At 38.2% G+C, this 235,560-nt stretch overlaps 6 protein-coding genes across 36 annotated transcripts in view; 4 read left to right on the top strand and 2 right to left on the bottom strand.

Moving 5' to 3' along the window:
- Nucleotides 1–6,660: 6,660 nt before the first annotated feature.
- Nucleotides 6,661–14,607, top strand: max (myc associated factor X). Of its 6 annotated transcripts, none has more exons than XM_081378405.1 (5): nt 6,885–6,970; nt 7,050–7,107; nt 10,519–10,626; nt 12,900–13,038; nt 13,181–14,607. In XM_081378405.1, the coding sequence occupies exons 2-5, from the start codon at nt 7,072–7,074 to the stop codon at nt 13,366–13,368; spliced, it is 471 nt and encodes a 156-aa protein (XP_081234531.1). In that variant the 5' UTR covers nt 6,885–6,970; nt 7,050–7,071; the 3' UTR covers nt 13,369–14,607. The 6 variants fall into 6 exon arrangements, with proteins under 6 accessions (XP_081234530.1, XP_081234531.1, XP_081234529.1 ...); XM_081378403.1 differs by adding an exon at nt 7,427–7,453 and having other exon boundaries at nt 6,885–7,107; nt 12,915–13,038; XM_081378401.1 differs by adding an exon at nt 7,427–7,453 and having other exon boundaries at nt 6,921–7,107.
- Nucleotides 14,608–15,911: 1,304 nt separating this feature from the next.
- fntb (farnesyltransferase, CAAX box, subunit beta) lies at nt 15,912–31,092 on the bottom strand. The gene is made up of 12 exons (XM_081379542.1): nt 30,803–31,092; nt 29,865–29,929; nt 24,125–24,197; nt 22,560–22,651; nt 21,462–21,608; nt 21,280–21,363; nt 20,916–21,002; nt 18,841–18,970; nt 18,320–18,452; nt 17,074–17,185; nt 16,468–16,582; nt 15,912–16,377 (listed from the first exon to the last, which is right to left on the bottom strand). Exons 1-12 carry the CDS (start codon nt 30,899–30,901, stop codon nt 16,255–16,257), a joined length of 1,260 nt encoding a protein of 419 aa, XP_081235668.1. The 5' UTR covers nt 30,902–31,092; the 3' UTR covers nt 15,912–16,254.
- A 604-nt stretch (nt 31,093–31,696) lies between these two features.
- On the top strand, nt 31,697–42,448 carry rab15 (RAB15, member RAS oncogene family). Of its 2 annotated transcripts, none has more exons than XM_081379538.1 (8): nt 31,697–31,798; nt 32,122–32,352; nt 37,712–37,772; nt 37,859–37,919; nt 38,040–38,117; nt 40,314–40,403; nt 40,543–40,608; nt 40,758–41,968. In XM_081379538.1, exons 2-8 carry the CDS (start codon nt 32,229–32,231, stop codon nt 40,914–40,916), a joined length of 639 nt encoding a protein of 212 aa, XP_081235664.1. In that variant the 5' UTR covers nt 31,697–31,798; nt 32,122–32,228; the 3' UTR covers nt 40,917–41,968. The 2 variants fall into 2 exon arrangements, with proteins under 2 accessions (XP_081235664.1, XP_081235663.1); XM_081379537.1 differs by having other exon boundaries at nt 31,730–31,820; nt 40,758–42,448.
- Nucleotides 42,449–46,393: 3,945 nt separating this feature from the next.
- On the top strand, nt 46,394–143,160 carry sipa1l1 (signal-induced proliferation-associated 1 like 1). Of its 4 annotated transcripts, none has more exons than XM_081379566.1 (21): nt 46,394–46,681; nt 113,007–114,743; nt 115,227–115,357; nt 116,121–116,309; nt 117,126–117,300; nt 118,156–118,259; nt 118,849–119,006; nt 123,512–124,091; nt 124,722–124,996; nt 126,744–127,034; nt 127,166–127,315; nt 127,539–127,648; nt 132,578–132,675; nt 133,487–133,929; nt 135,075–135,302; nt 135,758–135,920; nt 136,024–136,249; nt 136,640–136,813; nt 137,741–137,852; nt 138,002–138,080; nt 140,260–143,160. In XM_081379566.1, the coding sequence occupies exons 2-21, from the start codon at nt 113,225–113,227 to the stop codon at nt 140,401–140,403; spliced, it is 5,349 nt and encodes a 1,782-aa protein (XP_081235692.1). In that variant the 5' UTR covers nt 46,394–46,681; nt 113,007–113,224; the 3' UTR covers nt 140,404–143,160. The 4 variants fall into 4 exon arrangements, with proteins under 4 accessions (XP_081235692.1, XP_081235691.1, XP_081235693.1 ...); XM_081379565.1 differs by having other exon boundaries at nt 127,524–127,648; nt 135,761–135,920; XM_081379567.1 differs by having other exon boundaries at nt 127,524–127,648; nt 136,640–136,792.
- A 5,522-nt stretch (nt 143,161–148,682) lies between these two features.
- On the top strand, nt 148,683–214,714 carry rgs6 (regulator of G protein signaling 6). Of its 17 annotated transcripts, none has more exons than XR_014031112.1 (19): nt 148,819–149,124; nt 152,706–152,818; nt 196,901–196,997; nt 197,474–197,538; nt 199,057–199,107; nt 199,215–199,321; nt 201,578–201,629; nt 202,141–202,205; nt 203,257–203,333; nt 204,046–204,127; nt 205,329–205,403; nt 205,486–205,584; nt 205,693–205,754; nt 207,123–207,233; nt 208,271–208,396; nt 209,662–209,848; nt 210,816–210,905; nt 211,409–211,952; nt 212,543–214,513. XR_014031112.1 is itself a non-coding variant. In XM_081379104.1 (19 exons), exons 4-19 carry the CDS (start codon nt 197,505–197,507, stop codon nt 212,591–212,593), a joined length of 1,323 nt encoding a protein of 440 aa, XP_081235230.1. In that variant the 5' UTR covers nt 148,823–149,124; nt 152,706–152,818; nt 196,901–196,997; nt 197,474–197,504; the 3' UTR covers nt 212,594–214,714. The 17 variants fall into 17 exon arrangements, 10 of the variants coding, with proteins under 10 accessions (XP_081235227.1, XP_081235235.1, XP_081235228.1 ...); XM_081379104.1 differs by having other exon boundaries at nt 148,823–149,124; nt 211,899–211,952; nt 212,543–214,714; XR_014031109.1 differs by having other exon boundaries at nt 148,842–149,124; nt 211,412–211,952; nt 212,543–214,714.
- Nucleotides 214,715–215,677: 963 nt separating this feature from the next.
- dpf3 (double PHD fingers 3) overlaps nt 215,678–235,560 on the bottom strand; it is a 37,182-nt gene continuing 17,299 nt past the window's right edge. For 2 of the 6 annotated variants that reach the window (XM_081379111.1, XM_081379114.1), the window contains exons 4-12: nt 234,015–234,148; nt 230,165–230,260; nt 229,860–229,932; nt 228,220–228,261; nt 226,298–226,435; nt 225,033–225,161; nt 218,281–218,393; nt 217,954–218,035; nt 215,678–217,158 (exon numbers count right to left, since the gene is read on the bottom strand). In XM_081379111.1, coding sequence (XP_081235237.1) covers nt 217,091–217,158; nt 217,954–218,035; nt 218,281–218,393; nt 225,033–225,161; nt 226,298–226,435; nt 228,220–228,261; nt 229,860–229,932; nt 230,165–230,260; nt 234,015–234,148 — 875 coding nt within the window. In that variant the 3' untranslated portion in view covers nt 215,678–217,090. Of the gene's footprint in view, nt 217,159–217,953; nt 218,036–218,280; nt 218,394–219,361; nt 221,712–225,032; nt 225,162–226,297; nt 226,436–228,219; nt 228,262–229,859; nt 229,933–230,164; nt 230,261–234,014; nt 234,149–235,560 lie in introns of those variants that run through there. The other 4 variants (XM_081379113.1, XM_081379116.1, XM_081379112.1 and 1 more) reach the window with 3 other exon arrangements.

The following is a 235,560-nucleotide window of genomic DNA, read 5'->3' as shown; positions in this document are numbered from 1 at the left end:
TAGTTTACCTATATCTGGGTCTCGTCTACAATCGACATCCCTGAAACGTTAACAATCGACGTTAGTTTACCTATATCTGGGTCTCATCTACTAATCGACGTCCCTGAACGTCTATCAACGTTAGTTTACCTATATCTGTGTCTCGTCTACAATCGACGTCCCCGAAACGTCAACAATCGACGTTAGTTTACCTATATCTGGGTCTCGTCTACAATCGACGTCCCCGAAACGTCAACAATCGACGTTAGTTTACCTATATCTGGGTCTCGTCTACAATCGACGTCACCGAAACATCAACAATCGACATTAGTTTACCTATATCTGGGTCTCGTCTACAATCGACGTCCCCGAAACGTCAACAATCGACGTTAGTTTACCTATATCTGGGTCTCATCTACAATCGACGTCCCCGAAACGTCAACAATCGACGTTAATTTACCTATATCTGGGTCTCATCTACAATCGACATCCCCAAAACGGCAACAATTGACGTTAGTTTACCTATATCTGGGTCTCATCTACAATCGACATCCCCAAAACGGCAACAATTGACGTTAGTTTACCTATATCTGGGTCTCGTCTACAATCGACGTCTCCGAAACGTCAACAATCGACGTTAGTTTACCTATATTTGGGTCTCGTCTACAATCGACGTCCCCGAAACGTCAACAATCGACGTTAGTTTACCTATATCTGGGTCTCGTCTACAATTGACGTCCCTGAAACGTCAACAATCGACGTTAGTTTACCTATATCTGGGTCTCGTCTTCAATCAACGTCCCCGAAACGTCAACAATCGACGTTAGTTTACCTATATCTGGGTCTCGTCTACAAACGACGTCCCCGTAACGTCAAGAATCGACGTTAGTTTACCTATATCTGGGTCTCGTCTACAATCAACGTCCCCGTAACGTCAACAATCGACGTTAGTTTACCTATATCTGGGTCTCGTCTACAATCGACGTCCCCGAAACGTCAACAACCGGAGTTAGTTTACCTATATCTGGGTCTCGTCTACAATCGACATCCCCGAAACGTCAACAATCGACGTTAGTTTACCTATATCTGGGTCTCGTCTACAATCGACGCCCCCGTAACGTCAAGAATCAACGTTAGTTTACCTATATCTGGGTCTCGTCTACAATCGACGTCCCCGAAACGTCAACAATCGACGTTAGTTTACCTATATCTGGGTCTCGTCTACAATCGACGTCCCCGAAACATCAACAATCGACGTTAGTTTACCTATCTGTGTCTCGTCTACAATCGACGTCCCCGAAACGTCAACGATCGACGTTAGTTTACTTGTATCTGGGTCTCGTCTACAATCAACGTTAGTTTCCTGTATATGGGTCTAGTCTACAATCGACGTGCCCGTTCAATAATATTTATACTCTAGCATGTCTCCTCATCGACGTCGGCTGAGTCCCCTAACTTGCTGCTCAGCAATAACTTAACAGACTCCAGACAATGCCTTCGAATATGCTTTAATCACGGCCTGAGGATCTCAGACAATTTTCAGAGAGAATCCCACCAGCAAAAGGAATACAACAGTTTTTATAGAATTGGAGCATGGCGAAAATGACATGATACATTACATAATTTCCCTACAATTTGATTGGTTCTTCATATGTGAACCCTTCTGTTACTAGAAGTAAACTCTGTTTTCTTGATTGCTTTGTTCTTTAATCACGAGTTTATAAATTTAGATATCTGTCTAAATTAATTTCCCCTTTTTGTTACATCCAGACATGATTCACTAACACACACTCAGTCACAAGTTTATGCCAAAGGGTTTGGAAACATTTAAGATTCAAAAGCATATGAATGTTATTCCTGCAAGAAAAATAAATGTTAGTTATGATTAATTAAAAAATCCATCACAAGTCTGACTAGGGGTGTGAGCCAGCGACATCAGTGGCAGAGGGAATTCTGGTGGAATTGGACAACAAGGACCGGCTGATGGATGTGGACATGGAGGTACCACCTCCTACCCTGTCCCACCCTGTATTATCTGTCTGTTCTGAATCATCACTGTTTTAAGACAGCACTTAGACTGTTTCGTTAACCTGTTGGGAATTTGGAATTACTCTGTCACCTTCACTCAAGCCCCACTCTGGTTCCCTGCAGCCCTTCGTCATCCCCGGGAACTCCTTGCTGCGACGTAAAGCCTCAGGTCGTGCAATCACCAGCCTTGCCCGAGCGAGAGGATCCTGTGACTCCGCCTCCCGCCTCTAATCCCTTAGCTCCACCTGGCTTTGGCTCCTCCCACCTTCAGCTTTGCCAGACACCCTCAACCTTGTGGCTCCACCGTGTTCCCTCGTCCCTCCAGCTTCCCCTTGGTCAGTTGTCACTTTACTTCTGCTGCAGACTTGCGAGCCTTGCGCTGCGCTCAGTCCCTCCACTACTATGGCTACAGCGGGTTCCTCCTTCCCTCCGCCTCCTCCTCTGTCCTCTGTCACACCGGCTCCGGCCTCAGTCCTCAGGCACTCTGAATCCGCCTCGGACGCTCGTCGCTGCGGATTCTCCTAGGTCTCCAGTGCCAGTAATGTCGCTCAGTACCATTGTCTCTCCGTCTGCACCCTGGGATCAGACGGTCGTCCCTCGGATGTCGTTGGCCATAGCAACATGGCTCCTCCCTCCTTCGACTCCTCCGTCGTCATGCACTGCCTTGCTCTGGGTCTGCTGCATCGGGGCACTCTCAGTCTCCTTCATCGCCGCTGGGGTTTTGTTGTCGTCCTCCTGTCACCATCCCTCCGCTGCCTTCCATCACCATCCCTTCGCCTGCTCCTCTTGCCATCCCTTCGCCGCCTCCCTTGTCTGTTGTTGCTGTGCAAGGTTGCACTTCTTCAGAGGGGGCGTAATGTCACACTTATGTTCAGTTATTTTCTTTTAATATTCTTTTAGTTTGTATTTATGAGTCCCATGTTCCTTTCTTTGAGTTTCCCGCCATTCATCAGTTCCCATGGACACTAATCTTCATCACAGCTGTTTGTCATTAGTTAATCACCATGTGTATTTAAGTTCATCACCTTCTCTCAGTGTTTGTCCTGTCTCGTTTGAGTTAGCGTTTGTGAATGTGTTGCTACTACCTTCTGTTATTTTGCCTGTTGGATTATTATTAAACCCTACATTTGAACTTTATTATGATCTTCATCTGTCTGTCTGAAGTACATAATTTTATATTATCTTTGTGGCGAGCACGACGAGGTCGAGGGCCGTGGGAGGACGGCGCGAGGCCGGTGGCGCGATTGATAATGAGCGACACGTGCGCGACGCACCGGTCTCGCATCTCTCACGGAGGAGCGGAAGCATAAAGGAGGAGCGACGACAGTGAAGAGGGAGAGAGGACAGGCCTGTGTTTTAGTTCATGTTTTGTTTTTGGTTTGTGTTGCCAGCAGTCGTCCGTGAGGGGCTGCTGGCTTTTACTTTCATTTTTGTATTTGTGTGTTTATTTATTAAAATCTTTAAATGTTCGCCGGTTCCCGCCTCCTTCTTCCCGTAACATCTGAATCTCGTTACACTGGTGCCGAAACCCGGGAAGAGGGAGGGACACGCTGTCGGAGAGCCCTCGCTGCTGGGAGGAATCGCGGTGCTGAGGAGGTCGGGCAGCACGAGGGAGCGTCGGCCGCCGATTGCTGCCCGAGGCGATGGTGCTGGAGCGATGGAAGATCTGGTGGGACAGAGAGCTCGACACCGTGCTCCTGGATCGAGGAGGGGTGGCTGCCGTCAAGAGGGAGCGGAGGAGTCGCTCCCGTTCGCCGTGGGCCGGAGCCTGTTGCCGTCGGCCATGATGGGGGCGGAGCAGGGAACGGGAAACTCGCTGCCGGCTGCCCTCGAGAGGAGTCACCGCCGGCCGCCAGGAGGCGGAAGGGCGTCGAGCCGTCCCCCAACGAATGTCCAGTACCATCGCATGGCACCGCGAGTGACTCTCAGCTGGTTGAGGACCGAGCGGCAGTGTGTCCGGGAACCGGATCAAATTTTTTTTTTTTCCTCTCTCCCCTCTCTCGTCTCTGTCGCTCCTCGTGCTTCCGTCTCCTTTTCCCTCACCTCGTCTATCCATACCTCCAGCCCAGGTACCGCAGCCGCCGTGATCGGTCCCCCCGGGGAGGGGGGGGGGGGAGTAAGCGCAGTCTCGTGGGTGCCCCCCGGCCTGCGAGGGGCGATGGGGGTATGTGGCGAGCACGACGAGGTCGAGGGCCGTGGGAGGACGGCGCGAGGCCGGTGGCGCGATTGATAATGAGCGACACGTGCGCGACGCACCGGTCTCGCATCTCTCACGGAGGAGCGGAAGCATAAAGGAGGAGCGACGACAGTGAAGAGGGAGAGAGGACAGGCCTGTGTTTTAGTTCATGTTTTGTTTTTGGTTTGTGTTGCCAGCAGTCGTCCGTGAGGGGCTGCTGGCTTTTACTTTCATTTTTGTATTTGTGTGTTTATTTATTAAAATCTTTAAATGTTCGCCGGTTCCCGCCTCCTTCTTCCCGTAACATCTGAATCTCGTTACAATCTTATATAATCTTATATTTTCTTATAATATAATATAATATATTATACGTACTTATACTATATTATCAAGAACAGTACTATGAATAAAGACCAGTTATGTTTTTATATTATATTATATTATATTATATTAATTATATTATATTATATTATATTATATTATATTATATTATATCCAATGAATCAAGATCACTTAAAAATCCAGTCATAAACATTTGAACATTATTTTAATCTGAAAAGTTTATTCTTACAAGGTATATTCTTAATTGATAGTGCCATCTAGTGTTGAATATTAAATACTTGCTACATAACAAAATTATCTGAAAAGTGACTATACTTTATGGTACATCAAAATTTAATTACTAATCTACTGTATGTTATTCATGTCATATTTTAAGTATTTGTAAGCCTTTATTTAATATAACGGTACTTACATTATGAAGTGTTATGACAGTATATGCATATTTTTGTATTTGACTGATTTAATGTGTGTATTTACATATACACTGGCATTGCGTTTCTCTGAAAGGGAACTGGGTGGGACAGATTAATCCTGCAGTGAAGCAGAGCCCCCTGAGGAGGCATGGGGGAAGGGTGCTGGTGGGTCACATAGATTGTCTGAGATCATTTCTGTGAGCTGCCACAGAGACAAAGCTGCTTTTTAGGGCAATCACCCTTCATCCTGCTTCAGACTTCTGTAGTCCATTTCATTCTCCACAGCCAGTAGCATTTAGAAAACAGACAGTTGGAAGTGCACAAATGGATCATTACAAATGAAGAGGGAACATTATGAAAATGACTGGAAGAGGGGATTTGGCCTTAGGACTGCATGGCATCCCTAGTATTGACACCCCATGCTGTGCATTTGTGTACATTCTTTAACCATATAGGCACAATGTGGATTCAGAAAAGTGCATGAATAAATTTGAATTTAAAAAGGAAATAAATCGAATGCATGAGTAAATGAGAAGTTACTTGGCTAATTAATATTTAATTGTAATAAGAGCAACAACAAAAAAAAGCCATGACTTATTAGTTCATATACAATATATGAGGTCTGGGGCAAGGATGCTGGTGTGTCAGGTATGCTGTATTATTTGTTCTGGCATAAGGTGGTCAGAGTAAAGATCGGATAATGAGAAAGGGTTAGTGACATGTTTGCAAGAGTCCTGTTTGGTACTCTGACCTTGTGGGGGAGTGAACACAACGATGTGCTTGTTTTTACCCTTTTACTGATCCAGCAGCTCTTATAATCCACTGTTTAAGCTCCTTATCTGTAGCACTATTTTGAGGAGAGAGGGAAAAAATACACTATCTGCCTTGCTTTTTAGGGAGTCTGACATTGATCTCTATTGTTGACTGTTTATTTACAACAGAACAATTTCATTTTAAATAAAGTTCAGTGGTCTTATATAATACCAGCACGTGCATTTGATAATGGTCTGCTGTATTTTATCTAGATGTGTGTGATGATAAGATTATAATATATATATATATATATATATATATATATATATATATATATATATAGAGCTCTTTTGGCTATTAAGAAAAATGTATTTTGTATTGATAACTATTTTTAATAGTATGGATGTCAGAATATTGAAACCATTATTTAGGCATTTATAATTTCAAATACAGATTTAATTTTTGATAATCAGTCAACAGCAAAAAAATATGTTGTTAATCTCGAATTATGAGTATTTTTCATTGACCTATGGACATTCTTTTGTTATTAACTGCAGAAGTTGTATCTAATTTATTTTAAACCTTAATAATTTTATTTAGTTAATTTCATAAAAGTTTTAATTTATATTTTTTTTTACAACTTGCTTTGTTGTAAAGCAAGTTGTAAAACTTGCTTAGTTGTTGTTTAGTTATAGTTGTTGTTAAACTTGTTGTTTAACAAGTTGTTGTTTAGTTATAGGCCTATCTAAAATATATTAATAAGAAACCAAAATGTAGTATTTCATAAGAGTAACAATCTGTATGGATTAAGTTTATTTAGATAACCCTATTGATATTGTAAACTATTTATATGTGGTTTGTATTACTCTAATAATAATAGTGAAAAAAGAATATTAAAAATACACGAAATATTTATAATGTAGTAGGATATTACGTATACATATTTGTAGTATTAGTAATCAGCGCATTAGCCACAAACAGCACTGAGCACTTTCCACGTGTCTTGCTGGAAACGCGACATAAAGTGAACTACAATTACCATAACGCATTCCCACTAAAAGGGCTTTCCTTCAACGCGAAGCAGAGGCGCCACGCCGAAACGCTGACTGGGAGTTGTAGTTCTACATAATAGATTCGTTGTTACATCGACCGACAGCCACGGTTCTAAAAAACAACAAGTCCTACAATGCTTTGCGCCGCGGTCACATACGTGACAAGCCACGGTTAATGTCCGTGTGTAGGCGAGTCACGTGTATGGAGTCCGTTGATCTCGTTTCGTGTAAGCAGTGAATCTCTCCTGTTTGTTCATTTGATTTGGGCCCCATTTCATGTTGTTTTCAAAACAACATTTCGTGTAGATTTATCTATCTTCGCCGAAGAATGAGCGACAACGATGATATCGAGGTCGATAGTGATGTGAGTACAGTTATTTTTTGTTTTTACTCTGCATGTTTGAGAATTAAACCTCTTGTATTTTCAATTCTTGAGCCTCAATACGAGGCTAGCCTGTTAGCTAGTTAGCCAACCTAGCGTTGGAAATAATTTTCTAGCCAGCCTAATGAGAATATCCAGCCAGATGAGCAATTACACACGGGGTCGAGTCTATACTCGTCTCCATATTTGTACATTTGCGATGCTATGTACTAAAACAGTGCATTGCATCCATCAATAGCCAGTTAAGTATCCCTCTTACAGCTGTAGCTACAATTGTACTTTCTGTTCTGTTTTCTTACAGGAAGAATCACCGACATTTCACTCTGTGGTGCGTAATAAGTGGAGCAATTAATCCAGTTTAACCTTTAATGCCGAAAATATCTTCTCTTTTTGAGATTAGCTACAATTTATTTCCGGGTAGGTACTGAACGGCCGTAACTAATTTGCATCGTTGGACGACACAACAAGATAGGATCAAGCCTAAAAGGGGGTAGATGTGGTGGATTCGATGAACACGGGCAGAGACACACGCAGTCGGCTTGTTTTGAGTCGGTTCAGGGAGTACAGTGCTCGACAGCAGGGCACTTGCTGCAGGAGGGAGGGACGTGAGTGAGTGAGCGCAGGGCTTATAGCGAGTGCGCGGCGCGATACGCTAGAACGCTCGCGTCAAAATTGACGAACGAATTCTCTATAAACGAGCGGTCTAGCGTGTCGTGTCGCGACGCTAGCAGGTGTAACTTACATGGGATATTATTGGACGACGTCCATACGACGGCAGGGTTGTAATTCATGCTTTTAACCCCTATGAGATCTTGTTTTTCTTAGATTAGACTGTGTATGAATAAATAAGCAACATTAAATATTAATCCTGAACCTATGGAACATCCCCCTTTTCAATTTTCAAAGTCATTTTTTATATACATTTGTATCAAATTATTAATACACACACACACACACACAAAACAGTGATAGGAAAGAAAAAAACAAAAATGAAACAAAAGTTATAACACACACACACACACACACACAAACACACACACACACACGGTATGGTTTATTCAGTGTAGATGTGTGGGAACCAACTTGGATAGTTCCGTCATTTATGTATCATTATGCTGTTTGTGAAACGCAAAAGATCTTTGGTAGAATGAGAAAAGGTGCATGTGAATGGTGACTAAGTTTGTCAGTCCCTTATAATTTTCTATATTCTGCATTAAAGTCATACAGGTTTGGATCTATGTGAAGGTGTTGATGATTATGTGATTTTAATTTATTTGTGAAATTATATCACAATAACAAATTTCCAGTCCGGCCAGTGAATTAAGGGGCTTGGTGTCTGTCAAGCTTCCACGCCTTGCGTTACTCATGCATTTGCAATTAAAGCATAATGCTTTTGTTTTTGCCATTGACATCACAATAATCTAGAGCTTTGAGCAATTGCGTGCACCTGCTGCCTGGCTTCATGCCTTAAACGTGCATCTTTAAAGAGAAAAGTGTAGTGTAGGAATGCGGTTATGGCATAGAGTAGCTAATTTCCAAAACCAAATCGAAACTACATTGCTAATTGCTTAGTTTAAAAGAAGTCAAAACTGTTAAATGTCTGAAAAAATGGATTGAAATGTAAATTTGGACATTTTCATAAACTTAAAAAGGCCTGACCTTGGGATTTTATGGGATGGGACCAGTCTTACCAGAATGATCTTACTATGTATTTTAAAGACTTTTAAGTGTCGATTAATAGTTTATTTTCTGCACATGGATTTTTTCCCCCCACATGTAACCCTAACCTGTTTGCTCAGCATGCCATGCACTCGGGCTGCTCTGTTTCTCTAGAGAATGGGCTTGTTGTCCCTTTCGCACCCTAGACTGAGACTAATTTTACCTTCATCACGAAGTTTAACACTATAGTAGAGTTATTTTCATTGCCATTTTTTGGCTTCCCAACCAGTAAATATTTTTTGCCGTTAAAGTGCATTTACTCGCATTAAAATCAGTCCAAACCTGTATTTATAGTTCCGTGGAACAAAAAGAAGATTTTTCAAAGAATGTTTCAACTGTCCAAAATGACTTTCATTGAATGGACAATAAACATGTTATGTGTTCCACAGTCGAATGTCATACAGGCTTGGAACGACGTGTGGTGAGTAAACGACGACAGACGTTTTGTTTTTGGGTGAACTTTCGCTTTTAGTAGCGGCTGGTCAGTCTTTGCAAAGTGTGTCGTGGGGTTCATAGTGGGACGTTTAAAATAGCACTCATCACAAAGCAGGCTTGTTTTCACTAGCCTTGAGTTTTCATTGGGTAGACTGGAGACACAAGGTCTGCAATGTCTCTGAAGTCCTGTTTATCTCCCCCTTCTTTTTGTGCTGGGAGGAAATATTTTTTTTTTATCAGGATGTTGAGATCATAAGACAACAGAAGTGCGTGTTGAGGAGTATATTCAAAGCTTTCCTCAGCAATACTGCTTGTCATTTTGGTTTCTTTTATGTCATTTATAGCCTTTTATACCTATAATTTCACTAGAGACATTGCTGATGTTTTTTGTTATGATAAAATTGTGGAGAAGCCATATGCAGAGTGTAATTTTCACTATACTTGAGTGCAGAATAGCCCTCGACATGTTGAGCAGTCTGTCACCTCGCGTGGATGTAATACAATCCTGACAGTGGCAGTGTACAGTGTCACCTTTTAGACATCAGACAGACAGCCTGGATCTGCCAGTAACATTATGGCCACACCTCGCTCTTCCAGGTGGTGCGTAGACATTGGAATGTCTTTGTGCTGCCCGGTGGCACTTTAACATTTGGATAACTGCTTTCGTTTTGCCCCTTTTTCCACGGAATGCAAAAGAGGCTCTTGTTAATGAGTCACTGGATTCGAAACAGGTTTTACAGCTGTGCCTTTATGTAATAACAGTGTCTTGGCCAAGCCCAGTGACATTGGACTCCAGTGACCATGTTGTTTTTTCAGGCCACAGTCTCAGGGTACTAAAACCAGGCTTGACGAACATAGAGACTTTTTGTGGGATAGTGCAATTGCAATCTTTTTTTTTGCGTCCTAATAGCAGATATTTTAATTCACATATTAGTATGTCTTAAAATAACTAATGGAAGTTATAATAAATTGTGGATGTTCTGACAAACATGGTCCAAAAGAATAAGCTGCAAAAAACTGACATCATACAACTTAAAAGTCTCTCAATTTTTTTTATAATTGTCAGTATCACTTGATTAAAACAATAGAATATAATAGTTTTTGTTGACATTTAAAGGTCTACAATACAATTTAAAAAAGTTTAGTTGAACTGTAAATGTTTCCTTATGACTAACACTGTAACCCAATGGCACCGTGACAAGCGAAGAGGCTGAAGCCATTGTGATTCTCTCATTGCAGGCAGACAAACGGGCACATCACAATGCGCTGGAGCGCAAACGTAGGGACCACATCAAAGACAGCTTTCACAGCCTTCGGGATTCCGTTCCCGCCTTGCAAGGGGAAAAGGTTGGTAAATGTCATTGGTAAAACCATGAGGAACACAAGAAGTCATGTTGTTTTGTGTGTTTTTTGTCAATGAAATGTCTACTGTATTACATTGAAACTGTTAATTGAATGTAATGGGTTTAAATGTTCTTATGAGTTGATTAGCTTTTGTTGATTTCCCTGATGTTTTAAGTTGCAGTTTAAAGGGTTAGTTCACCCAAAAATGAAAATTCTGTCAGTAATTACTCACCCTCATGTTGTTCCAACCCCATAAGACTTTCGTTCATCTTCAGAACACAAATTAAGATATTTTTGATGAAATCTGAGAGCTGATCACTCCTCCACAGGCTTATGGACACTATAACTTGCTGGCCCAGAAAATTTATTAAATACATTTTTAATATAGTCCAAGTGACTCCAGTGGCTCAATCTTAAGTTTATAAAGCGACGAGAATACTTTTTGTGCGCAAAAACAAACAAAAATAACGACTTTATTCCACTTTTCATTTCCTTCTCTCTGGACCTCAAGTCTTTTTACGTAGTGTTTAAGCGTGGCGCGTCTGTGTTGCACGTCACCACGTAGGCTCACTATTGGGCGACTCTGGTCATGTGTGATACGTGGTGACGTGAAACACAGACGCGCTACGCTATTACACTACGTAAAAAAAACTCGGTCCAGAGAGAAGGAAATGAAAAGTGGAATAAAGTCGTTATTTTTGTTTGTTTTTGCGCACAAAAAGTATTCCCGTCACTTTATAAACTTAAGATTGAGCCACTGGAGTCACTATTAACAATGTCTTTAATACATTTTCTGGGCCAGCCAGTTAAGGTGTCCATAAGCCTGCAGGAGGACTGATCCAGCTCTCAGATTTCATCAAAAATATCTTAATTTGTGTTCCGAAGATGAACGAAAGTCTTACGGGGTTGGAACAACATGAGGGTGAGTAATTACTGACAGAATTTTCATTTTTGGGTGAACTAACCCAAGTTGGATGGTGTGAATTACTAGTGTAATGAGAATTGAGAGCAGAGTAGATCCAGACTGATTGATGTGATCCATGTACAGTTTGGTGCCAGGAAGCCATTACAGGGGGAAATGCGGTTTCTCTTTCCTCTTGTGTGTCTTGTATCTAAAATAGAGAGCTCAAGAGTGTAGCAGAAATAATAGTTTGACCCTTATGTTAGAGCTACTTTTCCTCTAGGTATATATGCAAAAGTTCATGGTTTCTGTTATATTTCAGTCTATTAAAATGAGTCGCATGACTAGGGATGCATAATATATTGGTACGATATTTGTTATTGGATGATATTAGGGATTTTACTGGTATCACTTGATATTAGATGTTTAATTGTGCTCTATTTTACATTTAGATTAAGCTAGCGTTAGATGATGGCAAATATAAAGATAATCGCAAATCTCAAAAAATTACTTTTTGGTTGGAAGTACCATTATAAGAACTGCACTTTTTTTCGGGCAAGTGTGTTCTTGTGGAGTTTTTCATGGGCCAATGTGAATAAAATCTTGGATTTAAATTCAAAGGGACAAGATAGTCTGTGCATGACCTGACGTTTTATTCTTGTCTGAAATGAGGCGATGTAAGCATTATGAATCGCTGATGAAATGAAATGAAATGTTTCATTCATACTCAAAGCCAGAGTTCTCTCACTTCCAGAAAGTATAAAACTCCCTATAAAAGAAGTAAAAACTTATGAAATCCCTTATGGACAATGTACTCCAGCTATAGCTGGAGCCAAATAAAAAGCTGAAACATGAAGACAATAATCACACGATTACAACAGTATGGTTTATGTGTGGTTTTTTTAGGCATCTATGAAGTGTTTTCATAACATTAATAAAGGCTGTGTCAATTAGAACTGCATTATTGATATACTTTACAGTGTAGAAACTATTATTCTGATAAAAAGCCTCATTAAATATTAGTGACTTTAAAAAACACTATTTTACATTGTATAATATCCAAGATGAAGTAATGCACAAGTGTTTGTAGTACATAAACCAATTATAAATGTGTCATTAGGAAAAACATAGAACATGAAGTGTATTTAATTTCTTAGTCAGTCAAAAGCAAGAGATAAGAAAAGGTCAGATTAAACACTTGACTTTTCTGTTTCCCTTTACTTCAGAAATGTGTAGCTACCAAAAGAGAAGGTTTTTAAGCTGTTTGTATGTGTTCATTAGGGTTGTTTGGATGAAATGGGTTTTGGGGTTTATGTATGTGCAATGATACTTCATTCCTTGCGTCAAATTCTAGTTTTTCATTTGTTGCTGACAGCAATCTATCAAACAGGCATCCCGAGCCCAAATCCTAGACAAAGCCACAGAGTACATCCAGTACATGCGACGAAAAAACCACACACACCAACAAGACATCGACGATCTGAAGAGGCAGAACGCCCTGCTGGAGCAACAAGGTGGGTGTCGCTGTGTTATTCCATGCTTTTGCTCTCTGGTCATGGTGATTTGTGTGCTGAAGGAAAAGCCTAATTTGAATCCCAACAACATGATTTTGAGTAGAAACTGAAGAGTGTGTCGTCTTGTCTCTTTAATTTCCAGTGCGGGCACTGGAGAAAGTCAAGGGGACCACACAGCTCCAGGCCAACTACTCCTCTTCAGACAGCAGCCTGTACACCAACCCCAAGGGCAGCGCTGTATCAGCCTTTGACGGTGGTTCCGACTCGAGCTCAGAGTCTGAGCCGGAGGAACAGCGTTCCCGGAAGAAGCACCGCGGGGAGGATAGCTAAATAGCGGATCCTCGGCCCGCTCCACAAAGTTCTCCTCTGAGGGGAGGGAGAGTCACAGCATTGGCCTGTTTCTTGTTGTATTTTGTGTACCTCAATCTCCCCAAACCACCTTGATCAATCTCTTTCAGTGAATGTCAACCCTCGATTCAGAAACCTCGCCTGAAGAAACCTCTTCGCCAGGTTTGGAAGAGCGGGGGACGCTAGTTACGGGAAGAACACTCACGGAAAACACGGCTTGTTTTTACTCTCCCTCCCTCTCCGACTCTGTTCGTCCATCTTGCGTCCTGGCACACGCAACAACAAACGATGATTTAAACCCAAAATGTGGCAGCTTTGCAACTTAAGGACTTGATGCTTTTTGTTTTTTTGTTTTTTTTGTACCCTTGTCTGCAATCCCTCCAGGTGGAAATTCAAAGGGTTGAATGAGGTGTACAACTCCTAGCACTGCTAAAATATACATTTTTGTTGAATATCTTAAAGCCTGCTTAGAACTTACCCATAGCTGAATTGTCCCGAGTGGTTTGCCTTTCTAAATATGTTACTTTTCCATAAAGGATTGTTTTTAAAGCATCTATCAATGTAGCCCTTGTTAAACCTAGGGGACGAGTGATACGTCTTGAAATGTTATTGATAAAATCCCTTATTTAAAAACGAAAAGAAAACCAACATTCTTTATGGGAAGGCTGCTGAGCTTGTGTTGTATTTGTTGTTTTAGCCTGATGTAGTAAAGTTTACAGGTTGGGGGAAAAAAAGATACCTTTTTTTTTTTTTTTTATGGGGGTTAAAAAGTGAAAAAAAAAAAAAACATATATTTTGAATCTGTCATCTGAGCCTCCCAAACATGTATTTTATGTATTTCACTCCATTCTGGGAATATAAACGTTCCAAATGATGTATCCCCCCACGAAGATAGTCGATATTGAAAGAGTAGATTCATGTCGTGACTTTTAAAGGTAAATGTTCTAAATGTTCATCGGAAATTCGACCGCTGCACACCGCAAAAAAAGTTGCATTTTGAGTGTCTAGGAGACGCGAGTGAGTGCGCGAGTGTGTGTGTGTGTGTGTGTATCTTTTACCATATTTTCCACTTAGGACATTAGTAAAACTGAGTAGGTCTTTCTTTGTCTGATTCCATTCCATGGAAATTACAGGTATGTTGTACATACTGCCAACAGTTGTCTTGCAAGTTGAGGCCTACCTTTACATTAAGAATTATAAATAAAACTATTTTATCCTTTACATACATTGTGTGGTTCTTTTATACCAGTGGTTCTCAACCTTTTTGACTCCAGGGTTCCCCATTCCCCACAACAATATATTTTTTTGCAATTTCTATCTGATCCAGGCCTGGTTTCACAGATAGGGTTTAGATTAATGTCGGGGACACACTTAACGACTAGCTGAAACGTATTAAGACTGAACTGAACACACTTACAGACTGTTTCCAACAACTGGAGCAGATTTTAAACACTGACTGAACGCAATTGTCTCTGACCTGGCGCGTTTGGACCATGGTTTGGACATGATCAGTCGCAAGTATCAAATTACATTCGTAATCGGCCTTACAGTTGTTAAGTGTGTCCCTGGCTAAAGCCAGGATTAGGCCTTGGTTAAATTAGGACATTTAAGTAGTTCTTTTAAATGTGCATTAGATAAAAACATTACTGGTGTGCATCAATCTTATAATGGCCATAAATGTTTGCAAACGCATGGCATAGTTATGAAAATGTATATTCATAAATATAGTTCCACACCCCCGATCATTTACTCTCCCTCATAGTTCTAACCTGTATGACTTTAAGATCATTTTTAATATAATGATGTTAAGATCAAAAACAGTGGTCCATATTATTTGTGCACTGTAATCAAAGTTTTCTGTAGGCATTAAACAGCTTTGAGTAAGGAATAATTGAAAATTTACATTATTCGTTGAAAATGTTCTCCATCATAGCTCTTAAATCTCATTCATATTTCTGCATGGTCAAAGATACAAATCAAAAGATGTGAATGGCCTTTACACTGTTTGAATAAACTAATTTCGATTAGAAATGTTATGGAATGCACATACACAAAACCATCCTCAGTCGTCATTCACTTTAATTGATGGAAAGCAATGTCATCATTCTGCTGAATCTCTCTTTTTGTGTTCCACAAAAGAAAAAGTCATACGGGTTTGAAAAGACATGAGAGCGAGTAAATAATGACAACTTTCATTTTTGGACAAACTGTTCCTTTAATGTAATAAGATGAAATGCCATTCTGTTTTGATACTTCATGCCAGCATATTCAGTTTAAAAGCATGATGATTGAATTATTGAATACAGTTGTAATGCTCATTAAACAACAAAGGTGACAGAATTACAAAATGTAAACACTGTACTCATGGCTGAGTGTTGTACCAAGACTATTTCCATATATTTGTTTCAGTCATATCTGTCAAATAGCACTCAATTAGAGATGACAGAAATAAAAGTCAAATGATGGACTGCCCATAGTGAATATAGATAATACATAATGCACTAACCGAAAAATAAAAACACACCTTCATCCAAGTCTTTATTTCTGTCCAGAACCTACTGTCACATGCACTCTGGTTAATGTTTCACAAAGCCCAAAATAAGCTGGTATGTGCAATAAAGTATCAATCAATGACTGGTGCATGAAAAACACCTTGCCTTGTCAGTCTCTACCGTTTTCCCTGGCTAAAACCCACAACCCCATGCTGAAGCTGTAGTATATCAGGCCCTCGGAGTGTTTCCCCACCTGTAGATGCTTACAGACCAGCAAAGGACATTTGGCTACAGCATTTACAGAAGATGCCTCTGCGTTAGGTCAAGCTAGCTCAAATCCCCAAACATTTTTACAATAAAAAAAAGAGGGAAAAGTCTATGACTGGTCCATCGCATTTGCCGTAGCTCCCGTCTGAAGTGGAACAGGTAACAGGTGGAAATGTTCAATCGCTTGGGCGACCTTCTCTGGACAGATGTTGTAAACTGGATGAGTTGGTGCCTGAAAAGAAGAAATATGACAACATTTAGTTATATGAATGCATTATTCTCAATGTGGCTGGGCTCAACTGAATTTTTAAGTATCTCTTACCAGTCTGTTCTCGTCTCGACCGAGGATCAGCTCATTGTGGAGGTCTTTGTTTCCGAAATGCTGTGCAATTGAGAGTCCACTCAGACAGTAGCATGTGTGGTAGAAATCTCTAGACCTGTGGGGAATCATTGATCAACTACTATGAAAGTCTGGGATGGTCTGTTTAGTTAGTAAAAGGACAAAATATCCAAGACAGTTGTATTTTTCACATTTTAATTTAACTTTGATTCTTACAGTTAAACAAGATAGATGTAATGTAATTTTTATGACCTTTCCAGCAAAGGCAAGCATCAGATTCGCTAACTAAAAAATTCAGACTCGTTTGTGAACCGCTTCATTGAAAAGAATCCATTTAAAAGAACGATTCACTCACAAACTGCAAAGTTTTGCTCCACACTAACTCTAGACAAGAACAAGGAACAAAAATCCTTATCCAGTAAATCACAACCAACTGTAAAGGTTATGAGGCATTCAAATATTTTTGGGGACGATGGGGGGCCTTGGAACCAAAAAGTAGGAGAATGACTGCTTTATTTGACACATTACTGGTTATATTAATACAAGCTGATAAACTCTTTTATATATGTGTGTAAGAGCTGTACTCACTTGCCCGGTTTGTCCAGAAGGCCTCCACCAGGATTCTGGCAGCAGAGGAGGATGTATTCCTGCAGGGCCTTTCTCTCAAACATCCAGCTACTCAAACTCAGCGTTGAGTCTCCTATATACACAGTAATATTTTCTTCATAGGTTAAATTACTATACATGACATTAGACCCCAAAATATCCATGTTGTAGGGGTGGAACGGCATGTATTCGTATTGAACCGAAACGGTACGGGCGGCACGGTTCGGTGCATTAATACACACGGAGAATACAAAAACTCGCGTGCAAATTAATTAATGTAATGCGGAACTACTGTTAGATACGCGGGTGCTTTAGGGACACCTTATCTGTAGCCCCGCCTTAGCTTTGAAGCTTTGTGGCTATTATCATAGACAGGCTAGCTATAATGGACAGGCTGCGATGTCAAGTTTGCAATGCTGGAATATGTTGTGTGTGTGCCTGCGTGTGTGTGTGTGTTGAGAGAGGCGCGGGCGCGATCGAACAGTGGAAACATAAAAACATACTCCGTTATTTTGTTCATAGGACAACATTCAAACTGCAAAGTGTTTACTTAAATTTGTGTACACTCGCAATAAAACACAACATTGTGCTTTTGTCAAACTGTAAACTCTTGTCAAACTGTAACCTACAACTGTCACCCAACACAGTAAGTTACACATTCTACATTGATTAAAAGAAAATCAAATTTGTTTTTAACAGTAGTATTATTTTATACAGAAATAAATTATATATAATTCAGATGAGAATAAAGTGGAAAACAAATATATTGATCTGAAATATAGCAAATTAATTTTAAATTCATTCAGGTACAATTACCAAACATATTTCAAGGTCTTTTTATTAATTTAATTCATAAACTAATTATATAAAACTATTGTCCATGCACTACAAATAAACTGGTTCTATGCCTTTACTTTATTAATAAAACTTATTTAAAAAATACAAGGCATTGTAAAACTTAAGACATTTATTTTCCTTTGGTGGTACAGCCTACAGACAAGCACAATAAAAAAAAAAAATTGCCTTCTACATTTTTGTTTTGCTTTTCCCTCCATTGAACTGAACTCGTACCGAACCGTGATGTCTGAACCGAGGTATGAACCGAACCGTGACTTCTGTGTACCGTTCCACCCCTACCATGTTGGGTTTATATTTTGACACAAAATACATTGGGAAAAAAAAAAAGAACCTTATTTTCAATCGCTTGATTATCTTTATATGTTGTCACCTTCTTTAAAAAGAGCCCTGTGGAGAAGCGGTAATAGTCCTGCTTGCCAGAAGGAGTAACACCCATCCACCAGCTTGTTACAGCGGCCTTGAAATCCACCTTCAAAACGCATTTGTCTGCTGGTTACCCAGCGCTAATGAAGGAAAAAGAGAGAAAAGCCTCCAATTTACAGGTTTACAAGAATCAGCACAGGAATATCATTAGTGCTGCTGCTTTATCGTTAAGAGAAATCTGCCTGTGCCCTGGGACTGTAAAACACCCTAATTTCAATGTCTGCCAAAGACCATGAATATCTGCTGATCTAAGCATCTACAACATTACCGCACACTGATGTTAATATTTCCAAGCATGTTTAGTGTCCCTGAGGAACCAGTAATGAGATGCTTCTCCTCCAACGTTCAGGATACACACAAATGACCTTTAAGGCATCTCATAAACCTCAGTTTATTCACCCTAACGGACAGGAAGAGCCAGGTTAAATGAAAGGTGGAAGTGTAGCCAAAGCAAAACAAAGGACTTACTAACAAGGCTTTGAGATCCAGCATGTGTTCTTTGCCCAGTATGACTAGGGCGGCAGTACCACAGAAGGTGTAGCCACCATGTGCCTCAAGTCCTGGCACTCCACCTAAACCGCCCTCCCAGTTCTGACAGCTGCAGTTCGAAGGAAAAGCACAACATCTTAGTATTTATGGGATTCATTCTCAGAAATATATTAGGGACAGAAAGGTAAATGCTTTAAATGTTTATTTTTGCCTAAAATGTGAGACACATGGGGAAAAGTTGAACTTCTTTATACTTGCGAATGACATGCTGTTAGCATGCAATAGACGAAAAAGTCACAAGCACAATGGTCCATCTAGACTCTAGAGAATGCTTACATAGAAAAGCAATGGAAAAGCAGATCAGTAGAATGTAAAAACGTGTTCTGTGTAAAGGAGCTTTTTAGAGTGCAATAAATAAATGTAATTTGTTCATGTTTCTTGCTCTTGTTTCTTGTTCATGCTCTGATTCATAACTATTACATTTTAACTGCTATATAAACATCAATGTAAATTCTGCATTTATGGATATTATAGTTTTTTTTTATGCAGAATTTGTTTTCCTGTTCAACCCTGTTCTGTGGGTTGACATCAAATTTAAGGGACAAACTGTATATTAGTTTAAAGGTCCCGTTCTATGCCCCTTTTCACAAGATGTAAAATAAGTCTCTGATGTCCCCAGAGTGTGTATGTGAAGTTTGAGCTCAAAATACCCAACAGATCATTTTTTACAGCATGTTTAACTTGACATTTTTTGGGGCTCAGAAAAACGAGCCGTTTCAGTGTGTCCCCTTTAAATGCAAATGAGGTGCTGCTGGACGACACAGGGGGCGGAGCTTCATGAGCTCGTGCTCAGTCTGTCAGGAAAAATTCATCTCACGGAATGATGATAATATCAGAAACTCTCAGTAACGGCGTTCATTTCGAGTCGGACAATAATGCCTACAGAGACAGAGTGCTGTATAGAGATGAAACAGGTATGGTTTAGTAGTTTAATTACGGTTATTATAACGTATTTGTCATCTGCTTGTAGGCTATGTATCCATTATTTATTAATAGCCTACAAGTCTGCTGTCTGAATGATGATCAAACATGTACTGATGAGTTTAATAAAGTTTATTGTACATCACACAAAAGATGAAGCGTCAGATTTACTTCAGAAAATCACCGTAAGAGCTGAGTAAACACAGTAGGCTAAGTTATAAGAAGTGCGCAAGTAGCCAGTAGAGTTGAGGGAGCATTCCTGTGGGCGGAGGTTAGTCAAGAAACGGTTCTGGTGATGTCACAAATGCAGGATGTAGAGGGGTGTAGTCCAATCGAGCCGTTTTTTGTAGTCAACTTCTGTTAAATAAAATATCTCGCTTGGCATTGAACTTTGAGCTTTATAATTTTACAGATATTATTTATACTCTAACAGCAACATTACACACTAACTAAAGTTTGAAACATGGAATCGCATGCAACGGGACCTTTAAATCACATTGCGAAAAACCAGAGGTTTGATGTTTGTTTTTTATTCTTTATCGGTATTTGATTGTTTATACTTATATTGGCCTTTTCAAGCTCCATAGTTCAACTCTGTTATAGGGAAAAAATAATAAACAGATTTCTATAGTACTGACATTGCATAAATCTTCAACCTTGCAACATTCAACTCCAACCATTGTTGTTATAGATAATTAAAACAAAAAGTATGAGATACTGTTATATAATTTTTATTAAATGAAATAAAACTTATATAAATATTAGATGAAAAATGTATTAAATGAAATAAAACTTATATAAATATTAGATGAAAAATTTAAACAACTTGACAAATAACTGAAAACAATAAGTCTAAGTACTAAAATGGTATAAAAACTCAATTAAATCTAAATACAATAACAGTAACAAAACAAAATGACAACCTAAAAAAAAAAAAATCAATAAAAGCTAATTCAAAGCATTAATAAATCCTATAATAGTATATAAATAATACTAAAATAACCCTGACCCCAACATAATCTGAATGAAACTGAATTGGCACATGTTTTGAAAGAGAATGTGGAAGGAATTACCTGAGTATCCAAGTGTGTGTCTCATTAAACAGGGTGGGAGTGATGATATTAGTGAGTGAAGCCACAGAAGCTGCACAATATGCACTCCTATCAGATCAGACACACAACAGGCAGACACTGATCAGAACTATGCATGTCAATAACCACAAGTTACATTATTAGAAGAAGATTGAAAGTCTGTAGGATCAGCGCTGACCTATGTTGAACATAAAGAATTTTTCTAGCACTAGTCTGTTGGCAACAGTAAAAGGTCACTCCTGAAGAATGCCTCAGTATAGTCACATCGCAACAGGGAGAATAAAAAGATGTATGGCCGTTGTGAAGATGCTTCAGGGTATGTTGAAAGCATGGTGACAGAACTCACCTGACGTCCACCTCCCCGCCCACATGCATCACAAAGGAGCCATCTGGCTGCTTCACAGAGTACAGGAAGTCCAGCAGCTTCTCTCTGATGGGGGAGGGGGCAGACAGAATGAGCTACTATGGCAATATGATCCACACAACATCTGAAGGTAAACAGGCGATAATACAAAGCAAACGTGAAACCTGTTGATGACTTTGTAAGCCTCCTCTGTACCCAGAATGCAAAGGGCGTTGACAGCTGCATAGGTGGGTGCCAGGTGAGAGTGCTGACCCGGACCTCCACCGAAGCCCCCTGTCGGGCTCTGACATCTGGCCAGAAACTGGCACACACTAACAGACAACATTCATGGTTGTGATATATATTTACTTCAACAGGCATGTAAATGAATGAGAAGAACTAAAAATGTACACAAAAAGCCAGAAATTCACTTTCATTTATTTTCATGTTATGAACAATAGCCGATAAATGACAGATATTAAAAATCTATTAAGTCTAAATTGAAAATAAACCTCTTAAACCTAAAATCAATCAATTTAAATGCTACAAGTAAATTTAGACACCACAACACTATAATGTACAGTAGGAGAAATGAATATTCATTTTGAAATTTGCTAAATATTACATTTAACAGTATCATTCATCAAAAAAAAGATGATGGTAAAGGTGGTAATCTAATTGTAAAAACAGGGGAAATGAGCATGCAGAATTTGCAATATCGACTGATGCCAATAAGTGAAAATAAAAATCTGGTATAATGGCGATATATTATGAATCCCTATTATTGTGACTGAAAATACAATTATACTAAATATACTCCAATCTCTAATTTGACTTTGCTATTAAAGTCAAAAGAGATAATTCTGTTTGGCTGAACTATCGCGTTAAGAAAAAGATTCTTTAACAATGTATTTATACTGCATTAAGGAGTATGTATGTATACAGTATGTATACTGTATTCCTTAACAAACATTAAGGAATACAGTAACAATCACAACAAAATACAGTACACTACGTATGAATTCACCTCTTTAACACAGTCACTTGAATAAGAGATTTTTATTCCAGTCTATTTCAAAGTAATAAGAAGATATAAAGGTTTTAACCCCGGCAGCTACAAAACGATCGAAGCGTAGTTTGCATTGAGAAAGAAAGCATCTGTGTCACAGCTTGATGTAACTTTGACATTATCTAGGATAGTAACTGGGTAAGGGGGCCTTTAACACCTGCCTCCATGCCACGTGTACACTGATAATGATGTGCAGAGAAGGGCTGGTACTCACTCTGAGGCAACAGCTGCCGGCACAGGCTCCTCTAGCAGCTCCAGACTATGCAGGATCCAATAGCAGAGCCAAGGCCGGCTGGCATCCAAACACTGAAGCCAGACAACATGCAGATTCAACAGCCATTACCAGCACTCTTACACACAGAGCTGCTCAGGAACATGGTGTTCTCGTACAAATACACAAAAACTAGAAGCATGGTGTTCTCTCCCTCCCACCCACTCACATACACAAGTAATGCATCACATGGTCTTAAATGTGCAAGGCTGTAGATCCTTAATGGCCTTGTGTAAAACCCGTTTTGTGCGTTTGTGTTAATAACAAAACTAAACAACTTTTTTTTTTTTTTTTTTTTTACTAAGCCATTTAAAGGGTAGTTTAACCAAAAATAAAAGTTCTGTCATCAATTACATGCCCTTGTGTCATTTCAAACCTGTATGACTTACTTTTTAACGTAAAACCCAAAATGAGATATTTAGCAGAATATCTAAGCTGCTCAATGAAAACATTGTCTTGTCATGAAAATATTATTTGGATTGTTTTCTTTTAAAGGGATACTCCACTTTTTTTGGAAATAGGCTCATTTTACAACTCCCCCAGAGTTAAACAGTTGAGTTTTACCGTTTTCGAATCCATTCAGCCGATCTCCGGGTCTGGCAGTACCACTTTTAGTTATGACGCAGCGCCTGAAAATAGTCCCCAGCTCGGTAACCAATGAGTCCAGCTGGGGACTATTTTCAGGCGCTGCGTCATATCATTACGCCTGCTGCACTCATGGTACGGCAGCAAAGTTTCTTGATTATTATGCAGGAATGAGAGTATAGTTCCTAGCCATATCAGCCTAGAAAATCGCAACTTTACATTTTCCGTCGGTCTTAGTACACAACGTAACTACAAGAGAGTCAAGTTTTAAATAGGAAAAATATCAAAACTCTTTGGTCATTTTTTTTGAGAGAGATGCTAATGGTCCTGTCCGATTCAATGATCTATGCTAAGCTATGCTAAAAGTGGTACTGCCAGACACCGGAGATCGGCTGAATGGATTCGAAATCGGTAAAACTCAACTGTTTAACTCTGGGGGAATTGTAAAATGAGCCTATTTCCAAAAAAAGTGGAGTATCCCTTTAAGCTTAAGTTTCTGGTACCATAACTGTCAATAAAATAAAAAAATAAGTTGTGGTTATTCTCATGATTATCAAACAGTGTTCATAAAGCAGAATGAAACTATAATAATGTCAATATCTGTAAATGTTAAATGATGTATTATATTTTATAAAATACAATAGCAAGAGCGGATCTTTTGTTTTTTTATTTGAAAGCATTGATATTTTTATGGATCTACGCATAAGTGCAGTGATTCTATTTTTTTTTTTTTTTATAATCAGAATTTTTCCACAGACATAGACTCTTGCTCCCCCTTGGTTTGAAAACATTATGCTAGATAATTTTTGTTGTTGTTTTCATACAGGCCAGAAACAACATGAGGGTGAGTAAATGACAGAATTTTCTATTTTGGGTTAACTATCCCTTTAAGTTTTTTCTTTTCTTTAAAAGACATTGTTTACCTCATATGTATCAGATAGATGGCGTAAACCTTTCTTCAGATAATGATAGTGTTGTTCCCTCAGTAAAGCGGGCCTGAAAAAAGAAAAAAACAACAACAGTGTAGAGTCATCCATTTAACCATCTTATTAGAATCTAGCTATTGCAAATTCTGTTATAAATCATTTTTACATTAAATGATCTCCTTATTCACAACGTGGCAAAAGATCAATTTCAACTTTTTTTAAAGATTTATAGTAGCTCACTAAAAGGCAACAACTTATTTGTACAGAGCAAGTTCATCCACTAAGCTGACATCCTCCAATTATCCCCATCAAAGGAAGTGTCAGTGTTCAAATGATAGAGTCAGTGAGTCAGAACACAGCCTACACACAATACGCTTGACTTCAGTGCTGGCCGCAGAGGTGCCGGGTGCATGTCTAATTTGAGGGTACCTCAGCTGAGAGAACAGATCTTTAACCCTTGTTCTGAGCCAAAGAAATTTAATTCATTAAATTGTGATAAGCTGACTAGAGCAACTTCTGGCCTTCTACAGGCAAGTTTCATGAGAAGTAATGCTGAAGTTGAAAAATTTGTTGCGTTTCCCTCGCGGGATAATTAATTTGTCCTTTCATTCATGAAATTAACTATAATTTAATTGCCAGTCTGTGGATGTAAACTATTTAAAACAACTCTTTTGTCACATGATTTTTCAGAAATCATTCTAATAAGCTGATTTGGTGCTCAATAAATTTATCTCAAGCTATTATATTATATATTATTAGCTTATATTAGCTTATATTATTATCAGTGCTGCGTAATTAGGTTTTTTAGGATTGCTTGATAGAAAGTTCAAAAGAACAGCATTTACTTTGTTTACATTGTGAATGTCTTAACAGTGAATTATGATCAATTTAATGCATCCTCATAGAAGTATTTATTTATTTAATCCTACTGACCTTGAAGTTTTAAACAGTAGTGCATATAATTATTAATTATTTATGTAAAAGCAATTTAACATTTACTGCACCACAAGAACCTGAAATATTGATGATATTACAGACAATAAATGGTAAGCATGGGATCATCTGAATATGTATCTGTTCCCTGGATGAATGTTTGTAGCACCTACAAGTGTGTTTTCCCACAGTTTTCTTATTAGAGTGTAAAATTAAAAAAGTTGTAAATATGACAACACAGCAAAAAGTACCATCTGGATATGTGCTAGAACAGCTGATGTGCTACTGCAGCATCTCTTCTAAATGTTTAGTTTACACAACCTTTGTCTCGCAGTCTGATTACATCAGTTTTAATCACATCTGGGTGTCTTATTTCATCTGCAAGTGCTCTCAGTATAGAGGAAATACGCTCTGAAATACACAGACATCATGCAGTGGTGGAAGAAGGTGAAAATTAGCTGTACGCGAGGCAAATCTCACTAGTATATAGACTTTAGGTTCCCTTTCGAGAGTGGTAACTCTACATTTCGTAGCAACGCTGCAGGAACTCCTCCCTTCACTTTTGTTGAAATCTTATGGGCTAACGCCAGCTTGGAACAGCTGGCCAATTGTCGAGAAGTATGCAAATACTGACAAGCTCGCGGGCAGTATAAAAGCGACAATTGCGTCAGAATCGCTTTCTTCACGCTGCCACCGTGGAAGCTGCACCGGGAGAACTAGAATCTTTTTCTCTACACATCCGATGGCGTCTACTTGCAAGATTTGTGCAGGCCCCATTGACCCGCCCGACGAGCACGAGTTCTGTGTCGCCTGCCTGGGCCTTGCACACGTCGAGGCGGCGTTCACGGACTCCACCTGCGGCCACTGCACATCCTAAGAGCCAGGAGAGATATGGTTCGCGCCATAACGGGGACGAGGCCCACTGCCGCCAGCGAGCCGCTGATGGGCCCTCCCCCGCCTGGAGGCGAAAGAAGATGGCAAGGCCTGGAGCCGCTGTCATCCTTCGTCACCGCGCTCACCTGTCCTCTTCGCGGACACAAGCTTTTTTTTCACAAGCTGCTCTTCACTCCATGGCCATACTGCAGGTGTTCCAGGCCAAACTGCTGCAGTCCCTGTATGGCGGTGTCATGGACGCTGACGTCGTCAAGGATCTGCGCGTGGCGACGGACCTCGCGCTTATGGCGACCACTCGCTCTGCCCAAGCCATTGGCCGCTCCATGGGGTTTATGGTCGTCCTTAACAGGCACCTGTGGTTAACCTTAGCTGACCTGAAGGACGCGGACCGCAAGACGCTCCTCAATGCTTCAGTCACTCCCTCCGGTCTCTTTGGTGATGCCGTGGAGTCAGTCACGGAGCGTTTCTCAGAGACGCAGAAGCACAAAAGCAATGAGCCACGTGATGCCCCGTCGCTCGCTCCAGCCCGCGTCGAGATCTCGCTCTTCCTCGGCGCCTCGCCCCGCTCATGGACCGGCTAGACAGCCCGCCGCGGCACCCCACCCTGAGCCGGATGTTTGCCGCAAGCAGTGGACGGGGCCTGGGAGGAAACGTCAGGTTCAGAGGAGAAGCCTGCGCCGCGAGAGAGCCAGCGCGCCATCCTCGGTGACCAAGCCTTCATCCTAACGGACCAGTCAAGAGGAGAAAAGAGTCCGCTGGAGGCCCCGTCCTCCAGCACTGTGTTCTACATCGTATGTTCCGGCAGACGACAAATGCAATGTTTGTGTAAATGCTGTGTCTGTTTGTGTGAGTTCCACAATAAAAACATGTATCCCTTCACAAAAAGAGCTTTTTCCTCCTCTTACACCCAACACTGTGTCACCCGCCCTGCCCCAGAGCAGCGCGGAGTCGCAGCCAATAACTATAAGGGCTCGAGGACGCGAGAATGCCAATATTACCCCACTCCCCGCTGACGGGAGATGCTCTGACGGCTCTGATAATGGCGGCTCCCCCATGGCAAATCCCCCTCAAGAAGGACCTGCTGTCTCAGGCGAACGGCACGATATCGCACCCCAGCCCCGAGCTGTGGAATCTTTATGTGTGGCTGCTGCAGGGACCTTAAATGAGCAAGACACTCTGCCTTCACGAGAGCTGGGCACACTCGCGGAGGAGCGCCCACCCTCTACTAGGTGCCTCTACGCTCTGAAATGGGGAGTTTTTGCAAAATGGTGCCAGGACATCGATATCGACCCGCTGATCTGTTCTGTGTCGGATGTTTTGCGCTTCCTACAGCACAGAATGGATAGTGGGAGTTTGCCATCCACACTGAAGGTGTATGTACACAGGAGATTGTGTCCTTCGCGGCCACCATCGGTGCCGCCGTGGGATCTAGCTCTAGTTTTGAGGGCTCTCTCTCTCTGCCACCGCTTGAGCCCCTAGCTTCGATTGAGCTCTCCCTGAAAACGGCTTTACTCCTTGCTCTCGCCTCTGTGAAGCGCATTGGAGACTTACACGCGTTCTCGGTGAACAATGATTGTATCTGTTTCGGACCCGGCGACTGCAGCGTCACTCTCCGGCCGAGACGGGGCTACGTGCCGAAGTCACTCTCTACACCGTTCAAAGCACAGGTTGTTCCCCTGTCCGCTTTATCTGCTGAGCCGTCATCCTTGCGTGACGCTGGCGCTCAGAGCGCCATTTGCCCTGTCAGGGGTTTGCGGACGTATGTGAATTGCTCGGCCTTTCGTCAGTCGGACCAGCTTTTTGTGTTCTTTGGTGGATGTACTAAGGGACGTGCTGTCTCAAAACAGAGACTTTCTCACTGGATAGTCGACGCTATCGCATTGGCAGGGGAAAGATTGTCCCCTTAACATCGGAGCTCAAGGGCACAAGGGCGGTTGCCTCTTTGTGGGCCTGGTCTAGAGGGATGTCTATCCAGGATTTATGTCTTGCTCAGAACACCTTTGCCAGATTTTACAAGCTGGATGTACCGTCTGTGGCGTCGCAAGTCCTTTCGGTGAGTTCGCCAAGTTTCTTACTCATGTATTGTGAACTACTGTATCCAACTATGCAGTGGTTACCACTATGCTGTTAACTGTGTATTGGCTACTAGTTTTAAGCTGTCGCCGCTACTGCCGTTGGGGCACTGTGTTTAACCCTCATGCTTAAGTGCTTACTGTGTTGTGTCTGCCCTGAATCAGTGCAGCCTTTGCTTTCATTGCATTTGGATATGCAAATTTGGATGGGGTCGGAGCTGATGTCTCACTGGTCGAGTACCGCCTTTCAGATGCGAGCATTCCTAGCGGCACGGCTATTGGCTGACTGTCTATCTCTTCCGTGGCTGGTGTAGCTTGACCCCGTTTCTCCAGACTTATCTTCACTACTCTCACGGTGGGAGATACAGTTCCCGCAGCGTTGCTACGCAATGTAGAGTTACGGCTCTCGAAAGAGAACGTCTCCGGTTACTATCGTAACCTCGGTTCCCTGATTGGCGTGAACGAGACATTGCGTTAGCCGCTGTGTTCGCTGTTTGATCAGCTGTGCAAGCGTTAAAGGGGGGGTGAAATGCTATTTCATGCATGCTGAGTTTTTTACACTGTTAAAGAGTTGGATTCCCAGGCTAAACATGGACAAAGTTTCAAAAATAAAGTTGTACGTTTGATGGAGTATTTATGTGGCAAAAATATTCCTTCCGGTTTGTCGGAATTTTTTTTTCGAGTATGGGCCTGTGTGACACCAGATGGGGCGGAATTTCCTTATACGGGTCCTAAGGGCACTTCTCCCGGAAGGGCGCGCGCGCGCACCCGTAGACCAGAGCGAGAGAGCAGAGCAGTACGCCCATCAAAGCACTGTGCTCGGCTTTAGGGAAGTCAATGTCACCAAAGAAGTGGGTTTTTGGTTGCTAGGGCAAGACAACCCTGCACAGATTCACAAAGAACCCGGCGTTAAGGGACCAGTGGATGGAGTTTGTTTTTCCAGAGCATCAACAGAGTTGTGCAAGTGTTTTTATTTGTTCCCTGCATTTCTACGATGATCGTATTATAAACAAGGCCCAGTTCGACGCCGGATTTGCAGATCGTCTAATGCTTAAGGATGGAGCAGTCCCAACGATAAAGGTTCACGGTCGTGCGTTGGAACCGCAGGCGGTGAGTAAAACTGCTTCAAATGTCTCTGTGTGTTGTTAGCTATCTGCGCATAAGCACAGCTTTAGCTCCGCCCACACGGCACGCCTCCAGCCGCTCGTTTTTTCCGGAAAGACTCGGTACAGTCTATCTTTCTTTTATAAATATAATAAAACTAAAGACTTTTTGGAGATATGAAGGATGCAATACTACTCTATAGGTACTCAAGATTAACATGAGATTGCCTGAAACTGAGTGTTTCACCCCCCCTTTAAGGTCGTGATTCTGACGTAATTGTCGCATCCGTGCATTTTATACTGCCCGCGAGCCTGTCAGTATTTGCATACTTCGTGACAATTGGCCAGCTGTTCCAAGATGGTGTTAGCCCATAAGATTTCAACAAAAGTGGAGAAGGGAGGAGTTCCCACAGCGTTGCTACGCAATGTCTTATTCCCGCCTCTCAGGGAACCGAGGTTACGATAGTTACCGGAGACGTTTTCCTGCATATGATGTGATGCTGCTGCAAAATAATACAAATGGGTGGAAAAAATAATGCTACAACACATACACAGCAGACACAAGCAGAGGACAATCTGATGTTGGTTTTGCTGCTGAAGACATCGTCACATACAAAATATGTACTTGTACAGAATAACAGAAAATAATTGCTGTCCAAAAGCAGCACATTGAAACTGAATATTGTGGAGATCCTGCTTTGTATTAATGTCCAGAAAGGGCTGAACTTTACTTACTGCGGTGAGGTGTGAATTTGTTGGTAAACACTGTATACCTCTTGAATACTGCATTCAACTTTTCTCTGGATTCAATAATAAAACAGGAAACAAAAATGTGGAGGTGAAATAACCAAACAGAAAATGTGACAACAACAGCAAGCCAAATGACATGCTAACAGAAGGAGCATTGTGGTTGATGCTGACTGTGTGCATATGAGTGGCTGACATCACATCCTGTTCAGCGTGTCATACAAAGACACAAAAATGGTCAACTGGCTTATAAATTAATTTTGAAAATCATAGTATGACTTAGTAGTGAGTACTGGAATTTCTACCAGTGCTTGAAAATTCTGAGGGAAAATAATAATTAAAACATAAAAATAATTAATCCTTATGTAATCATATAATTTTATTATGTATGTCTTAAAAAAATAGCAGGCTATCATTTTAATTCATGCATAATTTCAAAAGTCTTTGAAGCAAATTTTCCATGTTGGTGCTAAGATTTCATGTAAACATCATCTTTCACTTTATAATTTTCATAGTTAACGGTCAACCACCCATATAATAATAAGGCAGGTCATACATTACAGTACCACATAACATAAACCCGTGAAGTATAAGTACATTCTCATTGGAGAAAAATATTTCACATTGTTCCTGACAGGGTAATGTTCAAAAACGTTTATAAAGGGATAGTTCACTCAGACATGAAGAGTATGTCTTTATTTACACACTCTCATGTTATATTTCCTACAATGATGACAAAATATCAGTTTATGGTGAGCTAATCTTTTATATGAATATATATTATTTACAGCATTGTGTGCAGAACACACAGTTATGGATTTTCGGTATGCATTACTGTATCCTTTAGCACAGTAGCAGCAGAGTAAATAGACAGTTAGCTCTATGCTAGTACCAATTAGCTAACTAATACTAAGAGTTAAGCTCACCTGTTCTTTCGAGGTCACCGTTTGCACGCCGTCATCGTTGAAAAGCTCAGAGATGTGTGATTCATGAAAGCATCGCAGAAGTGGACATGCCTCTTCCATGATGAGGTTTGAAAACACATGCACTGGAATAGACAGGGAACAGTTTTCCAGCAGAGTGTCAAGAAGACAGCGTGGGCGGGGTTTCCTCAATGGAGGCAAGTGAGTCACTTAGGAACTCAAGTACGGGAAGCATGAAGGCACATTTGAGAAGTGGTATTGATGCGAGACGGTTCTCTCAAACAGTTCATTTCAAAGAAACGGTTCATAAAGGATCCAGTGAGTCTTTTACGTCATGACGTAATACGCATCACGCCATACCTAACATCTTTGCGTGACATTAATTTATTCTTATTTGTATTTATCATTAATAGGCTGTAATTGTTTAAAGCATGTTGTATTTATTTTATTTTTTTATTTTTATTCATTTGTTTTTTGCTAATGAATGAGTGTTTTTTTTTCATGTGTTTATATTTACCATGTAAAGTTTTGTAGATTGTCCTGAATGAGTGTACAATATATTTTTTTTCCTTCATATTTTTTTAAATAATTGTTTGGCATATTATATGCCCACACCGTTTAAAGTAATACATATGCACATATTGCTGATTATTATTATTTGCTGATAATAATGTTTAATTATTACATGTATTTTAATCCCTTAATTGTGTCCCAGTTTAGTGACCATGATTCAGCTCATATGAAAGCGACTTTAAAGCGACTCAAGAAGTACTCTGGTTGTTGATTTAATCCGAATCGTGAACGAATTGTTCAGTCCGGTTTTGTGAACCGATTCAGTTGATTCATCTAAACGGAATCGACTCTAAAGAACTATGAGGTCACAAATCGGGCATCGCCAATTATAACAAGCCATCATCCCCATGTAGACTTACTCCTTTGACGTGGTCAATATATTTTTGGTTGTCAACAGAAAAATGGATTCACTATGAATTTATGACGGTCTGAAATGCTTATAATCCAGGTTGAATGTTATGCCTCAATTTTATATTATTTATATTAGGTTGTAAACTATTATAAGCTAAATGTATTTTATGAGCGCAGTCTTGGTAGACTATATAAAATGTAATCTAGGCAAATGTACTTATCAGTATCAAAAGCATAAAGATGTGTGTGTGCCCGTTATCTCCACCCATTTCCTGAGGTGTGAAGGATGTCGGTGAAACGTACAGAGAGCATAGCTACTGTAGCCCACCGCACCCACCACAGACAGCAGCGTTACTGACTGATTTCTGCTTACATCAACTACTGCTTTATCTACACAGTCATTCGGCACGGACCGGTCGATGGAAAAAGCGAGAAGATGATACTTTGAAGAGGGTGGACATGGAAACCCGACGCTGAGTTCCTTTAATTGTGACCATAAGACACCATGGCCAAACAGTATGATGTGCTGTTTAGACTCCTGCTTCTCGGAGACTCCGGTGTCGGCAAAACCTGCTTATTATGCAGATTCACGGACAATGAATTTCATCCCTCTCACATTTCCACCATCGGTAAGAGTGTTACTTTCATGCATTCGTTGAAAGAGTTGCAGAACAAACAGCACATACCGAAAAGAAAACCCATAGCAGCGCAGGGCCATTATAGTCTATGAGCCGTGAAAAGAATGGCTTGAAAATTACACCACATAGTGAGATGCATTTACACAACCTTTTCTAGTTCTTTCTGAAATGCTTGACTGTGTGTGTGTGTGTGTGTGTGTGTGTGTGTGGTCTTAAAATTTTGCATATGCTGCTGTCACAATAGCCTAGTGTTTGCTTTAGATTGTCCTGAGATAGCCTAATAGAAATTTACTAAATCTAAATTAATAAATTCATAAGTAGGTTGCATGAATGGCAGTGAAAACACAGAAAGTGCAGGTGTATGTAATTGCATATAATAGATTGATGCATAAATGTGTCCTGTCAGCCATTCCAACTCAAGCAAGTACTTTGTATTGATATGAAATGGAAATCAGGTTTAACTCAATTGTAAGTTTTCGTCTCATTTGTGAGAAATATGTAAAGGTTTTTATTGGAATCTCTAACGCCATTTTCTCTGAAAGGACTATTTTATCACAGCAAGCTTTTAAGCACCCTCAGTTTTAGGGATCATTTTTATTTTAGTTGATTGGATTTTATGAAAAACAAAATTTGGTTTTAAAAAGGTATTTCATAAACAGTGAGTGCTTGGTTTAGTAGAACATTTTCCCCAGCGTGTTGAAATTACATCCTGACAACAGCTTATTTGAAGAGGATGAAGAGAGAGATTATTTTACTATAGTTTCTAGAAGTACATAATTTTATATTTTTCTCATATACATTTCTAATATGCATAAAGTCATGGATTGTCATTAGAATGCCCATTAATTTTGACCTCAAACCCATTCTGAATACATTTTAATTCAACATATTTTTCTCATTCATGCAAACTAATAAGTGATCTTATAGTGTGTAGTAGGCTATGTCTTTCCAAACCTTTATGACTTTCTTTTTGCTACCATGGAAACCGTGGAAGTAGTCATCTTGCAAAAAAATTGCTCTCTTCCATACATTGAATGTGAATGATGACCACAATTATTCCATACTATTCATTGTATGGAAAAGAGTAGCTTGGACAGTTTGCTAAATATCTAATTTTGTATTCCACAGAGGGAAGAAAGTCATATGGGTTTGGAATGACATGAGGGTGAGTAGATGATGACTGAACTGTTATTTTTGTGTGAACTGCCCCTTTAAGAGCCGTCTTCTTTTTTAACGACAGATGTTTGCTTCCGTATTGTGACGGACATTTGAGTGTAACAGATTTTTAAAAAAGAAAAGGTGTAGCGCTATACTTAATTCTATGCATATATATTTTTATTTATATTTCATTCCAACTTTAAAGGAGAACTCCGGTCAATTTTAACATTGAGCTAATTTTTTTGTAAATTTGGAGTGCTGTCAGTACAGAGAACAACGACAAAAATCGGTGTTGCCTACACCGTGTTATCCTCTTTTTAAAATTTGCACCCTGTTGACTTCAATGGGGCAAGTTTTAAACCTGCTTTTAGCCTCTTAACATCCTTGATGTGTCATTACAAGTGCCCAGCTAATGTGAGTGATTCCTTCAGAGTGAACACGGTGAATCTGACTGCAGTAGATGTGAAAGATAGTGATAAAAAATGATGTTTATTCAGCCAGCGCACATACCTGTATTTACATCCTGTTTTCGGTCGAAGTCCATAGTAATCGATTGTCGAGTTCACGCGCATTGGTTTAGTACCTATGATCACGCGCGTGAACTCGACAATCGATTACTATGGACTTCGACCGAAAACAAGATGTAAATACAGGTATGTGCGCTGGCTGAATAAACATCATTTTTATTAATATCTTTCACATCTACTGCAGTCAGATTAACCCGCGTTCACCCCGAAGGAATCACTCACATGACCTGTGCACTTGTAATGACACATCAAGGATGTTAAGAGGCTAAAAGCAGGTTTAAATATTGCCCCATTGAAGTCAATAGGGTGCAAATTTTAAAAAGAGGATAACACGGTGTAGGCAACACCGATTTTTGTCGTTGTTCTCTGTATTGACAGCACTCCAAATGTACAAAAAAAATGTTAAAATTGACTGGAGTTCTTCTTTAAGAGCATTGGATCATCATTGCCACATTTAAAGGGAAAGTTCGCCCAAAAATGAAAATATACAAAAGATGTGAGGATGAGTAAAGTATGACAGAATTCACATTTTTATGTGAACTATTCATTTTAATGAGGCATTTGAGGTGCTGAACCCATACCAACTTTTTTATCCCTCAATTAAATCCCATGCTTCATTAGATGCGGAGTGAATGTCAGGCTGTTATTTTGCAAAAGTTCAGGGTATGCTCTGTTGTGTAGCTCTCTCAGTGTTTCCCAGGGAGCAGAAAATATCAAGTGGCTTAATCTTGAAATTAGACATAATATTCATAACACCCTCTTATTCCTGATGATGATATCGCCCCATCAATAAGGAATCAGAAGCCCTGACTCATTCCTGCAGCCTGCTGTCTGTCCCGCCACAGTATATTTAATATTGTGGGATTGATCTCTTTTTGTTAAGTAGTGATGTGATACAGAACAATCTTTAACTGCTGGATAAAAGCTTTAGTCTGACTGGTCCTGAGAGATGGCTGGCTCCCGCCCTAAAATATGGTTCAATAAGCTCTAGTCCGCAGGGCTACGACCCATATATATTATGATACTCGGCTGTCAAGGATCTTAAGCGCTGTACTGGAATATTATTCACGGTGGAAGAGATGTCTGTGTGGTCTGAAAGTTAATTTGAACCATTAGCTTATGGTTCTTAGCAGTTATATATTTGCCTTGTGGGCAACATGCTGCTATGTTGAATTGTTCTTGCTATAGAAAGCAGCTGTTGATTGATTAGCTTGATAATAAATGTATTTATTCTTCATATAAATGCTGTCAGCACTAGAGAAATTGGACTTGTGTTTAAATTTGTACGTGCTAATCACCATAGCATTTCTGTCTGTTGTCTTGTTCAAATCATTTCCATTTCCAATTAGCCTCTGTCTCAGAAGGAATGTGTCAAAGAGATGATTTAATTGTTACAGCTCTGGCACATTATGACAAGTTTAATACTCATTACCGTCTGTCGCATTGCCATTAGATTGAACTGAAGGTCTGCTTTAGAAACCTTATAATACAAAGTATTTGAGAGTACTTCACTACAATACTTAATGGGGAATCTGTACTTTACTTGAGTCCTGTTAAAACTGCTGAATACTTGTATTTTTACTCAGTTACATTTAAAAGGTAAAAACTATCACTGTAGATGGATGAATTTGAGTTGTGTTAACACGGTTCATGACTAGTCTTGACTATTACACTTAATTCAAATGTCAAATCACTGTAAAATCATCTGCTGAAAATTTTAGCTGACAACATTAAGGTAACAGGTTTCAGGATATTGGTTTACTTAAATAAATTGTGATTTTTGACAGGTTTCTTTACAAAGTTTTTGCAACAAAAACACAAAAATGATTGTACTAAAAAAGTACAATAAAACGTGGATACTTTTGCTTTTGCACCTGAAATTGTTATGTATATATATACCGACATGTTAACAAAGAGACCTCTCTGGCTAATCATGTGATTCAACATGGCCGCTCCCATGAGAGGACCCGCTCTCTGTAAAACAAAACATCTTGTAATAGGCTACTGATAAAACTGCCGTCTTCATCTCATGTGAGTTAATCATTTACATTTTCCAGATAAAATAATTAAATTTCTTTGTTTTCTGTTAATATTTAAGAAGAATTACAGTTATCTTGAGGTGAGGCAAAATTGTTGGTTTGGTTTCTCTTTTATTTTTGTTGTGTTTCACAGCATTGTAGTTGTCCTTTCACTGCCCGTAATTCTGAAAGAGAGAAAGGTAGAGGCCGCTGTTTCATTATTTTCCTTTGCCCCAGGCCCACCAATTCAGTGGCTGTAGTGCTGACCTTTCTATGTCCCTGTTTGACAGCTCAGGGCACTAACGCGACTTTATTTACTGCAGTTTGATAAAGCAGAGGCTATTAAACTCCGCAGATGGCATTAAACTGCATTCAAAATGGCTTTATACTCATGTCTTATTTTAGTATTCCTTGTACTTGCTTTTTCCTGTGCATGGCATGCCATCTGGTTCCAGGCATTGCATTGAATCCTTTTAAATTGAAACAAACTAGTAGCTAAAAATCATGTTAGATATGAAGACCTCTATACAAGCTATTATATTTTATTCACACTGCAGTCAGGGCATGTTAAAAATAGAAGAGACACACTGCTGTTGTTTTGGAGTCATACATGTTCTTGAGAGTGGAAACAACTATTCCAGAAGCTGGAAGGTCTTGCAGTGAACCTTATTGACAGATACTCTATTACTGCGTTTTTGCAGTTATTGCTGTTTTCTTAGAATTCTCAGCTTTACAAGAGGGGTGTTTTCTTTCAGGGCTCAACATCTTGTTATGATTTCACACCTTACAAGAATGCATCATTCTCATGTTCACTTCATTTGTGTCTAAATAGATTGGATAAAATATCAAACTCATCATTTTAATGATGGAAATCATATTAATTAGTTTTTATCACAATATCATTGAACAGAGGGATACATTATAAATCATTTCACTACTATCATTTGAGCAGAAGTTGCCATTTTTGCTTCTAACAAGAATACATTTAACCTTGTAAATAGAAATATTCAAGGTGTCTCTTCATTATGTTTTAAATGTTTCAAACAAAACCATTTTTTTTAAGTTTTAAAAGTTAATCAATTTATATATATTTTTAAATCATTGTATCTCTAATATCACTTTACATTATTTTTGCCTTTTTAAAATCGCTTATAATATTACACTGACGAAAGCCATTTCTTGAATGACACCTTCCTCCAGGAAGTGAGATCATTTTGGTGAGCACAGCCATGAAGTATAAGCAATAGATTTTTTTTTTCTTTTTTTTTTGTTGCTGTTTTGTAGTATTTGTCTTGTCAACTGTTTGATAAAATTACAGAAATCTGTATATATATTTAAAAAAAAAATCTAAATGTCAAATATCAATAAGGTAACACCCCATGTAAGCTGAATACTTATTTCCACTCTAAGTCCTGTCCTGTACATTTACTTGCCATTGATGTAATAGGCGTAAACAAACATCTTAAATGCTTAAACCTGACCTAAGTATATTTCCAACAGAAGGAACAGTCTCTCTCACCACTTCTGCTTATTCTTCAGTCACTCAGCTCTGATTTGAATTGTTCAGTAAAATGAATGGTTCCATGATTGAGTGCTCATTTTATTTAAAAATATTTGAAATCATTATGAAATGTTTTCCTTTTCCAGGTGTTGATTTCAAAATGAAGACCTTAGAAATAGATGGCATTAAAGTACGAATACAAATATGGTAGGTTTTATTTTTCTCTGATGTAATATAACCATGTTTGATCAATTGATTCAGCTAATCAGATGTGTTTGTGTTTGTGTCTGCAGGGACACAGCAGGTCAGGAGAGATATCAGACCATCACTAAGCAGTACTACAGAAGAGCACAGGTGACCTTCACACATGCTCATATTGGGACCTACTGAATGATTCAGATCTAATAGAGATGCCTATTGGTCTCCATTGTGTGATAATTCACTGATAAACGCGGATTGATTCTGTATCAACAGGGCATTTTTCTGGTGTATGACATCACAAGCGAGCGCTCGTTCCAGCACATCATGAAGTGGGCCAGTGATGTAGATGAGGTGAGGCTGTGGAGTTTAAAACATATCTTATTTATGTACTTATAGATTTTAAAAATAATAATATTTTTCATACCTGTTTTGCCTCTTTTCATGTTACAATATATGTGACCCTGGATCACAAAACCAGTCTTAAGTCGCACGGGTATATTTGTGGCAATATAGCCAACAATACATTGTATGGGTCAAAATTATTGATTTTACTTTTATGCCAAAAATCATTAGGATATTAAGTAAAGATCATGTTACATGAAGATATTTTGTAAATTTCTAACTGTAAATATATAAAACATTTATTTTTGTGAGTGAATGCAGCACAATCGTGAACATAAACAACTTTAAAGGGGATTTTCTCAATGTTTCGATTTTTTTGCATCCTCAGATTCCAGATTTTCAAATAGTTGTATCTCGGCCAAATATTGTCCTATCCTAACAAACCATAAATCAATGGAAAGTTTATTTATTTAGCTTTCAGATTATGTATAAATCTCAATTTAAAAAAATTGACCCATGTGACTGGTTTTGTCATCCAGGGTCACATATTATCATCTGAACAAGTTTTGGACCCCACTATATGATTCATATTTTCTGTTTACAGTTTTTCTCGATTGCTTAAACACATTTCTTGAAACTATGCCTCGTATTCTCAAAACTATAAACACAAATCCATAACTTCTCACCCAATTCCCCAAACATCCTATTTTCAGGTCAAAATGAAGCTCTACACTCAAAACCATTCACTCTTGCTGAAAAACCAAACTTTGCCCTCAGACAGGACACACAAGCCCTCAAAATCACACACACTACAACATAGTCTAACACACTGGTGCAATAAATTCAAAACAACATTTCCAAAGCTGGTAAGTTATGTTGCTTGTGGTTCCCCCATCACAAACCTTTTCACATGATGAACACAAAAGACACAACCAGTGGATACATTGGCACATTTTTATTCATACACACACACACACACACACACACACACACACACAATTTTTTTTTTCCTGTTTTACTCTTTTGTTTTTTTACTCTGTCCTCTATTTTTTTTTTTTTACTTACAGTAAGATGTGTGTGACCATCATATGACAGTAAAAGAGCACACACAAATCATATTCTAATATGGAATTGTATTGGAATGGTAAAGAGTGTTGGGACGTAACAGGCGGGCCACCACTCAAGGATACAATATGATGGATACGTCTAAGAATGTTCCACATATGGTTGAAATACCACAATTTGCCTAGAAAGATAACATTCTGGGAGTCAAGACTATAAAGGAGAAAGGATGCCCTCCCTTCACTGTCACACTCTGCAGCCACACTGTCTGACTGTATGACTGCTGGCCTTTTCTTGCAAGAAAATAAACCTCATCAAACACTATTGGAAATGTTTGTCTCTTATTCAGTGATAGAATTTTGTTTGCCACCACTCCTCCCTGAAGGTTCTCGAGGCGACGGTAAAGCGACTCAAATTTGGCCTTACTCGTAGCCCAGCCTCCCTCATAATCACACCATTGATAAAGACATGGGCAACTAGAGTGGCTTGAATTTCATCTGAGACTGCTTGTCTTCTTGTCCTTGCCCTTCCTCCTCCTCATTCTTATCCCTCTTCCTTCATGTCTTTCTGGATCCATTGTTCCAAAACGCAATAAACTGATCTGGGCCCTTTTATATATCTATTGAAGGTTCTGATTGATGTGTGTTAAATTTTGACTCTCAGTGTTTCCACCTGGGTAATTGTGTGCTAAGTGAGCTGAAGCTGTGCTGACTTGAGTGAACAATTTTGAATGCTAGTGCTTTCTAAATGACAACATGGTCTAGGCAATGAGAAATGAAGGGATTTGTGTGTAGAGTTTTGCAGTGACAGTTCAACAAATCTGACTCGTGTCAAAACAGGGAATAGTGTTTATAGTTTAGTGAAATGGGTGTGCTTTTTGATAAATGGCGTTATGGTTTTGAAATTTTAGTTCAAAAGCCTGGTTATAGTGTTTAAGCAATCGAGAAAAACTGTAAAAACATTGCCACCATGTTTTCCCACAAGAGTGCAAAAGATACACAATACACAAACTGTACTAAACCAATACTGGTTATTGATCCTGTGCACTCCTGTTAAATGAGTTTTATGTCTCATATCATATTTATCTGTTTCTGCTCTGTTCCGTTCATCTGCTTCTGTTGAATCTCTTCTGGTTTTGTCCAGTACGCCCCTGAGAAGGTGCAGAAGATACTTGTTGGGAACAAGTCTGATGAAGAACAGAAGAGACAAGTAGCTACAGAACAGGGAGATAAGGTAAATAAATAATACTTCCCTCCTGTACACTGCATCTTTCATTCATACTGCCGTTTATTCCACATTTACTCTTTTGTGTGATAACCTAATAATTCATATCTAAGTTTTAAGACATCTTAATCATCTTTTTTTGCTCCAGCTTGCCAAGGCTTATGGAATGGACTTTTTTGAGACAAGTGCCTTTACCAACCACAACATTACAGAGGTACAATGTTGCCCGCATGCATTTTTCTTTTCTTTTTAGACATTTGAAGAAGGGATAAACAAGTTGTTCATGCAACCATCTGATCATTTTGTTTGCATATTTTTATTGTCTACAGCTATTTAGGGTTAATATTTTTCCTTCCATTACAGTCTTTCACCCGATTGGCTGAATTAGTCTTACAAGCCAATAAGAAGGATCTTGATTTGTTGGGAGGATCCATTAATGAGGAGTTCAACCTGGCTGTTTTGGAGGAGCAGGAAGGATTGTATAATGGTAGCGACGACACCAGTAAGTCCTGCTGGTGCTGAGGACAGGAAGTGACATTTTTCAGTTGATTTCCATATTTATGTTGCATTTACATTTTCAATATTTTTTCGGTTTAAAAAAAAAAAGACACATTCAGAGTCACTCTTAAGTTATCTTATATATAAAGAACAGGTTGATTTAAGTGTGAGGAAGGAGTATTTAACATGGTTTTGTGGCTGGAACGTCCATGTTAACATGTAATATTCATTCTTTTGTTATGCTATGGGACTTCATGTGAATATTTCCAGATCTGATTTGGCTTTCTATAAAAGTCTTGAATGCACCTACTTGACCTTCATTGAATGCTCTTTCAAGGTAATACATTTATTCTTGAGTGCTGAATTGATGAAGCTAGAGTTTCTCATGTCAGTGTATCAATATAAGCTTCTTTTCTGTAAAAAACATTGTCACTAAACTTGCTGCTTACCAGTTCTGGTCCACTGTGATTGTAAATGAATGCAAGGGTTTTTATCTCATTAATCTGAGGTTATTGTACTAAAATATTATCATTTAATGTGGTATTTATGCCAATATTACATCAAGCTCTTTTTGTTATTAATAATAACTACTTAGCTGATTAGAATAGTTGGAATGTTTCAACTTTTACTCTATAAATGATTCTTGAAATGCTAAAGTTTAACTTTTATCACAGCACACCGAACTAATTTTTTTTATCAACGTCTCACCCATCCCAACTTGTATGAAATGTATGCAGAATGAACCGTTGTGATTCCCAGCATTAATGCTGGTGTGCGTCGCTGCAATGACATGGGTTGTATTGCTAATGATTCAATGTATATATTACACTATTGAAGCATTTATATGTGCAAGTGGTATTGTACTAATGTTGATTTAAACGAACTCTTGAATAATGCTGATATGTTTACCTGTGCTATCTGAGAACTTGTTTCATGAAATATGTCCACAAAACAAATTTAGAGAATTTAAATACGTATGTGGTTATTTATTAAACTGTAATATTGTGATTCTGTTTAGGGGGGTCAAATATTTACGAATAAACATTTAATTATGAAAAGTTTTTTTTTTTTTTTTTTTACAAATCTCTGTAAGTGCAACACCACAAGTCAACACTAGGAGGCAGTTGTGCAAAGCTTAAATCCATGCAAGGAAATGTAGTTGCGCATGGTGAAACACACTGGGGGGGGAACAACTGGGGAAGAAGAATGTGTTTGTGTTTTTAATGCTCAGAACTGATAGATCATCCTTCAGCAGTTGTTAAGTATTTTGATAATGAAGTCAGTTCTTTTGCGCAATTTTATCAAGGTCATGATGTTTTCTTTTAGAGCAGATGTGTATGCTGTGTTAAGTGTCCTTCAAAAATACTTTGAAACAAAATATTCTGCTTGTACATCTTTATAGCAAATCAGATCTCTCCATACACGTCTGGACAGAGAGAGCACTGATTTAATTAGCAAATGTCATGCCATGTGCTCATGTTTGCAAGCAAGTCCTACACATGTACATGCAATGATACAATTGCAAATATATTACAAAATAAAATGATCTCAAATGTAAACATAACTACATTCCCTATAAAACACTTTCTTCTGTGTGAAGACAAAAGATGATGTATTGGTAAGACTTTTAAATAAGTTTAACATTAGTTAACCACAATGAAAAATCCTTTTAAAGCATTTTAGAAGTTTTACTACTAGATTGTTAAAATCAAAGGTGTATTTTTTTTATATTATTGAATATTATGGACCTGAGCTAACATATACTAACAATGAAAATTAGTATTTTTATTGATTATCAAAAAAGATTAATAAATAAAATGAATTGTTCATTGTTAATAAATGCATCAACTAAAGTCAAAACCAATTTATGTTGTCTGTATATTATGTTATAAGAAAGAAAGTCATACAGGTTTGGAACAACATGAGGGTAAATAATGACATGCAGAATTTTCAATACATCACATACACATCTATTTACAAAATGAGAGGATTTCTCCGTTAATAATGTTGGAGTGCTGACTGCTGAGTCTGTTTGGCACACATATACACATACGTGAATGTTCTCATATTCTTGATTTGCCTAACTCTGGTACTTGCCATTTATACAGTGTGCATTGTGTGCAGAGGACGCATTTGTAAGGCTATTTAGTAAATCTATTTAGGTGTCACAGTGTGTTCTCACAGCTGACTCCATGTGTCATCTCTAAGAGAGTGCCAAGTGGAAGATCTCTAGCTGCATGAGGGACAAACAAGATCTCTAGCTGCATGAGGGACAAACACATGATGAAGTATAAGAAAAAGAAGGCTATAACATATGATGGTTATCATGTACAACTGCCAAAGTCGGGAGATTACATGAGGACACATTTGGCTCACGTTTTTTGCTTTAATCCTGCTATTGTCATTAGTCTCACTTTTGAGTTAAACAAGATTTAATCTTTTTTTTCCTCATCTCCATTGTCAGCATTCAGAGTTTTGGAATCCGGGATCAAGCTGATTACGAAAGAGGAGAAAAACAGCCCTCAGCTCCGCTCAGTTTTCCTTTCCTAGATAATCCTGTCATGCCATAACCAAACACTTCCATGCAATTGGCTCATTTAATCATTGATTTGCTCATAACAAAAACTTGCATTGAGTGAAATCAACCAATGTGTCCTTAGGATAGACGAGAGGAGAGAGAGAGAAACGAGATGTGCTTTAGTATTATTTTTGGGGTGCGTACGCATGCAGCGGGGGCGTTTGGTGAGGAAAGGGGGGGTCCAGCTTCAGGACACTTCTGCTAAGCACTGTGTTGTCATCCTCCCACCTCGCCACACTGTGCTTTCACACCAGAGTGAGTCACGCTGGCTCTCTGAGCTCTGGAGGTGCGCAATGTGGAATGCTAAGCACCCTGAGAGAACTTCACAGAATTCAGACTCTTTCTACTCTGGCTTCTCATCTCTCCTTTGTACCTGCTTGGAGATGTTGAAAAAGGCTGAGAGAAAGCTGCTTGATCTTTGTTTCCATATGCAGAACTGAATATACATTTGGTTTTGTCTTGGTTTACCTTACTGTTTTAGGGCTGATTACTATCAATTAATCTATCTATCAGTCCATCTGTCTAACACACAAACACACACACACACACACACACACACACACACACACACACACACACACACACACACACACACACACACACACACACACACACACACACACACACACACACACACACACACACACACACACACACACACACACACACACACACACACACACACACACACACATTTAATTGATATATACTGTATACATATATATATATGAAGACTTCAGATGCAAAAGCCTCTAAGTGCCCTCTGAAATTTCCTTCTAGAATGATCATTTTTATTAAGCTTGTATTATTATGTTCACTTATTTCACTTTAATGGCAATGAAAATTACCTATTAATTGTCATTAAAGTGAAATTACTGAACTTAAATATACGAGCTTGATAAAAATGCTAATTTTAGAAGAAAATTTCAGATGGCACTTAGAGGCTTTTGCATCTGATGTTTTTTATATATATATATGTGTGTGTGTGTGTAATTTTCACATTATTTATTATGAAAATTGATTTATTTCGACATAATCTAAACATATTATAGGAGTCATTTGTGAAGCAGTCAGGGAAGGGCCTTAGGGTATTGATTCAGGCAGCAAGAAAAACATTCAGCATGCGTATCTCCACTTTCACACCACGCACTGTATTATATGCACTGTGCACCTATGAAAAGATAATTATGATTTCTTAATGAGATTGCATTCATCAACTTGCATTAGGACTTATTAATGCTTCTCTGAGGGAAATACTAATAAAGTCTTGGAACGCATTGTGAATATAACTGACTGCCATTAATCTCTCTCTGCGGGCATTTGGTAATTACTTTGCTTGATTCCATCAATATAACAACAAAAATATGAACAATAACAACATGCTAAATTATGTTAATCGCTTAGACTAACTAGTGCATCAGCCATTTTGAAGGCCTCACACGCTCTCTGCTCTGTTCTTCTCATTGGGCCACACAAAGACCCTGTGTGCTCAGCAACAACTTGTCACCTTTCTGCATGTCATTCTGTATTAGTGTATCTGCATCGCTTGAGTGGAACTAAATGAATGGGACCATTCTTCCTGTTTCCCTGGCATCTCTGACAAGACATTCCTATGTGAGGTCACACATGCAATTGTGTGGTCAACATGTAGGGGGCGTCAAGTATTGATCACTCAAACAGGACAAAGGCATTCCTAAATAATTTAGAAGGAATGGTCGGATGTTAACAACCTTGTTGACATGATGAATTCACAGATGATAATCTTTTTAATTATTAAAAAGATCATGTTGTTTATAAATAGTTTTTTCTTTTTCTTAAAAAAAGTATTCATGGAATCTGTCACTCACTTTAAATAGATTAACCTCCACATGCGCTCAATGAGGACATTACTTTTTGGATTATATGTGCCCTTTATTTTCCTTGGATTAAAATATCTTCTGTCAAATATGGACAGTGAGTTCTGCAGTGTAGCTTGACTAAATTCTGCATTACAGTGTTTATATTAAACAATTTTTTTTAACCAAAATTAATTAATTTTCATGAGGAACTGCAAACAAGTTGTCGGGGCAACAAACTACATATTTTAATGAAGAAATCTGTTTACTTACAATCCTCTGCAGTTCAATTTGATGTGATAATTCAATTTTCTTTAGGAATAGTTATGAGACACACAAGTTAAAATGCAGCGTAAGTTGGAACTATATTCACATGAAATCCCACGCAAAACTGTCACTTTTACAGTACCAGTAATTATTTTCTTATTTATTTAGTTACATTTAAGCATGCACCTTGTTTTATTTACACGACATATGCTATGTGTCCAGATATCAAATGTAAAAATAATCGTCAGCATTTGACACCAATTTTTCAAGGCTTCACTGTCATCTTAAAATGTATAAACTAAAACTGCCAGAGCATTTTAGTTTGTGAAAAACATAATGTGAAATGGGTTTATATTCAGACAATAAAAATGTGATTGTGAAAATAACTTGGGATGGTATTGATTTTAGTTGTTTTTCACAAACTACTTCCTGCAAGAGTTTAGTTTATCAAGCACGACTGGTTACAAGTATGAAATAAACATGAGACGGTTTTTGCAAATGAGGTAAAACACTAAGGCTACTGTTCGTACTATTAATCAAGGTGTTAATCATTATGCTTAGAATTAAGCATGCCACAAATGCTACCCAACCAACACGACACAGATTAAGTAGTGCACACATTGGAGAGGTCAACCCTACTCTTGTCAAAGACAACAGAATACCAGTCGCGTGATAACCGTGCCGCACATAAATTGTGCTGTTGCTAGGGCAACGCCGTCCGTAGGGGGCCCATTCCCACAGACACAAATCACGCTCCTCTCTCTTCTCAGCTATCGCGAGATTCCTGCAAGCGAAGCGTAGCAGCAGATCGCAGTGACCTCATCAGCAGCTGCAGCGTGAGGCGGAGCAGCAACTTTTGTATGAACTTCGAAGTTGAATAATTGTGAACGAGACGTCTAGCTGGGGCCAACGGTGCTGCTGCTGGAGTAGATACAACAATACGCTGCAAAATCTCCCGCGTCAAACGGGAAAACAGCAGGAATAACGGCTGCACACAGACTGCACTTCGCTGGCGATTATTACGAGGCGGAGAGCAGAAGCTTGTGTCGGACTTTTATCGGAAGGTTTCGTGGGAGAAGAGACCGCACGAGAGGTGGAGAGGGAAGAAGGTGAGTTCATAACACGTCTGTGATTTAACTGTCCATGCCAACTCCCAACAGTGCTTATATGTTTGTAAAGGGGGCCACGGATGTGTTTTTTCGGAGGAATGCTCCCCTGTAATCTCTAAAATGCCCGCGTTTTATCCCTCGAGCGAGTTGCGACGGTTAACGGATGATCTCTGCTCCTCACCTGATTATCAGAGGAAAACCAGAATCGATCTGAAAGTTGCAGTTAAGGCGATCATATTTTGATAGATGAAGATGAAAGCAGGCAGAATGGAGATATATACATCATGTCGTCCGCTGTGTCGTGATTATTTGGTCTCAATTTGATAAACAAGACGATGTAAGGTAAAGGTATTAACTCTTAACTCTTAATAATTGGTCTTAACTCCAGATGTGAGAAGAACAGGACCAGTGACAGACGAACATCTTCTTAAACATGGATTGTGTGTGTCACATGCACATATAAGTTAATCATTACTGCATCAGTCAGGGCGAGAATTTAATCAAATGGATCGCAACTTATGAAAAGACTTGATTCTGACTCCTTAAATCAGAGTTTGTTTGAAGGTTGAAGGATATACTTTGTAAAACTACAAATGAGCACGTGTGTTTCAGTTAATATCATCCTGTAAATGTCAGGGTATTTTAAAGTGTGATTTCCTGGCATGTATAAAGTCATATAAAATTAATACAAGTTTCAGTAATATAATTTTTTCCCTAGCCATGCCAATTTCCATTTTTTTCAGGTAGGCTAGAAAACTGTATGGAATTTAAAAAATCCTTATACATTAATCACTGGAAATGTTATGCACATTAATTGGTCAAAAAGAGTAGGAGCCCTCCCTAATATATAAATCATTTTGAGCACATAGGCTGTCTCTCAAAAACTAGTAAGCTGCCTATCTAGAGCAGCATTTTGTACATTTCCAGACACTAATATCTATATTATCTGCTGCATTAACTGCGAATCATATCAGGTGTCCAACCGGAAGAGTCATTGGGCTGTAGATCACATCGCATTTATTATGCATAACATTTTTGTCACGTCAAAATTGTGAGGTCTGTTGTTGTAGGTTGACTAATGGCCCTTCCTTCAGTTTTCTCCCTGTAAGGGCTTCACTGATTTGTCATTTGCATGTCTTTTCTTCATTGTGTGGGTGGTGTGTGCTCACTGTGTATTGGCCAGGCTCTAAATGCAGTTCATGTGGGGGTGGATTTGAAGAGCTGGTCTCTGATTGAAGTGCTTTCTGACATTCCCTTTTTAACTTTAAATATATAGAAAATGCAGACCATCACAAGATCTTAAAAAATGATCAAGGAAGAATTTTGCATGGTATCATAACGTCCCGAGATGTTGATGTTACCATGTCCTTTGACAGAAGTGCCACTGCATTTGTTTAGTCTTGAGTCAATCTGACTTAACTTTTCCAGTTGACCACCTTCAGATTTGCACTTTGTTTTTGCTAGATCACCCATGGAACAGCTCGGATCCCATAATTCCTTTTTGCTATATAGAAATAACATATCTTTAGATGTAAAACTGCTGCATTTATGAGTTGATTTTGATAAAGTCAGTAGCAAGCAGATATTGCCCTGCTGTGTGAAACTTAGTTAGATTTAATGTTTTCTTCCCCCAGCCTCTATCTAAGAATGCCAAGGATGCAGTTATCTGCAGGCAGTGTCGCATTTCCAATATTAAGTAGCCTATTGAAAGGGAGTGTGTAGGTGGACACGCACATGTTGTGAAACATGTAGAAAAGGAAATGTGCAAGGGGGGAAAAGACGCCTGGGTGGATGATTGGCAGCAGAGGGATTATCAAGAGTTTTTCACATGCCGAGTGCTCCAGATTATATATAGATCCCGATTAGATTAAGGTTTTTATCATTGCCTCAGGCTTAACAAATGATGTGCAAGTTTGTGCATTTAACAGCTTCACCTGTTGCGCTCTATATGCCGTTGCTATGGAAGTTTGGTTAATCATGTCTGTTGTTAGGTTATGTAAGTATATTTTTCAAGATTTTGCAGGAGACAACCTCCGAATCTAATTCTGTAACAGGTCTGTACTCTGCATCAGATGTAATTCATCAGATAGTATCTACTTTTTAATGCTTATCATGTCCATTGGTATATACATATGTAACTTTTATAAGGTACAGTGGCTCATCCCTGGATTTGTCCAGTCTTATGGGCCGTTCACACAAAGGACGCTAACTATACCAATAATGATAAAGATATAGTTCTAAAAATCTTTCTAAATATAAAAGAATTGAAGAGTTCACAATACAACTAGCCTATAACAATTACGGCACAGAGAAACTATACCGTTGGAATCAATTTCAGAACAATTTTTTTTTTTCAGATGATGATTGATAAACACATTGACAGCCAATCAGAATCCATTCTGCTTTAACAAGCTCAAGCAATTAAAGCGGCAGAGGACAAATCTGCAGCGCGCGCTTACAATAAACAGAACGATATTGTCCGCTGTTGTGGACGCTGATATAGTTATCGTTATAGTTATCTTTATAGTTATCATTCTGGGTGTGAACGGGCCTTTACATTATCTGTAGCTATTATTGAACGCAATCCAAATGCACATTGCTTTGGACATGTTATTTAATATTTAGTTTACACAATTTAAATTCTGTAGAAGACTTTTGTTCATATTTGTAATTCAAATGAATATGCGTTTAATTCTTTTAATGTAATTCTTCATCCATTTAAAGTCCGCACAATCAAAATTTGCACATCCACTTTATGAACTGATTTATTTTATTTTTTTATTCACATATAAACATATAAACTGCTCAATTCATACAGTGCCTGTTTTGGTTGTGTGGACTTTCAATGGATGGACAAAAATGAGTCAATATCAACATTTCTTAATTTGTCTTGTCTTCTATGGGTTTAGAACAGAATAAAGATGAGTAAATGATTACAGATTTTTCATTGGAGAGCAGATTGAAATGAAATCCAAATAAGTGACCACAGGTGACGATGACAGAAGAGTTGTGACTCGCAAACAAGGAAAGAAAATGACCTTTTCCCATCCATATTTCTATATTTAATCCAGAAAGTTACACTGTTGCTGCATTAACCCCAAAATTATGACTAACTCTTAAAAATGTAGATTTTTCCCCCCCTTGTGTAAATCAGCCACTGGTGGTTTCAACCAGTACTAATTTCCAGCATATTGTTCTGCCACCTCATTTAATCTCCCATCATCCTGGAAGCAGCAGCTGTTGATGCTGATCTGATGAATGGCAAAGAAACAGTTGAAGGTTCAGAATGTATCTGCATTATCGCTGATATTCCCACCAACTGTCTCGCCATCTGCCTAACAACGCTTGTGTTTCGTGCTGGAGAGGAGAGATTTTCAGCCTCTTGCGATAGAGAGGATGGGTGTTAACATGGCACCCAAATGCTGAAATTAGTATTGAAGGCACCCATCTTACTTTTGGACTCAATAATTACAGTCCTGTCTCCTCTACCACTTTGGGCTCCATCTTAATGCAGGCTGTAGCCTCAGATTTATGCAGCCATTAGTCATGAAGACAGTCTGTTGAAAATTGGAGGTGAGAAATGAGAGCTGAGGAATTTTCGATGCAGGATTCTTATTATGTTTTTGATTCATGCAGTTTATTCGTGACTCTCAGTATTGAGGCTTTTTGAAGTGATGTTTTTCTTTTCTTTTAAAAATAAACCAAAAACCTAATGCCTTATTGTCTTCAGTGTAATTGGCAGACCGAAACCTTTAGTCAGGATTGCGTGGATGCGTTATCAGTATACAGTGGTGATTCACCTTTCTATGAAAGCGTTTATGATGGTAGATTTTTAGAGACAGACACAATGTCTTGAACAAACATCTTTAGGAGCATCTCTTCTCCACTTTCATGATGAAATCACTGCATTTAATAAATGGAAGCTTGTCAGTGTCATATTTTCCCAGCCTTCCATGATTCTTTTTGATCTATTTAAAACCTAATCGCATTTTGAACACACTGTCTTCTGGAGCACGTTATTTGTACAGCATCCACTTCCCTTAGTCATAATGCGGTATCCTAGTAACAGCTTTGCGGTTTGGCTTATTGGTCAGCTAGTTTAACTATTCTTTGGAATCTGTTGTAATGAAGTGGAATGTGCTCAGGCAAGTCATCCTATGTATTACATTCGTCTCTGTGTGGCTTACATCCACACTGTAATAGTTTTGAAAACCATTAAGTCAGTATATTCACGAATGACATAATCAGTCACTGGCTGCAGACTAACTAAGAGAGTGGATGCATAAGCCATAACAGAACATTCATTGATAAGGATTTGATGGCAGTGTAGCATTCCAAATGTTTAAAATCGTGTGTAGTTGAAATTAGTAAAACCATTATTTTATATTGTTACATTAAGTCAAGTCAAGTCAAGTATATTTGTATAGCGCTTTTCACAATACAGATTGTATCAAAGCAGCTTCACAGTATTAAATTAAAATAATACAACAAGGTTTGTTTCTAGTGGAATTTATTGATTGATAAAAAAATAAAATATCCCCAAAATATCCCCAACTGAGCAAGCCAAAGGCAACAGTGGCAAGGAACCGAAAAACTCCATCAAGTGACCTAATGGTGTCCTAAAACTCCATCAGGTGACCTAATGGAGAAAAAAAAAACCTTGGGAGAACCCAGGCTCAGTCGGGGGCCAGTTCTCCTCTGGCATTTATGAACTAGAGGCCGGATTGTAGTTTGAACTGTAAGATTAAAAATATTATATGAATGCCTGGCTGAAGAGATGCGTCTTTAATCTAGTTTTAAACTGGGAGAGCGAGTCTGAGCAACGAACAATATCAGGAATGCTATTCCAGAGTTTTGGAGCTAAATGTGAAAATGCTCTCCCTCCTTTGGTGGATCTGGATATCCTAGGTATGACCAAAAGCCTCGAATTTATTGATCTTAAAGAGCGCGATGGATTATTGGGCGATAGAAGATCCGTTAAATAGACTGGAGCTAAGCCGTTTAGGGCTTTATAAGTCAGTAGCAATACCTTGTAAATAATACGGAACTTTATAGGTAACCAATGCAGTGATGATAAAATCGGTGTTATATGATCATATTTTCTTGATCTAGTAAGAACTCTAGCGGCGGCATTTTGGACACATTATGCAACATGAATACAATTAGTGATATTTTATGCAGTTTAAAATAAACAGGGTGAGGCAGTTTAATTAAGAGCCTTATTATATACTGAATGGTACCCACTTCTTGTTATTTAGTACCTGTTTTGCTGCTTTTCCTAAAGCCAGTTGGGCTCTGGAGTTGGTGTGAGTGACTGCAGCATATCCGGGTTCAATTGTAAGCAGGGAGAACTGGATCTTTGGAGCTTGGCCTGTTTTTTTTTTTGCCACTTCAGGGGAAATTGGTTTAAATTAGATTTTTAATCCCAGATTCGGATGTTTGGACCCTAGAAAAATGTACCACCAGGACAGGAGTACAACAGCTTGTCAGTGGGGTGCAACTGCATGTTTTTTTCTTTTTCTGGCTGTGTGTGTATTTATGAGTCCTGATCAGGGGAAGCAATGGCAGACTCTGTTGACCTCACCTTGCAGCAGTTTTTTTCTTCTTCACAAAATAGATGCATGTCCGCTTGTGTTTTAATTTGATTTAGGTTACTAAGATTTACGTAAGAACTCATTCACACACCATTATGCAAGCTTATTTTATTTAGTGGTAATCTGCTTATAATGATCTCCAGCCTATTGTGATATTGTTACTGCCCACTTTCAGCTGTAGTGTTTATGTTAATGATAAATCTGTACTGGATTTGCACCCGGGCTAAGTGATTTTGTGGTTAAAGATGTAGCTGTGCTAATAGACTTATAAACTTTTTGTTGCCAGCAGTCTATTTTCAGTGCTTTTTCTTGTTCGTTGTGTGTGTGGATATTGCTCTTTATCTTTGATATGCTGATATCAGCAGAACTTCTGGCTGACCCGGTGAGCTCTTCCTGGCTCTGTTGAAGTGAATGTATTGCCAGGAAACGGAATATCTCCATGTGAAATCAATTCAATGTCATATGTAACACTGCTTTCGTGGCAGTCTGGTAGCAACATGGCTTTCTTTAGCAAAAACTGTCACAGGTTAGAGAGCCATTGTTTGAATTAAACTATGCCAAGTCTTCCATATACATTTTTAAAGGATAAAAATGTCATCGAATTACAGACTCTCTATACATTACAAGGTTTTTAGAAGCACTATATGTAAAAAAATAATTAGGTTTTGTGAAGGGTTAATAATAATATATATTTAATATATTATTCATTTAATATATTCTTCTTCTAATAATAATTATATATATTTAAATATACTTTAACCTACACTGTTAATAATTTGACTGTAAATTTACAGTAAAAAGTACTGGCTACCAGTTGCATGAATAATTGTGAAATGACAGCTGTATACTGTGACTTCACAGTAATTGTGCCGTCGTATTACTGTGATTTAGCAGTAAGCTGCTGTAGAATTACTGTATTTAACTGAATGTCTATATATTAGTGTGATTTAGTATAACTGATGGACCAAAGAAAACTGATAAAAACAGTGGTTTAACTAATTTTTTAGAAGAAAAATACAATTTAATAACAGGAATAAACACTGGGTAACAGGAATAAACACTGGGTAACAGATATGAACACTGGGTAACATGAATGTGTGTCATTATGTGTGTGCATGTGTTTACTATGTGATAATGATACTTAAAAAATACAATTTAATAACAGGAATAAACACTGCGCACAAAAAGTATTCTCGTCGCATCATAGCAATAAGGTTGAACCACTGTAGTCACATGGACTATTTTAACAATGTTTTTACTACCTTTATGGGGCTTGAAAGCGGTTATAACATTGCAGTAGGCGGGATCTGAAAGTTCTCAGATTTCTTAAAATTATCTTAATTTGTGTTGAACAAAATTCTTATGTGTTTGGAACATCATGAGGGAGTGTAATTAATGACAGAATTTTCATTTTTGGGTGAACTAACCTTTTAATAGCTTCAGTAAACATCTTACTGCATAACTAGCCTACATCTAGCTTAACACAGAGACAGTGTTTCGTTAGTCCGTTCTGAAGTTGGAACACAGCTTACATTAGATTGACATCCATTCAAAGTCAATGAGCTTCCTGATTAGTGTACAGACTTGCTGGTTTATGTGTCCTCTCTGCCTCTTTGATTTTGTACCTGTCTTTGGGTTGATGCCCAAGTAGCACCCATAAACAAAAAGACAAAGAAGAAAGCTGTTAGTTTAATTCAAGTGGGATGAAAAAGGTGGCAGTACCCAGTCACCACCTTCAGTGGGTCACTGCTGTTACAGTAAAGAGCAAAACTAAAGTTAGCTCAGTTTTAACAAGGGTACATAACTGTTATTCAGTTAAAAAACAAACATTTAAATAACGGCAACTGAAAAACATTTCCATCACAAACACATTCAAGAATAGTCCTGCAACAAAGTAGAGGTGTGTGATTTACCCAGGCAAAGCATTTGCACACAACAATTTACATCACTTACATCGTTTGCAGAGGATGGAGTACGAGCCTGTTGCATGGCTGTTTCTGCTTGTACTCTTCCTCCTAGAATTATTACCCGTTCACAGACAAAATGGCTCCTAATATCTCCAGATGTCGACCTGTTTTTACAGTAGAATAGCACAGCTAACGAAGCTCCACTAATTCAGTGATAAACACATTTAATTTCCTATATCTTTTTCACAATAAAAGCATCCAGTTGTTTTGTAACGCACTTAATTTTTCTGTTGACGAGACAGACAACGCCTGTTCCGTTTCACACACACAGCAGGGGAGAAAATTATGAAGAAGCCCAGCTAACGTTACTAATTTGAGATTCATTTATTCCACCTTTGCCCAAATCCACAGCACTATAATTTATCTAGTTGATAATAACTGTCATAATACCCACATTAAGGCCACAGCTTACCATATAACTTTATTTCCCGGTGGTCACCTTAGAAAAATGATGTGGGAAAAGAGAGAACGCTGTTAGAGTAACTAAGAAAAGCATTAAGCAAAGCTAGTTAAATTCTCGACGGTGTAGCCAATGTGACGTCTCACATTTACTAACTTTATAGGGTACAATTAAAGGAGAACTCCGGTCAATTTTAACATTGAGCTAATTTTTTTGTAAATTTGGAGTGCTCACAGTACAGAGAACAACGACAAAAATCGGTGTTGCCTACACCGTGTTATCCTCTTTTTAAAATTTGCACCCTGTTAACTTCAATGGGACAAGTACTAAACCTGCTTTTAGCCTCTTAACATCCTTGATGTGTCATTACAAGTGCCCAGGTCATGTGAGTGATTCCTTCAGAGTGAACACGGGTAAATCTGACTGCAGTAGATGTGAACGATATTAATTAAAATTATGTTATTTCAGCCAGCGCACATACCTGTATTTACGTCCTGTTTTCGGTCGAAGTCCATAGTAATCGATTGTCGAGTTCACACGCATAGGTTTAGTTACCTATGATCACGCGCGCGAACTCGACAATCGATTACTATGGATTACAATGTTAAAATTGACCGGAGTTCTCCTGTAACACTACAAACAAACATCTGTTCACTCAAATTTGCGCGTTCAAACCTAGACGCGAGTCTGCTCCAGCTAAGTTACAAAAACATGACATACAGAACCTACAACTAATGCTAATTTGGTTAATACTTTTAAATAACATGCACTATCATATAAAAAAAGTTTGACATTTAAACACTTACCGCTGAATCCATTGAATGAGACCACGGAGGAGATCAGAGAGCTCAGAGGACGCAGTTGCAGCGCCTCAAAGGTGGAATTCACAGTAGTTTCTTTTAGGGCTCGATTTGAATCGATTCTAGATAGGCTAGTCATCCTGTTTTCAGTTGATGAATGAATGGAACATTGTAGCGCGCATCCCATCAAATAAATCGCAATAAACTTTGTGTTTTGTGTTACTATTGATATGAAACAAAGCCTCAGATTTCAAATTACGTCCATTTTCTTACAAAATTCAAAAACATAAATACTGTTTTGTTGCTGTGGCGTGAGATTGCTCTGGCGCAGCTCAGCTCAAGAGAAGCAGCAGCGCGGAGTGCACATGATCTTCTCTTCCGCCTTAATAATACCAGTTACAGCGCAAAATGAACATGAATGAGCATCTGAAAGTGTGTTAAAAGATAGAGTACAACTTATCGAAATCCGTAGCATGTCACATGGAATCGCTCAGTGTTTCAACCGTGGTAAGGCGTCAGTAAAACAGCTTGTAAACAATGTCATGTAACGTCACATTTACCTCAGAAAAACCATATACTCGTTAGTCAGCTAGAAAAATTAACTCTAGAGAGGAGTATTTTGCTAAATATATGCACCATATTACATATTTATAATAATTTTGAATGTTCTTCAATATTTAATGCATGTTTGAATAAATCTGGCAAGTTTTTATGACAGCCACCATTTAAATGTTTATATTTCATATAATTTTATTATGATGAAAATAAATAAAATTGTCATTTAAGTGTTTGTATACAAATCAGTTTTTTTTTACCTTCAATATTATAGTAGTCTAATGAAGCCTAGTAGGCTACAACTGTCTCCCATAGTTTACAGCATTAGTTAAGAGATTTGTTTTCCTTGAGAACATTTGCCATGTATTATACCTGATATCCAAAATAATCAATATTGAATCGAATCAAATTGTAAAATTTGTATCAATACCCAGCCCTAGTTTCTTGTAATAGCCCCGCCTACATTATTTTCACAGTAAAAGTCTAAATACGGTATTATATAGTGAAATATCACAGTTAAAGCCTGTGAAGTGATAATAATGTAATTTACTGTGAAATATTACAGTTATATCTTGTGAAATCTTGGAGATATTTTACAGTGTAGGGCTAGCCCTTGCTAAAGATTTTTCTAGTCACACATTTATATATTTTTTAATTACTTAAATAGCCTATATACTCAAGAGAATACTAATCCATAATGAGCATGCGCTCAAGCGCTGCATAAAGCTTCCCGCAAAGCACAGGCAAAATTAAGGATTATGCCTGTAAAAATAACACAGTAATATAATAAAATAAGAAATTTTAATTATTTAATTTATTAATAAGAGTGTTTTCTGAGTCGACAGAAAGCACATCCTGTAGGCTGTTTTCTTTATTTTACAAAGGCATAACGTTTTCTTGTTTATACAAATAAAAGTTTCAAATAATGTATTACTCTTATCTGTATGACTAAAAATTGAGTATTTTATATTGTTTCCGCTGTTGTCAGTAAAAAATGCAACCTTCCATGTCATAAAGCTCAAATACTTTAGCTTAATAATAGTGCACATTTATCTTAACGTTAGAGTGAGCGGTAGGCTTGCTGCGATAGTCTGTTACTGGTGTTACACGGTGTTAAGCCGCACACCGGTTACATCACTTGTCCACCGCAGCACAGCTCCCCCACCTTCATTTAAGATTTTTTTATATAAATAAAAATAATTTAGTTCAGTTAGAGAACAGACACTTCTCTACAATTAAAAACCAAACCAATCTTTTCAATTCAGCGTGACCTGAACGAGAGTCGCAGGCAGCACAGGTCAGCAGCAAGAGTCAGATTTCATTTATCAGTATGGTGAATGCTGTGCTTATTCGTTTTGTTAATATAGCCATCTTCGTTTTGTTAGTTCTATGTTATAGCCTAAGCGAGTTTGTCATTGTACTGTTTTGTTTTTGTGTTTTTCAATAAGCATAATAATGAACCGACCATTCAAGCAATTGGCACCCCCAAATTGTTGCTAATTTGATTGAAAAAAGCGCGGCCATTCACAAGATAGTTTTAAAGCGAGGTGGAAAAGAGACCCCAATGTTCATCCAATGTCCAACACCCCCCTAAGTTTCTCATCTGTTGCCGATGGCAATCTGATTTTCTGAAGTTTTTATTTTTGTTGCATTTGGAACCATTTTAAACCAGCAGGAAATATGCTGTGCTGTTTTTAAAAGGTGTGAGTAGAGGGCCATGGGTGAGGCTGACGATGTGGAATGAGTGAGAGGGATCTGGACTCAATAGAGGTGAGGTCATCCATTTGAGTTTTATAGCAAAGGCCAGCAAACACCGGATTCAGGAACAATCAAATGTGTATGCCCCAGTACCCTCTGCATCCCCTACCACACTTTCGTGTGCGTGTGAATTCAAGTTCTCTGACTCAAAGCAAACATTGTCACCAGGAAGTGAAGGTTAATGATTATTTGGGTAAAGAAGAGAAATGAAACGCTATGCATCTTTTTTTGTCAAACACATGTTAGTTCTAACTTGGACATGCTGTTTACAGATGTTCCCATATTGCTGAGAGCGAGATTGTAGGTTTTATACAGTGTTTTACCTGGGTTAGTCCAAATTTGAGCAGTTTACTGTATACTTTGGTTATTTTACTAAGGGGTGGTGGTGGTTGTGGTTCAAAATAATTCCTTTGTTAATAATTCGTTACACAGAACTTTATTATATTAAATATTAATCAAAAATGTTTCACATCTTCACAAAATCCACACACCCAACCCAAAATCCACACATTTAACACCCTAAAAATGACATAACATTATTTATAAGTTTATTTGATTCACAGCTTATATAGTGTTTTGACTTCGACAACCCAACTGCATTTTACTGCAAACTTGCGACTAATGTTAGTTAACTTACTAAAGAAGGCGCAATCGCTTGTTTGCTAAGGGTCGGTTTAGGACTCCAAACATTAACACACTGACAATATTGTATTCAGAATATAAAATATTTTATCTTGGATGATCTCGTTTTTGTGCACGGAGGGGAGGTGAGGGGAGGTGAGTGAGTGAGTGAGTGAGTGAGTGAGTGAGTGAGTGAGTGAGTGAGTGAGTGAGTGAGTGAGTGAGTGAGTGAGTGAGTGAGTGAGTGAGTGAGTGAGTGAGTGACAGAGACGCGGAGGGGAGGTGAGTGAGTGACAGAGACGCGGAGGGGAGGTGAGTGAGTGACAGAGACGCGGAGGGGAGGTGAGTGAGTGAGTGACAGAGACGCGGAGGGAGAGCAGGGAAAGGAAATGCAGCTGAACGAATACGCTGCGTGTTTTAAATAGCAGTAAAAAAAATTAATGAATAACAAAGCGCAATATGTGGTGGCCGGTGTTGATTATGTGGCGCACCGCCATGAATTAGTCTATGTGTGGGAAACACTACACTACAAGTAAAATTTGAACGGTGTCTGCTTAATAAATCCTGAGCTGAACGAGAGTCGCAGAACAGATCAGCAGCAGGAGTCAGATTTAATTTATCATGAGAGTGAGGAGCTGACGATGATGGTGGTGTATTTAGTGTCAACACGAAATGTAAAAGCGCCTATAAGCAAATTAGTCATTGTACTGCTTTGTTGTTGTGTTTTTCATTAGGAAAAATAGGCTAATGAACTCCCCATTCAAGCGATCCGCCCCCAAATTGGTGCTGATTTGAAAGTGAAACTAAAATGCGCACGGTTGTACGTGTCAACGGGCACGGAGCGAACAGAACAGAGTGAACGTTTTCAGTTCATTCCTATGGAGAAACAGAGCGAGTGTTTTCAGTTCATTCCTATGGAAAAACGCACGCACCATTATGAATGCACGTGCTGATGTGTGCATTTTACTTTCGTCTTTAAATTGGCGATTTAAAAGCCCCTGCCGGCGATACCGGTATTACCGGTGTTGTCACACAACGATTAACCGGTGGGAAAATTTCCTCACTGTCACATCCCTATTTGTAAGTATGTCTTATTATTTGTAGTTGAGTTTTCTATAAACAGTTCTAATTATAAGTTGTATGTTGTTGAACTTGCTACGCTCGCCTGCTAGCCAACATTAGTGTTGATATAGTGTTGTTAACTCTTGCTTTTGTAAGGCTGTTCACCACCCCTTAGGAAAATTAACCATGTTTTTGTGATTGATTACTGTTTGTATTTATAGTTTTCTGTCAAATATCATTTTTAAATGGTGGATAACATCTTACCAATAATGTACAACTACAAGAAAAACATACCTCTCTGAAACGTCCTGTGAAATCCATGCTTGCAAAGTCAGTGCATGAAATCCGTTCTGGATGCTTCTCTTGTTTGTTAACATTGTCAGGGTCTGAATCGGGTTTGAAATTGCCACCATCCATTATATTTACACTCTGGAGAGACTGGGATAAAAAGGAGCTGTAATAATGTAAAACAAAAATGTTTTTTTTGAACAATCAAGCATTTTCTAGAACACCCCAAAAACAAAATCAAGACTTTGTAAAATGGCATAATTGGACCCCTTTAAGCATTTCCTCTGGTATTTTATTTTAGGAGCGTCTGTTTTTCCATTGTCATTCAGATATTTTGCAAACTGTGATTCACTTGATGACAGACTGCTTTTTGTGCACACTCATTCAAAACAAGTGGGCTGTTTTCAATCGGTCCAGTGAATGATTTGAACCTGCTTTGATCAGAGCATTGGAAAGGTGTCTAGAAAGCTGCCATTTAGGAAAAGCACTCTCTTACATCTAACATCTTTTCTGATCAGCTCTTATGGTTGTGATCCCTACTGCTAGTGTTACTTCAAAGAAGATCTGTCATGCAAACAGTTTTGCCCAGTACCTGAACCATGAAACAATGCCCTACAAGAGCCACTTTTGGAGTAATTGCTAGGAAAACGGCTGTGAGGCATGTTAAAGTCATTGAGCACTTAAACTCATTGTTTGCATCTGTCATTGCCAAAGGCAACAAAGATTTGAGAACAATACTATAGTTATGCAGTGGAACAGTAGATTACAATAGATTGTTCTATCCAAACGGCAACCTCCCCGTCTCTCTCTAGAAACCAACACAGAAGTGACTTAAACTGCAATTCATCAACTTGCCGCTTGAGGCTGGATGCAAAAGTGAGTCAAATCTGTATCTCCCCCATGTTCAAATGCCCAACTTTACATCAGAAAAAAACATGTTTACAGCCTGGTGCAAAAAGCGGTTTTGGTCTATATTGCTAAAAACTGTGAGGGGGTTGAATCTTTTTATAACTCATCCGTTTAAATTTTATTAAGCCATAAGTTCTGCATAAGTGACAGGTGGATTTCCGCTGCTGTCACTACTAGCCGTTTGTTTGCTGTCTGTTATCTGTCTCGTTACTTCCCCAGATAATTCCAGCCTCTGAACTTTTTCCGGGATTATTTCATACAATTTAATACACGCAGTATACCTTCGCCCACGCCTTTGTATTCCATCGTTGTCGAGTATCGAGAGAACAACCAGTGCTGGTTTCCTCGGTGTACAATTTTGTTGCTTTTTGGAGTTTTCAGATTTAAAAACGTCTATAGATATAGAGCTGGTAAGTCCCGCCCCTTCCGCAAAACCCCGCTGGACCTCAAAGTTGAAAAACCGTCAATGCAAATGAATGGGAGAAAATAATTGTTTTCTGGTCCCGTTTGAATTGTGCCATGAATGTGAACATATGTTGTCTGTGAAATTTTTATATAACTTTTCGTGTAAAGAATGATACAATTTAGCGGGTAGAAGTTTGATACGGTTAGACTTTGTGTGAGAGCACTTTGTGGACTACAACTCTCGACGCGTTTGAAACGTCAACACCACTAGCACACGGACACTAGCTCACGGATCCCGCTAAACATGGCTGTGTCTTTGGTGCACTTCACCGCCTTCTTTCAGGGAGAGGACAAAATCGTTGAGGTTGGTGAAAACCACGGGTAAGTCAACTTTATGGGGTGACGTCACATAGGCGACATGTAGTCTTTCTCGTTATGTCTTTTCCACAACTGCTAGCCGAAGAATCATACCATATACTGTCAAACTCGTAACATTAAAAAAGTTATATAAAAAATTCACAGACAACATATGTTCACATTCATGGCACAATTCAAACGGGACCAGAAAATAATTATTTTCTCCCATTCACTTGCATTGACAGTTTTTCAACTTTGAGGTCCAGCGGGGTTTTACGGAAGGGGCGGGACTTACCAGCTCTATAGAGGCTACACTCATTCTGCGGTACCGTGTGCTCTCACGGAACAAAAAGACTTGATATACTTATTTACCGACAGATGAAATCCTGGAGGTGTCAGTACTTTCTCTCCGTCCATGCAATAAATGCACATCCTTGAATGAGCGTGGATTTCTAGCGCATTTACTTGAACTTCTTAGGTAAGATCTATGGTTTGACCCATTTGAGAGGCGGCCAAAATCAGAATTTAAAATGGACTGAATAAAGCTCTCTACGAACTTAAAGTGCGATGCCGCGCTGGCTGACGTGTATGTGCATGAATCACAAGCTAACAGCAATATTGTAAGTTACTGCATAATGCATTTTTAACTAGTAGAATAATACAGCATCACAATACACAGTCTCACTTTTAGCTATGTCTTTTAACTTTTATAGTATTTCGAAGGGCAAAAACATGAACATTAACTATTGGTTTTACTTCAAGTCAGCTGTCACTTTTAGCGTGAGGCCCTGTGAGGTTGCACACTTGGCACAGCGCATATAGCATTAGCTCCTAAGCCTGAGAAAACTCGACCACGTCGAGCTAGGCGGGCGGGATTTCAGCAACAGGCACTTCAGCTCCACCCATGTCCCGCCTCTTTGCCCATTTTCTGTTATCCGGGAGTGACGCGCTGTGATGTGAGTCCAAGATGGCGACGGCCGACTCCGCCCACTTTAGGCTTCAGAAATGCTCTTCATAAACTTACAGGTGACGTCACGGACACTACGTCTATGGTCCTATCTAATAAAAAAGCCAAACAATTTTTTTGGTAACACTTTATTTTAAGGTGTCGTTACTTACTACATCTACTTGCTATAGTAATAACAGTAAAATGATGCATAATTACAAGTAACTAACCCTAAACCAAGCCCTAACTGTAACTCTATAGTAAGTACATGTTGGCAAGACAAGGCAAGTTTATTTATATAGCACATTTCATACACTATGGTAATTCAAAGTCCTTTACACAGAAAGGAATTAAAATAATCACAAAATAAATGCAAGGAAAATTAAAACAGTTTTAAAAGGAATTAAAAGAGATATAAAGATGATGTAGTTATAAAATGAATTAAAAGAGTAAAAAGATGATACAAAGATAAACTTCTCATCTGGCAAAACACCAGTGTATCATTTTTTTTCACAGCTGTTCGCAAGCCTCACATACACTTGTTCCCATACAATTTTCTCATCTGGCAAAACACCGGTGTATCATATTTTTCACAGCTCCCAATTTTACTCTGAGATTTGGTGTTCTCTGAGGTGTTAAGAAATCTATTGGACGTCTATTTTCCCCTAAAATCGGACAGGAGGAGCTCTAGTACTGACTCACAGGGTGTGTGATGTTTACATGTAGCCTAGTTTATTAATTGTATTAATTGTATTGTATTGTATTGTATTGTATTGTATTGTATTGTATATTGTAATTGTATTTGTATTTCATACATATTATAATAAAAAAAAAGTATATTATATTTATTTTTAATTTTAATATTACAGTGAATAAATTGTTACTTGAATTTTTTTAATATCCGGCCAGCTAAAGTCTTTCCAGGAACTGAAAATAGGTCCAGTTGAGATTTACAAATGAACATCTGATGCAAAAGTAAGCTGCAGACAGGAGCAAACTGCTATAATAGCCAGTCAATTAAAACTCAGAGCAGTGATTGATCAAATTTAATTTGTTTACCTCCCTTGGGTGATTGTAAGTGTGTTTACTCTCTGTTGAATACATTTACTCTGTGGCTTTGTTGCTTTTTTGCCCTAGAGTTGTGAACAGATGTGTTTGTGTATCTGACTATGTGGTGGTTAGGGTGATTCAAAAACCACAAACAGCAATAAACGGGATCTCACAGGCAAGTCATTGTCTGCTGCAAGGGTAAAGCCTTCAGGAAAGTTTTGTTAGGTCAAATGAGAGAACCTTAAAAACCTAATAGTGATTGGAATCCTAAAACTGCTTGGTCAAATGGCACCTGTTGGGACCTGAGTTTGTTTTCTTTTTGTACGTCTTAAACATTAATAGAATCAAACCAGGAATAAAGTAAGTGCTATTGATTTAGGAAGTGCTTTGACAGTACCCACAGGGCTCAATGCTAAGGATTTTTTTCTACTGGCCACAGCAAAAAAGAAAAAGAAAAAAGTTTTGTTTTTGACCTATGTAACATTATATTCTAATAAATAAGCCACCAATTTTTTTGATAATTCTCGATTGATTCAAATTTTCGATACCACAGCAAAATCTACTAGCCTAACTAATATAAAATTCAAACATTATTGTAGACAAGTGAGTCTTCAGTAATAAAATAAGAACAAATAAACCAATTACAGGCAACAGCTCAAATAAATACGACAGAACAAAGATACAAGAAATAAACAGTGCTCTAAGTTGCTCAGATAACTCTAACAGTATTTAGGTACAGAAATGGAATAATCAAACGTAAAATAACATTGCATAGTCTTAACTTATAAATTAAAAATAGATTAATCCTTGTTAGTGGTCGACCGATATATCGCCAATATTTGGCATTTTTTAAATATCGGCATCGGCCGATAAGTTTTTCTGATTGGCCGATGTGTTGGAAGTGGGACTTTTATTTTGATGGCTGAGAAGGGAACGGCCAGTCATATCTAATACTTTATAAGACAGAACTGGTAAACAAAGAAAGTAAATGGTATTCGAAAAAGTAAAGCGTTGCTTTTATATTATTTGTAACAGAAAAGGCAAACAATCAGGCTAAAATACTTTATCATTTACCGTCAACATTCAACAAATGTGCATCTACATCATTTAAACAAATCTCTGAATATCTAATAAACATTTAATTTCACAAACCTTGCAGATTTAATCGAATCCAGCTGTGATATCTTGTGAAGTGTGCATTTGTAGCCTGCATAAACGTGTTACTGCGAGTGACGGTCAGTCCGTGTGAAGTGAGTGAATGCGAACAGACGATTCACAGGAGACACGATCGAAAAACTTTAAATCCTTAATTTTAAAATATGCTGTGCTATATCCAGTTGCCTTCTGTCATATTCATATCGTTTTCACTGTGTGCTGTATGTAAAATTAGCGTTAGCTTGTCTTTATTTGAAAAAATATGATTACCAGTGCGCACGACATTGCCAGATTACTGAGTGCCCTGTTACAGTGTTTACTTCCTTTTTCACATTCATATATTTTTAAACAATTACTTTATTTGTGAAAAATACTGTAATAGGATTGCAGATTCAAGTAGTTGCCATCTAAAGTATAAGCATGTTTATTTTAAGGATTTGTTTTCTAATTTATTTCTAATTGATTAAAATAAATATAAAGTGTATGTATACATGTATAAATATATAAATATCGGCTTTATGTCGGCCATCGGCCACCCTGCTCTCTAAGATATCGGCATCGGCCATCAAAAACCAATATCGGTCAACCTCTAATCCTTGTTAAAGCTACAAAATTTGTTAAGTCAAGAGCAGTAAGTGGTTTTATTTCTTTGTTTGATTAATGATTCTGACAGCAGCAGGAATATTAGGCTGCTGTGACTGTCACTTTAAGACCAAATGCCTGGACTGAATATAGTATATTACACGTGTTGTAATTCTCAACTGTTTACATTCATAAGATATAGGCTAATTGACTGTGACTGTGTTAATGAGGATACTCTTCGGGATGGGGATTTTGACATCATTTTGTGTGAATTTGTCAGTTCAAGCATGAAGACGTGAAACAGAACTCTGTACTCTGTTATTCTCTATAGTATTTGCATGCTGTCTGAGAAGCAGCTTTTTGGGCATGCACTTCGGATATGTGCGCACACAATACATCTCACACGGCATGCGAGTACCAAACTGAGTTTTTTCACATCTTCTTGCGCTTAAATATTTAGACTGACAAGGCTTAAAAATCAGAGCAAATGATCCATTTTCCTTACGATGCAGCACTGGCATGATCGGCAAGTGACTGTTCCGTCAACTGTCCCGAGCATTGTTCACGCTGGCCCCGGGCCATCGGGCAGTCCGTATTGTTGAGCCTTGACCCAGTATCTTACTTAGCAGTACAACATATGGAGATTAAACTGATGAACCTAATTTGAAAATATGTGGGGAATTTTAGTAAAAACAAGGATAATTTGAATGATCAAACTAAAAATAGAGGATTGACTATCACTGCAATGGCTCACTTTTGAGAGAAACAGATTACCATGGAAACTTGTGTTGTACATGTCCAGTGCTCCTGGGCAGGTTAGGTACAGATTTAGCTCAGCTGAGCATAAAGTTCCTTGCATTTAGATTTATTTTGCACAACTCAGTATAGAAATGAACCTTATATATATAAGCTAGTTCTTGCAATACTGCAACACTATCTGTGTTTTCCTTCATATTTGATCTCAGATGCTGAGAAAATAACATGAGACATTCCTCTCTGGATTAAAATTCTCACTCCCTTTGAACTCCTGGCATCATTCCGATCTCATCATTCCCTCACAATGGCGGTCTCTTCACACAAAGTTGAAATCACCATGTCAGCTGGTAGGGCTGTGAATAAACAAGTTCATTCAGTTCTTATAATCTGGAAAAATGTAAGTATTACAGGCAGGGCTCCAGACTAACTTTCAACTTTCTCAGTTGGTTGCACTATCACATGATTTGGTTGCACCTTTTTTAAACATAGGATTAATCAATGCATGCTGATGAATAGTTGTCTCAATCTTTTCATTTTTATGTGACTTAATTCCTAAATTTCCTGAATTCCTAATGGACTATATGCACAGTTACTTACTGGTTTTCGATAAGCCAGCTCGGGCATTTCCGGTGAACATTCTGTACTCACTGTACATCCACACAAAACCATCAATGGTTGACTTTTTAATGTCGTATTTATATTTTAATGGCGTTATCAATTTGCCAAAAAGCAGTTTTATTGATTGCAATAAAGACTTGAAGCTAATGTGAACCCTGTAATTGGACACGCACACGCAAAAATTTTTCAGCACTTCAAATGTTATTTTTAATGTGATGACCAAAAACTATAAATATAACTATTCAAGTGACTATATTCTGATTATAAACTAAGTATTACAATATTTATGTGGTTAAAGCTACCTCAGGACATTGAAGATACCTTACCAACACACCAGCAAGTGACATTTCACCAGAGGTTTTCCAGCTGGCTTATATGGAAGTTTTAAAGAACGCTTTGTTAACAAAATAAACAAAACGCTTTGTTAGAAGTCGCACTAGTGCCACCACATTGCCCAACTGATAAGAGCTGCCATTTCTGTTGCATATTAGAAACATCAAACGGCAAGCGTAACGAATGCGGAATGAAACTGCGCTACTCATTTGAGCTGCTCAGTTCTGACCTTTGTGCGTCAACTTGGGTGTGACGTCGTCATTCCCAGCTATGACATTCCTCCTCTGAGGTAAAGGGAAACACAGCATAATTCATAGTTTTTACTTGCTAAAACTTTTTTACAGTACAATTACATATAATGTGATTGTAAAACCATTTAAAGTTTAATTTTTTTTGGTAATTTACAGTCAGTGGTGGGCCGTCAGAGCCAGCAAGGCCCTCTCTGCTGGCCTAAACACTATCAGAATCTCTGACTTACACTTCAATATATTTTTTCCATGAATGAGTATTAAATTATTCCCAATAGTTCATTCTCTTAATTTCATATCTTTTCTCTTGGTTGCGCTGCTTCCAGTAATGTATGTTTATGTTAGAGCTTTTATCCAATTATATTTCAGCCATCATGTGTTGCCATGGCCAAAGAAATCTGCCTTGAGGCCTTCAGAATCAATAGTGTGAGCGCCTGTAGAAATGAATGGCAATGAAACTGTTGCTTTAACCAATCAGATAATCAGTCAGATTTAAACAGCCAATCAGATTTCATTTTGACTGAATTCGGGCCGTCTAGCAGTCGTACAGTAACGTCAGCATTTTCACGTCCTTTGATTGGATGGTCAGAGCGCGTACTATTACTGGAAGTCAGAGGCTGAGCTAGCTAATCGCATCTGTAGCGAACTGCATAAACTAAAATGTATTCCTGTAGATTTAATAGTTTTTCAACCCACAAATTAATGTTTCTCTCCTTCCTCGACCCCAGGTTCAGTTGTACTGGAAAAAATCCCTTATTCAGCCATCCAGCTTAACGCAGAGTCACAGAACTCTATTCGATCTGTCCGGGTAATAACAGAACTGACTGACTGTAATGTATGCCATGACTGATTTTGAAGGCAAAAGTCCCGCTGAGCTCATTGATCTGTGTGAGAGCATGGGGCAGCTGTACACTTCGTCATGTTTTGTGGTGACTGTCCCTTTGTCCCTGCTTCTGTCGAGCAGACACTCTCAGCCCTAAAGCGAATTAAAACTTATGCCAGAAATACGACGGGACAGACTCGACTTTCAGCATTAGCCTCGATGGCGATAGAAAAGGTTGTTGGGACTGAAACGCACAGATAACCTGTACAACAGAGTATTTAAGTATTTTTGAGGAAAGAAATTAGAATGGATTTTGTGTAAAAAATAATCAATAGTTTTGGTGAGTATAATGCTTTTTTTGCCCCCGTTTTCCCGCGGTAAATATTCATTTTTATTCAAGTTTTTATTCAAATTTTATTCTTTTTTTTTTTATTATTTTTTTTTTTATGAAATATTCAAGTCTTAATTTTTCTTGGAAATTTATGATTGAAACTTATCCATCCCCCCCCCCCCCCCCCCAACATTCATACTATTGTAACATCTGACAAGGTACTATTGTAACCCTTGAAGGACAAGACAAGGGAGGCTCCGTTTCTGAACTTATAATCGGAACGCAAGAACCACTGTACACTAACACACAAGCCGAACTCACTCGTTTCTTCTCTACCCAGCCATTTTCTGAACTCGCCGCATTAACCCTATAACTGCCGGTGCAAAATAAAAACAGCATAGAGTATGTGCGCTGCTACACTATTAAAAGTTATTAATTCAGGTTGGACACCACTGAAGGCCTTGGTGTGAAATGCACGGCCTGCCACTGTTTACAGTTAACCAATTATAATTTTTACCTGAAGCATTTAAAAAAAAAAATTCTCCTGTAAAAAACACTTTTTAGGCTTAAGGATTTGAACAAACCAACAACCATAAATATTAATCTTAGCAAGTCATGAATGATAGAAATTTTGCAGCTTGAGATGTGGACCGGATAGGGGCCGTATTCTTTTTTTTTTTTTTTTTTTTATGTGATCAAACTTAGTCTTTGCCTGGTTCAATCTCTTGGTGAGTGAGTTTATAGTATGACCTATTAAATGGCTTTTTAAAGTGCCTGATGTAAAATCACTAGGGGTGTAATGATATTTAAACCTAACCGAAAAACCGTGGCATACGGAACGTGCCCAGCCCTAGCCTATTGTTGAGGTCGACCTCACTTTACCGTATGTCACAACAAATTTTTCTTCCTTGACATTTGATTAATTAGTAATTAGGTGTGTAACTGTGGACGTATTCGTCCAACGTCGTGCACGTATTCGTCGTATTTTACTTTCGATAAAAAACAGTGTCATGCTTAAAATTATGTTAATTATCACGAAATTCAAACAATAAATGCCGTCTTGAAGCTCTTTAATGTGGCGTGACATCACCATAGGCGCCTCATTTTAAGCAGCAGCGAGCGCGAGTGAACGATCATCTCTTCCTGATAAACATGAATGAACATCCGAAGGTTTGTTGAAAGATACAGTACAACTTACTGAAACGTGTTATGCAATCGCTAAATCAGTTTCAAAGGTGGAAAGACATCAATAAAACAGCTTGTAAACAATATGCCACGTTATGAACTCTTTCGCTAAATATATGCACTATATTAGCCTTTATTCATTATATTTTACTTGACCTGTTAGTGATGTCTTGATTATTTAATGTATGTTTAAAATATCTGTCATGAAAATGAAAATTTCATCTGCCATGAAAATGACAGCCAGTGTGTAAATGATTATTTTTCAACAATGAATTTGAGTAAAAACATATAATTAAATTTAGAAGTTAATGCAAAAACTGCCCAATGTGCAGTTTACATGTTTGCATGCAATTGGTCCTTTGAGTGTTGATTTATTATATCTAAAAATATATAGCAACTGAATATAGGCTAGTAGTGGGCTCTGTTGTTAACCTTTAATATTATAGTAATGTGCTGCTACATAGTTTACAGCATTAGCAGAGATAATATTTTTATTCTTAAAGGTGGTATCAGCGATTTCAGGCCCAAACATAAATGATCACATTCATCTAATATTTCGCTAGCTGCCCGCCCCATAAGCATGCTGTCAAAAAAACGCGTCACTCTAGGTAGCCTAGGCTCTGAGATCTGCACACAAAAACAGTTGGTATCAACATCACTCAAAACCAAAATAAATAGTGTTCCAACCAATCATCGACAGGGGCGGGTGTTGTGAGGTTTTGCGCTCGTGCACGGCCGCCTATGACGGCTGCACGCGAAAACCTCACAACACCCGCCCCTGTCGTTGATTGGTTGGAACACTATTTGTTTGGGTTTTGATTATTTGGCCAAACAGACTGAAAACAGCTGTTTTTGTGTGCAGATCTCAGAGCCTAGGCTACCTAGAGAGACACGGTTTTTTGACAGCATGCTTATGGGGCGTGCAGCTAGCGAAATATTAGATGAATGTGATCATTTATGTTTGGGCCTGAAATCGCTGATACCACCTTTAAGGAACTTTTAATTATAACAGAATTAATTTAAAGACAGAGACACAATTAGTTCAGTAAACCACTGTAAAAAAAAAAAAGATAAAAAAAGAAGCTATTTAGGTTAGTTTTCTCCCCCCTGCTGTACCGAACCGAACCGTGACGTCAAAGCCGAGGTACGTACCGAACCGTCAGTTTTGTGTACCATTACACTGAACAGGTCTGCAGTATAACATCTGTGACAAATGTTTAAAACTGTTTCTTGTTCGCTGGCTTGATCCCCAATTTCACAACACCTGCCTGACTGTTGCTCAGGTGGGGTGAAAACTGTGAGCCAGCATCCTCTGTTTGTCTTGTTGCCTTAGAAACAAGGATGAAGCGGCAGTAACGGCCTTGCTGCGTAATGATGGTAATTAGCAGTAATTTTCTCCTGTGTGCTTGCAACATTCCTCTGATCTCAATAGACAGCGCTAGAGGAGGAAATGTCTGTTGCTGAGCCTTCTGTAGAATCTGTGGAAACGATCAGAGAACTTGGAGGAACGTGAGCTCTGTTCCTCGTATGACGCGTGATGTAATGATGCCGATGAGTATTTCTCCAAGCAAGGCAATTATTGAAGACTTTGCTTCATGCAACAAAATTGCATATAGAAATTTCAGGTAGAGAAAATGCATGCTCGTCCGTCACTTGGTTATTTTTAATTCTGTGCGGTGATTCAATCTCATTTTCGCTTATTGAAAGAGTGAAGGAAATGCATTAGTGGAAAAAGAAGCAGCGCCCAAGACTTCTCACCTAGACACACACACACATTCTGAGATGTTTAAGTGCAGCTACCCTGCTGCTCTCTGAACTTCACTCAAATCGACCGGGGCTTGAAAACACAATATTAAAAGACCATATGTGCTGCTATAGCCCTAATGATAGATTGACATCTGAGAGCTGGAGTTATGTAACAGTCTTTATAAAACAGATGGACGGTGGTTGATCAATACGGTCTTGCTAAAATACATGATATATATCACTATTTTATCACTATAATGAACATGCTCAATATTGTTATCGTGGGCACTTCAAAATACCGTGAATAATGAATTATTACGAATCACTCAGATTTTTCGAATGCATTTTAAGAATACTTTTCCCATCAACCGGTTAAAATGCACCGCTGTATGCAGCGTCAAAGAGGCGTGCGCGGCTGCGCGCACTGATGTTAACAAGCCCGAAAAGCATGGCGGAACCAGCGAAGGAGACTCACTGCTTGAAAATGCACATTCACTCTCTGACAGCAGATGGCGCTGCAGAAATGCAGCAGTTACCCTGGTAACCCTGTAAACAAAGCAGCTGCACTACTGCACAGTATTTAAATTTTAATAAATGTTTTAACTCGTATGGTGGCCGTATTATTTCAAATCTGCCGGCAGTCGCGAGCAATCTCCCCCTCGCATTCGTCACGGTGCCACTGAGTGTAAAAACGCGAAAGGCAAAGCTTGAATTTCCAGGTATGTCCCTCTTTGGCTAATGTATTTTCAAGATGGAGGCGCAACATGGCTGCCGACTCTCGTATGTATTCTAAATGGCAGATTCTACGCTTACGAGAATACTTGATTAGTTGGTAGAAGTAATTACACATTAATGAGCACATATTATTTTGAAAGAACAAAGTGTTTTTTGATAAGAACCAACTTAAAAAATTACACAGTGTAGCTTTAATACTTAAAGACTTGAGGCTATATATTTTCAAAAGTAATTTTTTTTTAAATATTTTAATCTGGACTACAACATGCCCGAGATATTATTTGAATATGTTCTGATTCTTTATTGTTCAGTCACACTTTAGAATTAATTAGTTAACATAAACTGACAATGAAGAAAAAATACTTCTAAAGCATTTATTAATCCTAGTTCATGTTAATTTCAACATTTAATAACTCATTTTAAAAGCAAAAGTTGTAACTGTATTATTTAATGGACCTGAGCTAATGAATTATCTGTTGTATTTTTTTTAAACTAATGTTAACATAGATTAATAACTTCTGTAACAAATGTAGCTATTGTTCATGCCTTAATGCATTAATTAACGTTAACTAATGAGAGGTTATTGTAAAGTGTTACCAATTGTTCTTTATAACTCTTTTGCACTTTAATCTGTTTGAAACATTTGTTTACTTTATACATTTGTGTATTGCTTTTTTGTATTTAAATGTTCAGTTCTTTTTGTTATAAGAAAAAAGTTATTAAACCTGTTATAGCAGTGGTTCTCAAACTTTTAAATATTTCAGTGATGCTTTGGATGAACTAAACAACATATAAAAGCGCAAATATATGACTGCTTTTGACAGCACCTCACATCACGAGCTCAGATTCTTGTTCGTCTTCTCACCGTAACATGCACAGAAGTTGCTTGCGCGTTCGCAATAGCAGCTTGTGATTCGGTCGATTCTATGTTGGGCTTCTTCCAATGGTGACAAGTCGGTCTGTTTGCAACTTATTTCAATATCGTGATTCGTGATAATACCATAAACCGTGATAAAAGCTTCAGCAATTATTGCAACATGAACATTTTATACTGTCACATGCTTATTTACTCAGTGGTGTCCAAAACCACATTGGACCTTTTTATTGTATGGACAAGCAAACACTAAGACATTTTTCAAAATATCTTTTTTTGTGATGCACTGAAAGAAAATACAGGTTTGGAATAACATGAGAGTGACAGAGTTGGTTAAATTCCCAATGATACAATCAAGTCCTGCCCTAATTTTTGTCATGACATCCTCCTTTCCGAAATTAAAAACAATGTTGGCAAATGGCAATTCACCTTGTTGGATAAAATGTTTCTCTCATTCTAGTTCAAAACATTGCTGTTAGTTTGAGTGGTCTGACATGTTGATATCCAGCTTAACCAATGGCATGACTTTTGGGCAGGACCCCTTGATGGGGCGGATAAAACCTTGATTTGGAAAACCTGATGATCCCATGATTGTTCTGCAGCAAATTTGAATGATTTCATTGGCAATCACAATGCGGATTGCCTACATAATGCTGAAACAAATACTAACCCCTAGCATAACTGTTTGCCTTGATCGTATTAATCCATGATTTTTCTGAACTCTGAACTGAATTCATGAAGTCTTTTTTGACAGGTGACTGTGTGATTTGAGTGGGCGGTGTTTGCGCTCAACTGGTTTTGGGGTGAGGGTGGGGGGATCATGCTATGACCAGTCATTATTGTTGCAGTTTCGGGCTGTTAGTGCAATACAATTGGCATACTTTACCTTTAAGTCCCGCTTTCTCTAAAATGGATGTCCTCAGCAGCACAGTCATTTCGTCAACATCTCTCCTGCCAAGTCAGCTCACGAAACAGCCATTTATTCAGATGAATTTCTTGTTCCTTGAGGCAGGCTTCATGCTTCTGAGCTGCCTCGTGTTCCTTTACTGTAGAGATGTATTGAGAAGTCCCTGCCCCCGCAGTTAATTGTTTTGTTTTGGATGGAGCCGCCCAGATGTCTGTAGTCAAGGAATGTCTTGACCCTTTCTTAGGATGTTAGCTGCATGGATTAAGGCATTTGAGAAAGGGCTTAGCAGCAGGTCTTTCTTTCAAAGTTTTTTTTTTGTGACACAAAGCCGTACATCTGTCAAAGAATCACATGGCTTGTGCCCCGTGGACCGGCACTGCACTCCAAAGAGGGATTACCCAAAAGACCAACTAAAACTTTTCTCACAGTCATTAAACATGGAGTTGTCAGTCTCATTTTAATTGCCTTTAGAAACGGGAGGATACATATGTCAAATGAAGGTTTTCATATTCATCTTGCCTACATCAATAAATATAAAAGTATTAGCTTATGAATATTGCTGGCATTATGTGGTCTCAATTTTGCATTTTATTAGCCTTGTATTGTTTTTTTTGCTTTTTCCTCTCAGAATAATGCAGCATACGCATGCAGAGAAGTTAATGCAAGCAATATAGGCTTAAAATGAGGATATCAGCTGAAGATGTCAATGATACCTTGAGAACACATATTGGTGAACCATTTTTGAGTTTGACATAATTGTCACTCAAATGGTGGCTATTAAAAAAAAGTAATAAAGTTGCTTAATATATTAATATAATGCTAAAATGTATAATATAATACATTTTGCTCTATATTATGTTGATAAATTAGATCCTCAAATTTTTTTTTTATTATGTTTTTATATCTGTGTATTCCATTGCGTCTGCCTATTCTGTAAAAAAGCAGTTCATGATCAATCATAAACTCTGCTTTTTCAGTGCACTTGGAAGAGGCGAGAAAGAAATTGAAACTGACCTGCAGACACGCTGAGTCTCACACAATTGGCACAGTTTCAATCACAATCCAATTATGATAATGTGATGCATCACAATGTATTGAATCGTGACATGTATCACAATGCGTACTGTATCATGAGGTAGTTGGTGACCCAAACTATTGTTGCCGTCCCCTGTTGTAGTTTATAAGCTATTGCAAATTGACCCTTTTATTGGTGTTGAGCAGATTTTTGCTGGTTCTACTGACTGCATGCCAAGCTTATGAAAATGTGTGGTTTGTGTGCCTTACGTAATTATGCAAATGAAAGGAAAAGCACTCTAGGTAGTGAACTCTCTAGTAAATGAGTGTCCCCAGGGCGCTGTGGCATCACCCCTGCAGCTCCACTTGTTTGTCACAGAGGACATCATGAAAACAATAGCAGCTAAGTAAAACAGCACCAGCGGCAGGACTTCAGGCCTGGATAAAGGCTGAGGTTTAATTAGGCCCAGTCCATGTTAAGTTGAATGACCTAAAGCTTTCATTAGCATGACTCTTTCTCCAGGTTCCTCAGGGGTTCTCCATCACATCACATATCGACCATATCGATATCGACCACCACCGCACCTAGCCAAAATTCTAACGTCATGCAAATGCATTATATGGCTGTTACCTTACACTCCGGATGCATCCAATTACACCTCATCGGAAGACTGTATGGATGGTGTGCGCAAGAGTGCTTTAAGTGCAGTTGGAAAATAAAGGATAACACCTGTCACCTTTGCTGCCATGCACAGGAAGAAAAGCTGGGGTTATGTTTAATATAAGATGTTAGGAAATTATAATACGAGTTAAAGCTAATTATGTCTGTAGCTTTTAGATCTGTGGCTTAAACAAAGTCGACCAACATTATTAAAATCAAATCACCTTTCAAGATGCTTATCCTGGAAAGAAAACCCTGCTAAACCTTTTTTGGTAGAAGGAGTGGTACAATATTTCAGTAGCTCCGTTTATGAAAGTGTACCTCTCTAATAGCAACAGTAAAATCTTGGCCTTGTGTGCATCTTTTATATATGGAATGAGTTAAACTCCCTGATGAGCTGGAGGCCACTGTGGGAGTTGGAAGTACGCTGCTCCAGCATCTGCAGTCCACTTTGTTTTGTGGCTGAGCTTATTTATTCCATACTGGCAGAGTCTCTCATTCACTGCTCTTCCAGATATAACAGCTTCCCCCTTAACACGCACAGTCAGTTCCCAGGCATGCAGGGAAAAACAACTGAATGCCTGTTTGTCTTTTAATCCTCACCTTCACATGTGATAGATGCATCAATTCCTTCACCAGTTCACCTCAAAGAAATTTCTCAAATGTCTTTTGGTATTTGCATCCACTATTGAATTAAAGGGATAGTTCATCAAAAAGTGAAAATTCTGTCATTTACTCACCTTCAAGAATGCCATAGAGGGTAAATTATGACAAAATTATACAATTTTTTTGAGTGAATTATCAGTTTAAATCCAAGTTAAATAACCAAACTACCCTTAAGCACTGTAGGGCTCCACGATTAATCGAAATGGAACCACATGCGATTTGGCAAAGGCTGCGATTATTTTATGCGCAGCTTGTCAGTGCAGCACGGCTCTGGTCAGTAATAAATGCTGCTCCATCTGAAAGCCAGAGGGCGCTTTCACACAGACACTCCAAATATGCCCTGCCTCAGAAATAGATAATGCATTCCAGGATATCTCTATGGGCATCATACTATTGCTGTAGCTGAATAAACAGAAGATTGAAATGCTTTGATTGATTTATTAAATGTTGTCGTTTGTCGAAAACAAGGTTCATAAATGTTTGGAAAGATTTTTGTCGCATGTTGCTTTTTCAAATGCACATTTTAAGCGACTCATTTGCAGCACTTTCAGATGGTGCAGCATTTACTACTGATCACAGAGCATACGTCACTGACAAGCTGTGCATGAAAAAGAATCGTAGCCTTTGCGATTTGATAATCGTAATAAGCCAAATTGGTTTAAGCGCTATTTCATGTTAATAGTGCAGCCCTAGCACATAGTATATTTAAGTTTTAACGTGGACGCTTGGCATCAAAGTATACTCCATTTGGCCAGAGGAGAACTGGCCCCCCCGACTGGTTTCTCCCAAGGTTTTTTTCTCCATTTTGTCAGCTGATGGAGTTTGGGTTCCTTGCCACTGTTGCCTCTGTCTTGCTTTGTTCGAACACTTAATATTCAACAATATTATTGATCTGACTGTACTGACGCTGCTGTATGAGAACTGAGCTGAGCTGGACGATGACATGATTTTTTTTTTTTTTTTTTGCAGAACTGCTTTATCGATGAAATAATGAACTAATTTAATAAATGATGATCTTTACAACAGAACTAACTGAATAAACACTTAACTGACTTCAGCTGAACAGCATCCACAATGCATTTCCTGGTATAAAACTGTAAAGCTGCTTTGAAACAATCTGTATTGTATAAAGTGTTATATAAATAATGGTGATCTGACTTGACTTGATAGCGTGCATGAACACATTTCCAGCAGCTTTGTGTCCATACTCAGAATGAAAATGCATTCTGGTAAGGACCACTTTTCCTAAAATATAGACTCCCGTACAGGTAGTAAGTGTTAAAAAATAATTTTTGTATCATATCATCTTTTCGCTATTTCTTCTGTAACAGACATACGTGTCATGTTGTGTCTTACATTTAGATTAAAAGCAAAGTGACAAAACATGAGTAAAACAATAAGGCTGCGGTCTTCTACTGACTCGATGTGCCTAGATGTACAAACATACAATAATAATATACAATATAAGTTTTAAATAAAACTGATAATTTTACAAGACAATAGTATTTCACTTTTTATAAATTCATGTTTGATTCGATGTGGTGTTGTTTCTTTGTGAAATTTACCAGTTTCTAAGTCACGTTGCCGGAACCAAATAATATAGCGTGAAATGACGGGGCAGGAAGGTAAATTCAAACTGTTGGAGCAAGTAATAGGAAAAAAGAGAACAGACCAAATATCTCAATAGGGAGAACAGGACGAGAGCTGTATGGAAGAGAAGAGCTGCTCATCATGAGCTCTGCACTAATTAGCTTGGCATTTTAGCCTCCCCAGGCAGGCCCACCAAGGTATTGAGTGTACAGAGGTCCCATATCTGTGCTCCAACCACAGATCCTCAGTTGGATTTTATGTTAAATGCTTTGTTTTTTCTCCATAGCTAAGAAATTGTGCTGGAGTCAAGCGTGGGTATTAAAGTAATTTATATTTGGCACACTAAATTAACTTTTTTTTTTTTTTTTGAAACGTGCAATAAAAAGGTGTTGATTTCATGCTGGGAACTTGATTCCTTTCCACCTTCTGGTATATTACAACTTCAAATAGTTTTGTGGGGCATTTCAGGGGTGCTTATGTAAGAGGTATAAAAAGGTGATAATTACTTCCATGGTTTTGGGCTTTTGTGTATCCTGCAGGAAAGTGTAAGGGTGAAAATTCCCCATTCTGTCTGGCGTTGTCATGTCTTAATGCTTTGAGTCATCTTCTTATCATAACTCAGTCTGACTCATTATATAGTAATCTTCAGGAACTGTTGAATGTGAGAGACATCTTTGGTTGTTTTGAGTCCTATCACTGATATTACTTGAAAGAACAAAACAGACGAACAGTCTGAATATCCTGCATTATTGAGTGCTGGCAGTCAGTGTCGCTTGGCAGACGTTTAGACCTCACAGAAGAGCATGTAGAGTTTATCTTTTTTACGACTTGTAATGTGGTCAGGGGGTTCGACATTACAGTAACGTTTGGAATTCTGCCGACACCAAAGAAGCTGGCTCTGTCCCGTTTTCTTTAACATGGGAAATGTTTTCTTTTCAAAATGCACGCAACTTCATGTCGAGTTTGAGGGTGTTCAGATGTTGCTGTATTAACCCATGCTTTGTCCTTTCATTGCACCAAGCTCAAATGTAGCATTACTGTGTTTGGTTTAATTCAGGATGGGTGAGCTAATCGTGGATAACTTCAGCTCAATTACTTAAGTGGTGCACATGGTAATAGAGCACCTGCTGGCTTCAGACTAATGCTAGGGACATACTGTGAACTTCTACAGTCATTATATTCTGTTGTTGATGCATGTAGACTGTAGGGAAGAGAGAAACTGACTGACATCATGTGCTTTGGGAGATGCACATATTAGTCTTCATGGCCTTCTTTGCTGAATTGATCCATTGCACGGACTTGCCAGTGCATATCAAATCCTCTTTGTATTTTTATTCTCCTGGTTGCACAATTGTAGCCTTACAACACTATACCCCCTTTAAAAAAAATAAAGGTTCTTAATTGACATCCATGGAAGAACCTTTTACATCCATGTAACCTTTCAATTGCACAAAAGGTTTTTTATAGTGGGAAAATGTTCTTTAGATGATTAAAATGTTCTTTACATTAAAATTAAAAAAAGTTATTTTAAGATCTCTTCGGTGAAAGGTTTATAGTGGAACCCAAAATGTTCATTTTTTATCAATTTATATTAATTATATATGTGAAAACCCTCTTTTAGATTTATTTTTTTTTTTGTTGAAGACTAGTATACTAGTAGTCACGGTTCGAAATTAACACCCGCCAAATGCGGGTAAAAATCAACTGTGGCGGGTAACACTGTCAAATCACTAGCCAGTTTGGCGTGTTACTTATTATGTTTACTTAATTTGCTGGGGAAGTTCGTGTAAGCCAAATCTATGCAGATTTAGTGCAAATACTTGCACTAATGACACTAATTTACATAACCCCCTCCCCCGGGAACTCATTTATAGATTATCATGACAGAATATGCCAATCAATGATTTGAAGATAGTTAACTCCACATCAGCAACATCCGCCCTCTGTGACGGTTAACAGAAAATACATTGTTATTTTCCAACATCCTAACTTTTTTTTGCTTTTCTTTGTACTGTATTGATCTGTCCACCTAAAATAGATTTTTGGTGATGAGGATAAAGGAGGAAGGGATGAGATTGCTGGATGACAGGATTTTGTTTGAATAAAAAATTAATGTATGAAATCCAAATTTTATAATATTTATAATTCTATAAGCTGTGACGTAATTAATCTGGTTTCTTTCTCTTTTTTTTTTGGCTAGTAAAATTTCTGAATGGCTGGTAACTTTTGTAGCCAAATTGGCTGGTGAGTGAAAAAGTTCATTTCAAACCCTGAGTATAGTATATTTACATTGTAGTTTTGGCTGTTTGCTAGGGTTGTCATAATACCAATGTTTTAATGGGCGGTAGCAGTGACATTTAAAATTTCTCATTTTTTGTTTTGATATTGCAGCAAAAACTAATATGATGTTGAACAAACATCCTTTTTTTTTTTTTTTAAATGTTAATATAAAATAACAACATCAACAATAGCATATTAAATGGTATTCCTTACAACAATGTACCATCCTTTGACAGCATTTATTAATTTTGGTTAATCTTTAATTACTTCAAAATGCATTAGTACATGTAGAAATTAACAATTTAAATCTATCAGTGCATGCATTCATTACAAAATGAATTAACAGTACACAATAATATGCAGATGAATGAACCAATTAGATTAAGACATGTTAAAACGTTTCTTGTTAAAGATACTTAATTTAGTAACTGCTGATAACAAATTGAACCTTAATGTTAGGTGTTACAAATTAAACAAAACAAAGGCATGTAGGCTTCACGTATTTCTAAAGTAAGTAAACATGTCTTCCGTTTTTCCCCCCATGTAATTATTCGAGTAGCCTAAACACTCCGTAAAAAAAGAATAAAGAAATAAAGTCAGGTGAGTGGATTTCTGTTTTACTAATCAGTATTATTGTTGATTGTTGATGTTAACACCAGGGCATTAATCAGTGGCATAGCCTATTCGTCTGCATTTACACGACAATTTATATTTAATGCATTGCCAGGACCATGACCATGAAACCATGCGTCCTGAGCGCATACATGAGTATTCAACAGCAGCTTCCTGTCAGTCTGAAAACATGCAGGTGCCAAACTAACAATACTTAATTACCTATAATTTTTAGTATGTACTTGATGGTGAAGTTCTGGTGCTTTTGACATTCCTGGTTATTTCAGTGTCTGTATGATTGAGAGGTGCAGAATGGCATGTGGAATTTAGAGTGGGAACTGGAAAACTTCTGGTGGTCTGCCAAATAATATTGGATCCTCATGCACACTTTTCAAGCTTCTTTCTGTGTAATGGTTTTCAGATTTAATCTGACATGTTCAAAAGACAGGTTTGTTCAATCCCCAACATTGAGAGGAGCTTGAAAACCTGATGAAAATACTCAGGAAAAAATAAATGCAACATCAGGGGCCCAAAAACACAAAGCCCCTTGGTACGTGAACACCATCCAAAGACTGAAATAAATAAATCCCAGACTGGAGGAATTTGACTTTTTTTTTTTTTTTTTTTTTTTTTGGAGAAGGCTTTGGCCGAGATGCTGTGAAAGCAGCTGTAGGATAGTGTGGTTTTGGCTTGACCGCTGTTATGGTTTTAACAGGGTTCTTCCTCTTCCCCCCTGACTCTGCTCGCCCTGCTTTGGAGGAATGCAGACAGGCCTACAGGATGATCTGTTTCTAATGTGAGAGGCAGCTCTGCAGCTATAGGGGCTTTCGCACCAGAGGAACCTTTTCATAGTTCCTAGAACAATGGCAGAAGTACCCGGATTTTGGCGTGTTCGCACCATAGGAACTAGAAACAATTTTAGTTCTAGGAACTTCTTTTGGAGGAACTAATTTAGCTCCTGCTTCAGAGTAGGGTCTAAACCAGCACTATAGGAACTACCAGTGACGTTAATGTACGCTGAATGGCCGAGCGCACGCGAAACACCAGCACTCGCCATTTTTAAAAGGCAGTGTAAACACACAGATTATAGCTTTTATATTTACTCCAGAAACTAACTCTACGAACATGGAAAACAGTGATAGATGGGCCTCTTAACCTTTACGCTGAGGAGAAAATCCAACGCAACTTTGAGGGGACCAAAAGAAACATGACTATGTATTTCTGCTCAGGTAGCAACACTGGACATCAACCACACGGCAAATGCTAATGCCTTTTAATTTCTGTCGCTTTCTATGTATAACAGTTCTATCTAATAACGTATTGACGATCGTAAACTAATGAACACGGAGAATGCGAGCACCGTGTGCTCTGGCGTTCTCAGCACTGTTAAAATAAAGGTCCGCCGCAGCGTCAAAATAAGTCACAACAACTGTGGCTTACGTCACTTCAGAGTTCCAACTGGCGGTGCAAATGTAACCAGGAAAACGTTCCTAGGGGGAACCATTAGTTCTCAGGGAACCACCCTGGTGGCTAGTTCCTAGAACAAAGTTCCTAGAACTACCCGGTGCGAAAGCCCCTTATATCTCTGGCCCCTTTCTAGGCATGGAGAACCGTTGTGTTTGCTAAAAAAATACAGTAGGTAATTTGCTCTGAAAGTGTTACAGAGGTTGTGTGAGAAACACAGACATGACAGATTCGGATTGGATTAAAATTGCAAAGAACGTCTGTAAAACACAAATTTCTCTAATGTCCCCCTGGAAAACTAGTCCTGAATAGGCTTAGGATGCTGAGCGACCCTACATAGGTCAAGCAAGGCATGGATGGATGTCGCATTATATTACATTATTTAATAATTATAATTGTTATATTATAATAGTATTTTTTTTTTTGCCTGTAGAAAATGAAGAGAATCATATTTTTCATAGACTGGTGGTGGTTTACAAATACAGTTTCCAGTCAAGAAAAATTTGTGAATTTAAGAATTTGATTTCCAGGTTTAGAAATGCCTACTTCTACATCTTTGTGTCTTTGGCCCCACCCACTGGTGCGTTAGTGAGATGAGAAGGAGAGAGGAGAGATAGGCCTACAGGATCACAGGACCAAAAATAACATTAGCTTCCAAAGGATTCTAATGCTAGTAAAGTGGTTATTTATTTTCAACTAGGTGAATGTCTCAGTAGAGCATTATTTGTTTGTTCGGTAAACAGTGGATTCTTTGGTTAATCAGTCGCATATGTTAGCGCAGGCTTTGCAAACAGACTTTTACCTTAAGAAACAGCGTTGTCTACACAATGAATCTCTTATTTACATTGTGTTTGCACTGTTAATTATAATGAAAGCATTTGTCAGAGTGCAGAAGTCGAGTAGCAATGACAAGACCACTGCATTCATGTCTGTCATTGGCTACAATGCTCATCGTTGCACCCTTTCATGCCATAGGAATAGGCCTAGATCTAAATATAATGCTATAATCAACACTTTTCACGATTTGTTAATCTCAGCATCTGTAATAGTAAATACGTAAGTAAAAGTTTTTGAAAGAGTTCCACATGTAATACTAATTTCATATACAAAGATGTTAGCCAATCATAGCAGTGGACATTTACATTGAAGTCTCACAGCAGACCAGCAACTTTCAACAGAGCGTTCAAATCAGAGGGATAAAATCAGGATAGAGAATCATCTTTTTTTTTTTTGTAAATTCTGACAACTTTTGATGTGAACATCATGCTAACATTAAAAGTGCACCTTAGCAAACATTATAAAGCTAGCCGTGGATTATCCCTGACATCAGTGATAGGCAACTTTGGTCCTGTAGGCCACTGTCCTGCAGATTAGCTTCAACCCTGATAAATATTCACCTGCCTTGAAGTTTCTATAGTAATCCTGAAGTCATTGATTTGTTTGTTCAGGTGTTTAATTAGGGTTGAAGTTAAACTCTGCAGGACAGTGGCCCTCCATGACCGGAGTTGCCCAGATCAAAATGGATTCAAAAATACAGTAAGCTTCTTTGACCCAATACTGAATGGTTTTCCAGGACATTCCCCCATAACCTGAAGGAATTCCTCTCTCTCAGTGTTTATGTAACTGATCCCCAGCCACATCTGTCCCAGCTTGAGGCTCATTATAGGTAATGTGCTCTCTGACAAATGAGGCCCTCCCCCTGTTGGAGGAGTTCTCCAGTACGGCTTGACGTACACAGATACAGACCGGTCAACCGCAGAAAGCTAGATGGGGCGGCTGATTGGCATTTAGTGGGTGAGTAAGTGGTAAAGTGTTGGATGTGGTGTGGGGGATTGGAATGGGGCTCCCTGTGGATTCACAGTGAGGAAAATTGAGATGGAAGCAACTAAAAGACTGGTCCAGGCAAACATAAAAAGTTGGCTTTCCTTCATCACTAGCATTTGTTTATGGTGGGAAGCGTTTCAACACCCCAAACAGGTTTCTCTGGTTAGTGCAGCAGTATCCATGGTTACATGATAAAGCAGGTTTTTTCTTTATGGGAAAAGTGAGAGAGAAGAGAAAAAAAAAAACAATAGGGAGAAAAATGGATAATGGGTTCTGTAAATTTACATTGAAAATGTTATGCAAACATTACTTTTAAGCCTTACTTTTCATTTATTCATCGAGATTGTGCCAAATTCCATGTTATACTGTAAATTCCATTTTTATAACTGGACTCCGAAATTCTATTCGTCTTTTGCACATTGCATAAAGCATAAGGTCCTTCTATCTATCTATCTATCCATCTATCCATCTATCCATCTATCCATCTATCCATCTATCCATCTATCCATCTATCCATCTATCTTCTATCTATCTATCTATCTATCTATCTATTAGGGGTGCACGATATATCGAATCAATATCGTTATCGCGATATCACGCTGCTCGATATCATATCGAAAGTCTCGCGATATTTATGCGATATTTTGTTTATGATGCGTCCCGTCCGACATGCACCGTTGCATTTCACCCGACTGATTTCCTGGTTCTACTTCTCCATAAACATGAAATCAAGGAGAGGGTTAACTTTTCATGTTACAGATTTCCAACAGTGGTCAGAAAGAACAGGGGAGACACTTTGTTTCACTTCTCCCTTGCTCTACCACACAGTCCCCACAACACACACACTTCCCGGGCTCGACGCACAAATCAGCGCGCAAGTATAAACATCAGGCCACCTGGCCACTTCATGCGTTATCACAGATCGGATAGCTATCTAATTTATCAAAACGATTCCTTTTACACCTGTTCACATAAATGTGTTTTTTGCAAAACGGATATAAATCCGATCTTCAATTCCCGCGCTATATGCAGATGTAATGGAGTTCACGTCACCGAACAAAGTTATGAGCTGCATTATATAGGCCTATATCATCAGCTAAAATGTCAAAATCAAATACCGCACTAATAGAGAACTGCAACAGCCCTGGTAAGATTATTTCACTTCTTTACTTTTACTTTTAATGAAGATACTTGTGTGTAAAGCGTCTGCAACTTACTTTCACTTTGATTTGCGATAGTTTGCGCTAGGGGTGTAAGAAAAAATCGATACACTTGAGTATCGCGATATTTTATTTTGCAATACTGTATCGATTTTCAAAAACGCAATATCGATTTTTTATTTTTTTTTACGTCCAAAAATATTCATGTTAAGACCGTAAGACAGTGGTTCACGTTTATGTTGTTTAAATCCCTACCACTAGATAGCTATGCTGACACGCACCACTAGTGTCCTCGCCAGGCTCGCCTATAATGGTGCGTGTCCACTGGACATTTTAGGATTGACAGCGGACCGGAGAAAGCTTTGAGAGCGACCGAGAGCGTCAAAAAGTTGGGCAGTTCCTTTCCTTTATACAAATATCAAGCGAAAAACGCAGTCGGCAGCCAATTGTTGTGAGGTTCGGGATGTGATGTCTACCTTGAGAGTTTAAACATGCAAATTGTGCCGGAGTTTATGCTGGATTTAGTGCGGAAATCATTTTGTTTACAAATTAGACGTTGTGCAGTTGTTATATAGCCTATATGTTAAATATTTCATTTTGGATGTGTTTATTGTGATTATATTGGCTGGTTTTATAAAAGTTTATACAACTGAAAGGATATCTTTGCTTGGTGCATTTGGAAACAAAGCTTGTCTATTTCTAAATGTAATCGCGTGCATCGTTGATCGTTCACATCAAACGCGAAGAGAGCATCTGGCGCGAGTGATTGCAATGTTAAGTCAATGCAAAGACGCGTTTACGCGCGTCTGGAGGTCCTGCGGCACGAGGCGTTTAGTGCGGCGCGGTTCGCCTCATTCGCGCGTCCAGTTCTTTTAAAATCTTTTATCACATAAAAGTTGATTTCAATATGACACATTTATTTTGTTCACTTTCATCCACTTTCATTCATTTTCGTCCAGTTCACGTTGTTGTTTTGTATTGTGACGGGCTATGTACCTATTTTCTTTGATTATGGCCTACTTGAGCATATAAACATTTGCTCACTAAGAACCTGTAAACCACAAGCCCAAACTGGCAGTTTGATTTTCTGTGTACTGAATTGTTTACCTAAAGTAAACTTCTTTGACTTTTATGCACATCATGTCTTTTTTTTATATATTTTTAATATATTTTACTTTTAAAAAATCCCAATATATCGCCTTATGCACAGTATCGAAATATATTGCAATATATTGAATCGTGACCCATGTATCGTGATACGTATCGTATCGCCAGATTCTTGCCAATACACAGCCCTAGTTTGCGCGTTGGCTTGACCGGTAGATGCTCAGCTGCTCATGCGGTGATGAGTGTTGCAGACGTAGTAGCGTCGTCATATCTGGCCATAACATGACATGTAGCCTATAACACGTTCTCACACGTTTATTTTTTTAGCGTTTTTGGGAGGAGTACATTTTACATATGTGGTTTCAACAACCAGATGCATTTACACTTCGTCCAGTTTCGTCTGGAATGCGGCCCAGATCTCCTCATGTGGTTTCAGCGATCAGATTCAAATCCGTCTTGCGCTCAATAAACCTTATGTTGTAAGAAAACTTGTTTTATTTGTTATGAATCTATTTTGATGCGTTTTCCCATAACTTTTGTAGTTTTACATATGTTTAAAAATATTGAAATTAATATCGATATCGCAATATTCATTATCGATATCGCAATATCACTTTTTGTCAATATCGTGCACCCCTACTATCTATCTATCTCTCTCTCATTGCATAAAGCATAGGGTCCTACTATCTTTCTATCTCTCTCTCATTGCATAAAGCATAGGGTCCTACTATCTATCTATCTCTATCTCTATCTCTATCTCTCTCTCTATCTCTTTTGCACATTGCATAAAGCATAGGGTCCTACTATCTGTCTGTCTATCTATCTGTCTGTCTATCTATCTATCTATCTATCTATCTCTCTCTCTCTCTCTCTCTCTCTCTCTCTATCTCTCTATCTCTCTCTCTCTCTCTCTCTCATTGCATAAAGCATAGGGTCCTATACTATCTCTCTATGTCTCTCTCGCACATTGCATAAAGCATAGGGTCCTACTATCTATCTATCTATCTATCTATCTATCTATCTATCTCTCTCTCTCTCTCTCTCTCTCTCTCTCTATCTCTATCTCTATCTCTATCTCTATCTCTATCTCTATCTCTCTCTCTATCTCTATCTCTATCTCTATCTCTATCTCTATCTCTATCTCTATCTCTATCTCTATCTCTATCTCTATCTCTATCTCTATCTCTATCTCTATCTCTATCTCTATCTCTATCAAATTCAAATGAGCTTTATTGGCATGACTTGTACAGTATTGCCAAACATTGGCCATTACATAAATCGACATTACACTCTAAAAACTGCTGGGTTAAAAAATAACCCAACCTTAACCACACCGCTGGGTCACTATTGGACAGAACACGCGCTGGGTTGGTTTGACCCAAGTGCTGGGTTTTACCATTTAACCCATATTTCTGGGTCATTCATTTGACTCAACCAGTGGGTGAAATTAACCCTCTTGCTGGGTTAAGTCTTACTCATGTGCTGGGTTATTTCTTGTCTCATTGCCTTAATAAAATTAGTAACAAATATTTGTTATATTACGAATGTAAAATAATTATTATCTCTGTAATACAATAAACCAGAGAGGCCACAGTATATGTGATTTCAATCTTATTTAATTTTTTTTTAATTTTATACATTTCTTTAATACTTTTCGTTATTGAATACAAATGTTAATCAATGTCAAAGGTCTGACATGTCCCCCTCATTTCATCCCTGAGGCACAGAATGTGCAGCAATTCACCAGTCATCCCATTTTGTAAATATTCAACCATGTTGGTCCTCACAAGTCAAGTAGAGTCATCTTTAATTATATAGCACTTTTTACAATACATATTGTATCAAAGCAGCTTCACAGTAATACTGTAACACGAAAATAATACAACAAAGTTTGTTTCTAGATGAAAAATTGCGTCATTGTCCACCTTAAGGCAAATCAATAATATTGTTGAATATTAAATGTCCCCAACTAAGCAAGCCAAAAGCCAAGGCAACAGTGGCAAGGAACCAAAACTCCATCAGGAGACAGAATGGAGAAAAAAACCTTGGGAGAAACCAGGCTCAGTCGCTCAGTTCTCCCCTGGCCATCGAGCGAACAGTGTAGGATTATGATTCAGGCAGCATTACAGGTCAGAGGTCAGATTGAATAAGAAAATTCAGAATATTTATCCAGTTCCATCTGGTTGGAAGTCGGAGTCATCACACCGGTATGGAGACGAGTTTGTTGAGGATCAGTCGTGTCGATGAGGCCTTCACAGGGCTGATGAGGCTGGCACATCAGGGATGCGTCATGGATGGGTCCAGGCGCAGGTCCACCTTCTGATCTGGATACGGCCTGGATCCGGCTGACTTCAGTAAACTTTAGAATGAACAGAAAGACAAAAATTAGCATAGATGCCATTCTTCTTATTAAATAATGAGTACATCAGGTGTTATAGGAAAGTGTCCCCGGTTCCGGCTGACCTATGCAGCCTAATAATCATTTAACTGATTTGAATAATAGAAATGTATAATGTTCTATATGAATGCCAGGTAAAAGATATGCGTTTTAAACTGACAGAGTGAGTCTGCTTCCCAGACAATCACTTAGAGTGTTGCAATAAAACTGACATGCAAGTTAATTTTTTTTTTTGTGGAAGTATCAATTTATTATTGAATATGCAATTAAAATATTGCAAACATTAAATGACCAAATGTGAAAAACAAACAAAATGTGTATTCAGTATTTGCAAACTGAATTATAGTAATAGTAATAAAAGAGTAATTTGGACAAATATTATCAACATTAAGGCATTCAAATAAAACATTAGACTACTTTATTAAAAGTAAAATATTACTGTAATGTTGATAGTGTCTTTAACGTTAAAACTCACAAACCCACAAAGCTGCTCGTTAATCTCCTAACTGGCGCTGATGATCGCCTCGTTTAGATGTTACACACAATAAAATACTTCGGGTAGGCTATCGTAAGTTTGCATTTTTTAAGTTTTAAATATTGACGATCATTCGTTCAACTAAACGGGTTTACTTTTCTTCTCAAAACTGACGCCTGTCCATTTATTTCTCCTTTCCTCAGTCGCTGTTTATAAAGATTGCAAGTCATATCCTACATAATAAAAACTAGGCTATATCAAGCTCTTGAAAGCCTTTTTTGGCAGAAACGATGGTTCGAGACAGTACAGAAGACACACGCAGATTGTGCTGGAACTTACCTCAGTCACTTCTTCTGACGAGTATTTCTAAAACTACGCCAGCAGACTTTTCACTCACAACTCACTAGCTAGCCTACATAAGAGACTCATTTCCCGCTGATTTTACGTGCGAGCCCTGTGAGGAAAGTGCGCGTATGGATTTCATACAAAAGCTTATCTCACTTTTAAATACGCAACGTCCACAATGAATAGGCCTACGATAATTACATGATGAATTTAGAATTTAAACTGCATATTTCAAAAAGGCTGCTGATATAGCTGGTTTAATTTCAACTAGGATTTAACGTGGCTTGCTGCTACCACCACAACTTATTAAAAAATATAGGTAAACATTCATATTAACTTACCATAAAACAGCTGCCTGCTCCGAGTGGCGTGCTCCTCGAGTCAGAAGTGAAGAATCCAGAAAGTTCCGCAAAGAATGAAAAAAGTAACCAGTTGCTGGGTCAAAATAACCCAACCAGCGGTTTATTTGTGAATGACCCCCTTACAACTCATTTGACCCAGCATGATCAACCCAATTATGTGTTTACAGTACCCCAAACAGCCCAACTTTTTGACCCAGCACAATCAACCCAACAATTTGTTTACAGAAACAACCCAGCATTTTTTTGAGTGTACATACACAGATAATCAATAAATTCAATAAATCAATCAGTAAACAAATGCATGAATACATTTATATAAAAAACAAAAAAAAAACACCTTTGTACATTTGTACCAACATTCAGACAAGATAAGGATGATTCTGACTTTAGTTTTGTCCACTGGCTGACTCTCGTAGTTTGTGGCTGGCTGTCACATATTTTGCTGCTGTTGTGATTGAGCTGGAGTTCTCTCCCAGAATATGCTTTAATTTTTCTGAATTTGGTAGTGCCATAAAATGTGGTTCTAGTTGTTGGAATCTAGTGAAATAGTCTGATTCTCTCTCTCTCTCTCTCTCTCTCTCTCTCTCTCTCTCTCTCTCTCTCTCTCTCTCTCTCTCTCTCTCTCTCTCTCTCTCTCTCTCTCTCTCTCTCTCTCTCTCTCTCTCTCTCTCTCTGTATGTGTGTGTATATATGTATATGTCTGATATATATATATATATATATATATATATATATATATATATATATATATATATATATATATATATATATATATATATATATATATATTTATTCACTTTACAGTTTTTCCGATTTTGGAAACGTCACCTGAGTGGCACTGCTCAAGGGGTCTGAGCACATGCGTTAATCACTCGTCTCTGGTTAACTGTTCATGAACATCAGCAGATTCAGCACAATATTTTTACAAAGCTAAAAACAGCAGTATGTGTATATCTCACAGTAATGCTCTTTGGTGTGTTTGCGTCACAGGGGTGGTCCGAGCTGCTGAAAGTGTCCACAGGAAAGAAAGGCACACAATAGAGAGGAAATGAATGGTTGTTTGACTATGCTTGCTAGCACACCAGTCCTCACACACTCAGTGAGATGTCAGAGCACAAGATCTGCTTCAGGCCTTAGCAGATGTAACACTCTGACTAAAGATCCAGTCGAGTGACTCCATGACTAATGGGTTCTCTTAACATCTGGACTTCACTTTATGGCTTCTAAAAATGTGGAATAATTTCATATATTACATTAACTTACATTATATAATATAGTCCAATCAATGGACCTCTGCTTTGTGATTGTAAGCGCCATCATTTCTGAATTGATCACCATGGTTACTGGCCAGAGTACTTCCTATCCATTGCTTCTTTTTTTTTGCTTGTTTTGAGGTTTATAGCACCTTATGTGCTTTAGTGATGCACTATAAATCATGTTATTTCTCAAAAATGTGTTTCATTTTAGATAAAGTGCTGTGTTGTAGAGTTATTAAATCACTAGTGGTTATCTCCAGTTCTGTTAAGGAAAAAAAATACATACACACACATACTCACATGTACAGAGTTAGTGCTTTTGTATGCTGTTGCTAGCAGGATTTCTCATGGAAACAGCAGCAACACAGCAGGATTCTAGAGTGATTATTGTCTGTCTCATACAACATATTTCCCATGATCCCAGTCTGTCTGCACCATTTGACCTGATGTGGTGGTGGTAATGTGGGAAGCAGCCCGTTCATTGGAACTTTATCCTAATATAAAGCCTTTTTATTTCTTATTAATTCACTTTTTGTTGTTGTTGTTATTATTATTATTATTTACTTTATTTTATTTTAATGTATTTGTTTTTGATATGTATATTTAGAATATAGGGTTAGTTCACCCAAAAATGAACATTTTGTCATTTACTCACCCTCAATATGTTCCAAAACATGAATTTCTTTCCTCTGCAGAACACAAAAGATATTTTGAAGAATATGGAATATACAATAAGCGAATTCACAGATATCTTGTTTGCTTGTTTTTTTAAATAGATTTTTATTTATTTATAATTCATGGTTAAATTGATGGTTCATTTTACTGATAGTGTCACACTGAATTTGCGGAATAATAATTGAAACGATTTGATATATTTTATTTGGTCTAGTGCTCGATTCAAGATCTGGGCTAGTGTTTAGAAAGGGTTTACTGGGGGCCTTAAACACGGCACACGGTGAATGTGTGATATTGCTTTGGACAAGTAAGCAACTGCTAAATGACAATAGCTATTATCTAACTGTGTACCATTTGGTGAGACGGCACTGAAATCTGAAAACAAAACCATGGTTCAAGCATGAACTTACCATGCCTTTGTGACCCTGATTTGTCTGGTTACACTCCTGGCACAGCTCAAGCTGTTTAAATATCTCACAGGAATCTCAAATCATTGGAGGACACACGCAAATCAGAGCATGCTGTTTTTGTTTTAAAGAAGCGCTTAATTTCAGGCATATTTGACCTGCCCACCTTAGAGCATTTAACCACCAAGCACAGGATCTTTTAGAACTGGAACACAGTTCCTTTTGAAAATGTATTTTAACTATTTTTAAGGAAGGAAATGTGGAGAGGTTGGTGAGTCAGCCGTGAGTATTTTGCCATTTAAGCATGCGTTTAGAGTTTAATGACAGCAAATGGATTGTTTAAAACTGGCATTTATTTTTAGTGAGCTGTTCCTTTCAAAGCTGATAAGACGCAAGTCTCCAGCACATATCGAGATCCAAATCTTGAGTCTCCTAGCAGTTCAGTTAAATGTGGATGTGCACAAACACAGTGTTTAAAGACCCCATGAAATTAAAATTGTGCTTTTGTGTATTTTTGTCAATTTCTATTAGCTTTGAGGCCATCTAAATACTAGTGTACTCCTAACGTTATGCATGTAGTGAGCATCATAGATTGTTTGGAGAACAATAGAGTGAAATCTTATTAGAAGCACTGTTGTTTATATATTCACAATGATTGGGGATGTGGGGTCACCAGAGATGCAGGAGAATTTATATAGACTGACTGTCTTACATAATACTATATACACACACCATATTAAAGTATACTATATATAAATAAAAAGGCTACAGCTATGTATAAAATATGCAGCTTCTTTTGTGCTTAAAATATTAAGTGAAGTGAAATGTAGGTTACAGTTTGAGTTGAACTCATATCCTATTCCGTTTACAACTCGAGGTGAATGCGGGGACCATTTTCTAGCACTCTGGTGATGAAAAGACCCGTCTGTCCGTATTATAAATATATATTTTCCACTCATTGCTTAAATTTTAAACCTCCAGATATAAGATTTGCTTTAAAGTCCTCTATGCATCATTTTACTATCAAGATTTATGCTTATGCTTATTCATTGTCATTTTTGATGAATGGACCTATATCCTGGTCTCAAGGACTGAATCATGCTGTGATACTTTGAAGATTTAGCTGCAGGTTATTTTCTTGCCCTTCTTTGAATTCCTTCTAGACTGAATGTCTCTTTTTCATTTGAATTTCGAAAAGTTTTCGAATACATTTATTTGCTCACAAGACCTCAATGGCTTTTATTCTCTTCTCTCAATTTACCTTGATTAATTAATGGAGGAGCAGTACTTTTGTTGAATCAAAGATCTTTGTTTCTTGAATAACATTTGTGTTAAATCGAGAAAAGTAAGCGACCCTCATTTATCAAAATAAATGCAGAGAGCCAAATCGGTCCTGAAATCTCTGCGTTTACCTTTCACTCGTCAGCTCGCAGCCACACAGCAGCTTTGGTGTCCACCCACTCACTCTCAGTCTTTCACACGAGCCCCGCAGAGGGAAATTACAGGAGGGCAAAAGCAGGTGCACCCAGACGGTGTGATTTTTAAGAGCTTGTGGAGCTTTGAACCGGTGGGGTGGTGTGCAGGGCGGACCACAAGAGGCCCGAAGACAACGTTTTAGTGTCAGTTTAAAACGCTTGAATCCATTTATTGGAATTAAGGACACTTGGTCACCCTGTGTGAGGGTTGAGTAGCAAAAATCAAGGAATATTGGAGGTAAAACCATGACAATGTCACATGTTTTCAATAATTGCATAAAATCATGCATCGTAAAATCACTGGCAGCAACTGTTACATATGACAGACTAGTGAAAGCATATTAAGGAAAATGTTGGAGTGCTGCATTAGTTACTGAGAAGGAAAAGATGAGGCTATTCAGAGTGGTGCATTTCATCATGTGCTGGTACAGTCTTTATTAACATGATGGTTTTAGAGCATTTCATACGATTGTCACAGATTATGTTGTGTAAAAGATAACGTCTCTTTTTCCATCATTCTGAAGAGAATGTCTGCAGTGTGGCTATTGATGGCTTATTTCTTTTTATGAAGGTTACAAGTGGAATATAAGTTGATTGGCTAAAGAAAATAGACATAAATAATTAAAATATAGCCTAATAATAATATAAAATATTCTAAAATATAAAAAAATAATTAAATTAAAAAATAATAATTATTATACTATTAAAATAACGAACAAATAATGACACTCATTTAGGTTAATTGACCATAACTTTTATCGAGTGTGTAGCCTTGAGTATCAGTACTCAGTGACCCATCTTAACATTAACCATCCTGTTTGCACATTGCTGGCATTCATTCTGGATCGGGTTAATCAAGTTAAAAAATATATATAAGAATCATTTTTTTGTTTTTGTTTTTGTGGCCATTAGCCAGTACTGAAATCTAAATGGCAATTTTATAAACTCTTTTCACTCACACAATTATTTGCAATATATGTGAAGTTATTCTATAAAAAACTGAGTGGAAATTTAATCGTGTTTCATAGGACTTTTATTCTAAGAATATGGCTCGGCTCATTCTCTCTGAACTCACTGTGTGTTTACTCTCAGACCTCCAGGTTGATCCTGTTTTACTCTCAGAAACTTCCTCCATTTCCCCACCTGGGAGAACGAAGTCTGACAGCTCCTGTCAAAATCCTTCAGGCGGAGAGAAGTCATTGCTGTCTGACCCAAGCACAAAGAGGCTTTTGTTATCTGAATCTGAATCTTCACACCAGAAGCATTAGGGGTTGTTCGCATCTATTTGGAGTACAACAAAATGGAGCAGAGTCCAGGGGTCTCGAAATGCTTTTGTTTTAAAGATAAAATGTTTCTGAAGACCTTATGAAAGAGTTTAACAGCAGCTAAGTGGTTGCGAGAAAGAAAATTCAGAACGGAAATGGGTGTAAAAATATTGTCAAATTGTGTCTTGAAAGCACTGTAAATGGTGCAGAGGGGAATGCAAGAGCGCATTCAGCGTGAATAGCCTCTTACAGCTTCAGGTGTCACCGTGAGTCAGAGGAGAGAAATGTCCCAGCAGTTCCCATGCTGTTATAATCGCAGCTCCCAGCGAGTTTCTCCTCATCAGTTTTGGGACTGTGAAACGCCACAGATTTTTGGAGGCTTCAGAAATGTGTTGAGAATGGCTCTGCAGTTACAATTTCTTAAAATAGTTTTAAAAATTGGATAACAATAATAAAATAATGACATTAGCTAGTTATAATGAGTCGCTGTTGCTTAGTCGCTGCTGATTCAGTTTTCAGCATTACATTTTTCCCCACGTTTTTTGCTTGCCATTCTTCCTGTTCTAGAAAGGGGAAAAGAAAACTTCCTTTGCTGTGCGAACGATACAAGCCGCTCTGGCCACCGTACACTCCCAATAGAGGAAAATGGTGCTATTGGCTAAAGCCCAGGAAGCTTAATGACCTGCCCAGGCTTTAGACTGGAACAGCACAGTGAGATTCATTCACAGAGTTAGAAAAGGGACGAGAACTGTTTTCACACCATTCCTGTCTGCTCCACAGTCTCTGTTGCTGTCCGTAGACCTGCCATTTTCTAGACTTTATCTTGTATTGTGCCTACACTGTTAAATCTAATTTAAAATATAAGCTTATGGAAATCTGAGTTGCATAATCAGTTATAGTATTGGGTGATGGGTGTTGTGAAATATGAACTCTTGAAAGCTGTAATTTTTAAGTCGCAACTGTCTATATTCTGGTTTTCGGAGAGATTGTTTCCTGAAGCGAGGTGGACTTTACTGACTTGAGGCTACTTAAGGTCTTATTCTGCGGATCTCTCAGAGAGCTGGTATTCTTTTAAGAGTGCTGTTCTGATCTTTATCAATGTCTGTACTTCTCAAGTCACATTAATGTAATTGTCTTGGACCTCTGTTAGATGGTTTTATTAAATTACGTAAGAAGTTTCAGATTGAGGTTTTTTTATGTTATGCAAAATGCAGATGATCACATTAAGGTTGCACGATATTGGGAAAAAAAACTGACATTGCGATATTTGTTTTATATATTGCGATATGAAAACAGTTTCACTAGATGAATCGCTCTATTTGGAAAGAATTAATCATTCTAGAATGATTGGGGTTATTTAGTAGGGAAGTAAATCTGCATAGATAAATACAATGGAACAAAGATGCCTTTTTTTTTTTTACAGTATCTATTTTTTAAAAGTAACCTTTTGTAAAATATAATGTCTTTACTGTCACTTTTGATTAATGCAATGCATCCTTATTGAATAAAAGTTACCTACCCCAAACTTTTGAACACTATGTAATTTCTCATTATATTGACCACCCTGCATATATTTATGTACACAAGTAATACTTTTTAGTTTTTAAAATACATATAAAATAAATAAATAAACACTTATTTTACGTTTATAGCTTAGATACTCAAAAGACAAAAGATTAAAAGAAAATTTGCACCCTAATAAGGCAGTTGGTAAATTTGAGACCACTTCTGTCTACCGCTAGTCATTATGCTTTTTATCCACAGCAGATTATTACGTCTTTAATAATAGTTTCTTTGTAGCAACTTGGTTTAAAGTACTTTGCTCTAGGGCACAAGGATTAAACAGCTGGATTGACATCACAGTGACTTTCTGAATCACCGTCTACTCAGCGTTGAACTTATAACCTGTGACATCTCATCTCTGTTCTTTTCTCTGGCAGAGTAGGCAGAAACAAATTAATCTGGTGCAGCGAGGAACTGCACATTTTTCTACTCTTGTTTTTCCGTCCTTCTCCTCTGCAGTGCCACAAATACCAACCAGCCAGAAGCTTGCGTTGTGTGATCGTCAGCTCGTGCCTGAGATAAGATGGTCCGCCTCCCAGAAATGGAAGCAGGACACAGTTGTGTGTTTTGATGGCAGTGGCACACAGGGCAGTATAGGAGCCAGATATCAGAAGCCCTGCTGCTCATTGCAAAGCCATTTTTGGATGTAATGACTAGAGCCCGACCGATATGGATTTTTGGGCGCCGATGCCGATACCGATAAAAAAAAAGCCAGATACCGATATATCGGCCGATATTATTTATGTGTATATTATAATACAGTAGCAATATTATTTATGTGTATTATAGTACAGTAAGTTTGGACACACTTTACAATTGGTGTGTACAAACTTTTGATGGGTACTAGAGCCCGACTGATAAAGGATTTTGAAGGCTGATACCGGTACAAATATTTGTTGGTTTTAAAATCCGATATTCCGATATATCGGACGATATATATATATTTTTTTTCAGAAACGCGCAACAAAACATTAACAAATTTCCCTAACATTAGTTATTTATGAGTTTTAACTAAAATAATATGATAATGCATTTTAAAAAGAAACTTGTTTCTTGTATTGTCACAACAGAACAGAAGAACATCAAAATATATTAAAGTTCTGATAAATAAAATGTATAAAAATACAAACTTAAGATTTTTTTTAAGACTAAACGTTTAGTCCTTTGAACAAAAACAACAATTTCACATTCAAATTGACAACAATTTCACATTCAAATTGACAACAAATTCAAATTGTCATAATTTACCCTCTCAAGTTGTTTTTTTCTTCTGTTGAAAATAAGTTATTTAGATGAATGTGGGTAACCAAACAGTTGATGTACCCCAGTGACTTCCATAGTATATTTTTCTCCTTTGGAAGTCAATAGACCAATTTCAAGCCGACGTCACAGTTACGTCACGGCGTTAGCTGGTGGCAAAAGGAAGGGCGGCCAATACAAACAAGCACATATTCGGCTCATTATAAGGAGCTTAAATTATTATTATTGTTATTAAATGTCATATTGTTGTGTTGTTGGGTACAAGAATCAACGGAGTACAGGCTCCAATTTGAAATTTTATCGCATAATGTTTTCTAAATGATTGTGATTATTTGTGAATCATCTATGATTTTATACATAGTTTTGATTGATTGTCACTATACTTTTTGAAGAACCTGGTAAAAAAGGGTAATCAAATACATAGTTAAAAAATGAATATGCTGTATCTGGAATTTTTATTTAATCACATTCGTTAAAATTGCACCGTAATGTCACTTACTTACATTGTCGTCTTTGTGTCTGGTGGCCGTGGCGCTGGCCAGGCATAACTGCGGATCGGATAGGCTACACAAGTCTTGTACGTGGCCATTACAGTTATAGGCATCTAAAGATTTATATGCCCTCAGTTTCTGTTTACGCTCAGTTTCTCTATCGGGTAGGTGTAGAAGTCAGTCCACTCAACCGGAGACTAACGTTAATGTTAATCCTGTCAGATCGTCCATTCATTGACTGCGTGTATAGTCAGCCAATCTGGGATGTCTGTTAAAATTAACTTTTGCAAATAACAATCGCGGTCCTGGACAGTGAATAACCTTGCACATTAAGATAAAATCGGATTTTCTCCAGTCATTATTAAAAAAACAAGCTAACAAAACTTGCAAACCAACGTTAGTGAAGCGGCCAGAGGGCTCGTTCTGCCACCACCTAAGCTCCGCCCACACAAAAACGTCACCATGTTTACCAACTGAAAATAGGTCTATGGGGACCAGCTACTGTTTGGTTACCCACATTCTTCAAACTATTAATATTAGAAAAATATTAGAAGGAAATTAATACAGTTGGAACAACATTAGAGTGCCTGTAAATAATGAGATCATTTTTATTATTGGGTGAACTATCCCTTTAAGGACAAGCGGCAATGTGTTTACAATTGCTACTGTCTGTTTAAGAGCTGAGCACGACACGTCTAATGTACACGCATTTGACAAGCGGACAACCGACATTGTTTATGTAAATCTTGTGTGTATTTAACAGTATTAGCACAATAATACTCGAAAGATAACTTAGTCCAGTATCCTGGCGCTGGTACTAGAAAGGCTTTTAGTGCATGTGAGCTTCACATGTACGCGCTGAGAAACGCACACGTTAGAACAGCGCATCAACATTTAAAATTAAATGTTTAACCGACAAAGCATTAAAGCACATGCACATTATGAACTTTTGTGAACTGCAGTGTTAACATTTTATGTGAATATAGCCTACGTCGCGTTGTTCCGCTTCACTCTCGGCTTATTTAACCGCAGCAAAACTGGACATGAGTCACGAATTTTGTCATCCTTATTTGAGTTAAGAGAACTGATACGGATGTTCTTTTAATTGTTATTCAAGCAATGTATGTCTCGTGAGTCGTTACCAACTCACCATGAACACACTTCACCGATGATCTCACTCGCGGTTCTCTCTGCCCGACTCTGGCTGGATCAGGTTGCTGAATGTGTGGCGCGTTATACACGAGTGTTGCCAACAGGGACGGTGTAGAGTGCTCTCTGGTGGACAAACTATACAACGGCAACACTCATAACATGGTTGAAGGGTGTTTCGTCCGTTTTTATTTTATTTTTGAAATATTAATTTATCGGCCGTTATAAATGCCGATACCGATAGTTTTGAAAATGCCTAATATCGGCCGATAATATCGGCCTGCCGATATATCGGTCGGGCTCTAGTAATGACTCACTGATATGCTTCCTCCTACACCAACCTGTGGCAGAGCAGGGAGCGCCCCAATTCATAGCTATATTCAGCCAGATTTTTTATTTTTTTTATATAGCAGTGGCAGAGCACCTCCACTTTTGCATCACCAGAGTGACTTCTGAACCTCCTTTTGGAGCTCAAATAGCACAAGACTGAAGTTTGTGTGGTTGTTTAGAAACTTCATTTTTAGTTTAATGTTGTCGAAGCATTACTCCCACACGTCTTATATAAGCGATACAAATTTTCTTTACACCTCGACCAAATGCTTTCCTAGACTAACAAACTCTGTTTTTAATTCCGCCAAATACATTAACAATCCAGTCAACCTGTGAGACAATTCCTGCCTCTTTTTATTAGCCGTTAATATCTAAAAATCATTTGATAGCTGCACGATGAAACATCACATCTTGGTCCTTCTATTTTTTTTCCTTCACTCTAGTTGTGTTTTTTTTTCTCATGCGATTCTCCGAAAGGCTGGAATTATATGGTGTGAGGCTGTTTGTCAGCCTCTCCTGTTAATTACACCACATAGTTCTCTTTTTCTTTCTCATGCTGTTTTCACTCTCTCTCTTTCTCTCAGCTATTTTGGTCTTTTCCTCCTACAATCCCTGTGACTGTGTTGCTAGGGACTGTCGGTGGAAATGTGGATGTTTCTCTTGTAGAGGGAGCCATGGCTTGTCTGGTTGACATGCTTACAGTTGACGGCATGTACGGGGCCCTTGGGGCTGGTTGTGAGGAAAGCAGTGTTAATTTGTAACAATGTTTTTGGGTCATTATTGTTTAGTGAAGGGCACTCTGTTTCATTATTTAGGTGTGGATTATACTAGGGCTGCAACAACTAATTGATAAAATCGATTATCAATAATAAAAAAAATAGGGCTGCACGATTATGACAAAAATCATAATTGCCGATTATTCCCTTGAAATTGTAATTGCGATTTATTAATTGCAATTTACATTGAATATATATACATATATAGGCAAATATAGGCATATTACAATACATGTTTACACAAAAATTAACACACACACAAGTACTGTCCCCCTTTAATTAACATACACATAGCCTAAATTGTAAGAATATGACTTATAGAAAAAACTACTAATAAATAAACATTAGGCCTATGCTAAAGCTATTAAGTAACAGTTCCAAACTAGTTTTTGTTAATACAATGTTGGTATGAGCCACCACAGTCATTTATAAATATAAAAAATTACACAGTGAAAATAAAGTGGCATTTTGGGGTTAATATGGAAATGACAGTTACCATGGTGAATACACAATACTAACAAGAACTGTTAATGAAACATGGAAACTGCTCCTGGTGAATAGAATGAAAATCATCCCTGCTTGCAAATCTTTCTCAGCTAACACACGACGTACCAGTAATGTGATTTATTGGTATTTTACTTTTATTTCGTGACTTACTAATTTACAACGTAACGAAGTTGCATGCTCATAGTTTCCTTTGGATTTTTATATACAGTGAAGCGAAACGCGCCGCCGCATTTGCACATGCAATTGAGGAGTGTGCGCTACGAGCAAAGGCTGACAGGAAAGGAACGTCCGTTTTTCTGAGGTGAAATACTTTTTATTTCAGCGTACACTTATGTCACTGCCTGGTAGTTCCTATTGTGCTGGGTTTTCTTAGGTAGTCGTGATTCGCCTCTCAAAGCCTAACATGCTCTAAACACACGCACGCAGAGTGGATTTTCTTTTGTAATCGTGGCTTTGAACGATTACGTAATCGTGGCATCCGTAATCGTAATCGCGATTAGAAATTCGATTAATTGTGCAGCCCTAGAAAATAATCAACAATAAATTTGATTATCGATTAGTCACGTGTGCGCGCTGTGCCCAGTCATGTCGCTTTACAGTAGTGAATAACACATTTTTATGGACAAAACACATGGTAAGGTACATGGTCCAAGTTGTCCTAAACACTAGAATGTTTTATATTTATAAGCGCTTCAAACAAAAGCATAAGTGTTTAGCGCTGCTTGGCCTGTTGTTCTTTGACAGATGTGTGTGCTGTTTAATGCCTCTGACACATGTTTTCCTCAGCTCATAACTCTATAGCCTTATCTGTAAATGTAAGAAAGTCCGGTTCCGACAAGAAGCGCCTTGTTACACTTCACATAGTTTAACGAACGAGCACCGGTGGGCGCATGTGCGTCAAACAGACGGAGCGTGGTAAAATTTGAGCACAATAATTCTGATTAATATACACATTTTGCTGAAATATTTTTTGTTAGAAATTAAGGTAATGTCACTTACTGTGATCAGAGTCAGGCGAGTTATTTGTTCCTCATACCTCGTTCAAGTTAACATTTTTGTGTTTTTGTTTATTATCTTTTTTTAATTTAGTCGTTTTAATTTCTGCTTTAAAATAGTAAGCAATCAGTTGTTTTCCGATTAAGAATGTGATGTTTGTATTTGAACCCTTTTTAAATATTGTACAGCATGGCCTACATAGATACATTCACTATATTTGTTTTCATAGGCTCTATATTACACATTTGGTGCTTTTCCACTGCATGGTACGGCTCACTTTTGGGGGGTTTTCCACTTTGTACAGTACTTTTAGGTTTTAAGCGAGCCGTACCGATACTAAAATGTGACTGCAGATCACTGATTGGTCAGAGAGTATCGTCACTACCAGCGACACGAGATTTGAATGGTCAGCAACAACCACTGCAGTATCATTTGTTCGCACAACTTTTTGAAACTACTTACTTTAAACGACCGTCGCACGCAACTTGAAAAAAGAAATCGCTGTACTGGGTCAGTAGATGAGGTGGCGCCGCAACTATAATGATCAGACTATAATCCCATCCACTTTGAAGCGATACTAAACTGCAGTGGAAAAGCGTCTCGAGCCGAGTCATACCACGCAGTGGAAAAGCCCAATTGTTTGGAGGACAGTAAAAATATTTTTTAACATATAATAATTGTTAGATTTTTCATCAGATTAATCGACAAAAATAATCGTTATGAAAATAATCATTAGTTGCAGCCGTAGATTATACTTTTGTTATAAAACATTATAAAGCTTTTGTAAAAATGTTTAAAAAAATCTGCCAGGGGGCTGCCGGAGTCTATGTAATTAATGGGAAACACTGCAGCTTATTTTCTCACTATTGTGGAGACCATGAGAACAGCTTCAACTGAAAGTTCATGCAAATCGATACCACAAACATGATGTCCTCTGCACTACCGACATCTTTTATTTTCAGGAGATATGTGGCCTTGTTTAGTTAAATGAAACCTTTTAAAACGGCCTTGCTTAGCTTTTTTATCTTTGTTTATTTATAGGTGATGGAGCTTGCTTTTGTTAAATAAAGTGCTGGTAAATGTGTGTTTAGGGAATGTCAGTGAATTTCCTGATGTGAGCGGATAGATCAGCTTTTCTATTTAGTCTCATTGGCATATTGTACGTTAGATTGAACACTTGTCATTTGTGTGTGAGAGAGAACCTTTTTTTCCCTTTCCCTTTTTGGTTGCTCTGTCAATCATGTAATTTGACACAGGTTCTGTCAGTTTTCATTGATCTTTTGATAGAAAGATCCTATTAGATGGTCCATTTCAATGGTCTCAAATTTCTCAGTGAGCAAGAAATATGTGATTGGACCCAAGAACAAACCTCCATCACACTATGTATATTAAAGGTCCCGTTGCATGCGATTCCATGTTTCAAACTTTAGTTAGTGTGTAATGTTGCTGTTAGAGCATAAATAATATCTGTAAAATTATAAAGCTCAAAGTTCAATGCCAAGCGAGATATTTTATTTAACAGAAGTTGACTACAAAAAACGGCTCGATTGGACTACACCCCTCTACATCCTGCATTGGTGACATCACCAGAACCGTTTCTTGACTAACCTCCGCCCACAGGAATGCTCCCTCAACTCTACTGGCTACTTGCGCACTTCTTATAACTTAGCCTACTGTGTTTACTCAGCTCTTACGGTGATTTTCTGAAGTAAAACTGACGCTTCATCTTTTGTGTGATGTACAATAAACTTTATTAAACTCATCAGTACATGTTTGATCATCATTCAGACAGCAGACTTGTAGGCTATTAATAAATAATGGATACATAGCCTACAAGCAGATGACAAATACGTTATAATAACCGTAATTAAACTACTAAACTATACCTGTTTCATCTCTATACAGCAATCTGACTCTGTAGGCATTATTGTCCGACTCGAAATGAACGCCGTTACTGAGAGTTTCTGATATTATCATCATTCCGTGAGATGAATTTTTCCTGAAAGACTGAGCACGAGCTCATGAAGCTCCGCCCCCTGTGTCGTCCAGCAGCACCTCATTTGCATTTAAAGGGGACACACTGAAACGGCTCGTTTTTCTGAGCCCCAAAAAATGTCAATTTAAACATGCTGTAAAAAATGATCTGTTGGGTATTTTGAGCTCAAACTTCACATACACACTCTGGGGACATCAGAGACTTATTTTACATCTTGTGAAAAGGGGCATAGAACGGGACCTTTAATAATAAATCATATCAGTGCATCAGAAATCTTGTGTCTAGTGGAGCTTCCAATTTGCTTGTAAAAAATCTAAATCAGCCATTAAAAATCTTGATTTGTGCATAAACTAATGTGTAGTTAGCCGCATGAAAAATACAGTAACCAACTTAGGGCTGCATGAGAGAGAGAAAATTGGGGAAAAAATTGTAATTGTGAAATTATATATCACACATTGTGATTTCACCCAATGATTTGAATAGCTCTTATTTGTAAAGAATGAATCATTCTAGAATAATTGGGGTGATTTTGTAGGAGAGTGCAAATTTATTATTTATTATCAAAATCATAAACAAATTACAAGCATATATAAATACAACAGAACAAAGATTTACCTGAAAAACAAAGCACTGCTTATTTCATTTGTATCTATGTTAACTTTTCAGGTACATACATTAAATAATCAAATGTAAAATAACTGCATAGTCTTCACTGTATAAAATAAATATAAATTAATATAATCAGTTAATACAATTTATTTGTTTATTTTTGCTACAAAAGTGATTTTCTCTTTCTCCTTTGTTTGATTAACATTGGTGACACAGACAGCTGCGGGTATAATGGGCTGATGTCACTTTAAGACGAATACACAGACCCAATATAATCATATAATATAATCATCATGCATCCATTTTCTTGTTTACAACACATAACCGACAATGTTTACGAGGATACTCTCCTAAACGGGCATTTTCACCTATATTGATATTTTTTAATATGTGTATTATAAAATATACAAAAATTATATTTATTTTAATCAATATTTAATAAATTATAAATAAATATGTAAAATTTTAAATACATTTTAAAGATATTTAAAATAAAACATGCTTTAGCCTACTTTAGATGGCAATTTCTTGAATCTGCAACCCTATAATAGTATTTTTCACAAGTAAATTAATTGTTTACAAATATATAAATATATATTTGAATAAAAAGGAAGTAAACACTGTAACAGGGCACTCAGCAATCTGGTAATTTCGTGCGCACTGGTAATCATATTATTTCAAATAAAGTCAAGGTAACACTAATTTTACATACAGCACACAGTGAAAACGATATGAATGACACAGTGGGCAACTGGATATAGCACAGCAGATTTTAAAATCAAGGATTTAAAGTTTGTCGATTGTGTCTCCAGTGAAACTGAACTCTCCTGTCCGCACTCACTTCGCACGGACCGACCGCCACACACAGTAACATGTTCATGCTAGCTACAAGTGCACACTTAACAAGATCTCACAGCTTGATCGAATAAATCTGCAAGGTTTGTGAAATTAAATGTTTATTAGATGTTCAGAGATTTGTTAAAATAAGTATTTGCTGAATGTTGACGATAAATGAGAAAGTATTATAGCCTAATTGTTTGCCTCTAATATTAAAGCAAAAGCTTTACTTTTTCACATATCGTTTACTTTCTTTGTTTAACAGTTTGGTCGATCACTAATTCTGCGGCACGTTAAATGATGAAATAAATCAAAGATGGCCCAAAATATTTTCAATGCAGGAAAAACCTTGATATGGTGATATTTAAATATGTCATGAATAATTTCAGGCCATTTTTCCATTGATTTTTCTCTTTGGTTTTATCAGTGTCCGGAGCATACGCATAACTCAGGCTTTCTCACACATACCGCAGAGGTAAGCTCCATCAATGGGTGTTATTGATTTTTACCCAAGAGCCTCAGCGGAGTGTGAGCTTGTCATGTGTATGGCTGAAGAAGCAATCACCAATGAAGAAGCAATGAGTGTTTGTATACGTATGATCACAGCTGTTCAGAAAGATTAACAGCGAGCTCTGCTTTGCATTCTTCCTGTCGCTCCTGGTTGATGATTCATGTGCTGATGGCTCAATCACACAGACAGAGGAGAGAAAATCTGCTGGCTTTTTAAATCTCAGATGCTTGCATCACAGGTGAAATGAAATGGCTTCGCCGCTTCAAAGATTAGTCCAAACCGGTATGCTTGTAGCTAGATGCTGCTCGCCTCTGATGAATTGCTGCAGTTGAATTTAAAGTTTTGATATAACATTTGTGGAAATATAGATTTTTCATGGTTACCATACCGCACCAATACATTACCTGAACCAGAAAACTGTGCTTAAGAAACATCATCTTTTGTTTATTGGTTTGTTTGTTTAATTATTTGCTAGTTTTCCAGTTTTCATTGAGCATAAACAGCAAATTATATCATACTGAGCTGCTTTAAAATTTCAAGCTGATTTTCCACAGGCTCAGCAATAAGGATTTTTCTGCTGACCCAGTCAGGCTAGTATATATCAGAATGAGATCATGCTCTCATTCATATCTTTCCTGTATTGAGAAACAAAAATGTATTGACAAAGAAACATGTACAGACAGATTCTGAGGAAGGGAGGATGCGAGGAAAAAGAGGAAAAGGAGGGCAAGAAAAAATATGGTGGGTGCGTGGGAGACCACATCAACCTCAGGCTGCCGTGTGGTTCCTCTTTAATGGATAAACACTGTCTTCCATAGTTGATGGGTGAAAAATGAGGGGTTTTATCATCAACCACCAGGCAGCACAAACCTGTGTCTTTCAGTTCATATGTCTGACATTAAATATTGTGTTAATGCGGAATTATGTTGTTGCTCATGACTTTCTTTGCCCACACACAATCGAAGCCTTTAATGTAGTCACTCAGAAAGGAAAGAGTACCTTCTGCGTGGCAAAGAAATCAGTTTTGCCACTTTTTGCCATTTTAAATCTGGTAATGTGTTTCCAGCTGTACATCAAAACAGAAGTATGATCCTCCTTAACTCATAATTTAAGGTGCAACATAGGTTGCCATTGAGAGGGTAGCATTTGGCAAAAAAAAAAAAAAAAACATGAGTTGAGTGTAAAGGAAGAGGCTTTTGTCTGTTTGAAATAGTCAAAAATGCTCTTATGTTGTTTTTGGATATGGCCCTGTACTTGGGAAATGTTAATGTGTTAAACTGACGGCAATTATGATTATTTGTATTGGTCACTTGCCATTCAAAGCGATTTTGCAGTACATCAGTTACAGGGACCGTCTCTGTGGTGCTACTTTGGGTAGGTATCCTGTATTTTGTTTAAAGGGTTAGTTCACCCAAAAATGAAAATTCTGCCATTAATTACTCACCCTCATGTTGTTCCAAACTCGAAAGACCTTTGTTCATCTTAGGCTGCTGTCACTTTAAAACCTAATGCACTGATACACATGCTATTTCTTTCCCAGGTTGTTTACATTCTTAAGACATAACCAACTGGTTTTTTTTTTTTTTTTTTTTTTTTTTGACTGTTTAAGCGCAATAAGACAAGAAAGAGAACTATCCATGCTGTCTGACAGCTAACTTTCTGTGTGTGCGTTTCGGGTGTGTGGGCTTAGAAAAACACACATCAAAAGTTTAAACTGGCAAGGCTTTAAAACGCATGCAAATAATAACCTTTCGTGATAATGAATCGCGAAACCCCAATAGAGATGTGGATGATGATGATAAAAATAAGAATTAGAAACATTAACTGCAACTGATAGAATGTGCACTTATAGCACAATACAACAATCTCTCTGTAAATGCAGATCGTGGAGACATTTTAATTGTTCACGATCTAATATCATCATATGTGACCCTAGACCACAAAACCAGTCACATGTCGCACGGGTATATTTGTGGCAATAATTTATTTATTTATTTTTATGCCAAAAATCATTAGGATATTAAGTAAAGATCATGTTCCATGAAGATATTTTGTAAATTACCTACAGTAAATATATAAAACATTTATTTTTGTGAGTGAATGCAGCACAATTGCGAACATAAATGGACAACTTTTAAAGGCGATTTTCCCAATGTTTTGATTTTTTTTCAGATTCCAGATTTTCATATAGTTGTATCTTCTCGACCAAATTTGTCATATCCTAACAAATCATACATCAATGGAAAGCTTATTTATTCAGCTTTCAGATTATGTATACATCTCAATTTAAAAAAATGTACCCATGTGACTGTGGTTTTGTCATCCAGGGTCACATATCGCACACCTCTTGCCTAAATTCACATGTTCCATTTCCAACAATTGATTTTTAGGTTTTTGTTTGTTTATTTATTTATTATAATTTAGTGTTTGTCTGTCAGTTAGTCAATAGTTTTCTGATTTATATAAAAAAAAAAAAAAAAAAATTAAAAAAAAATTAAATTGGGCTACACTACCGTGGTATAAAAGTTATAGCAGGTAGTCTCTAGTCTGTACCACATTTCATATACTGTCATGCTGTGCCCAGCCTTACTTTGACATGAAGTACACTTTCAAGAGCAAAGCAATGAGATGGTTTCTCTTTTGTCTGTTACTGCAACAACCACATCATTCACATTCTCTCTAGTTTAAAGCTCTACAAGGTTCAAATAACAGGACACAGCAGTAAGTAAGAAACTCAGGTTGCTATTGATATCGATGTAGTTATTTATCCAAGTAGAGATGAAGACATGTTGTCCGCCTCCCAATGGTCCCCTTTGCACACTCTCCTCTCTGGAATGAGGTGAGTCACATGCTGAAGCTTTAATCATCCTCCTGTAAGGCCACAGCTGTGTGCGAAGGGGTGGTCTGAGCCAAGCGCTCTCATGTCTCAGTCTCGACCTAATCCTCACACCTCACACAACAGGTGATGTCGTACCTCGACCAGAAGGTGTGACTCAAAAATGGGCCATGTTTATCAGCAAGCCAAGGCAATGTGCTGTGACAGGGTGAGAGAAAGTGTCCTTTTTTACGGTTGCTCTATTCCACAGTACGGCAGAGAATAGGATTACAGTTTTAGAGCCATATGAAAGCGGTTTTATTTTTCCCTAAATTCTGTGTTTTAGGTTTAACTTTTTTCTGAATTCTGTTTGAATGGTTAAATTGTAATAATCAAAAAGGATGTAAAGTAAATCAATTGTATTCTTAAAACTTTAACAGTTTATCAAACATGTATCAATAATAAATGTATTATGAAATGTTTCAGTTTTAAAAAAAGTATATGTTTTTTGGCAAAGAAAGTGATGCAGATGATTGCTGTTTGAATTAAAACATTAATAGTGAAGTATTTTAGTTATAATTTCTTCAGATGAAACCAAAGTTTTATTTTGGTTGGTTGTAAGAGATTTCAGTTTCTGTTTTTCTTTAACAATAGTTTTTATGAAAAGAAATGGTGACATGCTCGATGAACTTTTGAAGATGAAGTTTGTGGATTGGCTTGGTATAGTGAGACAGCACATGCTGAAAACAGCATCACATGCTTGAGTGTGTGTGTGTAGTAGACAAAACTGCGCCACTCATTCACACACAAGCAGATTTCTTATTTAAATAGCAGTCTTTTTGTAGTTTGATATTCACAGACACTAGTCCATATCGCGATTTGATAAAGTGTATAGCTCTTACATTTTTGCCATTTCTTGTTATACAATAAATTCCTTTTTTATGACTGGACTCCACTATTCCCTATGTGTTCTGCATTGCAGAAATCATAGGGCCCTATAGTTGTACTGGTTTTGCACTGGGTCTTGAATGAATAAAAAAAAGAAAAAGAAAAAAGGAATGTGCTCTTTCAGAGGTCCAAAAAAGTCTTCTCAAAAATACCCACTTCTCTGCAGTTTTGTTGAGATTGTGTGGAGGATGTTGTTTGCCTAAAAGCGGTTGTCCTTTCGTCTGAAAGGCTGCAATTATATGAATTGTTCTTGTGTGTTCAACACTATTGTTTTTCTTCCTTGGTTTTACAGAAAGATTTCAGGGAGTTCAGCCCAGTACTGCGTTTCCTATAAGCCTCCAGACGTTCTTTATTCCTTCCTTGTGGTTGGAAAGCCTGCCTTTTTTTTAATGACAGCCATCACATTTTTGAGACTTACTCCTTTGCTTTATCAATAAATCTTGAGTATTTTTTTGTTTTTGTTAAAGGAGTCGAATAATGAGGATTTAAAAAAACAAAAAACAAACAAACGATGTACTGTGAAAACATTTTAGAACTAGAAACCTCCTTCCCAGCCCAAAATGTCTCATTCCTCAACTTTGTGTCGTCACACAGACGAATGCATCAACGTTATGGTTGATAACGTTACACGTTAACGATGCCAATTGGTTTATCAGAAACTCGACCCACCCAGTCACAGTGAGGTAATGAGGAGAAAGCTATCTGGTGTCCATTCATTTCAGTCTGGCTAACTGTTTATGCACCACATTCCAGGAGATTGTTATACTGTGTGAATCTGTCATGGTGATGCAGGCTTTCCAAAGAGGATGCTATTGAAGTATGGGGATTTAAAATTATATTTGAACTGACAGTAAACTTGCGGCCTGTGTCTTAGTGGAGAAAAGCGCAATTGCTCGTTTCACATGTGAAGCGAGCCTTTCTTAAAGGCACAGCTGCAAAAACAGATTAATTCTAGGGATCACAGAGAGGGTGAATTTTGTTCCCACTCTGTTCTTTTAAATATCAGCCTTTTTCTTTTTTAAGCTGTCTTTTTGTATGAAGGTTTGTAGCTCTGTGTATTTTAAAGCAGAACCTTTCAGCCATTTTATTTATTATTCATAGCTTATTCAGCCCACTTTTACACACGATTGTTGCAGTTGTTCTCATTTGAACATTTGTTTTCACCCCGACAGAATGTTTTCTTCCGGTTCCCAGCTTAAGCTAACGCACCTGATTCAATTTGTCAAGTGCAAAGCAATTAGTGTAGTAATTAAAGCTGGGGTGTTAGTTTAAGCTAGAGGATTCTCTTAAGGGTGCTTCAGGATACAAGTTGAGAATGACTTGAACTGTAAATGTTATCATTAAATCCTAGTTACTATAGGTAGCAGATTTTAATGTACAATACCGTTCAAAAGTTTGGGGTCAGTAAGATATATATTTATATAAAAATATATATATTTATTTAATACTTGATACTTAATTCAAAAATATCTTACCAACACCAAACTTTTAAATGGTAAGGAAAATTATTATATTAAATATGATTTTATATGGTTTATAAAAGCTATGTTTTTTTCTATTACCATCTCCTTCTGTATAGAAAGACTTATGCTATAAAAGGTCACATTTTGTCTGAGATTTGTTCTCAGAGTTGAAGTTCTCATTGCCGTGTTAGTCAAATCTGCCCTGCTCACAGGCTCTCGTCACAGGTATCTGTCTCATTAACTGGCTACATGGGATCTGTCAGCCCGTGCTGCCCCCATCTGTCATACTTTGGGCTATAATTTGGCAGCTGTGTATGACTAAGCCTCAGAGTTCCTCTCAGTCTTACAGAAGCACCTGTGCTGCAACCTCCGAAATTTATTACAGCACCATTTCTGAGTGAGAGCAGACGGGAGAGGAAGAGCACTCTCTCAAATATTGGAAATACCCATGACCTCATCTTCAGTCCGTGCAAGTGTGTGTTGGGGTTAGTGTGCCGCCACACCCAGCTCTCCACACGCCCCTTCCAGCCATCCGGAGGTCTCACCGACAGGAAGATTATCTCATATTTTCATCAGCACATATACATAGTCTAGCTCTACACTACAAATGTGATTCATAAACTCAAAATGTCAAGTGATTCAGTAGGATTTGTCTATTGTTCCAGTCTGCCACCTTATTTGGGAAGAGAATTATTTTTATGTATTTTTGTTATTTTTATTTTCTACATGCTGTCATTAAACATAGAACGTTTGGTCACTTGTTTTGCCCTTATTGTAATGAGAATAATATTTTGCTTTCACATTCCAAATGGGTTTTTTTTTTTTCAGTTGGTATTTTTAAACTCTGTACGTTTATAGTATGAATATTTTATTCAGTGTTTCTACATTGTGGGTTGTTTTCCCAGGGTTGTTCTCCTGTGGCGCTTGCGGCAGATTATGTAGGTAAATGTAGTCATTGGGCTTCAGCTCTCTCATTAAGGATAACCCAGCAGCACCGCTGCTCTGCACCACAAAAGTCGGCAGACGGTTGCCAGGAAACCAAGGAAACTGACATTTGAGAGCTTCTCCTGTCATATGGGAACAATGTTCATCTGTAGTGCATTATAATTTAGGCGATGAGGCCTTATACGCAGTGCCACCTGCTGTATTTATATTTAACCAGTGTAACTATCAGCCCAGGTCTGATTTTGGGTTTAATAATTGGTAATCTTAAAACTTAAAGGTTAAAGCTCACTTTGTAAGTGTGTCAAGTGTTTCCTTAGATAGAACCACTCGAAAATGATGCAAGCTTTATATAGTGTGAATTGTCATTTTCATGGCAACTTGAAATAATAAAAAAAAGGATACCTTTTTCTAGTGTTACCAGAATTGTTCTTTTGGGCAAGTAGCAGATAATATGTCCGACTTGTTGAATTGCTTCTGATTATCTCTGCTTACTGCTTCGTTGCATCATACTCAAAATCATCTTGCTGATATCTAGTCATTCAATTTGGTTTGTGATTGTAGCCGTGCAGTGTTTTGGCTCTCTACAATGGTAGTGGTATTGATTTGTTCATGTGGTGTAATCTGCCCTTTGGCACAGCCAAGTTTATGAACAGTGTTGTAGTTAAAGACCTGCAACTCTGACTGAAATCTGTTTGTTAATTGTTGCTTGTTTAGCTTGTTTATTTTTATCAAAAAAATAAAAATAAAAACAGAGATAGGAAGATATATCTGAATTTGTTCAAAATGAACATGCATATGGTTTTCCTTGCAAATGCATGTAAAATAACATCCTTTCTTTCTTTTTTTAAAATCACTCAAGAGTAAGGCACTTGGTATTTTTTTCAAGTATTGCCATTGTGTTTCATTACCATGATGGCTGGGTGTGCTGTTTGTGGTTGTTGGCATCTTAAAGGGTTTCCCCTTTGTGCCCTCCGTGGCCCCTTCTATTTACCTCAGTAATTTATTTTATTTATTTATTTATTTTAATTATCAAAATAGCAGTTAAGATTGTTGGATTCTTATACTGTCCCTATTTTTCTCTGTTTCAGTTCTACATAAAGGGATGAGAGGAGGAAGGTCTGATCACATAATGGTCACCACACATGCCTAATTCAGGGTCACTTTAAAGTTCACTTTCATCCCGCTATTATCTGTCCTCCATTCTCTGGCCTCTCCAGCTGAGTGGCTGCCCATGTTCCCTAAGCATCGTTAATTCAGCTACTCTGCGGGCATGCTCCAGTGCTGAGCTCCGCCACTTAGCCGTACCATGACCAGTCTAAAGCGTTCACAGACCGAACGCTCTGTGGGCGGCTCTGTTCCCGCCACAGATGAGTTTTATACTCGGCGTCTGCGCTTGCCCAATGGAGGTGCTCCTCCCCCTCGCAGTGAGAGCACGCACTTGACTGGCACGCCCGGAGTTCCCAAAATGGGCGTTCGAGCACGGGTTGCCGACTGGCCCCCCAGAAAAGATGGCGGCAGTGGAGGAAGTGGAGGAAGTGGTGGAAGTGGTGGAAGTGGTGGAGGGGGAGGAAATGGTGGTGGGGTGTGGCACATCACGGTGGAGACGGATTCCCCTTCCACCACCACAGGAAGCGCCCAGAGTAACTTGTCAAGCAAGCTCGGCCACCTGATCAGCCCTCAGGACTCATCTATGCTGCGTAACATTCACAACACGCTGAAGAACAAGATGCATAGTAAAGGCAAAGACAATCGCTTCCTCTCCCCCGATGGCTATCTCGGGTCACCCCGCAAGGGCATGCGACGTATACGGCAGCGCAGCAACAGCGACATCACCATTAGTGAACTGGACGGCGATGGAGGTGAGGGCTGGTCTTTTTCAGGATGGACACCCATGCATCGAGAGTACGGCAGTACCTCATCTATCGACAAGCACGGCGTGTCTGGCGAAAGCTTCTTCGATATGCTCAAAGGCTACCAGACAGACGCTCCGGACCAGCGCAGCCCTGCCCCTGAAAAGTTAAGCGAGTTACTTACAGTAGCCCATAAACAAACTGCCCTTGACTTGCCTGACGGACCTCTTGGTCCTCTTCGCGGCAGTCCCGCCAGTCGTCTGAAAGAAAGAGAAAAACACATGAAGAGGCGTTCAAAGTCGGAGACGGGTGGTGAGTCCATATTCCGCAAGCTGCGTAGCGTCAAAGCCGAAGGAGATTCATCACGTGCAGGTTCTGACGCTGAGGACGGAAAGTCTGACGATATGGGTCCCCCTCCCAAACCATGGGTCTGCCAGAAAGGTTTTGCACACTTTGATGTCCAGAGTATTCACTTTGACCTGAACGAGGCCGTGCAGAGTCGACAAAGTGCTGTAAAGCGGAAGAACACCACCACTGGTGCCTCTGCTGCAGCCGCGGCCTCTGCCTCCAACACTTCATCCCTCTCATCCACCCAAAGCGGGGCTTACAGCTCCCCTTGCGGCAGCCAGGAAGAGCTCAACATCAAGGATGGGCCTTCTCTTGACTCTGGTGATGACAAGAGCAATGATTTGGTTCTCAGCTGCCCGTGTTTCCGGAACGAAATTGGAGGTGAAGGAGAGAGGAACATCAGCCCTTCGAAGCAAGGAAGTATCGGCAGTGGCGCCTCCAGCTCTTCAAGAGATGAAGAAGGATCCCCTGAAAGAGCTCCCAACACACATTTCAGCAATGCAGGGGTGGCTGTTCTTGAATCCCCCAAGGATGGCAAAAGTCTCCACCATGATCGTGGAAAGAGCAACATAGTTGAACATGTGGACTTGGGTGCATATTATTACAGGAAGTACTTTTACTTGAGAGGTGAGTGCTACCCTTGATGTACTGGTAAGATTTATGTTCAGGCAGTTTGATGTAGTAGCAATAATAATAATAATAATCTTTATTTTATAGAGCACCTTTAAAAAAGCACTGTACACAAAATAAGCAGTGCATTGCACAATAAATAAAAATTAAAGTAAACAAGCTTAAAAGTTAATACAAAATCAAAAGGAATCTACCTCAGACGGGTGTCCACATATTCTGCTAGATGAAGCATCCAAATGATTTGTGAAAGCTAACACTTCCTGATTTCTTTTTATTTCATATTGAATTACATTCATTTCGAATTATCGCATTGAATCTATTGATGCCCTAAGTAAATCATTCATTCAACTGTTGCTATTTATTATCGGACCCTAATGGAAATTTTGTGTTTATTGATAATAATTTGTTGTTGCACTTGATTATATTGCAGCTGTTTTTTAAATTAATGAATCATTAATTGAAAAAAATGTAAATCCTCAGAGCACTGGAACTACTTGGGTGTTGATGAGACACTGGGACCTGTAGCTGTCAGCATTCGTCGGGAAAAACTGGAGGATCACAAAGAGCATGGCCAGCAATACAACTACAGAATCATCTTCAGAACCAGCGAGGTGAGCGCTCATTCACACCACCAAATACAATGACATATATAGTTGTAGCGTCTGAATCAAACCTTGTGCTTGCACAGAGGGAGTTAATTCAAAGCAGTTAGCAGTGAGTGAGATCCAGGTCTGACGCCCACTGCTATCTTATATAACATGCTTAGAGGCGAGTTCTCTCTGCTAGTGCACGGCATAGATCACTCTGTGCCCTGACTGGCTTGTCACCATACTGCTTCTCAATCACACTGCTTTTGACAGCAGCTTGGATGAAGGTTAGACCATCTCTCTAATTATATAAAAAAAAAAAAAAAAAAAGGCTCTTTACATGTGACCTCTGCCTTTGGCATCATTTATAGCAACCGCTTATGATTCACAAGCATTCTGATGGGCCTTAATAGCTTTGTGACTAAGGTGACGCATAGCCCAACATGGCAATCTTTCCACTGCTATTTTGAGAATGGCAGGTGGGCAGACGTGGGTTAGCTTAGTATAAAACTTTTGTTCCACTCATAACGGCACCTTTTCAGGTGTTTGAGATCTCTGAATCATAATGAGCAGGTACTAAAAGACAATAGTATGTTGGGATCTGCAGTACCAAGTACTAATTTTCTCTGAACATCTCTACATACCAATATTTAACACCCACCTATTGAGTCTCACCTGTAATTTACAAATGTACAGTATACTGATACTGTATATGTATTCCCAAACATGTCTGAATCAGTAATTCAAATATATTTTTCTGTCATATTTTTAACCTTTCTGCCTATAGTTAACAACCTTACGGGGCTCAATTTTGGAAGATGCTGTGCCCTCCACCTCCAAGCATGGCTTAGCTCGAGGCTTGCCTCTAAAGGAGGTGCTGGATTACCTCGTACCTGAGCTCAATGCTCATTGCCTCCGACTTGCTCTCAACACACCGAAGGTCACAGAGCAGCTGATGAAACTGGATGAGCAGGGGGTATTATGATCATACATTCCCTTACAGTTGTCAAACAACTCATTTCTTTAATTTTACTATAATAATGGTAATGCCTTCAAGTGAAGAATCGGATCCTTGTTTTCACTGTTTCCACTGCACCTAAAAAATGTAAAAAAAAAAAAAAAAAAAGATATATATATATATACACATACAAAGGAGGTTTATATATAATGAAAAAATATTCTTTATGGCTTTAAATACTTAATAAAGTATACAATGTGTCAAAAAATACAGAGGGTAATTATCAAGAAATATTTTTAAAAAGTAATTATGATATGCTGATTAATAAATCACCATTAATCTGTCATTTTTACTATATATATTGATTTCTTGCTGCCATATTTATGTTGTTATTCATAATAAAATTATTCAAAATATAATCATATTATACGTATTTAATATATATGTATACATTTGTATTTATAATATTTCTATTTATTTATGATTTATTTGCATCCTCTTCTGGCATAAAACCAAATTCAAAATGAAAAGGTTCCTTTATGAATAAACTATATTATATTGAAATAAAATCAAAAGTTTGTATATGCAATAAAAACATTCTAAACTTTCAATAGACAGTCTAGATTCTGACTGTTATTTCACATATCAAGCTTTAAAGAGTTAAATGCTTTGTTGTGCTATTGTGTTACAAATGTACTTTTTAAAACATTTTTAAAATAATTAATTGTATTTAATTTGCACATTAAATTGGCAGCCCAAATAACAGAAAATATTTACTCTCGTTACTCCTGTTTTTCATGGGTTGATGGTCTTTCTTTGCTATCTCTTGTGCAGCTCAGTTTTCAGTTGAAAGTGGGAATCATGTACTGTCAAGCCGGCCAGAGCAGCGAGGAGGAGATGTACAATAATGAGGCAGCAGGTCCCGCCCTAGAAGAGTTCCTGCAGTTGCTGGGAGAAAGGGTGCGCCTTAAGGGTTTTTCCAAGTACCGTGCCCAACTGGACACTAAAAGTGAGTCTTATCTTGAAGGTTTGTTTAATTGCCACTGAAGACTGAAAGCAGTATTGTGTGATTAAAATTGCAAGTAGCTAAAGGGCCAAAACGCTTACTGAATCTCTGGTCTCCTGTCATGTCAGTCTAGTAGTTTATAGGTCTAGTTAATTAATTCTAACTGGATCACACTCAAATGAGCTTGCAGCTTGTTCTAAATATGTTCCTCCACTGTCAGCGGTTTATTGACAATCGGAGGTCATGTTTAATTGGGAATGGATCTAAACACTAACCTCCTGTTTGAACCCCATAGCCCATATTTGAGACCCATTCATGCGTGCCGTGCCTGGCATGCATGCTCCACCTCTCCCCTGTTACCATGAGGAATATCGTCTCTGATCACAAGCATGCTTTTAATTCCATTTATCAGACTTGACATCTTACCCCTGACATTCCCTCCCTCCGCCCTGTAGTGTGGTCGAGAAGGGGCGGTAGAGGTGTCAGAAAGCTTTGATCTCAGCTTGACGGATTAGGACATGGTTTCACAGTCAGGTGGAGCACAGAGATCAGGAAGGAGGGACTAAGGAGAAGATGAGTTTGTACCCTCGTGTCTCTGTGGCCGTGGTGCAGAATAACAACTGCAGTATCCTGTTTGTGAACAATAGAAAAAAAAGGAGTCCTATAAAAGTGTGGCAGCCATATTTTGCCCCAACAAGTCAAGGAGCATTAAATAAATGAGATTGGATGATCAAAGGCTCTAGACTGTATGTTCCCTTCAGTCAAAGTGGAAATCCTTCTTTATTTAACAAAGGAAAGGCAGGTGGTCACATAAAAGCTGTATATGAAAGGCTAACATGAGCTGCTGCTTTTTTTCAGCGGACTCCACTGGGACACATTCTTTGTACACAAATTTTAAAGACTATGAGATCATGTTCCACGTGTCTACAATGCTGCCCTACACGCCCAATAACAAACAGCAGGTAAGCTGTAATACTATTGCAATAATTGAACTTTTTCCTTTTATTTTTAAACTATCACATACTGTATACCACTGTTTAAAAGTTTGGGGTCAGTAAGTTTTTTTTTTTCTCTAAAGTAATTTATACTTTTCTTATCCTGCGAGGATGCATACAAGTGATCAAAAGTGACAATTATAATGTTGCAAAAATATTATATATCAAATAAATGTTGTTCTTTTAAACTTTGTTCATCACGTTTCACGGTTTCTACAAAAATATTTAGCTGCACGACATTGATAATGATAAATGTTTTTTGAGCACCAGTGTCACATGATCCTTCATATCATTCAAATTTGAAGACTGGAGTAATGGCTGCTGAAAATTCAGCTTTGCCATCATAGGAATACATTTCATTTTAAAATATATTCAAGTAGATGTCAGGTATTTTTAATTGTAATTATTTTTCACAATATTACTGTTTTTACTGTATTTTTGATAAATGCAGCTTTGGTGAGCATAAAAGTCTTCTTTCAAAAACATTGAAAAATCTTACCTTCCCCAAACTTCTAAACGATAGTGTTTACTGACCTATGTTGTTTTCACTTCGTAGCTGCTAAGGAAAAGACACATTGGAAACGACATTGTCACAATCGTGTTTCAAGAGCCCGGAGCAAAGCCATTTAGTCCCAAGAACATCCGCTCACACTTTCAGCATGTCTTCGTGGTTGTTCGAGTGCTCAACCCGTGCTCTGAAAATGCCTGCTACAGGTGAGTCAAATTGTTTTTTTTAGTTGCAAAAAAATTCTAGCAGCTATAGGCCAAAATGGGGCATTTGTAATTTGTAACAAAGGATTTTTGGACTGATTTTCAGTCTGTGGCAGCAACAGTACTCAACACTGTATGATACAGTTACCAGTGTGGACTAATGTAGTAATGAATCAGTCAAAAATACTTGTTCAAATCATTCTACAGAATCATCATTAACTGAATCCACCAGGGCAGTTAATAATTAACATCTGACTCTCTAACTGAATTGTAACTTTAATTAATTTCTGACTCAATTGGGTTGTACAGTAGATGTTATTGTCTTGGGATATTGTTTTTCTCAAGAGGATTTGATTGGACAAAAAGATCAGTGTCGGTACATTTTAAAATAAACATTTAATAGTGATCGGTATCAACAACAATTTTGATTTCATGACTGGTTGTTTACTTGTATCCTAGTTGAAGTTGAAAGTTTTTTGTAATAAAAACAAGAATAATATTTTATTTATATATTTTATAATATTTTAAATAAAACCATTGGCCAATGAATTTAAAATAAGCTTTTCCCTGTCTTAACATCTAATTGTAGGGGTGTTGTTTTTGGTTTTATTTTTGGAGAAAAGGATTTTCTTCCTGCTCGCGGTGGGTTATGTTCTCGCTTGATGTCCTCTGGCCAGCTTATTACTCTTGTCGTACAGCACATTACCCAGGGGAGCGCTGCTCTTAACCACTTCAAATGAGCTGGGCCTGCTTAATTTCATTCACGCCTACTGGGGGCTGTTTATCAGTAGGATTTGTTGATCGTTGCATTGCTTGCAGTTCAACCTTGAAAGTGCTACTGTGAGTCAAACAAAAGACAAAATTTGTGCTTATCTGAACCGATCGGGCATCAAAAAGGATGTTGATCATTGATATCTTCATTGTGACTTACTCCCTTAATCTTTCGCTCGCATACTCTCTCGCTTGCTTGCTCGGTTTCTGTTTTGCCTCATGAAACTAATAGAGGTTATAATTGCTGATGGGCCTCATTGTGTGTCATCTTAATTATACCCAGTAGGGAGCCTCATCGCTGTTCAGCTCTGAAAGTACAGAAGTTACAAAGGCCCGCCCTGACTGAGCCTCTCTGGAACAATAAGCTAAACGGAGCACATAACAAACGAGAGGCCTGCATGCACACCCTTGCCAACTGTCCTCTCCTGAGAGTGGCTTGATGAGGGCCTGCCGCTTAAACCCAACAACCCTCTCCCCCTTCTCTGACGGACTCTCTCCCCCTTCCCTGATGGACCCTCTCCCCCTTCCCTGACGGACTCCCTCCCTCCATTCCTCCTGTAGCCCCTTCAACCGCAAACTGAATTCTTCTTGTGAGCTTGAACTTTTCCTCAGCTGTGGCCACTCTTGCTATGTTAACCTGCTTGGACTGTTTAGATAGGAATTGGCATGGAAGTCAGGAAGTGGATCAGGTGGGTTCAGCGGGTCTTGGGTTTTCATTTGTGATCGTGTAGCGTGGCTGTTTATTTGTGTAAAGGTAAAACACTGGTATGAAGGGTGATTAAAGGTGTTTATGGAGAGAGTTAATGATTTAAATGCGCTCCTGTTGTTTTATTGGCTGCTGTTGGGTGTACTGAAGTGGTTAACACTGTTCACTGGGGGCCTTTGATTTTGACAGATGACCTCTCAGCCACCAGGGAAATGTTAAGGTAGATGGGATTATTGTACAAAGCGGAAGCTGTTAAACTGCTTTTTTTTTTTCCTTTTTTTTTTCTTTAGTCCGTCTGTACAGAAGTGTTTCCTGCATCACTATCGCATTGCCGCAGGGTCTACAGTGACACAGCAAAATAAATTGTTGTGACGTTGCAATCTGAATCATGTAATGGTATCTACAGACTTTTGCATTTTTCCCTTAAATTTAGTAGCTGGAATATTTAAAACCTATTAGTGTGAATCCGTCTAATAAATTAGTTAATCAATCTGTTAGAGTGTACTATCGATCAAAAGTTTGGGGTCAGTATTTTATTTATTTATTTTTTCATAAAGATATTTATACTTTTATTCTGCAAGGATGCCTTAAATCGATCGAAAGTGACATAGCGATTTTGTGAGAAAGATATTTCAAATATATGCTGTAAATGCTTACCGGTACTTTCTATACATTAAAGAATCCTGAAAATGTTATGGTTTCCACACAAATATTAACCAGCACAACTGATTAAAAAAAAAGATAATAATAAATTATTCTTGATCACCAAATCAGAATGATTTCTGAAGGATCGTGTGACACTGAAGACTGGAGTAATGGCTGCTGAAAATTCAGCTTTACCATCACAGGCATAAATTACATTTTAAATTATATTATAATAGAAAACAGTTATTTTAAATTGAAATAATATTTCACAATATTACTGTTTTTACTGTAGTTTGAATAAATGCACCCTTGGTAAGCATAAGATTCTTCTTTCAATAACATAAAAAAATCTGACTGAGCCCAAACCTTTAAATGTTAGTGTAGCTACAGAAAGTATTTTACTTAAAGAAATGATCAAATATGTTACATTGAATTGTTGGTTTTTAGTATCCATCATGTTGGAAATTAGTGTGTTAGAAAGAGTTAATCTTTTCAGTAAGTTTACATTGTGTGAGAACTCTGCTCTGTGTATGTGATACTTATATACCTGTGTATTTTTGAGTGGGTCAGGGTGTTATTTGCTTGTGTGGAGGTTCTTTGGTTCCTTGCTGTGGGCAGTGGATGCTCCACCAACCCACACACTGTGTATTTATACTTTAGATATGTAATCCAGTTTGCCTCTCCATCTAAGCCAAGGGGGTCGGCTGCAACAATAAAGTCAGCCCGCTTGCTGTTAGTCATTACTGAATAACTGCTCGATGCCCAGAAGTGGATTATGTTTGGATGGAATATGCACTGCGTTATTCTGGCTTTTGAAAAATGTTGATGACGGTTATTGTCCGCACTCTCATACAGAGTTTTAGTTTTTGTATGCCATTGGTGAAGCACAATTATGGGTGTTTGGACTGCTTAATGCTTAAACAGACAACAATATAATGAAGAGAGATTTAAAATAACAGAGCAATGGTAACTGTAAATGTTATACGTTTTACTACTATGGCACAATTTTTTTGGATGTGGTTATATCATAGTTTTTAGACCTGTTCTTTGAAGTACGTTGGAGTACCATGTTTAAAAATAGATGAGATGTGAAAATCTTTCAAACGATACCAAGTGTGACGGTGGACTTTGTGGGAAACACGCATACCATTAACACTTGCTGTAGTTTAGCACTACCATTCACTTACAACTCCTAACAAGTCTTTATTCATCACTTGGCAATAACGTATGTAAAAACACAAAAACATGGAATTATTTAATGTCTGTTAAAGGAGAGAGCTTTAAAATAAGCAGTTTAAAAACGTCTTTATTTTTTGTGGGATGTTCTATAGCAATACCATCCTGTTCTTTTGAAGTACCTGGGAGTATATCAAGTAAATATTATATATGAATATGATGATTTTTAATTGCCATGATGTACATAAAAGATCTGTGTAATATATTTTTGAGTTTTTTATTGGGAACAAGGGTAATAACTCAAGGCTCTCTTCTTATGGGCATCAAACCAGCAACAATTTGATTTCCAGCCTTCCAAACAGTGTTGTTTGTCCCTTCAGGCAAAGAAAGAAAAACAATATGACTGAATTAGATATCAACAAGTTATTCATCTCAGTCCGTACTTCAGCAAGCTGCTGGTACTGTGGGAGAGAAGTTTATGTTGTGATGAATTTGCAAGCTCATTTTTCTACCACACACGTACATGTTTTCCCTTAGTGTTTTTACAGATCAGGCCCACGCACAGACAGCAGAATTTTATTTGGCCCCTCTCTTTCTCTCACCAACGTTTCTAACTTCTGGCCCCCACTTTTCTTTGTCTTCCTCCTCCAGTATCACTGTAAAAACGGGCTAGTGGCTCTCTTTAGTCCAGCCTCATTACTGCTATGGCTGGCTAGTTACGTATGAGTTCCAAGCATACCAGACAGAGCAGGAAGCTTTAGATGTCCATTCCAGAGGCTTAATGAAAGGAAAGAAGCAGGGGAGAGATGAAGCAGCAAGGTAGAGAAGAAAGATTTGAAGATTTTCAGAATTTGAATTGAATTCATAATGTTCTCCTGTTGCATATGAGGGGTCTGTCCAAGTTTAATAGCACTGTGTGGAGTAGTCAACAACATAACAGCCATCCCTGTCTTTTTGTTAATTTCCTCACATTCCCATTTAGCAAAGTATTTGATGTCCTCTCTGCCACACTTCACACTTTGACTTTCATAATTTCCATAGCAGCCACATTGTCTTTGGAATGAATTTTGCTCATGCATAAAAATGAGGTCCTTTAGGGAAGTTTGAGAATGGTTTAGCAATTATCTTGTGCATGTGATGAGCAATTTGCCTCATTATTTGAAATCTTCTCTCTTGTTTCCCTCCATCATCTCCACCCCCTCATTCACAGTGTGGCAGTGGCTCGGTCACGAGATGTACCTGCTTTTGGACCACCTATTCCTGAGGATGCTACATTCCCGAATTCTACAGTCTTTCGAGATTTCCTTCTGGCTAAGGTCATCAACGCTGAAAATGCAGCCCACAAGTCAGACAAGTTTCGCGCCATGGCCACTCGGACACGACAGGAGTACTTGAGGGACCTGGCAGAGCGTCACGTCACGAGCACGCCTATTGATCCCTCGGGCAAATTTCCTTTCATTTCTCTGGCCCACAAGCGCAAGGAGAAGACCCGGCCGTACCTTGGTGCGGAGCTGCGGAGCCCAGGAGCCATCACCTGGCCTGTTCACGCCGAGGACCATGGCGCCGGAGGAGAACTGGAGGCCCTGCTGGCCATTTCAAATGACTTTCTAGTGCTGGTGGACCCAGAAGCCAAGGCTGTTGTCTTTAACTGTGCTGTCCGAGATGTCATTGGTTGGACCCTGGGAAGCCCTGCTTCCATGAAGATCTACTATGAACGTGGAGAGAACATTTCCCTGCGCTCCATCAATAACAACACAGAAGACTTCCGTGAGGTTGTCAAACGTTTAGAGGTATGTGTGGAGTTGCAGGTATCATGACAGATGGAATTTTCTTTTTTATTTCATTTTTTTTTGCTAAATGTAAGGAATTTTAAGCATTTGTCATTAAGTCAGTCACAGCACATGGACCTGAGAGCTTGTCTCTTGGTTCTTAATCATTTTTGTTTTGTATCCAAGTGGGATTATAGCTATAAAGGTTTTGGAAAAAGCTCAAAGTAGTTTTGAAGGCTGTGTTGTGTATGTTTCATCGTGTGAATTAATGGGGTGTATAAGAGAGCCTTTGCATAACTGTGCAGTGGCTTGAATGTACTCCTGATTTGGCCCCTTGCCCATTATGTCACTCTTCAAGTGCAAGAGCTGTTGCCATGGTAACTAGTACTCGGCGAACTGAATGCTCATGATCTCCATCACAGTCATGAAACATATAAACAGAGTTTTCTTTATACTTTGAGAAAAAAGCCCTGATCCTGATTTGCAGATGGGTTCAATAGCTTGTGATAGACATTTCCAATCCATTTTGTGCATTTTTGATAAGGCCTTACATCCTTAATAGAGGACAGGGTTCTAAATTGCATAAAACTACTTTAGAATTGAGAAAAATTGTGTCAGACAAGTCATATCAGTCTACCCCTTTCTTCTCAGCACCTAACTAAAGGCTGTGAAACATCTGAGATGACCTTGCGGAGGAATGGGCTGGGCCAACTTGGCTTTCACGTTAACTATGAAGGCATAGTGGCAGAGGTGGAGCCGTACGGCTATGCCTGGCAAGCGGGGCTGAGGCAAGGCAGCCGATTGGTCGAAATTTGCAAGGTGGCTGTGGCAACACTTTCACACGAGCAGATGATAGACCTTCTCCGCACCTCAGTCACTGTGAAAGTTGTCATCATACCACCCCACGAGGACGCCACACCACGCAGGTAGGTCTTTTAGTGTCAATTAATGGTTTGATTCATTATTTCTTGACTGAATCTTGGTGAATAAGTAGCAATTATTTTTGTCAGATTGTAAAAGTAAACCAGTCATTCTAAGTTTTGCAATAAGACAACAATACAAAACATTGCACCTTTGTGCCCACACAAGCAAACCAAAATAGATGAGATCCGCCTTCCCAGTCTAGGCTTGCCTGCAGGCGCTGTGCCAACTTGAAGGTTATAATGATCAGGGTCTAAACTACAAATCATCAGACCCACCGGATTTTTATTTGCGTTCACTTGTCTTTTTTTCTTTTTTCTTTTTACAGTGGTGGTGCATTATTATTATCCTTAGAAAACCTGCAATTTCCATTTTTTACAGTTTGTTTCTATCTAAACTAAAAACTGACACTCCTCTGTATCTTCTGGGTTTTAAACAAACGAGAGGAATGACAATTTAATTCCTGAATGTGAATTGAGATAGCAAACAGGATTCAGAATTTAAGGATTACTAATTAAATTTTTAAGTGTTGTTTATAAATCCTGGGAGTTTATAGGCCTTACAGAGAGAATGTTATTTATTTTAGTTGGTTGGTTATTTAGTAACTTTAGTACACCAGGTTGGAGTAACATTTCCACAAACTATATTGCATATTGCTATCTCCTGCCAAGATAGTTAAGACTAAAGAGATGTACACTGCAATAAAAATGTTAGGGTTAGTAAGATTTTTATTTATTTATTTTTTAAAGAAATGTATACTTTTTTCAGAAAGGGATGCATTAAATTGATCGTAAGTGACCAAAGACATTTATAATTTTACACAGATTCCTATTTCTAATAATTTCTGTTCTTTTGAATGGTTACTTTCCACGAAAATATTAAACAGTACAACCATTTTCAACATTGATAATAATAAAAAATGCTTCTTAAACACCAAATCAACATTATTAGAATGATTTCTGAAGGATCATGTGATCCATGTGATCACCGAAGACTGGAGTGATGGCTGCTGAAAATTCAGCTTTGTAATCACAGCAATAAATGACATTTTAAAAGATATACCGGTATTAAAATAGAAAATTGTTATTTTAAATCATACTAATATTTCACAATATTACAGTTTTTTCTGTGTTTTTGACCAATTAAATGCAGCCTTGGTGAGGCTGCCTTAAAGGGATACTTCACCTCTGGAAAGATGAATGTGTATTTAAAATAGGTCATTTATGTAGAAGAAAGCAAAAGCCGAATCCCGGACATTTTGGACGATCTCGACGGCTGGACATGTCCGGGAAAAAGAGTATGACATTGGAAATCAAACGCACTGGCACTGATCTGTGATAGGTCTGTTAGCGCATTAGGTCCAACCCCCTATGGGCGGGTTTGAAAGGGTGGGAACTAGTGCTTATAGTCTCAACAGAAATCCGCCCCTCTTACACTTCCTCCGACAATGACGCAAAATGACGATTTTTGCGTCATTGTGGGAGGAAGTGTAAGAGGTAAATTCGGATTTCTCCCATCTCGGGAAAATGAGAGAGTGTTGCACGACCATTCAATAGTATGACTGGGTTTCTAACAATGCAAAGCTTAATGCAAATGGGTGGAGTGTTCCTTTAAGCGCTGTCTTTCAGAAACATTTTAAAACATATTACTGGAACCAAACTTATAAACGGTTGTGTAAATGCCTCATTTCACCTTCAAGATCCAGTCAAATGCTCTTCATTACCACTAACTACCAAATTTGTCATCTTATAGGGGCTGTTCAGAACTGCACCGTATGCCAGTTGTTGAATACAAGGGCAACAATGAGAGCGGCTCATTTGAGTACAAGTTTCCTTTCCGGAGCAATAACAACAAATGGCAGCGCACCTCGTCCAGCCCACAGCAGTCCCTCACTGCCTCACCTCAGAGTCACAGTGGGACCCCCAACCGTGCCGTCAGCCTTGGGGCCAGCATGGGCAAGACCCTCTCTGCCGAGCGGCCCGAGAGAGCTGCTGCCATCCCCCGCAGCGTGTCCAGTGATGGCCGACCCCTAGACCCTAAAAGGTGTGTACGATAGCTGCTTTAACGGAGTGGAGCTTTTGTTAAGTTACTCTTCCCCTTCATTTTTTTTGTCGTTCTTCCTGTCTCTCGTTTATCTTTATTTGTGTCTATCGCTCTTTCTCTACCCCTCTCAGGATGTCTCCAGGGTCTGAGAACTATGCCCTGACCTCATCTCTCATGTTGGGGCGCTCGCCCCACAACCGCAGTTCCCCCAGTAACCTCTCCTGTTCCAGTGACACGGGTTCAGGCTCTGCTCACTGGAGGCAGAAGTCCATGCCGGAGGGGTGAGGCTCTACAAAAATACCTCCTCTTACTGTCTACCTCCTCTTCGTCCTTGGTTTCTTTTGAGCACTTAACTGTCCATCCCTTAATCACCCAGTCATCTCTCCAATTTATCTGTTCAAGCTTTCACACAGCTTTTAATCACAAGATGCATTGTTCGCAAAATGAGGCATGTGATTGACAAGCGTATACATGTTTATGTTTACATAGATTTGCACACAACAGGCACTCTCCTCTCCCAGCGGAGCGGCAAATGGTGGCAGAGGGAGGAAGCAGCGGCAAGTCGACCCCCAGCTGGCCCAGAGTGGAGGACAGCTCTGACAGACCACCATCAGGTCAGACTACACTCCATCGGTGATGAATTATAGAAAGGGAGGAGGCTAAATGCAAGATGTCTGAAAGGGAGGGGAGGAGGAGATCAATGAAGAAGCACTGCGGGAGTGAATGAATGAGCTAAACAAAACTATTAACAATGAAATATTGAGGAGAATGAAAGAAGACAAAACTTCAGAAGAATGACTGAATATTCAAAAACTGACTTTTTTTTTAAGCAAATGATGACAGAAATAGTGCTTGTATTATGGGTTTAGAGGCCCTCTGTGCTTGATATTTGAATGAATCGTGATTATAGACTTTGCTTCTACACTCATCAAAACATGATGCCATTCATAAACCCTTAAAACACAAAAAAGAAATTGTACCTTTTTTAACAGTAACACCACCTCCTCTTTGCCAATGTCAAGCATTTCTTAAATCAGATGCTTTTTCTAAACTTAAGTAAAAAATCACTTGGGGCATGGGTATCAATGCAGATTATTAGATTAGATTCAATTCTCATTCACAAGATTTTGATTTGAGTTTATTTTATTCTGATTAATTGAATCATATTTCAGTTGTCCATTTTGCTTGCATATATATATTATTATTATACAGGGAACTTTCTGACTTTGTACATTTAGGAAGATTAACAACAGGGCAGTCCAATTGCTACTTATTGAACAGATGTAATCAACTCGTCCCACACTGTTTGTGCTACGCATTATTTCAGTATTATTTGTATACTGTTATAAGTTTTATTCATATTTTGAATTGGCTTTTATTTCTATATATTCAGTTTGTAGTTTAATTTTAGTTTAAGTTTTAGTAATCGTGGTTTTGTCATTTAATTAGTTTTCTACATAGCTTTATTTTCATTTCGTATATAGTTGAACTGATTTTCATCTACATTTATCAGATGAAACATAACATTTTCTTTTTACAAAATATTTTCTTCTCAACTTTATTTAAATGACTGAAAACAATTTTGAATGGTTTTAATTTTAGTTAACAAAATCAACCCTGATGTTACAGTCATGTTAAGGACAGGTGCACTATTATTTTACAAAGAGTAAAATTAGGACTCTTAGGACATTTTTACCTGTTCAGGGATAAAGTGGGTGAAAAGATCCCATAGGATCTTGGAGGAAGGATCTGAGGATCAGAATATCAAAGGGAATTGAGGGTGGGCTCTTTTGACTTCGGCCAGTAAGTAACCACTCAGAACACCTTAGCAACCGCATGGTAATATCCCGGCAACCACCCACGACTCCTTAGCATAGTGGCGGCCACACGGGCAAGCACCACTCACATTCACTTGAAGATATGTAAAAACCTAGTCTTTCTTCTCAAGTGCTTTCATTAGAAAACACTGAAAGTGACACATTGTTTTAACCCAAGAGCTCAGGGAAACACATTACAGACGTTTTAGCATGAAAACCAATGCAATGAAACACACTTTTTAGGGTGCTTGTTGCCATGCTGTAGGCTATGTGGATTTGTTATACCATATTTCCACCTGGCATTGACTGCTTCTTTTTCTTTTGGGCCACACTTGTTTTTGCCCGTAGCTCAGTTCAGTTTGATCTTCTCACACACACCAGATCATCTGATCCTTCCCTCCCCTGAATACCTCTCTCTTGTATAACCGTGGTCAACCTTAGAGCGCTCGATAGATCAAGCATAGTCTTTGAAAGTAAGCTGTGTCCAGTGAAAGGCAGCAAACATAAATGTTGTCTCAGAACAGCATGCTGTATATGGGTTCAAGCAAAGATAGAAATACCTCCTCTTTCCTGCTGGTACGGTTGTGTAAGCAGCGCTTTGTGTCCCTCTAGCCCCCCCACCCCACCACCACCACCACACACACTCTCTCTCACTCTTCAAGGTCCAAGTGTGCTGTGACTCACACTACCACCCCCTTTCTGCATATTTTTCTTACTTCTCTTCCTCTCTCCATTCCTCTGCTTCTCCACATGTCTCCTGTTTTTGACAGGAATATTACTGTGTTTTTTTTTTAAAAGACTGCAGGACCTGCAGGCAGTCTTATGCTACCTCCGCTGTGTCTGTCTGTCTCTTGCTTTGTCTCTGTTTATGTCCCTCTTTTGTATATTTCTCTGTAACCATCTCACTGTTTTCAGCTTCTCTGACTGTTGTGGTCAAGCGGCCCACCTCCACACTCTCTTGACCCCTCTTAGCTCCGCTTTGTGGCATCTCGAAGACTCGGATGATAATAGCAGGGTCCAGCCCACACGAAACGCATCAAAACACATCTGAGCATTTGGCCCAGTAAACCTTATGACCCGTGCTGTAAATGTTACCACTGCCTAGAATTACAGTGCGGGTCAAAAATCTAACCTTTTATTGAAGTAAAATAATTGAAAGTGGGGGGAAAATCACATTATGAAATAAATGTTTTTCTTCAAAACAGCTCTGAGTCTTCTATAATGCCTGATGAGTTTGGAGAACACCTGACAAGAGATCAGAGACCATTCCTCCATACAAAATCTCTCCAGATCCTTCAGATTCCCAGATCAATGTTGGCGCTTCTTTTCTTCAGTTCAGCCAACTCATTTTCTATAGGGTTCAGGTCTGGGGACTGGGATGGCCATTGAAGATGCTTGGTTTTGTGCTCAGTGACCCATTTTTGGATCACTGTCCTGTTTGAAGATCTAAACATGGCCCATTATAAGATTTCTAGCAGGGGTTGTCAGGTTTAGATTTTTTATCTGTTGGTATTGCAGCATTAAAGATACAGCAGAGTATTTCATTTTACACATGGGGTACTTTTTTATCCCTGTATGAACCAAATCCATATTAAGGGTTTGCTGCCAAAAAGCCCTTTTTTGCTTTGTTTTCATCATGTATATGCCGCTCTCATGATTGCAGACGACCGTCAGTGAAGTCAGTCACCAAATGCTTGACCTATGTTGGTTTTGTCTCTTGGGATGGCTTTGAGAAAAGTCACCTCGCTGATTTGTTATATTTATAAAGATTCAAATTATAGACCCAAAGAACCTTAACTTAAATAAATATAATAGAATTGTTTTCTTTTATATAGATATTTATTTTAAAACGATTTAATCAAAGACTATTTATGTACCACTAAAACTAATGAAATGCAAAAAAAAAGAAGAAAAAAGAAGCTAAAAACCCATTCTGCTAGTAAAGTAATTAAATGGTAATATAAAAATCCCACCTGGCAGAATCTTTGGGTGTGTAAATATACAGATGAATTCATCAGCTTTGGATCTAAATAATGCAGAATTTGTTCAAATTAGAGGAAGACAAATACAAGGAGGTGGAAGAGGAAGAGAAGGGGGAGGAAGGCCAATAAAACATTTTAATCTGAGATTTGTTCTACTGTAGTTGACGCAAGTAGTTTTCTAAACTATGTTTGAGTTACAGTTCTTATCACTCGACGTATGTGATTTCATGTACCGATTCAGATGGGACTAACATTTCCATGTTTATTACAGAAGTGGGTGTGGGTGTTTTCTAGATGTGGACGTAATACAGAAGGTCATGTTTTGTGCTTGCGTGCATCACAAATGACGTATATGTGCATATACGACATTTTTTTTTTGTTTTGTTTTTTTATAATGAACTACTTGGATACAACTTGGTTGGCTGTTTATAATAAACCCACAGAAGTGGGCAGAGACATGTAGACAAGTATCTTACCTGACACTGATGTTAAAATGGGCCATCTTTGCAATTTCCTTGATTTGGCTCTATTTATTAATATTGAAATAAAATTAAAGCATGCAAAAATTTGGAGTGCAAACGGGAGCTCAGGGAGGTTAAAAAAAACACAAGAAGCATTAGGATAATACAATATCAGCAATCACTGACATTCACATTTGGACGGGATTAGATTTCTCACAGTAGGTAATTTTCCCTGGAATTTTTAATGAGGTTGTGCGAGAAAAACACAGACGAGGCACTTTCGGACATCCAAATAGGGCTTGTGTCTTTTTTCCTATGGAAGGTATGTGACAAATCCATATGAGGCATACTTTTTGCCATTTTTGACAGATTTCTGACATTTTTAATGATGCTCATTCACATCCAAACCTTTACTTTTTTCCCAGTAGCTTCCATATACTTTTCCTGAAGTGATGTTCCATTTCTCTAGAGCAGTCATGTTAGCACACAATTGTACATTCAGGAAATAATTTGAATTGAGTAAAAAGTGTTTGATTTCATCTTAAAAGATCGTGGTTTGTACAAACTAAGTTTGAGTTCTGAGATACTGCAAGGTATTATTATTCTGAAAAACAAACAAAACTCTGCTTTGAATAGCTAAAGGGAGGTAGAGGCAGGAAGTAGGGTGTCAAGAGGGGAAGGAAAGCCTTTTCATAAAGCTCGAAAGGAATTGCCCCCCTCTGACAAAGCAATGTCGCAGTGGCTCATGCATGTACAAAGAAATGGCCTTATTTTCCTCCTCTCTTTTTTTTTTTTCAAATGCATGCCCATGTCTACTCGATTTTGTCTTAAAGCCTGTGTAATCAGTCTGTAACATAAAGTCTCTGACGTTTTAGAATCATTTCAAGCCTGTGCATTTTCCGACATTCTGCTTCCTGTCCATCCATCCCCTCCCCCTTCTGAATTCTGTGTACTTTAATTGCTTGTACCATCTATTTTTGTTATGATGGCCATTATGTAACAGCCAACAATTACACAATAGTTTCTTTTGCACTGACTGTCCTGTAATAAAATCAGCACAGACTGCATAAGCTATATTGGTCAAATCAGATTTCTTTGAGATCAAATTGTCTATGATTTTATTTCAAGGAGGATTAACTATTGTGTGTGTGTGTGTGTGTGTGTGTGTGTGTGTGTGTGTGTGTGTGTGTGCACGCATGTGTACTTTAGGCTTTGTTTATGACATTTCTCATCTAAATGAGTCTCAAGTGTGTCTGTTTCCTCCCTGCTGTTATCTTCTGTAGATGCTCCAGTCACTAAGTCTAGCTCGTCCTACTCAGGCGGCCCACGCATCCAGAGACAGGAGCAAGTCATTCACCTTTCACCCAAGAAGGGCAGCCAGGTGGGTTCTCAACTGCTGCATACAACCGCTCTTATAAATGGCGTCCCGTGGTACCTCTTCACTAAAGGAGCTTTAAGTGGCGAGCATTACCATAAAATACCACAAACAATAGTTTGTTAAAACTAAGTTAATATGTTAATCAGAAATATGGTCATAAAGTACAATTTGTATGGTTGAGGGTGGACTATTTTGACTTGAGCCAGAAATCAGCCCTAAGCAACCTAGCAATAGCAGAGCCACACAAAGAAATCCACTCAGAACACTTTAGCAGCTGGGTCAGTAAAATATACACTACTGTATATGTTATCAAATGTTGGTGCTCAGTAAGGTTTAAAAAAAAAATTGGGAAAGAAATTAAATTGATGTAAAGTGACAGTAGACATTTATATTATATTTTAAATCTTTTTCCATTCAAATTAGTGCAGTTCTTTTGAACTTCATATTCATTGAATTCTGAACAATTAGCAGTAATGGCTGCTGAAAATTCAGCTTTGCCATCACAGGCAGAAAATACCTGAACAAGACAAACCTGGTCTTGTCAGAAAAAGCACACAGGCATGAGTCTAAAGGGGTCCTCTCTATGATATATACATTTTTTTTTTTTTTTTTTTTTGCATGTTGGTTGCACCACATTTTGTTGGTTGACTTTTATTTAGCACATAATTATTAATAAGCAGTAAAAGCAGTTTGTTAAAACATTTTCTAAGAAATACTGTGCCTTAGCGTTATGGTGTAAAATCTAGTTTTCTTATCTAGTTTAACTCTTTCTGAATATTTGACCTTTTCAGCGACCATTTCCTTTCTCTTACAGTCTGAAGGTCCGTACTCCCATTCCAGCAGTAATACGCTCTCCAGTACCACGTCTAGTGGGGGTCACAGTGATGACAAGTGGTATGATCTGGGTAGTGGAGGGGTGGGAGAGCAGCCGGACTCTGAGCCGAACGGTCTGGGTGGCGGTGGCTACCTGCAGGGTGCTTCAGCTGATAGTGGCATCGATGCTACGTCATACGGGGCCACCCATGGGAGTTCTAGCTCTCTGCTGGCTGTGGGAGCAGCTGGGGCCAGAGAGAGAGCTCCTTCACCCTGGCACAGCCCTACAGAAGGGGGCCGGAGGGTGCTTGAGAGGTCCCCTCCCGCTGCAGAGTCACCAGTGTCCCCTGCTGAGCCACCACCTACTACCCGAAGCCCACCGACCCATCTACTGGTCCGGGATGGCAGTTCTTACAGTCTGAGTGACATGGCCTCCCATTCTAGGTATTCTTTGATTCACTTTATAAACTTTTACTGAGATTTGTAGTTGTTTTTTTTTATTTTTATTATTTTATTATTTGAACTAGCAAGCAACAACTTAGCAAATACTCAAAACTCCCTAAGCAATGCCCTTGTAACCTTCCAGAATACCTTAGCAACACTCTGGCAACCACACACAACATCTTAGCATGATGGTGGGCTTTTTTTATTTGGGCCTGTAAGCAACCACCTAGTAATACCAAAGACTTTATATACAGAAAGACTGTGCACTCGTATTACTATGAATGGGAGAAAGTGCAACGTGCAATATGGCGGAATAAGTCACGCCTTCTAAAGGATAGAGCCAATCACCGATCGGTAATGTCATCACGTCACTGCAGCTGGCGTTAGAAGAGCCGGTTCCTATAAAAACAGTCAGTGTTCTGAGATGCGCGCTTAGGACTACACAGGCTTGGTTCAGCCTGGAAAAAAAACGCTTTTTGTCATGATTCGAGCGTTTAGAAACTACATTTATGAGACAGTTGTTGTCAGATTTCATTGGTGATTTCAAATATGAAATTTAATCATAATCTTGCCAAAAATACCCATAACACCTTAGATATGTACCCTAATAACACCATGGCAACCACACACAACGTTTTAGCAACCAACCACCTAGCAATACCCAGAACACATTTGAAGTGTCCTAGCAACCACCTAGAACACCCTAACAACTGTGTAGCAACACCTTGGTAACCACCCAACACACATCTTTGCATTGTGGCATTGGGTTTATTTGATTTGAGCAAATAACTAACCATCAATACCCAGAACACATTAGATTTCCCCCACATTATAATTTCTCTAGAAAGCACCCAGAACACCCTAGCAACTGCATAGCAACTCCCTGGCAACCGCACACATATTATCTTTGGGCAAGAAATGTTTATCTATTCAGAAATGTGCTCCAGAGTTTGGATATTAGTTTTGCATGTCATGTTACAATTCTTTGATATACTGTATGCATTTTTTTTTGTAGTAGTACTATTATGGCAAATAATGCTATATGTATGTGTACACATGCTATAAAGTATGTGTACTATTTTTCTAGGTTATTTATTTTCTGAGACAGACTAGACATGTTTTCCCATTATCTGGCTCTCCCTCAGCACACGCCACTCTGTCAGCCCTGCAGTCCTGAGCTCCAGCCACAGCTCCCCACGTGAAGAGTCTTCCTCGGCCACCTCCCCCTCTTCCTCCTCCTCCTCCTCCCAGAGCTCAGTGTCACCTGGCCCCAAGAGTTTCTATCCTCGCCAAGGGGCCACTAGCAAGTACCTGATCGGCTGGAGGAAACCGGGCAGCACCATAAACTCTGTGGACTTTGGGGACACACGCAAGTAAGTAAAGGTGCTCAGCTGTGGGGATGATGGATGGTTAAAAGATATGTGACTGGATTATAAAGATGTGAAGAAGAGATGTTTCAAAAGATACACACAGGGAAACGGTCACAACAAGTTCAAGTTCATAAATCATGGACTACTTGCAGTCTTGCTAGATAAATTTGTCACATTATTTAATAGACAAGTTAATTCTCTAGTTGAGTTTGCTCTGACCTCTCTTTTCAGTGGCAATAAATCTATGTAATCTTTTTGTTTTGAAGAGTTTAGGGTCTGTTTTCCTCTGGCTCTTGAATTTTTGTTTCTACTAATACATGACTGCCACCTTCTGGAGAGGAAGAGTAATAACAGTAAAACGGCATATTGATCCTGTAAATGTGGAAATGATTGCCTTACAATTGGCAGTCAAGGATTTTGTTTAATTCAGAATCCTGCGTTCTGCCTCTTCCCCCTAGAAGACCACAGGGTGAGGGGACAGACACTGGGTCTTCTCAATCCAGGCCCTCTCTTAGGGATCTGCACTCTCCCCAAGCCATGTGCAAGTCCACAGTGGAAGAAGATCTGAAGAAACTGATCGTGCCAGAAATTCCCTCATCCAGTAAGCACAAGGAGAAGAAGGTACGTCATCAACTGAAAAGCGCTGTGATACTGAGCAAGTGTGCTGCCATTTTTGAGTGTTCATTTACACGCGAGCAGCTTATGAAATCCTTCTTCCTTGCAGTCCTCCTCCTCAGGTTTAGCAAGCTCAGGGCGCCGTTCTCTGCAGCGCACCCTGTCAGATGAGAGTATATACCGGGGTCAGCGGCTGCCGTCTCTGGGAGATTCCATTCTGGAGCAGGCTCTGGCCAGCGACGTGCTCTTCAGCTGCTCTACCCTTCCACGATCGCCAACCACCCGTGGCGCCCCACTGCGCAGACCTTCTTACAAAATGGGCATCAAGATGCATGGTAAGAAAACCTGTCATGATTGGGTCATAGTGCTGTTACATTGTAGCACAATCTATAGAGATGTCCTTGAAATGCGTTTATAGAGCAAATCTGATAAGCCCCTGTCATCAACAGGGGGTCTGTGACAGTACTGCAGAGGCTCCACCAATTATTGTTTGATCTCAAACTAATTTTTCTGAAAAATAAAAAATTTTTACAACTTCAAAGCTAAATTCAACTTAATGTTTCATTGTCTGGGGCGTTTTCATTCAGTACCACTGCAGTCCCCTAAATTTCCCCATTATGTTGTGTAAGATGCACACTGCACAATCTCTAACTGGGCAAAAGCACTCAATCACACACATGCGCGCACACACGCCACCTCACGTTTTCTCATTGGCTATGTGTTAGGTGACCTCTCAGCGTCTGACACCTCTCTAGCAGACCTGCACGAGCGGCACAGGCTGCCTCCTCCTGAACTGGGTCTCATGCCCCTCCCGGACACGGACACAGACAGCGGCCTGGACTGGACCCACCTCGTGGATGTTGCCAATGCTTACGAGGGTGAGAGAAGACCACAGCGCAGTGAGCCCATTTCCCTTCTCTTTACCTGTCCTCCTCAGCTATGTTACAGTTTTGCACAATCCATCTGTCCATCTTCTGTAGGAGGGAGAGGTTTTTACTTGGTTAATATTTACATATTAAGTTGTTTCTTCAAATATGGGCACTTTCATATGCCAGGGGTTGATTGTTAAAGCTACACTATGTCACTATGTCCGTGCACAGTGAAAAGTAGCTTCGGCTCTAAATTTGACATGGATCAAGAAAAACTGAAGACATGTTTTAGTTTTTGTTGTTCTTACATATTTGAGTTAGTTGCCTAGTTAGTTAGCCTTCTATTTCAGCTTTATTTCAATTACTGAAAACAAGTTGACTTACTGCATGCAGTTATGATTCATAAAATTAGCATTAGAAAGTGACGTTATTCCAAAAATGTTATTTCCATCAGTGTCATTTCCACCACAGAATGTTATCAAAACACAAAACATTTGTGGAGAGAATGGTGCTTGTGATGGCAATGTTCATGAAAAAATGGCATTTGACTGTAAAATTAAATAACCTAATGAGAATGTAAAATGTGTTTTAATATCTAAAGGATCACAAGACAGGGCCAAAAGTGCTCATAGTTAAAGAAACACCCATTACTGGGGTTTATGACGTTAAGGATTTATCCATTTTGTGCAAAGATGTAATATGCTGAATTTGCTGAAATGTAAGGATTTAGAATAATGAGTGAAATGCTGTTACATTAATGGAAATGTCCCCTGAGGGCTTGCACTGATGGACAGATGTGAAATAATGTGCGACTGTGTTAAGCTCGAGGTGCTGCTTTATCGTATGCCTAATAATGCCTTCACAGTTAAATGAATGCTCTGCTTGTCATCACACCATCATCTCTCTGTCTCTTTCTCTCAACTCCAACACACTCTTCTCCTCCCATTCCCCTCTCAGTGCAAAGAGGGTTTATGTTCAGTTCTCAGGACGTCAGTCAGAGAGGAGAGTCTTCACTCAGTCCTCAGCATCTAGAGCTGCAGCCCGTGCCCCACACCAGACTCTCCCCCAGGTACCCTCTCACTTCTCAGCTTTTTCATAATAGTCCAATAAATAATCTCAAATTCTTTTGGTATGTGTATTGTGTATGTGGTTTCTTAGTTGTGTTGTAGTTTCTTGCAAATGGCATCCATTTTGTCCTAATTCTGGTTCTTCTGTTAGTGAGGGGCCTTCAAGCTACAGTGGGAAGGTTTCTCAGCTGGAGGCTTTGGTGAAGATGTTGCAGGAGGACTTGAAGAAAGTGAGTAGAACTTATACAACATTCCTAATAGAGTCTTTGACCTATTCAGGGTTAACTAAATCAGGAATAATTGACAGCCATTTATTGAAAACCAATGCACACCTGTGGTGAGGGCCGTTGCTAGAATTTCAAGGGCCCTGGTTCTGTTTTTATTGGTTCCCCCCCTCAGTTGAAGTTATTGTCCGAGGGTGTCGGTTAAAGTGTGGGCCGTCAGGAATCGTTTCCACTTTTCCCTCCTTAATGATGCCTCTGCTTGTGGTGCTAATGCACCAACAATGTGTGAAGCATTCATTTTCAACAATACAAACAGATTGTAGTCAGTTATTCTGCTTTTACTATGGCAACCACATGTAAATGTCAATAAAAGTGTAACAGTGCCAGTCCACTTTCTCAGGGGCCTTGGTTCCTGATGTGTTTTTCGGATAGGGATTTAAGAGTTATGAACCAATACAACCAGCTATGAGGTGGATCACAACTATTTGAAAATAGGACTTAAAGACAAAAGTACTTAATGGCTTTAATAAGGGAAAGAATAACAATGCCATGAAGACGATGGAGAAATTAAAACAATTGATTTAAAGGTGACATGTTATGCCTGTTATAAATGTTATATGTTATACATGTTATAAATCTATGGTGTCCCCAGAATGTGTCTGTGAAATTTCAGCTCAAAATACCCCCCAGATCATTTATTATAGCTTGTCAAAGTTGCCCCTTTTTGGGTGTGACCAAAATCGCGCCATTTTTGTGTGTGTCCCTTTAAATGCAAATGAGCTGCTGCTCCTCGCCTCCGTTCAGAAGACGGCCGATCCTTCACACAAGCTTCGGATACTCCAGCAATAACAAACGCGAATTTCAGTCAAATCTCTGAAATAACCCATAGCGGAGTGCAGCCTTACAGAGAGACTAAGGAAGAGATTGTAACTTTTAGACTGCACCTGGTCATATCGCATTATCACGGACATATCGCCTGTGATAATTAATGCGATATGGCTCAGCTTGTCAGTGAACTACGGCTCTGTGTAGTAAATGCCGCTCCATCTGAAAGCAGGTGATGGTGATTTACTACTAATCAAGGAACCGGCTTTACTGACGAGATGCGCATAACAATGTCATGCGATATATCGCCCAGCCCTACCTGGACGTTTCTGAATGGTTAGTGGATACGTGATACATGGATGTAGTTGTTGTGGAGTTACCTTGATTAACCTCATCGACTTGCATGTACTGTCATGTTTAACTTTTACACAAGTTGACACAGTTCCCTGAGGTCTTTATAAGACAGTTGTGGCATTTTTTTTGGTCAAATAGTGTTCTGTGCTCGTCTGTGCAGCCAACAACAACAGTTTGCATGCTTTGCTCGAACTTTTGCCATTGCGTTAGAACTGGTTACACTGTTGTCACTTGCGTATAATAATGTGTAAACCAAATGGCGGCGCCGTGGGTGGAAATGTGCAGATTAAGGGGCGGTAATATAATAATAATATTCCCTTCCGACGTCAGAAAGGGAACGAAATCAGGTCGGCATAATTTTTTTAATGCTTGCAGAGAAAGGCTTACCAAAACAAAGTTACTAGGTTGTCACTTTTCATGTTTTCAGGGTTGGTAAATGCACAGGGGTCCCTATTATAGCACTTAAACACGGAAAAAGTCAGATTTTCATGATATGTCCCCTTTAAAGATTTTTCACTTATAGCGATTTTCTGATTGGTAGAAATTTCTATGCAGAATCATGGGTAATGTCACTTTGGTAAAGTTGAACTAATACTGGCTGATGACTTCAACAATTACATATACCAATGATTAACATCCTCATAGCTCTCAGTAAGTCTAGTTTATAAGAAAACAAGTCTATAATTCCCCTATGGAGAAAATGGGGATTTTTACTTGTGGAAGTTATATGAAACTGTAATAGTCATCAAATCTTGAACCACTGTAATTGACTCGGAATGATTCACTTTGGAACATCAGAATTAGCAATTGTCGTAGTGCCTTTATTTTTCCTAGATAAAAAGTGTTTGATAATTTGCCTTGTTTAATGTTTAATGTATTTTGCTTTTTGTGTTGCATTTACATTCCTAGTAGTAACTGTTGTAAACAGGAGCTCTGTCGATATTTAATGTTAGTGTACTCACCCTCACATTTATCATTCTCTCACTACGTTTTTCTTTTCCTCCAGGAAAGGGAAGAGAAATTGAAACTGCAGGCACAAATTAAGAGGCTTTGGGAGGACAATCAGAGGCTGCAAGAAGAGTCTCAAAGCTCAGCTGCCAAGCTCAAGAAGTTCACAGAGTGGGTCTTTAACACCATCGATCTGAACTGAGCCATCTGCAGAAGACGGTCAAGATCAATAGACTTCTCGAGGACCAGACAGACATGGGAGAGACTTTTACTCCCATGTGTGACCGGATTGAGAATCGTCCATTCACAATTCAACACAATTTGATATTCACATTAGCATTCCTCTTCAAACTGTCAACACATCTGTGGCGGCATGGCTCAAAGTCAGGAAAATACAATTCTTCAGCCCTTTTCTGTGGTGACTTCTCCACTCTAGGTCCCGTGGGGCATCATTAGAAGCACCCACAGGAGTAACTAGTGACTGGCTGTGATGCCAGCCTTTGCCTTCCAGGCTGTTCCATTCTTGTCCCTCCTGTGCCCTACTTACAACTGACAACCAGACATTCAGTTCCAGTCATTTGGACAGTGCTACAGCCCTGCCCCATGAAGACCCCCTGCCTCAGAGCCCGAGTAGAAGACTCCTCTGCTACACGACAACATTTCAGCATCCAGTACCATGTTGTGAAACGTGCGGCGTCATTGTGGTTTTGGAGTTTTTGCTTTTTTCCCTAACTGTAAAAAGCCTGTCTGCATGTTCTGGCGAAACCAATCTACAAACTACAAATGTGCCGCCTTGCTCTTCAAATACCAATTGCGTTTCAAAAGAAGGAATGCTCTGAAGGTGGCATTAAGTGTTTTGCTCATAATGAAGTCAAAACTTGTGTTATGTTGTGATGTTTCATCTCAACATCAAACGAAGCAATAGCAGGGAGTCTGAATCCTTGTCCTAAAGACTGGACTTTGGCAATATTCTGCCTTGATTCCTCTCAAATACATCTCAAGTCTGTGGTACGAACACTGATGATCCTACAAGTCTGGAATTTAAGGACGTCTTATTTTGGGAACAGTTCAGTTATTTATTTCATTTATGTTACGAGTAAACAATTTCGATTCTCTATGCGTGCAGTACAACGGACATCTGTGAATAGCGTATATTTCGGAAGGGGATGTCACTTCTTTTGGACTCTGTTTTTATTTTTGGTATTATTTTTATTTCTAGTAGAGTTCTGCCTGAGCTGCAGTATCTTTTGTTGTGCAAGTTGTGGAGCCCTAGTCTGGTATTGTTTTGCTTTAGTGCCATCTAGTGGTAATAAGTGATCGTCTCACCTGACTTCAGCTCTAATCTATTCCAGTTTGTTTCCACGTTGCCTATACACACTCATAGTGATGGAAACCTTCCATTCAAACAAGAGATAACGCTGTAAAACCAGACACACGGGTATTGGATTCAATATCAGGGATGAGAGGAGGTGCCTTTCTGAGAAAAGGGAAAAAAGGAAGCCTAGGAGTCGTATCTGAACTCATAAAAGGAGACAAGTTGCTTGCAGGAACTAGCCTCAGAAAGAATGCACACACACACACACATATGGAGTCAGATCTTGGGTGCTTTGGCCGTCATTGGTCAAAGAACACAGAACCAGGGGGATGGCTTAGTTAAGAGCCAGCTTCACTGTCTGGGATCAATCATATTGAACAACTGCCCTGTAATCTCACACCCGGTTATAGCACTTTGCTCTTGTTGTCAGTTTCTCAGTCCCTCGTCCAAACATGGCGGCATTCCCCGAGCAGAAAGGTCAGGCATCAAAGACCAAACATCTTGCCCTACTTATATCACTGACCCAAGTAATGTATATTGTATAGATCTCCTCCATTATACTGTTTATACTCTTCAGAAAGCACTAGCTGGTTTCTCAGTATAATGAAGACGAGTCGATTTCTGGAAACTTTACGTATTATGAAGAAGATGTGCACAATGGATCCGGAGGTAACTTCGATTTGAGTTTGTGAACAGTGAGCAGCCATAATCGATTCTGTTCTAGGAATCACTCGAAGTGTCTCAGAAAGTGCCTCCTGATACCCGTAGAGAACGAAACACTAAGAATGCCAAACTTTTGCCTCGGTCGGGACGACCTGCACAATGTGGAGAACGACATGAGATTATTAGTTTCATTTCTAGGTTTTGCTGCCTCAGTCGGGAGGGTGAAACGAGAGCATCAAACTCCTTGACTGGACAAAACACGACTTCTATTTATTCTCGCATCACTCCACTCGGGTTTGGTATTCATTCTCCCATCATTCTCAATCCTTTATCATTTTTAAACGCATAAATGGTTTTGTTCAAGGTAAATATTGATGACTGTGGGAATGTGAATTTTAATCCATTCTTTATCTCCTATCTCTTCTTTTGTTCTCAGCTCTCTGATTTGAATTTCTTTGCACTGTTTTTTTTTTTCTTTTCCTTCTTTCATTTTTGTATAAATCTATCGCTATTCGTTTATGGACATGCATAAACATATGGCTCTTGATGTTGCTTCTTGTTCTTGCGTATGCAGTCCCTTTTGAGAGAGATGAGGCTGGGATTGTTTTCCCTCCCTTGGTCTCTTTTATATTGTGTCATTAGACGTTATTCCATATATTCTCCCATCTAAACATAAAAAAAAATTGTGTTTTTAACGATGTGCACATTTTAAAAAGGAGCATTAAGATTACAAACAAAAAGTACTGTTTACATATACTGTTCATCTTTGTAAAGTGTAGAGGTTTAAAAAGAGAATTTCCAGTGATTACAGTATTAAGGTTTCATAAATAAATAATAATAAAAAAAACTTGATTTGAGGTGCTGTAATTATTCATGAACTGGTCAAAACGAATGGCTCGTGCTTGCCGCCTGCTCTATGAGGTGTAATCTGCCATTGCTTTCTGAGCCAATAAATTCATCTAAATGCAATAGTTGAATGTCATCCCACGTCTCCTCGTGTTTATTATTGCTGCGATCTGTACCTTTGTTTTATGTTTTCGTCTTTCAGTGTTGTGCTTTTGTGGAAGAGGCTGATTTTTGCCACGGTAGTGGCGAGGATAATTGCACCTTGCAGTAAGTAATCAGCAAAGCCTGTTGAAGAGCAGGGCTGGATTACCAAGGGCTTCTCACGTCCTCCTGCTGATCTGCCTCTGATTGTGACGTTAACCCTCTTGTGACCGTGCAGCCGAGTCCAGTCTAACGTGATTGTGGCAGTTACTTCTATTGGCATCGCTGAATTCACTTTTAAATGCTGCGAGAGAATCTTCTTTTTGTGGAAATGCTAATGTTAACCCAGAATGGAAAATAAAATGTAAAGGGCATCTCTGACCTGCAGCCGTCGATTCCTGGCCGGAAAGTTAATGAAGTCAAATAACCTTGCTGGATTTTCATGTATGTGGTGGTAGGAGACATTTCGGATATATCAGCGAGCAAAAGTTATTATCTGACTTAGACTATTGGACATTGGAAATGAGTGCACAGAGCCAGACTGAAGTGGAATGTCCTCTGCTCGAGAACTTTGGTTGAACGAGGCAATAGGGAATTTTTAGTGCACTTGAAATAAACATGTTGTAGAACAAGTAGTGGGAGCAAAGGGCTTAGAGCTCTTCCCAAGAGTGCCGGCTGTTGCAATGCTGTCACAATCCTGTGCAGATGTTAGCAGACTGAGCTCTCTAGTATTTGCGCTAATAGAAGAGAACCAGGATAGAAATTGGATAAAGATCCAATGTCATAAAAAAACACCCCATCTCTGGTAACACTATGTATACAGTAATAAAGTAAATGGTAAATGGACTGCATTTATATAGCACTTTCAACAGACCCATGGCCACCAAAGCGCTTTACATATTGCCTCACATTCACCCATTCATTCACTCATTCATACACCGACGGCAGTGTCAGCCATGCAAGGCGCCATCATGGACACCTCGACACGTGGAACCGGGGATTAAACCACCAACCTTCCAGTTTGTAGACAACCTACATGAGCCACTGCCGCCCCCAAGTATTATTATACTATTAGTTTATAGTTAATTCATAGTTAATATATTATAGTCTCTACATTATATTAATCGGCTATATACAAAAAGTGAGTTCTTAATTTGTTGTCACTGTAATTAACCAAATTATTACTGTTTAATTAGCTCATATGTAAAGAGCTAGATAATGTTTTTTTAAGCAGTTGATTTGCCTAATTAATCATTTAAGCCTTTAAATTGAACTTTAAGCTGAGGATTAGTATCTTGCAAAACAACTAGTAAAATATGTATTTTATGTCATCATGGCAAAAACAAAATAAATTAGTTTAGACTTGAGGAAAACAATTGTTAACGCTCACAAAAGAGAAGGATATACTCATTTATCAAAGTGTTTTCAAGTCAAGAACTGCCATTAGAAGGATGTTTGAAGAGACTCACACAGTGGAGAACAAGACTGGCAAAGGCATGAAGCGAAAGATTTCAAAAACGTTGGAAAGAAAACTAGTGAGAGAGGTTTCTAAAGACCCAAGAACACCTGCCAAGACACTAGTGAATGATTTAGCCAAGTCAGGGATTGATGTCTCAGTGAAGACGGTCACTATGCCCTGCACATGCAGGAATGGACTGTGAGGTTGCTGACCAAAAACACTCCACTTCTAAAAAAGAGACACTTCCAAGCTAGACTGAAGTTTGCCATGGACAACCTGGAGACAAATTATGCATTGTGGAAACGTGTCCTTTGGTAAGATGAGACTAAACTAGAGCGTTTTGAAGCTCTTTAATGTGGCGTGACATCACCATAGGCGCCTCAGTTTAAGCAGCAGCGAGCGCGAGTGAACGATCATCTCTTCCTGATAAACATGAATAAACATATGAAGGTTTGTTGAAAGGTACAGTACAACTTACTGAAACGTGTTAGGCTATATCTCGTGTAATCGCTAAATCAGTGTTTCAACGGCGGAAAAACATAAGTAAAATAGCTTGTAAACAATCCCACGTAGCATTACATTTAGCCTAAGTTACGTTAACTTACCTCAGGCAGAGGCAGTCAGTGTCCGCAGCTTGTTGTCAGCTAGAGAAATGAACTCTTTTGCTAAATATATGCACTATATTAGCCTATATATTCATTATATTTTACTTATCCTGTTAGTGATGTTGTTAGTCAGCTAGAGAAATGAACTCTTTCGCTAAATATATGCACTATATTAGCATATTCATTATATTTTGCTTATCCTGTTAGTGATGTCTTGATTATTTAATGTAGGCCTATGTTAACGAATTGGAGTAAAAACATTAGATTTAGAAGTTAATGCAAAAACTGCCTTATGTGCAGTTTATATGTTTGCATTGGAATCTGTTAATTGAATGTTGATTCTTATATCTAAAAATAAATAGCAACTGAATATTATAGTAGGCTAAGGGCTCCCTATAAGGCCTAGTTTACAGCATTAGCAGAGATATTTTTTTATCCTTAAGAAACTTTTAATTAACTGAATTCATTTAAAACCACTGTTTGATTACAATTTTATGTTTTCTCAAATCGTTCTGAAAGTGACTCCAACAATATTTCTCTGTGCTGTTATCGTTATAGCTGTGGTGTGGACTCTGCTATTCTTTAATATTAAGAACGATTTTTAGAACTATATCTTCATCTTTTTTATTATTATTATTACATTTTTATTTGATATGTCACATGGACATCACAATTACAATGGACGAACCATATGCATTTCCTTAAGGGTTTTAGCAAACATGCTAATTTTCAACACCTTTATATTTATCGTCCTTGGTGTGAACGGCCTTACTAGAGTCCACAGTCAGACTTTAACACTTGACTTCTATTCTTAGCTGTTCAAATAATTGGCATTTATGCAACATGTGCCCTTTCCTGCAGGTCTCTGGTAAGAAAGAACATAAATGCACTGCACATGTAACACTCTTGTGACATGTTACCTAATGCATTGCACACTGAAACATTACTTTCAAGATAGAAATGTCTCTAGTTCAGTGCAAGGAGAAAACACTTGCATCTGCAACAGATATTCACCCTGCAGCTCAACAGAAGATAATTTCTTGTCCACATGAATGGAAAAGCAGCTAATTTAGTAAGATGATGATTAGGCTACTGGAGATAGGGAAACACCTCTGTGCATTTCTTGCATCTCTCACTAGTCTAAATAATTAATCTAGCCTGGAGTGGGTGGGTTTCTGATACTGTCAATTTGTGCTGATGTTGCTATGCGCCAATGTCCATTATGACTGTATATGTGTGTACACATTCCTCTTTGAGTGAGTGGTTGGCTGAATACATTTGTGATTCAGACATGATGAGCAATTACTCCTCCCTAATGGCTTCTGACGGTATTGATTTTTGGAAAGAGAGCATTTGAGCATGTGCTAATGCATGTTTGTATCAAATTATCTGTATTTTGAATCACAGTACTGGGTAAGTTTCTTGTAGCTTGAAAACTACCAATATTTCTAGTCTCAAAGTATAGACTTGTGTGTAAATGCTGTTGTACTCAGCCATGACACTTAAAACAATGAAGGACAGAGAGCCCCAAAAATAGTGTAGGAGCTGTGTTAACACCTATAGGGCTCAGGAAGGGGCTGGCTAGGGTACTGTACGATAAAGGACACTTCCCGGCACTGATAAATAGCCCTTTCCTGGCTGTTCTCTGCAAAGTAGAGTACTTGCTATTTGGTCAAGGGTTAATTGATAACAATGGCCCTAGCTAGAAATATGCAGACTGGAAACGCAACGTTCTTGAGCAACAGCACCTCTGATGTTTTATATATCAGTTTTCTCAGAGACACAGTAACTCCAATTATATGTGTACCGGCAACCTACTCTGTGAAGTTACAAGGTGCACTTTTTCTCTCTTTCTATAAATCACTCCTTGTTGCATCATATTTAGAAGAAAACTTAACAAAAAGTAACGACCGACTCCCAGAACTCTATCAGGATTCCCTGTGGGTATGTATCGTCTCTGCTGTGCCAGAAGGCCGATTAAGAGCCAGTAGGGAAGAAAAAAAAGACAAGGGTGGTTTGGGTGTGAGAGGATGTGTGCATATGGGATAGAAGAGGGGATGCAGCAGACAAATGAAACCGTAGATTACATGAGTGGACCTGCAGGCTTCCTCAAGAACATTAGACACACTGTGTTCTCTGTGAGGTCTCTGTGGTCCAGATGTGTGACATTCTGCAGTGGATGAATACTTGTAGGGCATTTAATGATCATTTCTCCCCATTTTCTGTTTGTCTATCCATTTCAGAACCATGCGATGGAACTGAATACATGAAACATAAAATATAGACTTGTTCAGGCTCCCAGTATCATCCAGATGTGATGCCTCTATTCTTCCTCTTTCCTTTTAAAGCTATCAAATCATGAGAAGTTAAATTTTCAGATCTTTTCAGATAAAAGAGCTTGATGTACAATTAAAAAACTGTAACTTTCAGAACTTCTACCCGGTCTGAAGAGCATATAGACTTTTTTTTTTTTTCTTCAGCTTGATTAAAGTGAGTTAAGATGGCGTCCCACTAGCCGTCTTGAGATTGCTCAGTTGTGGTCAATAATTTTTCATCTGATAAAATATCTTTACTCACAGGTTTGCCAGACTCACTGATTAAGAATGACAGAATAAACTGCCTCTCTTTCCCCCGATTCCAGTTCTTGTGAAGCTCTGAAAGTCATCTGATTAAAATAAAATAAAAATTGAAAGCCATATAAATAAAATCACTAATATTTCATTATATAATACCAGATATTTTTCCTTTAAAAGCATGAAATGACTATATTTTCTCAATCTGCTTCCTTTGATGTTAGGACAGTTGCTAGCGATGGGCTTGAGACTGTGCGGTGACATCCAATCAGTGTTGCATGACGATGTTTTCCTGCGGCTCAGGAATGATCTTTTAGCTCTCCTCAGGTATTAAAATCCTATTATTTCTTAACAACTAAAGAAATATGTGATAAGGTATGTCAAACCTGGTTATTTAGGCTGTTGTTTAGCACCACACGTCCTTCTGAAGGATCCTTGGATCATTTCAATCCGACACTAAACCGTTTGAGCGGCACATTTTATGTGAAATGTCACATGTTGCAGGCTTTACAAAGAGGTTGTTCTTGAAGAATGGGGGAGTTTGAACACAAACGCAAAAACTCGCTGTTCACAGCTTGTGTGTGTGAGAGCACCAGAGCACAGTGAACAACTCTTTTCGCTCATTTCATGTGTGAAGGGACCATTTTATTCTAACAGTCTTGTTTTCGGCACAAAAAGTGCCAAAATGATATGGTCGACTTGGAATGTTAGTAAAGACAAAAATGACCCCTGTACTGTTCCTTCTTACTGGATTAGGGTTTAAGAATAAATTGATAAACTGCTAGAGCTTATTATAATTTATTCTTAAACCCTAATCCTCTTAATTTTTTAGCAAGATGTCCTAATGAGAGAAATGCAAAAATAGGAGGGGATTACTCAATTGGTATGCCTACAAAAAGCATTCTCTCACTTAATAAACATACATATTTCAGAATTGCTAGCCAGAAACTACAGAGGGAGACACTCCACCCCCAAACCCCCACCCTATGTTCTCCTCCCTCCTTGCCTCTGACACACACACTCTCACACTGAGTTTGCACACATGCCAGGATCCTCACACTGTACCTGAGCACTCCACGCAGCGACCACCCACGCTGGGATCCAGTGCGCGCGAGACACGGAAAGAGTGGAAGGAACCCAGTGCTTTCCACAGCTGCACAGCTCCAGAGTGTCTCTCTTCATCATCTTCCCCCCACCAACACCCCATCATCATCATCATCACAGTCTCTTCAAGCCAGTTAGATCATGAACCTGCTCTTTTCTGGTTGCTAAGGAGGGGAAATCGAGCTCAGAAGGAGTGGACGAGGCGGTACTTACTAAGGTAATGCGCTCTTCCAGTTATCAGTTGTGTGTGTGTGTGTGACTGGGTGTCACTGTAAACTTGTACCAATGTTCGCTCGCACTAAACGATCAATTGTCATGTCCAGCGCTGGATTCAAGTGGCTCCCGAAGTGCTGGTGAGTTTGAAGTGAATCATCCTGTCGCCTCGCGCTCCCTGCTGTGCGCGCTTGTGAGTGTGTATGTGCGCGCGCGCGCAGGAGGGAGTGAGTGCGAGCGTGTCTTTCAGTGACAGGGTTTTCTGCCTCTATATTCGGCATCGCTCTGTGGAGTGCTGTGTGAATTGGGACGGGGTTCCAGTGGGGAATTGCGCTCTGAAAGCAGCTGTTTGTCTTTTTTTTTTTTAAATCGCTGCACATGTTTGTAGTGCAATGCGGCGCTGGGAAATCATGCCCACAGTTCTACCTTTAGGTTCGCTGGTGTTGATCACAAACAGCTGTTATAAGCTCGCGCTCCTCATGTGGCCAGCGTGGAAAAGCATAATCAATTCAGGGTTACTAATAAGTCCAATGATCATTTTAGGAGACCATACTTGAGTATTTTCTAGCGCACACACTCGTGCAGGTGACACACAACACAGCAGTGAAGTGAAGTAGGCTACAGTCTGTGACGAAGAAGACGAAAAGCATGGAGCCTCTTATCCTTTCAGTCTGTCATTTTTATAGTAACAAAGACCTTTTCCAGCAGTTGTTAAGATGCAAATGATTATGTGCTTGGCATCTAAAAATAGGTCGTTTCGGGTTTAATTATTATTATTTTTTTTACGTTTTCCAGTTAGGTTTTCGTGTTGTTTTAGCTGCATTTGGGTTTCTGTGCATACAGTTTTAGGCTATTTGTGGTTGGTTGTATTTGATTATGTAAAGTAAATATGAGAATATTCTAAAATTGTGTTAATACTCAAACCTTCTCTTCGTTTGTCCGTTTAACGCTGTACGGTTGCAGCTTCAAAAAGACGCTTATTCTGTATTAGCAGTACTAAAATGCTAGGCTATTGCTGTATTATTGCTCTTGACAGGAACACGGCTGTAGATAAAGATGTGTATGTCATACCTGCTCCATTATCTGAAACTTGAAACATATCTGTTGTCTTCTCTGCAGATTCCAATTATGATTGGTCGAATAATCGCTTTATGTGCAAGTTGCACAGTGCAACCGATTCGATGCTAAAATTCCTAAAGCTAAATCCCTCGGCGTTCATAATATGACACTTAATTAGGTGGTATAATGCCCTTTTCACAAGATGTAAAATAAGTATTTGATGTCCCCAGAGTGTGTATGTGAAGTTTTAGCTCAAAATACCCCACAGATTTTAGCATGTTAAAATTGTCAATTTTTGAGGGTAAGCAAAAACGAACCGTTTTGTGTCTGTTTCTTTAAATGCAAATGAGCTGCTGCTCCCAGCACAGGGGGCGGAGCTTCAACAGCTTGCACTGAAAATGTAAATTTTTTTTAGCCTTTTATGTTCAAACCGAATTCAGACAAAGATGGAGAGACTCAAGAAGAAGTGACATGTAGAATGCAACAGGACGTTTCTGAATGGTTAGTTGATGAATTTACTTATGTGTAGTTATCTTCTAGTCATTGATTAGCATATTCTGTCTTGATGATCTATAAATCGTGTTCCGGGGGCAGGGTTTATGTAAATTTTAGGGTTGGTGATGTCACTAACCTGGGAGGAATGTCGTGTAGTCTCTACCAGCCGTTTGTTGTAGTCCTTAAAAAGAAATTTCTTTAAAAGCAAATATCCCGTTGCTTTGAACTTTGAGCATTGTAACTTTGCAGATGTTGTTTATGCTCAAACAGCAACATTACACACTAACTAAAGTTAGAAAAGTGAAATCATAATCAACCACCCCTTTAAGTGAATCTTCTGATTTAAGGTAATTAGAGGCGGCCATTACCAACGAATTTCTTAAGTACAATTCATTTCGGTATTCCAGAACAAATGTCTTTGTTTTAGATATTGAAACATATACACTACAACAGAGAACATTTTACGGAACTTTTATAATGAGCCATAGTAAAGAACGCAACTTTGACGTGCATCTGATCAACAGATAAACTGTGGATAAACTTTATCGTTCAACCGAACGGTGGTGCACCGTGCACATGCACATCCATTTCAGACATAGCTAGGCCTACACTGTTCTTTCTCATCTCCATCCATGCAATAAATGCTCGTCCTTGAAAGAACACAGATTTCTTGCTATTTACTTGAACTTTTCAGGTAATATGGCTTATTTCAGAGGTGGCCAAAATTAGAATTTAATTTAATCACAGATTAAAAGTTCTCTACGATATTCACATGCGATACCGTGCTCAGTCACTGACATGATGAATGCGTAAGAATCACGGTCACATGCTCAATTTTGAAAAACAAATGTGATCACCATTTACTTCTTTCCGTGGGTTTTTGCTAATTAATAGGCCTATTTAACCAATCAAAAATAACTTTTGACTAAACCAAACTCTTGTTTGAAAGAAGTGCAGCGTACCTTTAGACCCTCTCTGCTTGTTTGCAATGAAAGGTTAAATTAATGACTGGTTGATTGAATATGTACAGCGTTTTCTTTACTCAATAAACCCTATTATATATAAATGTTATGTGTAGGCTATTTGAGGAGCGGAAAGTTTATTATTTGCCGTGGATTCATAGCAAGTACTAAATAGTCTTATATAGCCTGTGTGTCACACTTCTGTCTTTGATAACATGAGCTTTTGGCCAAATGACAGAAAAAACTTGGGTAAGCTCCAATGAACTTTATAATCTGTAAGTTAATGAAAACGTAATGCGATGCACTTACCGCCTCAGATGCGGCCGTTGTAATGACAGACAAAACCTAGCATATCAAACACCGTAGCACACTGTACTTGTACAGCTAAAATAACTGGAAGTGAACGATACAGGAAGCCACGCAAATTTGAGTTACAAAAGGCCGCGACTGCTCTTACATTAAATATAAGGTCAAAAAAGGAGGTTTACATGAATTGTCTGCTATATTCTGAATTTTCTGAAGCCATCTGAACTTTGTGCGACTAATAGTCTGAAATTTGAGTCATAGTTTATTGAAAATTTCCCCTCCCATTGAAATCTGACACATACTGTACAAGTACAACACATAAGGAGGAGAACAAGAAATTCTTCAAGAATGTCATTGGTTCTCATGTGTATCATCAACATGTTCGAATTGAATGCATGAAAGTGAACAAGATTTGAGATCTGATTACAATAAACCCTGATGCGTGACTTTCTTTCTTTAGTTTTTATGTATGTCCAAATGTTGTTGTTTTTTTCTCACACTATGAAAGTGAATATGAACCACTGAAGCTCCAAAAGAGATAAAAAGCATCAAAAATTTGTCTATGGCTTTATTTGTTTTATTCCAAGTCTTCGATAGTATTGTGAGAAACATACTGAAATTTAAGACATTTTTCATTGAGAATATTTGCCTGTGCTTTAGCTCACTTTTACACTAACAACTGTAGATATTTCAATAATTGTCTGGCTGGCACACTGGAATTCTGTATGACTGATCTATCTTCTGTTCTGTCCTTTCCCCACAGAGACAGAAAGAGAGATCAAGAGACCAAGAATGGCTCAGGCCTCTCAGGACCAAGGTGCAGTGGGCGTGGCTGACCCAGATGACGACTCACCCAACATGATTGCTTACAGGAAGGTACTGCTGCTTTGCCTTTACATTTTATATGCTTTGGATTTGCCATCTTTAAAGTCTTGTCAGCAAGTTAATGCTTGAAAGCGTAAAAAATTTGGTCAGCAAATATATATACAATGAGGGCAAGGCAGACACACAGAGTCATGAATATTGCTCAGTACTGGATTTGAATTTGAATGAGTTTTTGTCTGTTTGCTGGTGCATTGTTATCCCTTGATATTTATTCAGCTTCTCTGTGTACAGAATATTTCATTCCCTTCCTGACCCTTTGGTCACTTTTAATAAATAGAAGTTGCCTGATCTATGTGAAAGTGTCTGCTTGGAAGCATATAGAAAACACAAAATGTTCTTTTATAATGTAAAGAATTCATGGCTGTGCATTTCTTATCCCAACTCTGGCTATTTTGGCAAACCTCTGCTCCTACATTTAAAGGTAGGATAGGCAATTTCGGAGAGGCTAGCAATAGCGAGCTACCTTTGAAAGCATAAGATCCCACCCTCCCTTCAGAACGCTCCCAAAGCCGTGCCTTCTTCAAAACACATTAACGCACACAGCAGATTCTGCAAAGCATCAGACGTGAGATGGCGTTAAATTATCTTATGTCTCAAGGCACATAACATTACAATAATAATGAACGTAAACGTGAACGTAAAAATTCATATAATTGAATATGACTGCTGCAGCTTCATTTAGGCGTTGATAGTGTTGACAGAAATGCAAAAATCCAAGTCCGAGTACGTTAACAGCTCCGGGTAGAGCGTCACGGGTTGCCATCTAGTAATTACGGTAATGACATGCATTCGGACTGAATGCAGTGATTGGACAAAAATATTTTGGTCCTGACCTGAGACTTCCACGGAAAATATATGTAAAAAATATATAAATATTTAGTTAGACCACTTCATTATTGATTACTATCAGGATGTGAAGAGAGTTTCAACCAGTATAACAAAGTGTTTATAAAAAAATGGCCTACCCTACCTTTAAAGTTATAAACGTTTCATGAGAGAAAGAGACTTACATTAATGCCAGTTTGTCGTATTCGATCATGTGGCATTTCTTTCTGTAGAAACTGTTCTTATTTACTGTACTTGCTTTCTGCTTGACCGGTTAGGCAGGGACCTCTTACAACCAAGTCTTTTATGGAAAACCAAGTGAAGCGTATTTGATGCCAAATGATTTGTTTCTATCTGAGTGGAAATAGTCAGCTCAAGTTGGCGCAGAGATATTGAGCCCAACAGCAGTGAGATTGGAGTCATTGCCAAATTGCTAGAGAACCATTGTGGTGGAGTGTGCACCTTTAAGATTAAGCGAATAAGACGCAAACAAATTTGATACTAATCACTCTTTGGAGACCCTTTGTTGAGTATATCTAAATTAAATGTTTTTGAGAAGAATCCATGGCACTGAGAAGTACACCATTGATATTACTACACTTTATAGTGTATAAAGTGTAAAAAAAGTTAAAATTGAAAATTTCGTTAATTTTAATCTCCAGTTCAAATTTCGACATTCCTTGAAACAAGACAAGTTTACTTGAAGAGAAGCAAACCATAAGTTATGTAAGGGTTAATGCCCGACGAGGTGTCCATTATCAGGTTTTAATGATAACACTGGACACCTCGAAGGGCATTAACCCGCTTATACCATGGTTACTTGCGAAAGAAAGAAATATTTAATCAATTAATAATACTTTAATGTGTTTTAGAGTAAAAATCGTGAGGGTTTTTATTTATTAAGTCGAGCGCACTATTTAATATCTCCCGTATACAGGCGTTGCCAAGCAACGTGGCCACAGCGACCCGACCGCAGCAGTTGATCAGTGAGTTTGAGCCAGCGCAATCATTTAGAACTGTCATCTGGCAAATTGACGGGACGCCTTTCCTAGGTGTCCATTATCACTTTTTAACGGACACCCTGCAGCCAATCAGAATCGAGTATTCACCCAGACCATGGTATAATAAGACTTATTTTATTTTCTGAGAATGTTGACAATACATCTAATGAGTGTATGCACTTGTTTTAAGTATAAACCTTTTAAAAACAAGTGAAAACGAACTGGAAGTCAAACCAAAAAAGACTTATTTAAAGTTTTGCAGTGTTCTCTATACATTGTTGATAATAATAGACCAGTTTTGGACTCCAATGTTTATGAATAAAAACGCAAGTATCAACAGGCTTTTTTTTTAGGCTGTACAGTTCTTTAATGTACATCAGTGGATCTTAGTACTTCTTGTTATGACATGGGGCACTTAAGATGTGGGTGTGGTGAACAAGAAGAAAAAATGTCTAGTTTTGATTACAGCTGTCAGTCGGATCGGTGTGGAACTTATATTGGATGGAGACCACTGACCTGCAATGAGATGATTTCATTGGCTGTTTGATTGATAGCTTGCCGTTCCTCTGGTCGCTTACTACCTCACAGGGATATGAGATAGGCACCAGATGGCTCACAATATGCTCTAGGCACATGGAAGAAATGCCCAGTGTCCCTAGGGCATGAGCATGAGTTCATAGTGATTGTCATTCTTCTGTGTAGAAACAAACAAACACTGTCTAGAGAGATGGCATGGAAGTCTCTCTTCTGGAAGAAAATGAGTCCACAGTCCTTTTCTCTCGCTGTGACCCATGTCGTGATGGCTGACTGTGCTCTTTTGCATACAGTTGTAGTGGATGTTGTGTCTTGGCACGCACCTCATCTGAGTTTTGTTCTGGTTTAAGAGGAGAAGAGAGCGCGTGCATGTGTAAACAGACACAATTAACCTGGATGCGCAGCGAGACAGGACTGACTTTGATGAATTTACCCATTAAGGAGAACATGCGAAGCCCTAAGGGATGAACATCATTACAATGTGTGAGAAATGCAGAGAAGGAGGATGAGATTATGGGAGAGAGTATTCACTGGCTTGTAGATACCGTTTTCATCCCAATATGTAACTCTGTCAACCTTTCTGAAGCTGACAGCAACCTCAGTGTGCTCTGTTATGGTGCATGAGCACATGCTGTGTTATTAAGGCTTGAAAAATACATTTTTCCCCAGCACACGGAATAACAGTTGTATGGGGGTAACACATTACAAGTAACGCAAATTATGTAATCAGATTACATTTTTTAAGTAACTTGTAAAGTAATGCTTTATTTTTAAATTTAAATTTACAACAAAATTATACTTTTTTTACTTTTTTACTTTACAAAAGTTACTTTGTTTTCCAATTTACTGACTGACACCTGCATGCATTGACTTAACTCACTGGCACAAAAACAGAATCAGTATTCCTCAAAATGAATAAAAACATTGAAATGCAAACACAGAATATTATGCAAACCTGCAAAAAATGAATATGTAAATAACACACACATATTTTGTTTTTAATCTCTTTAACCAATATCTTTCCTGCTGATCTTCGATGATCCAGTTCAACCATACCAAACAAAAATTACTTTTAGATGAACATCACATTTGTTTAATTTTTTAGTTTTTATTGAAGTAAGAGTGTTTAATTTTCTCTTCCTGCATCTTATTCTGCACCAATCCAGAATGACAGCACAGCTGAAAGGTTTTTATTTTATTTTATTTTTTAGCTGCACCCTCTACTGTACAGGTGTGAATTTGCATTTCCTTTAGCCTGAGGCTTATTCATTTCACTTTTGGTATGAAAGAGCCTTTACATTTGCAAAAAATATAACTTTTTTAAAATAAGTTGCAATTAGTTACTTTTTTGGGGAGTAACTTTTCTCAACACTAATGGCCACTACCAGTAGGTTGTCTTTTACTCTTATTTTTCCTGATTCTTAAAAGGCAGAGAAAATGCTTTAAAATCAAGCGTATTGACTGTATGGGGGGTTATTATTTGTTTCTGATGTAATATAATGAGACAAAATGCCTCCAGGTTAGTCTGTATCACTGACATCCACTATATCCACAAATAAGTGCAGAAATAAGTGAGAATCTAACACGCTTATCAACAATTCTGTTGGGGCAGTTGTTTTTAGAGTTGTTCTGCATTTGACTTTCTCTGGCAACCTTCAAGGCTTTATTGTAATATATAAACGTAATATTCTTTGGATCTTGTTTCTTATGACAGTTCCCAGGGCAGCTTTATCTAGCGAGATATGTGGATTTGTTTGTATGCCTCTGCAGAAACGTATCTGCCGATTCCTCCCCCAAAACAACAATTAGAATGGAAAGCTGTTCTTTTCCCATGCTATTCCTCATCTCTGGCATGTGCAAGCCAGTGCATTTAAATTTTCTTGTGAGAAATGTTGCTAAATATATATATATATATATATATATATATATATATATATATATATATATATATATATATATATATATATATATATATATATATATATATATATATATATATATAATATAATGAAAGATATACACTATCATTCAATTAATACTTTTCTTTAGCAAGGACACATTAGGTTGATCAAAAGTGTCAGTAAAGCCATTTATGTTACAAAAGATTTCTATGTAAATAAATGGACGTACTTATAATAATTAGGGAAGAGAGAGATCCTTGTAACAGTTCTGTACATTGGAATGGTGAATTAATCAGGCAGAGGGATGGATACAGAGGCATGTTTATTTCTCCTGTCACATTTCAAGTGTCACCAGCCCTGTGCTGACCTCAGATGCCCTTTAAATCACTGTCAGTTTCACTTGTCTTCCTTGGTTCTATTATCGATGTCGTTTTATGACTGAACAGTGCATGGACCTTTTAACCTTTCTTTGTATGCTCATTTTGTAATTTTGAAACGGGCATAAATTATTTAGTCAGTGGCCCGTGTAGGTTTGTTGATTGCAGCTAGATGCCGACAGAAGAGATTTCTCACTCAAGACTGCTATGGGCTCACTATGTCAGAACTGGAATAACCAACAGCGAAATAATAAATTAGCCAGACAGTATTGGAGTCTGGCTTGCTGTGGCATTTGTATCAAGTGGAGTTTTCTAGCAGAAGATAACTGACAAATATTTTACACAAGATTTATGTCTCACTTTCATGTTTACAGCTAAGGCTCAGGCAATTTTCCTGTCCGCTCATCTCAGGAAAACATGGCTGACTTGGGAACCACTGAAGCTTTGTTCATTTTGTTTTGAGGGAACTGAGCCAATGATTTGCAGGTAGCCACAGATCTGCGTGACTGTCTGAACGGAAGGAATATAACAGTGCGACCCAAGTGACTTTTGAGTAAAAAATATAAAAGTGTGACCCAAGTGACTTTTGAGTTAAAAAATATATTACATTACAAGAACACACACAAAGTTCCCAGACCAGTGAGCTAAACTCTATTACTGAACACCTATCATTTTTATTTTAGCTTTTTTGAACACCTATCATTTTTATTTTAGCTTTTTTTTATACTGTATATATATAAAAAAAAAAACATTGATAGGCCAATTTACCATCAAAAAGACTTACTGTAATGAATTAAATATTGTATGATTATGATACTCGTGAATGAAAGTAAATTATTTTCCATTCAGCAGGCACTTTTAATATTCAGAGTTATGCTAATTGGGTTGTACCAGAGATCTGGAGTTTAAGTGGTCACAGAACAGTGTGAGGATTTCAGTAAATCAGTTTTCTGGGTCAGGCCTCCTTCTTGCAACCTTTGCATTGGAAAAATTAGACAACCACCATTCCGCATTTTCATGTGGTTTTCCGCTACCGTGTCCTGTTGAGAGACCATGACAAAAACATGATGAACGTTGCTAGATCTAATCAAAGGCAACAAAGCAAATCTTTCCCAAATGATCTTTTTTTAATTACAGGTATAAAGGATGAACCAGGTGGGCAGAAATATACTTTGGGGGCTCTTGAAGCTAATTATATCAGTCAGGCCTATTATCATACCATATTCAGCTGTAATTAATTACTGTCATCCATAGTCTGCGCTACAGTGGCCATTTTTGGCTCGAATAGAAACAACGTGGTGAAAAATTTCTCTCTCCATATTTTATTTAGCATGAAAATGAAGCGAGGGTAATGATATAACGTGCGGTGTGGAAACACTAGCCGCGTTTCCACTGTGTCGGGCCAGTGCGAGCCAGGGCTTTAATCGGGCCGTGCCGGGCTAATAGCACCGGGCCTGCGTTTCCACTGTCGGGCCAGAAGCTCCACAGCGCTTCACTAAAACACGCCCGTAACACGCCTCTCTGGAACAACGTCACACTAACCCATCATTTCACCAACAAATGGAAGTTTTATCAGAAAACTAATCAGAAATCACTGGAAACAGCGTTGAAAACAAACATGATAAAAGCGGCCGTTTGCTGGCATTTTTGTTGTTTACTTGAATATTTAAAAACCCAAGCATCGATGTTTTACCACAGGTTTACAATAAAAAGTGATACATTGATCATAATGAATTAATTTATGTCAAAACTGCACATTAGTCACTCAGAAATAAATTACCGTTAGGTCTATTTCACAAAAGAAAGAGGACACACTTACTTCTTCAGTCGCGTCTGTTTCTGTTTATCTGGTAGTTACAGGACATGTTTACATCACATTTAGAAAGAATGATAATTTCTACAATTATATGCCACACCAAAAATACGACCTGAGGAGCTTTAGCACTCTCTCGACTCCCATACAGATATTTTCAGTCAGAGAAACAGAGGAGCTCCCGAAAAAAAAGTTGCTTTATTTTATAATAGTCCGGTATAAAGAGACGAGACGTAGGCTACTGACAGATAAAATAAAAACATGACTGTGATGGCCTTTATGATTGGTCTGATTTCTTCAAGCGTTCACTATGTTTTTTTACTATGTGTATCTTCAAGCGTTTACTATGTTTACTAGTAATGGTTTAGCGCGCATAGTCTTTTGCATCACAAACAGAAGGCATTCAAACATTTTAAAAGTCTTTAATGCTGACAGAATCATCCGGCGCTGCCGTCTCCCGACTCAGGTGAACTCCGCCTCTGTTCGTAACCACTCCTCTAGTCCGAGCTGGCCTGCTTTGGCCCAAGGTATTCGACGGGCCAGAAATCCTGGCCGTTGGCCCCGAGTAAGCCCCAATCAAGCCCCGGAAGTGACAGTGGAAACGTGACTGGCCCTGGCACGCACTAGCACGGCCCGGCCCTGGCCTGACAGTGGAAACGCGGCTACTGAAGAATAGCTATGCGTTCTGGTACTGTAGTAGATGGACAGATGCATTGAGATGACTTATTATAAAACAGCACAGCAGTACAGTAACTTAATATGCTCCTCATTACCACTTCACACAAGCAGACGGAAAGGACTGGTGCCCCATAATTGCTTTGTTCTTGTGTTTTTGCTTATGTGTGTGAGCAGGTTTGTCCTTGAGTGTTTGTGTGAATTCTGACAGCTCTGTTAATTATTTCTTTCAAGCTCTGTTGAACTTATTTGGGCAAGTATTTCTTTGGGTGGATTTCTTATTTGTGGTATTTTCTACACTTAACCTAGACTGGGAAACACATTCTTCTATCCTGCTTCTGTTACAAATTTGCGGGGACCAATCACAAACTGGCTTATCCACCTGGCGCGCTATTGGTGGGTTTAATCCAATCCAATTCCTTTTTACCTCTCAACGATGCTCAATGGCTCCTTTAGTTTAGCAAACAAATCGCTCAAGTGGGTGTAAACACCACTCACTTTCATGTTTTTTTTTTTTTTTTGCACAACCTACAAAAATCGCTGAATGCCTGTCGCTTCGCTTAAGCTTGTAATGGTGATAGCCAGTTTACATTTAACCAATTAGTTTATGACAGATAATAGAGTTCGCCATCCTTCAAATGAACAGCATTTTGCCTCTGCACATAAAATAATCTGCAAATATTGTTTTGTGCTTGACACAATCAGTTTATGTTTCCCTCTTTATCGTCAGATGCTGCATCCAGCTAAAGGCTCCTGTCTGGCTTTTGGGACTAGCGAGCACATGCATGAGTCTGGTATTGAAATAGAATGCTGAATTTGTACACAATTTGTTGAACGTGATTTGGGGAAGTGGCAGGGATTTGGATGCACTTTCAGATATTCCCTTGCACTGTTTTAGGGGTGTTCAAGGAAGTCACTGTACTGAATTAAACCCTTGAGTAAGCAATTATACAGTTTCATTTGAGGTCAGAGGAAGGTCTTATGTTTGATCCTTACTGTTTTGGGCGTGTTAGCTCCTGTCTTCATCCCCAAATGGCTATATTTCAGGGCTTTAGCAGCTCTGGCAATGTTTTTCTCACCCTTTGATTGTTTGTTTGCACACAAAAAGAGTAATTTAGTTATTGATCTGCTGGGCTTTGAAGGGCTGTCATGACATGATGATGTATCCCGGCAGAACGCTCCAGGGCATTCAGGATGGGGGTGGAGCTAGCATCCTAATTTCTGTTTTACAATATATGTGGATTGGCTGGAATAGACGAGGTGCATTACTTTATAATTCCTCATATGAATATTTATAAAAATCAAATCAATTATTGTACCATATTAAAGGGGTCCTATTATGCTTTTTCACTTTTTCTACTTTAGTTAGTCTGTAATGTTGCTGTTTGAGCATAAAAAAAGATCTGGAAGGTCACAAAGCTCAAAGTCCACTCCAAAGGAAGATATTTAATTTATCAGAATCCCCTTTTCAAGAACTACAACGAACGACTTGTTTGGACTGCAACAAGATTTTTGTGAATCTTATGAAGTCACAATGTTACTCATTTAAATAATCTCCGCCCACGGAATATGCAAAAAAAGTGCGAGGCCTGGCTGAGCTGCATAAAAGAAGACAATGTTGTGGCTATGTCGAAGAGATGCTGTTTTATCCACCCCTTTTCCAAAACTCATTTGTTTGACCTTCCTAAGGCTGACGAACTTAGAGTGGTTAACATTTATTTTCAACACTGTCCCTGAACATTTATAATCTGTGTGCTGCACATTTTATAGAGAACAGCTTGTTTTCTGAATTTCTAAGCTCTCGCTTTTCCCAACAATTGCCAATCACAACACACTGGGCCAGCTAACCAATCACAGCACATTTTGTATTCCGGAAAGAAGGGCTTTATCGAAATCGGCGTGTTCAAGCCAGACTGGGGAAAGGGGAGTTATAATGTAAAATATGTGAAAAGTAATGAGTTTTTTGAACAATCAAGCGTGAAAACATATTCTAGGACACCCCAAAAACAAAATCAAGACTTCATAAAAGGGCATAATAGGAAACTTTTTCACCTAATAGGCTAGCTATCAAAATTAAAGGATAGTCCACGTCATTTTTTTACTCACCCTCATGTTGTTCTAAACCGGCACGATTCTCTTTGTTCTGTGGAACATAAGTAGATATTTTGAAGAATCTTTGAGGAATATAATTGACTTCTAGCCTGGCTAACGTCAGACCTCTTCTCATTGAGACGTGGTCTGGGAACCACATGTTCATTTTCTCGTATTTGAGGCGTGGTTTACGAATGCCCAGAGCCGTTTATTGGGCGCTACGAATGTCTATCAAATGCGCCTGTACGTAGCTCATAGCCAATCGGTTCAATTATACCAGATGACGTATGTAGAGCGGCAGAAATTCGACGAGGAAGAAGACGATATAAACTTGCGTTCTAAACTACTTAGAACACTATCTAAGGCTGCATTGAAAGGTAACTTCGCATCTGCTGCCATGTTGGATCCATAGATATAAACAAACTCCTTCGGTGTCTTGCATAGACGTCGTCATCGTCTTGCTGCTCCCTCCTCGTTCTGTGATTGGTTCCCTTTTTGAGGGGAAAATCTGGTCCATGGTGTCCAGGCTGCCTAGCAGCGTGAATAAAATTGCGCTGCGCGCAAGGCAGCATGGGGAAACCCAGGCTAATTGACTTCCATTATATTGACAAAAAATACAATTGAAGTCAATAGGTGGATATGACTTCATGCAGCACTGCACAGACTGATCGGCGAGATTTGCCGCTTAAAAAGAAATGCCAATCGGTCTGCACACCGCTGAATGAAGTCGAACACAGCTATGGGAACTGAAACTGGTGACCAACATTCTTTAATTTCCATATGTGGACCATCCCTTTAATTTCACTATGAGATTAGAATCAGCATCCTCGGTTGTTGTGGTGCTTAGGCTTGGAATAAGAACAGATGCTGATATTGTTGCACCACGCGGTTTTGTCTGGACAATCCGCTATTGGGCTACATTAGCATAAGGATGTATGAAGGTTATTGAATGCTGAAACAATCACATCATTTGCAGTTAAAAAGAGCCAGAGCCCTACTTTCCAAGGTGTTATTTCACAAGCATAATGAAGGCGGCCATTTCAAAGGCAGCCATTCTATGAAAATGGCATGAAGACCTATTTATATTATGGGTGTGCACAGACCACTTCTTGTGAATCCGTTATGAGCCGAGCCAAGCCTCACGCATTAGGCGTAAAGATTTGGATTGAAGGCTCCTCGGAACAATAGAAAGATACACCTGTACCTTTAATTCAGCTTCTCAAAAGAGCACCTGGTTCTTAATTTATCTAACGGTTTATTGTCTAAAAAGATAGCACACACACACATTTTCTTAAAGGTTAGGCAATGAATCTCACCAAACAGCATGTCTCAGCACTCAGCAGATATTTGATGTGTAGAGTTGGTATCATTTTGAAATATAGGCTACACAGTAATGTAAACTGTTCAGTAAATGTATTCTGATTGGTTACTAGAGTGTTTCTAGGGGGTTTCTTAGGTGTTCAGAGTATAAAATGTATTTTTTTGATGGAATTCTCTAGGACTTTTTTCATGCTTACCAGTCTCCTAGCAAAACTGTCCCAAGACTAAACTGTGTTATTGGGTAATGAAGAGGTTTTCTTGCTATTGATTTTATTTTTTTTGTAATTGAGATCCATGACTTTGTAGAGAGACTGAAGAGGTTGGTCAGGTCAAAAAACTGGCAACAGGTGCCATTCATTAGACCATTATTAATAAATGTGAACTTTACCCAGACTACATTCCTGCTCGTCAAAGACACTAGCAGGAAGCCACTGTTGGTTTTTGAAATCAACCCAAACACATCCCTCCCTTCATTGCTCCGCAGTGCATGGGTGGATGTCTCTCTATCATAGCTGAAGTGCAGCAAAATAATGCTTTGTGAAAAATAAAGCGAAGATGACAAACAAATGACAAGGAAGCAAAAAAATCAACATACAGTACAAGAGTATATGAAGAGTTCAGATGCAAAAGCCTCTAAGTGCCATCTGAAATCTTCTTCTAGAATGATCATTTTTATCAAGCTCGTATATTTAAGTTCAATAATTTCACTTAAATGGCAATGTAAATTACCTATTAATTGTCATTTAAGTGAAATTACTTAACTTATATATACAAGCTTTATAAAAATGATCATTCTAGAAGAAAATTTCAGATGGCACTTAGAAGCTTTTGCATCTGAACTCTTCATATACAAACTAGTTTGTTGTTAGCGCGCTCGAGCTGCCGTTTGGACTTTGAGCCGAGCGGATAAATGGTCCGTGTGGCGTGCGGTTCAAATGAGTTTCGTTCCGCTTTTGGCGCATAAACATTATCGAACATTTATCGACCTCTTGATATAGTTTTATCGCGAAAAATTATATCGCGATAATTATCGTTTTATCGCCCAGCCCTAAATGGACACGCCCCCTACTGCTGATTGGCTACAAGTTTGTTGTAGTGCTCAGTCCGATCCACTTTCAACAGTGTTTTTAAAATGTCCGCTTACTGCACCTTTAATGGATACTTCAAAACCTTTCGCTCTAATACCAACTTCACACATTTCTGGTCTGGTTTGGAGGTGTTTTTTGCATAACTAGATGCTTACAGTACCTCAATCCTTTCTTCCCTCAGCTCTTCTCAGTAGGTCAGGTGTCACATGTGGGGTAATCTTTGGCTCAAGAGTGAGGAAGATTAATATTAAATCTGTTTGTTAATGTAAAATTACCTCACATTTGAATGCCAAATACTACAGTAATTCATTCTGATTCTCACACAGCTTTTTAGTTATGAGCAGTAGAGGCCGAATAAGCTAGATAAGAAAGTGCTGTGAAAGTAAACTAGTGAGTCCCACATGTCAGTGATGTAGTTCAGTCTACTTTATTTTGCTGTTTGCTCTTAGAATAATACATTGTATAAATTAGATGTTCTGTTACCAGAACAAATAAAGCCGAAAACAGTAAATAGTGAGCAGTAATTTGCATGATTTATACACGTGGTGGTGCATGCTGGGAAAAACGGTGTCCAGTTTTTTCCCCCATGGGATTATATGACAGTTTAAAAATAGATCTTAATGTCAAAAGGTTGGTAACCCCTCTTCTTGGTTCTTGTGAATGAGCCTTTAGGGTACAACTCATTTAGGCCTGTGAAATTACATCTTGTAACCTCAGTGAGGAATTGCAGATGAGCCTTGGTCTTTTTTTGTTGTGGCTGATTGACGCAGAGGATCTTTGTTCCCATAAGTCATGTAGACGGATTGATGATGTGTTGCAGTCAGTGTATTGGCTGTGAGCGAAATGCTTCTCTTATCTAACAGAAACTCAAAGCCTCAGTGATCCAGAATGCAGTACCCTTGATTATGAATGTCTCTTCTGACATCACACTCCCTTTTAAGTGTTTCAACTGGCAGACACCGATAAGGCCCGTTGCTATTTGAATTGGTGAGCTGCTGCAATCAAGTCCCAATGGGCTGCTCTTCTTTTTAAATATGGACGAAAAGGTGAAACAGGGAGCAGAAAATGGGGATATAGGTGAAGAGGATTGATAGTGACATTTGATGTTGTATTTATTAAAGGCGAGGCTATCTGAACAGCATTTAGCATTGAAGGATTAGCATAGCTATAATGAAACCCTTGCCCTTGGCATTTTAACCATCCACACTAAGTCACAGCCTGCACCTCGATGGCATTCTGTATGCCAGCCACCTGGGACCTTCCTGTTTAATACAAGAAAAAAAGCAGTAACCTCAGTTTACATTAGTTTTATTCTCTTCTGAAATCAAACCTATTTGAGCTCCCTGTGTAACAGTGCATTTAATCCAGGTTGGTTCAACATGGTCAGAGCACCGCTTTACTGCACTGTCTTACATAGTCACGCCGCAGAGACAAGTGTTGTAATCACAAAGAAAGTGCCAGAAAGCCAGGCTGGGTGATGGATAAATAATTGAAGTGTGGGATGGCAGGATTAGAGGGTGGCATTGAAGGGCGCATCTCTGTAAATTTGTGTGTGTGTCTGTGTGCATGAATGATTGATGAAGACAGCTGTGGGACAGTTTAAGAGCTCATTAAGATGCTTTTGCAGTCCATTGTCCATTGTGAAGAAAACCTAAGGGAGACAGAAGAAAATGTGCAGAACCGCCTTCAGATTTCTGTGTTCATTTGTTTTGTGACATGAAAGTACAGGCCTGTCTTTGGAACGTGTGCAGTGAGTGTTTTTTTAATAGTTATAATGAGAGTTGTGCATTTCAATTAAAAAAACAAAACTATTTAATAAGATGCAATTGCCGCTGATAAGGTCCTCTACTGACATTTGCATTAAAAGGATAGTTCACTCATAGCAGAAAAAAAAAAATGAGTCATCATTTGCTCACCTTCATGTCGTTTTTTTTTTCTGTGGAATATAAAATGTTTTTGTCTTTTTTGTTTTTGTCCTATAATGAAAGTCAATGGGGTCCAAAATAACATTGGACCCCATTGACTTTCTTTGTATAGTGGAATGTTTGTATGTTGTTTTTTTTAGGCTTTTTAAAAAACATCTTTTATATTCCAGTGAGGAAAAAAGTCATACAGGTTTGGAAAGACATGAATGCGAGTACAATGGCTGAACCATTCATTTTACATTTTCTATGAATGATGTTGTCATTTTGAAATAAATTTTAAAGGATAAGGATAATAAGGAATGAAGTGACTCTGTGAGATATAGTCACTCACAATTATGAGAGAAAAGTTGCAATTGTGAGAGATGCCATATTGTGAGGTATAAAGGCGCAGTTATGAGAAATAAAGTCATTTTGAGAGATTCACTTTGTGTAAATCACTTTAGATGAAAGTGTCTGCTAAATGAATAAATGTAAATAAAGTTGCAGTTGCGAGAAATAGAAATAAGCTTTCATGGTGCCAGTCAGTTTTCAGAAATCATACAGAACAGACTTAAATATATAATTTATAAAGTCATATAATATATGAAGACCTATTTAATGCATTAAAACGATAGGTCACCTAAAAATGAATTTTATCATTATTTACTCAACCTCATGTAATTTCAAGCTTATTGTATTCTTTACAGCACAAAATATATTTTGAGAAATGTTGAATCTAAAAAAATATATAATTTTATGCCAACCTTTTGTGTTCAGAAGAAAGAAAGTTGTACAAATTTGGAACAAAATGAGGGTGAACTTACTTGCGTACAAGTTATTGTGTTAAATATATCGCATACATTTAACACGTTAGCTTTAACAGGCCTAATAACAATGTCATCTGTAATATATTAAATATGAGCATATTGGTGTGCTTCACACCTTTTTATTGCTTTAGCTACATGTCAACAAAGTGGGGCAAGCCCAGGCTGAGCTTCTGTTGTGGACTGGAGACATCAAATCACTTGAGGTCTGTCTGTACCACGTCCATATGCTTCCAGTTTTCAGTGTGAACGCGTGGCATATGCCCATGCACATTTAAAACAAAAAAAAAACAAAGCAAGATTGAGCAGATGCTCTGCCCACAAGAGATAAGTATAGCTTTTATAAATCTCACCCTCTCCTCCGTCTGTGGGCTCTATTAAGACCTGGACACGGTACAATCCATCTCAAATGACAGCCACTGTTCATTAGCCCATCATACTGAAATAAATGACAAGCCTGTTCACATTTTCACTCTTTCTGCAAAATTTCAGCTGCCCATTTCATCTTCCCCTATTCCTCTTTTCTGTCTCTTTATTTTCTACTATGCACAGGCATTCATATATTCTCCATTGCTCTCAATTTTTGTCACACTGATGCACAAACATTATTTTTTTCTGTCTTTCTTCTTCACTTGTCTTCCTGTATTTTTCCTACACTCTGTGTCCGCTCTCTCTCTCTCTCTCTCAAACACACACATGCAAACTCGCACACAGATTTATGCTTTACACATGGTTGCTGCTGCTGTGGTGCTTATCTCTTCTGGGAGTAATATATTTTTTGGTGCATGGGAACAATTCTTAGACACACTTTCAAATCTAAACTTCAGAAATATTTTTGCTAAGGCATATTCCAGTGTTATTGGGATACTTAAAAAATGCAACTTGCCACGTTATAAGCTACCCCCATCACGACAGTCCTTCTTAAGGGGACATTATATATTTTCTTAACATGTGACCATTGATGAATTAATAATTTTTATTAACGGCAAAATTTTATGGCACAGAAACATTTTGAATGAATAAACAAATCTAAAATTTGAATGGATAAAATTACGCTAAAAAAGTTAGTTGCCTCACTACTTTTAGCTAGCTACTCACTGCGACTGTATAATGGAGAGGAGCCACTTAGAAAAATGAATTGTAATGCACAAAATGGCCTCTATATAGTTGGCCTCTAATAAAAACAAAGCAAATAAATAAAATAAAGATGTAAACTGTGAATCATATTTTCCCTCTTGAATAAATTGGAGTAGTTTTTTCTTTTCTTTTTTAAACAACAATAGGATAAGTGAGTCCTACTCTTTCTCATATTAGGCCACTTGTACGAATGTTACCTGGCCCTAAGCCAAAATTAACACAGCAGATTAAATTTGATGAGACTGTAAATTGCTGTTAAATGCATGTGTGCCATGCATGTTGCATACTAAATTGACCAAAAAAAACAAAAACAAAATTGAACTATTTGTTGCACTAATTCATATTTTGCTTTTCAGATGCACATGTCTTTTTTGTATGTATACATTATAATGTCTTTTAAGTGTGTCTCCACTCTCAGTTGAAGAATAATGACCCTAATGCCTTTAACGACTGATTGCAAAATCCACCCCACGGATCTGACTCAGCTTCCTTTCTCCACTGTCAGATTTGAGTGTTCTTTACAGATGTGAGTGTACTGTAAAGATGTGAGAGTACTGTAAAGATGTGAGAGTACTGTAAAGATGTGAGAGTACTGTAAAGATGTGAGAGTACTGTAAAGATGTGAGAGTACTGTAAAGATGTGAGTGTACTGTAAAGATGTGAGAGTACTGTAAAGATGTGAGAGTACTGTAAAGATGTGAGAGTACTGTAAAGATGTGAGAGTACTGTAAAGATGTGAGAGTACTGTAAAGATGTGAGAGTACTGTAAAGATGTGAGTGTACTGTAAAGATGTGAGAGTACTGTAAAGATGTGAGAGTACTGTAAAGATGTGAGTGTACTGTAAAGATGTGAGAGTACTGTAAAGATGTGAGAGTACTGTAAAGATGTGAGTGTACTGTAAAGATGTGAGTGTACTGTAAAGATGTGAGTGTACTGTAAAGATGTGAGAGTACTGTAAAGATGTGAGAGTACTGTAAAGATGTGAGAGTACTGTAAAGATGTGAGAGTACTGTAAAGATGTGAGTGTACTTTAAAGATGTGAGTGTACTGTAAGATGAAGTAAGCTTCTGCTGGTTAGTTTGTGCAGGATGATGGTGGCCATACGACTCCAGTCTTCTGATCTTCAATTACTTATTGATAATCCACTTAACCTTGAAGAAATATATTTGACATTTTCTTGTATTTATCTGACGTTAAGTTTTATCCTAATCACATTCAAGGTATGCTTTTTATCAACATGTACCCCTACTTTACTTTCACCTATTTTACCTAATGTGAAAAGGACTTCTGGCAAACAGGTCGGCAGCAACATAGTTGCATATAAATCCATAAATGTGTGGGTAAAGTTATTGTATGTAATTACTGCAAATTTGCATTCAGTTGGCTATTCATTTACTTTTTCTATTTGTTTTGTCCGTCCGTCCGTCTGTCTATCATTCTGTCTGTCTTTCTATCGTTTTATCTATCGTTCCATCCATCCATCCATCCATCCATCCATGGCTGGGAATTACTCCTCTGCCAGCTGTCTTACAGAAACTCGTCTGGGAATGCCGACTCATTAACCCAGAGGTGGTTCATTCCAGTGAGCTTTCAATGAGATCAATCAAACAGATTCTTGCTTTATCTCAGTCAGAAGGGGATGTCTGTTGAGCTTTCATTCTCTCATGTGAATGACAGAGTCCTAACGATCACAGTGGTTCTCTTGAACAGTATTTTACTCACTTATCAAATAAGTGCAGCGGCTCCCAAGAATTCAGACCATACTGGATGGGTTCCTTAAAGAGGAGAAAGCACTCTGTCAGATTCATGAGAGTTTGAATACAATGGATAAAAGAGGGGCCACAAGTCCCTGCATGTGTCAATTAACATGCGCTAACAATCCCAAAGGCTTATAGCATATTCTAGTGTGCCATATTAAGAGCAGCTTAGTACAATGCTTACCTTTAAACACTAAATCCCCATATCAGCGGTGTTTTCCTCGGCATGTGGGAGTGGAGGTAAAGCGGAGGCACTCTGGGTAAATAGAACTGTCATCTCTCCTTAAACACAATCTCTGCACTCAAGGAGACTTGCGGTAATGAGCCTGTCAATTTTCCCGGGCGCCCTCGGAGGATGCCGGTGTGTCAGCCCTAATGAGGGTGTTTGTACCATTTCACCAGACGAAGCACAAAACAGGACTGCAGCAAATGCACCTCACCTTGTTTAAAAATGCTTCCACTATTGCTGTGAAGGACAGGGCCTGTATTTAAAGGCAGAGGAACCAGCCTGAATCATTGGTCCCGATGATTATAACATTGACCGGAGGTTTATTGTCAGCTGGATGTTATTGGAGGTGATGAGAGATTCTGCCATCAGTGTTTTGTGAGTCTGATGTGATGAGTGAGAAGAATGCTTTTTCATGTAATTCACTCAAGGCAGTGATTAATTGCTTTGATAAGGCCTGCTGACATTGTGAAATTCTGCTCTGTTTCTAATAACCACAGCCAAATGGCTTACGGTAATGTTGCGCTTGTCAACGTGGAGCTTTTTGTGTCGTAGACTGTTCATCAAAAGGAGTAACTTATTTGTCGATAACACTTTAAATGAGTTTTAAAGGGCAGATAGGTTGCCGTTGTGCATTTACAATTAGGACGTTTTATCTTGTGTCTGTCACCCTTAAATGATGTGGTGTTGTTAGAAGTGTTTGTGCTTTTATTATTAATCCGAAGGAAAAATAATAGCATACAACACAAAGTACAGTAATAAAACAAAGCACGTTCAGATTCTGGGCTTTCTTGAACGTTTCCCGTAGGTAAACTGCTGATGTTTTGAAATCTATTTTGCATTTGTCAGACTTCTTTTGTGTTAATTCTGTCTCATAAAGGAGCATTTGTGTGCTTGCTGTTTCTACCGCTTCCTTCAAAACATCTTAACAATGGCATGTTCATCTTCATGGTTACTTCAATAAATACATTCATATAAAAAAAAGAATAATTGAGACAAGTTGACAGATAACATGCATTGAATGCATTTACGTCACATTGCTTCCTAACTTTTGTGCATGATTTCTTTAGATAGATTTTTAGATAATGTGTCCACTTTAGGGGACAGAATAAGTGTTGAATTTAAAATATAGCCTATAATAAGAGTAATAAACCGAAAAGTAACTTTTTCTGTATTCTGTTTTCAATTGTTAACATTTTGTCATTTTCTTCTTACTTAAAATTAATATTTAAAAAAATATAGGAATTATACTGGTCCTTGGATCATATTTTGTTGGCATACAATTATGCCATTGGAACCCAACCAATATGACCTTTTAATATCTGATTAGTGTGCATGAAAGGGTTAAGTTCACCGTAATGCAGCTTTTGCAGATAATTACAGATTGAATAAGGGGTAAAATCAATAAGACTGCAGGAGCCCAACCCTGTCTGAACCCAGAACAGAAGGGCGTGGATTTTGGCAGACATTAATTAGAATGACTGAGCAAAGCACACTTTTCTCAAAATATTTTGTCTCAATGCAGGGTTAAATGTTTTTGAGACTGCATTGATTGAGTGTTATGAGACTATGTTATGTCATTTGTTAACTACCTTGTTAGTTTGCTGAATGAATCAGTTAGTTGGGTTACACTTTATTTTGATGGTCCACTTTAGACATTCTGTTGACTACAAATAACATTGTACTTGTGTGTGAAGAAAATGTCTTGTGTTGAATTTAGGGCTGTCAAAGGTAATGCGACAATAACGCACTAACAGTTAAAAATAGCAATGTTAAAGCGGGCTCTATCTGACCCTATGAATCACCCATAGTTTAAGCCAGGGTTGTCAGGTCTGCGTTGCATCTTAAAGCGCTTTACAAGAACATACTGTAAAAAAAAATACATTGAAATAGGTGAAAAAATTAGAAGCATACATCAAAACAAATTTACAAAACATATTTATAAAAAAAAACATTGTATAGTCTAGCATGAAAAAAATAAGTTTTAAGAGAAGATTTAAAAACATCAGAAGATTCAGCATGTCTAATCACAGTGGGAAGAGAATTCCAAAGTTTTGGAGCCAAAGAAGAAAAGGCTCTGTCACCCATAGAGCGTAAACAATGTTGAAGGAACAGTAACCAGAATCGTAAGAGCGGAGATCACCCCTTGGGGTGTAGACACTAGTTAAAAGTGCAGACAGACATTGTGGCGCCAAACCATGCAAAGCCTTGTAGGGAAGCTGAGAATTGTAAAATGTATGCGAAACCTGACAGGAAGCCAGTGCAAGGACTCCAAGATTAGAGTGATGTGCTCACTTTATTTGTAACACTTTTGACAATGCTAAATGTGACGTTCAAGCGGCAGTGCGTAGTGCAAGTCTTGTCTTCCACTTTAATGCATTTTATAGCATGAAAAAACATGCTTGAACATCAAAAGGTGTGTTGAAAGGTACAGTACAACTTAACGAAATGTATCATGCCTCATGCAGTCGCTCAGTCAGTGTTTCAACCGCGTCAATAAACCAGCTTGTCATTTAACATTGCTTTTACCTCAGGAGTTATCCAATGTTCACAGTTATTTAGTTGGCTATAAAAAAATGCTAGAAAGGAGCTTATGTACTGTCAATGATATTTGTAGCCTATGTTTGAATAAATTTATCATAAAGACAAGTGTTTATGCAACCAAATTCTATACACACTGGTGAAGCCAAAAATTATTGGCCAAAAATGGCATTTTCGTTTTTTGGCCGAAAATATATGCTCCCCCACCAATAGCCCTGTGCTGTAACATGGTGTGGTATAGCTGTGCAGGTAAAATGATTCAGTGCTCAGTACTCATTCAGTGCTCTGCTCCCCGCTATCTGCTCACACACTCTGATAATAATAGCTTTGTAGGTTTTTGGTTTCCGTTTCGGCCCACAATTTTAATTTCGATGCATCCCTAATACAATTTTTTTTTTCTTCCTAATTTCAAGCGCTCAAGTCACTACTTTGGGCTGATTATAGCCCTCGCTCGCACATGGCCAGACAGTGGAAATACGACTAATCATTTCTGGGCATCTGGCATACAAGTTACCCGAACAAAACAAACAAACGAAAACGGATAAGGGAGGGGGCCCCCTACTGGACGGGGCCCATGGGCTGCAGCCCAGTCAAGCCCATTGGTAATCCGGCCATGGTTCCCTGTATAGTTTACACAGCATTAGTTTTTTCCTCCAGATAATCAAACTGTATTCTGAATAATCAGCTATCATTATCGGTGGAGAAATTTAGTATTGTGCATCTCTAAAGAAAAGAACTGTGTGTCAATTGCTAGTGTCATTTTGTTTTGCTCTGTTGCACCTTTGTGGTCATTATTTTCAAATGGATTTTTAATTACACTAAATTGTGCTTCATGAGAGAGGATGTGGATACAGGTATGGGGAATGAGAGGGAATCAAGTATTCAGAGGATGCTGCTGTTCATGCACCGAACTTGACTTGAAATTCATGAGTTTGACACTGGGTGAAGTTTATTCCCGTCTGAGCAGCAGATGGACAGCGCTGGGGTGAAAACAGAGCCTACAGTTTGTGTATACACTGAAAAAATGCTTAAGGCAAGGGACATTTATATTTATATTTATATTTATAATATCATTTTTCATACATGATAGTAATTCAAAGTGCTTTATATAGGCATAATAAAGAGAAAGAAAATTAACATTAAAATAAGTAAGGGAAAATAATTAAAAAGAAAAAAAATGTAATTACTAACAAAAATCCATAACATGTTAAATAAAATTAATTTTCAGTATTAAAAACTTACTGGAAGACAAGACCAAAGGACTGATTAAGATGATGATTTTTGGACTGTATGTCTGAACACTGTGAAATGTGAGGACAGGGAACATTCAGTCACTTTAACAGTGAGAACTGAAAGAAGATTGTGTGCCTCTGAAACCCCGAGTTTCATTGCACGTTATCTTCAAAGAAGACTGATCTCTTCCCAGCCTGTTGTTCTGTTCTCTTTACCTGTTGTGCTGTCAGCATGCTCCGAGAGGGACTCAAAGCCCATCTGGCTTGGGTCATGGACAGAGTTTAGATCTGAACATATGCTGTTTTATATGAGATGCGTAACTCATACTGCATGCAATATATACCACCCACCCCACACTCTCCTTTTCTTTGTCTGTGTGACTTTTAGGTGCAGTTTTTGGTGTATCTATATTAAGAGCTGCCAGAGATTAACGTTTCATCACCGTAACAATAAATCACAGTAGTGTCCGGATTTTAGTTAAGCAGATCCTGTGTCCATTTACAGCTTCACCACTTTGGTTTTTGCCACTCATGGGAGGAAGTCTTGCATTATTGAACACCTTTTTCGGTTCTTCGTGATCCAATATCCTGCAAATGGATTTGCCACTGGTAACTGGAAAATTAAATGTTCCATTTTTTTTAAAGTGACCTAGATCTGTTGGTGGTTCATATGCTGGGTGTGTGAATATTTGTTTAAGTATGTGATTTATTGTGGTGGATGCAAGAATATGTACATGAATTATACATTTTTATGTATATTTTTGCATATATTTAGCATATTTTCAATATATTGCAATATAGTAACAGTAAAGTATCTCACACACACACACACACACACACACACACACACACACACACACACACACACACACACACACACACACACACACACACATATATATATATTAATTATAATATTTATTAAAATAATAAAAATATCACTATGAAAGTTGAAAACATTTATATAACCTAAATATAAAAGAATATATGTAATAATTGTTTTATTTTTTATTAAACCATCTCAAATATCAGTGTTGTTGTATTTGGCTAAATTTGGTCTGTTTTGAGAATGAAACGTTCGGAGAGATATTCGGCTTTGACTAAAATCCCTGCAGGTGCCCCAAGGGTTTGTACTGTCTTGGCTATACCATACATACTGAAATAACATAATAAATGATCAGCTGCACCCAATACTAGAATTATCTCCTCAACCACCACCAATGTGCAGCATCCACCTGGATGATGCGACGGCAGCCATATTGCGCCAGAACACCCACCACACACCAGCTTACTGGTGTAGAGGAGACGGAGATGAAGCCAATCAGTATGTATGGGGATGATTAGGAGGCCATGATGGACAGAGGCCAAGGGGCAAATTTGGCCAGGATGCCGGGTTAAACCCCGACTCTTTTCTCCGAAGGACATCCTGGGATTTTTAATGACCACAGAGAGTCAGGACCTCGGTTTAACGTCTCATCTGAAGGACAGTGCTCTTTGACAGTATAGTGTCCCCGTCACTATACTGGGGCGTTAGGACCCATACAGACCACAGTGTGAGCGCCCCCTACTGGCCTCACTAACACCTCGTCCAGCAACAACCTAGTTTTCCCAGGAGTCTCCCATCCAGGTACTGACCAGGTTCAACCCTGCTTAGCTTCAGTGGGCAACCAGTCTTGGGCTACAGGGTGATATGGCTGCAGTACCTCTGGGGAAGATGTTATTGCTGTGTCATATTAAATGCTAATTTTTGTTTCAATGGAATACAGCGTAGAGTCAACCAAACTGCGGAGGAGTCAAGAGAGCTTGTGAATATGCAATTTGTAAAATTAAGTTATAATAACATGTCATGTTTCAAGGCACCAAAATATGTAATTTGTTTATTTAAAAGAACTGTATGAGTCATCGTCTGCTGTTATTATGATTGTCTCTTACCTTAGCTATTCGACATAATAATCTTTGAATCCAACTGCAATCTTAGAATACAAAATATGTAATTTATGTGATTTTTTATTTTTTTTATTTTTTTACATTTTGTAGAACAGCATTACTTGTTTTGAATTACTAAAACTAATAATAACAATAATAAGAATTATTATGGTCCATTTTCACAGACTGTGACGACGCATTGCCACATTTATCAAATGTGTTACATTACCTTGGCAGTAAATTGAGTAAAAGGAGTACGTGTTTCTAATACAACGGCCAAGGGAGTGATGGCAAATTTGACATATTTCTCTTTTCTGACTGCTGTAATCAATCTCTCATATCTCTCAATCTCTCAATCAATCAATATAATAATATATTATTCCCTCTTTTGGAAAGTTGTGGAAATGCCATCACAGATTGTTCTTTTGCTATTGGAGCAAATGCCAATACAAAATTATATTTGCTGTCGTCTCCCATTCCCTGCTATAGACGTTTTCCCAACTATGGTGATTTCCGCTTGGAGAACCCCGGAAATGTGAAATGTAAGGAAGCGGAGAGGAGCGGAGTGGCCATTACACCTCGGGTGTGCATCATTTTTTATTAGTTCAACGGCTCGAGTCAATTATTCTGCTTATTCTGCTCATATGTCAGGTTTTTGTCCTTAAAACACTCGTTAGGACTAATTTCTTACGCATCTAATCCCAAGCCTCCGTTGCTAATTCCAAAACGTCATTTTAGAGCTAGTTATGGAGGCTTGAGCCATTGATAGCAGACTAATGCAATTATTAATGCAGTTATTTGAGAGAGAGAGAGAGAGAGAGAGAGCGTTATCAAGCGTTTATGGATTACTTGAGTCTGTGCGTTTCTCAACAGTGTTCGGCAGCACCATCTCTACTAATAGCAAACTACGTTTATTTGCGCCAAGAACAGAGCTCTTATTATATTGCTAGTGAGAATTGTCTTGTAGCTTTTAAATCATTCAACTATTTTACTGATAAAATCTTCAGAGCAGCGCCAACAACACGTTTCTGTGCGAGTGTGTCCGTACTGTATGAGTGAATGTGTGTGTGTGTGTGCGTTCGAGAGGAAGAAAGAGCATGTGCTGTCCATACATAATAAAATGTAATTTTGTGGCGAAAAAACATGGAAATAATTTGTCATTTTTATCCCATTGTTTACTTTATTTGCTTGGTCAGTGTCATTGTTGGTTTTTGGTTCGTTTGCTGTTTTTGACCTTTGAAATAAGACCTTTTGAAATAATTGAAATCATTTGGCGAAGTGATATGCAACAGTAATGCGGTCAAGACCTGCCTGGAACTACTTTAGCCGTGCGTTTCCCTGATAATTGCGCACATTAAAACGTTTGTAAACCAATCTGTTTCAAGCATTCGTTGTATAAATTATTACAAACACCACACAAATTTATTTAATAATTAGTTTCATAATAATTAATAATAATAATAATAATGTGAATGTGCATGTGTTTACTGTATGTATGTATGTACTAGGCCTATATATTATATAATATGCTAAGACCAGAGCATTAAAGTGTGTTTATACAAATAATGACCTTCTGCCCCCTCTGTACAGAATAAATGCAGCTCTGACCACCAGTTTTAACTTGCAGTACTACCATCATGGGATAATATTGACTTGGTTTTTACAACTCATTAAGCCACTGAATGCATATATGCAGGGTTTTTCATAAGGGATGGTAAAGCTTTAATTGGCTTTCCTGTCAACTCAAGCCTTATCTGGGCATGTTAATCCAGGCAGATAGATTCACTGAGCCTTTACTGCAGCAGTACTGAGACCCAGGGGGCAGACATGGCTGCAATGTGATTACCTTGTTTCTTATGGACATTTGTATCCGATCTCTAATCGGTTCAAACATTAGATGATAACCTTTCATAACCAGCTAAATGGCATCATCCTTGTCATTGTTGTGTGACGGCAATTTTAGTGGAATGATGGTTGTCATGCTGTGGACAGAACACTTTGTGGATCATCACGTGCAGAAAAAGCTTAAGCCAAATTGATGTAAAACATGTAAACTCAATTAGTCTTGAACACCAATCAAAGCTTCACTAATGTTCTTTGGGCCTAATGAGCTGTAAAGTACTGATTTGGAGATTAAATGGAAACATGGCAATGACGATATAAACCAAAACTACAGTTTGAAGCCCTGCATGTATAGTGCACAAACTTACTGCAGTATATGAGGGAGTGATTTCAGTGATCAGTGATTCTATCATTGATAGAATGTCCAGCATTCAAAATGTTGCAAATGGTGGTGTTGTCATGCATGCAATGCATGTGAATTCAGACTGGTCTTACATCAATTTGCACTGTAAATTGTGATCTGTACTTTTTTTTGTCTAGTGATTTGAGCTAAAGAAGCATTGTTTTGCAGAATTAATTGGCGATTGTTTTTTTTTAACTTAAATGTAATCTTGACAAACACTTATGGAGTTTTTAGCCTTCAAAGTGCCCCTATTATGCTTTTTAGGCCAATCACAACAGACTGGGTCATCTGACCAATCAGAGCAGAGTAGGCTCGTGGAAAGAAGGGGGTTAGAGAGGTGGAATTATTTTTAGACTCTTTGAGAAGTGAGGTGATGTGCAATGTATATTGAATAAAATTGAAGTGTTTACCTTGGATGCCTGTAAACCTATTGTATGACAGTAGGAGACCTCCAAAACTATAGGACATTTTAAAATGGCATATAGGTACACTTTGAATTAATAAATAAATTCTAGAAAACAATATATAAGAAATGTGGCACAGAAGATTAGAGTAATGGATGCTAGAAATTCAGCTTTGCAAACAAAGTATTAAATTACTTATTACAATATATTAAAATATACATTTTAAATTGTAAATATATTTCACAATATTACTGTATTTGCTGTTAATTTGCCATAATAGACTTCTTTTAAAAACTTTCAAAAATCTTACCATACAGTGTGCGTATATGGAAGGTTGCAAACAACAATTCTTGATGATGAAAGGACTGTTTATTTTTTGTGCTAATTGGATGGTGCTGTTTTTAAGTTAATCTTTACTTGACTCATTTCTTTGCTCTGCATGATGTTAATCATATTCTTATTCTTCCCCTCATCTGTGTATTCTTTTTATTTCTTTTAGAGAACAAATAGATAAGGGTCTGACTCCATGCATATTAACAAATCCAATAGTCAGATCAATAATCTACAATACTTCCTGAGTGACTGTAATTTACTACATCTTTAACATTGCACCACAGAATGATCACGAATCCTGGTATACCATTCAGGATCACCATAGGTCTCTCTCTTTCTTTTTCCTTTTTTACAAGGTCAATTTTCCTTAGTTTGCATGAGGGTTAATGGCCATCTTAAAGAAGCTAATGGGCTTGTGCATTAAAACCTTAATAATGAAGCGATCAGCATGAGGACCGAAAAAAACAAAACAAAAAAAACATGGCTGACAAAACCATCCATCATCCGGTTTGAAGAATATTCACTCGTTTCCCTCTTAGGCTCTTCCTAATACTCTGTATACTACTCTTGCCTGCCTTCACCTTCCTTCTTCTCTCACATTTCTTTTTGCCTCTGTCTCTCTTGTTCTGTATCCTCCTGTAGGACACTGTAGGCACTAAACTTGTAATGGCCTGTCACTATCTCTGGACGTATACTGTGCTGAAAAGAAATTACTTTCTGATGGCAGTGCCCTACAATGGCTATTCATCTTAATTCCTTTTTAATGAATGTAGCCATCTCTTCCATGACTCTTTTCAGAGCTTGAGAAGTTACAGAAGTTTTTTCACCCGTCTATCTGACCTTGAGGCTGGCCTATGCTCTGCACCTGAACCTTTTGTTCTGGTGCATTTTAGCCATCTATACCTTATTCACATCAGCATCATCTTTAAGTTTAACAGGAATGAAAGCGAGACTGTGCGGGATGTACATGCATCTCTTCAGTACTGTTATTTAATGTGTTTTTGGATTGTACTGCTGACGAAACACTGCAAAAATATATTTCCAAGAAATTTCAGTTGACCTCAAATTCCCGTAAATATGAGCTGTGGAAAATTACAAGTGATCTAGGAGATTTATACTGTTTTTTGTTTTTTTCACAGCGGATGCCATTGAAAACCCGTAAGTCTATCGCTCACAGCCTCGCTTTCATACCTGTCATGGCACTGCTCTGAATAAGGTCTATTCTTGGCAAAAATGAATATAGCTCGATTAAAAAGCAAGCTGAATGCCAATGTCTCAGGTTCACATCCTGAAGGAGTGATGTGTATATACAGAATATAAACATTTACTGACAGGTAGCAGCAGAAATAAAAGGAGGCCTTGGTGGGAGGGAAGTGTAACACAGGGTGCAATAGAGAGGTGGGATACGTGTATAAAGCAATCCACCATTACTTTCGGCAGTACTTTCATTTATAAAATAACATTATATGTCTAACAGGCTCCTGGACCAACATCCTCTGCACCGAATTGGTCATAAAGGGACCAGCGTCAATATTTCAAAAAAAGCTTTTACCCCCCGCCCCCACCCGATGGACAAGTAGCCTGACACATTAACCCTCTGTAGCATGAATTATTAAATTACAACAGGAAAAATGATCTTGCCTGTACAGTAGGTAGTCCAATCTTTTTTTTTTTTTTTTTCAAAAAGTTTTTTTTTTTTGTTGAAAGTAGATTTTTTTTTTATTTTATTTTTTTTCTTCAAATTTTTTTATTTGTTCTTTTGGGGGTCCATGATGCCACCTTGTTTTCTTCGCATAGCCTTTCCAAACCAACAGAGATGTGTTCATTAACCCCATGTAAACATGAACAGAACTGCTGTCTGTGGCAGAGCAGGCCAACAAATCTGTGTGCCTGTTTTTGGCAAGCACTGGGAGTAACTCAAGGTCTGGGAGCAAATGAATTGCTAGCTCATGGGGGGACTTCATAGAGGAGAAGATGCTCTCTGAGCGCCATCAATTTATCTGAACAGATGGGTCGATGGAGATCGTGAGGATGAGACATGGAGCCATCACGGCTCAGCTCCTCAGTACTATTGGATGTCAGGCAGAGAGAAGCCAGGGCTCCTGCCTGCTGGTGTGTTTTCTTCCTCATATATCATATGATTTGTTAACAGTGTGCAGTAGGCTGAAATTATTGTTTAATGTCCCTGATCAGTCCATTTCTTTTCATTTCTCAAGTTTCCATGGCTTACCAATGGTGATGGGTCATAAGGGAGTAAAATTATGACTAACCAAGACATAAACAAAATTATTTATTTGATGAAAAGGCTCTTGCTCAGTCAATGAGGATAATGTACTTTCATCAGCGGGAAGCAGAGTAGACCCAGGTACATTCTGGATAAATGAATACAAAATTATAATTTTAATATAAATGTGTCTGTCCGAGATACTATATAGCCCACATTTACTGTGGGAATGAGGGATGTGAATAATGTTTTCCTTCTACGAGCTGTTTGTGAGTCTGTACACAATAGAGGAAAAAACTGACAAAAAGAGATTTTATGTTGTTCCTCCTGAAAGTCTGAGTGAAATCTAGATGTTTTACACACAAAACAGTTGTATGTGCTTCTTAGAAGTTTTAGGATCAGCTACATTGCCCCAGATTCAAAGATATATTTTATATACACTATACTATTCAAAATGTATTTATTTATTGTTTGAAAGAAATGAATACTTAATTCAGCAAGGATGCATTAAATTGATCAAAAGTGACAGTAAAGACATTTGTAATATTGCAAAAGATTTATTTCAAATAAATACTATACTTTCTATATATCGAAGAATCTTGGGGGGGAAAGTGTCACGTTTCCACAAATGTATGCAGCACAATGTATTCAACATGGATGATAATAAGAAATAATAAGAAATGTTCTTAAACACTAAATCAGCATAATATAATGATTTCTGAAGGATTGTGTGACACTAAAGATTGGAGTAATGATGCAAAAAAATCACATTTGCCATCACTAAATTGTAAAACACTTCACATTAATGGGTTTTTACTGTATTTTTTATAAAATAACAAACTACAGTGAGCATAATTCTTTCAAAAAATGTTTTACTGACCCCAAACTTATAGATGGTAGTGTATGTCTATTAATCTTTAAATTAACAAGCTGTATTTCTTTCTAAATGTTATTTTTTGTGATACAGTCCTTTTCATAGATCTGCAAAAGGGACTGCTGGTTTTGCAGAAACTTAAACCTGAACTACAGGACATAATTGATCTTTTTTTTGTATTAATCTTAAATACAGGAATATTGATATTAATCAAAATAAGGCATGTACTGTAGCTCATGGTAAAATTAATTTGCTTAGTGCTGAGTAATGTTGGTTCATTTCCGTGACTTCTGTTGATTGGTCAAGCTTAAATTTTCCAAAATTGAATAACAGAAGGAATATCAGTCCTTTATTGACTGTCAATGTAGTCAGATGAGATTGCATTTATGTACATACATATGCTGTAAAGGAAGCTTTCACTTTTCCCTTAATGGTTTCCTTTGTGAAAATGCTCATTTTCCATGCCATTTACCTCTAGGGTAATGGCAATAAATGAGCTAGAGGCTTTTAAAAGGACTGCAGGGATCATATTTTGTTTGCTGATCTATTCAGCCTAATGCATTTATCAAACACAACTGGTGTAATCTACTGCTACAACACACATTCCCTCACTGCCAAAATGAATGAGATCCTTGAGCTTTGCTGAGGCAGCAGTGTTTCAGTAGGGTCGCACATCAATAATTCCCTTCCTCCCCAATTCATCTGCCGAAACTGTAGCCTTTGGCTTTGGTTTTCTGTTTGGCCCTTTTCCCCTTTTACACCGAGAATCTAAAGCTGGACTTTAACATGGAGTACCTGTGTAGATGCAACGAGGGACTTAATTAGTCGAGGGCTTCGGAGACAGGCTGACTTCTTCCTCCAATGTCTCCAATGATCTTATGGGTCCAGCAAAACCAAAACAGCTTGGAAATCAGTAGGCTTTAGTTTGCATGGTCCATTTATTGGGCTTAGATGGGGAGAGGGCATGCTGTAATTGGGCCTCTGAGGGACTTCTAAGAATCAATGTGAAGGTAAGATCTCTATCAGAATCGTCTAAGCATGACCTTCCACCCCTTGTGAGGGAGAGTTTCTAGGTAAACAACTCAGACCAGTGATCTTCAAATATAAGGCTTTCATTACAACTATACATATTTTTTTTTCTACATATCTATCAGGTGTTATCAAAAGGTGTGATCAAAATATGACATTGCCATAAGGTTTTGTGCTAGATCAGAGTATGCTATCAATACAGTAAATGTTTCCACTGTACCATAATCCATACTCTATTTTTAGATGAAAAGCTGCAGTCTTTACCAGGATAAGTCCTCTGTTGATCTATCACATGGTATTCTGTAATATAAAATGCTTGTATTTTGATTCAACAGTTAAGCCTATACCTGATCTGTCTCCTTTATTCTGATGCATCTCTGATTGCAGTATTTCATGATTGCTAACACACAATTCAATTGTAATGAACACATTGTGCAGGTTTTTTGGAATTGACAAATCTGCGGCCGATCGCTTACATCTGGAGTGGTTTGCACCACAAAACAATAAAGACAATAGACTGAATGGATGCTTAGAAGATGTGAATAAACATCAGTTAGCTTTTTAGAGTCTTCTCTGAATAAAATCACATGACATGATCTCAAGAAATATTGTTAACACTTTATTTTAAGGTGACGTAGTTACACGTTACAGTAAATTATGCATAATTACAACTAATAGTAACATGTAGTTAATTAATATTACTTCGTACTTAGAGTAAGTACAATGTAACTACGTCACCTTATAAGTAAAGTGTAACCAAAATATTGCAGACTAACTGTTTAAAATCATAATATTGTAAAATAGTATTACAATTTAAAATAACTTTTGTATTTTAATATATTTTAAAATCTAATTTGTTCCTGTGATAGCAAGAATTTTCATCATCATTACTCCAGTCTTCAGTGTCACATGATCCTTCAGAAATCATTGAAAAATGATGATTTGACGTTTATCATTATGATCAATGTTGAAAACAGTTGTCCATTTGTGAAAAGCATACTTTTTTTCAGGATTCTTTGGTGTTCAACGTAACCATTTATTTGAAATAGAATGTCAATTTGAGCAATTTTATACATCCTTGCTGAATAAAAGTATTTATTTCTTTAAAAAAATCATAATGATCCCATACATTTGTTTACATTTGAAAATAACATTTTAATGAGAGTACAAAATTATAAGAAAATATATTTATATACTTAAAACATTACGTAATAATTTAAACTTGTATGAACATTTAACAAAATCAGTCCTTGTCGTGTTGTGTGAACTTGAGCTTAACAACATTAAAATAAGTACACAATCTTATTACATTATTGTGAATTCTTTGTTTTATAGTTATTCATTCTTGTTTTACGGCATTGCTACAAAAAGTGCATATTTACAATGCGACAAGCATTCTGACTAGTGCATAGCTGAAGTTCACTTGTACATTTGTGTTGTTTTCTGCATGAGTTGTAATATTAACGACCATTTTCAACATTGTTAAATCGGTAGAGCTTAAGCTTTATATCCCATTTACCACAAATATTCTGATTCTTTTGCTGTTTCCTTTTATAAGTCTACAAAGGCAAAGCTTGGCCCACATGCACGTCACTTCAAACAATATAGCCGCAGATGTATAACAACCGCAGGAAATGGATTTGTGGAATGTGCATGTTGTTTGTTTATGCGGGCAAATAATCATATGCGTCTCTTTTGCAAATAATAGATGAAAGGGTCCCTATTGTCTGCTGTGCTGCTTTTTACATTCATGCCAAAGCATTCTGTTCACTAGATTGTTGCGATTTATAACATGCTGCTAGAATGTCGTAGGCTACTAATGCATGCTTGTATAAATGTTTAACAATTATATGAAATATTCAGTAGCTGTACTTTTTCATGTCTTTAAGTATTTACTCTTTGCTGTGGATAGGGGTGGGCAATATGGCAAAAATATCAGATCACGTTTTTTTTACGATACTACGATACTTCTTCAAAAGCAGATTGGAGAGACGTTTGAATCGTTCATGATCAAAAATCATGATATCGCACACCCACATCACCCATTTGCCTCTGATTAGATCTCAGGGGCCACAGTCCAGCCTCACCGTGCCTGATTTGCAATCCACTAAATGGTTCAGAGCCCTGGCTGAGTGGGACGCCGCCAAGCATCCTTCCCTTTGTTTCCTACTTTTATGTCTGGTGGTGGCTGTTCAATGAGAATGTGGAATCAGATGCTACTGATTTGAACACTGTCCAAAGCAAATGGGGTAGAGAAGAAAGCAGTCCAACTGACAGCAAGCACAGCGTACACCAGCTGTCTCATTTCATCTCACAGAAAAAAGAAAACAGAGGTCAATATCAAACGTTTTGCTCTGCTTTCCACGGTGTCCCCCCTCTCCATTTTTTCTTTCCTCAAATCTGATCCGATAGAGGCCACACATCCTACGTTCTCTCTCCTGAAATGAAAGTTGCAGAGAATCAAAAAATGTGCCGATACACAGAGACTAATTCAATTTCAATCCATGCCAAGGCTTTTCCGGCTGAGTTCTACCCACTCACGACTCCCACATTGCCTGTTTTATCCCAGTCTGCTCCATTAATTTCGCTCAGTCACACAGAACTCTCTCATTTGAGCTTCTGGAGGTGTGGCACATTTAGACTGTATGTCAGCAGAGTAATTAGGTGAAATGAAAACAGTGATTGATATTGGCAAATTTTAATAATGACCAATAACAGTAAAATTAAATGGAGATCAGTATCGGCAAAATGAAATGCAGCGATTGATAATTGGAAACAAAAAAATAATAAGATCTGCAGAAAGAAACTAAATCTATTATAGAGATTAATTAGACTGGGTTGTTGCCATTGCTTCTTCTGCAAAACGCTGATCAATGCTACAAACCAACACGTTTTCGCATCGCTCTGCAAAGTACGCCACCTGGATCGTTGGTCTGATTGGTTGAAGGACTATCCAATTGCGTACAGAGTCATTTGAACTATGCCCGTTGATTACGTCTCTTGCGCAGTAGAAAATACAGAGCAGACTCCCCAGACTAATGTTCGATCTTAAAAGATTTATCTTAGTCTGGTGATAGCCAGCCTAGAGATTAATGTATTAATGAGTCATTCGTGGTTTATATCTGTGGACCTCAGCTTCATAACATGCTCTGTAAAGGTTCAATGTAGTTTTATAACACTTCACTGTAATCAATCACTGTATTTCTAGACAGGGTTTCAGACAGAGGGACCACTTTTACGTTGGAGCTGTGGCCTTGGGGCTCCCAACACATTGGCTATGTCTGGATTCATAGAGCTCATGCAGGAAATGTAGGTTTGATTCCTCCTTCTGTGGTTCTTATGGCCATTGAAGATAATAGCATCTTAAAAAGTCATGGGAAAGTATTCTGTATTGATTATGCACTACACCCCCAAACAAGTTTCTACTTTCTACTCAAAGAATACTGAAGAAAAGAGTATCACAGTCTCCAAAATAATATTAAGGACCACAACTGTTTTCAACATTGATAATAATAAATGTTTTTGAGCACCAAGTCAGCTTCTTAGAGTGATTTCAGAAGGATCATGTGACACTGAAGACTTGAGGAATGGTAAAGCAATTTTAAAATGTATTAAAGTAGTACTTTAAATTGCAATTATATTGCACAATTGTACTGTTTTCACTGTGTTTTTGACCCAATTAATGCAGATTTGGTGAGCATTAGAGACAAAAACATGAATTTTACTGACCTCAAACTTTTGAACAGTGGTGCACATTTTTATAGTTATGCTCATCTTTAATATATTTCATCAGCAATAAATTGCTTTTGATGATTATAAACTTTGTAAAATGATTCGTAAGACTCTTTAATCATGAAAAGGTAGAAAAATCATGGAAAATTGTTGGTCAGAAGGTAAGGGAACCCCTTTGCCTGACCATCAGATGATTTCCCGTCTCTGCCAACAAAACATGAACAAAACCCCAAATATAATGGTACAAGAACACATTGAAAATGTGGTGTTTCAGGATGCTTTTTAAAGTATTTACTCTCTCTGCCCATCTGTCATCTTTAGTCATCTAATTATAGAGAAGATTGTAATGAACCCAGCCACCTGCAATACTTTAAAGCCAGTTGGTTGATGGCACTGCACTGTAAATATTAATGTTGTGTGGGAAAATTGGCATCCTTCTGTTCAAAGGAAAACTGGTCAGTGGCATAGCTCTTTATTTCCAGAAACACGCTTAATATAGAGACTAACAATCTAGATTATTGGATGTCTTCAGCTTAATTAGGGAGTCTAAAATGAAATGCAATTTCAAGTATGATGATGTATAATGTAGTTATACTACATTAATAAATATGAATTTAATGCATTGTTATCTAACCAGTGCTATAATAGATGAAGGCATTTCATTTCTATCTTTTTCAAACAAATTGGACCTTATGTTGCCATGGATACATATCAGCAGTTCACATGCTATCCTTATATGCACAGTAATCATTTACTTTGTAAGCAAAGATAGAAACATGTTCGTAGCTTGTGATATGATGGTGTTGGTGGTGAAGGAGGTTGTTGTCTTTGTTTTTCTCTCCAAGATCATCCTGCTATGACATAATTAATGTAAATTAACATAATCACACTTAGAACTTAGTCAAATTCATTCAAATAAGCAATCTTATATTATTTTATTAATATCTCTATGGCAGGTGTAGCTTTACTGTGATAGAGGGGATCTCCGAGGCTTTGGTTTCTCATGTTTCTTTGAACATGCTGCACTCTCACCATAAGATCTTGTAAATTATTATTATTATTATTTTGGTCATGTTCTGGTTTCAAAGCTATACATTTCATGATATATGCATAGTATGTGCAAGTTATTTGTGCCTGAAAGTGCTGTGGGGGACAAATGCAATATATATGCGCTGAGTTGAAGCTATTGTAATTTCTGATATGGTGTCTTGGATGACTTGGAAATGGAGAAATAAAGATATACCGGTTTTATCCATCATGGTTTGATTGAAATGTGGGCTTTATATTGCTATTTAATTGAGATAAATGAGAATAGTTATGTCTACAAAAGTTGTTTTGAAGCGGAGAACGTTTTTTTTTTTTTTTTTTTTTGCAAAACTCAGGGATCGTGCACAAATATGTGTTCGAAAGCTTAAAAATGCTGCCCTTAGAGGACGCATTCCAAGCTAGGAAGGCACCAAGGTACGTCCGAATCCAATGTTAGCTTCACTTCCTGTCTCCTGAGATACTGTCATCTGATCGATTTTTTAGGGCAGCATAGATGCCTTTGATATCCCACAATCCTGCGCTTTCCATTCTGTGACAGTTATGCTTAAAAATAAAGATGGTGTCTGAAATGTGCGTTTTTTATTCAGTTTGTGTGTAAATGTACATTTTTGACCATCGTTTTCAACTTTTGATGTAATTTTAATTGAGAAATTAGTATTGTAGTAATTGAATATTTGCTTAGTTATCATCAAAACTCTATTTTGTTGTAGATCATTAAACCATTATGCCTCCTAAGAAATCTGTCCGAAATCATTTTCGTGAGGTGCCTTCATGCGTAAACACTGCTTGAGAAGTCATTGTCAGTCAGCTGCCTAAGATTTCGGATGCAACCAGTTTGGTCAGTTGTAATTTCTTGTTGTCTTTAAATTGGAGCTTGCTGAGCTTCTGTCAGCTTTGGCAGTGATTCCTTTTTTTCTAGTCCTGCTATAGTATCTAATTCATGTGTGCTATGTTCTGACAGTGTTGGCTGGATTGCTTAAGGCCCTGTGTAGATGCCACTGCTGTTCAGCTCCAGTGGGCCGTGTCATGAGAATCACTGAGATTAGAGAGCAGTGAATTGTTTTAAGGAAATGCTCATGTCTCTGAATCAGTCAACAGTGCGACTGGTGAAAACTTTAGTTTGTTCTTTCTTCACTAGATACCATCAGAAGAGTGGCCACTGGCATAGAGAGAGAATGAATGAATGGATGAGCAAATGAATGGATGAAATCCAGGGTTTAATACAAGTTAAGCTCAATGTGACATTGGTGATTATCATAAAAAGTTTAAAAAAGAGGTGAGGCACTTTCAGTGGAAGTAAATGAAGCCAATTTTTGGAGCATTTAAAAGTAGAAATGTAAGCTTGTATTTTATATACGTTTTTTTTTTTTGTTTTTTGTTAAAAATGTATTATTGAGCTGTAAAGCGGTTTAAATCATAATGTTTGCAGTTCTTTTAGTTGTCACACTGTCATGGCAACAAAGTTACATGTAGCTTTTTATATAACTTTACATAGAAAAGGTCAGTAAGCAATTTTTTCATACCATGATTGTTAATTTGCATTATGTGTCTTGCATCTGTACTACTGAAACTTTTACTTCCATTGTAAGTGTACGCCACGAGTGCTGTCAATTGATTTTAACTTGTATTAAACCCTGGAATATTCCTTTAAGACCCTTATGCATATCAAGGGTGTGCATTTCCATAAAAGACAAGTTCCAGGTTGTTAAACTGTCTCTGGCTTTTCTTCAAAGCCTGACAACCCTATCATCATATTTCCATTAGGAAACGCATCTCACAGCTGCTGTCAAAAGCATCAGCCGTGTCCACTTGGTCTCTCTGCAAAGCTCAGACTCTGCTCTTGACCTTCAGGTGATCCAAAAGCAGTCTTACACTAAAGCTTTTTCTAACGTTGATTATGAATTTCTAGAAACCTGCAGCGACTAGCAATCGATTCGTCTGGCGATTAACACACAGGCTTTGTTGCGACTATAATGATTTTTTTAAGAGGTGACCTCAGGGTTGTGGATTATCCTGTGGCGTTTGCTGGGCCTGTGTGCAAATCTTTTCTGCTTAATCAAGACCCATTTCGAAATCACTGCACCCTGAAACAGAGCTACAGTTTACATGCACGACGTGGTACACTATTACATCACTGACTTACCGAGCATGGTTGTTTTTAGATCTCCAGGTACTAATGTTTCATTCATTTATTGTTATTAGGTACTTAGAAAAGATTGGTGAATTTGGCCCAGGCCACCTGGCAGTTCTTTCAAAGCCACCCAAGATTTGCTGCCCCCTTCTGCATTGTTACGTTTTAATCATGAACCATAATAAAAGACTCAAGCCTTAATTTATTATGTAAGAAATTTAACACAGAGCAAAAGTAAAGAACATTATGTCATAAGAATACATTTTTGCACACATGCTTTTGTGAGTTTATATTATAGCAGTTTATATGGTTATTTTGCATTTGTTTTTACACATTTATGAGAGTGTGAATGAGTTATGATGCAATAGACATAATCTAGACGCCTAAATGAATATAATCTCATTGCTCTGTGAAAGAGCGTGACATTGTAGCTCGAATGAATTGGTCTGGCAGCCACGAACAGTGCGAAGAACAAAATGTAGTGTGGGAATTACAAAAGCTCCATTTTTGGTGACTACATAACATATTGTAACAAAAAAAAAGAAGCATTTTAGAGTTAAAAGTAAAGTGTATAACAGTTATTGCCTGATATAATAGTCTATTTTTTCATAATTCAGCTTAATAATTGTCTTGTGTACAGATTCTCTGGTAATAATTGTCTTGTGTACAGATTCTCTGGTAAGTATTTCAGATAGTGGTTTAGTTAAAAGCAAATAGTATATTTTATAATTAGATTTTTTTAGTCATACAAACTCTTATTTTGAAACTGTTAGTCTCTTTCTATTGTGATTTATTAAATAATGCAGTCTCATGTCAATAATGCAGGTTTTAAAGAGAGCATAATAAAGAGAGAAGGGGGTGATAAATAAGGTATAGTTTGGACTGAGCCTGTCCCTCTGGGAATTTCGTTATACCGTTGAGTTTTTTTCAGCCGGCTCTATAAAGGACTTTGAATCCTTGAAGGCCCAGGTGGAGAGTTTGGATTTAGACATCAGCTTCTGACGTACAGAGAACAGAAGTGCTTTTTGATGAGAGATGAGATCAGCTGAAACCCGCCTTCACCTGTATGCCTGCCTGCTTTTTCATGTCCCAGCTGCATAGCCAGGTGTTTAAAACAGAAGAGCCTCTTAAAGTCATGGAGGCCACTCACAGAAAGTCAGAAGTTTGCAGGTGGGTGTCATTTTTAACTCAAGTCAGATTATATAGGTTGATGAGATGAATCTTAAAGGGATAGTTCACCCAAAAATGTTTTAAATTCTATCATTAGCTCACTCTAATGTTGGTCCAAACCTAATATAGTGTGCAAATCATAAGGGGTCATATGAACATAATACCTAAATAGTATGTTGTTATGGGAATGTTGATTTAAAGATTATGAACAGTTTTATTTTAAATGTGCACCAATGAACATTTTTTTCCACCTCATCTGATTACATTCCTTTGGTATTCTTAGACTCAATAAGTGTCAATATGATACAGAATGTTAATGGGCAACTTATGTTCACTTTTCTCACTGCAAAAAGCGTTTTCCCAATTAACCTCTTTATGGGCATCTTTTGGCCACGTTTCATAACTCATTATTGTCTCTCTATGGGGTTTGGAGCAGTCATAACACCGCCTCTGAGTATAAGAAATGCTTGTCACGTCAGTATGCGCCTCGGGTAGACATGGTTGAGTGTCATTCATCAGGACCTGGCTGTGGAAAATCAACAGCATCGATTGTTCACATATCTCCTGCAGGGACTGAGCAGATGAGCCACAGGATGCTGCAAAGGTATTATCATCAGGAGCGCTTCCCATGCTGTTATCTATGGCAACACTAACCTGTCTCACAAACTAACTCATGCTGCTTTGCTACAAAGCCCAACCTTGAAGCATTTCATAAGTACCTTGTTTAATTTCATGGATTTACCTGTTTAGCAATACAAGCAAGTGCCCTAGAAGATGCTTTTCCACCATCTACTTTGCTTCAGAAATGACCTTGCCTCTTGAGAGGCTTTAATAGAGGTGGAAATCTGTCCTTGTTTTCACTCTTCTCCTCAGTGAGAGTGCCATTCTCAGGCTACAGAGACTTGCTGTAATCAAGTTTGAAAGATGGGCTTGATTGAGAAAGGGCTCTTACGGGTGAAACAATATGTAACCACCCACATGGACTGCTGCTGCTCATTCAAATCCCTCAAACACAGCGATTCAAGTCTTTTTTATGTCGTCATCAACATGGTTGGGTTTAGACGAATACGGTCTATTCTGTTGGTAAAATTATGATTGATTAAAATGTATTTACTTATTCTTGTATTTTTGTCTAAATGTTTTAGTGTTTGCTTCAATATACAGTGTTTATTTATTACTCAAGCAATTCTAATAAAAATGCAGTAAACAGCATTGTGGTTGACATTTGCAGCAAGCTCAAGGCAACACCGAGTGAACATCAAAGCCATTTTCATTAGAAAAGTGACCGTTGCTTTATCCTCTCTTGATTGTTACTGTCAAGAGTCCAATCAATGCTCCTCTTTTAAATATCCTCGTTGATAATCGGCTGTAAAAAGATTCGAGATATTGTCACAAAGCCGACATAATAGTACTACACTTAAAACACTTCACTGAATTCCACAGAGACCACAACAATTAAGCCTTGTCCTTTAACAATAAAGGACACATGCTGATATTAAAAAGAAATCTTCCTTTTTCAGGATGAAAGGCACTTTTATCCAAAGCGATTTTCATTGCTTTCCGTCAAAGGGGGACTGAAATGCTATATGTCGTAAAAAGCATGGCTTTAGGAAATATATTTCTCAATTTTACCATGGTCTGTCTGAATTCTTGATTCTGATTGGCTGAAAGGTGTGCTATAAAACCATTTAAAGCACACATAGTTCCATGTCAGTTTAATCACCATTCTATATTAATGCATTGCTTTCATTGATGTGCGCACACACACATACTGTAACGATCACCAGTGAGAGTGCCCGGGATTACCATTAGAGGGCACTTCAACCCGGACAATCACCACACATCCACAGACTCCATTCCCATAATCCTTTGCCCAGACCATCATCCATTATCACATTCACCTGTGTCTCATTACCTTGTTTAGCTCACCACATAAGCCTGGTTTTCTCATTCAGGCCACATTTACACATAGCCGGGTATTTAGAGAAACAAATATTTCTCCCCCTCCGTTTTCAAAAATAACATCGTGCACACAACATCGTTTTCAAAAAAAGTTGTCGTTTACATCAACCCGCATAAATACAATGGGCGGCAGTGTAGGGAGAAGGATAAAGCCATGCAAGCCAATCAGAATCCTCAAAATCGACAACAACGAATAGCACGAGCGACTTCCTGTTCCTTTCAAAACAACAGACATGGCGCGAGGTTCGTTCGTGTGGACAGACAGCGAAGCAAATGCAAACAGGCCAAAAGCGTTTGCACAAAAGTAAAAATGAGTATCACTTTAACAGCAAAACAAACTCTAAACATAGGGCGCTCACATGACGTAAGCATTTTCTGGCGCATAATGTGACGTTTGAGAACCTAAAACCCCGTTTCTCCCAGTTGACACGGCAACACATAACCGGCGTTTTCAGAAATCTCCACTTTGGCCGGAGTTTTTAGAAATAATCGTTTTCTGGGATAAAAACGGCGTTTTCGTGTAAATGACAGACCAAAACGCAGGGAAATATCTGCGTTTTCCCATCGTGTAAACGGGGCCTCAATCTCTGCGAAGTCTTGTTAAACTTGTTACCGCTGCCCCGTGACATTTATTAATAAATTAAATTTGCTACTGAATCACTACATTATATTGCTTAGCAAGAAGGTTGTAACGTCGCTGCTTTTGAAGTAATTAAACTTACAGCTTCATTGTAGCGAGACACTGCCCAAACCCCAAACTTTTGAACGGTAGTGTAAATATATTTAAATTGAAAATATATAAAAATGACTGAAAATGCATGATGCAATATAAGTAACTATATTTAAATATATTTAAAAATGTAAAAATTAAAATCTTTAGCCATACATATGGCAAGGCTTTTCATTAGAATGTGCAGTAACTGAACACCTTATTTGCTCTCCCAGTTGAGCTACAAGAAGTTTGTATTTCCTTGTCTGATACGTTGTGTTATTATGAAATGCTATAAAAATGCCCAAAAATAAAATAAAATCCAAATAGTTTTTTCTTTCATGTGAACTTGTGAAGTAATGTGCCAGGGTTTGTGATTTTTCTTTGGAAAATGTTTACTGGCACTTCCTGAACTGGAGGCTGCTTCAAGCAAGAATGCTAATTGCAACATTTAACACACGCTGCGGTGGCCTCTGAGGGGGACAGTACTGTGATAACCTAATAAGAACTCGGCACAGTGTTTTGACAGAATATGACATATGTAAGTGCTTTTTGGGATGTACCAACACAAGGGCCCATCCTAAAAAGAGCTCTCTAGTGAGTGCTGCTGATTGTACTGAAATAGAATGACAACCCAGCATGAGGCCGGGTGAAGAGCGTCTTTCAGAGAGATAAGGCATGGCATCCGTTAAGTTCATTTAATGGCACTCACTCTCATTAAGGAAGGATACACAGCTTCGTCATGATGACTAGTGCGAATTTGCTCAAAATCAGTCTCTGTATTTGGGATGGTCTTGCTGGCCTCCTATATCCTACTTTAAACAACAGGGGTGATTTGGCAGTCAAAAGAAAATGTTTTGTTAGAATAAATATCTGATGAATAAAGAGCGTGTTTTTACATTCCACATTAAACATGCTCTAGACGAACATGTTTGACCATTGTACTCGCGTCTTTTGCAGTTTCATTCATGAAATGTCATTCAAAGCTGAATTTTCAGAAGCCGTTACTCCAGTCTTCAGTGTCACATGATCCTTCAGAAATCATTCTAATAAAATAAAACAAAACAAAAAAACTGGCCCTCAAAAGCTCAACTTAAAAAAAAAAAAAACATATCCTTGATCTTTTCTGTACAGTCCACTGCCTTGCGTCTTTTAATGTTCTGTGTGAATGGCCCCTAAAAGTAGAAGCTGGGGCCCGGGGCCCTAGTGGCCAAATTACACTGTATACAGGGCCAGGGGACCCTAATGGTCATCTGGTCCATTATCCAGCCCTACTTTTGAGTATTGAGAAATTTGTGAGGCTGTTGGATAGAAGCCATTTTGCCCTCTAAACACCATGTAGCATTTTATCTGTATTGATTTGAGTGTTAAACAGATCACTCTGCTTTTGGCTTCCTTTTTTGCCGCTGGGTTTAGAGGTGGACTGCCTGGCTCGCAACTGTTGTCCATCTTGACTGTACAGCCAGGATCTCTTATGGGACTCAGGCCAACACTCATCGACCCGTTTAGAATAGTTTGCACCATAGATTCATGTTTTAGCCACTTGATAGAGAGCATTAAACGAAGTGAAGTGCTTTTTATGGGTAGAGAGGGGAAATTAGTCTCATGTGGTAATGGATGGAATGACTAGAGTGTTTTTTTGGAAAATGAGGGCGAGTCCTCATGTAGCACAGCTGTATGTTTTGTTTGGCATGGCTGATGATGTACTCTCTTTATACTTGAAGTGAAGTGGCCTTGCTTTATTTTAGCAGTGTCGTGTTGTCGTGGGCTCACGGGGGTCGGGGCTGGCTTTGATTGTTTAAATATAGCTACTGTATGCATTAAAAGCAACTGGGATCTTGCCTCCTACACGACACGTGCAATAAAAGAGGGTTGAGCACCACAGAACAGTGATGACAACATGCAATATCCAAGCAGAGAACGGCGAACGCTACCTAATCTCATTATGCTCCCTCTCTCCTGCAAAACTATTAGCTGTTTTCATCAGTGCCGGGATTATTTATAGACTGTAGGTGCAAGCTTGTGTATTCGAAAGGCCTCTGCTTAGACGCCTGCGTATCCAGAGAGGAATGAGAGCAGATGTTCCCATCACAAGAGAAGGGATCATTTCTGTGGATTTGGGGAATAAAAACAGAATAAATACATTTGGCCCATGCTTTGTGTGCATTAGGTACTTGATGCATTTAGTATTGTTAGCAGTAGATGTAGGTGTTTGTATTTACACCTGTTATGATTGACAGTTTGGTTAGAATGTGATACTACACATTCCTTGAAAAAAAAAAAAGTGTAAAATTACCAGATCAACCCTAATGGCAGACTGAAATAAAATGAAACACTGTGCATTTAAAGTGACAGCGTTCTGGTGTGAAACAGCTGATTTCTGGTTTACTACATTGAGTATTTCCTTTAATAACAGCCTTGAATTACACTACCAGCGTATTACAATTAAAATAACTGTTTTAATATATATTTTTGATATTTATTTTATCATTCCTGTGATGCCAAAGCTGAATTTTCAGCAGCCATTATTACTCCAGTCTTCAATGTCACATGATCCTTCAGAAATTACATTTTAAAATCTATTTAAATAGAAAACACTTTTAAATTGTAATAATAATTCACAATATTACTGATTTTACTGCATTTCGATCAAGTAAAAGCAGTCTTGGCATGCATAAAAGACTTCTTTCAAAAGCATAAAAAATCTGAATTATTCCAAACTGTTGACTGGTAGTGTATTCAATGGTTATCAGGAGTGAGCTACTGAAAAATAATACAAATTAATGGTGTTGATAAATAGATGCACAAAGCATTGTGTTTGTATTTTCTACTGAATTGAACATGATATATGCAGCAAAAAATAGACTCGGGTGTGGAAAATCTTCTTGTAGCTACGCTTCTGATGGAGCTTTTGTGGGCTGTGTTAAATCATGTCAATATGGGCACTGAAATAAAAGTGAAGCAGATTTAGACTGTGGCTACAGAATGAGATGTGAGTCAGCCAAACTAACTAGACACTGTTTCTTCTCTCGTCCTGTAGATTGAGGACATCATCACACGCCTCCAAGATGAAACCGAAGGTGTGCCAGTGAGAACGGTCAAGAGCTTCCTGTCCAAGATTCCCAGCGTTGTTACAGGTATACTGGCAAGAATATGGGTGGACCAGTTTGTGTCTAAACTGGTGTGTTATTTGATAGATGTTGATGATGTCGGGCCTTCAGTATGTGGGTTTTTCAATGGTCATTGCTATCATAAAGTGTGTGAGAAAATGCAATACAGTTTAATTGTAGCAATTTAGGTGTACACATTTTCGAAAATTTTCTAATCAGTATTTTCTGCAAATATCAATATATGAGGGCTAATGTGGAGACCACTAATTCACATGAAATATTGATTTTAAAGGGGTCATATAAATGGTACATACACTTTTACAAGTTGATTGTACTGAAATGTGTGTTGGCAGTGCCTGTACACAACCATCATAAAATGATAAAAATCCATCCAGTGTTTTTTTTTTAAATCATCTTATATGTTTCCTCCCATCTCAAAACGTCACAAAATTTTGTGACGTCACAAAATCGACGCCCCTCCCACGATGGTTGATTGACAGCAGCGTTTCAACACAGAACCGCCCTTGCGCCCTCATGAGCGAGCTGTCAATCATAGCACGCGCCGACTGTGAGTGTAACGTTTTATTGACCTTTATATTAATCTTTATATTAATCTTTGCAAATCGCTTGCACGCTTCACGATGAATGCGGCTATTTTTACACTCAGGTACATTACGGCATGTTTTCTATGTATGAAGTTCTCAATATAATTCATAATCCCATGTTTATAATGAACAACGCGTTATGGTTATTGTGTTACAAACGGTGTGTGTACAGAACAGAGGGGCGGGGTGAGCAAAGCTCATTATCATTTAAAGACACAAGCACTCAAACGGCGTGCTGAAAACAGAGCTATTTTTGACCAGGTAAAATTTGTGTTTTCTTACAATACTAATGAGAATTTTTAATTAAAGTATATTACAAACTTTTAATTTAGACCCTAAAGAATCATATTAGTTTGTGCAAAAATGACATTATATGACCCCTTTAAGCTATTTCATTAGCTTACTTGCTTTGGTTCACACAAAAATGAAGGTACTAGTTGCATAGGCTATCAATGGAGCGACATGAGGGTGAACAATTAATGACACAAGACAGGATTTTCATTTTTGGGTAAACAAACACTTTAAAGTGTAGAAAACAAGATGAACACGGCAACAATATGTATTTATTTATTAATTAGGCTAAATTAATTTAGGAAGTATATGAAATTCATGGCTAGTTAGCTAACATTTGGCTTTCTCATCCAGCTCTTTGTGTCTTTTCAGCCTTTTGTTTTTTGATTTTCTATTTTAACTGGGGACTTCTTGCTTGCTATCAGAATTATTATTAGCAGTCAGGCATGATTATGTTATTCTGTAAGCGAAAGTTTGATAATAGGTTCACGGTAGTCTTCCTCTGATTTGAATGTACATTATTTAAATATTTATTTCAAAAGTATTATTCATTTCAGTTTGGTTAAAACTTTTTAATGAGGAAAAAGTTACTGAGTGTACCTTTTAAAATAGCAATTTTCTTGTTTATCTAAGTTAATGATGCTTTTTAAAAATATGTTTTAAAAGAATGTAAATCACTGTCAGTGTTGATACACATGTACACAGGGTTGTGCTGAGTTTCTGTTTTCCAGGTCATTTCACAGATCAGAGGGTAAATTCGGCGACCGATCCGGAGCCACACGCCCCTGTGGTCTCCACCGATCCAACTAACCACTTTAACTTTCACAGTTTCCTTATGATAATAAACACTGGGAGAGCAGTTAATTGTTCTTATAAGCCCTCAAAGAGAATAAACCTGAAGATACGGCTTGATCTGCTCACATCGCTAAACACAGTTACTACAGTGCACGGCTCTAAATGGATGCCCGCAGGCCCGGATAACTAATAGCTGATTTGGAACTAAAGCGTTGATGTTGTACATGATTGAGGTTGTGCTCATGTAGATTTAGCTTGACTGATCTGACACGCACTGAATTGTAATCCACAGTGGTGATTTTGTCTTGATATCAATGCTTTGAGAAGTGAATGTAATTTATGCATAAATTTGCATGTGAAAATAAGGTGATATGTTTCCCCTTTTTAAACTTCAGGTTCAGACATTGTTCAGTGGATGATGAAGAACCTCAACATAGATGATCCCGGTAGGTCCTGATCTGAAGAAAGATACACATCTTATTGATGACTGCATGCAATAAGTTGCTTATGAAAGTATTTATTGCGAGTAAATCTCTCATTTCTGTATTGACAGTGGAGGCCATACACATCGGCAGTCTGATCGCTGCCCAAGGCTACATATTCCCCATCTCTGATCATGTTCTCACCCTCAAGGATGATGGGACATTTTACCGCTTTCAGGTGAGCTTATCTATCTATCCACCATCAACCAAATAAGAATCACGTGGATTGTATCCTGGCAGCTGTGGTTTCCAGGATGTGATCTTGTTTCACTTAAGCACTGCTGAGATTCTGAATCTACTGTGTGAAAAACACTACGAAGAAGCTCCACTGACCTTTACACCTGCTGAACAAATAGGATTGTGTTTGATCAGTGCAGCTGCCTTATGAAGCTCTTCATTATTGACAGCATAGGTCAGGCAGTACGTTAATGAGATTTATTTAACATATATAGTCTGGAGGTCTGGATCAGTACTATTTCATATTTTTACTCACCAAGGACACATTAAATGGATCAAAAGTGACATTTATAATGCTACAAAAGATTTCTATTAAACTTTCTATTCATGACAAATCCTGGAAAAAAAATGACGGGCCCCTTAGCCTTTCATTCACACAGAACTATAAAAATGCAAGACGCAAGAGATGTCTAGAGACATGTTTTTAAAAAGTTGACCTTCTTTTACATTTTATTTTGTTGAAACTGTTTTCAACATTGATAATAACAAGAAACGTTTCTTGAGCAATAGTAGAATAATTTCTGAAGGATCATGTGACACTGAAGACTGGAGTAATGATGCTGAAAATTCAACTTTGCCATCACAGGAATAAATTACATAATATAAAATACATTAAAATGGAAACTTATTTTAAATTGTAATAATTTTGACAGAAAAGTACTGCTTTTTACTGTATAAATGCAGCCTACTGTATGTTAATTGTCTGTTGCTGGAGATCTAAGCTGTTAAATAATATTTCATCTCACTGTGTCCTCCAGAAATAGGTACCTATTTATCTGGCAAAGGCTGATTCTTCATTTTTCAGTGATTTGAATGATTTGTGAGGAGATGGCCAAGGGCACGTTTTCCTCTGTGTCTTTTTTGCTCACATAACTCAGATGTTTTACAGGAATAACACTGTAGTCTTTTGACTGCCAAAAATATTTATAAAACCCGGAGAAAGTTATCCATTAGCGTTTCCATTCATCTGAATGGCAGTAGCTGGAGTATGTTATTTGAAATCTGCCATCTTTACTCACAGCCACACATTCATTTTTTTTTTTTTTTTTACCAATAGCCTGAGCTGTGATTATCATGTGATTAATCTTTCTCGACAAAAAAATGATGTTTAGAAGAAAACCGTTACTGCTCAACATCAACAATACACAAAGTACAGAAGTATCCATGTTTTAAATAAACTCAAAATCCAAAACTTTTCGAGGTTTTCGAGGAAAAGCTAAATTCTCAGATAATGACATTAGGCTATCTTTCCAATAAGCATGATACAGTATCAATAAGCCAGTTAATGAATTTGAGTTTCTTTTGTACATTCATTAATTACTCAGCATTTCTGTGTTTCTCTGGAGTATGGCTCATCAGCTCATTGCTTGACGATAATGATCTCCATGCACCATCATTAGTTTTTTGCCACCTGTAGTCTTTTAGACTGACTCCACGAAGGCAAGAGAGTTATTCAGTTGGTAGAAATGTTGTTGATGGATCTTCATATAATATCTGCGCAAAGCAGAATCATCATTTCAGTTTCAACTTTGGCTAGTAAGCAGGTACAGTGGCAGACAAGAAATTCTTAGTTCTTTCAAACTCACCTGATTTAAAACAAAATCCAAGTAAACCAGTGAAGTAGTAACTGACAATCCTTGAGTAATCGCTTCATCTGAATATTCAGATATGTTTTAGATCAGTGGTTCTTAACCTTTTTGACTCGAAGGCCCCACGCTTTCCAACAGAATATTCAAAGACCCCCATATTGACCTCTGGTATTCAAAATAGTTTTTATAAACAGAAACAGCAAATGTTGCTATATCAAGCTAATTAACCAGGAATCATTTTGTGAGAATATTCAAGATGCCAGATTCAGAATATTCAGAACATTTGAGATTCTCTGTATGTACTTCAAATAAAAAGATCAGTTATTGAGGTAAAAAAAAGGTTTTGGTTTATGAGATATTACAATTATTTACATTATGAAAGAGGGATATTCATCTTGAGATTTGCTAAAGATTACATTTAATGTTTTAAAATGATCAGTGCTTTAAAAGATTAACTTAAAGTGAGCATTAGATGAAAATATTTGAGAAATGAGAAGCATGGTTTAATATATTTTTGCTAGAATAAGTTCAAGCTCATACTCAAGAATTCTGCCTACTAAATTGTGAATAAAGACCCGAGAGTAATCATCTCTCTCTCTTTCACCCAGGCTCCATACTTTTGGCCCTCTAATTGCTGGGAACCAGAGAACACAGACTACGGTAAGAGAGGGAACCTGCTGGACAGACTCCCAATGACGTAAGAGCACACCAAGCCTTACTGTACATGTTATTCAGAGAGCTAATATAACTCATAACACTGAACACCCCGTCCTCAGCCCACAGTCTGCTTTCCCAGGATTATTACAGCCCTGTTGAACAGTGAGGGTGAACTGCAGAGCGCTTCTGTGTGTGTGTGTGTGTGTGTGTGTGTGTGTGGATCAGTAGGTGTATGAGAATGAGTTGACTGACTGTGGGCAGATGTTTACCGATGGTCAATGGTGACTCATTCACAGTTCCTACTGTCTGTAAACTGGCCAAGCAGAGATGATAGATGCAGAGAAAGCACAAAATCCAATCAAGGTCTTATGCTGGATGTGTTTGCAGGGGTGGGATTATACATGACGGTTGAAAAGGCCAAATCTCTCATGACCTCTTGTCTGTTTCTCTCTTCTCTTCTCTGTCTGTCTGTCTCTCTCTCCCTCTCTCTCTCTCTCTCTATCGCCTGTCACAGCCATCTATCTGTGCAAGCGGACCATGCAGAACAAGACCCGGCTGGAGCTGGCGGACTATGAGGCGGTAAGTGACCCACTGCGATGACAGCCGACAGAGAAAAAGGAAGCCGTGTGTTTTGCCAGCATAGAAGCATTTCAGTTTGTATTCTTGTGGTTATTGGCAGATACGTCGAGTTGCTTTAGACCTGAACGCACCGATTGCGAGCCCTTGTCGTTGAGCATTAAACTTTAAGTGTGTCATTTTTTTCAGTGATACTTTCTCCTCCATAGCTTAATGTACTGAGATAGCGATACGTACACCATTTGTAGATTGTTTTTGAGACGATATGCTGAGCCATAAATGCATAACTTGAAGTGACACATATCCTGAGCTGTGATGTCAAAGTCAGTTTGAGCTCAGTAAGATGGTAAGATATTTTTTTACAGAAATAAACACTTTTATTCAGCAAGGATGCATTAAATTGATAAAAAGTGACAGTAAAGACATTTATAATGGTACAAAAGCTTTCTATTTCAGATAAATGCTGTTCTTTTGAATAAAAAAAATATACTTTGTTTTCAAATCATCGTATTAGACTGATTTCTGAAAACTAAAGTAATGATGCTGAAAATTCAGCTTTGCATCACAGGAATAAATTACATTTTAAAATATATTCAAATAGAAAACAGCTATTTTAAATGTTAATAATATTTCACAATATTACTGTTTTTACTGTATTTTAGATCAAATAAATGCAGCCATGGTTAGCATAGGAAGCTAAGAAGAGATTAAAAAACCTTAGTTCCCAAACTTTTGAACAGTATAGTGTGTATATATTATGTATATGTATTTATTATGTACAGGTATGTATGTGAATTTTCTGTATGCATATGCTGAATTCGGAATAGCATACTTGTTTTTACTACTTGTGCCATCATTTTTCAAATATATTAAGAATTAGTAAGAGTCGAGGAAAGTATGCTACTCTGCTTTTCCAAATTCAGCCTTAAATACCTGGATGGCTTACTACATTTGGCAATGTGAAATCATTTAAGTTGACTTCCCATTTTTGACGGATGAAGCTGAAGTTTGAAGCTCTTTCTCTCGCTTGTTTATCTCGGTCTCTTTCATTCAGGAGAATCTAGCAAGACTACAGAGGGCTTTTGCCAGGAAGTGGGAGTTCATCTTCATGCAGGCTGAGGCACAGGTCAAGTAAGTGCTGTTGTCAGGACAACTACGCAAACACTTGCGCTCACTCATACCTGCTCTCTCCTCTGTTGAAGACACATCTACCCTTTGTATTCAGCCCACACACATTCACACAAAGACATACGTACTGTATATACACAAACTCTCATTATGATGTAATGTAACAATAATATTGCAGATGTGCAGTTGTTGGGGGCGAGACGTATTAGCATGTGCTTTGATTTGGAGTGGTTCTCATCGATTGAAGCAGTCTCGCACTCTTCAAACATCGGCTGAAGAGCCTCATCTGATGGCCGAGGGCTGCAAACACAAGTCAACCCCTGCTGAGATTTTTGATCATCAGTCTGTGTCTATCATCACACTGTGTCTGCAGTACCCTTTTCTAGACGAATCCCCCAATTTTGTGGAGAGAGAGAACAGGAGAGATGAATGAAAGAGTCTCAGGGCTCAAAACCAGGATCAGTGAGAGATAGAGAGAGTGATGCAGCAAATGTCAGTTACGTAAGAGTGAAGTTGCTGGAATGGATATGAATTAGCTCTGCTCGCAGGCAGGTTGCAACTTTGATGAGCACAAGGGCTTTGCTCTTTGTCTGTTTTAACTTGTGATGCAGGACGTGTGTGTGTGTGTGTGTTTGTGTGTGTGGGGATTGGGAATGTTTCCTGCTCTCTGTTTAATATTAATGTCTTGCAGCTTTGTGTTTCTTTGATTTTGTAGGATCGACAGGAAAAAAGACAAAACGGAGAGAAAGATTCTGGATAGTCAAGAGCGAGCCTTCTGGGATGTTCACCGTCCTGTGGTGTGTGTGTGTGAGGGGTGGATCCAGTGTGGGATGGGTTGCTGTGTTTGCATCTTTGTTTGAATTGAATAGATCAAATAGGCACACTGTAAAAATTAAGTACTTGAGACACCATTTGTGGTTCTGCAGATTAGCACTTTGGGAAACCTCAAGGCCCATTTTAAAAGGGCAGTTCTTGCTAAATGGAACACAGAAGTTCCTGCTCAAACTATGTTGATGCTTCCTTTAGTAAATAAAAATGAGGCACTTTGGGGCATTTCAAATACATATGGAAGTTTCTTGAGTACAGAAAAGGACTGAGGCAACTTCAAAATATGTCTAGACGTTCTGCCAATGTGGCAATCTGCAGAACCCCAAAATAGTGTTTAAAAATCTGCACTGATTCCCTCAGATTTGAGCAAATTAGTGCGTTTTGGACAAAAACATTTATTTGAAGCTGCAAAAAAGCTGTAATATCATTTGTAGCACTGTCAGTAGATTAAAAATATTTAGTAAACTTTACAATTCTATTCAATTTGTTAACATTTAATGCATTAGGTATTTTGAACTAAACATTTTACAGCATTTATTATTTAGCTTAATGTGAATTCATAAATATACAAAATAAAAATACAATTTAAACATACTTGAATTGTTAAAATGTATTGAAATGAACATTTAAAGGGATAGTTCACTTAAAAATGAAAATTCTGTCATCATTTACTCAATCTTATGTTGTTTCAAATCTGTTTGACTTTCTGTCTTCTGTAGAACACAAAAGAAGATATTTTAAGAAATGTCTCAGTGTTTTTTGTCCATACAATGGAAGTCAATGGGAACCAAAACCAACATTATTCAAATATTTTCTTTTGTGATTCACTAAACAAATAGTTATACTACTGATTCGGAATGACATGAGGGTAATTTGTTTTTGGTGAACTATCCCATAAACCCATTTCAATAAATGTTGTAAAAGTAGCCTATTATTCATTGCTATTTTATTTGAGCTATTCCATTAACTAATATTAATGAATAGAACCCTGTTCATGAGTGTTTGAGTGTTGACTTTATAGGTAACACATTAACATTTTTTTTAAGGGAAGAAAGAAAATAGTATTTGTAATTATTTGTGTTAATTTGTGTTATTGACGATCATAGTGGGAAATGTGCACATCGTATCAGTTTTTTTATAGCTATATTTACATATGATTGTGATTCACAGCCTGGGTGTGTCAACACCACAGAGATGGACATCAGGAAGTGTCGCCGCCTAAAGAATCCTCAAAGAGTGAAAAAGGTTCTGATGCTGTACTAATGCGTGTACTGTATGTATGAGACAGATGATTGTATTGTAACCCATCTTTGTCTCTGTTTCACAGTCAGTGTATGGGATCGTGGATGACACACAGACTCAGAGTCCTGTACACACACCCTCACAGCAGAGCAGCAAGGACACCAGAGAGGACGTAGAGAAAGAGGTCTGTGCGAAGCATTGTTGCGAATTTGATTCTTGACAGCCTCACAGTGGCTATTAATATTTAACTGATCACTCACATGCTCAAGTGGAGATGCTCTGTCTTTTTCAGATTGTTTTCTTGAACACTCAGTTGGATCGACACTGTATGAAAATGTCCAAAGTCGCTGATACGTAGGTCCTCTTTTTTGTTCTGTCCATGAATATCAAAGTTTTTTCAGCAAATGTTAATAAATGCAATTAATATTAGGTTATTTGAGGAAAAAATATTCTTGTTAGGGATGGGAATCATAAAGCATTAAATGTTTCCAGTTCTGATTCCTCGTAACGATTTTGGTTCCTTAATATTTCCTTAATTTATTATTTTTAAGTACTTGTAAGTTGTAAGTAAATTCAATGTTATTGTCGAGTAGTGAGATCATTTTGATAATAAATAGCTTTGAAAAATATTTTTATGCAAGAATTGTTTTAGAGACAACATTTAAGGCCCGTTCACATCAAGGTATATAAATGTAAAAGAATAGCAGAGTCCACACCACAACTATAACAGTAACGACACAGAGGAACAATAGTGTTCAAATCACTTTTAAGGGATACGGTATACAGTCATACCACTTATTACACAGCATTTCGCCACATAGATAATTATGGAGATAAGAGATATTGATTTCAGATTAAACTGTTTTAAAATCGTACCTGTTTGTAACAGTGTAATCCAACAGTGTACAAAACAATAGTCATGAAAGCAGCTGCAGCCACGATACTGGATGGCATAATTAAATAACTGTACACAAATATTGAGTTTAAATATTTTATTAGCTTACCAAATGCAAAACTTCCATGAAGAATAACCATTCATAGCAGGCGTATAGCACTGCTGACTTCAGTAACCTGGATGAGTCGAGTCAAGTCAAGTCAAGTTTACTTATATAACGCTTTTCACAATACAGATTGTATCAAAGCAGCTTCACAGTATTAAATTAAAATAATACATCAATGTTTGTTTCTAGTGGAAAACGTCCACGTTTGGTAATGCTGATCAATAGTATTGTTGATTGATTAATTAAATTAAATATCCTCAAATATGAGGATGAGCCTGTGTTATCTGTTTTCAGTGGTTGTTATCAAAGAATAACTTAACTCTGCATGGCGCAATTGACCAATCAGAATCAAGCATTCCACATAGCCGTGTAATAACTATAATTATTTTTGTAACTACATGTCAACTAACTCTCATTAGAGTAATAGTGGACTGTTAGGTTCGGGTTAGTAGATTAAGTTGACATTTACTTGCAAAAATACTTATAGTCAGTAGATTGTTTGTTGGGGGACCATCAAAATAAAGTGTTAGCCGATATTAAGCAGACAGTTTATTAATACTCTAATAACTGGTAGGTGACGTGTTGTTACAAAGTAACTTATAGTTAGTAGAATGTCTAACTATACCTAAACTTGTCCCTCAAATCTGATTGGTTGATTGGAATGTTGTTCCAGTACAATAATATTCAAATATAAACATGATTTCATACCTTTGTCTTGCAGATTGATGAGCTACACTGAGCAGTATCTTGACTATGACCCCTTTGTGGCAGTACCAGAGCCATCTAACCCCTGGATCGGTGATGATGTCACTTTCTGGGAGCTAGAGGCAAGGTCTGAAACTTAAATATCACATCGCTCTTTTTAGATTTCTCTCTTCTCTAGTCAGGTTTCATTTAATGATAGGAAGAGGATGCAGGAGGTCTTAACTGTTAATTGTCTGCCTTGTAACTTCTGCATTAAATTGATAAATTTTTAGATTTTCATTTCTTAAAAAAAATAAGTTTTTGTGTGATGTTACTGTTCCCTACTCCATTGTTGCTCAAACTGCATGGGGTCCATCCTAAAATAACACAAAGGTCTGCTGACAATTCCTGAATTGTATAGAACTAAATGTGCAATGAAGATACACAACTGATTTTAAGTCCTATATTTCACAACTTGGTTTGAAAATGTATAGGGAAAACTGTAGTTGAGAACACAGGACTGTGAAATTGAGAGAGCGGGGAGACTGATTTGATGACTTCATTCGCAGAGCGGGAGTCATGTTTCCATAGTAACATGGACTACCCTGATTGGTGGACCTCTCGTCAGGATTGTGACTAATGTAGTACCTTGTTCTGAATATCTCAAGTAGTTCAAGTCTGCCGAAGTCCTTATGTTGTTTTGAATTGCATAAAACACTGCAGGTTCCTTCTTCTCTGTTTGCCTGAGCCGTTTACACAGCACCTCAAAGATGCCCTGACAGGAATTAATAAATACATCCCACACACACGCTCATCCTAGAGAGTTTCGTTTCTGGGTGTTCACAATGTGACTCTTGTCACTTAATTATGCAAAAAGAGGTTGACTAATTTACCTTATTAAGTTTATTAACAGATATTGAAATTAAGCTGAGCATTCCTGTGGAGCTTTACATATTGTTACTTATTCAAAGACTAATATACAAGATATTATTAGACGTGATTAAGTGATCTTGTGTTCACACACACAGTCTCTTTCTCTCTTTGTTTTCATCTTTTGTCTTGTTAATATGACAAACAATGGTACATTGTGTCAGTGTGCTGTCAGTAGATATCACAAAGAACAATGTAAGTTAAATAAATAAAATACTGTCTTTCTCCCTCCGTCTGTCTGTCTGTCTGTCTCAGTAAGGACCCGAGTCAACAGCGAGTAAAGAAGTGGGGCTTCTCGTTGGACGAGGCTTTAAAGGACCCAGTGGGCCGTGAGCAGTTCCTTAAATTCTTGGAGTCCGAATTCAGCTCCGAGAACCTCCTGTGAGCCTTTCATCACCATATTCCTTTCATTTGCACTTCTGTGACATTTCCCCCTTTATACTCATCCCTGTCTTAACCTCCCACTCTACTGTTAATGACTTGCACAAAATGTAGCAGAACAGAACAAGCGAAAGGTCAGACCTCAACCGCAGAGCTGCGCTTTAATATCGCCAATGAGAAAGAGTAAATTCACTGATGGTACATGATCATTACCACATCCAAAGCCTGATCACTGATGCACTGTGATAAGCTAATGCAAACCGCGGGCATCGTGGGGCAAATGAGGCAGCGGTGGGCCCCAGGAGACGCCCCAACCAGGACAGCGAGGCCCCGAAGGGAGCTGCGGAGATAATGCAGGTCACTGGAGCCGTAAAGTGACTAGGCTAGAGATAAAATGCTGCTTGTCTCCATGCATCTCTTATCCTTCTCTTTCTCTCGCATCTCCACGTATCCCCCAGCTAGGCGTCTAATAGCCTCTGTGGGGGCTTTCTTATGTTTGCCAGTCTGTGAGGAGAGTGAAAGTGATGTGTCCTCTTGACTGCCTGACTCTCCCCTGGGCCCATTAGGCCCTAAACCACTTCTACACTGCAGAGATCAATAGAGCTACAGAGCAAGTGTGATATGAGATATCTATCTCTCTCCGTCATGGCAAGCTATAAGTGTGTACTGACTTAAATAATTAACCTGGTGTTTGTTACTAAAGAGTTTGGGAATGCAATTGCCATCAGCGTTATAAAGAGGGTCCAAAAGTAACACTTGCCAAGTGCTGATTGGGAGTAAAAATTGGCTTTTTGGAGTGAACATGGCCGTGGAACAGCAACGTAGTGCATGATTAGTTCACTTGTTTACCATTAAATGGCTAAAGGCTTTTTCTTCTTCATAACTTAACACGTATATGCAATATTCCTTGAGGTATTGAAATCGCTTTGGAATGTTTTTCACTTTTGAATTCGCGATCACATGTAGCGGTACTGACCGCACATTTTTCAAGATGAGAAATTTGTCAATGGCGCTCGGGATCTGTTCCGCACCAAATTGACTGTCAGTCATCTCATCTCTCCTTACTCTCGTCACATAATGAAATCTGACTCTTGCTGCGCTGTGCCGAGACTCTGCTGTGCGGAGCAGGGCAGATATTTTCAGTGTATAACTGTAGCGTCTGTCATTCAGCTGTACTACATATGTTAAAGTTCATTTGATTTGTACCATCCTCCCATTACCAATACTCTATATACAGCTGACAATTATTATTGTTTTCTCTTTAGGTTCTGGTTGGCTGTGCAAGATCTGAAGAGCCGCCCCCTGCAGGAAGTGCCAGTTCGCGCTCAGGAGATCTGGCAAGAGTTTCTTGCTGAAGGAGCTCCCAATGCCATCAATCTGGACTCGCACAGCTACGAGCGCACCAGTCAGAATCTAAAAGACGCGGGCCGCTACAGCTTTGAAGATGCCCAGGTGAGTAAGCTGTGGGCTCGGCCACTGATGGCTTCAGTTCCTTTTCAGAGCATGGGAAAATGATGGGGGAAATGATCCCACTATATGAACTAAATGAGAAGACATCATGACATATCTAACAATTGTACATTATTATTATTCTTTATTATGTTCAATAACCAATGTGTGAACGCATAACATTTCTACAGATGATTGAGGGCTTTTAGGTCTTTTGATGGAGGGAGGGAGCATTAAAGCTGCACTTAGGGACAAGTTGTGCCCAAGGCAGAATCTTTTTCATTCTTTGAATTGATGAGGAGGAACTTAAAGGCTTTGGGCCATTCGTGGGAGATTGATGTTCAGTAATGCTGATAGATCATCTGTTCCTTGTCCTTGTCCTCATGGCTTTGTTCAAGAGAGTTTGCCTCATGTCTGTCTCCTTCATTTATCTACATTTACACGGTTGATGAAAGAGACAGAATAACAGGCATTTGAATGCTCAAGAAGCAGGGAAGAATACACTAGCTCTTTGGAATTATGAAATCCATTTTATTCCAGAAACTGTCACCAACTACAAGCTTACTGCTTTCAGAAAATTCAAAGCAGAATAATTGAGGAATGTTAAAGAATTCATGAAAAAAGTCTCTCAAGATACTTACTAGGAGTCTGTCAAGGGGATTACGCTTAACTGTGAAATTAATGCGTGAAAACAAAGGAAGAAAAGAAAGTGCACCTTAAGTAAAACATTACTTTTGAAGTAGCAAAGTCTCGCTGCTACTGCTGCAAGATATGCCTTATCAGATATAGATTGATACTTCCTTTGGGAGAACCTACAGATTTATTTCTGTTTGCATATGTGAAGTATAAGAAGCAGGATCATGAGGATAGGAAGCTGGTTTTTAGAAGATTCTTGGCTCATTCTCATTACTTTGCAATGAGGCACTTTTCTTTCGCCTTCCCGTCAGCCTCCAATGTTTTTCTCTTTCAGGACCACATCTACAAGCTGATGAAGAGTGACAGCTACCCACGTTTCCTGCGCTCCAATGCTTACCAGGACCTCCTGATGGCCAGAAAGAAGGTTAGTCTCAATCTCAAATGTCTCTCGTGGCAATTTCTGCTGTGTATAATGAATCTGGATAAATTTGTTTGCATTTTTTTTCCCAGTACTTTTTCACATACCCTTAGCAAAACCTTCCCAACAAAAATCAGTGCATGTCAGGTGTGCTGTAAGAAAAATATCCATAGAAAAACCATTTTCAGCTAGGATATTTTCCATTAAGTTTACAGATGTTTCCTTAATACAAAAACACCAGTAAAAAGTCAATACAGAAAATTCTTTAAAATTAAGACTATTTTTATTGACTTTTTTTTGTTTGTTTCTTGGACGTTGGCTATATATATATATATATATATATATATATATATATATATATATATATATATATATATATATATATATATATATATATATATATATATAATTTTTTTTTTTTTTTTTTTGATCCGACCATACAAAATGAAGATTTAGAAAGACAACTTAAAAGTAAAATCTCATTTCTGTTGTTGTTTTTGGTGTTCCAGCAGAGATTCCTTCCTAGTCAGTTCTTGACTTCAGGGACAGTATTTCAGCCCTTAGTTTCATTTTGACTAAAAACAAAAGCTCTGAATGAAAAGATTTCAAACGAGTGTTCAATTTGCACTTATTAAAACATACTAAGCCAACTTATCTTCTAATGGCCAACTTAAGCCGGGGACACACTTTAACGACAGCAAGGCCGGTTATGAATGTAATTTGATACGACTGATCACGCCCAAACGCGTTCAGTCTGTGTGTTCAATTCAGTCTTTGAATGTTTCAGCTAGTCGTTAAGTGCGTCCCCGGCATTACTCTACTGCCAACTTGTAATGGCTAAACATGGGTACCGTTGTGCAGTTTAATTTCGTCTTGTCCCCAGTGTGATTATTTCCGATTAACATTAATTGTCCTGAATGTTTTTGCACTAACACATGTTAACCTGGTGCTGTGCACTGTATCTTCCCCTGTTCCCCTTCATTAACCTGGGCTCCACAGCCTGAGACTGAGCAAGGCCGCCGCACATCCCTGGAGAAATTCACTCGCACTGTGGTGAGTGGCTCCTGTTGTCTAGAAATAAGTCTGCCTTAACAATCCTTATTTAACTTTACCTCAAAGTTCTGGAAGGTGGTCAGATGTGATCACAAGAAAATGGGATATTTTCTGAGAAACATGTAACGGGTTCAATAGGATTTTATTTTATTTACGCTGTCACTGGACAGATTTTATTTGAATTGCTTATTTCACTGGACAGTGAAGTTAATTCGATATAGATATAGTATATAAATCTGCATATTTTAACATAAAAAAATTTTTTGTACTTTTTAAAATTTTATTTTATTTCACCCACCCGTCTTTGGTAATAATGTAAACAAATAAATACATTGTGTGTGTGTGTGCGTGCGTGTAAATATTTTTTTTAATTACGTTATTTTAAAATCGGAACATCTATAATTTATGTACCCCTATCTTTGATTATAAAATAAATACATTACATAGAAATACACACAGTACATGCAATTGTTATAAAGTAAAAATGTACGTGTTGTTATTGTATAAATGATTTGCCACTATATTTGGAATTTGCTGCTTGACTCTTTAAAAGAGTTTTGACATTTAATAATAATGTAACTGTGTTTCAGGGCAAGTCTCTGACAAGTAAACGGCTGACAGGCCTCATGCAGTCCTCCTGACGAGTCCTGGCTTTTCCGAAGTCCAGACCCCTCCAGAGAAAGTGCAGTTTTTTGGGGTGGAAGCATCGTGGCCACGGCGGGCCATGTGTACGGACCACCCTCTCTCCAAAACCCACCCGAACACCGCACAGCTACCGACTCTAGATGGCAGCATGCAATAAGTCCAAGAAAATCTCCAAACGGCAACAGTGTCGTCTGCGTCTATTAAATCAGCGACTGCACAGACTGCATACATGAATGTCAGATTTCCCAGTACCATCTAGAGAACCATTATACGTTTATATGATACCTATAACCAAACTGCAGAAAGGACAGGACTGTCTCGCTGGATATCCATTTAAAAAACGTTCACTGTCAGATTTGAAAACAAGGTGTGCAGTAATCAGTCCGGTACGAGGATGTGTCTCAAATCTTCAGAGCATTCCAAAGGAGTGAAGAACGTGTCAAGGGCTTTCGGTGACTGTGGTTAAGGTTTACACAGAACTTTTCTTTGTGTTGAACAGTCACTGAATATGAAGAATGAATGTGGAAGCGAAGGGGATCGGAAAAGCACATTGTTATTACTCCTGCCATTTTGAAGAGACTAGAATTATCTATTCTGTGTCTACTGGATGTGTTATACTCGCCTATTAGCACATGATACTTCTAACTGAGATGAGAATGATGTAGAGTGATACCTTTTAGACTCAGTTTTATTGAGGAATAAAGAAATACTGAGCTGGACAATAAACGTGTTAGTATTGTAGGATGATTCAGAGCACAGAATATTGCTTTTGCACAAGTGAGGAACACTGGATGCCAGAGATGCTTGGTCAGTATGTTTCCTGAACAGCTTTAACAACAATTAACAACATACAATTATTTAGGAGCATCTATTGATAAAAATGTAGAAATATGGCATACTAAGTCAATTTTAGATTGAAATGTATGGGATAAAATGTAAACATTTTGATAAAAAGACATTGTCATAAGTTATACACAAAAGATGACAAAAAGTCTAGAAATTATTATTATTAAAGTCTAAAAATAAATTATGACTCATAATTTCGACTTTTATCCCATGATTATGAAATTGGGCTTTCATAAGCATCTTATATTACTGTATGTTTGAAACCAACACATTGGTTCTTGTCAGCTATGTTTGTCTTTGCTTTAATGTAAGGTATTGTAGATTCAATGTAGAATGTAAGCGCTTCATGTCGCTTAGTGTCGGTGTAGTGATTAGTCTGATGATGATGATGATGATGATTTGCTCTGAGCACAATTTTCTGGGGATCACAGCCCTTCATTCTTAACATATCAACAGTAGACAGTTTTTTGTGGGATTACCATCTATTAGAAAAGTATTTTTGCAGGACATCGAACAGCCGACCAATCTGCATACATTGTTCCCTGAAGCAGCATCACTGCCAGAGACACATAGACTTGAATGACATAAATTCTCTCATTTGCCCAAAAGTTTCAAAACGGTCAAATGGCAGAACAGAAATGTGTTCGGTTAACATTTCCTCTACACATTTTCAGGTAGTTGATTTGACTCATAACTGTACATTAGGTTTAAATGGAATGTATAGACTTTGCAGCAATCCTGAATATGGAAGATTATGTGTAGAATGCTTAACGTGGAATATAACTTAGAGGCACAAGTGCCATATTCAGCACAAACCTATGCATGGAATATTTCTAAAGACTTTTATTGCCTTTAGGTTGTTTTCGTTTTTGTTTTTTCATTGAAAAAAAAGATGAGGACGAAATAGGTCAAGATAATGGAAAGGAGGAACTGAAGTCCTGAGACCTTCAATAAACCTTCATTTGGAGAGCTCAAGAATGCTTTTTCATTTTTCTCTGCTCGCACCATTTTGTCATGTATTTTTAGTTCAAACTGTGCATTAAACATCTATTAAATGTTTGTTGTGACATATATCAGAGAAATGTGATTCCATGAGCTAAATTTAACTTAAATAATGTCAGTAAAGCTGTTGGGGAAGGGTTTTATGAAACCGAACCGAAATATCAGCACTAAATGGATAGAGGTAAGGTGGAGTCTCTCAGCTCGTCTGTTAGTTAATGTGTATGTGCTGCTCTCTAGTGGTAAACATGAGCGGTACAACCAATTTCGTTAAAAAAAATAAATAATAATGAAATCAGCAGAGCCTTGGATTTAATTATCTTTTTATTACATTTTACATTATAACAAGGATAAGAAGAAGAAAAGGGCATAAGAAATAATAAAAAACTACAAAACGATTCTCGTGACTGGAAAGGATTAAAAAGTATTCAACATTTGTGTTTGTATTACAGGCGATTATATACAAGAAATGTCATTGTAACAGTCCATGACACAAATTAATTGGAATGATTATCGTGCTTATAACTGAATTTTTCTACTCTTGGACTAGAAGAAATCCGTTCGTATTGAACTACTCTCTACACTTCTGTTGAAGCTGCTACTTAACTATATCGTCTTTTTTTAAAGGGATAGTTTACCCAAAAATGAAAATTCTGTCATTTACTCTCCCTCAAGTTGTTCCAAACCTGTACGAATTTCTTTCTTCTGCTGAACACAAAGAAAGATATTTGGAAGAATGTTAGTAACCAAACAGTTGATAGGTCCTAGGAACTTCCATAGTAGGCTATGGAAAATAAAAACACTATGGGTCCATCAACTGTTTGGTTACCGACATTCTTCAAAAAATCATCTTTTGTGTTCAGCAGAAGAAAGAAATTCATACAGGTTTGGAACAACTTGAGGGAGAGTAAATGATGAGAACTATCCCTTTAACCCCATTTTAACCACAGGCAACGAAATATACATCACTTTTACTTTAGAAAGGAAGACATATTTTAACAAGGCGTTTGTGTTCGCCCAATTGACAGCCCATCTTTGCAAATATCCAAAAAAGAACATTAACCCAGGATTTACATTTGTACAATGAGAAATCTGGAAACCTGAATACAGTGCAAAACATGAAAAAAGATAACCCGGGAATTAGAACGGGTTAACAATTTTTAAGTGGGAAAAGTCATACTGCATCAGCTGTCAGTTCTTTTTCTTTTTCTTCAGTCATTTTTTTCTTTTCTTTTGTATTCTAAACAAAACTTAACAACAAAAATTATATTCCAAAGGCTTTCCTATATGGTTAGAAAAAGAGCATCATCAAAACTACTTTGATTTTGGAACCTTTAAGACATTGCTCACTCCTTTTACCATGTTAATGCCAATATCTCATTGGCAAAGAATCATCTGCCAAAAAACGAATGTAAATGTAATGTAGATGACCTTTGAAATAGACAAAAATGCATAGCTAAAATATTCAACAGATCGCCGGATCTGGAGAGTGTTGATGAATTGGCTCTGAAAATAGAGCCTCTAATGTATTATACAGGTGAAGGAGCTGGGAATGACATGAGAGAAGGTCCAGATGGAAATAGAAATGCTAATATATCATGAGCAAAGAAATACAAAATGGAGTGAACAGATGTTTCAGTCAGAGAGGTATGAAGGGCTCCAAACAGGCGGATGGAACAATAGAAGGTTCTATGACACAAAACTAAAATGTTCCTGGAGCATAACCAGATATGTCAGACACAGAATAACATAAAGATTTGAACAGTCGACGTGTTCACATTTAATAGTTAGAAAAGGGGAAAAAAGCAGGCTTGAAAAGACAGTACAACGCATGCCAGTATTGTCATTGCACAAAGAAAAGCATTAGGTGTATTTGAATATGATGGCTATAAGAACAAATAAAAAACACATTATTTTCCAGTCCTGATAATAGTAAAAACTATATACCACACAAAACTATTGCTCTGATACATGGATTTTTTTTTTTTTTTGCCATTTAGATCCCAGTAAGAAAGATGAGCTTCTAATCACATTTATCCTCATTATTTCTTTCTTTGTGCAAGCCAAAAATGTCTTTGCAAAAAATATATAAATATATATATCCTGTGAGCTTACATCATGCACACATTAAAAACATGATTAAACCAAACCAAATGAAAAGGGGTCTGCTTTATACCACTGGTGTGTGTCTCTGGGTAATGTTGCTTTTTATTACTTACAGATTTACAGTACAAACAGCTTGTCACCATGATATTAACTTTAAAATCTGCTATTTCTTAAAACTGGTTTTGTCAATCGTAATTTCAAAGAAATAATGCCTTCGAATCACAGCTTATGAGATTTTTGTGTGTACAAGAGGTTCATTATCACTTCAATATAGTTCTAATACTGGTTTTGCTATTTAACTAAGTACTTTTCATATAAATATGAGTTGTATTTCTAGGCGAGCGGACAATCTGGACCCAATCCTGCCTTTGGATTCGCTATGTTTGTGACCTGTCGATTGCCTAGACGTGATTGAGGGAAATGTTTGTAACACGGAGGTAGAGGAAATCTCCACTTCACACTACAGGAGGAAAACTCCAGAGGAAAACATGACAAACATCCATCCTGAGTCTGCTGTGCGTGTCTGTGTGGGACCTCAACGCTTACGGCTCTCCGAAACCAGATGCCTTATCCTTCAGCAGATCAAGACACAGATGACAACTCCAACTTCCTGTGGATGCAGACAGACAAATGGAAAGGGCTTGATCAACCAATGATCGAGCAGTTCTCTAAAATAGCTGAGGTACATCTCATGAAGCTTCGTTTGGCAAGCACATATAGACGGAGCACAACTGATTCTGACAATAAAAGAACAAGGAAACAAACAGGATCAACAGCCAGGAAGAAGCAGAGGATTAAGGACGCATGGTGGAAGGGTAGGGAGGAAAAAGGCCAAGATTGTAGAAATGTAAATGAACTGCATTTATATAGCGCTTTCAACAGACCCATGGCCACCAAAGCACCATGCCATGCAAAGCCATGCAAGGCGCCATCCAGCTCGTCGGGAGCAGCTTGGGTTAGATGTCTTGCTCATGGACACCTCGACACTTGGTCAGGTGGAACTGGGGATTGAACCACCAACCTTCTAGTTTGTAGACAACCTACATGAGCCACTGCCGCCCCTATGTGCTTATGATGTTTGTGATGCTAGCTGGAGCCATTTACCTCTAGTCTTTGTGCTAAGCTAGGCTAGCGGTGGGTGCGTCACACAGAGTTACGGCACGCATGGAGATGAAAAGGGTATGTATGGCCTTATCTAACTCTGGGGGATACGGTGAATAAGCTAAAGTCCCAAAATGTCAGCGTGTTCTTTTAAGGATGATTCAAGAAATGTCCCAAAGGGACTGAGAAAAACTGTCATATATTTGCATGTTATTATAGGCCAGACGTAAAATGTAACAATCCAGCACAACACTATGGCAAATTTTCGAATTGGATCTATGCAAATGATGTGAAGTAATCTTACCCTCAGGTGGCTGTGTCATAGGAGGCTTGAGACAGTACATGTGGTATCCCCGATCACAGTCATCGCAGAACAGAAGCTGATCCTACAAGAGGACGGCATCACCAAGCTGTTAACTCTCTCTCTCTCACACACACACACACACACTCAACCATATGAGGAGGCTGGCATATAATTAAAATATTAGTAAAGTGGTCTGTCAGTAATTTCAAATGTACAAGTAAAGAGTGCTATGGGAATCTTGTTTGAGATGTTGGAAATAATATAAAAACTATTTCTTTATGCTCACACACTGTTTTATATGTCCTCCATTAGGACTGAAACACTCACGTCGTTCTCCGAGGTGCCACACAGACTGCAGGATTTACACTCGATGCACTGCCACTGGTATGTTCGCACAGCCTGCATCATGTTGTCTGTGAACTGCAGACATGAAGGATGGCCTGGTGAAAGAGAAACATGAGAGAATAATCTGACGGAAAGAAGTGTAGCTAAACTCAGACATTAACAACTATTAGATCATTTTCAGATGTGCTAACAATTTATTAGAGAAAAACACAAATCCACATAAAATGTCATAAGACTAATCATTAAATAGTTTATTAATGTAATTTATGTACTTTAGGATGGATTGATGGATGGACGGACGGACGGACATAGATATAAATGGATGGATATACAGACAGACAGACAGATAGATAGATGGTAGCAGATGAACGGATAAGACACATTTATTACACACGATTTGTATGAATGAATGAACAACAGTTTCCTATAACAGCTTCACCTTCTGTTCTGCCCTTCATACACAGAGAGAGGGTGAGCACAGGTTTGGAAAATGCCAGATGGTTCTGTAATCTCTCGTATCTGCCTCTCTCTCTCTCTCTCTCTCTCTCTCTCTTTCTTTCTCTGTCTGTCTGTCTTTTAGGGAGGTGTCATTTCCTCGGCCTGCTCATTTCCTCAATGAGACTGTGAGAACAGCAGGCTCCTCTTGCTTGGATGCTCAGTAAAGCATGTGCAGTTTTTCCAGTTTGGAAAGCATGCGGGGTCTTGGCTTGAGTGGGATGTTATGTGAAGCTCTTTCCCTACGAGCGTCGCTACAGTACCTCGTTCCTCTTCGTGGATCTGTCCCTGGTATGCAGAACTGTGTTGAGTACATTATGCCACATTATGCCGACATGCATCTTTTGTCTTGATTTATTCCCTGCAAGTGTATGGAAACATGCCTGATGTTGATTCATCAGTACAGTACAGCATCAAAATTCAGATATGAAAAATTCTATCTATAAAAATTCTTATTAACTCGTTTTTTATGTCTAATATTTTGATAGAGTGCATTGAAACTATAAACTACAATGACCCCAAATCATTTGGTCACAAGCAACACTCAAAAATGTGTGAATGTCTTTGTGCAATGCAAGAAAGTGGAATTTATTTTAAAGAAATATGGCACATATTTTTCAAACAAAAACATTTCACAAAAATAAGTTTGCTAGGTTTCAATGTATAAAACAATATACCATTCGAAATAAAGGCAATTTTGTGACACTTTTGTTTGTCAGACATTAGTGAAACATCAATTAGAACTTGATGGGAACTGACTTCATGCATCCACTTAAATGTTAAAAACGCTCATAATAGTGGTTAGTTCTGAGATGAGGATTAGGATCATTTACTTGCAGAATTAGTTTGATATTTTATGGTCTGGTTTCACAGACAGGGCTTAGATTAAACCAAGATTAGGCCTTTATAAACACGCCTAAGAAAAAACATTACTGGTGTGCATCTTGAGACAAAACAATGGCACTGACATTATCCAAGATAGGTCAGTGCAAGTTGCTTTCAGTTAAACATGCATTTTAGTCTGGGACTAGCTTAAGCCTTATCTGTGAAACCAGGGGTGTGTCATTCAGACATTTGTAAGTATTCAAATACTGTTTGAGGTCACTGCATAGAACACGTCCCCTGTTTCCCTTCCTTGAAACAAAATCAACTCATTCATAATTCATAAAATGAAAAATGTTTAATGTTTTCAGTAACAAAATCCAGTGAAAGACTTGCAGGCTGACATTTGGAGTAACAGGACTCAGCAGCGACCACAGCAGGGACGACAGGTTGCATGAAGTGTGTGTTCTGTGTGGTTTGTGCCACGGGTCTGCATGACACAGAAGCAGTTACAAGCATCATCTCTAGCCATGTTGCCCTTTGGCTTAGTATTAAATGAACTGAACTTCAAATGTTAAACAAAGTTTAGACATTGAAACACTGGGAGAGATATCATCAAGAGCTGTTTGAGAACAACTGGTTTAGCCTGCAACAATTTGTGGGCTTATATACATTAAACAATATCTTAATAAATTATAGTTTTGTTTTCAAAAACGAGTGCCCTGAAATAGAGACAAGATCGAAAGCATTAATACGGAACATTTTTCGCAAAGTGACACATGGGTTCGCCAAACCAATAAATAGAAGAGCTTTTAAAGAGCGAATATAGCTAATTTTGTTCATACAAAATGGATACAATGAAATTTCCCCATATTAACTGGGTGATGTCCCTGTGACTATTGTGTATTGTGCCATTTATTGCATGTATTCTGCTTTCTAGTTCACATTTACTGCATTTTCCCATTGAATGTAGGAAGCTTATGACCTTGCAATCCAGTGTATTATTTGCAGTTACACATATACAGTCAATCCTCAGAGCTGGATCTCTTAACAGAGGTGAATGGTCCAGATTTTATTTGCAAAACAAAGCCTTCATGGGAATCATTGCACATATGCTACAATTGTACCCCTTCTTGTACCTGTTGTTTGAGGAGAGTTTCCTGAATAGTAAAGGGAAGTTACTCCAAAAATATGAGTCAGTCCTTTTTCTTCTTCTTACTCAAGAAAACTAGGGAGAGGCCAAGTATCATGTATCCTCCAGTAAACTGATTTCAAATGTCCTTTTGTTGTTGTTGTTGTTGTTGTAGCTGTCCTGAGAAAGGAGGAGAGATGGACATTTAAATGCCAACTGGCTCTTACCTCTCTGCAAAACTGTCCTCCCTTCCCTCTGGATCCAATCAGAGCCTGGCCTCAGCCCTTTCTGCCTTCTCCTGATCCCTTTCTTTGCAAATATTGTATTTAACCAGAGGTAGGAACAAAAAACCCTCTTCACTGTCCGACCTACAGACACATGTTGAGTATTTTCTCCTCCTTGAGGTTTGAAATGCTGTAATGTCTATTTCTAAAGTTAATTTCCACATAGTAGGCATTTTATCTTACATGGCGATGTGTAATCAACGTCCGCACACTGGGAACGTCAGTGTTTTCCATTTCGGAAAACAAACAGTCCAGAAGCAATGGCTCCCCTGTCCGATAACTAGCACCTCTCAGTATACAGAAGTGAGAAGCAATAAAAACCACATTCCTTAATTTATAAAAGGCTGCAACTCGTCCTTTGAAAGCAATTCCTGAAGTTAACTTTGTGTCTGGAGTTGGGAATCCATTATGCATGCTGCTGCAAAACAACAGGAAAAAAAGGAAAAGGAAAAAAACAGGCAGCAGACACATGCCGAAAGTTTCTCTGATGCTGTTTTCTTGAGGTTTCTCCTTTGTCTATCTGTACTGAGGCGAGCCTGTGCTGTCGTCGGACAGAAGCCCGTCCAGGTCGTCCTCCTCAAAGCCGTGAAAGGTGGACGCCTCGCTTTCTGACGTGTCGCCGAACATGTCCAGAACTCCACCCGTCCTCCTCTTCGCCCTGGTCCCAGCGACGCGATCAGCTGACATGCATGACGGACATATCAGCATCACAGTGGAAACACACACAAGTAACACTGCAGTCAGCTAGGACTCACACTCCTCTGAGCTTGGACAACTTGCAGTACTTGCAGTTACTCATACATTAAGGGACCCTTGCAATTGCCTGAATATGTGCTTATGATTGGTTGTAGATAAAAGCGCCTTAATAGCTGTATGTGAATCATGAATCTTTTAAAGGGAGAGTACACCCAAAATGAAAATTCTGTCATTATTTACTCCCTGAATGTTGTTCCAAACCTGTATGACTTTCTTTCCTCCAGGCTTCGAACAACGTGAAGGTGAGTACTTAATGACGGAATTTTCATTTCTGGATGAACCATACCTTTTATCAATATTTTGTTTTACTGAAGAATACATCGTTTGGTCTCTCCCTGTGCTTGCTACACCATTCGATTATGAGAAGGCAATGGATCACACAGCCAAAAAAGGAAAAAAACATAAAGAATGGAAGCATATGAGCAAAATGAATATGAGAATATTTTATACATGTGAACTTGGATAATTGATAATGCCCTAAACAGTTAAATTTGAGCATGTTAAGAGTTAAATAATTGAAGGAAATGTACATGGGACCCTTCCAGGACCATTTGCTAGCAAGAGTAAAACAAAAAACGCAAAACACAAGCACTCGAAGAGATGAACAAAAAGGCCACGTCACATTCTCATCACTGCAGGATTTGGCTCACACATCTACACTTACAAACACAATGCACATTCTAAATGCAAGCATGATCAAATTCTTTTTTTGAAGATTTTTTTTTTTTTTTTTTTTAAGACCGAAAATAATTACAGAGAGCAAATGTTCTCCGCCACCTTGTAAACTTTTCGAATCGACCTAAGCAATCTAAATTAGTCTTATGTTTGGCTACTTGTATCTTACCACGCACGCACTCTTTCACTGTAAAAACTAAAAGCATCGTGTTGGAATTCACAGTGAACATTAAGCTCCGCCTTCTTCGATCTGATTGGCCACCATTTTGACATTGACGAGCACTGTTAGACCGCTGAGTCAAACCAGCCTAACATGTTTAAACTGTCTGCCATCCTAACAACAAATAATGGATGGCAGCATAAAGAAATATCAAATATTGGTGGGGTCTTGTCCCCCTCAATGCCTATGGTGGTATGATGCTTTTGGACTTTATAATTTTGCCATCAGCCTTGCAAAAGGGCATGATTTAATGTTTTCTTTTGCTTTAATAGAATCCCATTACACTCAGAAAGCACCTGTTTTCTCTTTCCGACTGTGACCTAGCCATGGTCAAACCAGTCTTAGCAGAAAATGAATATCAGCTAGATGATTTTTATTGAAATGTCTTTTTGTACGGCATCAAAATCTTGGCAGTAAACAACGGTATTAATGAATTTGTTTTATCTGTATTTTATTTCCATGATTCTACATTTTAAGATAAAAAAGTTTAATATTATTGCTACGATTTTTTTGTTGTTGTTTCGTTGCACAAAATATATTTAAGTAAAAATCAAATAGTAATGATTCATTTTCTCAAGTCACATGCATGCTAATTCCAAATGTTAAGTGCAGTCAAATATTTTTATATTGTTATATTTGTATTACGTTACTGATTACATTTAGTCACGTTGCTTTTAATGCAACATGTTTCTAAATGGCGCAAGAATTCACGAATAAATACCAAGACTGCAACAGATAAACAACTGTATGAAGACAGTGGTAATCTGCATTAGTGTTCGACCGATAACCTATATATCGCCATGACCAATTTTTAATATCTAATAAACATTTTATTTCTCAAACCCTGCAGACTTTGTCGAATCCAGCTGTGAGATCTTCTGAAGTGTGCATTTGTAGCCTGCATAATAACGCGTGTATTCTGTGCATGACGGTCGGTCTGTGTGAATTGAATACGGACAAGAAAGTTCAGCTTCACTGGAGACGCACGATCGACAAACTTTAAACCCTTGATTTCAAAATATTCTGCACTATATCCAGTTCACTATGTGTTCACATATGTAAAATAACTGTTTCCTTGTCTTTATTTAAAAAATATGATTCCCAGTGTGCACAAACTTACCAGATTACCGATTCTCCTGTTGGTAACACTGTTTACTTTGATGATTTTATTATCATCTTTCTATTCATATTTTCATATTTTTTATTCATATTTCTTTATTTGTTAAAATACTGCAATAGGATTACATAATTAAGAAGTTGCCTTCTAAATTATGTTTATTTTGCAGATTTATTTTTTAAATAAATTTCAAATTATTTATTTCTAATGTATTAAATATTAAGTAAATATTAGGATAAATATAAAGTATAAATATATCGGCTTTATATCGGCCACCCTGCTCTCTAAGATATCGCATCGGCCATAAAAAAAAAAACGAATATCGGTCGACCACTAATCTGCATATCTCTGAACCCACTGTGCTGATTTTCGGGGGACAGGTTAAGCCCAGTCTGGTTTTAAATCACTGCTAATGGCAACTCTCCATTAAGAAGCCTTTCTAATAGTATTAATCTGTGTCTGGGAAATCATTTCAATATGACACGGTTATGCCAAGCCAAACCCAAATCACACTCAGCGAAACTCCATAAAACAAATAAACAAACATGCTCTAGCAAAAAACACGAAAAGATGGGATATGCACAAACAAGCTGATGAAATGCGCTATTGATGCATGGCATGATAAAGCATTAAAATGGGATTTTAATTTTACTTTTGATGGATACATATACACTAAATTTCATGGGCTTTTCAAGATCAACTCAAAAATATATTAAAATATATTAAAATATAAATGTTATATGCATGACATTATATGTATATATATATATAACAGCTAAATGTTTTTTTTCTGTAGTCCAATGTGTATGTGTGCAAAACCTTTTTCACATTAAATTCCCTTAAAAACTTCCTTTAAATAGAAGACAAACATGACTTATGACTTATCTATGTGCTTCTGATTTGTAGTCAAAGTCAAGGTTTTACTGACCAAATATACTGTACCTACTGTAATCTGGCCCATTTTAGAGCACCATTACATTGATTACAGAGAGAGAGAGAAATCTCTGAATACTGTCTATGACAGCTTTTACAGTTTGTTTGTTCTGGCAATACATTTTAAATATATATATATATTTTTTTTTTCATTTCTATCGGCTATGCCATAGTAAAAATTTCCCTCTGAGTGAGAATAAGGCTAGATGGAGGTGAAACTATCCTACTTGATCTAACATGAGCAGATACTGTAACTGTTACTGTGAGTAATAGAGAATACAGTGAAGTGAACGGACTCACCAGAGCGGCCGCAGTCTGAACAGGAAACCAACTCCTCAGCCTGGCCTGTCTTCCTGTTAGAGCCCGAGTCTCCCAGACAGAAGTCACAGTAGTCATTAGGGATGATCGTGCCATCAGGCCCTTTCTGTGCTGTAAAAATAGTGCAAATTAAAATAAAGGGAAGAGTTAAATATGACAAGATTTTAGTATTGAAAAGTATCAATAGAAAATATTTCCATCTAATTAGAATGAAATATCTCCATAGATATTTGTGTGCAATGTATGTGTTTCTGAATCTAAAAATGTCGATAAAATGTAGAGTATTTGGTCTTGTTTTAAATGATTTGTTTCCGTAGTTGAGCTTGTTGTTGTCATCTGTTGCTGTTTTACAAGCAGGATGTGGCTGTTGGTCGGTGAGGTTGAACATTTTTAAGCTCTCAGCGCCCCCCCCCCAAAAAAAACAGCGTGGAATAGGCCCTGTCCCAAATGGAACCCTAAGCCCTCGCGAGTCCACACTTTCATGACGTAATGCCACTAAGGTATAGGTCTGCTGCGGAGCTCGTGAGCTCGGAAAGAGTGTGCATCGAGGGTGCATATCGGCCACAGCCATTGCAAGTCCACAAGACCGCAAGTGCACATGAAGTGTGCCAGTTGGAACATGACCACAGACGTGCAGCGCCACGCCACGCTGCTGTCGTTTTTAAATATGCGGCGCTCCCATTGAAAACAACTGAAAAAATATGCTGGCCTTAGGAAAAAATACTTTGGTGGACACATGGCCTAAATGATGTCTAGTATACGCCACCAGAGAAAAGTCAGACAGGACCATTTTTTATTTAATATTACAAGGTTAAAATTAAGGTTAAAATTTTTTTTTAAAGAAACATATGCATGGATGAACTGTTCACAATAAGATTATTAAAAGAATTCGTTTGACGTGTGAGAACCAATGAGGTTCATTCTCAAGTTACGCAGGACGTTTGAGCGAAGTCATGCGTCATGAATGAAAGTCTTAGGGGTTTGGAATGACATGAGGGTGAGTAATTAAAGACAGAATTTTCATTTTTTGGGTAAATAATCCCTTTAAGATTAATTTAGGTGAATACCCATTTCTTGCTGACATTAAGATATCTTTTTTGGCACAACACAAAGCAGAGTACTTAAAATCGCCTTAAAAACAGCAATGTGCTGAACAAACATCTAATGACTACATGGTATGTTGGGTGTTGGAACAGAAGCTTAGATGTTAAAACATTTAATTACATTTAAAAGGAAAATTAACTTACGTTTGTGATTCTCGTGGTGGACAGGAGGAGACTGGGGGATTTCAGTTTCTCGTTCTTCTTCACCCTCCTCTTCAGCAAGGTGAGTATGGGCATAATGGTAGCTTAGTCCAGGGCGGTTTTTGTAACGCTTCCCACAGACTAAGATAAAGAACATTGGTTACAATGAGATCCATTTTAGTGGCAAACACTTCTCATTTAGTCTCAAAGTTATTCTAATGATCAAGCAGGGACACTAACACATATCTAAGGAATTCACAAAGCAACTAGCAGTGGAATCAAAGCTCTATCACAAAATCTACACCGCATGTTCTCAGCCAGTGGGAGAGACATGCGGGGTGTTTAAGGCACAGTATTAGCACTGCAACCCCACAGTATGTCTTCATGAACACCTATAGGCACTGCTAAAGGCGTCGACCAGTAAATTCAAGAGTTCAAGAGTATAATAGGTGAAGTGACCTTTTTAGAGCAAAACTATATTACTTGTATATCGAATGGCACCTTTGTTGAATGTGGTCAGAATCTGTTTGATAAATTTAGGTGCATTTGTATCTAGTTTTTAACGTGGCCAAGTGCTATCCGACGGTGATCCGGTCACTGAAAACACGTGTCAATGCCATGGGATTTACAGACATGGGATATTTCACATAACTATAGCATAGCGTTGAAGTGTTTAATGGATAGAGAATACAAATGGCTTTCTGTTATTGAAAATGTTGGCTTAGGTTGTCATATCATGTAAACCTCAGCACAGAAAAGATGCAGTAAACATGTCAAGCATCTGTGGGTTGCAGACTGCAATACCAGCAAGGTAAGCACAATATTTTCACAGTAATAAATTCTCTCACTTCAAATCTATAAAAAAAAAGGGATGAACAAACCATACAGGAGGAAAGCAAGATGTACAGTATCTAAAGAACTATGAAACCCCAGAAACTAAGAAAGAATCTATGACATTTTTCTTTGATTTTTAAAGACAACCATTAACCATTACATTTTCTAGATAGTTTTTCCTGCTTAACCTCAGAGGGGTGTCTGTGCGATTTTCTTCTTCTTCTTTTTTTCCCTTCTGTTTATGTAACCAAGGGCTAGCTGGCTGAGAATATTAATGTGAACTAATACTAAAAGCCTGTCCAATCAATCCGGCTGGCCCAATCCAGTGGATAGGGTGAAATCCCACCCCAGAGTTTTTCCGGATGATCGCTTATAAATAAATTGTATTACAGTTAAATGCTATTTTTAGGTTGTCTTTAATCTTTATTGTTACATTTACGCTTAAATGACTAACATACTAAAGCACATATTTTAAGCACATACAATTATAAAACTTTCATATATTTTAATTTCATTTTAGTTAATGTGCAATTCAGTGTCTGAAAGCATTACATTCAGTACACACTTAAGTATATTCTTTTATTTTATAGGCCAATAATATGTCTTCATCTAATGTGATTGTATATCACTGTAATCATATTTGTTTAAAGTGCTTTTCATTTCTTTATAGGGATAAAATGTGCACCTTTAGACCCCTAGTATCTATTTGATGTAACAGACCTTATGTTTTGTACAGACCATTAAGCCAGAAAAGGGAAGCGACTACATGCATTCCGTTTCAGAAAACTGCACATCCAGAGTCAATCATTCCAGCAATGCAGTGGATTACCTAGAAAAGGGCCTGCAAATATAGATTCAGCAATGAAAAGGCTAGGTGTTCAAGCTTTGCTATTTTAGCAGCAGTGTTGTTAGCCATGCATGATAGCTTTGACCAAGCGTCGTGAAATATCAACAGCAGCTACAGAGAAAAAGACTGAACCAGCTGATTAATGTTAATAATTCCTCCCCGACATAAGCGTTAAATGATTAGCCTTGTCATTAGCATAGCCCATATGTCCGAGCAAGAGGAAGATGGCAACATGGCTGAATACCTGAGTCAGCGGTTTTTGAGTTATGCTTTTGTTTGTATCTGTCTGAAACAGAGGAGACACAAAGCAAAAGAGGAGACAGAAAACAAAATACAGGAAGTAAGTTACATTCAGAGAGGCCTCTGGAACCCAAAGTAGCTCTAGTATCTCCTCTGGTAGTCACATGCTCTTGATATTATAACAGGCGACCATGCCGAGATGAGAAACACAGGCAGGTACCATATGACAAAATGGAAGACTTTTTTTCAGGACCCCAAAATAAGACAGCCAAACAAACAGCAGTAGAGTCAAAATAGTTCAAATCTCTTGATTAACACAGACAACAGAGTGAAATGAAAACTGTTATACACTTCTACTAAGTTATATTCATGTATATACTGCACTAATATATTGCTTTTTATAATTTAATAAAAATAAAAATTATATTTGTAATTATATTCAACAATAACAGTTTGGGGGGAAAAGTAATGGGCCCTATTTTAACGACCTGAAACGCAACTAACTTTGTGGGCGGGTCTTGGGCGCTGTTGCTACTATACCGGCGGGATAAATGACTCTTGCGCCCGACGCAAATCTAAAATGGGTTGGTCTGAAGTAGCTTCATTATTCATAGGTGTGGGTTGGGCGTAACGTGAAATAAACCAATCAGAGCGTCATCTCACATTCCCTTTAAGAGCAGGTGCGCTTGTTCCATGGCGGATTGCTATTATAATGGCGGATTTGCCAGGAGCGGTTCACAGCCGAGGAGACCGACGTTCTCGTCAGGGCCGTAAAACACATAGAAGTGACATTGTATGGGGATGGGAGAAACCCAGCCAAATTAGCTTCGGTTAAACAGGCGTATAATAATTTGGGTAAATGTATAAGCTAGATTTATGCATATTTTTTCACATCTTCAAGGACACAACAATGATTTCCCTCGTGTGTTAATATTTTTCCTTGTAATAATGTATGGTTTTCTAAAAATGAGAACGGCTGCTTCTGTGTAGATGAGATAAGCAAAGTGTATGCGCGTTGTGCACACGTTACATTGATTATGGCCAAGCATGCACCCTTAAAATAGCATATGAATAACATGCCACTGACTTTAGACTAGGTTTTTCCTGGTCAGTGGCGGAATTGTTTTCTAAACCTGCAAAATAGCACCAGGGAACGTTTGCGCCGGAACACGCCTCCTCTTTGCGCTGAACCGCCCAGGGAGCGCAAGTTCATTTCCTAATTTACCGACGTGCATCTGTCGAGGGAAAAGTACGCTGTGCGCGGGTGCAAAATAGGAATGATACATGCGTCGGTGTACAAAGTCAATTGCGCTGGGTGCAAGATAGGGCCCATAGTCACAAAATGTCACAAATTAGCTTATTTGATTAGTGCAGAAATATTTTTATTCATTTTAACGTTAGCTTTAAAATGTTTCTAAATTTGAATCTATTGTTTATTTCAAATTAGATTTTGAATATCACATTTTCTAAGTAGACTTTTGTACTCAAATGCATAATGGCGAAATAGGTTACAAATTAGATTTTTCCTAATTAGTTTTTCTATTGAAGTTCGAATGTATACAAAGTTATATATATATATATATTTCAGGTTGCTTAGACTTTAAGGCACACATTGAATATGAAAGTGATGAAATTGGCACTTACTGTCACAAACGTAGGGTTTATCCTGATCGTCGTTGGCCGCTGCTTCTGTTCGCCTGCGCCCAGAGCCTCGACCCTGATCAACATATAAAAAAAATACATAACAATCACTTTTTACATGACATAATCACTATTTAGATAATTTCTTTATCTTTTCTCTGTCTCTGCTGCACACACCATAAGTCAGGTATTTCTCTTTCATGTTTTATTTCTCACTCTGGCGTCAATCCTCCATTTTTTCTTGCTCTCACTTGCCTTTTTTCCTTCACACCATCCACAGACTTTGATGAGTCATGCTCATCACTCACCCTGCCTTTGTTTCGATGCTTCCTCTTTGGTGTGTCCACTTCAAAATCCTCATCGTCATGGAAACCATCCCCATTTTCGTCTGCATCAAGCACCCTCTGCAGAGAATGAAGAAAGTTGAGGTAAGCGATTAGATGACAAAGATCAATGCACTGCACAAGAAAAGACAATAGTCCACATATTCAGAGAGATAGTGGAGAACTTTATTGCCGTACGCTTTCGTAGCAAAAACAGAAAATAAGACATGGTATAAGAGACACTACAAATGTTAATCAATTTGTACTCAAAGTATGTGTAATTGTACAACAGTTATTTCTCGTCCTCCATTCTTTATGACTGAGTCAATGACTCGTTTATTCAACCGATTCATTCAAAATGTATTGTTCATTCAATCGATCTGTTCAAAGATGCTGATTCAGTCAAGAATAAAACAAGCAACTGTTTTATGAGTGATCTTTGAATAATTCAACTTATTCATTCAAAGACATTCAGGAACAAAACAAGCTACTTCTAAGTAATTTAATCAAGAATTTAGCTGATTTGTTGAAAGATGTCGATTCATTCAGGAATGAAACAAAAGCCTGTTTTTATGAGTGAGTCATTGAATCATTTATTCAACCAATTAGTTCATAGAGACTTATCCATTCAGGAACAAAACGCCATCTACTGTATGTTGCTTGGAAATGCGAGGGTTGTTTTATCTGCGGCATCATTTGGATGCATAAACTGAAAAAGTTACTGGCAAAACTGGGTCTAAAATGTAAGTTAAACTTAATATTAACTTGTTTATTCAACTGTTGTTATGGAACCAAGATCACACTCGCAATTGTGCGTTTTTTCTGAATGATATTCAGGAGCAACACTCTCGCCTGTATGATATTGAGTAGATATATAGTAATGTGCAGTGCACTGTGTAGAAAGCATGCTGCAATTTGTGTCCTGTCAAGTCTAGTGGTCCTTGCCCTAATAGTATGGTATTGTTTGCCAGAAGGTAGGAACGGCTTGTGGCTGAGGTGGAGGGGGTCTCAGGTGATGGATTGGACTCTACAGTGACAGTGAATGGTGGATATCACTGATTGATGGTAGATTGCATTTTATAATCTTCTGCGCCATTGCCTCAAACCTTTTCAGACCATCTCTGTCTGGTTTGGTAGCGCTTCTGTACCATACAGTAATGCAGCTAGTGAAGAAGCTTTCCGTGGTTTGAGAGAAACAGCTTATTTACTATTCATGATTATATGGTAACATTTTATTATTTGTATTTTGTTGTTGTTTTTCCCTGCTGTCTGTGAATCTTTTAAAACAGAGCTAAAACCTGTACCTTAAGCCAGGGGTTCCCAAACTTTTCCATGCCAAGGCCCCCCAAATACCACTAGGTTCTGGCCAAGGCCCCCCTTTTGCAGGATGTGTTATTGAACCCATCGACAATACTACGGCACGTGTAGAAATAAATAAATAAAACATCTAGGTGAACATCAGATTATGTGGTGGTGTTTGATACCAGAAAGATTATGCACCGATTACAATTTTCAAGGCAGATTCCGATTTTTCATTGAGTTTAACCTGCCGATACAGATTTTAGCCGATTCTGATTTAATTTTTTCTTACCACTTTACAGCACACACAAATATTATATATATATTAGGGCTGGGAATCGATTAGAAAAAAATAACTAATTACTTGCACAATTTGCTGTAATTAATTGCAATTAATTGCATTTCCTCCAAGCTTGTAATCATCAATAATTAAAACTTAGAATCACCAGAAAAAAAGGAACAGAAAATAGCCCTATATTAAAATAATATTAAACATCAATATATCAATGTATTATTCTTTTTCAATAATCAATCAACATAATCAATTTAAGATTTTTTTTTTTCAATTTTTTTTTTATTTTTTTTTACTAATTATAAAAATAAACTATAGTCCTAAAAAAGCTATTATTACACAGAGCATGTGATCAGAGCAGGTCATTTTAAAGGAATAGTTCACCCAAAAATTAAAAATTCTGTCCTCATTTACTCTTCCTCAAGTTGTTCCAAACCTTTATGACTTTCTTTCTTCTGCTGAACACAAAAGAAGATATTTTGAAGAAAGTCGGTAACCAAACGACTGATGGACCCCATTGACTTCCATATAGGAATAATAAAATACTATGGTCAATGGGGACCAGCAACTGTTTAGTTACAAACCTTCTTTAAAATATCTTCTTTTGTGTTTAGCAGAAAAAAGGAAATCATACAGGTTTGGAACAACTTGAGGGAGAGTAAATGACAGAATTTTCATTTTTGGGTGAGCTATCCCTTTAACATTGTTGCCCAGCATGCATAACAGCGCAGCAAACAGAAGTCTAGAGAGAAATTTCACCTTATTTGAGCGGACTTGCTTTTCCAGTGCGTGATCGGTACATGATTGGAGCGTTTGGGCCGTGAACGACAGAGCAGAACGCGCAGCGCGCCGACACACACACACACACACACACGGAACGGAGAGTGCGGCGGCGCACACGGAGCGGAAAAGACCCGCTCATTAAAGCTGCTCGAGAATGAAACCCGATCCACATATTTTCGGCTTTTTAATAGCAGCCGCAACAGGAAATCATTAAAACGAGGCAAAAAAAAAAGTGCTGCGTTAAATGCGTTATTTTTTTAACGCGTTAAACATTTCAAATTAATCGCAAAGATTAACGCGTTAATTCCACCAGCCCTAATATAGCCTATATATAATAAAACACCACTTTTACCCAAACTGATTAGCCTAATAAAAACAAGTTTATTTTCTATAAATATTTTTGTCTTCATTTTCTTTAGTAGGCTATGTCAGAAAAGAAAATGAAGACAAAAATCCTACTCCAGTTCTTGTTCAAACACACTATAGGCTACATGCAATATGTGCATTTTAGGTACTTTTTGTGTGAAATCATATTTATTTTGTCCATCAAAAGTGTGCCTTCACTTTAATTGAGCGTGAGCAGCACAGCAAAAATAGACTCGGCGCCGAAACCCTCCGCTTCACTACTGCTCATGCGACGCTCCTGCTTGACGCTCACGCGCTGCTCCTGCTCGCAGTGTGAATGAATCGCGCTGCTCGCGCGCCGCTTGCGGTCTGAAACGGCCGTAATTCACAAGGTTTCCTACATGTGCGTTCTGTGTGCATGTGTGATGCTGATGTTGCGCGATCATGTTATTCATGCGGCGCCTGCGTGCATTTGAATCAGCATATGTCAGACTGAAAATCACGTGAAAATCGGCCAATTCTTGTCACTAGCCGATCAATCAGTTCATCTCTAAAATATTAACATTAAAAGTATAATGTTAAGATAGGCTATGCAACAAATTATTATAATGTTATTTCATAACAATACTCATATTAGCAAATATTTAATATTTTATATAAATATATATTTTTTTTACTTTTTTCCGCTTTTTTTCCCCAACTTGCTGCGGCCCCCCTGGCGCCCCCTGGCGGCCCCCCAGGGGTCCGCGGCCCCCACTTTGAAAACCCCTGCCTTAAGCCACCCACATATACAAACTACTTTTGCCTCGATTTTCGCCATCAGTTAATGGAGGTCAACAACAAGAGGCAAATTAATGCTAGTTCATGTGAGTGAGGATCGCTATGTTCGAATAATCAATGACGTGATCTGAGAGAAGAACAGATGCGTCGCAGATGTTCAAGAGATATTTAACAAGTAAAATATCTAGACCTGTCAGCGATCCAAGTCCTGTAGTGTTTTGACTGGAACTGACATTGGTAACTATATACCGTTGTGTAGTGTGTAAAGAACAGCAATCCAACGACTTTGGAAGTCATGTAGTGAATAGGAATTAGAAATGACTGTTGATGTGTCACCTGGATTTCCAGTAGTGTCTCTTCCTCTTTCGAGTTATTGTTTCTCTTGTCCAAGATCCCGTCACCTCGTAGCAGTGCCTCCAGGGCCGTGGCTTCCGTCGGCGGGGCTTCCCTCTTGGCCATTAGCTCAGCCTCTAAACGAAAAAGAAAGAAGAAGAAAACGAGGTGTCAGGTGGTCAGCCAGTAGAAAAAAATTCAACAGTGAAAATGGCCACTAGTAAAAAAAAAAGCTTCTATTTTGCGCTATTTTCCGATTTTTCATTACATACATTTTATTCAAATCATAGTTGCATAATATTGAGTGACTACATTTCTTACATCTTGTCTACAACGGACGCGACCGTTGTCGCATCACGCTGCAACAGCTAGAAGCTGTTCACACTGGACATGACAAAGTGACCATTTCAAATCCATTTGTCCTTTGTATCAGAAGGACAAATGGACAAAAGTGCTTGAAGTATGTAAGAAATAGAACAGAGCATCAGTTTCCCGTCAGGAATTTGTAGTGTTGCAATCCAGAGTAGACACTGGGTTAATATTATGTATTTCTATATTTTTAAATCTTTGTTTATTTCCAGGTTTAAATAAAAACCCCAAATTAAAGTCCCAGATTTGTTCTCAGATTTTTTACCCCGTTCTAAAAAGGAAGTACAATCATCTGGAGACACAGACAGTGAATTAAATCAATAGTCTGAAGACACTTCATGAATTAGCTTCACACAGGCAGACAGATTGTGAATGTGTGTGTGTGTTTGCCAACATCAGTTTGGGTAGATTTCTTGGATACGCCAGCCATCAATACATTTTTATAGCGTGGATAGCTTTTCAAGGCTCATTAAAGGTGAAAAGCTCCAGGTGTTGAAGATAAAATAAAGGATGTGTGTGTGTGTGGAGGAGAAGGCAAGAAAATAAATAGCCTATTGGCTGTGTCTCATTTCACTCCCTAGATCTTTATGACGTGAATCGGTATTTCTTGAATACTAAGGGGCACTAGCAGGGGCCTGGATCCACTAAACATTGGGACACTCATGACTCAAGGTCATGCATTCACACACGTGTAGCTGAAACTGAAAATGCTGTATATGCATCATGCATTTGCTGTTAGATGTTAAAATGTACAGTGCCATCAAGACATATGTGCTTGTTTTGCATTTTTTGATAAAGCAAAACAGATTATTATCATAGTTGACAATGGTTGTGCTGCCTAATATTTCTATGGAAATCATTTTTTCAGGATTCTTTGATTAATTAAAATGTCAAAAGAACAGCATTTATTTGAAATGGAAATCTTTATGCAACATTATACATGTCTTTATTGTCATTTAATGCACCATTGCTGAATAAAAGTATTAATTGGAAATAAATCTGACCTCACACTTTTAAACAGTAGTGTTTAAGAACCAAAAAAAAAAGTTAATTTTTAATCTTCTTTTAATAACTCCAATACCTTTTTACTGGCTTACAAGCTTTCCCTCTTCAGCTGATGTTCGGGGTTGTTACAGTGAGTGCATTCTGGGAATGTTTCAGTGCAGTGGAACCATGGGCA

Source organism: Scardinius erythrophthalmus (assembly GCF_964197995.2).
Source record: "Scardinius erythrophthalmus genome assembly, chromosome: 11".
Lineage (NCBI taxonomy): Eukaryota > Metazoa > Chordata > Actinopteri > Cypriniformes > Leuciscidae > Scardinius > Scardinius erythrophthalmus.
Note: the sequence above shows the minus strand (reverse complement) of the source record. Positions and strands in the feature narration are given on the sequence as shown.

What these genes read in the sequence shown, in the direction of transcription:
- max (XM_081378401.1), top strand. Translation starts at nt 7,072, where the DNA reads ATGAGCGACAACGATGATATCGAGGTCGATAGTGAT. An exon ending in CACCGACATTTCACTCTGTG is followed by an intron (nt 7,454 to 10,518) that starts GTGCGTAATAAG and finishes CTCTCATTGCAG; the next exon opens with GCAGACAAACGGGCACATCA. An exon ending in CGCCCTGCTGGAGCAACAAG is followed by an intron (nt 13,039 to 13,180) that starts GTGGGTGTCGCT and finishes TTTAATTTCCAG; the next exon opens with TGCGGGCACTGGAGAAAGTC.
- fntb (XM_081379542.1), bottom strand. Translation starts at nt 30,901, where the DNA reads ATGGAAGAGGCATGTCCACTTCTGCGATGCTTTCATGAATCACACATC. An exon ending in CGGTGACCTCGAAAGAACAG is followed by an intron (nt 29,930 to 30,802) that starts GTGAGCTTAACT and finishes TATTGAATCCAG; the next exon opens with AGAAAAGTTGAATGCAGTAT. An exon ending in TGGATCTCAAAGCCTTGTTA is followed by an intron (nt 18,453 to 18,840) that starts GTAAGTCCTTTG and finishes TTCCTTCATTAG; the next exon opens with CGCTGGGTAACCAGCAGACA.
- rab15 (XM_081379537.1), top strand. Translation starts at nt 32,229, where the DNA reads ATGGCCAAACAGTATGATGTGCTGTTTAGACTCCTGCTTCTCGGAGAC. An exon ending in CTCTCACATTTCCACCATCG is followed by an intron (nt 32,353 to 37,711) that starts GTAAGAGTGTTA and finishes TTCCTTTTCCAG; the next exon opens with GTGTTGATTTCAAAATGAAG. An exon ending in AGTACTACAGAAGAGCACAG is followed by an intron (nt 37,920 to 38,039) that starts GTGACCTTCACA and finishes CTGTATCAACAG; the next exon opens with GGCATTTTTCTGGTGTATGA.
- sipa1l1 (XM_081379564.1), top strand. Translation starts at nt 113,225, where the DNA reads ATGACCAGTCTAAAGCGTTCACAGACCGAACGCTCTGTGGGCGGCTCT. An exon ending in TCTGAAAATGCCTGCTACAG is followed by an intron (nt 119,007 to 123,511) that starts GTGAGTCAAATT and finishes CCTCATTCACAG; the next exon opens with TGTGGCAGTGGCTCGGTCAC. An exon ending in GACTTTGGGGACACACGCAA is followed by an intron (nt 135,303 to 135,757) that starts GTAAGTAAAGGT and finishes TCTTCCCCCTAG; the next exon opens with AAGACCACAGGGTGAGGGGA.
- rgs6 (XM_081379101.1), top strand. Translation starts at nt 152,735, where the DNA reads ATGGCTCAGGCCTCTCAGGACCAAGGTGCAGTGGGCGTGGCTGACCCA. An exon ending in ATCCTCAAAGAGTGAAAAAG is followed by an intron (nt 205,404 to 205,485) that starts GTTCTGATGCTG and finishes TCTGTTTCACAG; the next exon opens with TCAGTGTATGGGATCGTGGA. An exon ending in TTCAGCTCCGAGAACCTCCT is followed by an intron (nt 208,397 to 209,661) that starts GTGAGCCTTTCA and finishes TTTTCTCTTTAG; the next exon opens with GTTCTGGTTGGCTGTGCAAG.